The sequence below is a fragment of the Polypterus senegalus genome, chromosome 9 (assembly GCF_016835505.1).
Source record: "Polypterus senegalus isolate Bchr_013 chromosome 9, ASM1683550v1, whole genome shotgun sequence".
Classification (NCBI taxonomy): domain Eukaryota; kingdom Metazoa; phylum Chordata; class Cladistia; order Polypteriformes; family Polypteridae; genus Polypterus; species Polypterus senegalus.
Genome location: NC_053162.1, coordinates 33,159,655 through 33,448,012, shown reverse-complemented (window position 1 = coordinate 33,448,012; position 288,358 = coordinate 33,159,655). Strand labels below are relative to the sequence as shown.

Sequence of the window (288,358 nt, the reverse complement as noted above, 5' to 3'; positions counted from 1 at the left end):
TAAGTTGGGCTGGTTCAAGAATCCTTACCTGATCGGGTGGCTGGCCCACCAAATAGTCAGGGTGGTCCCTGCCGCAGCAAAGGAGATGTACAGCAATGGATATGTTGGCATCCCAGAAGCACTTAATAAAGAATCCTTGTACAATGATGGGATAGGGGGAAGCAACTTACCCGGGTTATTTACTCCCCCAAAACACTAGATGGCAGCGTCCCTGGATTACAGTTCCAGATACCCACAGGGCATGTTGGGAATTGTAGTCTTCTGTGGATGCCACCACTTGGCAGGGGTTAATGTCTTGGTATTGGGAGTACTGCTGTGTCCTGGATAAAGGAAGAAGTCGGGAGAGGAGGGGGACAACACTCGCTAGGGAGAAGAGAAGAGAAGAGATGCATTGTGGTACCATGCTGTATTTTATACAGAGAGAGACCAGTCGAAGGTGGTTTATAAAGTAAATGTTTGTGTTTGAACCCAGGACTTGAGGCCGTGTTTGGAGTCTGCTAGTCACATCGTATGAGTATTCACCCCAGTCAAGTCAGTGTATAGTACAGTAGATGCCTCTTTGGCGGCCATGCACACAGGTCTCTATCAGCTTGGCACACTTGCACACGGCCGTTTCTCCACATTCTTCTTTACAAACCTGCTCAAGCTATGTCAAGTTGGCTGTTGATCTCAAGTGAGCAGCCTTTGTCAAGTCCAGCCACAAATTCCCAATTGGATTATAACTTGGCCACTCCAGGACATTCTCATTCCCGTGTAGCTTTAACCCAATGCTTGTGGTTGATGTCTTGCTGGAAAACAAATCTTCTCCCCAGGCGCAGGTTTCTTGCAGATACCTCCTGGATATTCTCTGGATTTTGCTGAAGTCATTTTCCTAGGGCCTAATCTCTACAGCCTGATGCTTCATGGTGGAGATGGTGTGTTTTGATGATGTGCAGTTTTGTCAGATAGATTAAGGTCGTAGTCACGGTCTCATCAGAGCACAGAACCTTCTTCCAGCTGATTTCAGAGCTGCCCAGGTGCCTTTTGCCAACCTGTCGTGCATTTTTTTCTCTTTGCCACTTTGTGATGACGCGCCCAGCCATTAGCTGTTTTCTGCACGGTCTGTATCATCAGAGACGCTGCAGCTTGTAACTCCTTTAGAGTTCTCAGAGGCCTTCCTCACTCATCTTCTTCTCGCACAATCACTCCATTCTTGGGGACGCCCTGCTCTCGGCAGATTTACAGCTGTACCCCACTCCTTCCATTTCTTCAGGACTGACTCCCAGTAACTTGGATATTTTCTTGTCACCATCCCCTGACTTGCATTTTCCAATCACCTTGTTCATGGAGATCCTTTGTTTGTCTTTATTGTGCAGGTGAGGCTGCCATACTGACTGAAACCCCCAGACGGGTGACCTCCATTGAACTAAATATGAGACTTCAGCAAGTATGTCGTATTAAAGGTGGTGAACACCAAGGAGAGGAAGTCTTTTGGGCTTCAAATTTGTAATTAATTTAGACATACATTCCACGTTAAAGCATCTTTTTCTGTTGATCAACACCAAAAAAGACAAATCAGACCTACTGCGTCTTCTTTGTTGACTTTATCTGGGCCTGTGCCCAGTGGGGGGCCGGGTGGTCTCGTGGCCCCGGAACCCCTGCAGGTTTTTATTTTTTTTTTTCTCCAGCCCTCTGAAGTTTTTTTTTTTGTTCGTTTTTCTGTCCCATCTGGCCATCGGACCTTACTTTATTCTTTGTTAATTAGTATTGCCTAATTTTATTTATATATTTTTCTTTTTTCTTTGTTCATCTTGTAAAGAACTTTGAGCCACATTATTTGTATAAAAACCTGCTCTAGAAATAAATGCTGTTGTTGTTGACTTCACTTAATGGACAACAGTTAAAAGATCCCGACTCAACTAACACCCTCATTGGCGTCCTTACAAGATTCAGAGAGGAGCCAGTAGCATTAATGGCAGACATTAAGTCAATGTTCCACCAAGTTAAAGTCCCACATAAAGACCCCGATCTCTGTGGTGGCCTAAAGGTAATCTAAGTAAAGACTTGAAGGAATTTAAAATGGCAGGTACATCTCTTTGGCGCTACTTCTTCACCCAGTTGTGCTTCTTATGCTTTGCGTAGAACAGCCGGAGATGCCAGAGAAACATTTCCTAAGAAAGTTGTCTCTCGTATTAACTACTGGGGGTAAAGACTGTAACATATTCTAGAGCTATGAGAGAAAATTATATTCTATTATACTTATGCAAACACTAATATAACAAACAAAATATTTTGTTCATATTTTCTTAAAGCTTTAACTTGCTAGGATTGGCTCTTACAATATCAGGTCAGGTCAGGTCAGGTCAGGTTGGGGAGCATGCACTGCTACAGCACGTTGCCACACCCACCACACGACAAAACAGCTCCGGATCCTGGTTGGAAGCCCCCCAGGCAGACTCAGAGTTCAGTCCCACCCTCTGGAAATGACCCTTTATCTGCCACAACCAGGTGTTACGTGGGCGTCCCCTTGGCCTGGTCCAGCCACTCGGATCACCCTCGGGTAATCGTGCCAGATAGTACCGTAACTGACACTCCCTCACAATGCAGGTCATGTGCCTCATTCGGGACCCCATGAGCAACACAAAGTCAAACCAGTGGTACCCAAGGATTTTCCAGAGAGACTCACATGAAGGAGTCCAGTTTTCATCTCAGGTCACTGGATAGCGTCCATGTCTCACAACCATATATCAAGACAGGAAGCACCAGGACTCTAAAGACTTGGACCTTCATCCTTATGCATATTCCAGCGACCTCATGACCCCCACATGCTCTCCCAATCCGTCTATTGACTTCATAGGAAGAGTCACCGGAGACATGAATGTCACTGCCTCTCAAGGTTTACTTAGCTCTCCTTTTTTTACAATATCAAAACGTTAAAACTTCCAAGGGGATGAATACTTTTTATAAGCACTGTAAGTTCACTTTGTGATCTGCGCTAAACTGTAACCTCCTAACGCTGGGGTCAGGCATGAAGAGGTGAATCTGGAGCACTAAACGAGGGTATCCATTAAGTTAGGGACACACCATAGGTTTGGGTGAATCGATTCTCTGTGTTTTGGAGTCTGACCCGATGATGATTTATGTTCATAATTCCATTTTGTTCATATTTTCTAATTTTCTACTGTAATACCACCATTAGAGTGCACATGCACACTTTTCACCTGTGGCTCACACGTACGACGTCTACACATTGGAACACCAAGGCCTTTCAGATCACAAAGGCCACACATTGTTTGGGCGCAGCATCAAAGCAACGACAAATATGAAAACCAAAGTCCAGACTCTAAACTCTAAAAGTGAACATCAATGCAAGTCAGCAATACAGTGGATTCAGAAAATATTCTTCAATTTCTGCTGTGAGGGACAGCCAGCATCTTTACCTGGCTGGGACACCTCCCTGCAGGAAGGACAGGGGGAGATGGCTTTTAGATAGAAGGATACTATCTTCCCAAACTGCTACTTGGAAGCCCCCCTGGGTTGCAACTGCACCTCAGATTCCCACAGGGCTGTAGGGGAATTTCTATTTGTCAGCCACGTCCTGTTGAGTTCTGTGGATGCCACCAGGGGGAGCCGTGGGACCCTGTTTTGGGCTCCCGCCGACACGGGGGAGTAATTCCAGACCTCTGCAATGAGCCACCTTGGAATACTGAGAGACGAGCCAGAGTTGGGAGGAGGATGGATGAAGCCCACCTGTGGAGAAGTGGAGGTGGGCAAGCGGGCGGGCCAGGCAGGCAGACAGAAAGACAGACAGAGAGAAAAATGCCACATTGTTTATTGTGCTTCTGTGCTGTGCTGCTGAGGGGAACAATTTGGGAAACGTTTCCCCATCTAAATAAGCGTGCGTGTTGCTGTGCTTGTGTCTGTGTCTGTCGTGTCGGGTGTCTGGGGAGCTTTGCGCCCCACGGTGGTTCACACTGCACACTTCATTGATTTTAAACAGATTAATCTGCCATCCATCTATGCTCAATACTACATAATGACGCAGTGAATATATGTTTTCAGAAAGGGGTGCAAAAGTAATAAAAGCCCAAAATTGAAATCTCTCATTCAGGTAAGTGTACTTTCAGAATCCGCTGTATGACTGACCAGTGCACTACCGATCTCGAGGCTTCACTTGAAGCTGGGATACGGTCAAACCAGCAAGCCCAGTGACACAGATGGAGCGAGTGGTCACCGGTCATCTCAGTTGTCAGTGAACACAACTGATATGAAAGTGAAGCGACAAAGACCTGCTGAGAAATGTGTCCCATCTAAAGTAGGGGACAAGAAAGTGAGGACATCTAAATTGGGGCTGACAAGCACGAGCGTCCTCCGGAAACATGGTAGGCTCGGTCTCCTTCCTTGGGGCTGTGTGGGTGGTGTTATATTATAGCCAGGCTTATGTTTATTGTCCATTTCTTGTTATTTAAAATTATTATTTTACAAATGTTTTTGTTACTATGTAAATGTTGTTAATATTGATATGTTTATGTATTATTTAATATTTACATTTGGCTTTTTGTTTTGTGGGTGGAACCTCCCAAGAGGCGGGCCCAAAGTGATGTCACTGCTCTGGTACCGCCCACTGTCTTTATCTGCCGGTGGTGTAGTTGGACCCAGCAGAGGTTCATTGATCGTGGCGGAGTGTTGTGGACTGCAGCTTTTGGAAGTTTGATTTGCTGGTTACAGGGGATCTTGTGGCTTTGTCATTGGATTCTGAGGATTGGATATCAGATGGAACTTGTTAGTTTTGAGCTGCCTTTTATAGGCCAACCTTTTTTTGCCTCATTTTTGTCCCTTGTTCCTGGTTTGCTTTATTTTTGTAATTGATTTAAAAATATTACCGTTGGATTTAATAGTTTATTGTTTCTCTTGAAAGACATTTTGTGCATTTGGAACATTTAAGGTATATTTTTAAACGTGATAATCCAGTTCCTCATTTTGGACTTGTGCGGGCTGAAGCCTGTCAATGGAGTTTCGGGTCAGGCTGCCTGGGGCAAAGCCTATCTCTAGGCAGGCTGGTGAGGGCCCTGGTCTGATGTGGGGGTCTTTCTCAAATTTACAACAAGGAGGTACGTGTGAAATCTGGAATCAAGCATAGGGGTGAATGTACTGGTAAAACTGGGAATGGTGAATAAATTAATTTGCTAGAGCACAGGTGAAAGTTGGAATATGGCTTAGGATTGGGTCTCGAAATGTTAGAAAAGGGGGCAGTATTCTGTGACATTCAGCTGGCTGGGAGGGACTACGCTAGGTGGGCAGGGGTGTGCCAGCACCTCATGTTTGTATCAATTAAATGTTTTATTTTTAAAATTCTTTTGTTTAAAAGAATTGATACGAATGAGTCAGAAAACAATAACGGACAGTCTAAAAGAGGATTCCAGACTAAAGGTTCTTCCAAGAACCAAAAAATACTTCCCAGATTTAGCCTGGTCCTCCTGAACTTTCTGTGCCAAACCTGAAGTGCAGATTGATAAAATTCTGGCAGGTCAGACCCAACAACATTGGCAGAATGTAATAAAAAATAATGTTCAGCAAAATTTAAATTCCTTACCCCACGAAATAAGGTAAAGGCCAGCTGTCTCCATGGCAGGTGCTCAGGGCCGTATAAGAGCTGATGTAAAGCCTGTAACCTAAAGGCCTCCATCTTGCTCACCAAGTCAATGAGTCCCTGACCGCCCTCTTCTACAGGCAGATACAGGACACTGCGCTTCACCCAATGTAGGCCATCCCAAAAGAAATCTAAAAGTATTGCCTGGATGTTCTTGATGACCGATATTGGAGGGTCTATACACTGTAACTTATGCCAGAACATGGAGGCTATTAAGTTATTAATAATGAGGACCCTGCCTCGACAGGATATCTCCTTTTGAAGGTATTTCCATTTCTTCAGTCTGGCTTGAACTTTTTCCACCCAGTCTGCCCAGTTTTCTTCAGCTACTCCTCCTTGTCCTAAAAACACCCCCAGGTATCTGAAGACTCTTCTGTTCCACTTAAGGCCACCAGGTAGGCCGGTGGGTCTCCATCCCTCCAGTTGCCAATTAAAAATGCGGTACTTTTGTCCCAGTTAATTTTTGCCGATGACAGTTTTTCAAATTCATCCAGGCAATGTTTCAGCTCCGTGATGTCTCCAGGATGACAGATGAACACGGTTAAATCATCAGCATATCGACCACCTTGAGCTGTAAATTCGGGCACTGAGGGATGTTCAGACCTTGAAGGCGGATGCGAAGTTGTTGTAGTAGCGGCTCGATGAGCGAGAAGAGCATACCGGACAGAGAGCAGCCCTGACGTATCCCTCTGGTGACCTTGAACGGGGCGGTTAGTGTTCCATTGAGTTTCACGACACTAAAAACGTTGTGATATAAAAGTCCAATGTGTTTAATGAATGAAGGTCCAAAGCCAAAGGCCTTCAGCACTGCTAAAAGGTAATTGTGGTCCACCCTGTCAAACGCCTTCTCCTGATCCAGTGATAAAAGACCAGCATCAAACCCAAAGAGCCTGGCAGCATCAATCACATCCCGAACCAGGAAGATGTTGTCCAGAATACACCTGCTGGGGACACAGTATGTCTGCTCGGGTTCACGATACTCGCCATGACTCTTCCTAACCGGTTAGCCAGGGCCTTGGAGAAGATTTTGTAATCCGCACACAGCAGGCTTACTGGGCGCCAGTTCTTTAGCTCCGTGAGGTCTCCTTTCTTTGGGAGTAGTGTGATAACCGCCCTGCGACAGGAAAGGGGCAGTTCACCCACTGCAGACTTTCACAGAAAACCTCTGCCAGATCAGCGCCAAGGTGACACCAAAAAGCTTTAAAAAACTCAACAGGCAACCCATCGATTCCTGGGGACTTCCCAATGTTCAGCCCATTCAACGCTGTGGTCAACTCATCCAGAGAGATCGTAGTTTCCATGAAGTCTTTCTCTCCATCTAGAACCTGAGGTAAGTCCTGGAGAAAAACTGATGACTCTAAATGTACCTCTTCAATGTCCGCAGAAAACAGTCGCTGGTAAAATTGGTGTGCCCAGGAGCAAAGAGCTTCAGGCTCCAGCAGGTTTTGACCTTTGTCATTTTTTAAACAGTTAATGGTCTTACTTTGGCCAATTGTTTTTTCCAGTTTAAAAAAAAATTGTGTGGGAGCGTCCATCTGGGTGAGCGACTGCATTCTCGAGCGGACAAGTGCGCCGTTGACTCTCTTGTCTATAAGGTCCATCAATAATTGTTTCTTAGTTTTGAGGGACTCAAAAGTGCTGCCGTCAAAGTTATTACATAAAACTGAATGAAGTTCCTCAATATCCTTCTCCAGTTCAGAAATGGCGCATTCACATCCCTGGTGGTGTGCTCGGTGTATTGTTGGCACAATACGCGTATCTCAGTTTTTGAGCAATCCCACCATTGCCTCAGTGAAGAGAAGGTCTTCTTTTTGTATCTCCATTGTGTCCAGAAGTATTTGAAACAGTTGATGAAGTGGGGTCTTTCAGTAGATTATTATTAAAGTGCCAGTAGGATTTAACAGAAGGAGCAGAGAGAAAAGAGATTTGAAGGGAAACAAGACAGTGATCAGATAAACCAGTTGGAAGAATGGAGCAGTTAGCTATGAGGTTCCTGTGATGTTTCTGGATGTAAATTCTGTCAAGTCGAGCCATAGACAGCAGCCCAGCTGAGCCCTTCACCCACGTATACTGCCGGACCCCCGGATGAAAATCCCTCCAAATATCAAGGAGATTATTTTGGTGACCACAGACCTCAGTGATTGGACGGACCCGGTGCGGTTCTAGCCCATTCCTGTCCAGCTGCGCATTTTCTGTGCAGTTAAAGTCGCCCCCAACAAACACCAGCTCATCATTGTCACATGTCCCCAGGACATCATTTAAAACTGAGAAGCAGTGAGTTCTCTCAATCCCTACATTTGGGGCGTACACGTTAATGAACACCCACTTCTTCTCTCCCAGCTGTGCTTCTACCTTCAGCAGCCTCCCTGGATTAACTCCGTACAAACTGCACTGTCAGGTACAAAACTTTAAAAATAAGATGGCAACTCCTGCACTGAGATTTGAGCCATGACTAAGATGTGCCAGCCCTGGCCACTCTCTGTGCCAGTCAGACTGATTAGCCTCGTCAGTATGGGTCTCTTGAAGGAAAACCACGTTAATTCTTTTTGCGCTAAGTGCTCAAATAGCGCCGTTCTTTTACTAGATCTCTGCAGCCGTTTATATTGAAAGAGCACAGGAATAGACAGGCATTTTAAAAGAAAATAAGGTGGCGGTCAACAACACTACATTAACCAAAGAAACGGGGAATCGCATTAAAACTGCCATCATGATTGTGCTTCTAGTGAACGTTTCACTTTGCTTATGATATTCTTTAATCGGACTCTCTCTTTGGAGGTCATACCTAATTCAGCAGCCCGCCGCCGCACTTGCTTCGCCGAGCTCAGAAACTGATGGAGATCAGGAAAGTGTTCGACTATACTGACCTCCCGCTTCCCTTCTAAAAACTCTAGAAAACGCAAAATGCGTTCTGTGCTGTAAGCCTCGTGTAAGCTCGAGTGAGATGACAGATCGACTCTGATCGACGGGTCAGATTCATTGCCGTCGTCCCCTCCCTCCTCTCTCGCTTTGATTTCAGTGCCGTCTGTCTGCTGCTGATCACTAGCGGCGGCCTCTGCACTTTCAGTCTTAGTGCTCTTCTTGGCGCGCCCACCACTGGTTATTTGCTCTTTTCTTTTTCTGGTTAAAATAACCGTGTTCATCGTTATTGTCTTCAACGAGCATTTCTCCATCGGCTCCCGTCTCATGCGTTGTTTCTTCAGTCAATGCTTGCACATCCAGCTTATTCTTCTCCTCCCTCCCTTGAGCAGACGCTGCACCCGATCACGTCTCTGGAGCGGCAGCACTCTCGGTGAGTGTTTTTTGGAGAAGCGCTTCAGGGTCTTCATTATAATATTCAACCCCTGGTACCATCTTAGCCACCTCCTCCTCTTCATGGCTGACTTCAGCCTTCTTATTCCCATTACTTTCATTAATTTGCCCGGCATTATCCGCTGCGCCCGTGATCATTTCAGCCCTCAGAGTTTTCCCTATCGCAGGCTCTCCGCTGGACACTTCCGGCTCCCCTGCTTCATGACCCGGGCCAGCTGTGATACTTTGAACTACAGTAATTTCACTCTGATCTTCAGCCGCTTCATCTGAATCGTAACTCAGATCCTCCATTTCTGAATCACTGATCAACGATTCATTTTCTTCGTTGTCCGAAATGCTATTACGGGGCTCCCTGTGCACCCCAGACGGTCCTGGCATATCCGAGCCGTCAGTCATCTCACCTCGCTTACACTGACTCGCTTTGTGCCCTGTCTGACCACACTTAAAGCATTTCATTTGTTCTGTAGTGATAAAAACTATATATTCGTAACCTTCTACTTTGAATTTCAAGGCCACATCAAGCTCCTCACGCGAGTTATTTAGTATCATGTACACCTGTCTCCGGAAAGACACGACATGCTTTAAATCCGGTGAGCGGCAGCCAAGCAGTATCATTATCAAGTCAGATATTATTTCACCATATCTACGAAGTTCGTGTAATAAAGCCTCATTTTTCAAAAAAGGTGGAACATTTGAAATAATAACTTTTAGCAGGAGTCGATAAAGGCAGAACCGGGACTAGCGAGCCGTTTATCACCAGGCCCTCCTGCACTAGAGTATGCACCATAGCTTCGTCGCTTAAAAACACTACAATAGTTTTATTCATGCGTGAGGCTGACTTTACATTCTTACAGCCAACTCTTTTCGCCACCTCCACAACACACGCTTCAACAGAAACCATCGGGTCCACAACTACCTTAATTCCATCTTTCTGGAAAGGTGGTCAAAATTTCGCAGGTTAAGCCCTGGAGGCTTTGCTCGGGACGCGGCCATGGCGGGCAGCCGCAGCCGCGTCCGACTATTACAACAACCACTGACAATAAACTATATACTGTCAAATAAATGGCAAATCAGTAAAAAAAATCTTTATACTTTAAACTGATAGTAAAGAAAGATAGAAAAAGAAAACGAGAAATACTCACAGAACCCAAACGAACGGAGTGGACCTGCGACCAACAACCACGCCCACCCAGACCAGAGTAATCGACAGACAGAAAGGATAGATAGATAGATAGATAGATAGATAGATAGATAGATAGATAGGCGTGAAAGGCACTATATAAGAGATAGATAGATAGATAGATAGATAGATAGATAGATACTATATGAAGGCACTATATATAGATAGATAGATAGATAGATAGATAGATAGATAGATAGATAGATATGAAAGGCACTATATAACAGATAGATAGATAGATAGATAGGCACTATATGATAGATAGATAGATATGAAGGCACTATATGTAGATAGATAGATAGATAGGCATGAAAGGCACTATATAAGAGATAGATAGATAGATCTATAAGGCACTATATGATAGATAGATAGATATGAAAGGCACTATATAACAGATAGATAGATAGATAGATATATAGATAGATAGATAGATAGATAGATAGATAGATAGATAGATAGATAGATAGTGTTGTGCATATAATGAAAATACAAGCTGGTCTTGAAAAGGCCCATGGCACACAAGGACTGTTCAAAGAGATAGTTAAAATGTTGTTATCAGATGAGACTGAACTACCAGTAAAAGACAAAAATCCAAGTCTAAAAGGATGTCATGAAGAGTTCAAAACACAAAATGCAAAAGGTGAATAAAGTGTGATCAGTAAGATTTTATTTAAAAATCCAAAATACTGGAAGCTTTGTGCTTTGTGCTGCCATCTTGTAAAGGCTGACATGGCATACAAGGTCATGTGACTTTGTACATCTTGCGCCTAACAACAGCCTTAGCAACAACATGGCGAAACCCATAAAATATCAAAATAGGGTTGCTGTAATTCCAAATATTAAAAAATTATTAAAAAATAATAAGTAATAAAATAATTCAGGCTATCCCAGGGATTCATGACAGGTAGATCAATTGCACATTTTGGGTAAGCCATTCTCTTTGAGATGCAGTGAGAATGTGCCAACTGTGCATGGGCAGTGTGTGCCAGGATGTGAGCCCAGAGCTTTGAGGCAGCCACTACAATCACAGTTGCACTGTGCCAGTTCTCTCGATCAGTGCTTCTAAAACTGTGGGCCTATGGCCCCCTGGGGGGCTGCATGACCCAATGGGGTTGGGGGGCACAGAATAAGTTGTTTAATTTGAAAATTCCTGGAGCTGAAAGTGATAGTCTTGAGGGATATGAGGACCTGACATTCTAGAAGGCTTGAACAAGTTGCCCTTTAATCCCCTTTCCCAGTAGAGTCCCCTCTTTTCCTGTCTGTGTTTCCCCCGCTTTTTCATGGCAGAAGGTGCCCTTCAGTTTGTCAGTTTGCTAAAGGCAGAGCTTAGCCTCGTTATTCAGATGGTATTAGCTAACATGGAGGTACCAAAGGTTGATTGCCCTTCCAAAGAATTGAATTTAACATTTTGTTTTTCTTTGTTTATTTTATTGTTAGGACAAGGGGTGGTGTGAAGATCTTTGTTCGGGCTTAGGGGGGGCATGGAAGAAAATAGTTGGAGAATCACAGCTCTAGAAACCCGATATGCTGTATAAATACACATTCTAAACCAGACCCCCTACATACGAGCACAAACTCCACTAACATTTGCAGGCCACCATCTTATAACACCCAAACCAACACCTGCACTGTATGAGTCTCATTGAAATTTAGACGGTCCACATCAGTCAATGCCATTCCCCCCATGACCATCCTTAACCCTAACTCCTAGACCTCCTGCCATTTCTGAGACCTCCATGTGAGGGTACTTGCTAATGAATGCCCACTCACACCAGTACAATACAATACAATACAATTTATTTCTTGTGTCTTGTGCCGCAATGGGCTTTAACAGGCTCTGTCTTTTGACAGCCCCCCAGCCTTGACTCTATAAGAAGATAAGGAAAAACTCCCAAAAGAAAGCTTGTAGGGGAAAAAATAGAAGAAACCTTGGGAAAGGCAGTTCAAAGAGAGACCCCCTTTCCAGGTAGTTTTGGTGTGCAGTGGGTGTCAAAAAGAAGGGGGTCAATACAATACAATACACAGAACAGAACACAAGTAATCCTCAATACAATATAATAGTGCGATAGAAATATTACAAGTACAGGACAGAATTCAACAGTAGATGGTATCACATAAGAGGATCTGGTGATTTAACAGCAGTGCCCTCCATCACTCTGAGCTCCGTCAGTCTTTACCCAGCATCCCCTGAGACCTTCACAGCAGCTTTGGGCTTCTTTTAAATACACACCAACATATATAATGCACATGTAGGTACACACTAGATACACTAGCCATGAGCAGTAGATGACAGTGACGCCAGTGAGATGGCACCTAGACACATATCTAACTGACATTACAGTACCCACCATACAGTTGTGCCAGTCAGAATACAAACGTACGCTAGATCAAGCAAACCATCATGAGGTGGAGGGGTTGTTTGAACAGACAGGTACATGAGGATGCCCCGAAGCTCAATTGGCACCTCAAGGCTAATTCATGCCCACTAGTGCCACTTTCCCAGGTCTTGAGCTCTGTGTCCCGTGCTTGGGCACTTTGAGATCGACAGAAGTGGAAGCTGAGGTATCCCTGCTGCCCATCCACCAGGCGCGTGAGTCAGCTGGTATGGCGGCCCTGGCGAGCGGGAGAGGATTACAGTGACAAACGGGCGGTGCTTATTATCAGTATCTTGCAATATAAATATGCAAATGTCCTGTTTGAACTGTCCAATCTTCTGTTGGGCCATTCATCTCTTTACAATATTCATTTGCATCACAAAGTGGCCCATGAATCACGGCATGTCATTCTGAAACCAAATATTAATCAATTGTGCACCCCTCGGCTGCTCTAATATGTTTGATTGCGTGTTGAGGTGTCGACGCTCATCTACATATTCCAAATTCGCATGAAAATTCAGCAGGCAGCGCCGTGCCCTTATCGCTGGGCCGCCCTGGCGGCCTCGCATTTCCCATGTATCTTTTATGCAGATGGGGCGCTCGTCCATTAGAATTCAGCTTTCCCCTTGGCCCCGGGCAGGAGCTGAGCACCGGGCCGCTGTCACTGCCAGTGCCATCTCTCCGCCGGACTCCATTAATTGGGGTTTAAGGTCCAAGCGATTAGATCGGCACAAGGGTCTCCTTGAAAGAACGGGCTCTCCACTGGATGCTGAGCGAGACACAGGGGAAGCAGAGCGGGGCTGGCACTGGAAGTGGTTGCTGGCACCCAGTTTGGGTGAGAACTAAAACACTTTATACTATATAGTGCCTTTCTTTAGCTGGCACGGTATACCAGCTTCTATAGCAATGCAGCTGGAAGATGAAAGGAGCCACTCAGAGCCACACACCAAGCTGGTGATGGGCACTGGCGATGGTGTGGCAGTGTGGCTATGGTTTGCACTTCAAACCCTGAAGTTGTGGGTTCAAATCCCACTACTGACACGGTGTGACCATGAGCAAGTGACTTCTCCTGCCTGAACTCCAGTGGGGAAAAACAAAAGAAATGAAAGCAAAGTGTCCGCCAATAAATACATGTAAATGAGAGTGCCATGCTTGGTGGCAACATACTGATTCCAGCTGACATCGTGCCCCTAGTACTGAAACTCGCACAGTGACCAGGTATGCACTTGGTGGCACACTACATTAGTAAAGCCGAATCTCATGAGGTGGAGGGGTTGTTGGCATCCAGTTTTTAATGACCATAAAAGAAAATGACCCTCATTTCCACACAAGACCCCTGTGTTCTGTACTTCTTCATTAACTCCGCAAGATGTGCCATAACACCTGTTTTCATGGTGAGCAACATGGCATGGACCACTTTTCTGTTTAGTACCCCATTAACAATGGCATTTAGGCAATCCACATTCTCAGATGCTGTGGTTCCCAGGTCCTGTGCTGCCAGTCCATAACGTGACATTGGCAGGTAGCGAGCGTCCAGGCTTCCAGTGTCAGAGACGTGAAGATTTAATTCATTCCTCAGTCCCCAATACACCCAAACTGGTGTCTCCAGTTATAATGGAATAAAGACTTGCTTTGGCTCTTCACCCCTCTCCCAAATGCCATCTGAATTGGCATCCATTTGAAATGACCTGAAGATTTCAATCAGTTGAAATGCCACATAAGCTGGTTTCCAGTTCACATGACCTAAAAAAAATTGATTCAGCTTTTCCCCACTCACAAATGCTATCTGAACTGGTTTCACTGGCCAAAACATTTTATTATTCTTTTTGCCCCCATTCCTAGATGTCTCGTGAATTGGTTACCAGTCACAGTGACCTAAAGATGTTATCCTGCTGGATGCCCCCATACCCAAATGCCTCTGTACCAGTTTATAGCTAATAGAGACATACTGATTTTATTCAGTATTGTACCCCACTGCCCAATGCCATCTGAACTGGTATCTGCTTATTGTGCCCTAAAGTTTTTACTTATCTTAATGCCCCATTGCCCAATGCCATCTGAACCGGTTTCCAGTATCAATGACCTGAAGACTTTACTCCACTCAGCCATTACAATGTATTGATCTCAGAATGGTAGTAAACTCTGTGCCCCAATCCCAAATGCCACCTGAATTGACTCTTGCTTGTTGTGGTCTAAACATTTTATTCATCTTAATGCCACACTGCCTAATGCCATCTGAACTGGTTTCCTGTATCAATGATCTGAAGACTTTACTCAACTCAGCCATTACAATACAGTCATCTCAGAATGGTAGTAAACTCCGTGCCCCTTTCACAATGCCACCTGAATTGACTCTTGCTTGTTGTGGTCTAAACATTTTATTTAGCTTAATATCCATCCATCCATTTTCTAACCCGCTGAATCCGAATAGGGTCACGGGGGTCTGCTGGAGCCAATCCCAGGGCACAAGGCAGGAAACAATCCTGGGCAGGGTGCCAACCCACCGCAGGACACATGCAAACACACCCACACACCAAGCACACACTACGGCCAATGTAGAGTCGCCAATCCACCTAACCTGCATGTCTTTGGATTGTGGGAGGAAACCGGAGCGCCCGGAGGAAACCCACGCAAACACGGGGAGAACATGCAAACTCCACGCAGGGAGGACCCGAGTCTCCTAACTGCGAGGCAGCAGCGCTACCACTGCGCCACCGTGCCACCCGTAGCTTAATATCCCACTTCCAAATGCCATCCAAACTGGTTTCCATTAGCAATCCCCTAAAGACTTTACTTGGCTCATCCATTAAAATTCAGTGATCTCATGATGGTATTAATCTTTATGCCCCACTCCCATATGCCACCTGAATTGGTTTATAGTTAAAGAGACATAAAGATTTTATTCAGCGTGGTGCCCCCACTCCCAAATGACATCTGAAATGGTTTCCAGTTATCAAACCCTAGAGATTAAAGTTTCATTTTAGCTGTGTGCCCCGCTACCCCAATGGCATCCAAACGGGTTTCCAGCATCAACATCCTGAAGGCTTTACTCAGCACAGCCACTCCAGTACAGAGGTCTCAAGATGTTGTTGATCTCCATGTCCCCCACTCCCAAATGTCACCTGAACTGGTTTATAGCTAAAGTGACATAAAGAGTTATTCAGCACACTGCCCCAACTATCAAATGCCACCAGAACTATACTTACCAGTTATGAAAACCCTGAGATTTTAGTCACTTTTGTGCCCCACTCCCAAATGCCACCTGAACTGACTTCATGGCCTAAAGGTTTTTAACAGCTCTGTGACCCCCACCGCGCCACCATCTGAACTGGTTTCCAGTATCAGCAGCCTAAATTCTTTACTCAGTTCAGCCATTTTGCATTGCAATGATCTCAAGGTGTTATAAATCTCTGTACCCCACTCCCAAATGTAACTTGAACTGGTTTCCAGTCATCAAAGCCTATCGATTTTATTCAGCTTATTAATGCCACTCACTCAAATGCGATATTAACTGGTTTAGAGTTAAAGTGACATAAAGATTTCATTTGGCTCTGTATCACTACTCCCAAATGCCACCTGCACTGGTTTCCAGTATCAATGCCCTGAAGACTTTCCTTGACTCATCCATTACAATGCAGTGAACTCCAGATAGTATTAATCTCTATGCCCCACTCCCAAATGCCACCTGAACTGGTTTCCAGTTATTGGGCCTTAAAGATTGTATTCTGTTCAGCGCCTCCTTACCAAATGCTTCAACACCATGCAGCTTGTATGATCTTAAGATTTAATTCATTTCTGTGCCCATGGTGCTTCATCCCAGGCTCTTATTCAGCGTTGCAGGATCCCAGAAGAAGCGTAGCATGTGGCTTTCCAACATTAGCAAGAATCTGAAGTGGCCAAATACTTCATGTCAAGTAAAATCTGATAAAGTGAGCCGGTGGGCATAGAAAAAAATAAGTCTGGACTTTTACTGACCCGCTTTCAGTACCATCTGATCCATCAGGCAGCCAGTCAAGTGGACAGCAGGGCCGTCTCCTCTTCCTATAATCTCCCTGATTGAGATGCCACTTGAGTGTGTAGTCTACCCAGCTAGCCAGTACTGGATGGACCATTTGAGTGGCGCTGATGGGCCATCCTGCTCGGGCTTCCTTGCTCTCCACATCTCAGCAGGCTGCACAGTCTTTATGGCGCTCAGGCTCAGGAGACATGTGTGCCACCGCGCAGCGCCCGCCCTTCTTCGGAAAAGCAAGAGGTTTCAAATTAGATACAGTAGAAAAGTCAAACGGGGAGCACAAGATAATTGTAATAATTCCGCTGGAGGATAAAAGCGAAAACTGGAGCAAAGCAGCCGAGTGACCCGGCTAATCTGAGCTCGCCCTGTCATTTTAGGAGGACAAGTGGCACGCGCGAGTCGGGGAGGAGTCGCCAGAAAACAATGGCCTGTCTCCGTCTGCCCGCGTCGGCGCACATTCCACCTGTTAATTATAGTCATATTGCTCTCAAACATATTCTTATTTATTTGGAGTTCTTTTCTCAGATAATGGAATGTCAGCACCGCGCGATTCGCGCCTTTGTAAAGCGCTGATCAAAGTGACCTTTGCTTTGTTGCGCTCGCAAATCAATAACGCATTCGGCAGCGTTTGACAGATGATGGTGCGGGAAGGCAATAAGTGCCAATCAGAGACCCGCGCTGGCAGCGGCGCCGCGCGCCTCCAACCCTTCATCTCCGCTAATAAACGGTGAGGATCCGTCCAGGACGAGCGAGCTGGGCCGGGTGAGGCAGCGCCGGCGGCCGACATTCTTACATTTTTCTCTTACAGGAGAAGGGATGCGTGCAGCAATTTTCTTCACATCTACAGAATAAAATAATGCTGCTAAAAAAAAGAAGAAAAAAAAGCTCATCATGCCAGCTACCCGTGGTGGTCACCAAGCCAGGAAAAAGCGGCGAGGAACTGCTGAGAGGAACATAAACAGATGGAGACAAATAAGCATTAATATGGCACTCAGTGACCTCCTTCAAAAGGTGGGCACAGGTGGAGTGACCCCTAGGACTACAAACCTGCTATGGCTGCTGTTAGTCATATCCTGGCATCCACATTAGGTCTGCTGTATTTTTTCAGTGCTGGTGATCACAGCAGACCTGGTATAGCAGCTGGTTTTCACAGTAGGTCTGCTGAACAACAATGTTGGGCACAGCAAAGCTGATATGGCACTGGCCTATCTCAACCTGGCATTTGTGTTAGGTCTGGTGTGTCTTATTCTCTTCAGTACTGGTGGGCACAGCAGACTAGCTAGTCATATCGTGGTATCCACATTCGGTCTGATACGACTTTTCAGTACTGGTGGGCACAGCAGACCTGGTATAGCAGCCTTCTGTCATAACTTGGTATCCATAGTAGGTCTGTTGTATAACACTAGTGGGTACAGCAGGCCTGGTATCCCAGATGTCTCTCTTAATTCACATTTAGTCTGGTATGACTGATCCTCCTCAGTACTGGTGGGCACAGCAGACTGCGTATAACTGTTAGTCACATCCTGCTATCCGCAGTAGCATTAGTGCAGAGTACTGGTGGGCACAAGAGACCTGGAATGGTAGCTGTCTGTGTTAAGCTGAGATTTATATTAGGTTTGGTTTATTGAAAGTCTTTTCAGAAGTTGTGGCCCTAACAAATCTGGTTGGGCATTTGCCAGTCTAATCCACCATTCACAGTAGTTCTGGTGTGTCATTTCAGTACTGGCGGGCACAGCAGACCACGCATGGCTGGTGCTAGTCTTATCTTGGCACCAACATTAGGTCTAGTATGTCTTTGCAGTATTGGTGGGCCATGTAGACCTGGTATGGCACCTGTCTGGCATGACCAGTGCATCTTGTATGTCCAATATCTCTTCAGTACTGGCGGGCATAGACAGCGTGGTATGCCATCTAACTGTCTTAAAATGGTATCCACTGTAGTACTGACCACAAACATGTGAGTATAACTAATGTCTTGGTGATGGTGGTGACCACTGCATGTCTTCTTTAGATGCTGTCACACTTGATGTTGGCCATAGCAGACCTGGACGTTGTATGATGCCAGACTGACACTGACCACAGCACATACAGTATCAACATAGCAAAGGCCTGGCTGGGGATGGTGGACATAGCAGGCTTATCAAGGCACCTCTGGTTTGGATACTGTTGACCCTAGCAGACTTGGGTATAAGTAATGGCCAGCTGATGGTGGTGGCCACTGTATGTCTTCTTTACATGCTGTCACACTTGATGTTGGCCATAGCAGACCTGGACATGTTTGATGTCAGGCTGACTCAGGTAGCCACAGCAAGTGTGGGTATGGCTGACGCTTCATTGATGTCAGTGGTCTCAGAGGGTTAGGAAAGGCACATCCAGTGTTGAAAGTTGGGGTCGACACAGATGTGGGATGGCAGCTAGCAGATGTGTTCTGATGGCGACTACAGGGCCAGCTGTGCCTTCTTCATGCAGGGGCATTATTGGTACTTGTGGTCATTATAAACCTGGTGCACCCACACACTTCCTTCCATTCATTTTCAGGAGTCTTCATTCATTACAGCATCACAAGAAGGTAATCCAGTTCTGGATGGGACCCCATAAAGTTACAGATACCCCTACACTTTGGCCACCCCTCCTGATATCATATAATGACTAAGCCACCCCATTAAATGGCTTGGTGCCCACATCGAGACACCATTTAATATATCAAGACTCTTTATTGGTACAAACTGGAGACTGTTCAGATCTGCTAACTAAACATGAACCGCGGTCTGATTAGAGGAAGGTTTACAAGGGTCCAGAAAAAAAGAACACACACGGGGATCACACTGACGGTAAAGGCAAATCGTAAAGAAATAAATCGACAAACATGCAAGAAAACATTCAAAACAAACCCAAAAAAGCACAAACTTAAACCTCCTTGCAAGCCCCTACCCCCATACCTAGGGGCTCAGATTCAGTTCAGGCTTGGCATGTCACCCCCAACTGGGCCACAGGAGAAAGTACATCCAAATTTAGGAGTTATAAATTATTAAAACCAAGCAAGCAGCAACTACAGCCTCACTCCTAAAAAGAAAGAACACATCACTCAAATATAAAAAAAAATTATAAACAGCCGATCACATGCAGTTTAGATTTGCCATTCTAATGCCCACCAAAAAAGAGTATCAGTGCAAGCTGCTGTCTTACCTGCCTGCCTTGGTCAAAGAAAAGCATCATCAGGACAGGACAGGACAGAATAAGACAGAACAGGATAGGACAGGACAGAATAAGACAGGCTAGGACAGGGCAGGGCAGTACAGGACAGATGGGACAGGGCAGGACAGTACAGGACAGAACAGAGAAGGTCAGGGCAGAGAAGATCAGGACAAGACTGGACATGACAACATCAAATGCTGCCCATTTCAAAGGAGTCTCACCTCAGTCTATCAATTGCCGCTTCATCGTCACCTTATCCAAATTACTCAATTAAATAGACTGACAGACATGTGCGAGTAGGGGGCATCTTCTGTAATGGGGAGTGTAATTCACCTTCTGACCATGAGGTAGTGCTGTTGCTTTCTTTCTTCCCTTTTACCCACAGAAGGGAGGACGATTAGACAAAAGAAACGATGACATCATTTCCTCCCGTCTCTTGTGAGCCAAACTGAATATGAGACTAACAGCACCTGGATGTCAGCATTCAGTTAGGAGCCCACAACCGGGAGAAGAGAACTCTTACTCCAGGAGTGATTAACTTTGAGAAGAATGGATCTACGAGGACCGATGGTCATCTTATTTAGTGTTTTCTGTTTTTGTTTCATTTATTAGGTGTGCCTGTTCAGCGAGATTCTCCAGCCTGGTGCCCCAATGCTTTACTAGCTTGGCCTTCCCTAAGCCCTGATGACCCAAGGTGCAGTGGGGCCCGCTTGCTGGTTTAAGCCTTACCACATCTTACTATTTACAGAAGGCAAAGGGCGGCCCTAATCATTTCCAGAGAGGCTCAGAGGGCTTGGCGTCTTTCTTCCAAGAGCACCATCTCTGCCTTATGGACGCCTCTTGGGTGAACCTGCAAAGGCCCTGCGGGTGGTTGTCAGGTTTGTGACCGAATCCAGGACTGAAATCAATGGCAAACTAGTGGCCCTGAAGACACATTGCTGGCATCTTTCACTTATCAGCAGTCCGTGTTGTCCTTACAGTGCTGATGTTTCCTCCGACAGTACATTACTGGTTGATCACATTCACCATGCAGTGGATGGTTTAAGTAAGTCTTTGTTTGGTGTTAACAGACTGGCACCTTACTTGAGGCTGGAAAACAATGTAATTGTCTTTAGTCAGTGTGATGACTTTGTTGTGTATTTGACTTACTGCTTCTTGTAATTCTTCTATTTGCAAAGGGACTGTTTTACCAAGATGGCGTCTAGTGCTGCTCCTCTTGTCATTCTTACACTGCCCCCATTGCCCCCATTGCCCCCATTGCCCCCATTGGCCCTGTTAAAAGCTAATTACTTTATCAATTCTTAATGATCTTCCATATTTTCAGTCTGTTATATAGTGATTACCCTTTGGATGAAAGGGAGGGACTTATGTTATTTATTTTACGACTGTTATAGAGTATAAGCTTAATAGTAAGTTCATGTACAATTGTGTTCAAAAAATTGCAGTGGAAAACATGACACATTTAATTCCAAATCAAAACATTAACACATTTTATCAAGTCTGTGTTATTCTTTTACAGCAAGCAATAAAAAGGAATATTAATTTGTTCAAAAAAATAGCAATGTCGACAACTCAGTCTGGAGTAATATTCAGTTGCAGTCGCATTTCCTCTTCGGCATATGGCAACATAATCAGTTCAAATATGTTGATGTGTTCAAACTGATCTGTGACCCCTGGTATACGATAAATAGACCCAGCACCAGGGTAGGTTGGAGAGCAGGCACTGGTACAGCCGTACCCACCACACAACAAAACAGCTTGGGATCTCGGTTAGTAGGGGCAGACACATGGTCCAGTCCCACCCCCCCGAAAACCATCTATTTGCCGTGGTCGTCCCCTTAGCCTGGTCTAGCCACTATGGTCCTCAATAGCGAGGATCACCCTCGGGTAACCACGCCACATGGCCGTAGTGCTGTAACTGACGCTCCCTCACAATGCAGGTAATGTGCCTCATTCGGGACTCCATGAGCAACATAAAGTCACACCAACAGAACCCAAGGATTCTCCAAAGAGGCACAAGGAGTCCAGTCTCAGGTCACTGGATAGCACCCATGTCTCACAACCATATAGCAAGACAGGAAGCACCAGGACTCTCTAGACGGACCTTTGTCCTTTTGCAGAGATATCAGGAGTGCCACACACCCCTTTCCAGGAACCCCCCCCATGCTCTCCCAATCCGTCTACTGACTTCATAAGAAGAGTCACCAGAGACATGAATGTCATCACAGAGGTAAGTAAACTTCTCGACGAGGTTGGCGCTCTCTCCTCAGACAGACACACTGCTGATGGCCATGCCCAAGGGGTCATTAAAGGTTTGGATCTTGGTTTGTATCAGGACTCTCATAAGCCCAGACCCTCTGACTCTTCGCTCAGTCACTCAAGACCTCCGATCAGAGCCTCCATTGAATCCGTGAAGATCTCAGCATCGTCAGAAGAGTGTGTTATGTATCGTTGTCACCGTAGTATGAAAAACATCCCCATGGTATGATTTTTGACCACCATGCTTCACTGTCTTCACAGGATACTGTGGCTTGAATTCACTACCCGGGGGTCGTATGACGTACTGTCCATCACCTCTAGACCTGAATGGGACAAGTTTCCTCTCATCAGTCCGCATAAAGAGTGTTTTATTACAGGTGGCGCAGTGGTAGTGCTGCTGCTTTGCAGTAAGGAGACTGTGGAAGATTGTGGGTTTGCTTCCTGGTTCCTCCCTGTGTGGACAGCGCTTTGAGTACTGAGAAAAGCACTATATAAATGTGATGAATTATTATTATTACAATACCTCAATACTCTTATCTCTCCTCCAAATCACCTTCTCCTCTTTCTCCAGTCGAGTGTTGCCTTCCCTCCTCCAGCTCTGACTCTCCTGGACAAGGAAGTGTAATCCCTCTTATTGAGGACCCAGGGCTGTTGCTTACTGGAAGTGATCCTGGGTCACAAAGAATCCCAGATAACATGGAGTACATCACCCATGGACAACAGCAGGACTACTACTCCTGGCATTCCCCACTGGCTCTCGAATGGGTGCCAATATCAAGGGCTGCTGCCATCTAGTGACCAGGGTGAATAAATACCCTCCAGAGACACTTCTTCTCTGTCCTTTCCTTTCTTCCTATACAGGTAAGGTCCTAGAAACATGTCTGCCTGGGGCTTCCCGTCCAGGTAAGGAATCTTTTTTCCTGGTCTGGATGTCCACCCATCCTCCTGAGAAGTCCTTTTCAGGTCTGGCACCTTTCTCACCCTTGGCTCAGATGTCTGTCTGTACTGTAGGAGCCTCCCGTCTCCTGCCCATCCATCCCGTGTGGCACTTACTTAGGGCTTTACCACATATTGCAGGTCAGAGCAGACTTTGTGTCATGTCAGCAGCCCTGCGCCCATCTTTGTTCTAATGATTTAATTCTCCCTGCTGGTGACTTGTGCTTTCCACAGATGCTTGGGTGAACATTATAACAAATTCTAAATTCAAATAATATTCTAAAATATCTTACTTCTTCAAATTAACACCAAGTCGAGTGTAAAGGTCCCTAAAGCTCTGATCTCCATCAGACTACTTGGTCATTTATTCAGGGAGTCTTTGGTTCTTTGTGTGAAGAAGAACTGGTATCACTTTAGACGAGGTGTCCATAATTACACTGTGCTTACCATGGAATTACCTGAATAATAACAGAGTAACTAAGTGTAGCAACCGCAAGGTACGGGCACTTGACAACCCAAAGGGAAGTGGACGATAATAGAAGGTTAAAGTAGCATTACCATATTCGGTCCTCGGCCCCTCTTGTCCACTATGCACAGTCTTTTATAAATGGCAAAAAAATCTCACGCAAAAGAAATGGGGACTGAAAAATATGTCGACATTTACTATTTACATTTACTTGCCTGGTGCCTAAGTGCTCATTAGTGAACTTTCCTTTCCCAGACGCCCTCCCCAGCGCCCAAATCCTAATCCCCGGTTTGACGTAGACAATAAACAAAAGAAAAAAAAAAATGTTCTCCGAAAACGCCAAAAAAGAAAAATTTATTTAGTCCACATATAAGAAAACGATAAATCCTGCAGTTCAGTTCCTTCCGTAGGGCAGGAGGAAAACACAACAGTCCTCTGGTGGAACGGCTTCTCCGCGGACAAAAGAAATGCAAATTCAGGAATCTGACTCACCAGACGGGAGCACCCGGAGAACACCCGAACCTGGCTTCTTCTCGGGGATTCGTCACCAGATTATTTCTTTGGGGTGGCCACCCACAAATAGCGGACGTCCCTGGGTGAAGAAAGATCCTGAATGATCCTTCAAGTGTGGATAGTCTCCACCTTGCCTTCAGCCTTTTCCTTCTTTTTTTCTTCTCTCCTGCCTTGATCCGCCATTCCCCTTAAACAGAAAAAGTTTCCCGTGGAAACATCCTTGCCCCTCTTGGTTGTTATGGAAACCTCACGCCGGCAACAGGCAGCTGGAATATTTACCGGGCGGGGTCCTCCCAGCACTGGGACGTCACCAAAGAAGCCTGAAGGGCTATTTACAAACACCCTTCCAGCCAACATAATAAAGTGACAGACAGTCCAGGAGGCCAACCCGACTGTCAAGTTATGTCAAGTTATGTAGCCTTGCTACATTGGTGTTATTACCTTGTACTTACTGTGTAATACAGAGTAACACCATAATTTAGTACTCAGTTGTACCTGTACCTCAGTGTACCTGTCTACGTTACACTCGCCCCCATTTCCCGGATTCAGCCAGGTTTCTGTTATCAGATTAGATAAACTGGGTGGTGAACTTCAGATGCATACAACAGCAGAAACATAAAAAAACAAGGATACAGACTCGTAGGACAGATAATACAGCCAATCCACCAAACAATAAATAAGTAAAAATGAATAAATGGATATAGTACAGATATTTTAAAATCAACTAAACGAGTATATTGAATTGCCTGATGGCAGTGGGCAGAAAAGACCCCCAGAGGTTCTTCTTAGCTCACTGTGGTGGGCTAAAAGCTAAAAGTGCTCTAAGAGAGAGAGAGCTCCTCCTAGAGGGGATGGAGGGGATTTTTCATGATGGCATCCAGGTTTGCCACCATCCTCTTTTCCATAACAGCTTCCATTGTGTCCAGGGTTCACCCTGTGATGGAGCAGGCCTTGCTGGTACATCTCTCTCTTTGAAGTTGAGTTGCTTCCCCAGGAGACCACCACACTGGCTACTATGGACTGGTGGAGTATTTCCAGTAGCTTGCTGCACTCATCAAAAGTCCGGAGTCTCTTCAGCAAGTCCAGTCTGCTCGGACCCTTCTTGTCCAGAGCCAGTCCAGTTTGTTGTTCATGTGAACCCCCAGCTCTACTCTCATGTCCTCTCCTTGGATGGCGACTCTGATACCACAATCATGTGCGGCTGCTTACAAATCCAACTCACTTATCCATCCATCCATTCATTTTCTAACCCGCTGAATCCGAATAGGGTCACGGGGGTCTGCTGGAGCCAATCCCAGCCAACACAGGGCACAAGGCAGGAACCAATCCTGGGCAGGGTGCCAACCCACCGCAGGACACACACAAACACACCCACACACCAAGCACACACTAGGGCCAATTTAGAATCGCCAATCCACCTAACCTGCATGTCTTTGGATTGTGGGAGGAAACCGAGCGCCGGAGGAAACCCACGCAGACACGGGGAGAACATGCACACTCCACGCAGGGAGGACCCGGGAAGCGAACCCGGGTCTCCTAACTGCAAGGCAGCAGCATTACCACTGCGCCACCGTGCCGCCCCAACTCACTTATTTTATTCTTAATTCTCCTAATGTTAGCTCAAACACTTTTTAATGGATTGCCATGGCTTTTTAATAGTGGACTAGAACTTTCCAAGCTGTCTTGTATAATTGTTCTAAACCTGGCCTGTCCTAAACTGCCCCCCAATCCTTTTGAAACACCTCACCAGTACATCGGTGCCCCTTCTCTTCAAACATAACCCGTTATGGTGTAACACGTCCCGTCTGTCCCAGAGGGAGTTCCAGTGCCCTGTGAACCTGTGTTCTTCCATCTACAGATCTGTGCCACGCATTAAACTTTCTGATCTCTGACTTGGACTGGCACTTGGCACAGGCAGAATTTCATATAAGGCCACCTTGTCGGTCCTGGTTGACACTTGACACTAATAAATGGTATTCGATTCTGCAGATCCTCTCGTGTTTATTCCAAAACACTAGTAATGGTGGCCGTGCCACCCGGTCTGTTGTTAAGGCTCCAAAGGCTGTTTTCACACAAGAGTGCTATATAAGAATGCATTGACTTGAGCGGCGGTGACAAGTGCCACTCCTTGTCACCACCCGCCTGTACCATCAGCTCTGTGGTGCACAAGGAGTTACCGGAGAAGGCAGGTTTTCTCATCGACACTTCTAATTGCCACGCAGATGACATTTCTGCCGTATAGACATTCTGAATTATGAGCGGCCGCTTGTCTCTTGATAAATATGTTTATTTGGGTGAGAGAGGCCTCATCCATTAGCAATATTGTTTTTGTAAACATTACATTGATTTAATTTAACTCTAATCAATTTCAAATGGTTCTGACAATTAACAAAAGCTTCAGATATGACCTTAAAGCGCGGGGACTTGCGAGCTATGATGGCATCGAGCTTCTCCTAATGAGGCCATTTTTCTTCTGAGGGGGCATCTGGCCAGGGCCAGCTGAAGTGGTCAGTAAAAATGGAATCAATTCTTATAAATTGTATGGGTTTAAGTTGATTACCTCACGCGTGCTAATTTGTGTAATTAATAACCTTTAACGCAAACAAGGGCTTTATTAATAACTGTCCACATGAGCACCTCCGCCGACTGAGAGGAATTGGCAGCCATGGGTCACCTGTGAGGCGGCCACACTTGCAATCAATGGTGCCAAACATGCATGTTAATTAAAGGCGCTATTAATCGTTGCAGCTCGCTGTCAGCCCCTTTGTTCTTTTGTTGATTGCGATCCGCAGATTTCACATGACAACTCTAATTAGCTATTCCTCTGGCAGCCGGAGAGTCGCAAAGTGGCAGCATCAGCACTGGCATCTGGCGCGCATCGCTCCCCCCGTACAATGGGAGACAAAACCTGCTTTGTTGGCACAACAGGAAGTGACTGTGCGGCAAACTAATAAGGCCAGCCGAGAGCGAGGCACTGGGCACCCGGGCAGCAGAGGCTGGCGCTGCGCTGAGAGTCAGGTATGCTTTGGCTTGGCCATGATGGCCTGACACATTCCTTTGATTCTTCTCCTTATTTCTTTCTTTCTTTCTTTCTTTCTTTCTTTCTTTCTTTCTTTCTTTATCTGGTCATTTTGATGTCCTAACAGGCTGCCAGGAGTCCTGGGATCAATGGCACTGGAGTCTCTGAGGACAATGACACTGAAAGGCCCACCATGCAGCCATCTGGAATAGAAAAGGGAAGCTTCAGCAATGCAGTGTGGAACCTATGGGGGTCTGTCATATACAGGTGGCTTCCTCTGAAAAGTGGACCCACAGTCATCCATAGGGGGGTGACCAGCACATACAGACCCTGGTGCACACACTGACCCACACGGTGCACTGAACTCTATTATTAAAGATGGCCGACACCGATCCACCCTTCTGGTGTACTGACCCCTCTTGTCAAAGATGGCTGACACTGGTCCACCTTTCTGTGCATTGAATTATGTTATTAAAGATGGCTGACACTGGTCCACCTTTCTGTGCATTAACCTCTATTATTAAAGAATCCCAACACTGGTCAGCCTTTCTAATGCACTGGCCCATGTTGCAAAGGAAGGCCAGCACTGGTCCACCTTTCTGTGCATGGACCTCTGTTATTAAAGATGGTCAACACTGGTCCACAGTTCTGGTCTACTGACCTCTGTTGTCAAAGATGGCCTACTCTCCATCACCTTTCTAATGTACTGGCCTCTCCTGTTAAAGATGGCTGACACTGGTCTACCTTTCTGTGCATTGAATAATGTTATTAAAGATGGCCAGCACTGGTCCACCTTTCTGGTGTACTGACGTCTGTTGTCAAAGATGGCTGACACTCCATCACCTTTCTAGTATACTGACATCTCCTGTTAAAGATGGCTGAATGAATGAATGAATGAATGAATGAATGAATGCCTTTTTATTGTCACTATACACATGTACAATGAGATGAACAGCAGCTCCTTCAGTGCAGACACTCGTATATGTAGAACACAACAAGTATATAAATAAACAAATGGTGCAAAAAGATGCAAAGAAGTTTCTAAAAAGTTCTGCGACGCTATATACATATGGAAAGAATAATAAATAATAACTCTTGCACTCTAGGGTTATTGCACATAATTTAAATATTGCACAATAATGATGATCATGTGCAGTGAGTACTGGATGTTGGACCCTGAGAGTAATGATATTGTACAGTATACAGATACTGCACAGTTATTATCAGTACCATTTAGATATTGGATATTGCCCAGTTGATGGATAGAAGGAAGTCCAGGGGTTGGGGGTGAGACTGTGTAGTCAGTGCATGTGTGAGTTTAGAATGGTTATGGCTTTTGGGAAAAAACTGTTCTTGAGTCTGTTTGTCCTTGTTGTGATGCACCTGTAGGGATCCCTGAAGGCAGCAGGTCAAACAGATCAGAGCCAGGGTGGGAGCTGACCTTGATGATGTGTTTTGCTCTGCTGAGGCAGCGGGAGGTGTAAATGTCCATCAGGGTGGGGAGAGGGCAGCTGATGATCTTCTGTGCTGCCCTTACCACTCTCTGAAGACTCTCTCTGTCTGCCATGGTGCAGCTGCCGTACCATACTGTGCTACAGTACGTCAGCAGGCTCTCGATGGACGAGCGGTAGAAGGTCAGTAGCAGGTTGGAGTCCAGATTGTGCTTTCTGAGGCTGACACTGGTCCACCTTTCTGTGCATTGAACTATGATATTAAAGATGGCCAACACTGGTCCACCTTTCTGGTGCACTGCCTTCTGCTGTAAAGGAAAGCCAGTACTGGTCCACCTTTCTTGTGTACTGACATCTGTTGTCAAAGATGGCTGACACTCTGTCACCTTTCTAGTATATTGACATCTCCTGTTAAAGATGGCTGACACTGGTCCATCTTTCTGACACTCTAACCTCTGCTGTAAAGGAAGGCCAGCAATGGACCACCTTTCTGGTGTACTGACCTCTGCCACTAAAGATGGCTGACACCAGTCAACCTTTCTGTGCATGGACCTTTGCTATTAAAGATGTCCAACACCGGTCCATCTTTCTGTTGTACTGACCTCTGTCACTAAATATGACTGACTGCAGTCCATCTTCCTGTGCATTGAACTATGTTATTAAGGATGGCCAACATTGGTCCACTTTTCTGATGTACTGGCCTCTGCTGTAAATGAAAGCCAGTACTGGTCCTTCTGATGTACTGACCTCTGTTGTCAAAGATGGCCGACATTCCGTCACCTTTTTAGTGTACTGAACTCTCCTGTTAAAGATGGCTGACACAGGTCCACCTTTCTGGTGTACGAACCTCTGTCACTAAATATGGCCAACTCCAGTCTACCTTTTTATGCACTGAACTATGTTATTAAAGATGGTGGTAACTGGTCCAAATTTCTGGTGCGCCGGCCTTCTGCTGTAAAGAAAGGCCAACAGCATTTCACCTTCCTGGTGTACTGAACTCTGTCACTAAAGATGGCCAACACCAATTAACCTTTCTATGCAAGGACCTCTGTTATAAAGATGGCTAATGCTGGCCCACCTTTCTGGTGTTAAAGAAGGCCTATAGCATTCCACCTTCCTGGTGTACTGATCTTTGTTATTAAAGATGGCCGGCACTGATCCACTGTTGGATCACAGGGGGTCATACTGGTCTCCTAAATCTCAGTAGCTCAGAAAAGACTGACCTCTCATGTGTGCACAGCCTACTTGATGCAGGTGTCACAAGTCTGTCCATTTGAGTTTGTATTACTTAAAACGTGTGGTTAGGACACCATGCTGTCACAGTGGTCATTGCTACTTCTAGGGATGAGTGAAAAATTGAATTTGAATATCATTCCCAAAAATGTTTGCGGCATTAGTGCTTACATAGTCTTCTCATCTGCAGTCTTTGTCACTGTGTGTGAGTATAGGAGTCCGTATTCTGGTGTAGAGCTTTGGTAAGGGGCACCAATGGAGAGCACTTAACCTGCTAGCACTTCAGATGGGCTTCTCACTGCTAAAAGCCGTTGGTCTGGCTATGTGGCCTCCAGCAAGACTCTAGAAGGATCCAGGCTTGGATCAGCTTATGGAATGAACTCAAATGACCCCAAGAGAGCGGTGGAGCTGGTGATAGACAGTGGGTGAGGTAGACAAGAGGACAAGGAGCTGCAGAGACGGAGCTGTGGAAGATCTGGGGTAGCGTTGGAGGGCAGCTGATGAAGGAAACAGCAGATAAGACTTAGGGAACAATATTGATTACGTTCCTCCTCAAAAAAGCTTTAAAAATCCCTAAAAGCTCTCTTTATTGAGTTTCATGTGTTCTACTTATGGTATCACAAGCAAAAGGATTCTTGAGAAACTGGATGTGAAATGAAACTTTGCTGTTTCACTCATTGCTTGCTATGGCTTCCCTGACGGAGTCTGAATTCTGGTCTGCTCACTGCCTCTGGGGTCTGAATGCCAGGCTCTGATTGGCCATCAGGAGATAGGCGGGGCTTTCCATGCTGGGCCATTGACATTTTTTGTCTACTCTACTCTACATGATATCAAATACAAAACTCCTATGTGAGAAATAGTTAATTAAGTCAAACTGAGACAAGTGAGGAAGTTTTTTAATGAAGCATATATTTGTGCAATGTTTCTGACCCTGCATATGCCTCTTTTCTATACTCGAATTCATAGGACTAACCTATCTACCCCATCAAAATGGCCCATTTTTTAAATTTGAGATGACTCTGCTTCCAACAAGGGATTAAATAATGGCTTAGAAAGAGAGGAACGGTTGTGCTGGAAAACAGCAAGTTAAACGAATGAAAAACGTGCAGGTAGATGCTTCACACTATTCACACATACACAGCCAGTGAGAAGCAAATGGAGAGCGGACAAGAACTTGATCTTACTTATAAAAGTTGCACATCAGTATCAGGTCAGGTCAGGTCAGGTTGGGTAGCAGGCACTGGTACAGCAAGTTGCCACACTCACCACACATCCTGGTTGGCAACCCCCCAGGCAGACAAGAGGTCCAGTCCAACCCTATGGAAATAACCCTCTATCTGCCACAGCCAGATGTTACATGGGCATCCCCTTGGCCCCTCTAGCCACTTGGGTCCTCAACAATGAGGATCCTGAGAGCTAGATCACCCTCGGTTAATCACACCACATGGTTATAGTTCCATGACTGACACTCCCTCACAATGCAGGTAATGTGCCTCATTCGGGACTCCATGAGCAACCGCTCATTCGACAGAGAGTTCATCCAATGGTACCCAAGGATTCTCCAAAGAGACACAGAACCAAAGGAGTCCAGTCTTCGTCTCAAGTCACTGGATAGCGTCCATATCTCACAACAATATAGCAAGACAGGAAGCACCAGGACTCTAAAGACTTGGACCTTTGTCCTTTTGCATAGATATCAGGAGCGCCACACACCCCTTTATAGAGACCTCATAGATAGATAGATAGATAGATAGATAGATAGATAGATAGATAGATAGATAGATAGATAGATAGATAGATAGATAGATAGATAGATAGATAGATAGATAGATACTTTATTTATCCCAAGGGGAAATTCACATAATCCAGCAGTATACTGATACAAAAAACAATATTAAATTAAATAGTAATAAAAATGCATGTAAAAACAGACTAACTTTGAGTAATGTTAACATTTACTCCCCCGGGTGGAATTGAAGAGTCACATAGTGTGGGGGAACGATCTGCTCAGTCTGTCAAAGGTCAAGACAAAAGTCTGTCACTGAAGCTACTCTTTTGCCTGGAGATGATCCTGTTAAGTGGATGCAGTGGATTCTTCATGATTGACAGGAGTTTGCTTAATGCCCGTCGCTCTGCTACAGATGTTAAACTGTCCAACTTTACTCTTACAATAGAGCCAGCCTTCTTAACAAGTTTTTCCAGGCGTGAAACGTCCTTCTTCTTTATGCTGCCTCCCCAGCACACCACCGCGTAGAAGAGGGCATTCGCCACAACCGTCTCGTAGAACATCTGCAGCATCTTACTGCAGATGTTGAAGGATGCCAACCTTCTCAGAAAGTATAGTCGGCTCTGACCTTTCTTACACAGAACATCACTATTGGCAGTCCAGTCCAATTTGTCATCCAGCTGCAGTCCCAGGTATTTATAGGTCTGTACCCTCTGCACACAGTCACCTCTGATGATCACGGGGTCCATGAGGGGCCTGGGCCTCCTAAAATCCACCACCAGTTCCTTGGTCTTGCTGGTGTTCAGGTGTAAGTGGTTTGAGTCGCACCATTTAACAAAGTCTTTGATTAACTTCCTGTACTCCTCCTCTTGCCCACTCCTGATGCAGCCTACGATAGCAGTGTCATCAATGAGCTTTTGCACGTGGCAGGACTACGAGTTGTATTGGAAGTCTGATGTATACAGCCTGAACAGGACCGGAGAAAGCATCGTCCCCTGCGGCGCTCCTGTGTTGCCGACCACAATGTCAGACCTGCAGTTCCCAAGACGCACATATTGAGGTCTGTCTGTAAGATAGTCCACGATCCATGCCACCAGGTGTGAGTCTACTCCCATCTCAGTCAGGTTGTCCCTAAGCAGCAGAGGTTGGATGGTGTTGAAGGCGCTAGAGAAGTCCAGAAACATAATTCTTACAGCACCACTGCCTCTGTCCAAGTGGGAGAGGGATCAGTGTAGCATATACACTCACCTAAAGGATTATTAGGAACACCTGTTCAATTTCTTATTAATGCAATTATCTAATCCACCAATCACATGGCAGTTGCTTCAATGCATTTAGGGGTGTGGTCCTGGTCAAGACAATCTCCTGAACTCCAAACTGAATGTCAGAATGGGAAAGAAAGGTGATTTAAGCAATTTTGAGCGTGGTATGGTTGTTGGTGCCAGACAGGCCGGTCTGAGTATTTCACAATCTGCTCAGTTACTGGGATTTTCAAGCTCAACCATTTCTAGGGTTTACAAAGAATGGTGTGAAAAGGGAAAAACATCCAGTATGCGGCAGTCCTGTGGGCGAAAATGCCTTGTTGATGCTAGAGATTAGAGGAGAATGGGCCGACTGATTCAAGCTGATAGAAGAGCAACTTTGACTGAAATAATCACTCGTCACAACCGAGGTATGCAGCAAAGCATTTGTGAAGCCACAACACGCACAACCTTGAGGCGGATGTGCTACAACAGCAGAACACCCCACCGGGTACCACTCATCTCCACTACAAATAGGAAAAAGAGGCTACAATTTGCACGAGCTCACCAAAATTGGACAGTTGAAGACTGGAAAAATGTTGCCTGGTCTGATGAGTCTCGATTTCTGTTGAGACATTCAAATGGTAGAGTCAGAATTTGGTGTAAACAGAATGAGAACATGGATCCATCATGCCTTGTTACCACTGTGCAGGCTGGTGGTGGTGGTGTAATGGTGTGGGGGATGTTTTCTTGGCACACTTTAGGCTCCTTAGTGCCAATTGGGCATCGTTTAAATGCCACAGGCTACCTGAGCATTGTTTCTGACCATGTCCATCCCTTCATGACCACCATGTACCCATCCTCTGATGGCTACTTTCAGCAGGATAATGCACCATGTCACAAAGCTCGAATCATTTCAAATTGGTTTCTTGAACATGACAATGAGTTCACTGTACTAAAATGGCCCCCACAGTCACCAGATCTCAACCCAACAGAGCATCTTTGGGATGTGGTGGAACGGGAGCTTCGTGCCCTGGATGTGCATCCCACAAATCTCCATCAACTGCAAGATGCTATCCTATCAATATGGGCCAACATTTCTAAAGAATGCTTTCAGCACCTTGTTGAATCAATGCCACGTAGAATTAAGGCAGTTCTGAAGGCGAAAGGGGGTCAAACACCGTATTAGTATGGTGTTCCTAATAATCCTTTAGGTGAGTGTAGATGATGGCATCCTCCGTTCCCACCTTCTCCTGGTATGTGAACTGCAGAGGGTCGAGGGCGTGGCGGACCTGTGGCCTCAGGTGGTGAAGCAGCAGCCGCTCCATGGTCTTCATCACATGTGACGTCAGAGCAACAGGCCGGAAGTCATTCAGCTCACTAGGACGTGATACCTTTGGGACCGGGGTGATACAAGATGTTTTCCAAAGCCGCGGGATTCTCCCCTGTTCCAGGCTCAGGTTGAAGATACGCTGTAGAGGACTCCCCAGCTCCAACGCACAGGCCTTCAGCAGTCGTGGTGATACTCCATCTGGACCCGCTGCTTTGCTGGCATGAAGTCTTCTCAGCTCTCTGCTCACCTGTGCTGCTATATTTGTGGGTGGGGATGTCTCACCTACGCTGGTATCAACAGAAGGATGGTTGGAGGGTGCAGTTCTCCGAGGTGAGAGTGGGTTAGGGTGGCCAAACCTATTAAAGAAGTTGTTCATTTTTTATAAGTTCGATTATAAAATCGATAAACACACAAAGGTTATTCATACACCTGAGATAAAAAAAACAAACAAAACACCACCAGATAGAGAATATAAATACATTTACAGTAAACTTATGCATACAAAGTGCAGAGTGCAACTCAGTGCAAGAAATGCTGAAATAAACACTGAAAAAAACCAAGTATTAACAATATGTGAACATTATTGCAAGAGCATGGGAGGCCTTGGGGGGATGAAACAAAGCATTTGTGAGCTTGATGGCCTGTGGGAAAAAAAACTGTTCTTATATCTGTTTGTTTTGGTGTACATTAATCTATAACGCCTTGCTGATGGAAAAAGATCAAAAAGGTTATGGCCTGGGTGTGAGGGGTCGGTGATGATTGTCTCAAGACTCTGGAATAACACAGCTCCTGTAAGGTGGCACCAATGATATCTTCAGCAGACCTGATTATTCACTGTGGCCTGTTTCTGGTTGTTTAGTCGCTCATCCGAACCACACTGTCATGGATGAGCTGAGAGCAGACTCAATGACTGCTGTGTAAAAGTCAGAAGCTTCTGTGGAAGGTTGAACTTCCTTAACTGTCGTAGTAAGTACATTCGCTGTTGTGCCCTTGGATTCTACATTGGTCTCCCATTTCAAGCCCCGGGAGATTATAGATCCCAGAAATGTCAAAGTTTTCCACAACTTTCACAGTAGTATTAAGTATGGAGTGGGAGGTGGGGGGGTTAATACTGTGGGGCCTCTTCTAAAATCCACTGTCATCTCCACAGTTTTGAGAGTGTTCAGCTCCAGATTGTATACAGACTCGTCACTATTCCTGATGAGCCCACTGATGGTTGTGTCGTCCACATATTTGATAAGTTTGACAGAGGGGTCCTTAGAGGTGCAGTCATTAGTGTAGAGGGAGAAGAGCAGTGGGGAGAGCACAAATCCCTGGGGGGTGCCCATGGTGGTCTCTAGATGTGTAGTGTTGCTACCACTCCATACTCAGAGGTGCGGGATGTGAGAAAGGCTAAGAAGGAGGTAAAGAAGACATGGTGCCAAACAGGCAGAGCATGAGGAAGATAGAGAAATGTATAGGCCAGTGGTCCTCAAACTGTGGGATGGGCCCCCCTAGGGGGGTGCAAAGTAACAAAAAGGGGGGCGCAAAGATGTTAAAAAAAGAAAACAAGAAAATATGAAAAATTCATCAATTGAAACCAAAACAAATTAACTTAAACTACATTCTGATACTAGAAATATAAATATACAGTTAGATAAATGTCGATAAAAGTTAAGTAGGTATAATAAAATATACATCTATGATATATCATTAATTAAAAAAGAACAAATTGGTATTAATACTAATAATAATAATTCATTACATTAATATAGCGCTTTTCTCAGTACTCAAAGCGCTATCCACACAGGGAGGAACCGGAAAGCGAACCAACAAGTGGGCTCCTTTCAAAAAAACATTAGGGGGGCGCAATTAAAACTGTTATGAAAACTCGGGTCACAAATACGTAAAGGTTGAGAAACGCTGGATTAGGCAGACAAACGAGGGGGGCAAAAAGGGCAGTGGCAAGAGCCGAGACACAAGCGTTGGAGGAGGTCAATGAATACCCAGAGACAAACGAGGGAGAGGGAAGGATTTATAGAATAGCGAAAAGATAGGATAGGAACATGGCTGGGAGAAGAAAGATAAGCAAGGTGTGCTGCTAAATGAGCATGATAGGCTCAAGAATGGATAGAAGAGGTGCTCTGAAAAGCTATTGAATGAAGGGAATCCAAAAGTAGTATTTGGGGATGGAGTCCCAAATGAAGGGCTAGTAAAATGAATAAGGAGGGAGGAAGTAAAGGAGACACTGAAAAGAATGAAAAATGGAGAGGCAGTAGGACTGGATAACATACCAGCAAAAGTGTGGATGGGTTTAAGAGAAGGGGGAGTAGATGTGTTGTGGGATCTAATGCAGAAGATCAGGAGAGGATACAAGAGGAGTGAAGGAATAGTGTGATTGTACCCATTTATAAGGAGAAGGGCGATATTCAGGATTGTGGAAACTATAGAGAGATAAAGCTGAAGTCAATGGAAATCTGGGAAAGGGTTACAGAGAGAAGGCTGAAGGAGGAGACCACCATATGGGAGAAGCAATTAGGTTTTATGTCAGGGAGAGGAACAACTGATGCAGTCTTTGCATTGAGACAGCTGATAGGGAAGAAAAACAGAAAGGTTTGCATATAGTTTTATTGGTTTGGAGAAGGCTTATGAGAGACCACCATGTCAAGAGGTCTGGAGGTGCAGGAGAGAGCAAGAAGTACCAGAGAAGTAGGGGAGGATTGTCCAGGATATGTATGAGGGAGTGAAGACTTGGGTTAAAAGCTGTGTTGGGGTAACAGACAAGACCCCAGTTAGAGTAGAGTAGGTCTGCACCAGGGATCTACTGCAAGTCTATGGATGTGTTGAGTTATGGGATAAATGGCCAGTGCCCCTGGTGCAGGCTTCCTGCTGAGGACATTGTGTTGTGTAGCACCAGACAAGAGAAAGTGGAGAGAATGTTGGAAGAATGGAGGAGGACTTTGGAAGATAGAGGGCTGAAGACAAATAGGAAGAAGAAGAAAAAGTGAGGGTTTCAGGATTCAGAAGTTAGCCAGCTATTGAAAAGAGTGAATAAATTTAAATATCTGGGTCAGTCGTAGCCCAAGATGGAGAATTAGATGTAGAGATGACCCACAGAGTGCAGTGTGAATGGAACAACTGGAAGAAGGTATCAGGAGTATTGTGTGATCGGAGAATTAAGGTTAAGTTTAAAGGTCAGGTTTTTAAGGCAGCGGTAAGACCAGCAATGATGTTTGGAGTTGAGACATGGGCAGTAAAAGGAGTGCAGGAGACAAAGTTAGATATGGCAGAAAAGAGAAGGTTACGATGGATGTGTGGAGTTAAAGGACAGAATAAGAAATGAGACCTCAGAGGTACAACAAAAGTGGGAGAGACATCTAAGAAAGGATTTGAAAGTAGGTTGGAGTGGTATGGACATGTGATCAGGAGAAACAAGAAATATGTGGCAAAAGAGTGATGGGAATGGAGGTACAGGGGAAGAGAAAGTGAGGGAGGCCAAAGTGGAGGAGAATGGATAAAGAAAAAGAAAATCTGACAGAAATGGGTCTGAATGGCAAGGAGGATCAGGACCGAGCTGTATGGAGAAGGCTGGGAAGGCAGAGAAGTGGGAAAAGATGATGAGGAAGAAGACTCAAGGTCAACTTATTTCATGGACTATGTATTGGGCTCGCCTACAAGCTCATTGTGACCCTGCCAGTCACTCAAGTGGCATGTGAGAGAAGTCTTTCAACTCTGAAGTTCATAAGTAATAGGCCGAGAAGTATGTGGTCACAGGACCATCTGGAGACCCTTATGTTAATGTCAACTGAAAAGGACATCCATTCAACACTCAGAGCAGGCTGGGCGATCAACCTGCTCATGGACATAAGTGATCTACTGTGGCGATTTGACAGTTGAAAGGTAAGACACATTTTTTTATAATTCTTTGACATGGCTGTCGTGTTATTACAAGTAGTTGTGCGTTTATTGAGGTTTACAGGTTTGCTTTCTGAAATCGTACCTGCAGTGGCAGCCGTGTGTGGCATGAACCTAATGGATTCACTAAGATGGCTGTCTGCTTTAGTTTGTTTTTGTATATTTAATGGTGCGGATGTTCTGTTCATTTCGAAACTACAGACTTTATTGTGGCAGAGCTCGTACTTTACAGTGAAGGCATGAGCTCTCATCATCGGATTTGGTTGATTGACTCTATTATTGAATACATTGGGTGTGTCACGATGCACAAAATCAACTTACTTATCACACAGGGCCATTATGTTTAGTGGGCCGCCAGAATCTAAAAATTCCTGGCCAATTTTGGGGTCCCATTCGGAACCTACGGAATGCCCCCCATCCCTAAATAACCCCTCACATGCTTACTTGGCTTTGCATCCATTCCCTAAATGTGTGTGTGTGTTAGGCTAACTGGCAGGTGTCCCATTACCCGGTGTGAGTGACTCCGTGGGTCTCCTGGAGTGTTTTGCCCCATCTTGGGTTGGTTTTGCATCCGATTCTGCTGTGACGCTGAGGTTGGATTAAGTGAGTTGCACGTCAGCTTCTCCACAATGAGACTGGACGGTGGGATACACGTCACCTTACAGCTGGACATCTGGCTTAGCCATTTCAATTGACACAGGTGTCCAACATCTGGACAGACACGGCGGGTTTCTACACGTGGTCAGCAGGGTCCATGCTGGTTACAGAATTAGCGAAGTTCTTTTATTTGACTCTCTTTAACTTCTACACATCTGTGCTCATTTTGTTATTCTGCAGCTGGATTGCTAGGCTAGCGAATGTCCACAACAAGAGGCAACTGAGCTGACACTGAGCCACGTCTGGGTTTATACTGCCCACCTACCATCTTGCCACCAAACCGCAGGTGGACCCTTCAGTTTATATCGACCCGATATCTGAATTTGGACTTTGGAGTTTTTACTGCCCCCTGATTTGTTCCTTCTAGATTTGACACCAGTGCCAACATTAGGATGGTTTTGTTGACAGAGGGTTTTATTTTTTTTTAGATTGAAATCCGAGTTAATGTCAGTTGTCATCTGGACGGATGGACTTGTCTTTGTCTCCCATCTAGCTGACATGTTTGGCACTGACCCTCATCTACAGAGTACTGCAGGACACGACTGGTCCTTCAAAGATGGCTGGCACAATCGTTCATTCTGACCGTTCAGTTCATTCTGCCACGGAATAGCCCCCCCCGGCCCCCCACCAAGGGCTGAGTGGCTCCATTTCTCTTGGTTCACGTCTGCAGAGCAGGGCTGGCTGAAGGATTTATTTTAACTGTGATCTGCGCTGTATGACAGGAACATTGATCGCCTGATTAACAGATCGCTCAGCCAGGCGGACACCGACTTGGTACTTGAGAGACTCGCGCTAGGAACACAAAAGAACGCAAAGGGACATGTAAAATTCACAGACAGGGGACAGACAAGGGTCAATGGCCAAAATAAAGACGAGTCAAATGGATTTTCAAAGCATAAAAAAAAGTCACAGACAAGAAAAATGTTGCCCTGATGCCATGTTGATTTTCCGAGTGCGCCACCATTTTGTGATGCCATCTTAATGACACGGGTCCTGGTTGGCAGGGGGCATTAGTACAAGGGTCACATCGGGTGTCGATTATGTGAAGGAGTTTTCAGGGGACCTCCGACGACTATTGTGGGGAAAAACCTTTCCTTTGTTATTGTCTAAAAGTATTTTACTTACTGACTTCCCACTGATGAATTTCTTGCTCTGGTTTCCTTCAGTTTCCATTTAAACTCTGACAAAAGGGCATGTGACACATCTCCTGGTCCTTGTCACCTTTCCTTGCTGATTCTCATGAGCCAGTTCAGGCACAACCATAAAATCCTAATGCCGTCTTCTTTTAGTTACCTCAAAATGCCAGTAACAAGGCTGGCAGTTGTGTGTCACCATCTTAAATAGGTGGGACAGGATTACATCATTTGTTACGTGGCTGGAAATGGGTATAGCAACTATAAGAAATATGCCAGCCACCATGAGCAGCCAACAGGAACAAAATTCCTAAGACGCCATCATCGTCAAAGCTACAAAATATTGTAAGGACCTGATGGAAAGAAAGACTGCTGAGAAGACACCGGTACTTATTAAGAGCTTTCTTCATTATATGTTGAACTTCCATTGTACGGCCATGGAAGACGCCACAGACGGTGATCAAATGGGCATCAGGCATCTTCTGGCAGTGTGGCACCAATCGCGCAGTCTCTCCTTCGCAGATGCTCTTCGAGGGAACCCCTAGGTAGCTGTCCTGGTCCCTTTTTAAGTCACTCATTGGTCACAGACTCTGCCCCCTTCCTCAGCTGATGCACGGTCCTCATCTATGTGGCTTCCTCGGAGGTCCAGATTTAAAATATTTTACTGGTTCACAAAACAAGTTGCAGAAACACCAAATCGACACAAAATAATTTGTTCAGGTGAATTATTAATGGAATGCTTTGGACTGTTTTGACAGTTGGGGTTGTTATGAACTAGGAGTCCCAAAGCGTCTAAATGCACATCCCGGAATGCCCACTAGAGGGGGTTATCCCGCCAAACCCCAACCAAAATAAAAGGCAAACAAAGAATTTTATAAAATAAAAAGACTGAACTTCTCCGAGGAGCACAAGAGGTGCCTAAACCAATAATCACTCCAAAGCAAACAACATCCCCATGCAGAATGCAGACATAAAGTCAAAAAAGCAGAACATGAAGTTAAAAATCCAGTAAACGGCACAAGCACAGCAAAACACAAGAACTCACCAACTCCAGTGCGCATTCACAAGGAACCTCTGGGAACTGTGGGAGACCCTCAAGTTGTGTCGAGCAGGGGGGCAGTTACTGGTGGTGATCGAGCGGGGGACCTTCCACAAAACGCATAGAACAGGCTATGAAACAGTTAACAGTTAAATAACATTAACACAAATGAACAGCTTAATGGTGAACAAAAAGGACACAATATGTGGATTTGAACCCCAGCCAGAGGAGTGAAATATAAGAGGGGCTTTTAAATTGGTGTTTATTTACTTCATCATATACATATTTTAAAAGAGGGAGTCATCATCCAGCTTTATAGCTCAGTAGCGTCCCATACAATACTAAAGCTAAGAGAATAAACCATCACACGTGTGACTCAGGGCCATAGCTGTTTAGTAACTTCTTACGACGTCAAGCGAGCCCAAATAGGCGAGAGGCAGCTCGGGCAGCTTTGTAGATGGCAGACTACACTTCATGTGACGTAGAAATGGCATCGAGTCATGTCCTTCTTACTATTAATGGCATTGAAAAAGGTTTTTCTTTGTAGGTATTTGTCCCTCAGCTTAGGACAATGCTTTTGTGGGGTTTTGATAATAATAATAAGAAGAAGAAAAATATAACGCTTATCTTGCAACTCCAAGCACTTAGACAGATTGAATCACTTTAACCACTACCAATGTGTAGTACCCACCTGGATGATGTGATGGCAGCCATTTTTGTGCCAGTACGCTCACCACACATTATCTGTTTGGTGTTGAAGTGGTGAGTGATAGTTAGCCAATTAAAAGCAAGAGATGGTTAGGGGGCCAGAATGACTAGACCATGGAGGGCAATTTACGCAGGATGTCAGGACACCCCCTGCTCTTTACAAAGGATGCCCAGGGATCTTTAATGGCCACAGAGAGTCAGGACGTCAGTTTTATGTCTCATCCGAAGGACGGCACCATTTTTACAGCACAGCATCCCTGTCACTGCACTGTGGTTGACATCCACATTCAGACCACAGGCTAAGCGCCCCCTGCTTGCCTCACCAACACCTCAAATAGCAGCAGCTCAAGCTTTTTTCCTGGTTGGTCTCCCATCCAAGTACTGGCCAGGCCCAAACATGCTTAGCTTCAAGTGGACAACATCTTTAGAAGTGTAGGTGGTATAGCTGCTGGTTTGCTGGAGATTAAATCCCTGGACAGGGTGCCAGTTCATCACAGTGCAAACACACACACAAACAGACACATCAGGGACCAATTTAGCACTGCATGTATTTGGACGGGCGGCACGGTGGTCCAGTGGTAGCGCTGCTCCCTGTGTGGAGTTTGCATGTCCCCCCCGTTTTCTTGTGGGTTTCCTCCCACAGTCCAAAGACATGCAGGTTAGGTGCATTGGTGATTCTAAATTGTCCCTAGTGTGTGCTTGGTGTTTGTGTGTGCGTGTGTGTGTGTGTGTGTGTGTGTGCCCTGCGGTGGGCTGGTGCCCTGCCCAGGGTTTGTTTCCTGCCTTGCTCCCTGGGATTGGCTACAGCAGACCCCCATGTCCCTGTGGTTAGGATATAGCGGGTTGGATAATGGATGGATGTCTTTGGACTATGATAGGAGACTCAAACGGACATGGAGAGAACATTCAGACGGCACCCAGGGAGGATGTGGGATGTGAACCCTGGCCTCCTTGTTGGCACTACCACTGCGCCAGGCAATAATCTATCTACAAAAAATAAAATACTAAGGGCTGCTTGTCCAGTCCCTCAGAGCAATCTGATTGGTCAGTTTGGCTGTGGTGTGATTGGTCCAATGAGTAAAGGCACACGCCAAGTGGGTCATCTTCAAAGACCAAAGGTATAAAACTGGAAAGGAAATGAGAAAGTCCCCACAAAAATAGATAGATAGATAGATAGATAGATAGATAGATAGATAGATAGATAGATAGATAGATAGATAGATAGATAGATACTTTATTAATCCCCAAGGGGAAATTCACATAATCCAGCAGCAGCAAACTGATACAAAAAAACAATATTAAATTATAGAGTAATAAAAATGCAGGTAAAAACAGACAATAACTTTGAATAATGTTAACGTTTACCCTCCTGGATGGAATTGAAGAGTCGCATAGTGCGGGAGAGGAACGATCTCCTCAGTCTGTCAGTGGAGCAGGACGGTGACAGCAGTGTGTCTCTGAAGCTGCTCCTTTGTCTGGAGATGATTCTGTTCAGTGGATGTAGTGGATTCTCCATGATTGACAGGAGCCTGCTCAGTGCCCGTCGCTCTGCCATGGATGTCAAACTGTCCAGCTCTGTGCCTACATTAGAGCCTGCCTTCCTCACCAGTTTGTCCAGGCGTGATGCGTCCCTCTTCTTTATGCTGCCTCCCCAGCACACCACAGCATAGAAGAGGGCACTCGGCACAACCGTCTGGTAGAACATCTGCAGCATCTCATTGCAGATGTTGAAGGATGCCAGCCTTCTAAAGAAGTATAGTTGGCTCTGACCTTTCTTACATAGAGCATCAGTATTGGCAGTCCAGTCCAATTTGTCATCCAGCTGCAGTCCCAGATATTTATAGGTCTGCACCCTCTGCACACAGTCACCTCTGATGATCACAGGGTCAATGAGGGGCCTGGGCCTCCTAAAATCAACCACCAGCTCCTTGGTCTTGCTGGTGTTAAGGTGGAAGTGGTTTGAGTCGCACCATTTAACAAAGTCCATGATTAGCTTCCTATACTCCTCCACCTGCCCACTCCTGATGCAGCCCACGATAGCAGTGTCATCAGAGAGAAGTCTGACAGCGTCTGAGAAGCAGGCTTTACAGGAATGCACTCGATAGAAGAGCCAGTGAAGAGACGTTCAGATGCAGATGAGAACAAAGGAAAGGCACTGAAGGTACACGTAGGGCAAGTGATTGGAAATTATTCTGTTACCTGTCTTTGCAGCGAGTAAGGTTTAAAATAATATTTAAAACATAAGGAAACAACTAAATAAAAAGGAAAACGCAAGTGAGCCTGAGACCTGACAAACAGACAAAAGGATGACAGCAGATGCTTTTGCTATTTACGTTGGAGCACCTAAAAAGTAACTATACAGTAAGTAAAGCTCTAAAAATGCAAAATGAATACGAGGGTCTGAAAGAGAACTGGATGTAAGCTCCGTATAGGCAAGTTAAAGAGCACATCTTTTCCTGAGGCCGTTCAGTATCTGTTCTGAGAAGATGTTTACACAGAACACACACAAGCATAAAAGTGGAAGGATCCATAGCACCCAGGTCTGTAGGTCCTCATTGATCCCCGACGTTCAAACAACGCAGAAGACAAGACTGAGACTTGGCCCTTTGGTCTTGAAGTCCACCTCTGCTGTGTCCCTGAAATGATCTGCCACAGCAGTACAGCATGCAAACATGGAGCCTTCTAGGCACGCCCCTTTAAAGCACCACAATGTCAATCGTCCCAGCAGCCTCCCATCATCACCGGGCGTGTGGTGAAACGATCTCTGAAAGGCAGATCTGCTGCACCTGCATTTAGGGGACTGGAATCACAAAGAGGACCCCCAGAGCTGGCCACTGTTACGGCATGGCTTGAACTCTGATCTTCTTGACTGTCATTATTTGTTGGTATTTTATGCTAAATATATTTTTCTTTTCTTTCCTTTCTTTTTCAGTTTCATTATTCTTCAAGGAGTATTGCTTTGTTTATGAATGATTGTGTACTTCTTAAGAAGTTCAGTTTAGTTCACTTCTGTCTTATGTTCCCTGCGGGGTCACAGCGGGGGGACCACCCTCATATCTGTATAAGAACTGAGAAGCTGCAGCATTTTTGCTGAGTCCGTACTCTGCTGCTCTTTTCGGATTGCCCTGCTTTCTTAAGTGCTCATCTTTTGATTCTTCTGGTGTGGAACCTTTGCTTTCCTCTCAGGTTTTTGCTATTTAGATTACAGACCTGCCTTTGTTCTATTTAGATTTGATTAATAGTGACCCTTGGATACATTTTTGTTCTTGATTTTGCTGGTTTTTTTTTTTGTTTTAATATCTTTTGTATTAATAAACTCTTCCAACTCTTTTTTTTTAGTTATTTTTGGCCAGGGGTTTCCCAATTTCCCTCTCCCTTATTGAGAAATATAAGCTTGACCCTTTTTTGCTTGCGCCCTGCCCCACCATAACCTATCATCTATGGAGGAGGAGCGAAAGCTTTAGATTTGTCAAAAATGTTGATCTCCAGTTTTTGATGGATCTCAACGTTTTAGGGTTCCATGATACCGAAAACATCGATATCTCCATGAAGTGTGTGTCTGTCTGTGTGTGTGTGTGTGTCACAGTTTCTTGAGGACAGTGTAGAGCCAAGATGGCTGGAGGAAAAAATACCAAACTCGACTTAAGCCTGTTATGAGATGACAATGTGCTGATTAGTTTTTGAGCCAAATCGTGCAAGAGAAAGAGGCCCTCGAGAGGAACCCTCAAATACTTCAGTTCTGCAATTAATTAGAAATTCTTCTCATCAATTGCTATCGTAATGACCTGTTTTATGATCAGAAAGATCAGCATCAGAGCGGTAAATAATTACTGAAATGTTAGAAAATAGTTTGGTAACTTGGATCATAGGGCTCAAAGCCTGCTGACGCTCACGTGTGAATTTTTATCTATGCAGGCTGCAACGCTTGCTGCTTGAATTTGAGGACCAGGCCTGCCCTGATCTTGTGAGGCCTACTGGTATTTTCCAGAAAGTTCAGGCCTGTTTTTGAGATGGAGGCCCATTGTCCTGACTGCACAGACATCAGACAGGGCTCTTGACCAATAAATGAGGGGGACAGGCAGATCTTTAATTCAAAATAAAGTATGATAGTGCTGAGTCTTACTGAAGTATGTGTTTAATAATATTATAGCAAAAAATCCATTCGTTTTGCATGTTTTGAGCATACAACTTGCTAAAGTACACGTGAGTTATGTGAATATTTTACATTTTTCCACATTGTTTACTGCTGTACAGCATTAGTCTCTGTAGTTTATATAAGTTTCTCTCTCTGTTCTGCCTGAAAGCATGAGAACAAACATCACTACAAACCACATGGGTTAAATAACATATACAAATATTTTCAGTTTTTCTTTAAATCAAAAGTTAAGAAACACGCAATATGTCACTTGTTGTAAACATTTTTGAAAGTCTTTACACTAAGGCCTTAGTAATGGGTTATCCCAAATCTCGGACAACTGCTTTCAGTATGCCACTGGTTTTACGGCCTGTTCAACTGTGTTTGCTAAACTCTTCGGGATTCATTTGCTTGTGCATCGGCCTTTCTCTCCTGTCCTTGACTTACAATTTTGCTCTTCTTTTTGGCCTTAACTGACAACTTTCTTTGATCTCCCAGGTTTCACCCCCTTATGCTTTCACGTCCTTCTCCTCATTTCTGGCCGGCAGACATATCATATTGAATGTGGTGAAGTGCTTCTCGTTGTACGTTTTCTCACGGGTTTTCGCTCTGTCTTTGCTTTCTGTTTTCTGACTAATGGATTGGATGTTTTAGGCAAACCCTTTCTTCTTTGTATTTTTGCCTTTCTTCCACTGTGCCTTGTCATTTTTTGCTTCTCATTTGTTATTTAACAAATCCTTAAAAATTAAAGAACATTATTTTACCTTTATCCTTTTTTTTGCCAGAGATTTGCAGTTTCCCTCTCCCTTGAAGGAGACTTTTGTGTATTTTTAAGCATTTAGGACTTTCAAACGCCTGATCCCCATTTTGGGCTGGTGCAGGCCTTGAAGTGTACCTTTTGAATTTGGGGCTAGGCTGCCTGAGATGAGGCCTATTTTGCGGGCCAATTTGCCTTTTTTGCCGGTTTTGTGCTACTCTATCACTACAGATGGCCATGTTATTAACTCTTTGAGGGCTGAATATCTTTTCCAAAAAACTTTTATTTGAAAAATACATAATGCACTGGTTTCACATATAAATCAACATAAAATGGCTGTTGCTATGTGCTTTGGCTGCTGTTGGCCCCTGTTCAGCATCTCTAGCAGTGGCTGCCCAGGGCAGCTTAATAGCCAGCAGGAATGCACGGAGGGCCGGCTACCTCTCTGTCTTTGCACAGCAGGTGGGCAACGGTGACAGTCGCAGTGTGATACAATATGGTTTGTACCTCTTGTCATCATAAGTGGTGGTCCTCCTAGGTGAACACTGCTGTAAGCGTATCATCTACAAGAATGTGTTCAGCTACACGATCAGTAGGCTGATGCTGGTACCTCACTTTCGTTTTCGATATCCATCTCCAGATCACTTGCATCAAACTCAGAGTCTGAAAAGTCTGCTTTGCACATTTGCTTTAGTCTCGCCAGTTATGATGCCATTTGAGAGGCTGTTTGCTCTTCACTACTCACACACGCACAGGGAATCGAGGTCAAATCAACAAAGCTACGTAACTTTCATTCAAGCAAAGAGAGTCAAACTAAAAAGTAAGGGCGAGTTTTGTCTCAGTTTACAGCCGATTGCCATCCTCTACCCCTGAATTTCAACAATAGTCAACGTCCGCCCTGAAAGAGTTAAAGACAGGTTTCCACATTAATCAGCAACTTTTCTTTCAAATTTGGCAAGAACGTTTTTGCGCACCCTTCTGGTTACGATATTCTGGTTTCTTAGTCCTTAAATTTAAGGATCACCCTTTAAATCTGATGAACAATCTCCTGATTCTCAGTTATTTGACTTTTTCCACATCAGAATTCCCTTCTGTAACATCCCTAAAAATCAATGCCACTTGATTTAAAATTCAGTCCATCTGGACTTTTACGACAGTTTCTGGTGGTCACAACTGCAACTTCAAGATGCTTTGGACGAATTCCTTCTCCCTGTGGGGCTCGTCTGAGACAAATAGGCTTCAAAACGCCAGTCACTCCCAGGGCAAGGCGATCGGCAGGGTGCCACTGAATGAAGTGGTGCAGGTCTGTGCATCCCATTACAGCTGAACTCAAGAGGTGAGGCCTAATAGTCGCCACGGTAACATTTTATCAGTTAAGCCGCGAAGTCCCAAGGCGCCGCCAATCATCTCGGCATAGCGTAGCATCACTAAAAGACCAGCCCGGAGAGTGATGGATGTGCTTTTAAATATTTTACACACATCTCGCACATACAATTTGCAAACACCTGCCTCAGACCGGGAGAACAGCTGCTTGCAGTTTCTTTAGGTGGCAATTAATTCCTCAGGATGAACTCTGCTTCCATCTTGGGCTTCCACTAAATTTCAAAAAGGGTGACAAACACGACTGATTAATGGGCCAGGCACTTACTTTGCTTTTCATTTGCAGTCTGCTGGCGGGATTCAATGCCCATCATCCATCTCCTGTTCGTCCTACAGGGGAAGTGCAGCCAAATCTGCAGTGCTCTTGGGCCCAAAGGTGCCCGCTCTTGTCCGAGAACTGTATGGATAGTACGTGAGCGTCGTTGAGTGGGTCTGTGCAAAAAAGAGAAGAAAACAAAATAAACTTGAGTGGCCCAGCCTGGCAGCACCAGGCACAAGGCAGGAGGCAGTCCTAGATGGGGGGCCAGGGCCCACTCACACACACACACACACACAAACACAGATAGATAGATAGATAGATAGATAGATAGATAGATAGATAGATAGATAGATAGATAGATAGATATGAAAGGCACTATATGATAGATAGATAGATAGATAGATAGATAGATAGATAGATAGATAGATATGAAAGGCACTATATGATAGATAGATAGATAGATAGATAGATAGATAGATAGATAGATAGATAGATAGATAGATATGAAAGGCACTATATGATAGATAGATAGATAGATAGATAGATAGATAGATAGATAGATAGATAGATAGAAAACCGGCCACTTTATTAGGTACACCTGCTCGTTAACACAAATATTAAATCAGCCAATCACATGGCAGCAACTCAATGCATTTCAGCCTGTAGACATTGTCAAGACCACCTGCTGAAGTCCAAAGCGAGCATCAGAATGGTGACGTAAGTGACTTTGAACGTGGCATGGTTGTTGGTGCCAGATGGGCAGATCTGAGTATTTCAGAAACTGCTGATCTACTGGGATTTTCACACACAACCATCTCTAGGGTTTACAGAGAATGGTCTGAAAAAGGGAAAATATCCAGTGAGTGGCAGTCCTCTGGACGAAAATGCCTTATTGATGCCAGTAGTCAGAGGAGAATGGCCAGACTGGTTTGAGCTGACAGAAAGGCAACAGGAACTCAAATAACCACTCGTTACAAATGAGGTATGCAGAAGAGCATCTCTGAACACACAGCATGTTGAACCTTGAAGCAGGTGGGCTACAGCAGCAGGAGACCACACTGGTGACACTCCTGTCAGCGAAGAACAGCCAACTGAGGCTACAATTCACACAGGCTAACCAAAACTAGACAACAGCAGACTGGTAAAACACTGCCTGGCCTGATGCGTCTCCATTTCTACTGCGACATTCAGATGGTTGGGTCAGAATTTGGTGTCAACAACATGAAGGCATGGAGCCATCCTGCATTGTATTAAACACTAGCAAAATACCTGCGCTTTGCAGCAGAGAAATAGTGTGCTAAATAAGTTATGAAAGAGAAAAGGGAACATTTTAAAAATAACGTAACATGATTGTGAATGTAATTGTTTTGTCACTGTTATGAGTGTTGCTGTCATCAAGGATTTGATTATCATTATTTCTTTTAATCAGGTTCGTATTTGGAGGACATGTTGTGTTCAAGTTACATTCCGTGTTTGTCAACCGTTGTAAAGATAACAGGTTTCATTCATCGAAGTGTTCACTCTTCAAATCGGTACTCGTGACTCTAAGATGTTTAATAGGCATTCCCGGTATTAAGTTGTGGATTTGCCTGCGAGTATTTAGCGACATCGTCACAAAGTTGTTTACGTCTAGCTGCACCAGAAAATGTACCATGACGTCTGACACGCCTCCTTTTTACTGTTTTCTCACACCTTGGATTGCTGCTGTCATAATCGGTTTGAGTTTCATGATTAGTTTCAATTACGACAGTATTTGCAGGACTTGTGTTGAAGAGACATTCGGCATCTGTCAAGCGTTGTAAGCATACAACCGGTTTCATCGATAACTTCGTATCCAGCTTTTGAGAGTTTAAACATTCATAAACATCAAAGTGTCCACTACTGAAATCGTCACCTGTGAGTCTAAGATGTTTAAGAGGCATTGGAGGTCCTCCAAAGTTGTAAAATATTTGGCTATTTCAGTACACTTGAAAGCGACAACTGAACAATTCAGCGGCAGCCATCAACTCACATGCAGATGCATAGGTGAAGGGCTTAAGCATTTCTCTCTTCTAGTGCTCCTGTGTAGTATAATTATCTCCTGTACCGTCATCAGTCCACACCTTGAACCTGTCCCAGTCATTCAGTACATAAGACACAATGTTCCTCCGGATATCAAGAGTGAGCCTGATATGGCCGTGCAATATGTAACAAAGAGAATGGAAAAGGCAGGTGCCATCTCCAGGCATGGAAACCACTCGGTAAGTGACAGTTCTTTGATCGATGGTGATCACCTTGATAGACATCTCACTACCCAAATCGCTACTTGTGAATCTAAGATGTTTAACAGGCATTCCCGGTATTAACTTGTGGAATTGCCTGCGAGTATTTAGCGGCAGCGTCTCTATGAACTTGTGGATTTGCCCGCGAGTATTTAGTGACAGCATGTCTATTAACTTGTGGATTTTTCTGCGAGTATTTAGCGACAGCGTGTACCAACGGCCTTATATAGGCAGGCAGTCAACTATGTGGGATGTGTGGTGATGGGAGACGCCACGCTGCCTCACACAGCAACCAAGCTGAAGGCTATGGACATATATAAATACGTAAGTAGGATTCAGTTATGACCCTTATGTGTAGAATTTCTAAATGAAACCTGCTTAACTTTTGTAAGTAAGCTGTAAGGAATGAGCCTGCCAAATTTCAGCCTTCTACCTACATGGGAAGTTGGAGAATTAGTGACGAGTCAGTGAGTCAGTCAGTCAGTGAAGGCTTTGCCTTTTATTAGTATAGATTCAGCCTGGTGGTGGTGGCTTAAAGGTATGATGGATATTTTCTTGGCACACTCTGGCCTTCTTAGTATCAACTGAGCATCGTTTAAATGCCACAGCTTACCTGAGTATTGTTGCTGTCCATCCTTTCATGACCACAGTGCCCCCATCTTCTACACGCCATGTCACAAAGCTCAAATCATCTCAAATTGGCTTCTTGAACATGACAATGAATTCACTATACTCAAATGGCCTCCACAGTCACCAGATCTCAATCCAATAGAGCACCTTCAGGATGTGGTGGAACGGGACATTCACATCATGGATGTGCAGCTGACAAATCTGCACCAGCTGTGTGATGCTATCATCTCAATATGGACCGCAATACCTGAGGAATGTTTCCAGGACCTTGTTGAATCTGTGCCATGAAGAATTACGGCAGTTCTGAAGGCAAAAGGGGGTCCAATTCTGTACTAGCAAAGTGTACCTAATAAAGTGGCCAGTGAGTGTATAACAAGAATTACCTAGAAGTCAAGACAGTACAGGATGTTAGTCATTGGCACACTCCATAGACCCAACTATGGCTGATTCGTCAGAAACTTTCTGAGTATTGAGCCTGAGGTGGGAGCCGGTCAAGGGTGTCTCTAGCTTCAGCACTTATTAGGGGTTTAGCCCTCCCTCTTTAATACTACTGCCACTTCAGCATATGTGTAAGATGGAAAAGCAAGGGGTGGGAGGGTTCACTGAGGTGGGAGGGTTCACTGAGGTGGGAGGGTTCACTGAGGTGGGAGGGTCCCCAGTGAAATGCAGTCAATAAGCGGGGTGGAGATTTTGCACTCTCTTCGAGTTTATCAGAATGCAGAATGGGAGGAAGAAGGGCTGGGCTCTCAAAAGCCAGGGGTTAAACCTTTGAGATCAGATAGTAAAGCCCTGGACCCCCTCCCATCTCCCATGATGCCACAGGAGCCAGTACAGTTCCATTTTAAACCCCCATGATACTTCTGACCAGCTCCAATACACAGTTCTCAAACTGGTCTACAATCATTTTGAATGCACAACAGATGATATAAAACAATAACCTCACTCTCATGCCCTGTTTCTCAAGATGGGTGTGGGCCCCATTCAGCAGAAAAATTACAGCATTGTCCACTCTTAGGTGGTCCTGACAGACACACTGCAAAGGGTCTGGTGCTGTTCTGACCAGGGCTTTTTTGCCTTTCCAGGGTCTTCCTAATGTTTGAATTCAGAAGACATTGGCACTTGGTTCAATTTACTCTCACCTCACACAACATCCTCATGCCCACTTACACTAATCCAGGGGGGTGAGGGGCAGCTCTCTGGGCCAATGTACCCTGAAATTAGACCCCCCGCCCCCCGATTGTCACCAGTAGCTGAATGGAGGTAATAGATGCTCTAAGGGTTCACCATTAACTTTGCTTAGCTGTCACTTTCTCATGACCCAAAGTGCCAGCAGAGAACTGGCATGTCGCCATGAATATGGTAACAATGCCCCACTTACAGTAGATACAACACCTGAGAATGACTTGAAACTGCAATGAAGGCAGAGCAACATTTAAAAGGAACGAATGCAGCTTGGCCAGCATGCGACACATGAAGGGTTGTAATTCAGGGACCCCACGGCAGCTGTGAAGTGACAGATTGGTGACTGTTTATTCACGGCGCATCAGGAGGGCGGGTGGGGAAGGGGGCACTGCCAGTGTCAGATGTGGCGCAGAGGCCCAACAAAGAGGAGTGCAAATGGGGGGCAGGGGGGAGCCACTCCTCAGAGGACGCTGTGCCGTGACACCTCAAGCCGTCACTACTGAAATGGTGAGGTGTCTCGAGATCGAGCCAGTGCTGGAGGGACTGAAGGAATTTCACATGGAATCGCCCGATTTAATCTACATTTTCACACATTGGTAACACTGGTTAAAGTCAAGGCTTTAAGTCACATGCTTTAAGTCAAGGCCGTTCAAAATGTACCACCTGGTTGGCACCCCTACCCATTCTCCATTAATATGAACCCAATGCTACAAAGCTGGCCATGATCTAGCATCTTGGTTTCTACTGATGACAGTCCCAAAGAATTATTTTTAAATAATCGGCAACCCTAATAGTCTTAAGTACAGCAATTGATGCATAGGAGATGAAGTAGTGCATGATGTCTCTATGCTGGTGTACTCAACCTTATTTCTTGGCTTATTGAAACACTTTGTCATTTTTTAAGCCTTAAATTATTAAGAACTCCCACAAGGTACAATTAAAGGTGCTGTGATAGAACTGGGGGCGTCAGAGAGCCCCAACCCCTAAAATAAATAATGGAAGGTATATACACCAAAGACCTCCAACAGTAGCACAAGCACAGGTTCTCTCTCCTCTCACCACCACACTGCCCTCCTCCAGTCGAGTGTTACTCCATGTCCTCCCAGCTCCGACTCACCATGACGAGGGAGCGAAGTCCTTTTTATTAAGGACCTGGGAGTACTTCTGGTGCCAGGGCCACTGCCTGATGGGATTACTCCCAGGTCATACAGAAGTCCCACTTATTAGGGAGCACATCTTCCTGAAGCATCCCCTTGTGGTACCCAAGGTCCCCAGCAGGACTGTGATGCCAGGCTACATCTCCCAGCATTCCCAAATAGGTGCCAATACGGAGAGCTGCTGACATTTAGCATCCTGGGAGGATAACCAGTCCCCTGCAGTGTCTTTCATTCCCACTGGGCTGCCTGTTCATCCTCTCCGGCCATTACTTCCAGGTTCGGCTTCTTCCTTTCTTCTGGTCAGGATGCCCATCCAAACCATGTGGCATTAACAGCAGTGCCATTTCTTTAATTGCCCTTCCTAATATTGCATTTGGGATAACATGAGAAGACACATGAGCAGCATGTCAGCACAATAAAACACCACGCTGCTGCCCTGAGGATGGTGTGCAAACACAGAAAGCAACTGAAACCAACATCCAGCCCCACACTCACATATCCAGCCCTGCCCCCATTTGGAGGAGGCCCGAGGACAGCGTCGCATTTCCGCATCGACCCTTGAGAATGACAAAGACGGTGGTTGTAGTTAGCCCCGCCCCAAACATCCGTCCCCACCCATTTTTGGTTGAAGCGAGGTGGACTTGAGTGACTTGCATTTCATGCTTCACATACATAAAGTTTCCTGGCATAGCTGTCCCTAAAGCGGAGTAAGCCTGTATGCGAGGAACAAATTGAGCATCGTTCTTGTATTTTCTGGTTTATGTGTCTGATGCGTCTAGCAAAATCTGTCACAGTAAAAGCAGCCATTTTGCATTTGAAAGTGTAGTGAAGGAAAAGTGAAAGCAGGCCAAAGATTATGCACTTAAGTAAAGTGGAAATATTAGCAAACCATACAACTGATACAGGGCCACATCCAGGCCTGGCGCAAGAGTACATGGAGACCACTCTAACAAATTTGCCTCTTTAAAATAATTTTACCAAAAATATTACAGTGGACGAGAATCACTGGCAGTACTCTGTATTGTCGGCATGTTGTTCCTCCTCACGATGCGTAATTACTTTGATATGACATATTAGTCGAGTGGCCCCCTTGAAGTTATTAGCACGTTGAAATTAGTAATAGGTGGATGGCAGGGGGTCCACCTTGAAGGTTGGATAGTATTACATGGAATCTCAGAGACGGCAGGGTGGTCTTGGACCCCCATGGAGACAGGACAGTGTTCAAATTATTATAGGATATGGAAGAACGGGGTGGGGGGGCTTAGATATGCATTGACACCTCTAAGTCATGGCACCCCAGGTTGGTGCACACTTAGCCTAAGCAGAATGTTAAACCCGAGCTGCTTTCAGGTCCTCAGGTCCTGATTGGGTAAAGTTGGCAGAGGGACTGAGCAAGAGGGGCAGACACAGTATGCAATAAATGGCTAAAACAGTCTGAAAAAATGCAAGTAGCAAAATGATGAAAAAATAAATCCAGCGGCTTTCAAAACATACTAAAAATGCGCAATAAATATCTCAAGCAACAAAAAAAAATTATTGTGAAAATCGTGACGCTCCAAATTATTGTTCCATCTGGGTACTTCACTCCTAGCACATTCCGACTTTAACAGGCTCACTGCGCCCCCCGCCCAAACAACCCTGGACGTCCTACCCTTCACCCAGCTTGTCCTTCCTTGCCCCCCTACTTTCCCGACAGGCTTTTATAAGTTCCTCTAGCAATCAGCTGACAAGCAACCCGGACACCCATTCCCCTGTCACGTGTCCCGTGCCCGTTTTAACCATGGAGTTAACCGTACGCTCACCTGTTAACTGGACGGCGCTTGTCGGCACTCCTGACTTCTGCACATGGCATCCTACACCCGATCAAGTGCACCTCCTCAGCCTGCAACGAAAGCAGCAAACAATAAAAAAGATGCAGTTTTTAAACCTTTTACTGCATTTCCATATCGTGCCAAATCCAGACCCGCAGCAGCAAACAAGCGCCTCCGGGTTCAACGGATGAGCGGTGGCAGATTACAACTCTCCGAGGGTGCTACCATGAGAGACGCCAAAAACGCCATCCAAAATCCTCCCAAGACGAGTCACCCGGTGACTACTGACATCGTCCTACATCCCTTCATGTGAGCCTGAAAGAATACATCTCTCCAAATTTTATTTATATTACCGAGGACGGACTGGGCTCAGTTACAGTAATTGTAATCATCAGGACACCTCGGTCAGGAACCTGCAAGAAGTTGCCGAGGGCAAATCGTCCCCTACATTGTTGTGGAGGGAGTTGCCGCTTCACATCTGCATTTGGACTTCTGGGTAAATGAGGCCGAGAATCCGTTTAGAGTTCTGAGTGAGGAATAAAGATGACATCTAAACTGCAGGGCGCCCAGGAGGAGTCGGGAGGAGAGCAGCAGAGCACACGTGAGAGCTACAGGGCAGGACAACTTTAGACTGACCCTTCTGTTCTTATCTGTGTGGAGTCTGCATGTTCTCCCAGTGTGTGTGTCATAATTCCTCCAAGTTTTCTGATTTTCCACCCACATACCTAAAGACAAGCAGGTCAAGGTAAGTGGCCTTTGTGAGTGTGGGTGTCAGCAGGATGGATGGGTGCCCCATCCAAGGCTGTTTTACCTCAGAGCTAACCAATACTGCTCAGGTGGACACCCACAATCCTGAAACATTCATCCATTCATCCATCCATCATCCATTCATTCATTCATTCATTTTTCATCTCTAATCTGAAGCCACATTGTGGGGGCAACAGTCTTAGCAGCGAGGTCCACATGTCCCCTTCTCCATCCACACTTGCTACTGTGGAATCCCAAGGAGTTCCAAAAACACCTGGGAGATATAATCCTCCCAGTAAGCACTGCATCTTCACCGGGGTCTCCTCCCAGCTGGTCGTTCCTCTAAAACCTCCACAGGGTGGCACCCAAGTGGCATCCATATCAGACGCCCAAACCACCTCAGTTAGCTCTTCTCGATGCAAAGGGTCAGCAGCTCCGCTCCAAGCCTCCACCCCCCTTCGGAGAAAACTCATTTGCAAAGTGAGTGAGTGAATTTGAGAGTGTGTGTGTGGCACATCTGAGTTCTGGGTGCTAGTGATCGAGGATCAGCATCCATGTGGGTTTGTAGCAGTTGGGGAGCTTGAGTTAGCACATTCTGCAGTCCGGGTGAAGATCCAGCATTTAGAACATCTGGAATTTGACTGGGAGACATGTATGGTACAGCACACATCTGCACTTTCAGGTGTGGAGATCGGTGAGACACAAAACATCTGGATTTTCATACAAAGAAGATTAGGATTTGTGGGTGAGATGTGTGACATCTGAGGCAGGTCTGACTTAGAGAGCTGGGGGACAAGTGACCACAAGGTCCAAACAAGGCCAGCATTCACTTTAAGGGTGGGTAAGAAAGGTGGTCAGTGGTTTGACGAAAGGGACAGAAAACGAGTCTTGGGTTTTAAGAGCAGGTCATTTGGCAGTAGACAGTGCTGTCATCCTCATCCTCTGTTGGTGCCAAAGCTGTTGGTTTACATGCGTTGTGCCAGCCAATACTCCACCTCACAGGGCACTGTGGACCCCAAGTCATACATAGAAGTGCATGTGAGTCAGCCTGCCTCCCTTTAGAGTCGTGGGGCTTCAGGGGGCACCAGCTGGTGAGGCAGTCTGATAGCAGGTGGCCAGCTGGTGTGCCACTCGTCTCCATTGTGACCCAGCAGGGTGGACGTGTGGAGACCTTGACACAACTTGGTAAGGGGCAAATGATGAGAAATTTCTGTTATACTGCATAAGTGTTGGTTGGCACAGTGGGTGACGCTGCTTCCCCATGGATCCAGTGTCCAGGGTTCAATTCTCGTGATGTTTGGTCATTGTCTGTCTGATGTTTAACATTCCCCTTTGTGTCTCTGTGGGGTTTCCTTGTGCAGGTTGGGTTGATTGGCAGTTCTTGTCTGGCTCTTGTATGAGTGTGTGTGTGTGTAGGTCTTGGCATGGCTTGGCACCCTGTGCTGCACCAATAGACTCCATCAAACCACAACCCTAAACTCTGCAGGCCCGAGGATGTTGTGTTCTGTTACCAAGTGAATAACACCTGGCACCAGCGCCATATTCAATAGCAGTAAAGAATGCCCACCAGCTTAGTGGGCCATGGGGCAAAGAAGGAGGTCAAGGAGATTTGAAGCAGAAATAGAGAGCTGAACAAGTAGGAGAAAGAACTTGAAGCCAGCGTCTTAAATGAGCCAGCCAAGCAGCACCCTTTCAGACAAAAAGGGTAAATAGGTGGGCTGAAAATGGCCCTCCTTAAGTGGTAGCTCAATGGCATTCCTGTCAAAGCTCATCCAGAGCTTGGCGCCATTGAGTGGTATGCTGGTGGGCATATGTATTTATTCCAGCTACAGTATATGTTTACTCTGTGGGCCATACCCCTTGAAGTCTTTCAGCTGTGGCTTATTGCAGTTTTCTAAAGGTGGTGGTCTCTGTTTTATTAAAGCAAAGTGCCCACTGTGAAGGGTATGGTTTGATGACTGTTTCAGCTTTATCCAAGTTGGGGGGTACAGAAAATGGCTGACCGATACTGGGGGGATGCAGCACAGCTGTCATAAGCCTTGTCATCCTTGTGGTCCTAAAATCGGATTAAGGGGGCTTAAAATGAATGGCTGGGAATGGGTTTATTAAACAGATAAATAGATGCATGGTGTGGCCTGTAGGGGGGTACACCAGCCGCCCAACCCCGACACAGGCAGACGCCAAGCACAACACACCTTTATTTAGTGGGAAACGCTTCCCTAACCGTCGCCACACCCAGCACAGTACAATGAAGCACTTTATAGCACACAGTACCTTCTTCTTCCTTTCACTCTCTCTTTCTATTTCTCTCTTCTCCTCCTTCGGTAAGTGTCGTCCTCTTCCTCCCGACTCAAGCTCCTTCAGTAGTGGCCAATGACTCCTTTTAAGTCGCATTCCAGGTTGGCCATTAGCATGTTCCGGAAGTACGCCCAGAGGTGGTAGGAACCCAATGTAATAGGGCTCTGCAGCCCCCATAGCTCCCCCTGATGGCACTTATGGAACCCAACAGGTCTGCAGCAGCAAACTTCAATACCCAGTGTGCCCTGCGGGAATCCATGGTGCCACAGCCGACCAGGGGAGGCTGTACTCTAGTATCCTAGAGGAGATAATGCCCTGAGCACGCTATCTTTCCCCATCTAGCTGGCATCCTGGCCGGGCAGGGTCCCTGGCCATCCACGACAATGGATTGTGCATGACCTCCTACTTATGCAGCACAGCCTCAGGGTCCTGACTTTGAATCCTGACCCGCCCATGAGATGTTTTGCATGTTCTTCCCATATCAAAGTGAGTTTTTCAGCAGGCACTCTGGTTTTCTTCCTGCATCCAAAAGATGCTCATGATGGTGAACTCTGAACTGACCCAATATAAGTGAGTGTGACCAAGAGCATGGAGTAGTCTGTCAGTGGCTGGCACCGTGTCCAGGCTGCTATGGGCAGAAGCTCCAGATCTATTGTTTCTAAAATGAAATAGGTAAGCTCAATAATGGATGGAGGATTATTAGTGCTGGTGCCATGTCCATGTGCCCATGGCTGGTGATCTAAGAGTCCAAGTATTGTTTCATGGAGTTTTACATTTGCCAAATGACGTCTTGTAGCTCATGCACCTAAGTTTTGTGACCATTCTCCTCCATATAGTTTGCGATGGACAGGATGCCAGTCTCTCAGAGACTTTTCCTGGCCAGGGATGGGTGTTGGCACATGTAGGATTTTGTGAGAGATGGCTGCCTTTTCTTGTCTGCCCCTCACCTATTGGATAATGGCCAAATGAAGAGATTCCCTCACCCATCCATGTGTCAGTATGCCATCAACCTGCAGCTGACTCAAGGCTCGCCACACAAAGATAACCCGGTGCTGCGTCGGAACGGTGCCCAAACTGCACCTTTATCATCTCCATGGGCAAACTCAGTTCTCATCTGCCTCAAGAGAGGAATGGGGGTCAATTTGAAGGTCCAGTCAGCTGTTGGCCCATACAGTCAAGCCACAACTAGTATTGTCAAAGAGAGAAGACACAATGGCAAATATCATGGTGGGTACTGTGAGTGGAGTCTCAGCTCTGTGAGTCGATGGCCAATCAAGGGAGGGTACCACATTGGCATCAGTAGTAAGAGTCTTTCGTGTCCACCCACCAGCCTCCCAGAGTCTATCTCTCTGTATTGATCACTTTTGGCTTTGTCCTTGTGCCACTCTGTGCCATTCACCTGGCCTCGGTGGGCCACACAAATGCCCACTTAGTTGCACATTCAACTGACGAACTCTTAATGTGTTGTGGCGGCTCAACGAGCATCCCAAGGTGAAGGACATGCCAACCTGCCCAATACATAACTGTCCATGTTGATTTCCCACGCTGGTCCTCAGGTAAAGCTGACGATGCTTCTTGGTACGCTGATTTGCTACTCACAGGCTGTTAACAGCGCCTTGCTCAGAAATGCCTTACAGAACTGATGCAAGGCAACTAACATTTGTGTATAAACTGCTGAGCCAAACAGGGAGAAGCAGCTAATGTTTTCCCTGAGGAGACACTGTGTGGCCCCGGGGCCTGGCATGGAGCAGGCCTGTGCCACCAAGACCACGAGCCACTTTAAGGAAACGTGACAGCAAGACGCTTGCAAAGGAAAGCCTTTAATTAAACTCCAGCAGTTCTGCTTCTGACAGCGACTTCTTGTCAAAGTTTGAACCAGCTTACCAAGCCGAGTGAGCGGGTGGCTGCCAGATCACTATTTGTCAACACAACAGCTGGTACACAATGAGTTCTTGTACCTTTATGCCACAACATATGCCTGCCACTCGGCGCATGTGATAATTTAACTGGGGCTGAGAACACAATAGCAGATGGGCTGAAGTATTGTTATTCTCACCAGCGCTCGGGGCCCTTGAGGGAATTGCTAAATAAAATCGCAGCAGATGGACCTTTCTGGGCTCATTTGTGTTTGTGATAAACATCTCCACCTCTGGCTTACAGCTCTTCCTGCTAGCACCTCGGCCCATGCAGACCCCGCTCCTGTGCGCACCTCGACTGCTCTGGCATTCTGTGTCGAGGCACGCAACCTCAGCACCACTCCCGGTCAAGGGCAGCTGTCATGTCGTCCTGGGGAGGAGACCAATCTGCAGCACAAAGAATAAGCCAATTATCAGGCAAAAACGGGCAGTGAGTGAAATGGGGGGCCAGAGGGACCTGAAGGACAACATCCAGTTCTCCGCTTAACTACAAGTAGTCCCCTTTTGAGGTCCTGGCTCAGTGGTGACACTTCAGGTTTAGGATGACAACCAAATTCAGGAGTCACCATAGTCAAGTTGAAGATGAAGTCCAGGCCCGGCTCATTTGAAGAGTCCTCCATTTTAGGTGTAGGACTTGGTTTGGGCCAGGCTTACTGAACTGACCCCTGCTTTGGTTTAGGATGAGGTCAATCCTGGTTCATTAAAATGTCCTCCCACGAAGGTTTAGGGCAAGGCAAGGCCCAGTAAATATATGCGTTAAGACAAAGTCTGAGCCAGGCTCAGTGAAATGCCCTCCTCTTTAAGATTAGAACGAGGTCAGCCGTGAGTCAATGAAGTGTGCCCCCATTTAGGTGTAGGATGAGGTCAGTGTCCTCCTCTTGAGGTGTAAGACAAGGCCAGGCAATGTTGAATGACATGCCTTCCCCTTTGGGTCTGGGCCAGGCTTAGTGATTCAACTCCTTCTGAATTTTAGGATGAGGCCAGGCCTGGCTCAATGAAATGTCCTCCTATTAGGTTTAGAACGAAGTTAGGCCGGGTTCATTCAAATATCTTCCTATTTGGGTTGGGCCTAGCAAACGTGAAGTATCCACCTCTTTAGTTGTTAAGGTCTTTGCCTGGCTTACTGACTTGACCCCTGCTTTAGGTTTTGGATATTGACCAGGCCTGTTTTATTGAAGTGTCTTGTCCTTTAGGTGTAGGGTTACGTCTAGACCAGGTTGAATGAGTGGTCCTCCTCTTTGGGTTTAATATAATTACAACACTAGCTCAGTGAAATATCTTCCCCCTTTAAATTTTGGACTAGGCCAGACATTGCTCAATGAAGTGACCTCCACTTTGGGTTTAGATCGAGGTTAGACGTCATCTGGATCAGGTTTAGTGAATTGACTCGACTCCCTTTTTTTAGGTTTAGGATAAGGCCAGGCCTGATTCAATGAAGTGCTCTCACCTTTAGGCATAACACATGGATTAGACCAGGCTCAGTGAACTGACTGCCCTTTTACATTTAGGATAAGGCCAGGCCTGGTTCAATGAAATGTGTGCCACTTTAGATGTGTGACAAAGTCAGATCCAGCAGACTTGAAGTACCCCCTCTTTGGGCTTAGGAAAGGGTCAGGCCTGAATCAATTAAGTGACCTCCCCTTCAGGTGTAGGACAAGGCCAGGCATTGCTCAATGAAGTGACCTCCACTTTGGGTTTAGGATGAGGCTAGACATCGTCTGGATCAGGCTTAGTGAATTGACTCCCTTTTTTAGGTTTAGGACACGGTCAGGCCTGGTTCATTGAAGTGCCCTCACCTCTAGACATAAATCTTGGTTCAGACCAGGCACAGTGAACTGACACCCCTTTTACGTTTTAGGACAAGGCCAGGCCTGCTTCAATAAAATGTCTTCCCCTCAAGTTTTAGGACAAGGCCAGGCCTAGGTCACTGAAATGCCCTCCCCTTTAGGTGTAGCACATGGTCAATGCCAGGATGTGTGAATTCCCACCTCTTAAGGTTTAGGACAAGGCTTAGTTAGGCCTGGCTTACTGAAGAATCCTGCCCAGCCTCAGCATTTCATGTTTAGGATGAAGTTCTTGTCCAGTCGAACGAAGTGAAGTCCACTTTTGGTCCAGATCTAGGTCAGTGAAGATTCATTCTCTTTCCATTTAGAGTGAGGTGCAGGCCCAGGGGATGCCTTTCCACCTCAGTCTTAGGAGAAAGCCAAGATATCCACCAGTGAAGTGTCAGTGAGCACCATTCAAATTTAAGTTTAGGTTTAGGAAAGCTGCATCCCAATGAACCCATAAACTCACCCAGTGCTAAAAAGCAGACATCTGACTTTGGTTTCAGGGGTCTGCACACGGCCACCTTGTCACTTTTTTAGGTATTACCTTGTGCCCGCTGGTCTAGTTTGTAAGTGGCTGGTCCATCAGCAATGGGAACCTCTTAGTTGTACTTGTCCGCCTATCATGTCCCCCTAGTCCAAGGCTCAGCCCAATCCCTTATGTGAGGATGCACGTGGTGCCACTCAGCTAAGCTAGAATGTCTGAATTGTTGTTTTGATAGCCTGGATGGTGTATGGCGTGCTGGTACCTTTGCACTGTTAACCAGAGTGTCCATTTAAGAAACAGGAGAATTACATTTCAGATGGCGCCATCTCTTTATGTCCACGATGACGTATTCTGTGCTTTAAGTCACAGCATGACTCCCAGAGGACTGCCAGGCCCAGCTCGGTAAACTGTCCCTCTTGTGCTAAAGGTGAAGTTCAGGATCAACTCAATAAAGAGTGTGGCCCTTCACAAACCTCAGGTGAGTCCTACTCTTCAGTTTTAGGATGAAGCCCAAGTTCATCGAACTGAGACGATTTTAGTTTTAGATTTAAGGTGACATCAAGATATCCTCTTATTATGTTGTTCCCCTTTTTGGGTCAGCATGAAGTCTGTGTTATTTGGGAGTCCCCATCTCTACATTTAGGATGCAGGAAGAAGCCTGCGCTTTAAGTTTAGGATGACGTCCAACTCAGTCTTTAGTAATGAGGCCTGTGCTTGAAGTTCAGGATGAGCCTCACGTGTAGACAAGAACTCCTCTGAACTCCCAGCCCGGCAGTCCAGAGCTTCGGGTTCAGGCTCAGGGTGTCAGGGACATCCGGCAGCTCAACCCAAAGGAGGGAAGGATGGGGGAAGACAGATATTTTGGGACACTGCCTCCCCCAAAACGCTAGATGGCAGCTGCCCTGGAGTGTAGCAGTGCACTTCTGGGCAGGGCATCCTGGGACTTGGAGTTTGGCTTCTCAGCCCTGTTGGGTGCCGCCAGGGGGAGCCGCCAAAGGACCTGGGGACTCATCCTTTCCCTATAGCCCGGAAAGAAGAAAAAAGTCAGCTCTTCATTCAACCCAGTCACGTGGTCGGAAGGACAGAAGCACTTCGGGGTCAAATGAAGAGCTATATAAAGGACGGATGGGAACCCAGCAAGCGAGCTGGAGTTGGGAGGCAGAAGACAGACAGACAGACAGACAGACAGACAGAGCTTGCTGGGAGGTGTGGAGGAGAGAATAGTGTTCATTTATTGTTTATTTGTATTCTTATTATTATTGTATTCCCTGTTTTGTGGTGGCTGTGGTGCTTAAGGCACAATTCCGAGAAGAACATTATTAAAAGTCTTGTGGGTGCTTTTACTTTGTGTTCTGAACGTCTTAAAGGGGCAACAGAAACCCCTGGCATTCACAAGGGTAAAGTTCCACGAGGAGCCATGAACTTCCCATTTTGGATTCCGTGGAGGCCCAACTCGAGGCAGACGACTACCAGGTGGGTTAGCTTAAGTTTGGAGGCCCAGCCTGGTAAAGGGGTCCTTCACTAGGGGTTCTGCGCTGTGATTCAAGACCAGCTCATTATATAAAAACTCCACTTTTAGATACTCTACTGCCTTCCATGACTCTTCTGTTGTCTTCCTGATGTGTTTTTTTATGCCTGTCATTTGAGGGGACTTTGTGTAGGATGAGGTCCCAGTCCGGCCCTGCCCTGTTCCGAGTCCCATTCAGCCCTGAATCGTTCCCTTTCTGTTTAGACTGAAGTGCCCGGTCCGCCCCTACGGATCAGGCACAAGCTCCAGTCCCGGCTCAGTCCTACCTGGAGGCCGTCGGTATGTTCACTCACTCGACTGACTGACCGACCGACCGACCGATGATCGTGAGACAGAGCGCTCGCCGACGCGGCAGGCGCACACATCTTCCAATTGTCCAGCCAGCACAGCCGCTGGCATGTGTCAGACGTGACGGAGCCGAGACAAAGAGTTCATTAAAGTTTGCATTATTACATGCAGTGTTATAGGATGTGATTGCCTGTGATAGTCTCAAGTTTTTTAGATGCATGTGTACCAGCTGTTGGGTAGCAAACAAGCAGGAGTGTCACCTGATTTCCTCAAGGGAAGCAATCTGCTTCTGTCTGGGCAAATTAGCTCTGAATTTATCAATGGTGATCGCAGATCTTCACAGACGGCATTATGGAAATAGCGGAGACGCCGTGGTGTAAACTGCACAAAGACGTGGACATGGGACGGCTGGCCTGGGCCGGTGCCCTCTCCGTAGTGGGGTGTGGGCAGAGGGGGCTACTCTGCTCTTCTTGGTGTGTGCGCTAAAGTTGCCATGTTATCCGCCTTTTCTTTTTGACAGTACAGGCCATTGGAGGGGACAGACTCTGGGTGGGAGGTCAGTTCCCTGCAGGGTACGGTGACTTGGCACTAATCAATATACTGTAGCTTCGTATTTTTGATGTGCTACACGGCCAAGAATAAAACAAAGGGTGGGGGGGGGGCAGGCATGGTCTTCAAGAAACAGGGTGGCACGTGGAGCACTTAAAGGAAAGGGTCATCATGGCACGCATGGGTACTGTCATCCAAAGCGTCTTACAAAGCACAAGTACAGCTGATTGCGGTCCTGGACTACTCAGGATTGCACACCAGGTCAGTGGTGGGCATTAAGTCTGAGAGGACTCGCTGGCCGGCCATCATTATACTCATTTACTGAGTCCACTTTGTCACATTTAGGATGTGTGTGCCAGGCCATCACTTGGCACTCTTAAGCACAAACCCACAGTTTGCTAATTTTAAGTCAAATTGCATGTGAGAGGAAACAAAGGAGTATCAGGAGATGGACACGGAGAGAGCATACATTCCCTGCCCTGGCAGGACCACATCTGTGAATTGGCATCTTCAATCACTGGGCCAAAGCTGCAAATCTAACAAATTGCATTTTTTATACCCCAGCCCAAAGCACTTCAAAGGCTGCCAACTGTCACCAAACTCCACCACATAAAGTGACCTCTCGGTCACTCAGTGGCAGAGCCCGCTCTTGAAAAATGCCATTTTCCAGGTGGGTTGCTCACCCACTAAGCCACATTGCCAGGCAGCATTACCTTTCAACAGAACCCAAGTGAGGGTCATTTCATCAGGGAGTTAGCGGGACAAACAAGAAAGCGGTGGGCTATGAGAGACCAGAGAGCTGACCCCTAATAAGAAAGTCCACTGACTGCTGGGCAGACTGGGTGGAGCTGCATATACAAATCTATGGGCCAGCTGGTCAGGCCACATTTGAGTGGCCATCTCTGCAAGTCGGCAAGTCAAATGCCCCGATGGGCTGGCAGTGGTCACAACTCAAAGCCCAGGCAGCATCCATGATGGTGGTGTCACAGCAAATCGTGTCACTGAACAGCTTCAAGTGTCACCCCCTTTTCTTGAATCTGACTTCTTTTTAAGTTTACAGTACCACATAAATATTGTTTACTATTTGTCAATTATTATGTCTGTCTGAACACTTCATTTAAAGTATGGGTTTATGCTAAGACTTGCCCTGTGTGTTATAAGCACCCTGGCATTGTCGCTGAGGGGTTGCTCACTGGCTTTTACAGGTTAATGGGGTCCTTATTGTCACACGTACAGAGGACAGTAAAAGGTATAATAGAAATGAGAAATAGATATGAAAGGCACTATATAAACACAGACAGACAGTAGGAACACATAAGCTAAGCGACATAAAACACATCACCATAGTCAGTGAATAGAGCAACCTTAGACAGACATCGAGATAGGAAAGGCAATATATAACACATAGAGATAAGAAAGTTTGATAGAAAACGGCACTAGATAGATAGATAGATAGATAGATAGATAGATAGATAGATAGATAGATAGATAGATAGATAGATAGATAGATAGATATCTGAGGTACGCGACTTGCCTTGGGAAATGCGAGCCCTGCAATACAACAATAATCCACTAGATGTCAGTTTAGGACCAAAACACAGAATTCTACAAGACGCCGTTACACTGTTGGCCGCGCGCACACACACACATCACCGACAAACATCAAGATCGATACATGAAGGCGCCACCTGAACGCAAAACAGCACAACAGAAGCCATGAAACCCGAGCCCGTCCTGAAATTGAAGTGAACAGGTCACTATGACTCTTGATCATCGCTGTGGGCTGCGGCGAGTTTTAATGATGTCCTCTCTGCATTTCCTTCCCCCGTCGCGTGCCATTAGTTGGACTGATGTTTGCAAACTGGCCCGATAGGAGTCAATGCACAGACTGCGACTCGAGCTCAGATCTCTGGAGTTGTGAGGCAGCAGCGTTGGCACTATGCCACTGTAAAAAACAAGGATGAAAGAAGGGAGGGAAAGGCGGTGCAGCAGTGAGCGCTGGTGTCTTGCCGCTCCAGAGCCCCGGATGTGAATACTGGTGCGGTTTTAACTCCAAAAAGCAAAAACGTGCAGATTAGGCTGGCCAGGTGTGTATATTTGGCACATGAAGTTGGGTTGGTCGACGGGGGCGTTTCTATAGGTCGTGCCACGAAAAACGGTTGTCTGTAAACCGAAAGAAAGATCAGTAGCCTCCACACACCCCCCACCCCACCCCACTTTCTTAAACTCCATCCTGTGGTTGATATCCCAGTCATGCTGCTGATTGGCTGTTTTATAAACTGGATAAATGGAATCAAAAAAAGATAAAACAGGTGGAGAACATTCATCCATCCATCTTCCAGAGCCACCTATCCTGAGGAGGGTCGAGGGGAAGCTGGGGCCCAACAGAGCGTGCATCGGGAACAAGGCTGAAACAGTCTCTGGACAGGCGTGTCAGTCCATCCTATTGTGAACACACACAGAGACATGCAAGGTGTGTTAGGTGTTGCCTTTCCAAAGAGAACTTGGCTTACAGAATTAAACAGACCTGTACAGGATACCACACCATTGTGGGGCCCACTCACACACGATCGATAGATAGATAGATAGATAGATAGATAGATAGATAGATAGATAGATAGATAGATAGATAGATAGATAGATAGATAGATAGATAGATGTGAAAGGAACTATATAAGATAGATGTGAAAGGTGCTATATAAAAGATAGATAGATAGATAGATAGATAGATAGATAGATAGATAGATAGATAGATAGATAGACTCCCTTAACCTTGAGGCATCCGTCTTCACTCTGTAGTGCCATGGAATATTGAGTAGAAATACCATTGGCAGACAAAACACATTGAAGACAGAAGTCTCCAGTTATGGTCAAGTTATGGGAGTTGTTCTCATCTCTCTCCAGTGTCATGGAATGGTGAGCAGAACAAACAGGTAAGTAAAACTCCATAAATAGATAAAGATAGATGAGAACTCCATTACCTTGAGGCATCTGTCTTCACTCACTAGTGCCATGGATTTGAGTAGAACAACCATAGGCAGACACGTTGAAGATGTACGTCTGGAGGTAAGGGAGTTCTACTCGTCTCTCTCCAGTGTCATCAAATAGTAGATAGATTCTGTACACATATAAATAAATAGATGGACGAGAACCTCCGTTAACAATGAGCCATCTATCCTCACTCTTCAGTGCCACGAGTGGAACAGCCATGGACTACTCGTGTTGGAGCAATGCTAACATTTTGACTTTGGGACTCATACCAGCTTTTGGACCTTAGCACTAGTACTAAAACAGTTGCAATTCAAATACCCGGTAAGTCCTATAGCCCCCACTGCCAGTCTTATTCCAGATATCAAGAAGCATCACACAATTGTTCGTTGCTCTGCACTGAGCACCGCTTCCCTCCTGCCAGATGTGAAGTCCCCTCAGGTTGAAGTAAGTAGTGTCATTTCAAAAATTACAAAATGAAATGTTTTTTTTCCCCACAAGTGTCAAGGGGAGCTGGAGTTGGAGGGGTTTGAGATAAAGCGTCCAGGACTGAAATCCCAAAATGCTGGTAAACGTACCATTTTAAAATGTGTGGTTTTAGGCAGGCCCGTCTTAACAGCATCATAGGCCCTTGGGCAAAGTAGTGCACTGCAGCCCCTGTTTTGATAACGAAACATAAACATACATAGACGACAGAAACACCATGGACCCCTATGCTCTTGGTGCCCCTGGCCAGTGCCCATTGTGCCCGTATGTTAAGACAGCTCTGGGTTTCAGTACTTTTTTACTACCGGTATGCCACACAACCCCACCATAGACAGATGAACGACCTTAAATGGACAGACAGATGTGTAGGTAGATGTGTAGATGTGTCCCCTTACCTTGGGACTTCTGTCTTCCTTACCTGAAAAATCTCATCAAATGACATTTAGTGCATACAAAATAGAAAAACACGTTGAGACTGAGCTAATAGTCTTCAAGAATAAAACACTACTGGTGGCAAAAAGAGTAGAAAATGTTACTGTTTCTCCTTGTGGCTCATCCGGATAGAATTAAAAAGAGAGGACAAGTGGAAGGGGTGGAATTCGACAAAATCCTTTCTACTCATCTTATAGGATGGAAAGCCACCAGAAATTTGTTGGAACCATTACTGGATGGGATGCCAATGCAGGGCTGGGCATTTTTGCACACACCGGGCCAATTTAGATTCAGCATTTAACTCAAAGGACACATAACTGGAATTTTTAAATAAATAAAAATGCAAGCAACCCCTCAAAATTATTTGATCTTGCTTAGCCAACACAGTGCCAACTTGACACAACATTCTCGTGTTCTGTTCTGTGTATTGTATTTTTTTTTTTTTTTTTGACACCCACTGCATGCCCAACCTACCTGGAAAGGGGTCTCTCCTTGAACTGCCTTTCCCAAGGGTTTTTCCATTTTTTCCCTACAAGCGTTCTTTTGGCAGTTTTTCCTTGTCGTCTTAGAGAGTCGAGGCTGGGGGGCTGTCAAAAAAACAGGGCCCGTTAAAGCCCAGTGCTGCACTTCTTGTGTTATTTTGGGCTACACAAAAAATAAATTGTATTGTATTGTAAAACTGGTTAATTCTGTTAAGGAGTCAGGAATCTATCCAGACAACATCAGGCACTAGGCAGGAACCAACCCTGGAGGTGATGCCAGCCCATCATATGGCCCACTCGCACACAGAGCCAATGTTCAGTTACCCATGTAGGAGGCGGGCCGCCGCTGCGCTCCTGCACCGGGCACACGCCTCATGCTACTGTGCCGGGTTCTTACAGAAATTTGTACACAGGAATCCTGCCGGCTATGCCACTGTAAGAAAGGCGATATATTGCGCCTGACCCGGCGCAGACTGGACACGGGAGGCACGTATAAAAGACATTTTATTTTTCTTCAGCTGGAGGGCACGTCTTCCCCATAATCCCTCCAGCCACAACCCAGTCCCAAGCACAAACTACACCACAGAACACTCTTCTCTCTTTAACCAACACTCCTCCTCAACAGCTTTGTCCTCCTTCCACCCGACTCTGGCCGCTGTGTGGTGGTCGCTGCCTCCCTTTTATTGGGTACCCTTAAGTGCTCCAGGTGCTTGACTGGCGACATCCGCCTGCACTTCCAGGTGTGGTGAACCCAGTGCCCAAAAGGGGCTAGCAGCTCCTGCTGAAACAGCTGCACAGAACTCCAACTCCCATGAAGCCCTGGGGGAGTCTGAGGCACCGCTGCAACCCAAGAAGGCTGCCATCTAGCGTCCAGGGGTGAGATACTGGGCTTCCCACCCTTGTCCCCCTGGCAGATGTGGTGACGCGATGTCCCGGCCAGGCTTGGGCACCGGCCATCCGTCACACCCATTAATGTAACACACAAGTCTTTAGATGTGAAAGTAAAAACCACACGGGCACAACGAGAACACACAAACTCCACAAAGACAGTGTGGCCAGGCTGGGATCTGAACTAGAATTTTGGATTTGTGAACTAGCAGCAGTAACCACTGCATCATACATTGGCACCTTACATACAGTAACATCCTTGAGCTCACTTAATTCAATTCAGGGTCATAGATCCTGGAGCCGATCCTAACAGGGGCTAAGCCTGTGTAGATTTCCAGTCCACCGCAGCATCCATTTATACATAGTGCCAGCTAACCTAACACACCTGAAATTCATGATATGGGAGGAAAACCCACCCACACACATGGAAAAGTCGCACACTCCAAAAGGGAGATTATGTTATGTTTCTGCCTGGCTTCTCCCAACACTGACTGGGGTTCAAACGCCTTTATGTCTTTCTTGTTCTTTTAATATTGTTGATCATTTACTTTCTATGTGTGTCTCTGCATCTTCTGTTATGCTCTGTGTGTCTTGTGGGTGGTTCCTCAAGAGGCGGGGCCACCTGCCCATCACTCTCAAGGGGCTGCCCTCACCCCTATGCAGCAGTCCCTTGTGGTTCATTGAACGTGTTTAGTGGTTTGGTGAGTTCCTGTATGTATTATTATTGATTTTTTTTTTTGGCATGTTTACTGGATTGTCTATTGGGACTTTTGCTTTGAGATTGTCTGATTCAGACAACACCTGTTGTGCCTTTTGTGCTCTTTGGAGCTTCACTTGTAAAGATCATTTTTGTGCAATAAATACTTTTATATATAATAAAAGAATCTTCTTCTGCTTTTAATGTTGACAAGTCAAAGGCTGATGGATCCGCAGGTTGGGCACACTATGCTGAACTACTCAAAGTCATGATGAACAACAGACACAGAACTACAATTACTGGATGCTTTTGCAGCGGCACTGTAATCCCCGACATGTAAGAGTTCCAAACTAGGCTACTTGTATGTACATCATAATCAGAAAAGCTGATACATATGCAGAAGTGGCAGGTCAAAGAGAAAGTGAAACGAAAAAAAGACCCAGACACCTCCACCTGAAGCTCACTGCGCAGTTCATTTTTTTTTTTATTTCCGGGGGAGTAACAGGAATCTATGACCTGCCATTCCCGGCTATACTTTTTAACAGCTTTTCCAATTCTTTTTGTGCTTGTCTTAATATTCTTTCAGCATTACCTTTGAATGACGTGCTATACTGCTGTTGATTAGTATTACATTTTAAAGAGGTGGCGCAGTGGGTAGCCTTGCTGCCTCGCAGTTAGGAGACCCGGGTTCGCTTCCCCGGTCCTCCCTGGAGTTTGCATGTTCTCCCCGTGTCTACGTGGGTTTCCTCCAACAGTCCAAAGACATGCAAGTTAGGTGCATTGGTGATCCTAAATTGTCCCTAGAGTGTGCACTTGGTGTGTGGGTGCATGTGCCCTGCCCGGGGTTTGTTTCCTGCCTTGCGCCCTGTGTTGGCTGGGATTGGCTCCAGCAGACCCCCGTGACCCTGTAGTTAGGATATAGCAGGTTGGATGAAGGATGGAAGTTTTAAGGAAGAGCACAAGTAACACTGACACGTCACATGTAGGGACAGATGCTGCTCAACGTGGTTGTCGTTTATAAAAGATCTCGATTTTCGGAGTCACTAGGTAAAGAAGGGAGTTGATAAGGCCGGCAAGGTGCCAAAGGGCTGCCACTAGAATCCTTTTTAATTTTTTATTTCTTTTGTCCGTATGGAGTGTACATGTTCTCCTGTGCCCGAGTAGGATCTCCTCCTCTTCCCAAAGCCGTTACTGGCAAGGCTAAACTGGCCCAGTGATAGACTGGGGCATACTCTGCACTCGATACTGTTGGGACTGGCTCAGGCCTTGGCCATCAGCAGCCCTGAAGCCGGTGGCATGTGCTCTGATAAAGGGTTGGGGTTCACATTCTGGCAGCATCGGATACAAGACAGGAATCACTCGGGCCTGAACAATTTCAATTTACCCAACCTGTTTGAGTTTGTGATATGGGAGAACAGCTGGAATTATCTGGGGGGGGGAAAAAAAAAACGTGGAGAAAGCAGTCAGCCGGAAATCAAACAAACAATGCACTAGCATGCCATCTACTGTCATAGCTTCAGTCTGACCAAACTTAACAGAACAAGTAATGGTAGTGGACTGCGCAAAGAGCTGCATTGAGACGTTACTTTTTGTTTTCTTCACTATCGATGTACACTCAAAAGCAGCTGCATAGAGCTACTACAGGTGCACCTCAGCAAATGAGAAGATCATTAAAAAGTTCAATTCAAAAAGTGAAACTCCTATATTATACAGATTCATTACACACAGAGTGATATATTTCAAGCGTTTATTTGTTTTAATTTTGCTGACTGTATGGCTTACAGGTAATGAAAACTCAAAATACAGTATCTCAGAAAAATAGAATATTACATCCTGATTGATCCCGATTTTTAATGCAGAAATGTTGGCCTACTGAAAAGTATGCCCATGTATGCACTCAATACTTGGTCGGGGCTCCTTTTGCATGAATTACTGCCATCAATGCGGCGTGGAATGGAGGCGATTATCCTGCGGAGGTGTTATGGAAGCCCAGTATGCTTTGATAGCGGCCTTCAGCTTGTCTGCATTGTTGGCTCTGATGTCTCTCATCTTCCTTTTGACAATACTCCATATGGGTTTAGGTCAAGCGAGTTTGCTGGCCAATCAAGCACAGTGACACCATGGTCATTAAACCAGGTGTTGGTACTTTTGGCAGTGTGGGCAGGTGCCAAGTCCTGCTGGAAAATGAAATCTCCATAAAGCTTGTCAAGAGAGGAAAGCATGAAGTGCTCTAAAATTTCCTGGTAGACGGCTGCGCTGACAGTGGACCAACACCAGCAGATGAGGTGGCTCCCCAAATCATCACTGACTGTGGAAATTTCACACTGGACCTCAAGCAACTTGGACTCTTTGCCTCTCCACTATTCCTTCAGACTCTGGGACCTTGATTTCCAAATGAAATGTAAAATTTTCGTTTCAAATAAAAAGAGGACTTTGTACCACCGAGCTACAGTCCAGTCCATTTTCTCCTTAGCCCCAGGTAAGACACTTCTGACGTCATCTCTGGTTCAGGAGTGGCTTGACACAAGGAATGGTAGACCCCGTCCCGGATCCACATGTCTGTGTGTGGTGGCTCTTGAAGCACTGACTCCAGCTGCAGTCCACTCCTTATGATTCTCCCCCAAATTCTTGAATCGCCCGATGCATCACAATCTTCTCAAGGTTGCGCATATCCCTGTTGCTTGTGCACCTTTTCCTGCTGCCACATTTTTTCCTTCCACTAAACTTTCCATTAATATGCTTGGACACAGCACTCTGTGAACAGCCGGCTTCTTTAGAAATGACCTTTTGTGGCTTACTTGTTGTGTGGCCTACTGAGACCATTTAAAGTCTCAGGCCACCTGTGGAGGTGTTTTGGGTTAATTAGCCGAGTGGAGTGAGGCACCAGGAGTCTACAATATTGAACTTGTTCACAATATTCAAATTTTCTGGGATACTGAAATTTGGGTTTTCATTAGGTATAAAGTTGTGCTTGAAAGTTTGTGAACCCTTTAGAATTTTCTATATTTTTGCACAAATATCATCAGATTTTCACTCAAGTCCTAAAAGTAGATAAAGATAAACCACTAAGGAAAATGATTGAATATTACATATTTGTGAGTGGCAAGAGTATGTGAACCGTTGCTTTCAGTATCTGCTGTGACCCCCCTTTGCAGCAATAACTGCAACTAAACGTTTCCGGTAGCTTTTGCTCATTCCTGCACACCGGCTTGGAGGAATTTTAGCCCATTCCTCCATACAGAACAGCTTCAACTCTGGGATGTTGGTGGGTTTCCTCACATTAACTGCTCGCTTCAGGTCCTTCCACAACATTTCGATTGGATTAAGGTCAGGACTTTGACTTGGCCATTCCAAAACATTAACTTTATTCTTCTTTAACCATTCTTTGGTAGAACAACTTGTGTGCTTAGGGTTGTTGTCTTGCTGCATGACCCACCTTCTCGAGATTCAGTTCATGGACAGATGTCCTGACAGTTTCCTGATGTAATTCAGAATTCGTTGTTCCATCACTGAAGGCAAGCCGTCCTGGCCCAGATGCAGCAAAACAGGCCCAAACCATGATACTACCGCCACCATGTTTCACAGATGGGATCAGGTTCTTATGCTGGAATGCAGTGTTTTCCTTTCTCCAAACATAACGCTTTTCATTTAAACCAAAAGGTTCTATTTTGGTCTCATCCGTCCACAAAACATTCTTCCAATAGCCTTCTGGTTTGTCCATGTGATCTTTAGCAAACTGCAGATGAGCAGCAATGTTTTTTTTTGGAGAGCAGTGGCTTTCTCCTTGCAACCCTGCCATGCACACCACTGTTGTTCAGTGTTCTCCTGATGGTGGACTCATGAACATGAACATTAGCCAATGTGAGAGAGGCCTTGAGTTGCTTAGAAGTTACCCTGGGGTCCTTTGTGACCTCGCAAACTATTACACGCCTTGTTCTTGGGGTGATCTTTGTTGCTCAACCACTCCTGGGGAGGGTAACAATGGTCTTGAATTTCCTCCATTTGTACACAATCTGTCTGACTGTGGATTGGTGGTGTCCAAACTCTTTAGAGATGGTTTTGTAACCTTTTCCAGCCTGATGAGCATCAACAACTCTTTTTCTGAGGTCCTCAGAAATCTCCTTTGTTTGTGCCATGATACACTTCCACAAACGTGTTGTGAAGAGCAGACTTTGATAGATCCTGTTCTTTAAATGACACAGGGTGCCCACTCACACCTGATTGTCATCCCATTGACTCTAATTTCACCTTCAAACAAACTGATCATCCTAGAGGTTCACATACTCTTGCCACTCACAAATATGTAATATTCAATCATTTTCCTTAATAAATAAATGACCAAGTATAATATTTTTGTCTCATTTGTTTAACTGGTTTCTCTTTATCTACTTTTAGGACTTAAGTGAAAATCTGATGATGTTTTAGGTCATATTTATGCAGAAATATAGAAAATTCTAAAGGGTTCACAAACTTTCAAGCACAACTGTAAGTCATAATCAGCAAAATGAAATAAACATTTGAAATATATCACTTTGTGTGCATGAATCTATATATGAGTTTCACTTTTTGAATTGAATTACTGAAAAAAATTCACTTTTTGATGATATTCTAATTCATTGAGATGCACCAGTATATAGACGGTGTGAAATGAATCACTGTGTTTTAATTGCCAGTGAGAACGTCCACCACACACATGGATCACCCCTCACTGTTCAATTATTATGTAAGGCGCTACATGAACTACTTTCTGCGCACGTGAATGTCAATGGTTAGTTCTTTTAGTGGAATTTCTCAAGCCCTTTGCCAGGCCCAAGTGTAAATGTCAACTTAAACCATTCTTCCTTAAAGGGTTTTAAAGGTGAACTCCTTTATTTGGTTTTAAATTCAAATCAAAAGCTGCTGAAGGTGTGCTACTATCACATTACACATCCAGCTCCACTCAGCTCAATCATCCAGCACCTCGGGGGTCACACGTCATTATAATATCCAGCATCCTCTTTGCTTAGCTACCCCCCAAATAAAGATTTCCAGGAAGAGCTTGGTGTGAACACTTCTATGAACGTGTGCAAAAAACACTCGGCACACTGTTTATTTCAGCCTTAGCAGAGAAGCACACTCTTCAAAACAGAGTGCTTGGAGCAAAACCAAAGTAACAGCTGAATAAACCAAAAAAAAAAAAAAAAAAAAAAAAAAGAGAGAGAGAGAGTCCAGGAGTGGATTGTTGGCACGGGCACGCCAATGAGTAATGTACCCAACAGAGATGTTGCTAGAATCATCTCCACTTGAAAAAGAAAAAGAAAAAAAAAATGCACTCTTGGAGAGACAAACATCCAAGACAACAATGAGGTAACGTGGGACCACTGATGGCATCAACCCAAACAAGCACACAGTGCAAACAGTCAGATAATGAAGGAGCAACTTTGGGAAAAATAAATAGGACAGCAAGATGTCATGTGGGAAGGAGCCCACATAAGTCCATAACAGAAATACCTGTCAGTACTACCCCAGTCACGAAAGAGCACAAAGACGAGTGCCCATCACTTGTACAGGCTCATGGACGGACTCTGGTACATGCACATGTACGCATCACACAGTAGCCTTCGTGCAAATCCCTGGATGCTTTTCGGATCGAGCGCATGGAGCTCCTCAGGAGTCATCTTTAAATACGCCCCTACTTCCGGGCACGGAGTGACCTGTGGGATGTTGAAACCATTCTGCCCACCTGGATGATAAAACAATAAAAATAAACAAATAAAATTGAGTGGTTCACATGAATAATCATGGACCTCAAACCCTCCACCTCAGAAAGAGAGTAGGGCTCAAACTGAGACGCAATGTCATGAGCTGTTCAAAACAACAACAAAAAGAGTTCCAAGTCGTACCATCCCGATCAGCCATGCTGTCAAAGAAGAGCCAGGCAGAATCTCCTGAGCCATATTTTACAAATGCTACATAGTGACTGGTTTCTATACAGAGCACGGCAAAGAGTTCCATTTTCTGCTGGGGGAAGCGACTCTGGCGCCAGCTACTGTCTACCAGCTCCCTGGGGATGGAAAGCTTGCCAAACTTATGGCCTTTTCTCTGTGGATGAAGATGCACCTGCAATTTAAAAAAAAAAAATTGGTTATCACAGCAAATAATAATATATTGGCTGCTGGAGAACAATGAATAACTTTATCACAAATACTGTATGCGACAACTTATTTTCTTACTCCAGAAATCCTGCCCCAAAATCCTGGATTTGCCTCTGCCAAAATAAACTTGAATTATTCCAGCACAGCGTGCTGAGGCGACAGGAGCACTGCATCAACGTTTACAAAAATCAGTACACAGAGCCACACTGACCTGTCTGAGACACTTGCCCGAATCAAATTCTATTACAGCCGTGCTGCACTCCCACTACAGTAGATACTGTGCAGAAACTGAAGAAGACAACATGGTGGAGAGCTACAGATGGTGGTCCAGAGGTCTTCACTTTAGCCGGGTACTGCCTGACCCACCCAACACCAAGAAATGGAGAGCAGGGTAACACGGACAGACTTGTGCCAATGGAGATTACCTGCGTCATGCTGGGGAGGTTGAGACAGTGGCACACTTTACATTGACCTGTGTTAGGTACACACAGATCAGAGACGTCATCTGCAAAATCCACAATTTTACATCAATTCAACCCAGAGGCCCAACTCAGAGTGCTGTGCAGGGGACACAGCAGTCAACATGCTGGGCACACAAGACACACAGACAAAACCAAATACCACTGCAACAGAACCATCAATGGCAGGGCTCCATAAATAATACACTAACCCATAAATAACAACTTACAAAATAAATTGTTTTAAGCATAGTTTTACTTTAATGTAAATATGTTTTTACAATTCTAACTATTTTCTAATAAAAACTTAAAATGCCAATAAGGCTTAATTGAACTAAACTGACACAAATCCAAGCACTGAATTGACTGACTGTAGGAGAAAACAGAATGGCAATGAGAGAAGGCAGCCTGCAAAATTATGCTACTCAAGCCAACAGCCCCATCTAGTGATCAAAAGGAGGAATGGAACTGTTTCAAGTTGCACAGCCGGAGACCCAGTAGCACAATTTTCCCCGTCTTAATTTAACCAAAGACTCTGAGTTTAACTCACCTGCATGTTGCACTTTTCACAAAATTGCTTGATCTTCCCCGGCATGATAGTGACATCGTCATAACATTCTCTACACTCGTAAAGAGCCAAGCCAGCACAGATCCGACATTCCCTAGGAGCTGAAAGCATTATATCTGTTTAGCTGATGCCTTTATCAGTAATAGAGTAATTCTCAAATTCACTAAGTACAATTCAGGGGTGCAATTGGTCAGAGCCTATACCTATAGTGACTTATAAATACCAGTGACTTATGAAGTTTTAATGGCAGGCTGAAATGACTTTCTCAGTATAAAACAGTCAGCAGTAACACTTGAACAAGTAGGCTTGTGCTTTAGAAACAGAATTCCCTTTATTGACTTGGGGTCTTCTTCATAAACTTCGCATGGATTCAAGCACATACTTGGACTGGTGACCAACCAAGGAAAAAGTTGGGTTGCTGCTAGAAGAGATGTTGGCGAGGCCAGCTGGGGGGGGGGCACATCCCATAGTCAGAATGTGGAACCCAGTGTCCCAGTGCAGTGACAGGGACACTTATGTAAAGATGATGCCATCCTTTGGATGAGACATAAAATCAAGGTCCTTTGTAAAGTGTTGGGTGTATTCCAATGTCCTGGCTAAATTGCACATCATGGCCTAGTCAGTCTAGCCCCTTAATCATCCCCTGCTTCTAATATTGGCAAACTACCTCTCACCATTTAGCAACTAATGTGTGGTGAGGATACGGGCACAAAATGGCTGCCATCACATCATCCAAGTGGATGCTGCACATTAGTGGTGGTTAAAGTGCCTCTCCACTCACTGTATAAAGCACTTTGAGCAGCGAGGAAAGCGCTATATAAATGTAAAGAATTATTATTATTATGATGATGATGAATGCACATGTGACAATACTACTACAACTGCTGCTACTATTACAACAGTGGTAACAATGCCTGGCGCCAGGCTAGCTGCTCCAAATACAATGTAAACACACCAAACAATGGCAACAGTCTTTCAAAGGATGTCATAATTACAATGGTCTGAAAATGCTTAAAACAAAAAGACTTACTGTCTTCAAGTAAATCAGTAATGTCCAGCTCCAAAGAAGGAAAGATTTTGTTGAACATCTTGAAGTCTTTTCCAAAGCGAGGCATTTGCAGAATGAGACAGGATGGAGCCTAAGATTAAGGCAGCAAAGATAATTAGTACAACATTAACCTGAATCATCCAGAGAGACACTAGACATCGAGCCAAGATCAGCTGGCATCCACATGACAGACATACAGTGTCCTCCATATATGTTTGGGACAAAGACACAATTTGACTTGATTTAGAATTCTACTCCACAGTTTAAAATTACAAATCAAACGCTTCTGAAGTGATTAACATGCACATTGCAGACTTTCACGTAATGGTATTTGCATAAACTTTAGTCACACCATGTGAAAATGATAAGAACTTTTTATACAGTACACGGTCCCACCCTGTTTCAGGGTATCAATGTTTGGGATAATAGTCATCACAGGTGTTCGTGATTCTTCAAACCCTTGTGGAGTCTGTAGTTGCCATTGTTCAACATCAGGGGCCTCATGTATAAATGGTGCGTACACACAAAAATGTTACGTGTGAACGTTTCCACACTCAAATTGCGATGTATAAAACCTAAACGTGAAGTAAAGCCACGCACATTTCCACAGTAGCTCAAACCCTGGCGTACACAAGTTCTCCGCTCGGTTTTGCAAACTGGCAGCACCCAGCGTCAAAGCAGTGCTACTGTACAGTGTGGTTTCCCTTTCTTTTTTAGATCCACATCCCTGACGCGGCTTTATAAATACACTGTAATTAACCGCATATTGCTTATTAGTTTAATGCATCTGATTGTAATTAACCTGTAACAATATAATGGTCCACAGAATGGTCAAACTATTCTAAATACCATAGCTGCTTTAGCACTGTTACTCTCACTGCACCTTCTTCTTCTTCTTTCAGCTGCTCCAAGTTAGGAGTTGTCACATCTTTTTCCATATTACTCTCATTGCACCACTTTTGAGTATTTATATCACTGTATCTGAGTGTGGAATCACAGCTCTACAGCAGTTGATCAGAAAGAGAATTATCAGTATGCAGCATCAAGCACACGTTGCCTCAGCCATTTGCTATTTGAACTGCTCTCATACGACAAACGCTTAAGAGCCTTTCCTGTTCAGACCTCAGGGTTCACAAACAGTTTCATCCCAAGAACTAAACGCGCACTCAATCAGTCCATCAAGTGCTCCTTGCAGAACTGCTTGTACCCTCACTGTAAACTTGTGATAGTTATAATATTGCACAACTTGAGCCACTTTATAAAGTGCGTATTTACATATGATGACGACATCATTTTTAAGATGAAATGCAGCAAAATATGTTTAGTATATTATACAGATAAAACTTTAACTTCATTTAAATAATCTACATTGTTAATAATTAAACATGCGAGGACATGGTGCCGCAGCGCTAGCGAGGAGCTGGCGCTCCATTCACGGATTGTTCTTTCCTCACACTGTATTTTTCTAAACATGTACTACGAAGATATTTCAATGTTCCTTAAAAGTTTTGAAGAATCGGTGTTCTAAACTTACAGATGGCTTAACATCTATTACAGAGCTGATTGTGTGGCGATTGGGTATTTGGAGAAAGAAACGGAAGGACAGGAATTGGAGGTTAATATGTTTGAAAGAGACAGTACTGCTGCAATAAAGTAGTTCATCAAAGGTCGCGCATGGCACAGCAAGCACCGTGTTCCCATGTTTAATAACATGCTTTAACTCCGATCGTCATGAAAATGATATCACGTATACATCTCAGCATTTTAATTGCTCAGAGAGCTGTAATATCACGAATGTAATGGATTCTGTGTCCTGTCGGAGGAAGAGAAAGCCCAGAAGCACGTAGCGATTCACACAAATAGAAGATTAAATACAAAATAAAGCACTTAACGTGCTACTTTAGTTACAATGGGATTTGAGAAACTAGTGAATTAAACGATCTTAAGATGGAAGTTTATGATGTTCTACTTTAATGACAAAATAAACTACATGATTAAAGTGGAAATTTCGAGATTAAAGTTGACATTTTGTGCTTTTTTCCCCCCACTGTGTGCCTTTTTTTCTTTCTCTGTGCCCTAATAAGCTTTCATATGACAATCAGACGGTGGGCTACAACTCGCCTTTTCATGGCGACTTTGATATTTGACAACTTCTTTTTTATTTTGGGCACTGTGTGACTTTGTGAACTTGAGCTTTCAAGTTTCTCCGATACTCTATGTCACTCGATCAACTTCCTTTTGTTGTTTATACCACTTTTTAAACCAACAAATAGTACGTTTTTCTTTGCCTCCACTTGGTATTCGCTGAAATTCTTGTACTTTCCCTCGTGCTGTTGCTATTGCCCTATCACAGAAGGCGGAGCTTAAGGGCTATTTATATTGATTTGCATATTCAAAGAGGCGTAATTCTGGGAGGAGTTGGGGCGGGACAGCAGGCATGTGCACGTGCATTACTTTCACGCTGACTGGGATTTATGGAGCGGAAGAACATGGAAGCTGGCAAACACACAGATTTATGCATCTGGACTTTTTTTTGCGTACGAACATTTCCGCTTTTGTGCTTACGCCATGTTATAGTGTGAATTCTACGAATGGCGTTATGCATGAGGCCCCAGGACAAGAGCTGTGCCAGTGAAATTCAAAGAAGCTATTATGAAGCTGAAGATAGAAATAAAACCATTAGGGGGATCAGTAGAACCTTAGGATTACCTAAATCAAATGTCTGGGGTATCATTAAGGAGGGAAGAGTACACTGGTGAGCTCAGTAATCAGAAAGGGACTGGCAGGCTAAGGAAGACCTCCACTGCTGATGACAGAAGCCCCAAATGCCTGTCCAACACACCAGAAACAGTCTTCAGGAGACGTGTGTGTGTGTGTGTGAGGCAACTATCCACAGAAGATTTCATGATCAGAAATACATAGACCACACTGGTTACACATGTAAACCACTGGTTAGCCAAAAAAAAAAAAACAGGCTGGGCAGATTACAATTTGCGAAAAAATACTTAAGAGTCTGCAGAATTCTGGAAAAAGGTCTTGTGGACAGACGAGATAAAGATGAACCTGCATCAGAGTGATATCAAGAGCAAAGTATGGAGAAGAAAGGAACTTGCCAAGATCCAACGCAGACCACCTCATCTCTTAAACGTGTTGGTGGGGTCTTATGGCTTGGCCATGTACGGCTGCTACAGGTCCTGGCACACATCTCTTCGTTAATGGCAGTGGCCCAGTGAATTCTGAGGTGTACAGAAATATCTTATCTGCTCAAGTTCTAGTAAATGCTTCCAAACTCATTGGGCAGCGCTTCATCCTACAACAAGATAATGATCCAAATATACTGCTGAGGCAACACACGAGTTTATCAAAGCTAAAAAACTGAAAATTCGTGAATGGCCAAGTCTGTCACTTGATTTCAATCCAATTGAGCAGGCCTTCCGTGTGTTGAAAAGAAAACATAAGGGGACAAGACCCCCGAAATAAGCAGGAGCTGATGATGGCTGCATTAGAGGCCTGGCAGAGCATCACCAAAGAAGACCCTCAGCACCTGGCGATGTCTATGAATCGCAGACTTCAAACAGTCATTGCATGCAAAGGAAATGCAACAAAGTACCAAATGTGACTGCTTTAATATACTGGCCATTGCTGTGCCCCAAACATTATGGTGCCCTGAAACACACTGTGTTACCATTTCTACATGGTGAGACCAAAATGTATGTAAAGACACTCAAATGAAAGTGTGCAATGTGCACTTTAATTACATCTAACAGGTTTGATTTGTTAATTTAAACTGTAGATGGGGGCGGGAAGAATGTGTCTTTGTCCCAATCGTTATGGAGGGCACTGTAGCTACCTCACATATCAGTACCAATGGTCCAACTGGCACTTACCCCAAAATCAAGGTAATTTCTAAAAACCTCCTAAAGGAGAGGAATACGCCACTTGCCCTCAATCCATCCCTCTCATCAGCACTAAGCCATTCCCATCCCCTGTGTTGTTCAAAGTGTGAATGTGTAAACCGCAAGGCTTTCAAGAATGGCCCTCACCCCCCACGCAGCTCTGTACCTCTGCAAACTTCAAGTCACTGTTGATGAATGACCACTCAAGTAACTGCTGACTAGTAGGAACACCAATCTTCTCATTCTTATCCATGAAGATCTGATAAAAGTAACAGTCTTGAACCTTCTGACCCGCTGACCTACAAAATAGCAGAGTGTTACAAGCAGTAATTCCTGCTTCATCACAGAGCACACAAGTAGAAAGAAAAAAAAAAGACTGCTTTTTATAGATGGACACTTTGGTGGAGCTTCAGTTGTTTAAGCATAACCCCAGGGTATAGGAGTAAAAAAACATACCAGATCAACCTGACAGATAAGTGACCGGCAAGTGCACATCTTTGAGTTTTAAGTTACGTGGGATATCTATTTCCTTCTCTCTAATGCATTACACATACACAGTAATACATACAGGTAGTGGTCAAAAAGGCAGATATAGGTTAAATTTAGGCACAAAAACCATACTGGAAGTAGAAAGAGGCATTGTTAGCAAGTCAATGAAGCAATTAACTTCCAACAATGTTCAAGATTACAAATAAAAGTGCTGGGCAAGCGGTCTTTGTTTACTATAATTAGAAGATGTCACCAAGGTCTTGTGTTGTAATGATGTAGATCTGATTGCTGGGGCTCATTTAACTAGAGATTTAGAGCCAAGGGACTGCTCTAGCTGCTCAAGTCTTAAAACTAGAGCATCCGAGGGGCAGTCAGCATTGAAACTCAGAGTGAGGGCCATCAGTAGTGAAGGAAAGCTGTTTTCAGAAGTATAAACTCTGGGATTATACTGCATGCACTGCTAATGAGAAGAGCAAACGTAAACCAGTTAAAAGCAAAACAGAAGCAGCGCGTGACCATCTTCAATGGAAGCTGTTGTCAAGAACACTACGGTGCAGAACACCCAAGTCAGGGCGCAGTGCACAAATCATTCATTACATGCCAATGTGTTGTTTTCAAGGAGTGCAATAATGGAAGAAGCAAAGGCAATGGATTGGCAAACGGTAAGGGAATGTGAAAATGTCCAAATGAATCTTCTTTCATCACGTTCTCCACAAATGCCAGTGTATATGTGAGACACGCAAACACAGAAGAAATTAATAAAACAGACAGTCCCAAGGGCTTTGTTCCAAAAGCACAGAGTTCTGCTGATTAATAAGGATGTGGGGCACTTAATCTAGATATGGTACAAGTGCTCTCCTCGTCTCAGAAGACAAATGTCAATACTAATCCACCGTAATAAAAGGACAAGTGCCTGTGTATCTGTCTGTGTGTCCATCCAGTTGCTATAACTCTGTAATTCCAAAAGATGGCACATTACAAACATCGACACTGCTTTTACAGAATCCCATACCAAATTGCACATAACACAGACATATACTTTGAAATTGTCGTTCCAACAAACGGCACATCAAACATTTGTAGCAATGCATTTCATTACTACTTAATAGATGTGCTACGCATCTGAGATGGGTTGAAATCCAAGTAATCAGTGTAGACCTCAGCGTTAACATTTGCAGTGTACCATGCAAAGCACATGTCTCAGTTATATGCCTTTGGTATGGATAAGTAAAAACAGTAATAATGTTTGTGATGCATCATCTATTAGAATGACAAATGCAATGCATTTTATGGCTAAAACAATTTGTGATGGCCCATCTTTTGGAATGACAGAGACATGGCAAATGACTGGACACACGGACACTCAGAAACTTAGCATTTTATTGCTACAAATGTTTGTGATGCAACAACTTTTGGAATGACAAGAGACATAGCAACCAGATGGATATACAGACAGAAGCACAGATACTTATCCTTTTATTACTACAAATGTTTATGATGCACCATCTGTAAAAACGACAAATTCAATGCATTCTATCACTACAGTACATGCATTACAAAATACATACCAAAAGATACTGCACACTGCAAACATTACTACTGAGGTCTACGTTGATTACTTAGATTTCAAATGGTCTTAGATGGGTAGCACAGCTAGTCATCGCATAATCATTCTGACTGACCACTTTCGCCTACAATTTTTGCCAGATGTGGCGTCATCCAGAATAACCTGCATCGTATGTCCACACATAAAAATATTTATTGTGTTCTTTTCAGGTTTCGTTATTTTCTTGGCCTCCTCTGTTCATTAAAAATGCTTCATACCGTGAATATTTAGATATTACAAAGGTCTAAGGTATGGGTAGCTGTCGCCACACACCTCTCCCTTTGTAACTGCCATAAAAGACATTGGGCACTCATTATGGCATGCTCACCTGCACTGCAAAATAAGGCGACTTATTAGTTTATGAATATATAAATTTCATTTAATATAAATTGTTCTTTTAGAATATTATTTTTAAGCATACTGTCCAGGAGACAGTAGCAAACATAAGGCAGGCTAAGTTAGCACTCGGCACATTTGTCACCTTGGCTTTGAAGGTTCGGTCAGGAGGCCGAGGTGCTTGTTGCACTATTCTACAGCTGGGCCAAAAGGTGCATCTGAAGAACTGAATTCATCTTAGCAGGCAAAACACAAACCGGTCACCCTCCCAATATTTACCCATTAGGCCTCATTCATGATCATTCAGGTAGGCAGCTCACTTGGGTATTATTCAGCACTACCCAATACTGAACTACAGCATGTTCTGTAAGTCTACTGTAATCTGCCACCCACTGATATGAGACACATATAAAAGCTTCACCCGTATGCTACTGTATTCCAGAACAGAACCTTAAATATTTACAGGTTATTGTGTAATTTGGAAAGAAGTCCGATGCAGTTTTTCCCCATCTCCATCAAAAAGTCATGAGTTACATGAATTTCTCATGAAAGAATGGTATGAAATACTCATTGAGAAATCCAGGGGCTAGTTGTCTGTGTCACAACAAACATAAGCTATTATCGTAGACCATGGTGACCTGGTATGTATTAAGTACTGAGCATTTTTTTGGCCACTATCAGTATATATTGTACACAGATTCATATCATATCCGCACACCCACAGACGTCAATCATTTCATGAAAACCAGCCCCCTTTTTCTGCATACCTTTCATGCTCACCATAGCCTCCTGAAGTTTCTATGTATGTATTTCTCCCCTTGTAACTTAGAATGTGCTTGCTTCTCATCTACAAGAGACTAAACTGCCCAAATGCATCTTCACTGCACTTTATTAACCATGTGAAATGTAAGTCCAATTATTTTCCCACATACAGTATCTCATATCTTAAAGATCTAATTTCACTAAGCTAGTTCACAACTTTGTAATCAGGAACTGGAGTGATGAAGAATGCAAAAACAAATTTGCTCACCTAACTTTTAACAAAGGATCTACTCGCAAAATATGATGGAAAAGTATATTGAGAAATTCTTCTGGGTCTGGAAAGAAAAGGAATGGACATGTGTAAGGCACTTGCATGGAAAAGAGAGCTGACAGGTGACAATATGCACCAATTCGAGTTGAGACATGACATTAGCCTACAGTGTGTCAACTGCTATCTAGACTTGGGACTTCAAGGACACTGCTCACCCTTCTCTTCAGAAGTAAATCCAGAAGCAGCTTCCACTTTCTCTAGTATTCTCCGGAGTTTCATGATCTTGGTGGCACACACATATCCATGTCTGTCAAAAGGGAGGAGAACATGTTATCCAAGAGTATGGAAGGGCACATGCACAACATTCATCATGCAGAAGCTCGAAAACAGTAAGACGCAAGTGAAAAATATCCCAAAGTTCCAGCTATGTTAGAAAAAGATGGCAACTAGACTGTGAAAACTGGAACCAAACTTTTCAAGCTGCGATCCCACCAACTGAAGCGTTTATTTTCCTGGACCCCCTGGCTGTCTGACCATACAGTAGTTTTTGTTATTAAGCTAAACTTTTTGATTCTCTACTGTTTTATATAACTTTTTGTAAATGGCTGTACTTAGTTTTTCATTTTCTTTTTTCACTCTGTATAGTCATTATTTAATTTAAACCACTTTGAGCTTCTTTCATGTATAAAAATGTGCTATATAAACAAATATTTAAATATATATATTTATATATACTACTAGTGGTAGCGCTGCTGCCTCGCAGTTAGGAGACCTGGGTTTGCTTTTCGTCTCTGCGTGGGCTTCATCCGGGTGCTCTGGTTTCCTTCCACAGTCCAAAGATATGAGGGTTAGGTGCATTGGCGATACGAAATTGTCCCTAGTGTGTTCTTGGTGTGTGTGTGTGTGTGTGTGTGTGTGTGTGTGTGTGTGTGTGTGCCCTGCGGTGGGCTGGCGCCCTGCCCCGGGGTGGTTTCCTGCCTTGCGCCCTGTGTTGGCTGGGATTGGCTCCAGCAGACCCCCGTGACCCTGTAGTTAGGATATAGCATGTTGGATAATGGATGGATGGATATACTGCTCAAAAAAATTAAAGGCACACTTTTTAAATCGTAGTATAGCATCAAGTCAATGAAACTTCTGGGCTATTGATCTGGTCAGTGAAATAGCAGAGGGGCTTGTTCATCAGTTTCAGCTGCTTTGGTGTTAATGAAATGAACAACAGGTACACTAGAGGGGCAACAATGAGACAAACCCCAAAACAGGAATGGTTTAACAGATGGAGACCACTAACATTTTTCCCTCCTCATCTGTTTTGCCACTCATTTTGCTTTTGGCTATGGTCAGTGTCACTACTGGTAGCATGAGGTGATACCTAGACCCTACAGAGCTGGCACAAGGTAGTCTAACTTCTCCAGGATGGCGCATCAATACATGCCATTGCCAGAAGGTTTGCTGTGTCTCACAGCACAGTCTCAAAGGCATGGAGGAGATTTCAGGAGACAGGCTGTTACTCTAGGAGAGCTGGACAGGGCTGCAGAAGGTCTTTAACCCATCAGCAGGACCAGTATCTGCTCCTTTGAGCAAGAATGAACAGGATGAGCACTGCCAGAGCCCTGCAAAATGACCTCCAGCTGGCCACTGGTGTGAATGTCTCTGACCAAACAATGAAAAAAAGACTTCATGAGGGTGGTCTGAGGGCCCAATGTCCTCTAGTGGGCCCTGTGCTCACTGCCCAGCACCGTGGAGCTTGATTGGCATTTGCCATAGAAAATCAGAATTGGAAGGTCCACCACTGGCGGGTGCCCTGTGCTTTTCAGAAATCAGAGCAGGTTCACCCTGAGCACATGTGACAGACATAAAAGGGTTTGGAGAAGCCATGGAAAACGTTATGCTGCCTGTAACATTGTTCAGCATGAGCGGTTTGATGGTGGGTCAGTGATGGTCTGAGGAGGCATATCCATGGAGGGACACACAAACCTCTACAAGCTAGACAACGACACCTTGACTGCCATTAGATATCGGGATGAAATTCTTGGACCCATTGTCAGATCCTGTGTTGGTGCAGTGGGTCCTGGGATCCTCCTGGTACACGACAATGCCCGGCCGCATGTGGCGAGAGTATGCAGGCAGTTCCTGGAGGATGAAAGAATTGATATCATTGACTGGCCACCATGCTCACTCGCCTGACCTCAATCCAATAGAACACCTCTGGGACATTATGCTTCAGTCCACCTGACGCCACCAGGTTGCACCTCAGACTGGTCCAAGAGCTCAGTGATGCCCTGGTCCAGATCTGGGAGGAGATTCCCCAAGAACATCATCCGTCATCTCATTAGGAGCATGCCAACCCTCCAACGTTGTCAGGCATGCATACAAGCACCTGGGGGCCATACAAACTACTGAGTACGATTTGGAGTTGCTGCAATGAAAATTTTATCCAAATGGACAAGCCTGCCTGCAGCATCATTTTTTCACTTTGGTTTTCAGGGTGTCTTTGAATTCAGCCCTCTGTTGGTTGATAATTTGCATCAAACGTTGTGGCACCCTTTTGGTCCTAACACATTACCCAGTGCATATCAGTAGAGATATCCAGCAGAATATTTTTTTCCCCATTGAGATCGTATGTGTTTTCAAAGTGTTCCTTTAATTTTTTTGAGCAGTATATATAATCCAGTGCCTGGGTTCAATGGAGTTTGCACCTTCAGCCAGGGTTTTCCACTCACCTCTTCATAGATATGTAGGTTTAGGTTACTTCATATTTCCAAACATTCCACTTTTACGAGTGTGCATGTGAGCCCTGCAAAGGACTGACACTGTCCAAGGTAAAATATATATATATATAAACAGCTACAGCAGGTCTGAGAATAGGATGAGATATTTAATCCTATAAATCAATAAAATTATTTTAAACTCCTATGTTAATCAAAAATATGTACTCTTTTAATTTCCTACTTTTAACATTGTTTTTTTATTAATGAATGTATTGATGCAGTCCCTCAGTAAAATCGAACATTAGCTCTTCCTGTCAAAATTCTGTTTGCTTCATCTTCAAAGGGATGTGGAAATAGAAATGGGGCATAAATGGCAGCAAGTGCAAATCCATTGCCTTTCAAAGCACACTGCTAATTAGTCATGAGAAACTAGAAAGGCCACAGCAGATTTTTTTTTAGTTTAAAAAAATAACCCTTGAAGTGGATGCCATCTGTCGATTTACAGATAAGTTGCTAACACATGTCTGATCTATCATAAGCTAAACACAATCCGACGAGCATCATCTCTGCAGCAGCACATGGTGACAGCAGCCTCTCAAACTGTTAGAGATACTTTGCAGTAGCAATGGATGACAAAAACCTGGCACTGTGAAGAAATTTTAGCATGTCATAATCTAAAAAATATAGCAAAAAATAAAATAAATACATAAGGTAAAATTTCCTTAACTATACCAGTAAACCCTTAAAGCTTAAGGCAGTAATAAAATTAAGATCTTCTTTCTACTGATGATTCCCAACAAACCTAAAACAGCTAAAGCTCTACTACCAAGAACACTGGATAAAATCTCACTATCATGATTCAGCAAAGTCGGCAGATAATTAAAACTAGGGGGCTTCGCCCCATGCTCGCTTCGCTTGCCAACCCCCGCGTTTGGTTTTGTGGATACACAATTTTAAGTTTTTTTTTCTTTGAATTGTTGCTATTTCATTAGTTTCACTTTTATTTCAGAACTTCTGTAAAATCAATATTTGGAATCTTTCGAGTCCCAATGTGCAGAACTTTTTAAATGAGCTCCGTGAGACGTGTTTAATGATTTTGTACCATAATTCAGGGTAGGTGTCTCTGTTTGGAATTTTGGCACAGACAAAACAATCAACATCATCAGCATTTAATATTTTTTTTTGCAAAGTAACCAATAAATGCATGTGAGGTAAACTCCGTTTTTGAAATTCTCTTGACTTAAACTTCAAAGCCTTACAATATTTACATACTTCTGACATATCACCTATGTCCATATATTCAATCTCTATTCGCCTTTTCGTTATTTCTCCGAGTAATAATTTCTCTTTCTTTGCGCTAATGCGATGTTTACTTTCTTTGTTTTGACATCGTCTTTTTTTGCTGCTTTCATATTCTGTATCTTGCTCTGCATGTGTTTCGCACCTACATTTTTTTTTTTTTTTTTGAGTCTTTTGAATTCCAGTTTTCATTATCTCTAACCTGCTCTGCATGTGTTTGGGCCCCCTTGTTTTTTTAACCGGTTTATGAGGTTTTACTTTGTTTTCTACTCTGTCTTTTATTTCTGACCTTGCTTTATCCTGCTTTTGTTTCAATGACACCTGGTCCGTGGTGATTACTTTCCCTTTATCGAGTAATAATTTACGTTTGTTTGCGTTACTGTGATCTTTACTTTTTTTTTTAATCTTTCTAATTTTCCTACTTTCATATTCTTTAACTTTCTCCACATGTGTATTGCACCAACGTTTTTTTTTTTTAGTCTTTCAAATTCCACTGCTTTCATAATCTCTAACCTGCTCTGCATGTGTATAGCACCAACATCTGGATTGGATGTGATTTTTTTTCAGTTCCACTTGTCCTGGGCTGATAATTACTTTCCTTATTTTCTGAATTTGCACCTAGATTATTCTTTTTCTTTTTTGTCTCTCCAATGCTTTTGAGTCTCTTTTCTCTGCGCTGCTTTCTTCTTCGCTTAGTTGTCTACGTTTCATTTATAACATATTGTCCTTATACGCTTTCTATGCACTGAGAGCCCTGGATCTGTGTGTGTTCAAAGCCAAAACACGACTGAGTGTGTTCAAGTTGCTGGCTGCCCATGCTTTTATTTGGTTGTAAGTAGGGTGTGTCTTGCAAGAATCTCATGTTCTACGTCATCGCGAGAAGGTCCTGGGTCAATCTCTTGGCACAAAGTCTCATGTTTAAGGTCCCCGCGAGACGCTTCGTGGCCAATCTCTTTAGTCTCGCGGGTCTTTTAAGTGTCTTCCGTGATCTTAACGTGAAGATCACGTCTCGTCGCCCTACTGTATCTCTCCAGGATTTTTTTTTTTTATAATAGAGAGATGACTCAAAAAATGATTAATGCAAAAGTATGACTTTTTATTATTTTTTTTTAAATATTTCAGGAATTGTATGACATGCATGTTAGTGAAATGAAGTTCTTCTGTAATGCTTGCTACATGTGACAAATGCAGAAGGCTGAAAAGCATTTCACTAAGCACCTGCTGGCTCTCTCCCTCACCACCACTAGATCACACTTCCCTTAGTAATGGTTTGACACAAAATGACAGGCACAGCAGCTTCAAAGACCCAGGCAGTACTCACATCCGCAAGGGGTTTACAATCTCCGTTCGCAGCAGCTCTTGCGTCTCCCGGTAGCTTTCCACATCACTTTTAGATCGCGGTCTCAACAACACGGTATCAAGGACTGAACTGAAGGCAAAAAGGCTACAAGAAGAATTATAAGAATTATTTGTGTGGTGCACTGGCTCAGTCTTGACATTGCAAAAAAACCTTGGACATTTCAGTAAACGATTTAAACATTAGGCAAAACTTAAAAAAAAATTTGGGAACACGTATAAACGATCCAAACAAAGACCAGTTTTAGATTTACTAAGAAGGTAATCAAAAATAAGGATGGTGAATAACCAAGAGTGCCACTGTTCTAGCTGTCGTCAATGAGCAGTCCAATACAGAACCCAAAAGAAAAATAAATGAGAGGGTGGCAGAGCAGCATAAAAATCAGCTAAACACAACTAAGCAGTGTTCAGTCAACCAGGGCATCTAGCTGCCCCAGAGATCACCATATGCTGACGTGTCACAGTTTCATTTTAAGTATTTATCTGGAACTCAAAGTGAGAGAACGGATGCAAGAACAGTGGGAGAAAAAATCCCTCAATGAAAAGAAATCATTCAAACTGTAAAGAATTTGGCGCCCTGGTTATTCCTAAGGAGCAACTGATGGTGTCAACAAGCAGGGATCAGAGTTGCAAGGCCAGTTCATGGTTCAAAGTACTAGCCTGCAACTGGAAAACTAGCTTATGTAATGAAAGCCATTAAAGCTATTGGGTCCTTACCAGCATTGCCATTTATTTAAACAAAAACACAGTACACACCCTGAAAATTTAGCACCGTAAAGCATTGCGTCTTTGGACAATATGGAGAACTGAACATGAGACATTGTCATTTTAAAACTTAAGAGCGTGTGCCTGCTACAAAATATAGTGTTTTACATTATTGCATTATTATTATTTTAGAGGTGGAGGTATTTGTAAGCATGTTAGGTCAGATTATGGGTCCACTTATAGAAAGGACATGACTCATAGACATACAAGTTGGAGAGACTGTATTACTCCAGATTTTAACAGTGTGGTGTAGAGGTAAGAGTGCTAGATTTTAAACCAGCAGAATACTGATTAAACCAGGCAATCGATTCAATGTGTGATTGCATCATTAAGATTTTAGCTAAAGTTTTACAGCCAGCTGTCCCTCCTGACACTGAACCTCTCTATTTATCTGACATGAGAAAAGATGAAAAGGAAGAAGCAGAAAAATCAACTTAATGTGTGAACCTCCCGGCAAGTAATTTATATGCTGAGATGGTCATGTGTGGGCATTCTGGTTGGGATGAGTTTGGACTCCTTACCCGGCAGGGGGGCCACCTTAAAGGAAGGACAGGGGTTATTTACATTAAATGCTTCTCTGAGCAACTACGTGGCAGCAAACTGGGATTCTGCAAATCTGGGTAACACCCGTGGACACCCACAGGGTATGCTGGGAGTTGTAGGGCCGTAGAGCAACCCTGTTGGGGTTCCTGGCTTCCACCAGTGGGTGCTGCGAGGAGCTGTGCACCAGGGGTTTTGGGACTTCCAATGGAGCCAGATTATTTCCATCGGGCTACGACCTGGCATCGGAAGCATTCCCGGGTTCAAGTCAAAAGGAACCCCCCCTGCTACATCTGGCAAGTCAGAGTCGAGAGGAAGGAAGACAAAGCCCATCTGAAGGTGTGGGGAGAGGAAAAAAGAAGAGAAAAGAGTTATTGTGCTTATTAGAATCCCACTGTGAAGGAATTAGTTGTTAAATAAATCATTTATTTGAACCCGGGACTGTGTGTTTGTGGTTGTATCTGTAGTCAGGGAGGCTGTAGTGCCCCATACTGGTACAGCCTATACTCCAAGTGAAAACTACAATCATGGCCGAAATTATTGGCACCCCTGGAATTTTCCCAGAAAATGCACCATTTCTCCCAGAAAACTGATGCAATTATAAATGTTTTGGTATATACGTTTATTTCCTTTATGTGCATTGGAACAACACAAAAAACAGAGGAAAAAAAGCTAAATCTGACATCATGTAACACAGAACTCCAAAAATGGCCCAGACAAAATTGAGAACTGAGAATTTTGAGAACAAAAATTGTGGAAAAATATCAACAATCTCAAGGCTACAAGACCATCTCCAGAGATCTTCATGTTTTTTTTGTCCACTGTGCGCAACATAATCAAGAAGTTTACAACACATGGCACTGTAGCTAATCTCCCTGGACGTGGATGGAAGAGAAAAAATGATAAAAGACTGCAATGAAGGATAGTCCGAATGGTGGTTAAACATCCCCAATCAACTTCGAAACATATTCAAGCTGTTCTGCAGACTCAGGGTGCAACAGTGTAAGCTCGAAATATTCGTCAACATCTGAACGAAATGAAACGCTATGGCAGGAGAGCCAGCAGGACCCCACTGCTGACACAGAAACATAAAAAAAGCCAGACTGGAGTTAGCCAAAATGTACTTGAGGAATCCAAAATCCTTCTGGGCGAACATTTTGTGGACAGATGAGACCAAGGTAGAGCTTTTTGGTAAAGCTCATTATTCTACTGTTTACAGAAAATGGAATGAGGCCTACCAAGAAAAGAACAACACAGTACCTACAGTCAAACATGGTGGAGGTTCCAAGATGTTTTTCTGCCTCTGGCACTGGATGCCTTGACTGTGTGCAAGGCATCAAGAAATGTGAAGAATACCAAAAGATATTGGGGCACAATGTAGGGCCCAGTGTCAGAAAGCTGGGTCTGCGTCAGAGGTCATGGGTGTTCCAGCAGGACAATGACCCCAAACATACCTCTAAAAGCACCCAGAAATGGTTGCAGACAAAGCGCTGGAGAGTTCTGAAGTAGCCAGCAATGAGTCCGGATCTAAATCCGATTGAACACTTATGGAGAGATCTCAAAATTGCTGTTGGGAGAAGGCGCCCTTCAAATCTGAGAGACCTTCAGCAGTTTGATAAAGAAGAGTGGTCGGAAATTCCAGTTGAGAGATGCAACAAGCTTGTCGATGGTTACAGGAAGCGCTTGATTTCAGTTGTTTTTTCCAAAGGGTGTGCAACCAAATATTAAGTTGAGGGTGCCAATAATTTTGTCCAGCCCGGTTTTTGAGTTCTGTGTGATATGATGTCAGATTTGGCTTTTTTTCTCTGTTTTTTTTGTGTTGTTCCAATGCACATAAAGGAAATAAACATGTATACCAAAACATTTGTAATAGCAACAATTTTCTGGAAGAAAATTGGATTTTCTGGGAAAATTCCAGGGGTGCCGATAATGTCGGCCATGACTGTATGTCAACCAAAATAAGTTAGAGTAAGAGTGTCTGCCAAACAAATGACCATTGAATGATGCATAATTGGGTTAGAAAAACAACGAATACATGGATAATATTAAGTAAATGTATTAACCAAAGTACTGGAATAATTAATGGGGGTTTTACTACAAAAGTTTTAAAGAAACAATTCAATGTTAAAGCTTTTTGTATGCTTTGGCTGTGTATTTACTTACATCAATTGGTTTACACTTGTGTGCACTAATCAAATACTGTAATTATTGATCTCATTGTAGTTTCTGAATGAACATCAGTAGCAGCAATGAGATTATGGATTTTCATAAACTAGTCCATTATTCACTATACAATGGAAGTACTGAAAGTGGCTTCTAATTGCCATAATATATTTAAAAGAAGGTCTTCTAGGAATATTATTAGTAAAGTTGACTGGTTAGTACACGAGTCAAAACAGTTTTGTGTTGATTTTTGATGTGTAAACATGTTACAGATTTCACAATTCAGCCACACAAAAATACTGAGATTAGCAAATTGCTGAATCCCAAGTTAGCACTGACGCTTTAAAAGCTGCCAAAGTATGAAAGCCGAGATGTTTCAGTTTGACATTCGCCTGTGGAATCACCAACCCGCAACATTTGGGTTATAAAGATGCGCTTGGATGTGGCCACTTAACACTTCTGTCAGCTGCTGCACAGAAAAACAGCCTCTAAGCTGCTGCCAGCTGCCATGTGCTTCCTGGAGACACCAGCAGCTCAGCTCCCAGTCAGCCACCACCCGGTGTACAGCACCCCCAGATGGCTACAAGGGTTTCAGGAATTTTATCAGAACCAAAGACTTGCTGATAAAAAAAATGTAGAAATGTAACGTGTACGGTGGTAGCACGTACTGCGTGCCCAAAAAAATTCTTAACTTCCATTTTAAAATAGCACAAAGAAGTTATTTATGTCCAGGTTTTATCTTGGACATCTGCAGGAAGCTCACACTTGAGGAAAAAAAGCAGTGATGCAGACTAGGAATGCACACCTCACCGCTGTGAAGCCTTCTCATTTAGACCTCCTGAGGAATATACAGGTCCACGATTGTTTTTAGAATGGTGTTACTTATGCTGAAAATGGTTTCAGATATTATCGTGCACAAAGGGATTCTATGGATAATGATTTCTATGGCAACATTACTTTATAACACCTCTGCCTGCCGTATGTGCAATGCTGCTAAGTTTAGAACACTGCATATGGCCTACAGAACAAGAGGAATTTCAAGACAATTAAGGGCTATAGGGGCAATTCCCGTTTATAAAAAAAAAAGACAATAAGATAAACCACACTAACTGGACATCTGATTCTGTTTCTCCTAGTCCTATGTGCCTGACAGAATCCTACACGTACAGAATGGCTGTTATAACTCTAGCAAATACCCTCTCTATGATCTTCAGTCAGATATTTGCAGAAATTTAAACCCACAGATGTCCACCTCATTTTAAATGACCATATTCAAAAGGCAGTGAACTGGTAGGACACTACAGCTGACTGTTGGAAAAAGGCTTTTGATGCTATGGAACACAGCACATTAACTCAGAAATTGCAGGTTTGAGCCTGTGGACTATTAAATAAGTTTGACCATATTGTTAGGAGGCAACCAAATAACCTAAATCAAGATAAACCAATTAGGCACTTCCTTATTTAGTTTTGTTTATTCTGAACATCCGTGATATTAGAGTAGTCGTTCCTGTTACATAAACAAATACTAAACCCAAAACTGGAGGTTTTTTTTTGTTTTGTTTTTTTATACATTACTTACCCCAAGTAGTGTATAGTAATGGGTGGCAAACATTTTTAGCTCATGTTTTCATGAAAAAAAAGTTAATGATATAATAGAAGTCAAATGTGACCAACGAAGTACCAACGGAAAGCAATGTGATACACTGTCCTCTGCATCTTGTTCTGTCACACCCACCACTGACAAACCTCCTCCAAGGCCTTCCTCTTGTCCTCTTGCCTGGCAGCTCCATCCCTAGCATCCTTCTCCCAATATACCCAGCATCTCTCCTCTGTAAACGTCCAAACACAACGCAATCTCGCCTCTCTGACTTTGTCTCCAGATCAACTAACTTGAACTGACCCGCCAATGTCCTCATTTCTAATCCTATCCATCCTTATCACACCCAATGCAAATGTTAACATCTTTACCTCTGCCACATCCAGCTGTGTCTCCTGTCACTTTGACAGTGCCACCGTCTCTAAACCATATAACATAGCTGGTCTCGCTACATGTACTCTGTTTGGTCCTACGGACATTCATTCCTATCCTCTCTAGAGCACATCTCTACCTCTATGGGTCTCCTCAATCTGCTCCCTACTCTCTTTACAGATCACAATGTCATCAGCAAATATCATAGTCCACGGGGACTCCTGTCTAATCTCTATCCATCACCACTGCAAATAGGAAAGGGCTCAGAGCTGATCCCAGATATAATCCTACCTCGACCTGAAACACATCTGTCACTCCTACTAAAGACCTCATTTGGCCTTCTTTCAACTTCTCCATCAACATCCTCAGAGCAAACATCACATTTGTAGTGCTCTTTCCCCAACATACATGAAACCCTACTGCTGCTCACTAATCATCACCTCCCCTGTTAAGCTATCTCCCACTACTCTTTCCCATAACTTCATGCTGTAGCTCATCAATTTTATCCCCCTGTAGTTACAACAGTTCTGCACATCCCCCTTATTCTTAAAAATCGGTACCAGTACACTTCTTCTCCACTCTTTAGATATCTTCACACTTTTCATGTTTGCAATAAACAATCTGATTAAAAACTCCACAGCCATCTCTCCTAAACAAACTCCATGCTTCCACAGATATGTCATCTGGACAAACAGCCTTCACATTCTTCATCTTCTTCACAGCTGCCCTTACTTCCTCCTTGCTACTCCACTGTACTTCCTGGATCACTACCTCCCCATCATCCAACCAATTCTCTCTCTCTCATTCTCTTCACTCATCAGCCTCTCAAAGTACTCTTTCCATCTGCTCAACACACTCTCCTCGCTTGTTAGTACATTTCCATCTGTATCCTTTATTACCCTAACCTGCTGCACATCTTTCCCAGCTCAGTCCCTCTGTCTAGCCAATCGGTACAGGTTCTTTTACTCCCTCCTTAGTGTCCAACCTCTCATACAACTCATCATACGCCTTTTCTTAAGCTTTCGACATCTCTCTCTTCACCTTACGCTACTACTTTCGTCATCTCTCCGATTATCCCACTTCTTCGCCAACCTCTTCCTCTGTATACTATCCTATAGTTCTTCATTCCACCACCAGGTTTCCTTGCCCTCCTTTCTCTGTCCAGATGTGACACTAAGCACCCTTCTAGCCGTCCCCCTTGCCACTTCTGCTACGGTTGCTCAGCTGTCTAGTAATTCTTCACTGCCACCTAGTGACTGTCTTACCTTCTCTCGGAACTCCACCTTACAGTCTTCCTTATTCAACTTCCACCATTTGATCCTTGGCTCTGCCCTCACTCTCTTCCTCATCTTGATCTCCAACATCATCCTACAGACCATCCTCCAAAGCTGCCTAACTACATTTTCCCCTGCCACCACTTTGAAATCTCCAATCTCATTCAGACTGATCCTCCTGCATAGGATATAATCCTCCTGTATGCATCTTCCTCCACTCTTATATGGCACTGTGCAGAATACAATACTCCTAAAATCCTAAGTATTTTTTTTATATATCAGTTCAAAACTTACCAGAATAAAGTGGAGTCCAAGTAGCAGGAGTTGTAGTGACCCTGAATACCTTTCTTCTTTCCCACCATCACCTCCAAGCCCTCCATCTCCATCTTGGGAGGAGTGTTCTGTTCTACCACTTCACTCAAATACCCACCAAAGGCTGAGAAGACAAGATCAGCAAAGAAATACAGAGGTAATAACTCACTACACTGGCAAAGCTCCAGCCACTGGAGAGGGTAATGAGAGCACTAAAAGCTCCAGTCAGCAAGGGCCCCAACCAAGGGAGCAAATCCAAAACACCTGCAGAGGAGGAACCCAGCTAACAGTAGCCATTGGATAAGGCACACAATTGGAGAGAAGCCAGTAATTTGAGAGGCTCGTCTGTATCAACAAAGCACTCACTAGAAAGTAGGCTAGAGTCAGGAGGTAAGTGACACTACAAGCAAACATGGCACAGAGTAAAAAATAAAACAGTGCACATGTCTTACCGATTGAGTTGCAGCGCTCAATTTGATTAGAAGAATGATGGGATGGGGGGAATCTGGAATCTGGCCTGCAGCTTCTCAATTTAACAAAGAGGGCTTTTTTGGGAGCACAGGTGAAATATCGAGAACCCTTAAACGTTCCATCAGTGCAGCCTGCACTTTCATCATCCTGGAAGGCAGAAAATAAAAAAATTGCACCGTGATCCACAACAGAGCGACTTTCATTTATTACAATTCAAAAGTGTAGTGAAGGCCATAGTATCATAAAACAGACAATTTTCTGTTTACCAAAGCATACATCACACACCGTTATGATCTGAAGTACCTCTCAAAACAAGTACACTTTACTCAGTACTTACTAACATAGCATTTTAATTAAAAATAAATAAATAAAAATAAGACTTTCTTTTACCTGTTGTATTGTTTACACATTATAAACATTATTCATCTTCACAAAAATGGATACAAAGAAATTCTAACTTTTGATTTCCAGAAAATTCTTAGCAGTCATTTAATCCTTTTCCTTTACCATTTGACACCAGAGAGTCTGCTGACAGCATGCAAAATAAATCTTACAGGAATGACAGTCACTTTACATAGGCAGTCACTAAAGGACAATAACTTTTCCATATGGGACCAATAGCATGATTTGTTTGTTTACGGGACTCTATGGCATAACTAATTTTATACCAAGGGGCACTGAGGAACTCTGATTTTATAAAGCCTTCGTAGCCCAATTTTTTTTATGCATATGATGACGATGTGAGGCAGAAGAGGGATAAAGGCAAACCTAAGTTAACTTTCCATGAAACTACAAATGAAGCTCTGCCTTATGTCAGACATATCCCCCCCATTCACTTTGCATCCATCCACTCCCTTAAGTTTATCCTAAACCAAACCACACCTGTTAGAGATGAGAAACCATCCCAAATGAACAACAGGCCATGTGCACACTTTGGCTGTCAGAGCAAACACTGCTATCTGAAAATAATTCAAATTACATGAAGAAAAAAAAAATCTTAATTGAAAACAAATGCAAATTGTAAAAATAATGATTCTTTATTTTACAATGCATGAACTTCGCTTTTGTGTTACTCGCTCCAGACAAGCTATTTTTTAATACTTCTGTTTTTGGATGTGTTTAGCACATCACTTTCGCAATCAAAATTTTTATAATTTCTAAATGTTGGCTTGTATCATCACTTATAAAATGGACAGATTTTTCTACTGGACTGTTCTGCTTTTTCATTAAAGGGTGTACTAACAACAGATGTTGTATCATTCTGCTCCCGATCCAGTTATAGATCACTCTTGAACCCAAGATTCCTTATTTGCCATTTTATTCATCATAACAAACAAAACCTGGTTTCCTTTCTCATTACACCTAATGGAAAAAAACTGCCATACTTCTGATTTTCCTTTAATTTTAATATAATGACTTTAAAATAATCCTTGAGTCCTTAATAGACTGCACTCCATTCTTGACAGTTCATCCTCACACTGTGATCAGGACAGGCTCCAGAACATTATAAATGCTTCTGAAAAGTGATGAACGGATGCAATGTATCAGTACACCCAAATGGGACTTGGCTGAAGATGATCATTTAACAATATATTTAGAAAGCTTCCAATGTGATGAATGAGAAAGAGTGATGTAACCAAGTGTAACAATAAAAAATAAAAAAAAGCTTAAAATAACTCGGTTGTGAAGATTATGTCTTGATTAACACCATCAGTCAAAAGTAATTGTAATAGTAATAATACATTTTATTTATATAGCACATTTCCCATGCTCAAGGTGCTTATTTAAATAGCAGGGTATATATAAGATTGGGTACAAATATTTCTGCACAGAAAGCTAAACCGATAAATACAAGAGATACAAAGTGTTAGAATAAAAGACAATAGCCAGAGTAAAATACTAGATTTAAGACTAAAAGAAAAGCCTGAACAAATAGGATAATTTTTGAAATAACACAAAACACCCATTATACTGAGGATATGGACAGAGGGGTAAACTAAAAGAAGGGGCAAAATGATAGGTTAAGTTAAAAGCCATTCTGAATAGATGGGTTTTAAGTTGTTTTGTTAAAAGAATGAATGCAGTCAGCTAATTTCATTAAATTTTGGGAGGTCACTCCAAAGTCTGGGCGCTATACAGCTGAAGGTCCTGTCACCCATCGAGAGTGCAGGTTAGTGTGGGGCACAGCAAGAATGCCACAATCGGAGGACCTTAGTGAGCAAACAGGAGCATAGTGATGGAGATGATGTACTACACGGATGTAGTCTGGTGTGAGGCTATTTAAAGCTTTGTAGGTTATTAATAGAACTTTATATTCAGTTTTGTAAGACACAGGGAGCCAATGAAGGTGAGGCAGGATGGGTGTGATGTGCTCGCTGCTACTGGTTCATGTTAGGACTGTTGCAGCAGAGTTTTGAATCAACTGGAGATGTGATATAAGATTAGAAGGGTAGGGAGTTATAATAATCAATGCAGGATGTGATAAAATCACAGACAAGTTTCTCAGCATTAGAAAAAAAAAAAAGAAAAGAGCGGTGTTTGGGGTTCTTCCAGATGGGTTTAAGGTGGAGAAAGACAAACAAATTGTGATTGCATTCACTACACTTTTGGCATGCAGACTTATTCTGCTAAGAATCCAAACTCTCCTGTTTTAAGTCAGTGGGAAACTGATGTGTTATACTATTTGAAACTGGAAAAAATCAAATACTCAGAGGATCCGTACAGACTTTTTTCAAAACATGGCAGGATCTAATCAGTAATATTTTAAAAATAAGCTCATAAAGCACAGAGAATTTATTAATTTAGGTATGTTTACAGGTCTTAAATTTCACGACGTTTGGCTTGCTCTCTCTCTCAGGGGTGGGGATCGATTTGTTCTTAACTCAATTTTTCTTTTTGTAAAAACTTGATTGATTTGTATGGATTGCAATAAAATTAATAAGAAGGAAAAAAAAAAAAAAGAAGAAGAAGAAGAAGGGGCACCTGCCAGTAGGAACTTACAATAATCGATGTGGGGTGTGATAAAGGAACGGACAAGTTTCTCAGCATTAGAAATGGAGAGGAATGAGTGAACACGGGATATGTTATGAAAATTAAAGTAGGAAAGTTAATTAATGTGGTTTATGTGGGTGGACTAAGAAAGGGAGGAATCAAAGATGACACCAAGATTCCTTGCTTTAGAAGATGGTCTCATGAGATCACTGTCAACAGTGACTGAAAAGGAGCTAATTTTCCTAAGCCAATTTGCAGTTCAGCTTTATTACAGTTTAATTGTAAAGAGTTCTGCTCCATCCAGATTTTAATGTCACTGAGGCAAGTTGTGAGCTGAGAAATCTCTGATAAACATCAGAGTCTGTAGTTTGAGAAATAAACGCCTTGCAGGTCCTCTGTTAGCTTCTTCCTTAAATTAATGTCATCAGCACCAGAGGAAAAAAAAATGACTCTGGGATGCTGACCTAAGAGGCAGAGTTTCAAAGAAAAAGCCATATCTGAAAGGGGCAAATAAAAAGAAGAGGTAAGTGGGCAAAATAACACAGACAGTGGATGGAAGATGACTGGAAAGATGTATTATGGTAAGGATACCAGAGTCATCTTTTTTCCTCATTTGGCATGATTTTAAACAAAGAAGCCAAATGAGGATCTGTAAGGTTTTTGCTTCTCACACAACAGACTCTGATGTCCTTATCCTCTTGTGCAGATGTGTTTCCTTTTCTATTCCGGACAGATTCACTTTGCCTTGACAGACACATTTGTATGAAACCCTCAGTTACTTGGTACCCTGTCACAAGGAATAACCTTCATTAAGCAAAAAAAAACACCATAGGCTGACATGTTTTTGAGAAACCAGTTTCACTTTGGCCATTTTAGATTCTACAACTGAAGTTTAGGAATGCAAATATCTTGCAAGACAAGTGAACAGAATAACAGGTTTCAGCAGTGCTAATGCAATTACAAAAAAGTTTTTGTTTTTTTTTAATAAACCACTGACATGTGAACATGACAAATTAAGAGTAAGCTAAAGGAGTTGACCATTCGGACACTGAAGGAATTGTACTGAAAATGGAGCTTTACAGTAATACACAAATAATAAACTAAAAATCACACATTTTTAGCAGTGACAGCCTTAAGCAGCACTAGTAATGTCTTGGCTGCATTTTAATCAATTTAATGATAAACAGGTATCGATTTATATGAAGAACATGAAAGTTTCTCTTTGTATTCAAACTTTTGACTGGTGGTGTATGCAGAAAAAAGAAAAAAGGTGATCAAATGGGCATGGAAAGCATTTAGATTTTACTGGTTCAAATGTAGGCCATAACACTTGCCCATTTATAAAAAAGCAAGGATATTTATATAAAAAAGGTATGATAATGGGGTTGCAGCATGATAACCCCTAAACAGCACTAAACTAAAATGCTAAAGGAGAGCCTCAAATTTTTCAGATATTCTTGTTTGTGATGTTTATTAGTTGTTCCTCGTTTGTTTTAGTGTCCATCTTTAAGACAGTTCATCTGTCAACATTACCAAATGAAAAGTCATTCTGGAGACATGGCCCTCAAATGATCTTTCTCAGCAGTAATTTTAATTTCAAGTATTAGGCAAAATGTGTGATAGAAACTGCCGAAAGGGGAATCTTAACATCAGGGCCCATCAAAGTATTTAGCCTTAAGGTTAGGCAACATTAGGGTAGAGAGACTTTAAGGTTAGGGTTTGGGGATAGGGTAGGACATATATAAATATTAAAAAACATTTTATTAAGCTAGCCGATCCAGAACATCCATCCAACAGTGCATTAGCAGACTCACAAATAAGATATTCTTTCTGATCCGATTGTCTATCAATCTGAAAATTTGGATTACAAATTGCATTAGGTAGATTTGCCACAAAACTATTAAATATTACTATATTTGGGGTCATTTTTTATTTCTGCTACTCTGATAAAAGGAGGAGTCAAAGGTTTCCTCATTCAATCTTGTATACCATTTTTAAATGGAAATTCTCTCAGCCATTGTCCAACAATCTGCCATATTCATCATGTAAATAAGTAACATGAGAGTGTACTAAATTATCAAAGAGAGCACAACCTCTAGTCCAGTATATTAGTAATTCTACGGCCATATAAAATTTCAAACAAAGAGGAGTCTCTTGGTGGTTTACTGACCAGTTCTAGTCCTGCAAGAGGCTCCTGGAGACCTGGGGGCTGTCCAATCCAGCGAATCACTCCATAAAGAGGGGGGTTTTCCTTTACTTCCACTAGAGATCCCACCTCAAGACCAAACTGGTTTCGCACTGGAACGGTGATCACAGCAGTTTCAGGTCCGGCAGCAACATGGCCATCCCCCATGACAGACTGGACAGATAAGGATAACTGTGTGTGCCCAATGCTGCCATTTGAACCCATTTTCTTAGTCAGGCTGAAAGGCAGGGAGTGAAACTTGTTCTCACTGGAAAGGCTGGGCGTAGGCGGAGCCTTGGATGGAGGGGATGATGGGCTGAAGCCAGGAGAGGTGTCCACTAGGGATTTGGCTGGATCTTCACCAACTATAAACACAATTGGACAGACTTATTGGAAAACATTTTACTTGGAGAAAAAAAAAAAAAAAAAAAAAAACTGGCATAAATGTCACAGTCTAAGATTCCCATTACTATCAAATTCAACGTATGTGAAGATGCATAAAATGCTGCGCAGCATGCAGTGTTTTAGATGATTTAAGAAGCATCAGATTTGCAAGATACACTGCTTGGCATTGCAAGAAAAATCCAGCAGCAAATGTCAAAAGCTAAGAAGTGCAGCAGCTCGAGATGCACTTCAAGATGCATCATACAAGGAAGCAAGCAAGCACCTGAATTGTATCAATGGATTTTTTTTTTGTCTTTTAAATCTATAAAGAACCTTGATTACAAATGAAGCACAACATATCCATTTACCCAATCAAGTCAGTTTTCTGGCCTTGCCATGAACAAACAGAGGGCCCTCTGGCACGGTGCATTTGAGAAAATAATGGCACATTTAAAGAACAAAAGCTTTTCAGGAAGAAAAAGTGGCCCATCTAACAAAAGAAGATTAAAATTATATTTACTTAGATTCCCTGTAAACACAAGATATCTAATAATTTCTTTTTATTACCATGTATGTCTTGAGCTTAAAGTTTGTCTATTTATACTGGCGGGTAGTGTTTTGTATGGCAAAATCAAAGGATAAGTTCAGTATTGTTCAAATCAAACATACTTCTTCACAACTTGTGGTATATTTTAATTTGCTACATGCTCTAAAGTGAAGCACTTTTTCCTTCTTTTTTTTTTTTTTTTTTTTTTTAATTAAAAAAATATGTCTACTTTGAAGTAGCAAAGGTTTTGATTTAAGAAAACGTGCCTTCCATGTTTCTGAGGCATGCTTATGAAAACAAAAGTAAACTGGAAGTACTAAGCTTTATTACAGATTCTTGGTACTAATTTTCTTGAGGTAAAGAAACGTTTTCTGTTCGCGGTGACTGTCGGGAGAGGTGTTTTGACATTTTCACGCCCCACATTTCCGTAGCTTCATATTATTCTACTCGTTTCTGCAGTTTTATTTCTTCAACGGTTACATTCTGACATGGTAACAAATGATGCTCTTCACAAAAGCGTGCTAAGTGTCTGGTAGGGTGGCAGACCTGTGAGTGTGCCCTGAAATCTTTTGACTTGAGTACACATCTGCCATTATTGAAAACAAGCACCAGAGCTGGCGACAAATGCATACTCAAATCATATTCATTTCTTATAATATTTTTGACTTTTTTTTTTTTAGCCAATGCTGGCACACATATTGAATCATAGTGGTTTATGGACACATACACACTCAAGTCATAGGAGGCCTGTTTTCCTAGATGGCACCTAACTTTCACTTGTTACATTTTCTGTTGTTGTTTTACATGCCAAATGGCTGCGTGGTGCATGTTGATGAAGGGTGCACATAAGTGTTTCATTTATACTTTGTACACAACAATATATCTGAACTGATCAAAATGCACTGTATTTTTTATGAAAGCCCTGCATTTTTGAAAGATCTAAGCCCACCTGCATGTCGATCCTAAGTACAGTGGAACCTCGGGTCACGAACGTCTCTGAACACGTACAAATCGGGTTACGACCAAAAAGTTCACCAAACTTTTGCATCTGTTCATGACCACACACTTGGGTGACAAACAAGCCAGTTTCCCTTCCGGTTCGTACGTGCTGATGATTTCCACACGTGTTCAGTCTCTCCCTGTGCATTCACTGTGAACTCTTTGTGCTCCATTTCGTTTCCCTTCCGGTTCGTACGCGCCGGTGATTTACGCACGTGTTCAGTCTCTCCCTGTACAGTACATTGTTCTCAGTCAGACGTGCATCGTGCAGAGGAACTTTACCACAAAACAGTAATCTCCTCTCCACCCCACTCCCTGCTCACTTCCTTCATGCCAGAACTCGACTCATGCAAGGTTCGTTTTCTTGGTTGTTTATGATTAGTTTTTGTATAAATTAAGGATTTTTCAAATGTTCATTTTTTTCCCTGTGCTTAAAACTCATTTAAAAAAAAAGTGTTTACAGCGAGCGGTTCGTAAGGCTGCAGCGTAAACTCTTGTAATGCTAGTTTTCTCTGTTCAAGGTTTTCTCAGTGTTATTCAATGTTTTTACATTTAGTTTATTATTACACTGTGCATTCCACTGTATAATTAACTATTTTTGTGCTTAAAAAAAATATATATTTACATATAGTTCGTATGGTCTGGAATGAATTAATTGTATTTACATACAATCTTATGGGGCAAATTACTTCGGGTCATGACAAAAGCGGGTTACGACCAGAGTTTTGGAATGAATTACGGTCGTGACCCGAGGTTCCACTGTATAAGTTTGTGTGGCATGTCATGCGTACAAACAATAAAAAAAAAAAAAATTAAAAAGGTCAACTATGTGATAGTGTCAAAGAAAACGATTAAAGCACCACAAACCAAGTATTGAATTGTAAAGTACATGCTGATTGATCGTATCATATTTTTTGTTTGTCTAGTGGTCTACAAAACAGGGCCAGCAGTTCATATCTGTGCAACAACATTCAATAATTGTAAGAATTTTAACAGTGTTTGGGGATGATTTTTCAATATGGAACCACACTGTTGATGCTGAAAGGTTGCCACAGAGGAAGACGAACAGAAAGATGAAGCACACAGCTGGCCTCCATTTAAAAAGGCTGAACCTCACATAAACATTTTGTTTGTTGCTTTTATTCATCTCTAAAATGACACTGGTACATTGTTTTGCAGTAGGTGTGCAATCTCAAGACTCAGATTAAATACTCAATAATAGTCTTGTCTTGAAAATATGGACATATTTGGTAAATTCTAAGGCTTTTGTTTGCACATCTGGACCCTGACCCCATTAGCACCATTTTAAAACATAAAAATAGGCTAGGTATTTTTTTAAATTAAAAAAAAATGCTTTACTTTAAAACAAAATTTCATGATGGTGAAGAAATAACTTGAAAAACACTGAACTAATCCTTTAAGGCAAGGGTGTTTTTTCAGGACACGTGTTGATTTATTGCCAGCAAATTTCTATTTAGAAGCTGCAAGCAGGTAGACTCGTGCATGCGGTCGTACACACTGGCAGCAGCCTCCATTGGCCTGGACATGGGAAAAATCCTCCAAAAAAAACACAACTCTGTACGTAAATGGTTAATTTAACCATGTTATGTGTGCAGCAGTCATAGTTCTGCAGAGAAAAGGACAACAGGAACTCCTGAAGCTAATGCTCCCTACAAATGCTATAAATGTGATGTACACAACAGCCATGTTGAAGGCATCAATAAAACTGGCAGCACCAAAGTAGTCTGCTCTGGAGGGTCCTTGGTTTACCTTCATCAATATACCACGTGCTTTTTGATTTGGACTGTGGAGGGTGATCAACCGAAGTGCCATTTAAAGTGTAATAAAATTCAGATCTGCTCCTATTTCCAGACTGGGGAGTGAATCCTGCAGATGAGAAAGTGAATTATTAAAAGCAAGCCAGAACTGACACCGAAATGTAGTGCCTTACAAAAGTGGCTCAACTAAAAATCAAAACTTGTGCAGATGGGAAGCATATCCAAAACTCAGAGAAAACCATGTGCAATTACAGAGCCATAAAAGCCAGAATCCAACAGATTATACATTAAAAAAAAAAAAAAAAACAGACAGACAGGAAGTTGTAGATTTTCCTGTCACAGAGCCATAGCTTCAAGCAAGCAGCAGATGAAGGAGAAGGTACATTGTTATAGAATGCAAGTCCTTTAGTGCACCCAGAATTTTTCTTGCTAAGGTCAACATACAAAATTGATAACACAGGTTTTGAATGAATTGATTACTCCTCTCAAAATGGAAAACAATATGGAGTTTGAGATCACTCTTACTATTATTGGACTTGTAACCTCAAATCCAAGAAATGGAAAACAAGCTCTCCCATAGGCTGAAAGGATTTAATCCTCACTATATTGTCTGTTATACAATACTCCCTAGACATTCCCTTGTCCACGGTTGTGGGATCCTTTGCCGTTTAATCATGATCGTGGAATTGTTACAACACAGCGACTGATCTATCAGGATACAAAACGCATTTGTTTTCAGGACTAGGTAGGAAACCTTGGTTGATTCATTTCAGGCACAATGAGAGTATCCTGCTTGCACACCAGAGTATGATAGTTGTAGAGCCAGGATAAGAATTCTTAGAGATATCGCACAAATTTGTCTTGCAGTTTTAGACGCAAGCAGGTTACAGAACTCATAACAAGGTAAAATAAGATTTCTGGTAATCTCCTTAGGCTACAGTTCTCAACAAAATACTAGTCAGAGAAGCCACCACCAAATCTACATTTTCCACACATCAAAGAATTTTTAAAAACCAGTGTATATCCTCAGAACCTTTTTTTTTTTTTTTTAAAAAGGTAAACCAGTAATCCCAGCGTGTTGTACCATGTTAGCAATAATGAATGTAGTGAGAAGTCAAGTAAAATGACACCTTTTATTGGCCAACTAAAAAAGATTATCAATATGCCAGCTTTAAAGGAAACTCAGGCCATTCGAAGAAGGGGCCCGAGTTGCCGGAAAAGCTGGCATATTGTAATCTTTTTTAGTTGGCCAATAAAAGGTGTCATTTTACTTGACTTCTCACTGCATAAGGTAAACCAGTAATTAACAGTGGACAGCTGCTATGCTTCCAAGGACCAGAGGGTGGCACCATTGCACAATTTATCACCTAGAACATGTCGGGGTATCAAGTTCTTAATGGGCTCACCAGAAACCTTCAGTGGTCACCAATTACTGATGTACCTTTCAGATAGAAAGCACTTTTTTTAACCACAACACTACACATATCTCCCTTTTAGTTCAGTGAGAATAATGAAATGCAATCCCAGCATCCTAAAAATGTCTTTGCTAGTTCTAAAATGTACATGACACAAGCTCTTCAATATTCCCACGCCAACGGGTACCTTTATTTTTTGGTTTGTTCTGACTAGACATATTTTTTTCTCCACTTCCCCTGGGTGCAAAGCCATGCTTCTGTAAGTGCTGGTCCTGCATTGAAAACTCTGTAACTAATTAAAGGAAAAAAAGAAACAAAAAAATAGAAAAAAATAAATGAGTAAAATGTGTAAAAATGAAAGTCAGTGTTGAACAAGACAAGACAAGACAAGAAAACCATTATCATTACCACTGGTCTGTTAAGATTCTTCATGACAGAAGATAAAGGAAAAGAGCGCATCAACTACACAAGTCACTCCATTGTCACTCTGCCTCACGGCTTTTCACAAGCACAAAAAGAAACGCAACAAAACTCTGTCACCACCAACAAAAAAAAGTAAACACATACAAAAAAATAACTACATAATAATCCAAGAGTGAGGTACACAATAGACTACAAAGCAGTCATTAAAGCTAAGAAAATACCAATAATTAGACAGAAACACAAGAACTGGTTTCACCACAAAGAAAATGCAACCTGCTGAGGAGAGAGAAATTGAATAAGGACCACTGACCTGGAATCACATCACAGAAGGGTACAAGACGAGTGTATTCCATGCTGGCAAAATTACACACCAACTTGCCGTTGATAAAGCCATTCCAATCACCAATGGGATGGTCCTGAAAACAAAAGAAAACCCCTCATATGATTACAGCTACAAAGTACAGCTACTTTCTAAGTTAAGAGTTGCTTTTAGATTTGGCTATTAATGTTGCCTCAGTCTGGTTAAAGGACCAAACAAACAGGAGGATTAACCAGACAGATTTAGGTAAATCCAGCTGCTTGAACTTGTACACCGGCGTCAGTACCGGCGGGCCTAAACCACTAGCTGCCAACACAGGACCATAATCACCAGAAGTGTCACCTCCCTTGGAGGGAATAAGCATGATCTCAGGAGATATAATTAGCTAGAGATGAAGTGTGGATCAGACTGATCTCAGTTCCTGGGAGGGGTTTTACCAACCCTGGCATAACCAAAGAACACAGGTCAGAAATAGCTTATGTGCAATATCTGGATAACGTAGTAAGCAGAACAAATCAAGCGGCCATGCTTCATCTTTAATTACAAGCATTTTAAACAGATATCCAGGATATCTCACTCACATATTACTTACTGGCACCATCTCCCCTGGTGTCAGTAAAACTCAAGGAGCTACAGTGCCTATAAAAAGTATCCACCCCCTTGGAAGTTTTCACATTTTATTATTATACAACATTGAATCACAGTGGATTTGACTTTTATGACACCAATCAACAGATCCGTTAATGTCAAAGTGAAAACAGATCTCTGCAAAGTGGTCTAAATGAATTACAAATATAAAACCCTTTAATATGACACACCTAAATAAATCATCACTGATGTTATTTTCAGATGTTGTTCAATGGAAAGCACCTGCCTGAGGTTCTACTGATTGTAGCATAAATGGACCCGTGTTTGGAAAGGCCATCTTGTGGCGAGTCTGTATGGTGGCCTAACCTACACAATGATGACAAAAGAACACTCAAAGCAACTCTGTGAAAAGGGGATTGAAAAGAACAAGTCAGGGGATGAAGACAAGATACACCTTGGAGTCCAGTTAAATCAATCACCAAGAAATGGAAAGAGTAGGGCAGAGCTGGAAATCTGTCTGGAGCAGGCCAACCGCAAAAAACTGAGCGACTGTGCAAGAAGACAACAAGCCAAAGAGGCCAACAAGAGACCTATGATAACTCCTGAACAGTCACAGCTTTATGGGAGAGGGGAAAAGAGAAAGTCACTGCAAAAAACAAAGGGCACAAGGATGATTCTAAACGCTTTTTAACACTTATAGTCTGCTTGCTTTGTTCCAATTCAAATGATGTTTTGTTAGTTAATTAGTTAAGTTTGTTACCTCGCTTCGATTTCAAGTTAGTTTGGTTAAAAATAGAAAATACAGAAAATTGTGATTTTTAAAATCAGTTATTTCTACGTATTAGAAAAGTATTATAAGCACATGAGAAAAGTAGACACTATATTTTACTAAGCATGAAGATATAAGAGTTAGGATTAAAAAAGACTTATGCCTACATATTTTTTACTTTTCTGTAAGCTGTGTAAGCCCATGCTGTAAAACGCCTGGGGTCCTAGAAACTATTGAAATTGTCAGAAAAAAAACTGAAATGTAGAGGTGCCAGGTAATTTAAAGGAACTACTCTGGGCATCTCTCTGTCTCCTAGGAGGATTCGTTTTGCCGACATGCTTGCCTCGCTTGTGCATTGGCAGCAGGAGAAAAAGTAAAAGGGATTCCGCTTTGCCAATGTTAGGGCTAAGTGACTTTGTCTTTCTTCTGAGGTTTCGTTTCTACCGACGTGCTGGGCCCTCTTGCGTTATTAGCAGCTATGCGAGTTTTCTGTTTCCTCGGAGGCGGAGCCCTTACCCCGACTCCACCTCTCACTTCCGGGCCAGACAGAAGGCACACTCTTCCACACATAGACGTTTATATATAAGATGAGCTAGAGACCACCAATTGTTTATTAAGTCAAAGGTTAGACGTGCAGGATAACTGGAGAAAGATGCCCTTGCAGAGAGAGAGAGAGAGAGAGAGTGCGCGTGTGAACTCTTTGGCTGTAAATTACAGTAGCAAGCAAGAATTGTCCTGTCCTTATCAAACAGATAAGATAAACCGAGCAGGGTATGACACCCCCTTTAACTAAGAATTATTGGTGGAATCAATTAGAGGCAGGACTAGAGCAATGGAATGCTAGAAGTGAGATGAGGAAGAATAACGGCTTAAATGATAAGAATTGTAATAAAAAAGGAGCCCACTGCTGGGAGCTCATTGTTCCATCTTAAGCGAGTCTGTATGCGCGCCATACAATAAAGCTTAATTCTGCTGTCTGTTCTGAGGTCTCCGAGTAACTTCATTGGGGCTGAGGGCGCCCCTGCCGTGTCAGCCTGCTTCAACAAGAACTACACATATCAATAAATAACCAGTGGGCGTGCCGTGGAATACTTTCACTGGGCACAAATATATTTTCCCCCAGGAAAATATGTCATGGCAGGTATTTGCACAATGCTGCATTTTCCATAATTAAGCAGAAGCTTATTTTAAAATTATGTGCTACTAAGATTATGTGTTGAAGGACACGTTTCAAACAGCCAAAATGTACAACAGAAGACAATCGCTGCTGATGGCCTACACTGACGTGCTTCAGTTTTAGGAGAGCACACTTATCACGTTACTTTTATTCAGCTGCATATTAATGCGTATATACTTTACAGTAGCCAGAATGTGAACATAACTTCAATTTAGTTTATCTCAAATAATAAGTCTATTATCTTAAAACTTATAAAATAAACATTAATAACAAATATGTACAATAATTGATTAACACTGAATAACATGTTAATGTTAGTATGCACATTGAGAGGAAGCCCCTGCCTGCTCACACGATGTGTTCATCGTGTAAGATTAGGATGTCTGATTTGTGGTCTCACAGGGCTCTGTTCTTGCCACTTCTATACGTGTTTTGATCGAGTCAATCACAAGTAAATTTACACCAACTGCTCTCCAATTACGTTGGTGGAAATCTCCGTGACTGAATCAGGTGCCGCTCTGGTTGAATGTTTCATATGAATTGTGTTATATTTGTACCTGTGTGTGTAATTTTTTTTTTTTTTAAACCGTTTTATTGTTTTTAATGTTCCATGTTAATATTCCACTCATTATGCTATAAAACAGATTCCCCAATTACGGAACAGTAGAAGTGCACAGCAACTACCACAGCACACAAAATGTCATGCAGAATGCCCAGTATTTCATGTAGTTAAATCGGTCCAGGGCCGGATCACATTCAGGCCTCTTGTGAACTTGGTACTACGCCGAGACCTCCCTTTCCAAATGGTCTTGGTACAGTTGTTTTATTCCGCACCCAAGAGCAATTGGTTTGTTCGTATCTACCTAAACCCGGGTTCTCAAACGCTGGTCCTGGAGGGCTGCAGGTTTTCATTCTAACCCTTTCTTAATTAGTGACCGGTTTTTACTGCTAATAAACTTCTTCTGAATTCATTTTAATTGACTTGTTTTTTTAAGATTTGTTCCCCTGAATTTCTTCATCAATCCTCTGAATTGCTTCATTTCTTTCCTTAACGGCACCAAAACAGAAATGAAATGTGAAGTGAGTGAACCAACAGAAGAGCAAATAAGCGAGGGCCTCAAACTCCAGCCAATTTAACTCCAACCAGCTACTTAATTAGGCACAGATTCTTGTTATTAATTAAATCCATTCTTTAATTCCATGGCTTGTTGCTGCTCTCACTGTGCAATAGCAGACATTTCAGAAACGGTTGATTTTCTCTTTTCTAAGAGCTCTGTTAAAATGTTTTGTGGACCTGACCTCAACATTCCTGAAACCTTCATCTTTCTTTACGTTCAGATATGTAAACATCTAAACAAATTCCAATTCATATCATGTGATATGATCTACTGTTAAATTCTGCTCCGTACTTGTAAAATTTTTATTTTTATACTGTATTGAGGATTTGTTCTGTTCTTTTTGACACCCACTGCACGCCCAACCTACCTGGAAAGTGGTCTCTTTTTGAACTGCCTTTCCCAAGGTTTCTTCCATTTTTTCCCTTACAAGCGTTCTTTTGGGAGTTTTTCCTTGTCTTCTTAGAGAGTCAAGGCTGGGGGGCTGTCAAGCGGCAGGGCCTGTTAAAGCCCATTGTGGCACTTCTTGTGTAATTTTGGGCTACACAAAAAATAAATTGTTTTGTATTGTATTGTATATTGTATGATGGGCACAGTTTGCTGGTCAGGTTTTGGCTCATTTGGTCTGAGTATTCAAGAGCAAATCATTTACAATTAATTCAATAGTTAATTAGCAGCAAAAAACAGGTTACTAATTAAGAAAAGGGTTAGAATGAAAACCTGTAGCCACTGCAGCCCTCCAGGACCAGAGTTGGGGACCCCTGACTAAAACTAACTAGACTAGAGTTCAAAAGGAAAACTGGCCCAAACAAACTAGGTATGAAAACACCTTAAAGTCAGCTGAAAGAAGGTTCTGTCATCTGATAAGACTAAAAATGAGCGTTTTGTTAATTAAAGTAAACACCATGTTTATCCAAAGCACACCATCTCCATCGTAGAGCAGCATCTTTTTGAAGGGATAATTCACTGCAGGAGGCCCATGAAGGCTGGTATGGGTGGAGGGTAAATGAATGCAACAAAATATGGGGAAATCCTGGAAAAAAACTTCAAGCAGTTTGAAAGAAGCTTATGAATTAGGAGAAGATTTGTTTTCCAATAAGGCAACAACCCTAAGCATGAAACCAAAACTACACAGGGATGCTTGAAAACAACAAGGTTAATGTCCTGGAGTTAAAGTCCAGATCTCAGTCCAACTTATGACTGGACTTGAAAAAGAAAGAATGTTCACACACAATCCTTATGCAACCTGACAGAGTCTGAGCAGCTTTACAAAGGAGAATGAGTAAAAACTGCAGTGCCCTGATGTTCAGAGCTGACAGACCGAGACCTGAGCATATTGACTCACGGCTGTTATGGCTGCCAAAAGGTGCATCTACTGAATATTGATTATTGAAAGAAGTAAATAAATACTTATGTGGTCAGTTATGTTGTGTTTTATACCTGTAATATTCTTAGAGGTCAAAAAAGCAACTTAAATGCACTATGATTCAACTTTGTGTGAAAATAAAACAAAAAAAGTATTCACCCCTTTGCAATTTTTTATAAGATATTGTTAGTGGTTGGTTGTGGGGATCTACAGTAAGACATTGTTGGATGCAATTCTTACATCACTTGAGTTAGAATCTGCTATCTATGAAACCTATAGAGCCACCACTAGCCTTTTGGGGCTCAGGTTATTAACTACATGATATTGTACTTCTATAAATACATTGTTAATTTTTAATATGACTCATTATCACAAAAAAAATGTGATATCTCTGTATTTCATGAGATAACAAAACACAAATGAAAAATGCTCCAACTTTCAAGGTAATGTCTAACATGAAAGGTCATCCAGCAAGCTTACTTACCATGTCTACACCCACAAAGTACTCATAGCCATCATTCAGGCTCAGCATGTCACAGTAGATAACTGTGCCATACTCTTTAGACCCGTCCTGAAGTTTCACCAACACTCTAGAATTTATCTCCAGAGTAAAATATTCTGGGTCTCTGGGGTCTACTAGAGGAGCATGATCAGATTCCACATCCTGGTCTTCCTCTTCTTCCTCCTCTTCCTCATCCTCATCTTCCTCATAGTCCTCCCAGAGTTCAAGTTTGTCCAAAGCGACAAAAACGCCACACTCGTCCTCACAGCGAAAGATCTGCTTGCCTTGATAGGATCCATCTGTGAAGCCGTGGCCTCTTCCTTCTTCCTGTGGGTCAAGATCATGAATAGTCAGTCAAGAAGAACAAAGATGTTCCCTCAGAATGATGCACCACAATAGGCAGTTAGGCTCACAGGCTTCTTTCACACCAGTTTCACCAACCTTCAATACAAATATACAGAACAGTGGGAAGACAGAATCAAACCGAATACTTTTCGTTTTAAAAACGTGAGCCCGTAATCAAACATCATAATATCTCAGAAATTAGGATAAACATTTGGTTTAGTAGAAGATAAATACAATTAAATAAATAAATAAAAATCAGTAAAAAGATCTCCTCTCCTCTAATGTGAAACAATTAATAAACTGAGATGGATTTTTCACCTAAGAGTGGGAATGCACAGAAGTCCGGTTTTGACAAATTACTCTGAGTGGTGGCAGGCAGTTAACTTATCTGTGGCTTAGACATCTGTCAAGTCACAACTACAAAAAGTTGACACATTCTTGCAGTGGGCAGATGAAAACTGTTGACATAAATGTTCTTGTTTAGTCACTTTAGAGAGGGGTTCAATAAAATGTTACGACTTACTAAAATTGCAGGCTTGATTTACTCATTCTTGATTACGAAGTGCCTTTAAACAGGGGTCCTCAATCACGGTCCTGGAGGGCCGCAGTGGCTGCAGGTTTTTACTCCAACTAGTTTCCTAATTAGAAAGCAGTCCATGCAGATAATGAAACTTAGCATTGAACTGTTTGGCTTGTTAATGCTTGCATTCATCCGAGAGCAATTTGAATTGCACTGTGGAGTTTCCTTCTGTGAGAACTTTATCCAAGTGCTTTGTGGATCAGAATAGGTTTAAACTTAATGGCCCATCCAATTCTCCTCTCATTCATTTCTAAACATTTTTATCACAAATACTTCATGGTAAGCATGTGAGCTGGAGAACTGCTGGTTTATTGGTTATCTGCATCTCATTATTAACTAATGTCTGATTAACAATTGAAACTTCTAATTTGAAATCTAAAATAAACAAAAAGGGTTCTGAATGGTAGGCAAGAGAACTAAAATTCATCTATCCATCCATCCATCCATCCATCCTCTTCCGCTTATCCGAGGTCGGGTCGCGGGGGCAGCAGCTTAAGCAGAGAGGCCCAGACTTCCCTCTCCCCGGCCACTTCTTCCAGCTCTTCCGGGAGAATCCCAAGGCGTTCCCAGGCCAGCCGGGAGACATAGTCCCTCCAGCGTGTCCTGGGTCTTCCCCGGGGCCTCCTCCCGGTTGGACGTGCCCGGAACACCTCACCAGGGAGGCGTTCAGGAGGCATCCTGATCAGATGCCCAAGCCACCTCATCTGACTCCTCTCGATGCGGAGGAGCTGCGGCTCTACTCTGAGCCCCTCCCGGATGACTGAGCTTCTCACCCTATCTTTAAGGGAAAGCCCAGATACCCTGCGGAGGAAACTCATTTCAGCCGCTTGTATTCGCGATCTCGTTCTTTCGGTCACTACCCATAGCTCATGACCATAGGTGAGGGTAGGAGCGTAGATCGACTGGTAAATTGAGAGCTTTGAGAGCTAAATTGAGAACTAAAATTAAGCCCAAAAAACAAATTGCTTTAGTAGTAAATAAAAAATTGGTTAAAGTGAAAACCTGCAGCAACTGCAAACCTCCAGGACTGTAATTGAGGACCTCGGATCTACAAAATAACTAAAATTTGTATATGATGAATGAAAGCACTAACAAGGCACGGAGTTAAACACCAACTATCATTATCAGCAAGGAACGAGTTCTAATTAGGACACTGGCTGGAATGAAAACCCGTAGGACCGGGATTGAGGACCAGTGGCTTAAATGGATTTTTTCAAAAATAACAAAGAGTCCACACTTGAAGAAAATTTTATCTACACTATTATAATGCTATCCGCTGGCAGAACAACACATTAACTCTTTCAGGGCTGATATCGACTTTTGTCTAAAATTCTGGGGTAGAGGACAGTAACCAGCTGTAAACTGCAACAAAACTCGCCCTTACGTTTTAGTTTGACTCTCTTTGCTAGAGAAGAGTTACATAGCTTTGTTGATTTATCCTCGATTCCCTACATGTGCATGAGTAGCGAAGAGCAAAAAACCTCCAAAATGGCATCAACATCTGGCAAAACTGCAAAGCGAATGTGCAAAGCAAAATACTCCATGGACATTTTATGTAATTTCATTAAATAGGACTGTGACTTGTGGGCACGGTGGCGCAGTGCCGCCTCGCAGTTAAGAGACGCGGGTTCGCTTCCTGGGTCCACCCTGCGTGGGGTTTGCATGTTCTCCCTGTGTCTGCATGGGTTTCCTCCGGGTACTCCGGTTTCCTCCCACATTCCAAAGACATGCAGGTTAGGTGCATTGACGATTCTAAATTGTCTCTGGTGTGTGTGTGTGTGTGCGCACCCTGCAGTGGGCTGGCGCCCTGAGTTTGTTTCCTGCCTTGTGTTGGCTGGGATTGGCTCCAGCAGACCCCTGTGACCCTGTAGTTAGGATATAGCGGGTTGGATAATGGATGGATGGAGGACTCTGACTTGTCAGACTCCAAGTTTGATGGAAATGATCTGGAGATATCGAAAACGAAAGGTATCAGCATCAGCTGATCGTGGTGCTGAACACGTTTATGCAGCTGATGCGCCGACACCAGAGTTCACCTGGGGGGACCACCACTTATGATAACAAAAAGGTACAAACTATATTGCGTCACACTGCGACCACCACCCACTTGCTGTGTGAAGACAGCCAGGCAGCCAGCCCACCGTGCATTCCTACCCCCATTGCTGCCAGACATGCCGAACATGTGCCATCAGCAGCCACTGCACATAGCAACAGACGTTTTATATTGAATTGTGTGAAACCATTGCTTTGTGTGCTTTTCCGAAAACTGAGTTTTTTGGAAAAAATATTCAGCCCTCAAAGAGTTAAAGTTGCCAGATCCTACCGAAGCACCACACGTCATTACATCTTGCTGTTTCAGATGCTTTTGCATCAGGTGCCCCCTAGAATTCCCATGGCAGACCCTAATTTGAGAACCTCTAAGTCAGACTACAAGCTCCATATGTTTTTAAGGACTCTTTATTTTTGTGTCATTGCCAAGTTTCTTCCCCATCTCTTAGGCACACAGGTTTAAATAAAGTAAGCCCGTATATTAATTTGGCCCTTGTTATTTATTGTGACAGCCTTAAAGCTAACAGAGCTTCAAGAATAAACATGTTCAGAAGTTTCACAATACATGTTAAAAATTAAGACTACACAAATGACAACATTCACTTGGGAGCAAAGCAATTTTCATGCCATCAAAAGACTACAGTTTGTACGACAGGTCCACTTCATTGTGATCAGTTGTTTAGTATCTGCTCATGTGTAAGTCCTTTTTAGTTTCTGTTAGTCAGGTCTTATTTAATGTTGGCCTATATTCTCTCATTGATGTGTGAATTCCTTTCCAGTGGCAGAGTGTACTGTAGGGCTATCTGATCGAATGTTGCTATTTCAATATAAAAAAAGGTTTGCTTTGAAGGCTAAGGCTGACAATCAATTGTGAAAGCAAGGTTCTTCGATTTACCTGCGCTAATTTTGACATCCCGTTGCTCCAGACATGCTTTGCAAAGTTGCAGAATTTTCCTGATGTTTTTGTGATTCACTTCCACATTCAGTCTTTTCATAATTTTAAATGGTTAGCTTGTTATCTTAGTCAGACCCCCTTTTTTCCTTTCCCTGCCCCACTGCTGTGCACTCTGATCTACAACTGTGCTCTGAGCATTTTATCTAAATCTCCTAAACCTAAAAGTATAGTTTTGCATCTAACTCTGTCCATTTACTCTTAAACCTGAGATCCCTGACTGTTTAATGGCAAGACCATCTCATTAAAGCAAATGGAAAATAACTGTCATAATTCTGATTTTCCTTTTATTAAAGTGCATTAAAACACCAACTTTCAACTTGTCAGCAAACATACCATGTCCCACAATTACTCTATGATTGTACGTGGCTGCTGGCTTGGAAAAAAATGCCTAAAACAATGAGAGTACAATTAAAAACAAACATTCAGGCCACCTTTAGTAAAATACAATATTGCTGGATCTCTAACAGAGGGAACAAATGTAGAACGTGATCTGATGCTGTGAGACAGGCCACTGGTGCCATCTGGATGTAATTCTGAATGCAGTAAGATACCCTTCCGCTGTGCATTGTACACTTCCTAAGTATTAAAACAAGTCTGACTTCAACCTGCCTGCCTGCTCTTTTACTTTGCTTGCCATTCTCACACGACCGCTGTCTTACTAACTGACCTGAATTTCTCCTGATATTAAATCGCTCTGCCCGAGTCCATTTGGCACGGAGACATGTCACAATACGTTTGCACCACAGGACTCCAGCCGAGTGTACAAGCAGGGATTCATGATTTGCAGAGTAAAACAAATTATTATAATTATAATAATAATGTCTCTATTATAAAAAAAAAATCTTGGGGAGGCACACTAGGGAGACGAGACATGATCTTCTCAGAAGACAATTTGAAGTGCCGCGAGAGACACTTTAACTTGCTCCCAGCTCTTAAAACAATGACAAGCAAAACACACAGCTTGCAGCAGATAATCCGACCAGTTCTCCTTCCGTGCGTTCAGCCACCCTAAACCCCCTTTACAATGCGAACAGCAGAGATACGAGGGGGCAAAAAGGACAGCAGCTATACAAGCTTTAAATAGACTGAAGGGCAGCGCCCCTCTTCACAACGCCAGCAGCGTTATACATCTTGTGTAAGAGATTTAACCACACCCAGGGCCGGAAATAAAGAACAAGTATTGTTTTTACAACGTCGCGCAAGACTAGGCAGTGAGCCATCATTTAAAACAAGTCCACGGACATCTAACCTAGCAGTTGTTGGATTGCTGCTGGCAGACACACTTCATGTGCTCCCAGCTCGTAAATGCGACAAGCAGAACAGGCAGCTCGCCAGCAGCAGAAAGACAGATGATCCGATGGCATCACCTTAGCGTGCATTCAGCCACCTTCCTTCACAACGCGAGCAGCGTTATACGTCCTGCGAGAAAGAGATGTAACCATGCCCGGGGTCGGAAATAATGGACAAGTATTGTTTTTACAAAAGTTTTTTAAAGTAAAAGTGAAAATAATTCATATGTAACAATTCCCATGAAAATAATTTCTTTATATTGTATATCTGGTAAACCAAACACAGGGGTGAGCAAGCAAAGTGAGCAAGGGCAGAGCCCCCTAGTAAATAATAATAATCTATACTAATAAAAGGCAAAGCCCTCACTGACTGACTGACTGGCCCCATCTTCACGAAATTTGGTAGGCGGCTTCCCAGCGCTAACCGAAACTGATGTACTTACTTATTTTGATGGTATGACGCCACTGTCGGCAGCCACATTGAACTTTCCAACGTCACCAATTTTCTGACTTCCCGTGTAGGTAGAAGGCTGACCCCCATCTTCACGAAATTTGGTAGGTGGCTTCCCTGCGCTAACCAAAACCGATGTACGTACTTATTTCGGTGGTATGACGCCACTGTCAGCTGCCATATTGAACTTTCCAACATCACTAATTCTCCAACTTCCCGTGTAGGTAGAAGGCTGAAATTTGGCAGGCTCATTCCTTACAGCTTACTTACTAAAGTTAAGCAGGTTTCATTTCGAAATCCTACACGTAATGGTCGTCCACCATGTTGAACTTTCTTATTTATGGCCCCATCTTCTTGAAATTTGGCAGGCGGCTTCCCTGCAATAACCGAAACCAATGTACATTCTTATTTCGGTGGTATGATGCCACTGTCAGCCACCATATTGAACTTTTCAACAGTCTTTGTTACTTATGGGCCCATCTTCAAGAAATTTGGTACACGGGTTCCCAACGCTAACTGAATCCTACTTACGTACATATATACGTCCATAGCCTGCAGCTCAGTCACCGTGTGAGGTGGCGTTGGGTCCCCCATCCCAACACCTCCCACGTTGTTGGCTGCCTGCCTATATAAGGCCGTCCGTCGCTCCGGTCTCTACATTCCCTTCCTTGCTTCGCCACAAGTAAGCTCAGTGCACAGCTTGGTCATATTACAACCAGAGAGCCGAACTGACAATGTGGTATACAAAGAGATCCTTAACAAATAATTATTGGCATATTTTTCCTCAGTTTAAAAAGGTTTAATTTTCTTCTTAATAAAAATGTTAATGTATTTCTTTGCCACTGCGAAGCGCGGGTATTTTGCTATAATATATATATAGGATAACCTTCCCACAGCCCTAATGTTAACCAGAGTGTAACGGGGCATGCAATGGGCATTTCATAACTGATGCTGAGGCCATTTTGTGATGTTGGAACCGAGGTCTGCAATTATACTCTGTTGACCTTTCTTTGGCTGCTTTTATGGCTCGCTGTCCCAAAAATGACTTGCGCACCCAACCATCAATACTAGACTGAAACAAACACAACGGGATTTTGATGGCTCATTTATTTTTAAATAACAGTTGTTCGAGTGCCACTAGGATTCTTTTTTTTGTTTCTGCTGTTTCTCCTTGCTATTCTGGCCATAATAACAATAATAATAATAATAATAATAAAGCATAGAATAATGGTATGTACAGCACAAACATACATGTAACATCTAGAATCTTTAATGCAAGTTTGAATATATTTACTTATTTTTAAATTACCGTATATACTTGTGTTTAAGTTGTCAATGCTGATAAGTTGGGCTTGATTTTACCGTATAATTTCCTTATCTACGATGGAGCGTTCGATCAGAAGAAAATATGAAGCTGGTTTTAAATTAAAAGTTGAAGTAGCGAAAGAAATTGCTAACTGAGAAATGTCCCATTTCACAGACTAGTCATAATTAAGTACTTCTCTGATGTAAGAATAAATAAAGCCCAGTGCATAGTTGTGTTACTACTAGTGTGAAGTTCAAATGAGTTACAATACAACCTGACATTCACATATTGGAATCTGGATTATGGTACATTACAAAAAGTGTTTTCATTTTATTTCAGATATAATGTGTTTAACACGTTTATTTGAGTGCGCTATGGTCTGATGCATGTTCAGGGGTTCTTGTCTTTTGTTTAAACTGGCCAATACGGTAGAGAGTCAGCTTCCTAGCCAGTAGTTCTATGGTTAAATGACGTGTATGTTGCCTTCCTTCATTCAACATGGAAAACACATTAGTATATTAAATACTGAGGAGCCAGAGTCAGAAGCATCAGAAACTAAGGAGTTGGAGTCAAAGGATTTATCTACCGACTCCACAGCCCTGCTCAGGGGTACACTCATTCTCTGACATATCAAAATCTCAGAACACAGCTTTCTTGTCACATCGTCATTTTTTTCCCCAAAGAAAAGGCAGGCAATGAAAACTTAAAACTTCAAATTAGCCGTCATGGACAATCTGAGAAACAGATACATTTGGCACAAGCATAGCTTCAGAAACATTAAACAACCATTGTGCTGGCCCATGGGAGTTCCCTCTTTGTACTCCATGACATTTTTCAAAAGATCTCTTACAGCACTGAGTTGTATTTGCCCATATCCTCTTACAACCCAAGGGCTTTAAAACAAGTTTAAAATGGGAGTGACGGTTGTTATGTTCATGACACCACATGAGGAGAACTTGGTCAGATTAATTTTATGCCTATTTCTTTTTTCAGCTGTATGCAGGAGATTCCTAACAAAATGCAACCAAACAAATATTGGTGCATTATATAAAAAGGGGGATCAGGCAGCCCCAGTAACTATATACTTAGCTTGGCATTCTTCGCCCAAATAAATAGGCAGAATTATAACAGAAAAGAATAGATCCAATTCTCTTTTTTCATAAATGCAAAGAATTCAGTAAATGAATATTAACTGAGAGCCAACAAGAGGAAAATGGAGTTCTACTAACCTAATATAGTTTAATGTGGCAGCATTCAATAAACTGATTTTTTGATTACAATGGGCCAAACGATACCAGTAACACCTTGGCTTTCAAAAGGACTTAGATGTAGCAGCTCACTGGAGACAGAAGATTTTTGTTCTGCCTGAAGTCAGGTGGATCACTCCGAGTCCAAAAAGCACACATTCAGTGTGCCGAATGCCAAAACAGTTAAAGCACAGAAAATGCAGTGTTACAGTGCAAGGCTTTTGTTTTTAATTAGTTGGCGTCAACAGTGGGGGCCCAGCAGGAAGTCAATAATCCATTTATATAAATGTTTTCATTAATTTGGTTTCTTAGCCTGCTTATTTCATTTCAGGGTTTTGAACCTAAAGCGAAATTAAGTTAACCAATAAGCATACGGCAGGCTAACATTGTGGAACATCGTAAAATAAAAAATTAAAAAAACTACTTAAAGCCCATTTTTTAAATTTGGCTTTTTATAAAATCTTTTAGTTGAGCTCTTAATAGAATAAGTAGGCATAATATTGTCTTATTATTCAAGGATTTGCAATCTTTACTAATCTCTACTTTTCTCCGCTTCCTAATGTCGCCACCACCTGACTGTGATGCTAAAATGAAGTTGAGTGCCCCGGCTGTCCACGAGACCCACCGCATTGAATCCCCTGTGAAGAAGCCTGGAAACGGTGAGAAATGATTTATGTACATTTTTGTTAAGTAGAATGCTCAGTGGGGGACTGGGTGGCGTTTTGGCCTTAGGGCGCCTGCAGAATTTGTTTTTTCTCCAACTTAACTGGAGTTTACTTTTTATTGATTCTGTCCTCCTAGCCTTCTGGCCTTATCACCAGACTACTCTTTAGAAACTTTCATTATGATATTATACAGTGCATCCAGAAAGTATTCACAGCGCATCACTTTTTCCACATTTTGTTATGTTACAGCCTTATTCCAAAATGGATTAAATTCATTTTTTTCTACACACAACACCCCATAATGACAACGTGAAAAAAGTTTACTTGAGATTTTTGCAAATTTATTTGAATTAAAAAAAATTGAGAAAGCACATGTACATAAGTAGGGCGGCACGGTGGCGCAGTGGTAGCGCTGCTGCCTCGCAGTTAGGAGACCCGGGTTCGCTTCCCAGGTCCTCCCTGCGTGGAGTTTGCATGTTCTCCCCGTGTCTGCGTGGGTTTCCTCCGGCGCTCGGTTTCCTCCCACAATCCAAAGACATGCAGGTTAGGTGGATTGGCGATTCTAAATTGGCCCTAGTGTGTGCTTGGTGTGTGGGTGTGTTTGTGTGTGTCCTGCAGTGGGTTGGCACCCTGCCCAGGATTGGTTCCTGCCTTGTGCCCTGTGTTGGCTGGGATTGGCTCCAGCAGACCCCCGTGACCCTGTATTCGGATTCAGCGGGTTAGAAAATGGATGGATGGATGTACATAAGTATTCACAGCCTTTGCCATGAAGCGTGTGATTTCTCAGTTTTTTTAATTTTTAATTTTTTAATTTAATTTAATATATACACACACACACACACACACACAGTATCTCACAAATGTGAGTACACCCCTCACATTTTTGTGAATATTTTATTATATCTTTTCATGGGACAACACTAAAGATATGACACTTTGATACAATGTAAAGTAGTCTGTGTACAGCTTGTATAACAGTGTAAATTTGCTGTCCCCTCAAAATAACTCAACACACAGCCATTAATGTCTATCCCGCTGGCAACAAAAGTGAGTACACCCCTAAGTGAAAAATGTCCAAATTGCATCAAAGTGTCATATCTTCAGTGTTTGTCTCACTCTAATGTTTCTGATCATCAAACAAATTTAAATATTAGACAAAGATAACCCAAGTAAACACAAAATGCAGTTTTTAAATGATGATTTTTTTTTGTTCTTTATTTCACCTTATACAATTTGTTGTATCAGGAATTTGTTCATTTTCGCATACCCCTTGGGGTCAGAGTGCAGGGTCAGCCATTGTACAGCGCCCCTGGAGCAATTGCAGGTTAAGGGTCTTGCTCAAGGGCCCAGCAGAATAGGATCTCTTTTGGCAGTGACGGGAATTGAACCAGCAACCTTCAGGATACCAGCACAGATCCTTAGCCTCAGAGCCACCACTCCGCCCCTAATTTTTTTACCCATTAGAGAAAAAAAATATCCAAACCTGCATGGCCCTATGTGAAAAAGGAATTGCCCCCCTTGTTAAATCATGAAGTAACTGTGGATAAATCACATTTTTTGGAAAGCCGAGTTCAATTTCACTAGCCAAACACAGGCCTGATTACTGCCAGACCTGTTGAATCAAGAGGCCAAAAGATCCCAAAAATGAAGTAATCATGCTGTGATCTAAAGAAATTCAGGAAAAGATGAGAAACAAAGTAATTGACATCTATCAGTCTGGAAAAGGTTACAAAGCCATATTTCTAAAACTCTGGGACTCCAGCAAACTATGGTGAGAGCCATTATCCACAAATGGAGAAAACATGAAACAGTGGTAAACCTTTCCAGGAGTGGCCGGCCTACAAAAATTACCCCAACAGCATAGCGACGGCTCATCCAAGAGGTTACAAAAGAACCCAGAACAACATCTAAAGAACTGTAGGCCTCAGCTAAAGGTCAGTGTTCATGGCTCAACCATAAGAAAGAGACTGGGTAAAAAATGCTATGCATGGCAGAGTTCCAAGACAAAAACCACTGCTGATCAAAAAGAACATAAAGGCTCATCTCACTTTTGCCAAAAAAACATCTTGATGATCCCCAAGACTTTTGGGAAAATATTCTATGGACTGACAAAACAAAAGTTGAACTTTTTGGAAGGTGTGCGTCCTGTTATATCTGGCGTAAAAGTAACACAGCATTTCAGAAAAAGAACATCATACCAACAGTCAAACATGGTGGTGGTAGTGTGATGGTCTGGGGTTGCTTCAGGACCTGGACAACTTGCTGTGATTAATGGAAACCATGAAATCTGCTCTAGCAAAAAAATCCTGAAGGAGAATGTCCGGCCATCAGTTCATGACCTTAAGCTAAAGCGCACTTGGGTTCTGCAGCAGGACAATGATCTAAAATTCACCAGCAATTCCACCTCTGAATGGCTTAAAAAAACAAAAATGATGGGTTTAGGAGTGACCTTCTCGAAGTCCAGACTTGAATCCAATTGAGATGCTGTGGCATGACCTCAAAAAAGCAGTTCATGCTCGGAAGCCCTCCAATGTGGCTTAATTAAAACAATTCTGCAAAGAAGAGTGGGCCAAAATTCCTCCACAGTGATGTGAAAGACTCACTGCCAGTTATCACAAGCGCTTGATTGCAGATGTTGCTGCTAAGGCTGACACAACCAGTTATTAGGTTTAGGGGCAATTACTTTTTCACATAGGGTTTGGATAGTTTTTTTCCTTAATAAATAAAATCATCACTTAAAAACTGCATTTTATGTTTACTTGGCTTATCTTTGTCTAATATTTAAATTTGTTTGATGATCTGAAACATGCAAGTGTGACAAACATGCAAAAAAAATAAGAAATCAGAAAAGGGGCAAATATTTTTTCACAGCATTATGTATATATCTCATTCATTAGGTAAAAGCATTAGAACACATTTAAAAATGAAACTATTTATTGAAACCACTTTAAATGCAAAGCAGAAGGCAAACATGGATGGAGCCCAAGGTCACAGCAGGGCGCACTCACTCACACACTGACATCTGATAAAATTAGAGATGGTAATTAAACTCAACCACAGTTCTTTGGGATCTGGGAAAAAATGAGGCATCAGGTTAAAAAAACAATGCAAAAACGGACAGAATTTGTTAACACCATAGACAGTCACCAGGATGAGTCTCATACCAAGCCCCAAGTAGACTTGTCAGGGAGCATCGCAGATCACGATTCACTGTGCTGAACACATTATTTTTAATAAGGCTAAAATATTTCACAAGACCACAGAAATCTATTCCGAGAGCTACACATGCTAACCATGTACTAATGAACATATCCAGTGTTGCCCTGGAGAGAAAGTTAAATGGTAAAAAGTAATTACCCTTAAACTTGATGCAATCAGTATATCATTATAGTTAGTATGGCTTCTAATATTAGCTTCTTTAGATCTATACTACAGTACTTCTGTCTTTTCCAAATTGCCATAAATAAGTGCGGAGACAATACATCCCCACTTGAGGCAGCCAGAGGTCATGACAAAAATAATGAGCCAAAATGCTTAACTAAAGAAAATGTTGTTGCAATCGAGCTCCAGACTCACTGGGCCGCATGTTTTGGATGTGCACCAAATTAACATCATTTTAGACAAAAATCTTTAAAATGCCTATCAGATAGCCTTGGTGTGGTCACCATCACTCTTAACCCATTAACAGCTGTGTTTGATGGACTGTCAAATGGGCTTAAAGTCGAGAAAGACAAATCAACTGTAATTGCCTGTACCTCACTACTGGCACGTATACGTATCTTACTCAACTGGAAGAATCGCAACCCACCACTTTTAATTGGAAAATATAAAATTCTCACATAGAGGATCTGTTCAAAACTTTACAATATGGCAGGATCTAATCAATAACATTTTAGAATGAGCTTCTATATCAAGGAAAAGGATACTCTTCCTTCCTTGCTGCTTTTAAAGATTTGCTTTGTTGGTTGGCTCTCCTCTCTTTCTTTTGGGTGGGGGCTGAATTTTGGCTTGTTAAGACAGACTTGATTGTATGGAATGTTATTTGCTTTTAAGGTTGAAAGGTTAATGTGCTAATTAGCAAACACCGCCATCTCTACCTGTATGGTGCCATTGCTTTGTTAATAGACCGCACTGTACTATTTCATATCACTCACTACTTTGAAACTGTACCTCTTCTTGTCTTTGCCCTTGTTAATATTTATAAACTTCACGTAAAATGGAATTGTGCTTAAACTAAATATCAATTGATTAGGAGACCCGAGTGAGCAGTGTGAGTTATATCCACTCATTTCGGTCACGAGCCGCCAAGCCAAACATTATGGGGCAGCTGCAGTGTGCTATGAGCTCAGGGTGACCCTGTGCTGATCTGGTTTTTAATGGTGTCCCGTTTTCTTAACCTGCCACCAGTTAATACTTAAATCCAAATAAAGAAGCCAACTGCTCTCCACCAAACCTGGTCCCATTTACAATGGCAAGTGTACGTCATGAAGTGTCTGTGTTAATAAAATGTTTAGAAATAAATGAGAGAAAGAGAGAGAAGAGGAAGACCATGAAGTGCAAATCTGTTCTCCCTTATTGTGAATTTTCTGTACAGCCCACAATTTGTTCATAGTATTCAAGAACTTACTAGGCCTTTCAATAATGCAGGGGTTCCCAAACTTTTCAGCTCACGACCCCCAAAATAACCGTGCCAGTGACTCGTGACCCCCACTATCCTCGGAAGTGGTTAAAATATACAAATGTTGCGCGCAACGGTGCACATGCGCCAATAGGCCTATCCAAACATGAGCATGACAACACAAAATAACACAATAGTCTAACAACCATACAATTTTTTTTAATAGTAATTTACTCATTTGTTTATGGATCTTTATGCACACTCCGGTGTCTTTCCGTACCTGAGGACGATGGGCTTTCTGACGGTGGTGCTTCTCCACTTTCCTCCGCTGGCCTATCTGCGTTGTCATTGGTCAATATTAACCAACGTTTCATTTCAACAAAAATAATATCCTAAGCATAAAGCGATGAAAATTACCTACACGTTACGTGCACATGTCGGAATGTTTAACATGGTGCTGTAAATTGATCTGCTGCAACTGATGCCATTGATGTGTCGTTAAACTGTCGTAATCACCTCAGGGGTTGCGATCGAACGGAAAGAAATTTGAAAGGCTGATGGCTTTTTAATTTGTATGTTTTTTTTAAATGTAACTATTAACTACTAGTTTTTATCTTTTGTTATTTACGGATAAAATGTTATTTCTAAAAAATGTTATTAATTTCTAAAAAGTTTAAAAAAAGTATTTGATTTCTTGGAAATCATCTCGCGACCCGAAATGTCTCACGACCCCTACTTTGGGAACCACTGCAATAATGGATACAGAACAGAGGCCACCTTCCACTCGCTGTGGTCCTCTTCAGACTTGCCTCAGTATTTCTCACACTACGTGGGTCACTTGCAGTGTGCTACGAGCTTGGGGTGACCCTGTGTTGATCTGGTTTTAGTACATATTTATAATAACAAGACTAACTTTCAGATTTAGCACAGTGTCATGTCTCTGGTGACTCTTCCTATGAAATCAGCAGACGGATTGGGAGAGCATGGGGGAGGTCATGAAGTCGCTGGAAAGGGGTGTGTGGCGCTCCCGATATCTATGCAAAAGGACGAAGGTCCAAGTCTTTAGAGTCCTGGTGCTTCCTATCTTGCTATATGGTTGGGAGACATGGACGCTATCCAGTGACCTGAGACGAAGACTGGACTCCTTTGGTACTGTGTCTCACCGGAAAATCCTTGGGTACCATTGGTTTGACTTTGTGTCGAATGAGCAGTTGCTCATGGAGTCCCGAATGAGGCACATTACATGCATTGTGAGGGAGCGTTAGTTACGGCACTACAGCCATGTGGCGCGTTTCCCAGAGGGTGATCTGGCTCATAGGATCCTCATTGTTGGGGACCCAATTGGCTGGACCAGGCCAAGGGGTCACCCACTGAACACCTGGCTGCGACAGATGGAGGGTCATTTCCGGAGGGTAGGACTGGACAGCGTGTCTACCTTTGCCAACCGGGATCCTGAGTTGTTTCGCTGTGTAGTGGGAGCAGCAACGCACTGTACCAGTGCATACTCACCAACTTGACATGACTTGACTTGTCAGTGTGCCCGACAGCTGCAGGCTAACAGCAGATCAAAACTAAGATGAAGTGCAGTTGCAATGTGTGCGAGATGGGGAACAGCATTCTAACTTAGACTCCCTCACGAACAGGTCTAACAGATTTAGTATATTGAGTAATGCTACAAAATCAATTCTGCACATATTAGAGAGACGGTTACAGACATGAAAAAGCATATATATGCCGCTGAAAATTTTTGAAACCTTGCTTTAGGATTTATAGACGGACTGAAGCATAACAGAATACTGAATCAAATACAGTATATTTACAGTAACTCAAAGTCACAGAAAGACAAGCAATGCATGGAAATATTTATAGTGTGTAATATAAGAAACAGAAAAATAGAGATCAACACACATTTACCCTTTAATCTTTCCTAAAAGGATGCAGAATCAGTTTCTATAATTAAGAAATCGCTCAGCCATCGTTTTAGAAAGTGCAAACTGAAAGATGCTGCCAGTTTCTTCTAATGCTGTGTTCCTTCAGGGTTTGGGTGGGGGGGGTGTTTCTTTGTGAGTGTCTTCCAGATCTGATTGGAGACATCTCATAACGTCTTACTCAGCATCTGTGCTCTACTGTGAGGTTTGTGCTGCGATGAGCCATGCGTTAAGAATTACTGTCCTGCCTCTCACTAGGGTTATCATTAATTGAACTATTAGGAAAAGCTGGGTGCATAATGAATGACAAGTACCATCTCTTCTGTATTACCTACGTAATTAGAAAATGAGTTACAGCAAAACCATACTAAGAGCCCTACAGGCCCCAGGGTGTCGCATGCATAAATCTACAATGCATGAATAACACATGTAAAAAGAAAACAGGCCAGGGAGTGGTCTGCCTCAGAGACTTACGCCAGTGGTCACTCATACATATGAATGAGGAGCAGCAATGTAATTTACAAGTAACTACATCTGTGTGTTGTGTGGAAGAGCATGAGGTACCGCTGATAAAGAAAAATGCCAGCATTCATTTTTTCTTACATATGCCAAAGCCCCAGAGCATGCACCCAGCTCACCCTGATGGCAGCTCTGCCCATGAGTTACAGAGAGACAATTGTGCTCTAGATATGATCCTGCTATTATTTACCTTTAATCAGCATTACTTTCTGCATAGGGATTACATTTTAGGGACTTTTCATTCACTCCAAGTGAATAACATTTACAATAATGACAGCGACACTCATTTCTTTCTAATGTAGTTTAACGATTGCAATAAGTAGTTTAAAAAACAACAGATAACAAGTGCCAGGCAGGGTATGAAGTTGGTGGTGTAACAGACAAAACTTATGCTTGCAACCCAAAACTGTGGAGATAATACGGCCCCACCAGGGCAACTTTGGGTCATGACAAAAATAGTTAGGTGAATGCTTGATAAAAGAAAAAGATAAATGTATTGGATCTGGATCAAACCCAGATTTTCTTGGTTGCTATCCTATACAACAAGAATGGCACAGTGTGTCTATCAATGGATCACGCTATAGCATTTCTTGTGACTTGCTCAAGCCCCCAGCCTGCCCCAAGTCAAAAACCCGACCTATATTGTGCCAAAATTCAAGACTGTGGACTGAAAACATAAAGACTAAACAAACAAATAGGAAGTGAGCTTTTTCCACAGAGACAAATACAGAAGCCAAATTTATGAATCTCCTTAGCATTAGACCCGAGCATCAGTCAGGCTGATAGAAAGGCACCAAGACTTTTAGTCCCTAGGGTCACTCGGGCATAGGTATAGACACTTCTCACTTAAGATGCAAGGATTACTCAGGCTACAAAAGTGCTAACAGTGTTAGTGCCGAGCATTACTCAGGCAACGGTACAGGCATGTCTTGTGTAAGCATCATGCCCAATCGTGCAATGGTGTAAGATGCTTCTTCTCCTAGCCTCATAATGGCGTCTCGTAAGACACACCTCTTGTCAGCAGTGATGCCGAAGTGAATCGGTCTTCAGGCAGTAAAACTGAAACGGCCAGTGAAGCCAAAAGTGATTCTGGTGAATCCGAAAGTGACACTTGCGTGTGCAGTGTGTTTTTCGTATTATTATTATTTGTACAATTACTAGCCATCCCCGTGGCTCCTCCCATGTAGTAGTGAAATAGGACAGTGAGGAGGGCCCCGCCCGGCTCCCTACTCCTGACATCACGCTTCCTCCTCCCCTCAGCCCACAGCCTCTGTCTTAGAGTAGCGGGAATATATCACTCATGCAAGCGAACTATGATTCTTAGCACGATGAGAGAAAAGTCATGAAATCAACCAGAATGTTTAAGCAAATTCTAGAAAAAACCCGCTCTAAATCCGTTAAGTAGTTCTCTTGCTAGGCGGAGGTAAAGTGCATGCCCCGAGGGTGGTGAGTATGTGAGGAGGGCTCCGCACCCCTGCAGGTCTCTCGGATTTGCGCAACTAAATCGGTACTGCAAATGAACTATGATTCTTAGCGCAATGAGAGAAGTCGCAAAATCAACCAGAATGTTCAAGCAAATTCTAGAAAAAACCCAATTTAAATCCGTTAAGTAGTTCTCTCATTCGCTCGCTAAGCAGAGGTAAGGTGCACACCCTGAGGCTGGTGAGTAAATGAGGAGGGCTCCGCCCCCCTGCAAGTCTCTCGGATTCGTGTGAATAATTCGGTACTGCAAGCGAACTATGATTCTTAGCACGATAAGAGAAGTCGCAAAATCAACTGGAACATTCAAGCAAATTCTAGAAAAAAAATTACAATCTAAATCTGTTGAGTAGTTCTCTCGTGAAAAGCGGACAGTTATATATATACACACACACATACAGAGAGAGAGATGATACTTTCTACTCTTCTGACTATGTACTTTAAGTGTTCTGCACATTTTACAGTAGAAAGATTTGATTTAATAAAAATGTCATTTTTTTTTTGAGAAAACGTTAATGGTGAGGAAGTTAAATGACCAGAAACAGGCATACTTACCAATAACTCAACTCCAAACCAAATCCCCAACAGGGCACGCTCTGGCATCAAGGGTCCTTTATACCGAACGACCCCCGGGAGCTTGTCATCCCCTGATCGCAGCAGGACTCGCACCTTGGACCCGCAGTCTATTTCCCGGGCTCGTTCCAGCCGTGGCTTGTTCTTAAAGAGGCAGTAACGCTCCTCACAGTTTGTGATGGCAAAGAGCAGTTCTGACAGCTTCTCATCAATTTCAGTGACGTCCTTTTCATCAATGCTTAGGGTTACATTGGTCTGGTCCAAGATCTTCAAGCTCTTCTTTCCTTTGTTGGTCGGAATGGGCCTTCCAAGAGAGGAATGCTCCTGACACGCCTGACCAATGCTACCACGGGGGATTTTTACATACTTCTGTGGCTGCTTCTCTAGTAAGCATTCCTGCAGTACAATATAAAACTTGGGGTCCTCCCAGAAGCTGGTGTTGGGCTTCTCTTGGTTCCATAAGCCCGACGACATTGTATCACCAGTATGAACTGGAGGTTTCTACATAGTAGAGGGGACTGCGTCAGCAGTACGCCTGAAACAGAAGAATGAGGACATAAATCACGACTCCATTGAGGTGAACAGTTCGAGTTTATTCAGCCATGAATGCCTTCTTGCTGACCCCAGATGACTCTGTAAAGAGACAACATGTAGTATGTCAGCTCAAATTAAAATCACACAGGGAGGGCACACAAGGCACTTTTTCATCTGGCTATGTCACACCTACACATTTCACATTAGTCATTGTTTTGATGCTGAACTTCCTTTGCAGAACCCAAGTGATGCTCAATAATATTTTCCTGTGTAGTGCAGGAAATGACACACCTTTTGACATTACACAATCACCCTTGAACCACAGCACACAGAACAGGACACTTGACAAAGCAGTCTGCAGTGTGAGCGGGAATGCACCACATACCGTCTGAGGTGTCCTAATGACACAGGTTTGGCTTATTTAGATCGCACAGTACACCTTACTTTATTTTCACTTTAAAAAGACACACCACACAAATATAACACTTTTAATATTGAAAACAGTAATATTAACTGGTGTGCAATTACTCACAGGCCTTGGCTGACTTAAAAAAAACAAATTGTCAAACTTGGGTCCATTCCATCCTTCCTATCAAACCGTAAAGAAGCATTGACGTAGCATGGTACAGCAACACAAAAAACAAGGTTAAAATGCTTAATTTGCCGCTCATTTTTTTCAGACAGTTTTCTAAATCAAGCAAACAATGAAACAATCTGAAGATGTGACAAACTTAAAACAAGGGCTGCATATGACCTGGTGCAGGCTCAAGGTGGCAACTGGGTGACACTGACCCTCGAGGGCTCACTGTGCTATGATCATCAGCTACATTTAACTGATGGGTTTGAAGGCAGTGGATTCCAAATAACAGAACTGCTGGATGAATCACAACAACAGAATACTGGGCAATCTGCCACCCAACCTGCTGGCGCACCAGGGTCTCACCCAACATTCACACTTTTATAGTATGGCTTCCATAACATAACTACTTTGGCCACATAACTAAAAATATATCCATGAATTTGCAGGTACTGACTTACACCTACAGTACATTCATCTACAATTCCAGACAGCACTTATGACAGAATAGCAATAAAGGTAAGTGTGATTGTACCCTTGAGCAGCTAATGTGTGTAACATCTGGCTGAAATGTTGCATAAACCCTTAGATGGTTGTTTCCAAATAGATCAGAACGGCCGAATTCGAGTAACAACCACCACTGCCACTTACCCTTATTATTTAGTCCGCCACTGCAAAATGAATGGATACTAATTAGTAACAAACATTACACCATTTTTAATGTGTATATGTGCTAGATTCCAACACAAATATACATAGAATATTTATGCAAGCACCAACAAGAGTCAGCCTGCCCAGAAGAGATTTGTGGACAGAGTATATAAATATTTCACCAAGTATAATTTTGGAGCTCACGTCGAAGTCACACCTATTAGACGTAAACAAGCAAGCCAACAGACATCTGACCCTGAGGGAAAATTAGCAAGGCTGCCCCAGCCAGACTATGACATTTCACACGACTGGAAGAGCACAGCGACATCAGAAAGAAACTGGAAACTCCCGAGTTGTTGGCGATGTGACTAAAAGAAAAAACGGCACGCATGACGTCTCGGAGAAACAGAATCCGTATACACCATGTAACTTTGGGTCTGGTGGCCACTTCAAAAGCAATGTACTAGACAGAGACATTGCTAATAACAGACAGGCCCGGCGATCACCATCAATTATATGTCAAAGCATACCAAGCCGACCCCTCTAATCATCCCTTCAATTGCCACTCGAGTTGTTCAATCCATCGCCTAAGCTTGATGCATCATCAATTTTCATTCCCTTCTCGTTCGACGCATTAGCAATGTGTATTAAGTGTCCTTGTCAGGTTTCACACACCAGCTCTGTTCCCTAAGCTAACCCACTCAGTGTCACACTCCCACATCACAAACCCAATACTGTACTTCGCACAGCCGCACCTTGCCAACCTGTAACCCAAACGAATCACACGCTCGCACTGTCTTTCCGCATCTCTCTCATTCCAGCCCCCGTAGCTTCGCTCACCTGAAGCTCTATCGCAACAAGAGCCCTATGTCGCAGAGAACGCGACTACACACCGTCAGCTGATGCCATATTGTGGTGCTTAGTTCAGCCATGTCCAGAACTGCACCGTGGAACCGAGATGAGACTTCCAGAATCACCTTTCTCAGTGTGCAGTTTATTTACAAGACCCTCCGAAATGATAGAAGTGCATTCGGACATCACTTGCATCTGATTGGTTTATCACAGAGTCCTGGATAATCTCTATTGGTTGCTGAATCGTTCAGTTCCTTTTATTAATCCTCCCACAGGGGATTTCCGACGTTCGGTTGACTAGAATAGGCGGTGACTAAATCAGGAGCGGAAGTGACGTTTTTCTGCTACGTTCGGCAACTTGTAGAAAGGGACGTAAGACTCGTTGCTGTGGGTGAACTCAAATATAACGTAAAAACGCATTTTTAAATTACTTTACTAACTTCTGATTAGGAACGTTAAATGTGTACAAAAAATAATGCAAAGCAGTCGCTCAGTATGGTTAAACGGCTAATATTCTAACAGTAAAGCGTGTGGCGGTCATGTTAGCTAGGGGCAGTCCCTAATGCAGCGGCTTTAATTTTCATATTTCCACTTGTATTGCACGCAGAGTTGGAGTTGTGCACATCCGGCAACGAGAAGAACAGAAAATCGAAGGCTCCCATATAAGATAGACAGAAGATTACAAATGTCTTTTCGTGACATGAAGCTTGAAGCAAATTGGTGGTATAACAAAGTAACGCAACAAGTAGGTTATAATCATGTTAGGTTGCTATATAGTTTGGAGGAGGAGGAAAGAGAGAAAGGGATCAGACAACTGTCAGCCTCATATTAATAAACTTATTTATTTACAAATATCACATGCTGAATGCTTTTCCAGTCCATTTCACATCTAGTAACTTGTTACAATGTCCAAACCGTCGACTGACATTGTGAAGGGCTTCAGAGGGTTAGTCTTTCCTCCAGATGACCAATCTCCACAACCTCTTCTGGTGTCAGTTTGTTTCCTCTCAACCTTAGAAAGAGAAGAGAGAGTCTGTCAGGCAAAAATACACCTTCATTCTTCTGCCATTACTGCACAAGTCCAAATGATACAGCCCAGCTGGCAGGCAGTTAACTGCTTACTACAAATAGATAGAAGGCGTGTCTGTACCAAGACCTAGGGGACTGTCAGACTGTGCTGCTTTAAAAATGTCCTTTATTCAAGTAATACCATAATCTCAAAACTGGCGATTGTACACTAGTTCAAAGCTTCACCCAAAAAATGATTATTTTCTTCATATGCTACTTAACCCATGTAGTTTGTAATGGTGGAGGGAGGAGGAGGTTGGGAGAATGAACTGATAAAGCACATTGCTGCAACCATCACACCAAATGGTTGTTTTTTACAGTGGCTGGAGTGTCAATCCTGCCACCAACCAGACCCGCGACCCCGAGTTCTCCCTGCAAGGTTGGAGAGAAATAAATATATTTTGAAGGAATATAGACCAATGGTGGCCAGTGCTTTACAATTGCAAAAAAATGTGCAGAAACATCTGTGGGAAAAAAAGACAGGAAACTCTTGACAGGCCCGGTCTTAGGTATTATGGGGCCCTAGGCAAAAGGGGGGTCCAGGAGCCCCCCTGGAAGCTCTGCGAAATGCGTGAAAATTAGACCAAGGAGACGTTTTCTTGTAATGTTACGAGGTCATCACCCTGCGTCCCTTTTTCACCTGGAGTAGTTAGCTGCTACAATTCAGCCAGTTTGAACGGTTTCCATTGGGCACCACGTGGCGGTATGTAGCTAAGCCCAGCTTAGTTTTTCTACCAATGACGCACTCTCTCTGTGGGGGCCTCAGCCTGGGCCTTCATTGCTCTCCATACTGCGACTACCGCTGTTACCAGCACCAACTCTCACAAAATTGAGCAAAGCTCCTCTCTGAGACGCAATGAAAGCATCAGTATCGGCTTTTTTCTTTCACATAGTTGCTCCAGATTCATATTGACGCTTTGAGGACATACTGACAGAGAGGGGTTTCGTTCGTTCTCGCAACTCAGATTGCGGTTCTGCCTTCCCGCTCCCGTGCCACCTGCTGCCACTGATGAGGTGGAAGGATTTATGAGATCTTGACTTCTTCGTTCTTCTTTGACGAATGATGATGAGGGCTGATTCACTGATGTGAACATTCGACCCATAGAGATCTTGACTCAAACCGCTCCGCTTTTATAGACAGCCGCCCACGTGGACATGCCCCCGCTGGCCCACATGATTTAAACATGCGAGGGGAGGGGTGGGCCGGTAGCCTGGCCGCCGTCGATCCGGGGCCCTAGGCGGTCGCCTACTTCGCTTATGCCTAAGGCCGGGCCTGCTCTTGACCAACAAATGAAGGGAATATATGGATCTTCATTTCAAATAGTCATAACCGTGAGGCTTAGTGAAGTGTGCTGATTATACCTAAAGTATATATTTAACTTGATTATAGCAAAAAAAATATGCCTTTTGCACTTTTTGAGCATACAACTTATTAATGGGTATGTGTGGCATGTAACACAAGTAACATACGATTTTCTTGTTTTTCCCATGGATGTTCACATCGTTTGCCATTGTTCAGGATTCTGTTATGTCATAAGAAGTTTTCTCTCTATTCTATATGAATACATGACATTACAAAACTTTCTTAGCCCTCACTGCAAACAACATGGAGTAAGTAACACATAAAGAAAATATTCTTGGATGAAGTATTCCTTTAATGTAGCCAGCAGTTTGGCAGTGATGCTGTAATTTAGTTAAGACAGTTTCAAACCAATAGGGAAAGAAAATGAAAAAGTAATTAAGCAACAAATAACTAAATGTAATTCTTTTGTAGGAACAATGAGTTAACATTTTAGAAATGTAAAGTATAATGTAGACTATTAAGAATTAGAATTTTGGATATCCACAATTAAATCTTTGACCATCCAAGAGATAGATACTGTACATTTGAGATGTCTGTAATATACTTTGTCATAAACTAAAGGACTTTTCACTTTATCAGGTACACCTTGCAAGTACCAGGTTGGACCCCCTTTTGCCTTCAGAACTGCCGTAATTCTTCATGGTGTAGATTCAACAAGGTGCTGGAAACATTCCTAAGGGATTTTGTCCATATTGACATGAAATGGTTAGGAAAATCTATGATGCAAATCTCTTATTCCACCACATCCCAAAGGTGCTCTATTGGATTGAGGTCTGGTGACTGTGGAGTCTATTTGAGTACAATGAACTCATTGTCGTGTTCAAGAATCCAGTTTGAGATGATTTGAGCTTTACGACATAGCACGTTATCTTGCTGGAAGAAGCTTTCAGAAGGTTCACTGCGGTCATAAAGGGATGGGCATGATCAGCAACAATACTCAGGCAAGCTGTGGCATTGAAATGATGCTCAATTTGTACAAAGAGGCCCAAAGTTTGCCAACAAAATATCCCCCATACCATTATACCACCACCACCATCCTGAACCGTTCATACAATGCAGGATGGATTTGTGCTTTCATGTTGCTGACAACAAATTCTGACCCTACTATCCGAATGTCACAGCAGAAATTGAGACTCATCAGACCAATAAGTGGCCGGCGATGAATACTATCAGATTTTTCCATTTATATTTTGAATACCTAACATTGCATTTTAGATGTCAAAGTTGTATCATATATGTGTTTAATTCAAACTCATTTAAGACAGCAGTAATTTTAACCTCATAAATGTGATTACTCATTTCCTCTTATTGAAAGCTCTATCAAAATAAATGGGATAAGCATTTTACACTGGAATTACACATATTTGCAATGCAAATTCTGAGTAGCCAAAATCTAATTACATGATTTAGAAATAATAACATTTTGACTATCCATGATATAATTGCAAATATCAAAAATAGGAATTAGGTCCCATTTTATAGGAATTGTTCCAGTATGCTGTTGTAGTGAGTAGTGTTGCCAACTCACAGATCCTTTGTCCCAAGTTTAAATTCTGCACCCTTTCATTGTCCTTGTGGATTTTGCTCATTCTCCCAGTTTCTCTGTGGGTTTTGCTTCCCACGCCCCCTTAGACATGTTCTTTAGGATGGTTCACCATTCCAAACTGTCCCCGTGTGAGTGGGCCCTGGAATGGACTGTCTGTTTCCTGCTTTGTGTGCAGTGCTGCTGCGATAGGCTCTGCCAGCCTGAATTGGATTAAGCGGATTTAGAATGTTAGGTTAAAATAGGAATTGGAATGAGACATTGACGGTTAAAATGGCTCGCCATATCAGTGTCCATGTAGCTTCAAATTTAAAGACACTGGTCCATGTTGATTTCAATTATGCTGAAATACTTTAATCCTAAACTCTGCAACAATACATGAGATGATAGAAGAAAATAAATGTTTAGTTCACCTTGACATTTTTCTGTGTTTATTAAAAAGGACTAGTACAAACTTCGTAGAGCTCATACATTTTTATGCTACTCTTCTCTTGGAATGGACTACCGGACTTGTTTTGTTAAATTCTAGGTCTGCTTTTACTACCAAAAGACCGGATTCAACTAAACTACAAGGTTTGACTGTATACAGAACATTTACTTGTAAAATACTGTATTTTCCTATTTCAGTGACAAAAGAAGTACATATGCTGAGTATGCATGTGAAGTACTCAAACTGATTTAAAATTATAACACCTTATAATTCCATTTTACATTGAAATGATTAGCATGGCTTTTTAAGGGTTTTTGAAATGTGATCTGTGTGTCTGTGAGATGTTTGGGAGCCGTAACCTAAAGGTTTTTCCAGACATCAAAGAGTGTCTAGATATGTGTATAGTTTAAAATGAAACCAAACAATTTTTTGACTACAGCTGTACCACAACACTACGTACAAATGTTTAGGCCTTAGAGACGCTTATGTTACCTACCTGGTTAGTAGGTGTGTAGCTCATGGTGGTGTGTTGGCAGTTATTGGGTGAGGACTACATGTATGTCAAAGCTCCTCAATGTACTCCACAAAGGAAACCGTAAATAAAGAGCTCCATTATAAAACTGGGCTATCCAGTGGCTGAATTTGTGTCACTCATAAGCAATACAGGCAGTCCATTAAGGTATAGAGACAGTAGATAAATGGAAAGTGAGAAGGAAACTCCACTGAGCAACTGAGTCACAAAAGCAAAACCAGAAGATCCAATGGCTACCTGTTACTGGCTGTTTGAAACAGAAGCAAGTTGGCTCACGTTGTATTCATTTACTAAAACGAGCTAGTAGTAAAGCACTCACCATACGGACTTGATTTTCTTGTTCTTTTCCAGTGCTGACAGGATGGCCTGTACACCTTCTCTTGTGATTTTGTTATTTGTCAGCCTACAAAGAAATAAAGGATTAGCTAGCGTGTGTCGATTACAGTAGAATGCCAATCTTTATTCATCAGGCTTCATGATATTCATTCATTTTTCTAACACACTTATTCCAATGTGCAGCTATAAGAGCAGCAATTACCTCTCTAGCTAAGAAGACAAAGGTGGACTATCTGAATGACTACAAACCGGCGGCACACACTCCCATTGTGATGAGGTGCTTTGTGAGATTGTTACCAAGACACATTAAACCGAAATATTGCAGATAGTCTGGACCACCTCCAGTTTGCACATTGTCATAACTGGTCCATAGAAGATGCCATGTCCCTTGTTCTTCATACCATCCTGGCACATCTTGATAATTACAACTGTTATGCCAGAACTTAACAGTTCAGCATTTACTACTGTTGTACCATCATTGCCAGCTAGATTGGGTTATGGACTTCCTAACCAACAAACCTCAGCATGTGTGGATTGGCAGCATCAAAACCTCCACACTGATCCTAAATACAAACACTCAACAGGGTAGTGGGATGAGCCCTCTTCTCTACTCCTTGTTCACCTTGGAATGTGAGGCCACACAGCTCAGACTCCATCATTAAATTTGCTGATGTCACCACCATCAAAGCTTGATGAGACAGCTTACCATTTCAAGGCTTGCCTACTGACAAAATAGTTCCAGGACTCAGCCTTAATTCTAAAAAAAAACAAGAAGCTGGATGGGAAGCAGACCACGCCAGCAGAGGGGGTGCTGTTGAGAGGGTGAGCAGCTTTAAAATTCATTAAGTGGCCATCACTCATGAACTAAAATGGGCAAAACACGTTTTGTCTCTTGTCATGAAGGCTCACCTGCACCTCTGTTTCCTGAGACAGCTGAAGAAAGCTCCATTTTCTCCAGCTTTCCTCCCTAACCTCTACAGCTGCACAGTGGAGTCCATCTTTATGATCCTTGGCTCAAGATCATAAAGCACTGTAGAGGCTGGTGAAGGCGGCACAGAATATTACTGGCACCCAGCTGCCTTTTATTTTGGACATACGCCATAATCGCCGCCTTAGAAAGGCAAAGCGTATTATTAAAGACCTCTGCCATCTTGCACAATTGCTTTCTCATCCTCCCCATCTGGGGGATATTGGCATTTCCAGCAGTGAATTCTGGGACAGTTTCTAATCAAAAGGTCCAAAAGATATTGAGCTGCAATGACAAGGACAAAATATTATATGGTGTTTTTTTGTGTGTCTTTTGTTGGTATTGTATTACTGTCACTATTCTGAGGGGACATGCAAGAAAGAATTTCATTGTAAGGAGCATACATTGAACAATTCAAAAGTAGCGGGAACTTATCCCAGCTGCATCAGACCTAAGGCAGGAACAATCACTGGAAAGGACGCAAGTCCATCACAGGATACTCAGATTTACTCAAAGAGAGCTAATGTAGAGTCACACGTCAACACATCTTGCATGTCTTTGGGACATGGAAGAAAAAACCCATACAGACAGAACAATGGCAGAGCTTTGAAGGAGCAGCATTATGTCACATTAAAATTAACAGAAAATCAAAAACTCGGGGGAGTAACAAAACAGGCGGCATCAACTGTTTTTGCCAGAGTAACAGAGGCTGGAGCAGACTCTTGACACCTCCTGCTGTTTCATCTGCTTGGCATCAGCCCATAGCTTGATGTGTGGCTGAAAACTGCAAGCACATCACTGTGGCATGGCCATCTGTATGCTAAGTTGTGATCGGGCAAGGCAGCCAAGCAGCTCAAAGGTCAATGTGATAGGAACTGGGACACTACATTTGAATTTCCCAAATAACATTTGTGACAATGAAGAGTCTATGAGGGTGTCACGTCAGGATTTCCTGGAAGTCTTTCAATCAGACGGTGTAGCCCAGAGACTAACACATTGAATACTAAATTTTAAATAGTAACTCCACAAGTTTAATACTCACCAGTTTGAGACCGTGAGCAAGTCACTTAACCTGCCAGGTTCACTCATATGCACACAAAAGTTCTTGTGTTAATTAAATATGTTAAACAAAAAATCAGTATAAAGCCAGTGACACCCTACAGACCCCAATATGGTGTCCGATCTGTATTCTAACAGGTTAAATCTGAGTGGCTGCTCATAGGTTTATTATTGTCACATGTACAGACTTCAGTAAAATTCTTAATTGCATATACTAAATCAATCTGCAACACATTGCTACTCTCCAACACCATGATTAAAGAGTATTACTGCCTTACCTTGAAACTCTTGTCTTCCTTAACTTTTGGGCCAAGGTTTCAGTGTGGTGACAAGAGCAGTTACACAGTATACAGGATGCCAGTGAAATACATCTTGGAAAAGTTAGCCTGTATGTGTACTGTATATGTCAAAGACATTCTGATAATTCTACTGTATTCTTTCAAGACCACTGACAGTAAGAACTTGAGAGTGTGAGGGTGTTTCACTGCAGTGAACTGGTGCCCCAGCCAGGGTTGGTTCCTGTCTTGCACCCAATGCTGCTAGGCAGCTGCTTCCTATAATTCTGGACCGGATAAATTGAATGGAAAAATTATGGACAGTAAAACCCATAAAATCTTGAAATTGATGCCCCAGGTAAAACTAAGGATAGCAGCAACCTTTAAAACTCAGGTTTAATGTCTTTTGTGATCTTCTTCTGCCTCTAATAATGCTAATATTCAGAAATTTTACAGTTCTTGTCACAAATAGACAGTAAAGTGAAATTCTTAAATGCATGTGCTAATCAACATGCAACACAAAATTCCTGTATGACTATAAGTGGCCAGGACAAGTACACAAAATGACCAGTACTGTTTAGCACCTAAACTCCTAACTTTTCTGCCCTTACTGTCTGCTTGCAGTTTGCTATTGGACTAAATATAAATTCCAAAAGGGGTCCATAGGTTTTGGTGTTATACAACAGGACACGGTTATCAAATTAGAGCAAAAGAGTGACTGAAGTGTTGCAGCAAAATACAAGAGTCCAGTGTCAGGGTTTTTGTCTGGGCTCCGCCCATGCCCCACCTCCTTTGACCTTTTATGGTTTTGAGCCCACCTACTTTAAAACGGACCCTGTCCATTATGGTTATTTAGTTATCATAGCAGTTACGCACAACCCTTTGATGGGGCTCTGACCTTAGCAAATCTAATAATGATGGAAGAATTATTTAGTCTGAACATGCAAGTTTTTTGCACAAGTTCTTTTGAGTCCCTGTCACACTACACAACTTTTGCAGCGATTTTCACTTGCAGACTTCATTTACACAATCTTACAGTGTCCAGGGCAGTCGTGGTGTACTCCCGTGACCACAAGTTGTGTACTTTGACATCCCCAGTGACTTAGTCAGGGCAGTCTGCAACACATCACCACAAAATTAATTGACTGACTTTGTCTTAAGCCATAAGGGCAGGCTTGTGTTTAAGCAAGAGCTGACAACCAAAAAACACTCACCCAGAAGTACAATGCATACAACACAGTCCTGTTTAAAAAAGAAATGTGGATGATTTGGGCCATGCAAACAGAAGAGGAGTTTGCCTCGTGTTTGTCTTACCACAACAAAACTCAAAAAGTAAAATGAAAGGGGCAAGACTTGATTGACATGCCAGCAGATCCTCTGTACAGGCAGCGCGTTATTTATCGTCGAGAAAATGGGCGACCTCACACTATTTGGAACTGGGAAACTCTGCTAAGAAGTCTGCATGGAGTTGTATAGTTTGTCATACCCTGTGATGTCAAGTTGTATAATCTGACACCCTCAAGGCGACGAGTTAAGTGTGACATCTTCAAGCAGAATTCATGTAATGTGCAACTGATTTACTTTTCTATTGTAGCTTTAGTTTTATAGTTTCCTCACTTTGTTATTTAAGATGTGCCACCAAAGTCCTTGAAATGTTTCATTGATTCTACAAATCTCCTATTGTGAATTTTCTTGTTTAGTTCAAATTGTCCTAAGATATACTGCTTAATTTAGAATTGTATGCTTGGTTTATGGGTGGCATGGTGGAGCAGTTGTTAGTGCTGTAACAACTGTTAATGGCAAACTTTGCACAAATGTTACAATTTTTTTGACACAAAAAAATCATAAAATCAAAATGGCGTAAGTTACCACTGAGTATGGTAGAGAGTAGGACTTTAGGAATATTTAATTAGGTGACCAGAATTGACAAGCTGCAGTGCCTTCAGGCCCCCTCCCTTTACTTTTTCACATTTTGTTATGTTGCAGCCTTGTGCTAAAACTGTTGAAACTCATTTTTCCCCCTCATCAAACAATGCTCAAAACTCCAGAATGACAAACGCAAAAATAGGATTTTAGGAATTTCTGTAAATTCATGAAAAATAAAAGACTGAGCTATCACTTTGACACAAGTATTCAAATCCCTAATATGACCACTTAAATTTTATCTAAGGTGCATCCCATTGTGTCGATGTATCATTGAGATGTTTCTACACCTTGTTTTGGGTCCACCTGTGAACAATTCAATTCACAGGACATGACTAGTAAAAGCTCACATCTATCTATAGAAGGTCTCACAGGAGACAATGTGTATCAGAGCAAAAACACAGCCATGAGATCAAAGGATCAGCCTGCAGAGCTTAGAGGCAGGACTGTGTCGAGGTGCAGGTCTGGGGAAAGCTACAAAAAAATTTCCACAGCATTGAAGGTTCCCAAGAGCACAGTGGCCTTTGTAATTCTTAATTGGAGGAAGTTTGGAAAACCACAACTCTTCCTAGAGCTGGTTGCACAGGCAAACCAAGCAGTCGAAGGAGAAAGACCATTGTAAGAGAGGTGACTGAGAACCCAATGGACACTCTGGATGAGACTGTGTGTAGATAGGAGAAACTCCCAGAAGGACAACCACCATTGCAACACTCCACTAGGCTGTCCATTATTAACAATTGACTTTGCACTCTAGAACCATCACCACATACCAGATTTCCTCCAGAGACTTGTTCTTTTCAATCATAGCTGCCAGGGCCTGTGCTCCCATGCTGCCAATGTCGTTGTCCACAAGGCTTTCCAAAGCATGCAAAGAAGAATAGGAAAGCAAATTAAAAACCGTTGTTTGGGGCTGCTCTCTAAACTACAGTAGTCAGATAGAGTACAAGCAGCAGGAGAGGAGAGGCAGCTAAAATTTGGAAGGACTGGTGAGAACCAATAAATGTATCACAGAAAGTAATTGTATAGTTGCTTGATTGTTAAATGGGACCACAGCTGTAACTCCTTGCTGAAGAGATAACTTTTAAGCTTCACTACTCTGAGTAGCTGCAGTATCCTGTGACTGTGAAGTCAACCCCTGTTAACCATAGATGTCACAGTTTATAATTAATGGGTTATCAGTGGTTTTTGAAAAATACCTCATCTCTAAAAAAACATTCTAAACAGCTTGGAACAGAAGACAGAAGCCACTGACTCCAGGTGCATGCTGGAAAAGGAAGATGATGAATAATTTGGAGTGGCTCAGTTAATGGCATGAAGAGGCACCAGACGAATGGAATGACCCACCTGCTGCTGTAGTGGACTCATCTACTAATTCACTACTCAGATAACACATTGCTAGACCACAAATCGTCGAGAGAACAGTTCCAGCAAATATCTGGAGACAAAGATCAAAATATGTTGACAAATGTTCTCCCCTCAAGTCACAAAAACCTGCAGCTGCTGCAGTGGACTCTTCTACTAATTCACTACTCAGATAACAACTTTGCTAGGCCACCACATGAGCTGCCAATGGTAGAGAGAACAGTACCAGCAAATGTCTGCACTCAGAAATGGAATTATATTGATAAATATTCTCCCACCAGGTCATTGGATTAGGGTTAAGTTGACTGTGTCTGTCTCTGACTCTGTGTTTGACTTTCACTGTCCTATCTGACCATGGACTCTCCAGAGGTTCATTTTCTCCAGGGGTGCTACTAATTGGAGTTTTTGTTTTCCTCTTCTACAATGTCCCCAGCTTATAGCTCAATGATTATTTTAATGGCTAGATATTATTAGGGTGCATTTATGCTAATCAGTTTGGAACTGGTTTGTATTACTGTGTGGTTAAACAAAACTGTACTTTTAAGTGTCTTGATTATGTGGTTAGGAATTTGTAAAGTTTGTAATTGCATTCTACCTGTGAACGTCTTACAACACTCTGAGCCAGCATTTATTAAATAGCGCTATGCAAAAATTAACTGAACTGAACTGGATAATAGAATGCCATGGATGAACAACCTAAGCTTGCCTTGTAGGTAAAGATTTCAGGTTATGTTGATAACATGTTCTTTCTCAGAATTAAACTGTTACACTTATGCTGAGTGAACAGGAGGAAAACTCTGCTACAGTACCAGTGGTGGGATATGGGATATCATCAGTTTACACTGGGGTTGAAGGATAAAACTATTTTGGCAAAATGTTATGCCATTGCTGAAGGGCAAGGACTGATCTTCTCTGATTAACTACAAAGCCTCTCATCAGAATGCTGGTAAATACATATGGTAAATAATAAAAGAAATGATAATAATAATTATGGTGTAGGCTATAGCAAGAGGACGTCCTCATCACTTGACCAATTTCAACATTGAGTATATAGGCTAATAGACTAAAGTGGAGAACATACAAACTCAATAGGTATTTGCTCTGTATGGGGCCAGTAGCATACAATGGACAGAACACACAGTCTGTGGGCACTTGCTTTACATAGGCGGATAGTTTAAAATGGAAACCATACATAGTCTGTTGACACTTTGGTGTATGTGGGTCAGTAGTGTACAATGGACCACATACATATTTTATGGGCATTTGCTGGGTATTTGCTGATAAACCTAAAAGGACAGCATGTACATTCTGTAGGCAATAGCTGTAAATGGGCCAACAGCATGCAATGGACAGTACATACAGTCTATGGGCACTTACACTGTGTACGCCAATACAATGGACAGCAACACAGTCTATGGACACTAGCTGTATATGGGCTGATAAACTAAAATGGACAGGACAGTGTACATGGTCTGTGGGCAGTTACTGTAAATGGGCCAACAGCATAAAATGGACAGCATATACAGTGTGTGGGCAGGTAGACTAGAATGGGCAGCATACACAGTCTGTGGGCACTTGCTGTATATTTGCCTATAGCATATAATGGACTACATACACAGCCTATAGGCACTTACTGCCTTTGAGCTAATAGATCTGAACAGACCACATTTATACATCTGTGGGCATTTTCTGTAAGTGGGCCAGTAGCGTAGACAGTCTGTGGGCACTTGATATGTATTGGCTGATAGAAGAGAATAGAGTACATATACGTTCTGGGGGCATGTGCTGGAGTGATATTTTTTATATAAGTTGATAAATATTTTGAATGTCTTTACTTGTAAGTCAGACAAAGCAAATGTAATATGAGTGTTTCAAAAGGCATGTTGTATTTCTTCGATGAGAACAGCAATGCTTTGGTGTCTAACTAATCAACTCCGGAGTCTTTAGAACTGACTCAGGATGTCAAATTTATTGCTTGCCTCAGACTGGTTTGGCAAGGGATTCCGTGCAGGATATTCATATAAACCCCCACAAGAAGGCCATAAAGCTATACAGCTGGCAAGCTTCAGTTAAACAAATAGTATCCACTACTTGAGGGCAGGTGTGGAATGGCAGTGTGTGCACCCATTGGTCTGAACTGTGGCTCTTTGGGATTTGGTTGTGAATCAGAGGCCATTCTGTACCACGACACCCTATTGGCCTAAGGATTTGGACAGAGAATGTATAAAGCTGGTCAGTTTACCCCTAACCCCCCACCCCTCCTCTCTCTCACATCATGGTCATGAAGAGTACAGAATGAGGAGCACAACTTGCCAGCCATATTGAGACAGACATGCAACCTACGCTAAAGAAAACTGACTAGAAATGACAACTAAACCAGAGACATTTGAGTAACTACAAGTCTGTATGCCTCCTGAAACTACACATCTAGCATTAATCAGGTGGTATGGTTGCCAATATTTACATGTACTTTGCTTATTGTTATTATTTTATAAATTTTATCAGTAATACATAATTTAAGTTGTAACTTAATCCCTGCTTGTTCTTCTACTATGTGTAATTGCCTGAGGTTATAGATGTAGAAGGGAAAATGAGGAGAAGTTCTAAAGTTCAATACCTTATAAAGAGTGGTACGTCTATGAGATTTGAGGCATTCTGATAAAGTCTACACAATAAAGAATACAAAAGGGGAAAGTCGAGTCAAATAGGACTCCAACAAAACAAAACAGGGCACATGCTGTAAATGGGCCAATAGCACACAATGTATATGGCCACTTAGTGTGTGTATTTAGCTCCTAGAATAAAATAGGCACCATATGCAGTCTGTGAGTACTTGCTATATATGGGCCAATATCGCAAAATGGACCCCAAGAACATTCTATGGATACTTGCTGTGTGTGAGCAGATTGACTTGAATGGCCAACATGCACAGTCTTGTGGGCTTGCTGCAATATACAATACCTATGCCTAAGTAGTGTATCAAGAGGCTTTCCTGGGCAAACACTATAAATCCATCACCTGTGCCCACTTGTATATCCTGTGGATTACAACACCCTAAGCAACTCTCCTGTCCTGTCTCTCTCTCAGATTGTGTACAGAGTTGTACCTCAGCCACACCAGGCTGCTACTATCCTGCAGAGCCCATGCCAATTCTTCAGCACCTTGGTCCCCAACTTTGTTACCCCACAGCCTATAGGAAGCACAAAAAAATAAAATTAAATCTTTTAATGCACATATTGCTTTCATGAGAGAAATCAAACCTGTTACATGTACAAAGAAATGCTCTACTCACCCCAAGTACTGCAAAGAGGTGCTGTGCTGGAGACCCTCAGCCAGGCGTGTAGCACCTTTATCTGTGATGTAGTTGTTACCAAGCCTGAAAAGTGATAGAACAGAAGAACTAAAATGTATATTAAGGTGGACATTGGAAAGATGAAATAATGAGTCAAATTGTCATGCAGACAGTCATACTCAAGAGATTGTGAAGGCATCTTTACCTCAAGGATAAAAAGTTCTGCTTCTTCTTGAGCAACTCTGCAAAGTGCACGGTGCATTCGTCTGTTAAGTTGTTATTAAAGAGCCTGAGGAGAGCCAACACAGTGAGTCAGAAAGAAAGAGAGCAACAGCTGTTTTGTTGTTTTCTAACTGAAAAGACATCACCAACTCAAACAGACTGGAAGGCAGAAAATGAAAATGGCAAGCTCTGCTTATATGTTGCAGTTTAGAGCTGGGAGTGATGTGGCCGTCACGCAGGAAAAGTGTGGGGTGAAGACAGACAGTGCGTGCCAAGGTGGAATGAGTTGCCCATATACTGGGAATGCAGCATGCTATTTGGGAGCATCTTCACTCTGCGCGGTGCAGTGTGCCAGTGGAACAGTTTCCAAAAAAGAGAGCACAGCAATAGTTGTAATGACAAGAAGGGTGTGCACAGTAAGACACAGTATGAGAAATAAGAGGCAGCAGACATACATGTAGGCATAGCATGATTGGAAAATTAACTTTCAGAGGATGACAGTCACTGGCATCAGTGGGCAAACAGATAATGGCAGCTACAGTGCCTATAAAAATATTCATCATTGAAGTTCTCACATTTTATTGTAATTCAACACTGAGTCACAGAGGACTAAATTTGTCTTTTTTTGCCACTGGTCAACATAAGAAGACTCTTTAATGTCAAAGAGAAAACAGATCTCTGAAAATAAGTCTAAATGAACTCCAAATATAAAACCCAAAATAAGTGACCTCATGAAGTCCATGTTTAGTTGTTGTACCTTTGTCAGCCATGACAGCCTTGAGTCATGGGTTTCCATCAGCTTTCCACATCTGGACACTGCCATTTTTCCCTCATTTTTCTTTGCAAAGCTGCTCAAGCTCTGTCTGGTGTCATGGAGATTATGAGTGAAAAGCCTTCGCCAAATCCAGCCACAAATTGTCTATCGCACAGAGATCTGGACTCTGACTCGGCCACTCCAGGACATTAACATTGTTTTTTATAAGCTCTTCCTGCGTTGTTTTATGCTTGTGGTCATTGACTTGCTGGAAAACAAACCTTTCAAGTCACAGCTTTTCTTATGTTTGACTTTCTGACATCTAAGAAAATTACATGCATAAAACACAAAATATCTGACCTCTTAAGCATACACTCCCTTCAAGTCAATATTTAGTAGATGCACCTTTGGCAGCCATGACAGCCATGCATCTGTGTGCACAGGTCACGGTCTATCAGCTTTCCGTTCTTACTCATTCTTTGTTGTAAAGCTGCTCAGACTCTGTCAGGTGTCATAGGGATTGTGAGTGAACAGCCTTTTTGAAGTCCAGTCCCATGTTCTTAGATGGACTGAGATCTGGACTTTGACTCCAGGACTGTTGTTTTTGCGCCATTCCCGTGTAGCTTTAGCTTTCTGCTTAGGGTTGTTGTTTTGCTGGAAAACAAATCTTCTCCCAAGATGCAGATTTCTTGCAAAATTCATCAGGTTTTCCTCCAGGATTTTCCATGTATTTTATTGCATTCATTTTACCCTCTACCTGGACAAGCCTTCCAGGGCCTACTGCAGAAAGGCATTCCCACAGCCTGATGCTACCAACACCACGCTCCACAGTGGGGACAGTGCATTTTTGACAATATGCAGTGTTCAAGCATAATGTTTAGTGTGAAGGCCAAAAGGCTCAATCGAACTATAGAACCATCTTCCAGCTGACTTCAGGGTCTCTCATGTGCCTTCTGCCAAGATATCATGTGAACTTTTTTAACAGTGACTTTCTCTTTTCCACTTTACTGTAACGCTGCAACTTGTGAAGCACCCAAGCAACAGCTGTTGTTTGCACAGTCTCTCCAATCTCAGCTGATTTAGCTTGTAGCTTCTTCACAGTTCTCATAGGTCTCCCTTGGTGGCCTCCCCCCTTTAGTTTTTCTTTTTTCTGGGATGGCAGGTTTACATACTATTTCCATTTCTTAATGACTGACTTAACTGGAGATATTCTGTGACTTGGATATTTTCATATCTCCTTCCCCTAACTTGTGTTTTTTAATTACCTTTTCACAGAGTTGCTTCTTTTGTCTTCATTGTGTACGTTTGGCCACCATACTCACTCACCGCAAGTCATCCACTCGACATACAGTCCCTGACAAAAGTCTTGTCGCTTCTCTATTTTGTAGAAACTCCTGCTATTAACCTGACTTTTTAATTAATCAACTGGTGTCAGAAATAGCTCATATGAAAAGCTAAAGCCCTCCCAAATGATGTTTATTGCACTGAAATAAATTAGTTTCACTGAAAAAAGATTTATCGTTTAATCAAGACAGAAAGGTCAAATTTGGGCAAGACAAAAGATTTGTCGCCTATACAGAGAAGAACAACTTTACTGCAAATCCAAAAATATGTCAGCAAATTAAGTAGTGGTGCTGCGAGATTCAAATTTAATATCTTATATGACTTCCATGAGCTTGAAGGACAGCATCCATGCGGTTTGGCAAGGAATCATACAATTTATTGATGAAGTCATCAGGAATAGCAAAGAAAACAGTCTTGCATGCCTCCCAGAGTTCATCAATATTCTTTGGTTTCGTCTTCCATGCTTCCTCTTTCATCCTACCCTACATATGCTCAATGATGTTCATGTCTGGTGACTGGGCTGGCCAATCCTGGAGCATCTTGATCTTCTTCGCTTTAAGGAACTTTGATGTGGAGATGGAAGTATGCGATGGAGCACCATCCTGCTGCAGAATTTGGCCTTTTTTATGGTTGGGAATATAAGAGGTAGCTAAGATTTCTTGGTATTTTAGACTATTGATGTTGCCTTCCACCCTGCAGATCCCTCGCATACTCCCATACTGGATGTAACCTCAGACCATGATTTTGCCTCCACCAAACTTCACTGTTTTCTGGGTAAATCTCGGCTCTATGCGGGTTCCAGTAGGTCTCCTGCAATATTTGAGGTGACTGTGGTGTAATTCAACAGAAGATTCATCTGAAAAATCCACCTTCTGCCACTTTTCCAGCGTCCATCCTTTTAGCAGGCTGTGGGCCTTGGCAAATGCCACACAGTTTCTCAATTGTCTTTTGTTTAGTGCTGGCTTATGGGCACTGATTCGACCATGGAGGCCATTTCGAGACAGAATCCGACAAACTGTTCTGGTTGACACAGGGACTTCAGGTGACCAGGTCTCGTGGAGCTCTGCTGCAGTGGAAAATGGGCTGGCCTTGGATTTTCGAGCCAACAAACGGTCCTCTCGAGCAGTTGTCTTGCGGGGTCTTCCTGACCTGGGCTTGTCAAAAACGTCTCCAGTCTCTTCAAATCTTTTTTTTATCCTCTGAACTTGACGCTGAGACACATTGAAGGTGTTTGCCACAACAGCAGTGGATTTGGTCTTCAGCCTCTTGATAATCAACACTTTAGTCTCAGCGTGAATCTTAGGCATGTTTGCAGAGGTCTAGTTGCAGTTGATGTGAAGGTCTAGTGTACTGGGGTTCTTTTATACACACCTGAGACCTAATTGATCCATTATTAGTCACAGGTGAAGCTCATATGACAAGGCGACAACACTTATGTCTTGCCAAAAATTGACTCAATGGGCTTTACCAAGCTGTGAATATTAGAATACTTTTTGTCAGTTTTGTTTTGCACTGAAACATTATTACAAAAGCTGATGGGATTAAAATGACCCATTTCTTGTAACAAAATCTTGATTAGAATTATATTTTAGCGGCACTTCAGGTCAATTTGTACACAAGCGACAAGACTTTTGTCAGGGTAGAGGTGCATTTAGACTGCAATCAATGGAAACTGCAGGCAGGTGACCTCCAGTGAACTAATTCTGGGGCTTCTAAACCCAATGGGCTGTACCAGGCGAGTCACATTAAAGCAGGGGAATACTTATGTGATTAATTAGTTTGTGTTTTACACTTGTAGTTTATTTCGACCACTTTGCAGAGATCTCTTTTTACTTTGACAACAAAGAGCCTTACTTTATTGATCAGAGTTCAGATTCAATCCACTGTGATTCAATGTTGTATAACAATAAAATGTGAAAATGTCCGGGGGGGTGAATATATATTACAGTCACTGTAGTGGGAATACAGAAGGGCACAGTGCAGCAGAGGAAAATGGTGCACACAGTAATACTGGCAGATGGCATGAGTTGTACCCTGAGGCAGCCCAGCATGGCAGTAATAAACAGAACACATACAAGTGGGGATTGTGGAAGAGAGGTGAAAAAGAGAGTGCAGGCAGGGTGGAATGGGTGGAGAAGAGTGTCAGGAGTAATTTGTTACAGACGGGTATCAGCAAGAGTGAAAGGGAAGGTCTACAGGACCGTAGTGAGACCAGCTATGTTATATGGTTTGGAGACGGTGGCACTGACCAGAAAGCAGGAGACAGAGCTGGAGGTGGCAGAGTTAAAGATGCTAAGATTTGCACTGGGTATGACGAGGATGGACAGGATTAGAAATGAGTACATTGGAGGGTCAGTTCAAGATGGACGGTTGGGAGACAAAGTCCTGCGGTGGGTTGGCACCCTGCCCAGGATTGGTTCCTGCCTTGTGCCCTGTGTTGGCTGGGATTGGCTCCAGCAGACCCCCGTGACCCTGTATTCGGATTCAGCGGGTTAGAAAATGGATGGATGGATGGAGACAAAGTCAGAGAGGCGAGATTGCATTGGTTTGGACATGTGCAGAGGAGAGATGCTGGGTATACTGGGAGAAGGATGCTAAGGATAGAGCTGCCAGGGAAGAGGAAAAGAGGAAGGCCTAAGCAAATATTTATGGATGAGGCGAGAAAGGACATGCAGGTGATGGGTGTAACAAAACAAGATGCAGAGGACAGGAAGATACGGAAGAAGATGATCCACTGTGGCAACCCCTAACGGGAGAAGAACAAGATACAAATGGGCACACCGTGGCAATGACAGGTAGCACTTGTATGACAAGGAACAAGAGTTATCTGAGTGCGACAAGGCAGGGAGGAGGCAATTGCATGCTGTGCGAAGTTGACCTCTGTCCTGGGCAATACTCACGCGATCTTCTGCAGGCTCTGGCACTGTAGTCCTTTGTCGATAAGAATGCAGACACCTTTGTCAGAAATGCCATTGTTGCGAAGGCTGAAAAAGACAGAGGCTTGACAGCATCACACCTTTGACCTGAATACAGATTCTGTCAATACCAACCCTCCTTGAGATCTGACCTACTATTTAAACAGCCAGAGAAAATCAATCAAGGAATGAGGACAGAATGGCATGTCATTAGCCTACCCTGCTATTTCTAACTTATGAGGATTTCTTCTCACGGTTTGTGGCTTTTAGATTCTCGTGGGTGTGTTATACTCATGAAATCCTTATGCCCTGCTGTGGTTCAGTCCCTTCCTCGTTGACCTCAGTGTGCCTCTTAACCTCAACACAGAATCAAGAATGGAGCCACGAAAAACTTCCTTGGCTCATTCTGATACAAACATGGTGGCTCTGCTACCCTCAAGATGGAAGCGAAACTCCTCCTGTCCCACATCTCAAACAGAAGGTCACTTACTAGATGGCTTTGCAGATGTCTAGACAGGGCAGGAGTTGTTCAACTCCCACGTCTCCCACAGAGTTGAAATCCAGCTGAAGGCCAATTGGGTTCTTCAAATGCTTTAACACAAAGGCCAGAGCCGTGCACTCAGCTGGTCCAATGCCACAATAGATCAGCTTGAAGTGCTCTACCTCCACGCTGCACACCGCATCCCTTGCCAAGTCTTTGTCTTGCATTTCATAGATGCACTTGACCAGCCAGACAAACTCTGGCATGGCATGCATGCTTTTTTTCTCCCGGCACCGGAGGTGGGATGGATCTGAAATGCTTCTGCATACCTTTCAACAGGAGCTTCTTCACCTGTCCACATTTCCGACCTAGCTGGGCCATCTTGCCCATCTCCTGCAGTGTGGCACTGTGCCGCTCAGACAACAGTCCAGCCACAAAGCTGGCAGTGATCTGCAGGCTGGTACTCTCCTCCTCCTGTTGTTCTGTGTGAGTGGACGACTGGAAGAAGAGATCCAGACACGACCCACAGCTACCTGAATGTTTTTTTTTTCTGCTACTTGTTCGAAAAAATGTCACAAACATAGATTGAGCAACACCTTCATCATCTGCCACGAGGCAGAGTGCGGCAAAGAAGCACTGGAGGGTAATGTGAAGGAACTCAAACCTGCATGCAGTGGGCGAGTACGGGACCTTACTCTGCACGAGAAATCCCATGGACATGTCATCTTCAGTCACCCCGCTCTGCTGCAGGTCCAACCAAGAGAAAGCATAACAAGAAGCGAGGACGCCATCCAATGCAATCTTTCCCAGGCGGAGAACTGACCCCAGGCACCCTTGCAGCCAGCTGTCGATCTCCGTGTCCTTTTGGGCTACATGCCTGAGGAAGTGTTGCAAGATCATCAAGTAAACGTCTGTGACGGTGCTTGGGGTGCCATGTCCATGGCCCAGCAGCTCTTTGTGACACTTGGATACTATCCAGCAAAACACGGGGACATGGCAGAGGCCGTAAAGGGGTGGGTTACTCTTTAGTGACTCGATTACGTCAGCTGCCACCCTATCATCACAATGCTGTTTTCTGATGAACACCTCCACACCCTGTGGGGAGAAGCCTCGGAGACAGACCTCCTTGCGGACATACCTCCTCAGGCTGGGGCTGACAGCCTGCGGGCGACTGCTTACTATCTTTTGCGCACTCTTCATTAGATTGCCCTGCAGCAAATTGAAGACAATAGTCTGGATCTTAGCAGGTTCCAGGGGGGAGCAATGGCGTTCATCATCAGCAAAGTGGAACTTGAACTCATCAAATCCATCAAAGGTCAGGATGGTCCTCTCAGGGTGGCTGACAATGAACTGGAAAACTTCCTCCTGGTTTCCATCTGGCCAGCAACACTGCTCAAAGATAAGAGAGCGCAGGGAAAGCTTTCTCTCCAGCAGGTTAAGCTGCCTGCAGCTGAAGGGCAGCATCAGCGCCCAGTCCTGAAAGGCACTGCTCGTGGCCCAAAGAAAGTGCACTCGCTGCAAAAGGGTGCTCTTCCCGCTGCCTGCCTCCCCCACCAGCAGCACCAGGTCAGCATCCGCGTTCACCGTTCCCTTCTTACTCAGGAGGTCCAACAGTCCAAGGGGAGAATTCTGAAGTTCGTTACGTACTTCCAGTATGCCATCTGTGTATATGTTCTCTAGGCAGACGTTATCACTCCGGTCGTAGGTGCTAAAGAAGCGGCACTGGGCAGCAAGGGTTGAGCGCAGCTTTCTCTGGAAGTTGAGACAAGCGGCATCTGTGAGCAAAAGAAAAAGAAACTCAACAAAAAGATCAAGACAACCAGACGGCACAGGTTCCTCCCTCAGCCTGTGGAGTTTTGTATGTGGAGCTATGGTGTCCAGGGACCTGCCTGGAAGTTCAATTCTGTTACCCGCCCGTAACCCCAAGATGTCTGTCATGACAAATGGCTCCACTCCTTGAGACACAAGATACCTTGCCCGATATTTCCTCAGCCTACAGTCCTCACCTTTTTTAGACGCAAAATATTCTCCATTAAGCCAGGGCGATATACCAGATATTTACCAATGCTGACAATAAGAAGCTCTCACCAACTCATGTAGCTAATGTCAGTATATCCTGTAAAAGCCACCATCAACACTGAGACTGCATAAGTTAGGGTTGTTAACAATCTTCTCATGGCTGCAGATTCAGGAGTATGAAGTCTTCCAACTTTGCTGGATCTGATAACAGTACATATATTGTGGTATTTCACTCGATTGTTTTGAACAAAATTGGAGTCTCTGGGAACACACTGAAGAAGTTCTATAGTTGTGTGACAATTCGGAAGGAGAATATTACTAGTTGGAATCATCAATCAAAATCTACATGCGTTTCTTCTGAATTTTCCACAGGGCTCCATATTTGGCCCCATTTCATTTTTGATTTATTTGCTACCTTTGGGTAAAATCTTACGTTAGCATGACATGTCTTTCCACTCTCATGCTGATGATACTCAGAATTATCTCCAGACCTTTCCTGATGCCCATGTTCTACAAATTCAAATCACTCATTGTCTTCATGATATTCAGAATTGGATTAATAAAAATTACCTGCAGATAACAGCAATAAGTCAGAAGTTATACTTATGGGCAACTCCTTGTCAGGTAATAAAAAATCCAGTGTAAAACATATTAGTATTAATGGTCAATTAAGTCCTGTTTTTTCATTTGTTGCAAATCTTGGGGTTAAATTTGTTTCTACACTTTCATTTCAAAGTTAGTTCATGCTTTCATCACATCTCGTCATGACTACCATAATTCTCTGTTGCTCTCCATGGAAAGACCATTCAGAAGTTACAGCATGTCCAAAACAGTGCTGCACATGTTTTAACAAGAAGTAGTAAATTCATTCACATACAGTAACCCCAGTTTTATCACCCTTGCACTGGTTACCTATTAAAGAGAGGATCCATTTTAAGATCCTTCTTCTAGTTTACAAATGTATTGCCCCTGTCTTATCTCCGAGACGTATTTACACTTATACATCTGCTAGTTTTTTGTGCTCAGGGTCCTCTAACCTCCTGGCTGTTTCACAGATGAGGCTGTGCACAATGGGCGGCTGAGCCTTTTCTCCTAATTGGTCTCGCCAATGAAACAAGCTGCTGCAGTCTGTCTAAAGCTCTCAGACGGTGACTACTTTTAAGAAGAATTTAAAGACTTATTTGTTTCCATGTGCTTTTAATAATCTACAATAAGTAATATATACTTCCATTTTATTTTGTTAAAATTTAAATTTTTCTTTTTTATATCAAGTTTTAAATAGTATAATTGTTCAAATTGTTTCATTTATCTTTATTTGTAAAGCTCCTTGGGATGACTGTTACTTTAGTGTGCTATATAAATAAAATCTAATCAGATATTATTATATAATCCACACCTACACTGAGTACAGAGCTGCTACTTTAATAATCTGTGACATCAGCAGCATGGATTCTTCTGATAAAATTTAGAAGCATTAGCACCCATTCCCCTTCCAGGAAGACAGTCTGGGGGAACACAGGTAGCCGAGATGAAAAGCCAGGGTTGGAATGGAGGCTGAAGGAACATGAAGGGACTCCCACTTGTCAAAGACAACAGAACTGGACTTAAATTAGGGGGGAATAGAGAGGAAAAATGTCTCTCTCCTGTTCCATTCATGAAGAAGGCTGTACTCCTGCCTCTGCAGATCTGTTCAAATGGCCATGCTGTCTGTATCTACCATTTCATCCAAGTGCTATACCAGACCACGTCAGACCAAAGACCAATCTGTTGTATGTTGTGGATTTTAGTTTGTTTTTTTCTTTGCGTTATTCATCATGTGTCTTCGAGAGGGCTATTATATGATCACTGGTTTCAGCAGTGCTTTGGCACTCCGTGTCTTCTATTTGTCAGGTTCCTAAGCTTCATGGGTCAATTGGGGGTCAGCCCAGTTACTTGTGGGTTAAATATGGCCACACCGCTGAGATACAGCATCTCTCGGTGGATAATTTCAGGTAAAAGGTTTTCTAAAGTCTCTTTGTGTTATAGTGAGTGGCGACAATTGGGCAATTAAGGTTATTTTTGTGTTCTTGCATTAACACCCCCTTTTTTAGGTGCTCACAATATTCTTTGACACCTTGTCCTTATCACAATCAACATACTAAGACAGAGAGTCACCTGGTAGACTAAGCAAGATGAACTGAATATTATCCAGGTTGTATTGATATTAATGTCACTCTCATTTTACTTGGCTTCTATTTAGAACACAAATGGAAATATTAAATTAATCTATGTATGAATAAAAACTGTAACCTTCTCTCCTGTGTCTAATCTAATCAAACTACCTGAGATTTTAGATGTAACCAGAAAGGGGAAAGCATTAATCTAGTACAATAGCCGTCAATCCTGACAGTGACCAGGCTGGTTAGAGTAAACATACAAGGGCTAGTGGTGCGATTTGGGGCATCCTGTTCACGTCTACATAATAAAGAGTCTAAACCAGAGAATAGGGTCACCCTAGGACCCTACCAAGACAAAAACAATACGACAATAAACAAAGATTTATTTTGCATTTCATGACTAGCCAACTATAATTCCTTAGAAGGCCGGCGTCTTTCAAGATCTGCAATAAGATGCTGCAGATGTTCCATCAGACGGTTGTGGCGAGCGCTCTCTTCTATGCGGTGGTCTGCTGGGGAGGCAGCATAAAGAAGAAGGACACCTCACGCCTGGACAAACTGGTGAGGAAGGCAGGCTCTATTGTAGGCACGGAGCTGGACAGTTTGACATCCGTGGCAAAGCGATGGGTGCTTAGCAGGCTCCTGTCAATCATGGAGAATCCACTGCATCCACTGAACAGTATCATCATCAGACAGAGGAGCAGCTTCAGCGACAGACTGCTGTCACCATCCTGCTCCACTGACAGATTGAGGAGATCGTTCCTCCCACATGCTATGTGACTTTTCAGTTCTACCTGGGGAGGTAAACGTTAACATTACACAAAGTTATTGTCTGTTTATGCTGCTGCTGAGATAGATAGATAGATAGATAGATAGATAGATAGATAGATAGATAGATAGATAGATAGACAGATAGATAGATAGATAGATAGATAGATAGATAGATAGATAGATAGATAGATAGATAGATAGATAGATAGATAGATAGATAGATAGATAAGATACTTTATTAATCCCAAGGGGAAATTCACATAATCCAGTAGCAGTATACTGATACAAAAAACAATATTAAATTAAATAGTAATAAAAATGCATGTAAAAGCAGACAATAACTTTGAGTAATGTTAGCATTTACTCCCCCGGGTGGAATTGAAGAGTCGCATAGTGTGGGGGAGGAACGATCTCCTCAGTCTGTCAGTGGAGCAAGACAGTGACAGCAGTCTGTCGTGAAGCTTCTCCTCTGCCTGGAGATGACACTGTTCAGTGGATGCAGTGGATTCTTCATGATTGACAGGAGTTTGCTTAATGCCCGTCGCTCTGCCACAGATGTTAAACTGTCCAACTTTACTACTGCAATAGAGCCTGCCTTCTTAACAAGTTTGTCGAGGCATGGGGCGTCTTTCATCTTTATGCTGCCTCCCCAGCACAACACCGCATAGAAGAGGGCACTCGCCACAACCATCTGATAGAACATCTGCAGCATCTTATTGCAGATGTTGAAGGACGCCAACCTTCTAAGAAAGTATAGTTGGCTCTGACCTTTCTTACACAGAGCATCAGTATTGGCAGTCCAGTCCAATTTGTCCAATTTGTATGTGAATTTCCCCTTGGGATTAATAAAGTATCTATCTATCTATCTATCTATCTATTGTGGAGGATGGCCAGCTGTTTATCCCGGCCAATACCCCCAAGCCGCCAGGTGGAGCCCTCCTTGCAGCATGGAGGTCCCCAGAAGACCAGTAGGGCATCATGGACAATGTGGTTTTTATTCACAGCCCTGCTGGATGCCATGGGGGACACAAGAGGGAGCTGCAGGGACGACTGAGGACTTCTTCGTGCCCTATGACCCGGAAGTTCATCATAGGAAGAGCGACGGGCTTCCGGGTTGAAGAGCTGAGCTGGGTGGAAGGGTGGCAACGCATCTGGGAGCTAGAGGATTGGTTATTTGTAATTGGTATTGTGATTTATATGAGAATAGTGGAGGAGAGAGTGTTTTCTGCACTGTGGCAATTTAATAAAGTCAATCTGAGGACTTTTACCTGGTGTCTGGAGTCGTGGACAGGGGTTCAAGGGAGCGAGAGCGCCCCCTATCTACCACAGTGGCGTAGTCGGCAGGATACTCTAGCGTCGTTTCCAGAGGACCTGAATAAAATATTTCTGTGGGTAACGAACCCTGAACAGACAACGGCGTCAGGAATCACCACAGCATAGCCAGAGCCCAAAGGAATGGACTCTGACATTCCGAAGGGGAAGGCGAGCGAGGCACCGCTCACCCCACGAAAAGGTAAGGAGGGTCGGGAAATGGCTGATCGGGAGGTCACAAAAATAATAAAAAAGAAAGACCGCAGCCTGCTAAAAGAAGCGGCCCGATCCTCAACCTGTGAAGAAAAGAACTCCAAGTCCAAGAAGCCTCCGCGAGACCCGTCAGAGCACGTGCCAGAGGCGGGCGTGCTCATTGGCTCCCGGCCGGCAGGGAAGACAGATGAGGAAGTAAGTCTTCTGCCGGTCGAAATAAATAATATTGACTTGCGCGAACACGAGCGCATGATCAAGCCCGTAAATAGTTTTCTACAGGTCCTGACGAGTATTGAAAAGATCGTCGGGGAGTTGGAAGCTGCAGCCAAAGCACCGTTGGAGAAGCTGAGGGACTACGTGCAGCGATTTGGTGGGGAGCCTCTCGTATATCATGATGTGGCGGTACAGGTATGTGAAACCCGTACCGTATATAAAACAAGAGGGACGCAGTGTAAACCGGGCCAGCTTTTAATAAATAGCGGGTGCCAGTACATTACGTGCACTACAAACAAGGTTGGTACTTTAACCGAGTGGTCGGCAGAAGGGCTAATCGATTCAGGGCAGCTAGACAGTGCTGACTCCCGGGGCGAGGCAGCCCTAAAGATGCCGCCACCGGTAATTTGTAAAAGTAAAGAGGTGCAAACAGTAAAGGGTCTCTCTTTACTTAATAGAGAGACTCAGACTGTGGACAAGCCCCAGATTAAGCAGGAGATCCCGAAAATAAAATGGGGGTCTCCTGACAAGAAAGAAAGAGAGAAAGCACCGTTAGAGGCGGAAGGGGTTTCTCTCCCAGCAAGAGAAGGGGCGGACCTAAAATTTCCTTATTGTTTTCAGTCCCGTAGGGGGAGAATACCAGGAGGACAGAGGCAGTGTTACGGGTGCCGAAGGTTGGGCCATATTTGGCGGAACTGTCCTTGGAGAGAGGGGGACAAGATGTCGGTTTGGACTAATATTCCCCCTAGGTTCTCCAGGGACCAAGATGTTCGAATTAATCAAGGCTCAACCAGAACGTCCTCTTGGAGGAAGACTTCCCTCTCGGGGCAGGCCGCTCCAAATCATTATAATTCGTTGCTGGGAGGGGAATACTGTGGAGGATGGCCAGCTGTTTATCCCGGCCAATACCCCCAAGCCGCCAGGTGGAGCCCTCCTTGCAGCATGGAGGTCCCCAGAAGACCAGTAGGGCATCATGGACAATGTGGTTTTTATTCACAGCCCTGCTGGATGCCATGGGGGACACAAGAGGGAGCTGCAGGGAGGACCGAGGACTTCTTCGTGCCCTATGACCCGGAAGTTCGTCATGGGAGCTAGAGGATTGGTTATTTGTGATTGGTATTGTGATTTATATGAGAATAGTGGAGGAGAGGGTGTTTTCTGCACTGTGGCAATTTAATAAAGTCAATCTGAGGACTTTTACCTGGTGTCTGGAGTCGTGGACAGGGGTTCAAGGGAGCGAGAGCGCCCCCTATCTACCACACTATCTAAATATGCTGTCTGTTAAATATTCCAAATTTGAAATGTGCATTGTGCAGCATGTTAAATTTTTCCATAAAAGTTAAATAAACCCTCTAGATTTTCAGTTCCATCTCCCCCAGTAATGTTGAGACCTGCTCCTTAGGATATTAGATTTGCAGGTTCATCTCCACGTCTACCCACCTGTAAAACACTAGATTTGCTTTGGAGGCCATGAGCCGCCAATAGTCACCCCCTTTACCCCATTGCCACTCACATTTTTCCACGTTCTCATGTGCCTCTTCAGCAGAAGGACTTGCTTGTATCTCTTGGATTTTCTTCAGCAGCAGCTGGGCAGCCTCTTCTCCTTTCCCTTTAACAAGGTTCAGCAATCTTCTTGCCTGAATATTTATTAAAATATTTTTTTTTAAAACAAAAGCAGTCCATCTTGGTTCCAAATGCTGTTGATTTTTTACGTGTAGTATTATCCAGTGCATTTACAGCCTCTTTATACATACTACTGTAATGGTGTACTGTTTAAAGCAATTTCAGTGACAAATTGTTAGTTAGAGTATGTCTACCTAAACATAAACTCACTAGACTAAAAGTTCATGAGACTAAGAGAAATCTTCAATAGCATCACCAATACTGTGACTCTGGTATAGTTCTTTCAACTATTAACCTGACAGTTACCATTTAAAATGTAGTATAACATAAAAGTATTCAGACCTGCTTAACCCAGTTGAACTTTGCAGGGGACCAGAGCCTACAAGGTCTGACAATTACGTTTGTGAACTCATCCAAGAACAAGTGCTACATACCTCATTGTTGAATATCACTACAGTCAGCTTCAAAGTACTCCCCTTGGGAAGCTCTGCACCAATGCCAGCACCTAGACCACCCTTTAAAGAAATTTTGGAATTCTTTATTTCTGGAATGGCCATCAGAGCTGTTGTCATATTACGCTTGATGTCTTCAATGTCATCAAAATGTCTTCCTTTCAATAATTCCTTTATCTTCGAGTAAAGAAAAAGTCATTGGGGGCCAGATCAGGTGAGGGTGTTCCAATACAGTGTAGAGCCGACCCGGACACAGACAGGCGGACATGTTCTTAATCACCACTACACGTATTTATTTACAATATTTACAAATCAGTCAAAAAGTGCACAAACAAACCCCAATATACACAGTCCTGGCCACTCAATGCCTTCTTCTCGGGCCGCCTCCATTCTCCTCTCTTGCCTCGTCCTGCTTCGACCTAACTCCAGCGCTGAATGAATGAAGACGGCCCCTTTTATACAGTCCCCGGATGAGCACCAGGTGTTCCCGGCATTCCTCCCTTGGCCACGCCCCAGCGTGGCGGAAGTGCCGGCTGTCCTCCCGGCAGCTCTCCGGGTGCCGTCCTAAATCTTCCCCCCAGCACTTCCTGGTGTGGCGGAAGTGCTGGGGTAAAAGGTCCCCAAGGCATTAGGGCGCCTCCTGGCGGTGACCACAGGCCCCTACAGGGTGGAGCTTCCATGCCCTGTACCCGTGGCCCCAAGAGCAACCAGGAAGGCGGCCCCCACGTGATCCAGGGTGGGCTTTGACCCTCTTCCGGTCCGTCACGGCGTCCCGGCCAGGTCGTTGCCCCTGGCATCCCTGACAACAGTTATTGGTTTACTAGCTAAAAACTCACTTACAGACTGTGCCATGTGAGCATGTGTTTGCTCGTTGCCCTATTGCAAGCTCCGACATTCTCACGATGGCACATAAGAACATGCAATAACAATAATGAAGACACCACCACACATCGACACGAACACAGCTGTGAGACACTGATATACCAAGGTTATGAAACCTCACCAAGCTGTTTGTACAGTGCTGCCAATGTAAGAACATGATGGCAAGTTTGCAAACTTAATTGTCAGACCACGTATTTCAGTAAGGACCGATCCTGGATGAGAAGCCAGTTCATCACAGGGCCCACTCACATGTTGCCAGTTTGGAATCATCAAATAACCTATGGAGATGTAAGAGGAAAATCCAGACAAACTTAGGGACAACATAGAAAGTCCACACAAACTGTGCCCAATCTAGGATTCAGCTCTGAAGGAGTGTCTACCAGCACTTACCACTGTAAAACCTTAGCTTACTATAGACCAGAGTTGTTCAACTCCAACCCTGGAGGGCCACAGTGGCGGCAGGAAAATTTCCTTCCTGCCACTTTCTTAATCAGTAACCAATTTCTGCTATTAATTGACTTCTTTTCTCTTCACTTTTATTGCCTTTGTTATTTAACAATTCTCTGAGTTGCTTCTTTTTTCCTTAAATGACAGCCAAATAAAAACGAGCTGTGAAGTGAGCCAACAGATGACCTGCTAAGTTGTGGGCCTCAAAGCATTTTCATAATTAGAAGGTGATCCTTGTTGTTAATTTAACTCATTATATAATTCCTTGGCTTGTTGGTGCTCTCATTCTACCACAGCAGAAAGTGCCATCATAATGCTTTGTGAATCTGAGCAGTTCAGCATTACTGAGATCTTCAACTTTATCATGTGATGGACACTTGATAGCCAGTCATGGACACCCCTGCTATAGACAAAAATGAAAAAAGACAACACCATGGACAGCACCGAAGCTGCTATCCAAATCCCAATTCTGGACCTGTGGGTCAGCAGTGCTAACCACTGCACCGCTAAACCACTACCACCCCCCCAATTAAATTCATGTTGTACTTTTGATAAAATTCTTATGTCTGACTGTAGACAGGATGTCAAGCCTGGACTTCCATGAACTCTTTGAATCAGGCAGTGTGGAGGGCTGCAAGATGTTGCAATGTTGGACCTACACATAATAATTTCATGGTCATTTGAACATCAGACATTGCTGCTACTACTACTGTAATCAGACCTGGTTAATCCACAGGTAGCTTGAGATGATCCCAGGGCACAAGAGGCAAATATAAAAAGCACATTAAAGTGCCCCTCTAACTGCAGAGTGTAAGCAGAAAAAGACAGAAGATGACGTTCAGTTACCAGCAGTAATCAATGACTACTGATGAACCCAGAACTTTGCAGGTGTAGGACAGCAGCATTTTGCGCTGCATCACCAATGTTGCTCCACTTCATAATGTTAAATAGTGCATCTTTACTGTAGTTTAATCCTTAATGACTTTCACTCTTATCCTTCATTAATGGAGCAGCTCTCTAGCTGTTCTTCTTTGAACTTTCTAATTTGTCCTTTTTGCAATATGTAGAACTACTTGACTTGAGGGTATTTGATAAACTCTGATGGACAAGTATAATACACCTCCAAGCTTTGCTCGCATTTATCAATGATTACATTTTTTTTTTTTAGCTTGCATTTTTTGTTTTAATTTCTACTGCACTGATCAGTTTGTGGGTGACACGGTGACACAATTGTCATCACTGCCACCTCCCAGCCCTCAGACAGCAAGGTTCAAGTCTCTATCCAATCACTGGGGGATATGTTAAGTCTACACACTTACCCCATTTCTTCATGAGTCTTCTTCTGGTATTCAGCTGTCCTTCAAAGTTCTAGAGATGTGCATGTTAGTCTGAATCCATCTGTCTTGATGTTCAAATGGAGGACCTACCTGATCTCTCCAGCCTTCATTTTCAAGTTTCATCTGTCCAGAAAGTCACTCTCACACTGTGGACTACATGAAACTGGCCTGCTGGCTTTGACAGCTCTACCATCCATCCATCCATTATCCAATCCACTATATCCTAACTACATGGTCACGGGGGTCTGCTGGAGCCAATCCCAGTCAACACAGGGCACACACACACACCAAGCACACATTAGGGACAATTTAGAATCGCCACTGCACCTAACCTGCATGTCTTTGGACTGTGGGAGGAAACCCACGCAGACACGGGGAGAACATGCAAACTCCACGCAGGGAGGACCTGAGAAGCGAACCTAGGTCTCCTAACTGCAAGGCAGCAACGCTACCCACTGCGCCACCATGCCGCCCGCTCTACCAAAAAATGTCAATTAATTTGCTGTTGTCATGAACAAAAACATTTACAGATGAATATGCTAAGTGTGTTTGATTTGAAAAGCTCAAGGGTTTGCATAAAATGTGAAAGCTTCCACTGTTGTTATCATGTCTGTCTGCCAGTGGACTGATTTTGTTGTCATCAGCGGTGTTTCTGCATTGAGGGCCCATAGAACAGAGCGCTCCAGTTATTGTGCAAAACAAGAAATAAACATCCCTCTGCAATTTAACTAGTTATTAAAATGTTTATAACAACTCCTAGCCTTGTCTTCTTAAGCAATTATTTTCCAATTTTTTATTATACTCTTAATGTAATTACTTACCTAGAAAAATATTGCTTCTTGTAGTATGTGGAACTGTCTTTGTGTCGAGTACTGCCAGCCTTTCTCTGACTAAATGACTGGACCAATTGGCCCTGCAGTGTTCTCTTTTACCCTTGAGTGTGTGTGAGTGTGCATGTGCAGCCTGAGCTTTCCAGTTTAGAGATGAGGCTTAACGGGCATCACCCGTATTAAAACAGGGGCCTTCTGTTTTGTTTTGTTTTTTATGTTGGCACATTTACACTTCCATTTCAAGTGTTTCCCAGTCAAGGCTATTCAGCATATACCAGTGAAGACCTATGAAAAGTCCAGTTCCATTTACTCATTTAAAGGCAGCATTGTGCATGTGTGCCTGGGGAATCACCTTCCCGGCTCTGTTGAGGTAAACCAGTTCCAGTCTGGGACTAGAGGGGGCCCTGTCGCCATTTCATGTGCTTCAGCTGCAGTTCTTAGATGACGCTCAAAGCAGTTGCTTAGCCCCACCCCTGCATCCACATTAGGTCCCGCCCCTTCAAACTCAGATACCATAAAAACAGTTAGTCCCCAGAACCAGGCAGCTCAACCTGGACGGAGTTTTTGTTCCCAGAATCCTGGGAAATGTTGTTTTGGGCTGATACAGCCATCCGTTTATTTGTACTATCATGCACCATTTTTGTCTGCACTTGCTTATTAAATGAGGACACCCAGTTTGTGCCCCAACATTCAAAGCTGTCTCAGCTACTCTGTCATATCCGGTCACAGTAGCTACAGTAACTTGAAAAAGAAATTCAAGAAATGATTTTCACTCACTACTGATATGCATGCTCAATTTGAAAAAAGTCACTAAGGAAGCCCAGAAGTGCTCCTTCCATTTCACAGAAATGAAGCCTGCAATATGATGACCCATTACAAAGAAATGAAGAATTCCAGTCCAGAAAGACAGAGCAGGTGTATGTATGAAGAATGTTTTGTGTTTTCATTTGTTTGCTGGCCTCATGATTAGTGCTGCTACCATGCCTTCAGCTTGAGATGTGTAATTTTGTGTAGTGTGTGTGTTCAGCCTGTCTTATTATGATTTGTCACTTTTTATGTCAGTTTTCAATTTCACTTTAGTTCTTGCTTAATGTATATTTCTGTATTTTGTCAGATGATGAAGATATCAGAGGGTATCACAATGATCTGATGTCAATCAAGTCTGATTGATGTTTTGTAATGTGAAGGGAGCTCGAATTTGCATGTTTCACTAGTCATTGGCAAAAGAGGGACACTCCTTATTACCAAGAAAGGAGCATTCTAGAATGGCTCAATCAAATTCTCACGCCACAAACATCAGTGCTTGTTACTTCAGTAAATCGTTTGAACATCTTGAATGGAATGTGCTGTAGAAATTTTTGAAATTTCAAAAACTCCCATTTCAAAGTCTTTGGGAAGTTTCGAAATAGCCTCTCTTAAAATAGAGAAGCATTCTGTGTGACATTAATTGCTCCTTAATTTACATTTTGCCAGGGGTTAGATAAACATCTGTATGTTCCTCTTTCACCTTCCAGTTGTGTCCCAGACGGTGAAGCAGTACAAGTTAGTGAAATGGCAGTGACCGGTGGACTTCAATGCCAATTTCAGCTCTCCATCAGGTACATCTTTCAATTTTTTTATGTTTTAGAACTACAAACTACAGTTAGTCACAGACCTTTGACAAACCAAGCAACAATCAACAGCAGCACATCAATCAAATCATTTGAATTAGAATCTGCTGCCTACAAAACCTCCTGAACTCGGTTTCAAACTACAAAATGAGCTCCTTTTCCGTCACTCTTCATGGTGATCTCATTAGACCTTCTTCTAATACAAGGAATCTTGATGTCATTTTTGATTCCACCCTTTTCTATTCCACCCACATAAACCACATTAAGAAAATGTCTTACTTCCACCTCCGTAACAAATCCTACGTTTGCTCTTTCCTCTCTTTTTCTAATGCTGAGAAACTTGTCTGTGGTTTTATCACATCCTGCATCGATTATTATAACTCCCTACCCTTCTAATCTTATATCACATCTCCAGCTGATTCAGAACTCTGCTGCAAGAGTCCTAACATGAACATGCAACAGCAAGCACATCACACACATCCTTCTCTGGCTCCCCATGTGTCTTACAGAATTGAGTATAATATTCTATTAATAACCTACAAAGCTTTAAATGGCCTCATACCACACCACATCAATGACCTTCTCCATGGCTATGCTCCTGTTCACCCACTAAGGTCCTCTGATTCTGGCAATCTTGTTGTGCCCCACACTAACCTGCACTCTATGGGTGACAGGGCCTTCAGCTCCATAGCATCCACACTTTGGAATGACCTCCCAAAAGGGGTGGGACCAGGAGACAGTAACCTGGAAGTGATGTCACTGTGATTCGATCAGCTGACTCTATTCATTTGTTTACAAAACAGCCTAAAACTAATTTGTTCAGGAAGTCTTTTAACTTAACTGGACACTCTGCCCCTTCTTTTAGTTTACCTCTCTGTCCAGATGCTCAGGATGATGTGTGTTTGTGTGTGTTATATCACAAATTATTCAGGCTTTTCTTTTAGTATTGAGTATAATCTGGTTTACTCTTTCTTTCATTCTGTTCTAATGCTTTTGTATATCCTGTGTTTATTTGTTTATTTTTCTTTGCAAAAACTATTTGTATGATTTTGTTTAAAGCACCTTGAGCATGGGAAAGGTTCTATATAAATAAAATGTATTCTTATTATTATTACAAGATGTTGTTAAATAATACTAAAAATTAAAATTTAATGTGTTTTATTAATACATACGCCAATTGGCCACAACATTAAACCCACCTGCCTAATACTGTGTAAGTCCCCCAATGCCCCCAAAACAGCTCTGACCCGTCGAGGCATGGACTAAACAAGACCTCTGAAAGTGGCTTCTGGCACCAAGACATTAGCAGCAAGTGCTCCAAGCCCTGCAAGGTGCAAGGTGGGGTCTCCATAGATCATCCTTGATTTCCAGCATGTCTCACAGATACTTGATCAGATTGAGACGTGGTGAATTCAAAGGCCAAGTCAACACCTTGACCTCTTTTGTTATGTTCCTCAAACCATTCCTGGACAATTTGTGCAGTGTGGCTGGGCACATTATCCTTCCGAGAGAGGCCACTGCCATCAGGGAATGCTGCTTTCCAAAAAGGGGTGTATGTGGACTGCTATAATCTTTAGGCAGGTGGTCAAAGTAACATTCACATGAAATCCCAGGTGCCCAAGGCGTCCCAGCAGAACATTTCACAGAGCATCAAACTGCCTCCATCGGCTTGCCTTCTTCCCATTGTACACCCTGCTGCCATCTTTTCCCCAGGTATACAACACACATGCACCCAGCCATTCACATGATCTAAAAGAAAATGTGAATCATCAGACCAGGCTACCTACTTCCACTGCTCCATAGTCCAATTCTGACACTCTTTTGTCCATTGTAGGCACTTACGGTGATGGACAGGGGTCAACATGGGCACTCTGACCAGTGTGGCTACGCAGCGCCATATGCAGCATGTGTGTTCTGACACCACTCTCTCATTGTCAGCATTAAGTTTTTCAGTAATTTGTACAAGAAGAGCTCGACTGAAGGATCAGGCTAGGCTTCACTCTTGACAATCATCAGTGAGCCTTGGGCACCCAGGGAAACTGTTGCCAGTGCACTAGTTGTCCTTCCTTTGACCACTTTTAGTAGGCACTAACCATTACATACCAGGAACACCCCAGAAGACCTGCCATTTTGAAGACGCTCTGACCCAGCTGTCTAGCCATCACAGTTTGGCCCTTGTCAAAGTCGCTCAGATCCTTATGCTTGTCCATTTTTCTTGCTTCCAACATATCACCTTCAAGAACTGACTGTTCACTTACTGTCTAATATATCCTACCCCTGAACAGGTGCTACTGGTAACAAGATAATTGATGCCATTCACTTCACCTGGCAGTGGTTTTAATGTGGTGGCTGATCAATGTATAATTACATTGTATTATCATTGTTATTTACCCTACTTTCTCTGCTGTTCTTTTACTGGTTTTCTGTGGTGGTGATCTGTACCATCACCACCTGATCAAGGCGCCATGCAGTACCTACATTAATGAATTGAAGGCCAGAGGTCCACAAAACCTTCATCATCAAGTTCTTCCATGTGAAGCCTGAAAACCACGAGGACTGATTTACATCATTTATGTTAAGTAGAATGCCCAGTGGGGGGCCGGGTGGTCTCGTGGCCTTGGAACCCCTGCAGAATTTTTCTTTTTTTTTCTCCAGCCCTCTTTAGTTTTTTTGTTTTTTTCCTGTCCTCCTGGCTATCAGACCTTACTTTATTCTTTGTTACTTAGTATTGCCTAATCTTATTTTTATATATTTTTTCCTTACTTCATCTTGTAAAGCACCTTTAGCTGCATCACTTGTATGAAAATGTGATGTATAGATAAATGTTGTTGTATCTATAAATATAAATGATTGTTACAAAAGTATTTCAAAAGCGAAATGTGATATGTCATATATTTAATAAATTAAATTAACAAAATTTTAAATGCTCCATCTTGCAAAAAAGTGACCCCCTAAAGGCACCTCAAGGTCATGCCAGGCCTACATGTTTTAACTTCTTGATGCTTGCTGTTGAAATGTATCAAGTATACTTCCAAGATCTTTCTGCTATATTCCAGCCCCACACTGTAACTAGTTTAGGATCCCAGGGGGTCTTTTCATACTCTGGTGGTACTGTAAAGCAGAAATGAACTCTAGTAGCAAGTAGAAGGCAGTGGCAAATAGACAAACAAAGTGTCCTTCTCAGTGGCTGCCACCTCAGTCCTGTGAACATACAGAAAAAAGGGTCTTCAGTGCGGGGTCTGGACAGCCACCGTGGCTTCACACTTTCATCCCTGTCAGTTTCTGCTTCAACTTTAAATGAATTTCAGGTAATTCTCACTGGTCATGTTGGCCAGGTATTTACATACCCATTTAACCCAAGAGGCGGGTTGCAGGGGCCTGAGCCTATCCTGACAGCACTGGGCACAAGGTAGGATACAGTCCTGGGTACAGCACCAATACATCTGAAGGTCCACTCACACACACTGTCATACTGAGGCCATTTTGGAGTCATCAATAAACCTAACCTACATTGCTTTGAGTATGTGGAAGGCAAGCCTATTTAGACACAGGAAGGATAAGCAAACTCCACATGGACAACATCTGGGCATGGGATTCAAACCCTGGACCCTAGATATGTGAAGCAGCGGTGTAAACCACTGCTCTACCATAAAATTCAGTTCTCCACTTAGACCATGATCTCTGCCTCCAGTTTATGCACAAGTCTCTTTATTCATCATGTCAAAAGAGCCGCCACTGCATTGATCTGTGGAACTTACATTCAGGGGGTCTTAAGTGTAATTGTGGCTGATTGCGTAGTTAAGAGTACGTTACAAGGTTTTGTCTGTTTGGGTATGTTAACTTGTCTTATTTGCATTATGTGTACACTGTGAGCCCTGAGCATTGTCATTCTGTCTCTCTATTTACTTGTATGTGGTTGAGATGACAATACGATTTCATTTAACTTTGTAATCCAAAGTTTTATATTAAACCCAAACTTCACATCAGCATTTATGCCTCTATGTATAGCTTGACTTTGCCCTCCCATGATCAGGTGGGTAAAAGGAGCTGTTCATTTATTGTATTAAAGGGCATCCCCAAGCCATGTGGGCAGATGTAGCTGAAAATGTATTGTCTCACGAAGCATGTCTCTCACATTGGGTGCGGTGGGGGAGATGAAGCAAAAATTTTTTTGTGTTATAGAGCATATCTCTTATTTTAGGGCTAGGAGAACCAGCATACAATATCTATGTGTCTTAAGAGGCATTTCTCCCACTGGATTTAGGGGTGGGAGGTAGATGAAGGTGAGAATCTAGTGTGTTAAACAGCATGTCCCATATTTTTTTCTATCAATCTGTAGTGACTAGCTATGTGGTATCGTCCTAGGGAAACACCATAAGTGCAGGTGATGCCAACAGCCTAAAAATCTGATTAAAAAGAGCTGGTTCAATCTTGAGAGTCAGGCTGGACTCGCTGGAGGGAGTAGTAAAACAGAGGTCACTCAGAAAGCTGCTTACAATCCTGGACTGTGGCTCTCACTTCCAGGATGAGTTCTTAGCTAAACAGAGAAGCATCCTCAGTAAGAGACTGAGACAACTGTGGTGCTCCAAGGTTTACTGTGTCAGGTTATTTATACCCTCATCCATCAGGCTCGATGATGAGTCACCCCTCGGCTAAGGTGGTCTTATTGCTTGTGTGCTGAATCGTACTGAGCTGGTCTAGCAGACATCATAACAGACAATGACACTATGCACTATACTGCGCCATTCTACTGTGCCAATGACTGGCATCCTGTAAAGCAAAATTGTAACTGGTATCTGCAATTCTAACTACTTTTCACTTTCCCCAGGCCAAAGATGACTGAGTGGCAGTTACTGAGGCGCATGCGTCACAGCTGCAGCCCCGTTCGTAAGTCGTAGGTCGGATGTCCGACTACCTGTACTTAATATTATGATAATTCTTCTTATATGTATATTTGTGCCTTTTTATGTTTTCTGCTTTAATTTAGAAATTTATTTCAGAATTAATAAAGTTTCTGTCTGTCTATCTATATTTTAGATCTAGGTGAACCAGCATACGGTATCCAGCACTTTAGGGGCATGTCTCTCAGGCATGGAGACATAAGGGTAAGTGGGAAGCTATTGTCTTGCTATGCAAGGAGAACAGTAGGACAGGCAATGTTAACAGATTAATAAACAAAAGATTAAAAAAAATTAACAAAAAAACAACATCACGGTGGCGCAGTGGTAGCGCTGCTGCGTCACAGTAAGGAGACCTGGGTTCACTTCCCAGGTCCTACCTGCGTGGAGTTTGCATGTTCTCCCCATGTCTGCATGGGTTTCCTCTGGGTGCTCTGGTTTCCTCCCACAGTCCAAAGACATGCAGGTTAGGTGCACTGCTGATCCTAAATTGTGTGTTTGTGTGTGTGTGCCCTGTGGTGGGCTGGCGCCCTGCCCGGGGTTTGTTCCTGCCTTGCGCCCTGTGTTGGCTGGGATTGGCTCCAGCATACCCCCATGAACCTGTGTAAGGATATGGCGGGTTGGACAATGACTGACTGACTGTAGGTTTATCTATCAAATAGTTCCTTACATATCTAGATCACCCACCTTCGTACATAGGACAGTAGTAGTACTTCTTCTACTACCACTGTCTTATCTATTATAGCAGTTTCATATCAATTTACCATTAAGTGCCATCCATATCTATTTACAGCATCTAGTATATTTCTCTGTCATATAGTGACTTACATATCTAGCTGACTCAGCTCAGTAAATGGGATAGTACTACTTTTTCTACTACTGAAATCTATCTATAATGATACCTTTTATATAATTCCATCATCTATATAGTGCTTTTCATATCTATCTATCTATCTATCTATCTATCTATCTATCTATCTATCTATCTATCTATCTATCTATCTATCTATCATGTATCTGTTGTCACACATATGCAATTTAGAAGACAACTTGAGGGCTCATCTAGCTATAATTCCCCACTGAGTCAAGGGTTGGCTCTATTGCCAAATGCTTCTTCACTTTTTTCTCCTACAGATCGGACGACCGTCAGTCACAGTGATGTCACTTCCAGGTTACTGTCTCCTGGTCCCTCCCCTTCCAGTCTGGCTTTCTCTTAAAAGGCAACACTGGCATCTTGCTCCAGCCGTTATTCTGAGTCATGTATTAAAATACTTAAAAGTCCTTTGCCTCTTTTGCTTTTTTTTTACCCAGTTATATGGGGTATGCCTACAAGGTGCCTCAACTTTTCATATTTGTCTTTGTATTTTCTTACAGTGGCATAGTCAGCAGGATCTTTACTGGTGATGTCAGAACCAGTAGACTTGACAATGTTGGTGGCTGCACTGACAATGAATTTCCGGGCATTACAGATTCAGGTGGGAAACCAGGAGATTCAACTGGCTGAGTCTGAAAACCATCTAATTGCCCGGATGGCACTCTGTAAGGAAAGACTGTTGGGCCCCTCCCAGGTGTTGCTGACACTTCATTCTAAGGATGATTTTGAGACATACCTCCTCACCTTTGAAAGAACAGCAGTAAGACATTGGCAACACAAGGACTGATTGCAAATACTGGCTCCTTTCCCGACAGGTGAGACTCAGAAGGGTTCCTATGACTTTCATGAATGGGTAGCCAGGGATCATGATTGGTTGAAGTCAGAGTTTCTCACACACTATGGCGTGGCTGCGGACCTGCATTTTAAACAGTGGTCCTGCTCCCTACTTCAAATTTTAAATTATTAGCCCATTGGCAAGGACCCCAAGAGATAAAAGAAAGAAAAGGGTTGGTGGAGTATTTGGTGAAACAACCAAATTGTCAAATTCGACCCATACTCTGAATAGCTATGCTCTCTTTTAATCCATAGGGAATATTTACTTAATAGTCTACGTGACCATCATCATCAAGTCCTTCCGTGAGAACCCTAAATCCAAAGAGGACTGTTTCATTTATGTTAGGTAGAATGCCCAGAGGGGACTGGGCAGTCTAATGGTCTGGAATCCCTACAGATTTTATTTTTTTCTCCAGCCGTCTGGAGTTTTTTTTTTGTTTTTTCTGTCCCACCTGGCCATTGGACCTTACTCTTATTCTATGTTAATTAATGTTGACTTATTTTGTTTTCTTATTGTGTCTTTTATTTTTCTATTCTTTATTATTTAAATCACTTTGAGCTACTGTTTGTATGAAAATGTGCTATATAAATAAATGTTGTTGTTAAATTTTGCTTCTAATTTGACATCCCAACAAAGACTGGAGCTCGAAGCAGCAATCAAATCTGTCCCAATGGCAGTGGATGATCTGGGAGTGGTTGTCAGAGAATGTTCCTATTGGCTCCCAGAAGCAAAAAGAGCAGAAGTTGAACTTGAGATCAGATGAATGTTAGACCTTGGTGTGAATGAGGAAAGCTGTAGTCCTTGGCCGATCCCTATTGTTGTGGTCCCAAAACTAGACGTCAATTGGCGCTTTTGCAATGACTTCCATTGGAGTAATCAACTTTCCCAATTTGATGCGTATCCAATGCCCTTAGTGGATTAACTCCTCAAGTGACTTGGAAAAGCGCAATTCTTGACAACACTTGACATGACAAAAGTGTACTGAGAAATCCTGCAACAGAGTCTGCCATGGTTAAAAACGCATTTATATCTCTAGTAGACACTGGAAATATTGTGTCATCCCTTTTGGCTTGCACAGGGCAACTACCACGTTCTAATGGTGGATAGAGGGCTACGTCACCCTAACACCTATACTGCTGCCTACCTTAATTACGTCATCATCTATTCCAACACATGGGAAAATCATGTGATGCATGTTTGAGCCGTCATTCTAGCACTTTGTGAAGCCGGTCTCCAGATTAATCTATACTAATAAAAGGCAAAGCCCTCACTGACTGACTGACTGACTCACTCACTCACTCACTCACTCATTACCAATTCTCCAACTTCCCATGTAGGTAGAAGGCTGAAATTTGGCAGACTCATTCCTTACAGCTTACTTACAAAAGTTAAGCAGGTTTCATTTGGAAATTCTACGCGTAACGGTCATAACGGTCGACAACGTCCGCCATGTTGAACTTTCTTATTTATGCCCCATCTTCACGAAATTTGGTAGGCGGCTTCCCTGCACTAACCGAAACCGATGTACGTACTTATTTTGGTGGTATGACGCCACTGTCGGCCGCCATATTGAACTTTCCAACGGTCTTTGTTACTTATGGGCCCATCTTCAAGAAATTTGGTACGCGGGTTCCCAATGCTAACTGAATCCTATTTATGTACATATATACGTCCATAGCCTGCAGCTCAGTCGCCGTGTGAGGCGGCATTGGGTCCCCCATCCCAACACCTCCCACGTTGTTGGCTACCTGCCTATATAAGGCCGTTCGTCACTCCGATCTCTTCATTCCCTTCCTTACTTTGCCACGGGATTCACGTCAACCTGCTGATAACTGCCGCCTTTTTATTTAATCCACGGCTTCTCCGTTGTTTTATTGTTCGTTTATTACAATTATAGTTATTGTGTAGGTATTTTAAACTTACTTTACATTGTTCAGGTACCCATTTCCTTTATCGTTCCAACCGTACACCCATTAATATTTCTATCGAGGTGATCACCAACAATCAAAGAACTGTCACTTACCGAGTGGTTTCCATGCCCGGAGATGGCACCTGCCTTTTCCATTCTCTGTGTTACATATTGCACGGCCATATCAGGCTCACTATTTATATCCGGAGGAACATTGTGTCTTATGTATTGAATGACTGGGACAGGTTCAAGGTGTGGACTGATGACGGTACAAGAGATAATTATACTACACAGGAGCACTATAGAGAGTGAAATGCTTATGCCCTTCATCTATGGTTCTGCATGTGAGTTGATGGCTGCCGCTGAATTGTTCGGTTGTCGCTTTAAAGTGTACCGAAATGGCCAAATATTTTACACTTTTGGAGAACCGCCAATGCCTCTTAAACATCTTAGATTGACAGGTGACGATTTCAGTAGTGGACACTTTGATGTTTATGAATGTTTAAACTCTCAAAAGCTGGATGTGAAGTTATTGATGAAATCGGTTGTACCCTTACAACACTTGACAGATGCCAAATGTCACTTCAACACAACAAGTCCTGCAAATACTGTCGTAATTGAAACAAACAATGAAACTCAAACCGATTATGACAGCAGCAATCCAAGCTGTGAGATTTGAAACAAGATTACTTTTTACATGGCCAACTGTACATTGCATGCTCAAGAGTAAGCTCAGTGCACAGCTTCGTCATGTTACAACCGGAGGGCCGAAGTGACAACGTGGTATACAAAGAGATCCTTAATAAATTATTATTGGTATATTTTCCTTCAGTTTAAAAAGGTTTACTTTTCTTCTTAATTAAAATTTTAAGGCAGTACTGCGCTGCTGCGAAGCGTGGAAATTTTGCTAGTAATAAGATAAATCTCATGAAAAAGCGTGCCCCTAATAAAGAGGTATGGGATGAGAAAAATGAAACCTCATTTCGTGACATTAAGCAGGCCCTCACTTCAGCACCTATTATTGTTGACTCCTGTCTTTTCTCTCCAGGCAGATGCTTCAGACACGGGTCAAGGTGCCATGCCAAGCCAAAGTGTCAATAGCGTTGAATACCTGATAATGTACCTGAGCCAGAAACTGTTGGACCTGGAAACCAGATATGCCACGGTGGAACAAAAAGCTCTGACAATTAAATGGGCCGTCCAGCAGCTAAGGTACTGCCTTTACTGCCATAAGTTCACTCTGGTGACAGATCATGCACCATTAAAGTGGATGGTCCTACACAAGGAGTCGAATCCGTATGTCAAAAGATGATTCGATTCTTGGAACTTTAGCTCTATAAATTTCAGTTCAACATCGCTGGGGATCCCTCCACGTCAACGGCAATGCTATCCCCCGCGTACATGATCTCTCAGTTCAGTACACCCGATCTGATGGGTCTGGGCTTTAGTTATGTCACACATGTAATTCCTCTCCGAGTCAAGGGTTGGCGCTGTTAACTAATACTTCTCCTGATTTTTTTTCCTACATATTGGGTTGCTGTCTCCTGGACCCACCCCTTCCAGTCTGGCTTCCTCTTAAGGGGCTGTCATGATTTTGACTGCTGTCTGAAAAGACCTAAAAACTTTGTCATTCTTGCATTTTTTTTTATCCAATTATACAGGGTTTGCCTAAAAGGTGGCCAAGTCAAGTTGGGGAGCATGCACCGGTACAGTGCATTGCCGCATCCACTACACAACGAAATAACTCGGGATCTCATTTAGCAAACCCCCAGGAAGACACGTGGTCCAGTCCCAACCTCCAGAAATGACCCTTTATCTGCCGCAGCCAGGTGTTACGTGGGTGACCCCTTGGCCTGGTCCAGCCACTCTGGTCCCCAGCAATGAGGATATTACGAACTGGATCACCCTCTGGGAAACGCGCCACATGGCCGTAATGTTGTAACTGACGCTCCCTCACAATGCAGGTAATGTGCCTCATTCGCGACTCCTTGAGCAACCGCTCATTTGACACAAAGTCAAACCAACGGTACCCAAGGATTTTCCGGAGAGACACTAACTCTTCATATTCGTCTTTCCAATTTCATAAACTATGCATCGATCTACTACATAGTGCCTTACATATCTTTCTATCTAAGGTAGCTATTCTTATTATATATGTAGTGGACAGTAATAAGTCCAGAAGCATCAATCCATCATTCATTCTTTTATGCTCCTGCTTGTTCCTTGTCAGGGTAGCAAGAAACTTGAAATTATTCCCGAAACACTGAGCACAAGGCAGTGACTAAAACTGGGCACTGAGATAGCACCTTCACACACACAGCAGGACAGTTTCTGTTCAGCAGTTTTTTCAAATGGCATTTATCTGGGCAATATAACAAGAAACCCTAATCTTACACAAAAGTCAAGAAGGCCAAAAATGGAGGAATATTCAGTGTACATCCATGCCACAAAATAAAGTTCTATGCACATCTGACCAAAGAATGGGCATCTTACCAGACCGTTACACGTCATCAGATTAGGGTAGCCTGCATACTTTGTCCTAGCTTTCTTCTATCTGCTTAAAAACCCTAAGTAAAGGGCTGTGGACTGCCAAAATTGTCACCAAATCTCAATTAGCACAACATAAATATTGTAAAGGTCTCACGTACCTGTTGTGAGGAGGTGTATATGGGCAGCTGAATTTCTTCAGTCTCAAAGCAGGTAAATGTACCACCCTCTAACAGCGCTTGCAGGATAGCTGCAATGTGCCCATGCAGCATGCGTACCATCTGTGGCCGTTGCCTCTGCAGAGTCTCTGTTGCTGAGGTGGGCACATACTCCTCGTGCAGAAGGTCTCTGAAGTTCTCCAACGGCAGTTCCCTTCTCTGGGTGCATGGAAGGACTTGTCCTAGAGCTGTCAGTAGTGAACGGCAGGCCAGCTCTCCCTTCGATTCAACAAGATCAAGTAGATCCCGGGTAGAAGCACTCAGACTACGAGTAGTTGTGCTCAGGCTTTCATATTCCTCACCACAAACAATCTGCCAGGCCAGCAGGTGGTCCAGCACACTCTCGAAGCTGTCCACTGAACCCTCAGATAGGGCCTTTATTAGCTGCACACGTTGGGACCGGATGAGGTGCTGGGCACACATGCCATAACAACCTCACCTTCCTGAAAGAAATCAAAAGAGCAGACCTCAGTTAGAGGGATGCATGCCAGGAGACTCAGCAGCAAATGCCAACACTCTGACAGTCCATACAATCAAACCGCAATTATGTACCTGCAGTTAAGGGCATCACATTCTAACTTGTGTCAGTACACTTCCCAAAACAGTAAAGGCCGCCTACTACTTCCTGTGTTTTGAAACATTGACGTTGCTTACTGGCAAATAAGAAGAATATGTCTTGGTTTCAAAGAGTGATAGAAATATACAGGAAGCATCCTGCTGTTCAAGGACTAGCACTTCTAGGAGTAGAGACCCCTTTGTCTAGCCTTGTATAAAACAGACCAATGGCACGGCTCTGTATTCAATAAATCCAGAAGATTAGTGTGTTCTCAAAGTATGCAAAAGTTAAAATCCAAAAGCCTAAAAGCCTAAACACAAACCAAAAACTGAAATCTTAAAAGTCAGAAAGATAGGTTGAGAAATCTAAAATATCTTAACTAGAATTGCAATCAAAATTCACATAGAATTTATTGAATCTCGGATAAATACAGAAATGGACACGCTAACTTTTCTACGGTTGCTCCATTGATGTCACACGCAGCGCATACCCGGGTACTTCCAGAAAAGGTCAAAATAACAACAACCAACGCAAAAAGTACACAAAATGGAGGCACCCACAACAAAACAAAATGGTGGTAAATAAAATATCAAGTTTTGCTGAGATCTTTTAGAACAAAATAAATGTTAGCATCAAATACTTTGGGTAAATAAACTCCTAATCCCATGTATACCTTTAATAATATGGCTTCAGAATAATTACTAAAAACAGAAGAAATTCTCAGTTAATGGAACAGTCCTACCCTTCTGCTGTAACGTTGATGCCTTAGCCAATTAAGCACAGATAAAAAGGTACTAGAGATTGTTTGTTCACAAAAGGAAAGGTATCAAAGGCTCAAAGGCTCACTATTGTCACATGAACAAAGTTTGCTGAAATTCTTCCTTGCATGTGCTAATCGACATGTAACATCTCTACCACCACGGTTACTGAATACAACTACCGTATAAACTCGCGGATAAGTCGGGACTTGCTTTACAGTATAATTTCTGGTATTTTATAATGTTGGTCGTAAATGGAATGCGGAAAACTCACGCTATTGGCACAAGGGATTACAATATGCTAACACCCACCTGAGAGAGTAACCACGGAGCACACGGCCATTTTTTTCTATGTGGGTGCGGCAATGTGCTGTATCAGCGTGTGCTCCTAACCTCTCTCTCTCTATTGTGCCTACGTGACCACACGGTAATACCCGAACTATTCCAGACCAAAAAGTTTACCTTTATTGCAAGAGCATCCCTTATCTACGATGGAGCGTTCGATCAGAGGAAAATATGAAGCTGGTTTAAATTAAACATCGTTGAAGTAGCAAAAGAAATTGGTAACTGCACTGCTGAAACAAAATTTGATGCGTCCGAGAAACTGATATAAGATTGGAGGAGGCAAAAAGATGCAAAAAAACACAAATGTAAGTGTTGCATTTTTGAACGGGCGTATAAGTCGGGGTCTGATTTTATGATCGATTTTTCAGGTTTCAAGACAAATTAGGGTTAGTGAGTATATACAGTACCTTACGTCAAAACTTCTGTTTTCCTCACCTCAAGACTTCTGTCTTTTTGTTTTCCATTAATGTATGTAGGAGTAAAGGACTTAAGCAGCTGTAGGAAGAGAACAGGCATCCTGGCCAGGAAGATGGATGGTTTCGCACAGGAGGCCAGAGTCGAACAACGGATGGAGTTGCCAGCGGGACGTAGGAACAACTTTGTGTCCAGCCGGTATTGATATAAAGGATTGACCAGCAGAAGCCGAGACTCAGGAGCCGTACCATCCCCCACACACCAGATGGCAGTGGTCCTCATATGGCAACCCAGGCGAGACACTCACTGAGGTGTTTGGGAATTGAGTCCAGAAATGCAGCCCTGGGTGTTGATGGAGAGCGCTGTAGGGGGAGAACTTCCCTACTTTCTTTATGGCCTGGAACTGCTTCCTGGAAGACATGGGATGGCACAGGAAGCATTCCTGGGTCTGGCTTAAAAGGAAGCCCACAGCCTCACATCAAGGAGTCAGAGTCGGGAGGCAGTGGGATACACTCTTAAGAGGAAGAAGGTGGACTCATGATTGGTTTATTTGTGTATTTTAACATGTCTTTGGAAGGGTGATTATTAGAGAGGTGCTGTGTTTGAATAAATATCTTTTATTTGAACCGGGAATTGTGTGAGGTATTACTGTGTCTGTGATTTGGGGCTCTCTGGTGCCCCCTTGTGGTTACACAGCTTAGTATTCATACAGTGACTTAAAGAAACATCATGAAGATATAGAAACTTGGAACAATAACATCTGTCATGCATGCGCATCTGAGGATAACCTTCTGGGCTTATCAAAGGTACATAGTACCATTCTGCGACAAGAGAGGGTGCTGTCACTGTCTCCTTCTGCCTCAGCCCAAGGAAGATACTCAGTGAGGGCAACTGACTCCACCCCTTCCAGGCCAAGCCCTATAAAGCCAGACACCCCCAATAGGAGGCGTGTTACTTTGGTATGAGCCGGGCCAGAAGACAGAGCTCCTCAAAATCAGACCCGCTCAACCAAGCAGCAATTACATGTTAAATGAAGGCTGCAGCCTGTGTTTTGTTATTTGACACAATCATGCAGTATTTTTCTTTTTGGTATTTTCCTTTGAATTAAACAGCATGACTCAGTTTGTATCCCAAACTTTTTTTGGACCCTATCTTTATTCCCACACGACTAAACATCATATATTAGATACAATAGATGAAAAAAACTTTTGTGTGTTTTATGGGTGTTTCAGTCATGTTCCTCTTCATTTTGTGTGACCTGTTTACTTTGAATTTCACTAAAGTTTGAAAAAGGACACCTGCACTATGGCATTTCCTGTATGCGCAAAAAAGGGTGAAAGGGTGACACAAACATGGTGTAAAGGGTGAAAGACTCCAAAAAGACCTACAGTACAAACTAGGCTGAGACCTTCACTGACCTTCTTAAAGAAAGGCTTCACCCCAGGCAGCCTGAACCCAACCTCAACAGGCAGACAGGCAAAATGGAGACATGGCCAACTCAAAGCGATCAAGTCCAAATTGAAATCCTATCCTCATAAACCATATCAAAAAATATAACTCTAGTCTAAAACTGGAACTTTTTTTTGCATATGCAAAAATTAGACAAAAAAACATTAAATGGGAGTTGGTTTGCTTGTATTTAGCATAAATAATCTGCCAAAGGGGTAAGCAAAATGTACTTGACAGGATTTGTAAAAGTACGCCAAATGATCATAGATACAAATTTTTGGATAAGTCAATAATTCTTACAATAAACAACATTTAAATGCTTTTCACTTGAAAAATAATGCACGTACCTTCTCACAATCAGTCAATGAACCTCAGCTAGGACTAATTTCACCTGAACATAAAGGCAGAGGGTGGGCCCAGCAGCAGTGATGTCATGATGGCCCCACCTCTTGAGGAGTTCCATCCATAAAATGCAAGGATCATACATGCAATACATGAATTCAAAACAATAAAAGAGTGTGAATTGGTGTTAGCTGCCCTTATTCAAGTGTCCATAAAAAATGTAATGATTTACTTCAATGAGGTACAATTACATAATAAACAAGAAGAGTTACGTCAGACTTTTGAAACATTAAAATGCGCTTCAATTTAAATGTTTAAAGTATAAATATTCTGTTAAGTCTGAGAGGGGTCCATAGTGGGCTAGATCTTCAATAAAGGATCCAAAGTCAAAAATTACGTCATATTCATAATCACTTTGTAATGAGCTTGAAATAGTCTAAATACTCCACATGCTTATATTTGAACATTTGTCATTTTAAACCTTCTGGGAGTTGTCCTTAGTGGGCTAGGACCACCAGTAAGGAATCAAATATCAAAAATATGATCATACCCGTATTTAGCAAACTCCAAACAGCATAAAACAACACTCATCATGCCTCTATTACCAGTCCCCTTTTTTCAAAATTTTGTGAAAAGGAGTAACTTTGTTCCTTAGTATCACATTAAGGAGATGAACCCCTGGGGTCAGTTAATGTGACATGAAGAACTTCAAGTCATTCTCATCATTTCTGCTAAAGATGCCCATTGGTTTACTCTTGATTGTTACTCTTTATTATAAGGGAGTATTTTCCTGCACAAAATATGGCCTAAAAATAAGTGGTTTATCGCAGGCATGTCAAACTCACTACCATTGGTGGGCCGCTTCAACTGCCATACGTGCATCAGCGAGCCACACTGTAACAAATACTATTATACTATTATACAAAGCTACTATAGATTTCTTTCCAATACTAAAAACTTTAAAAAATGTAACACTTCAAGTTTAAAGAAAAGCAATTTATTTCCATACAAACGCCGTACAACAGCACACAATTAGAGTCTTAGCCTCTTAGCTAGGTCCTTATATAAGAGTCTTACAGTGTGAGATTTATTTTGTTTTGTACCGACACTTGGCATCTCTTGTTAGTAACCAGTTTGTCAATATCAGGCTTGAAATCTTGTGCAGCTGCAACTTTTATGAGGGATAAAAGGTGCTTGACAGTAAGTCTTGAGCGAAGTGGGGTTTTGGTAGCTTTCATTAATGAAAACAATTGCTCACAAAGGTAAGTGCTTCAAAACATAGACAGTACTCTCAATGCCAACTTATGGATCTGCACATATGAGGGTGGCAGGTAAGCATACAGACCTGGTACACCAACTTTGTTGTATTTTGCCTTCAGAATAGAATCTGACTGCAGTTCAATCAATTCCATTTGGATATTCTCAGGCGCATTCTCAACGTTGTAAGAGTATGGTGATGTAAAGAGCGCAAAGTTTATATTGTAAAATAAGCCGATATGCAAAAAGCCACCTGACCTACACTTATTTTACAAACTCAAAATCACGAAAATTTGTTAATAACTCACCAACTTCTCGCGTCCACTTCAGATCTTCGGCTGTAGTCTGCACTAACTGTTCGTTACAATATTAGCACAAAATTACATAAAACTAAAGCAAAAAAACGTGAAAATATGCGAGCTATTACTACTCGTGCTGGTCAGTTCTGCCCAGCGGCCAGTCTCAGCAGCCCAGCCAGTAGTGTAGCCTGCCAGGCTGTTGCAGCCTAGAACTTCAGTTGCGACGTTGCGGCTCATTAACTTTGGTCAAGGCTCGTGATGGGGGGGCAGTGTCATGCCTAGGGTATCAAGGAGCTGACGCCGCAGCTGCAACTATACTAGCAGATGACGTTTCCGATACCGTAATGCCATGGGAAAACGTACTTTTGTCAGAAGGCGGAAGTAAAAAAAGTCAATAAGTAACGCAGAAGATGCACAATGATTCAATCACAAACAATAGTAATCATTTTGTACAAGTGTGGTGCTAACTAGGATCTGTCATGCGGGCCTCACAGATTTCTGTTGTGGGCCGCATGTTTGACATGCCTGGTTTGACCAGGGTCAAAAGGGTCAAAAATGGGGGGGACCCCAAAAAGCTCGTCTTGCATATATAGACATCAAGATGGGTCGAACAGTATAGCATATGTGAGGGATTTCTTATACTGGTGAGTCAGGAGGTGCCAGACAATAAAAAAACTGAAGTGGTTTTGAAGCAATTATCGGTATAAGTCGCCTTGGATAAAGGTGTCAGTCAAATAATAAGTAATAATAATTTTAGCAGGTCCCTGGTAATTCTTACAAACACATTAAAGGAAATGCAAATTAAAAAAGGGACTGGGAACCTTCAAGCTACTTAATGATAACGAAGCACACAAACATGGCTTGGGCACTACTGACTTCAGCAGCAACAAGCTGCTTCTATTAATAAACTTGAAGACTGCAGTCACTGCGGCCCTCGAGGACCAAACATGAGGACCCCAGCACATGATATAATTACAATACGTTTACACCACCACACGACATTAAAGAGGCAAATGAAAGAGGACGAGAGACGAGACGAGCTCCCATCGAAACACCATTCAGGATGCCAGCACCACTTTCCAGCCCAAAATCCAGGCAGACCTTGTTTAACTCTTTTTCTGCAATAACAAATAACTTTTTTCTAAAATGGTGTTGGTGGTCTTTGGCCTGTTTTTACAATGTGGAATTACCCTTTATTAATATCAGATTAGGTTGCTGGTCTAAAAGAATAGAATAGAATAGAATATTATGATTCCCTATTTCTCAATTGAATAAAATTAACATGAAGTATTAGCCGTTTTTATGTAAATTTGAATTCACTTCATAATGCAACTGAACAGAAAACCAGGAAGAAAAAAAAGATGTAAAGTCCCTTTTCTGTGCATGGTGCTGGCTTTGGACTTGTGCTGTGGTTTGCAGTCTGGCACTCCTCCACCTTTCCGGGATTTGAGCCCACATCAGACACAAAACAGGAAGCAGCCCTGGATAAGCCACTCAAATTCATATTTAATTTAAATTCCCCAATTAACCTGCAGTTGCAGCCAGACATTCTCATCTCTGGTATGTGCAAGGAAAATCCATAAAGACCTGGGAAAAAGGGGGGGGGCGGGGCAGACTACACTGGAAATCAGCCTGGCACTCTGAGAGAGAGAGAGAGAGAGACTTTACATGGAGCCTGGAACCTTCTCTCAAACAGGGTGACACACTTGAGAGGGAGATCCTGACGCCCTGGCTGAGTAGCAATTTCTCATGCAGGACAGAGTTTTCCATTCACTCGTCCATCTGTCCTGCTCCAGCTAACTTGAGGGTTGTGTTTATCACTCCACCCCAATGCATCCCATGGCACCCTCGCACTCATACGTACACTAGGGCCCAAATCAGAGTGGGCACTGGGGCAGGTATGGAACCCAGAGGACCACTGCACAACTGGGCCACATGTTATCTTATGCAAATTATTGATTATTGTATCCATAAGAATTACTTTTGAAAGTACATCAATTTTTTTTTTTTTGTCTGACGCCTACTTGTACCACTAATCGGGAAACTTTCCTTGCCCTGAGATGGCACGATTATAAAATGCACTGCCAATCCCTAGAGTGGCGACAAAAGAGAAAAAGTAACTCAATAATCCAGAGTGCGAGTGACCAACACTACTTTAATAGTAACCCCACAATAAGTACAGAGAACACCAACAGATGCAAGGTGATAACTGTAATAAAATTATGATTGTAAATAAGTTGTTTCTTACATAACCCCATGCTGCAGTGACACTCCACTGAAAAACAGAAATGCACAAACAACAATTATAATAAAAGATTAACTGGAAACGAAAGTCCCTTGCACGTCCATCCATAGAAATACAGTTCCTTTTTTGTCTTAATGTTCGATATTGCGAGGGTCACACCGAGCCCTACCTCGATACAAGGAAACTTCCTTGCCTTCTCCCTTGTAAACACAAAGAGGAAAAATGGATCCTTTAGATTGATTTGTTGTCCATGCATGAGATCCAGTTCACCTGATTCCTCCTATAAGAAACGTAGTTTCCCCTGCAATTTCACAATCTTCCCCTGGGGCTGTTCCTGGACCCCTTTTTTTGGTATTGTGAGCCCCTCCCCTTGTAGATTCTATTGGCCCTCCAAGTCAGGCGCTCCTTGTGAGGTAATACCCAAATTCCTAATACCTGTTCAGTATGTACAACCCACCAATGACAATTATTACATTCTGACTCACAGGCATGAGGAAAACCCCCACATATGATATACCATTTGACTTGTCTTGATATCTAGTTATGCAAGACATTGAGCTTTTTGGGATTCCCCCATATTTTTGACCCTCTAGACCTGAAAAACCCTCATTTCTAGTCCATTTTTGGACCATATTTTGTACAGGAAATTACAACCATATGATAAGAGTACACCAATAGGCGACTTCACAAAAAAATGATCAAAAGGACTTGAAGCTATGCAGGTCACATCAGCTGACCCCCGGGGTCCACCCCATAATGAAAAACAAGGGTCAAAATCACTCCTTCTGACAAATATAAAAGCATGTGGAGTGTTTGATGTTATTTCATGGCTGCTAACCATGAATAAACTTTAGGAAAGGAAAGGTGTCTACGAGTCTGTGTTTCAGCATCTCCATCCGGTTGCTATGTCTCCGTCAGTTCAACAGATGACCCATCACAAACATTTGTGGTAATACAATGCATGATGAAAAACCTCTGGATCTCAAATTAGGACCCAACCGCAGTCGTGCAACGTATGACACCTCCGCACCACATTAGTTTGAATGCAGTGGAACAGTGAGAGGTTTTTTTTTCAGTGGCTGGAGTGGCAATCCTGCCACCAACCCGAGTTTTCCCTGTAAGTTGGAGGACCTGCTTGAAGGGCTGGATGCAGGTTAACGTCATCCCCAGGAAGAAGCAGTTGCAGGTTAAGAGTCATTTCTGGCATTAACAGGATTCGAACCAGCAACCTTCCAATTCCCGCCTGTTGTGATGTGAGATTTTGCATATAAGTTGATAAATATTTTGTATGTCTTTATTTGTAATTTAGGCAAAGCTAAGTCAGGAAAGTGAATTTTACGACAGAGTTGGGGGAAGTGCTTGAAACAAATGTTTCTCTGCTAGAGTCTCTCTCTCATCCCCCACACAAAGCCAGGTTGCCTAACTGCCAAGCTTTACCTCAACAAACGGTTTTGAGGGTAGGTGTGAAGGTGTCCTATTCCTCCATTGGTCTGAAGTATGGCTGTTTGGAACTGGCTTGATAGATAGATAGATAGATAGATAGATAGATAGATAGATAGATAGATAGATAGATAGATAGATAGATAGATAGATAGATGATGAACTGAAAGGACAACACAATGGAGAGCACAGCTCGGCAGCCATATTGAAACAGGCATGCGGTCTGTTCTGAAGAAAGCTGACCACAAATGATGCCTTAACTAGAGACATTAAGTAACAAACAAGTCTGTGTGCCACCTGAAACTACACATCACCAATTAATCAGGTTGTATGGTTGCCAATATACAAATGTACTTTGTATATTGTTATTATTTATGAATATTACCAATAATACACTGTTTAAATTGTAAATTAACTCCTGCTTGTCTTTAACTACACCTAATTGCCTGAGATTATACATGTAGAAGGGAAGCTGGGGAGAAGTTCTATTGTACAGTACCTTATAAACAGTGGTAAGTCTGGGAGATTTGAGGCATTCTGAAAAAATGCTACACAATAATACAACTTGGTAAAGTAGAGTAATATATTACTCTACCAAGACAAAACACTGCCACAAATCCCTAGCCTTAGAGCCATCACTCTGCATCTTAACAGATGGCACATCACAAAATGTACAGTAATGCATTTTATTACTGCAAATGTTTGTGATGCTCCAACTATTGGAATGTCAAATGCAATGCATTTTATTACTATGTGCACTACAAAATAAATTCCAATAGATGGTGCCCTGCAAACGTTATCTCTGAGGTCCACGTTACTTAGACTTCAAACCATCTTAAACAGGCTGCACAGCCAATGTGAATATATTTTTGATATTTGATTCATTACTAATGGTCTTAGTCTTTTAAGATCAACCCCTAGAGAGTTGAAGATGACAAATTTCAAACATACACATGTAGGGTTTTCTTTTAACTTATTTAAGAGTTCAGTGATTAGAAACATGAAGTTATTTTTGATTTTGGATCCTTTATTCATGCTCCGGCCGCTATGGAAAAATGACACATTTCTATTAAAATCGAGAATATTTAGACTCTATCATTAAATTGAAGCACACATTTTAATATTTCAAATATTAAAATGAAGTATTAAATATATTAAATATATTTGACCCAATTATTCTTGTTGATTATGTACTTCTACCTCATGAGGTAAATCACTACATTTCTTATGAACACACCCAATTAGGGCGGCTTATGCAAATCCAGACTTTTTAGGAATTAAATTGTGTGGAATGGCAGCACACCGGTAGCTCTGCTGCCACACAAAAAGAAGACCAGGGTTCATGTCCCACTCACTCCCCGTGTGAAAATGGATGTTCTCCCTGGGTCTGCGTGGGTTTCCTCCAGATGCTCTGGTGCTCTCTCACAGTCCAAAGACATGCAGCTTAGGTGAACTGGTGCTCTGAGATGGACTGGCGTCCTATGCAGGGGTTGTTCCTGCCTTGTACCCAAGGCTTGGCTCCTGCCAGCCTGCTCAGGCAAAGCAGGTTTGAAAATGGAAGTAAATCACAGTTATTATACACATTGAGTATTTTCACCTTGGAGAACAGCAATAAGGCAGTTCAGAAAAAAATATTTTCAAAAATATCTTAGCGGGTTGGAAAATGGATGGACGGATATCCCTTTCTTCCTGAAAAAAGGCATAACATTTGCTCACTTTTGCTAAAGACCAAACTCCTGAGTGTGTTGCATTCTGAGGGTTTTCAACTGGCCTCTGGCAGTTTGGAAAGCAACATCTTTGGTTGTCCTGCCTGCTAGTCTGGAGCCTCATTCATAAAGGCCATGTGCAGAATGGTCCCTTAAATCTGAAAGTACAATTACTGCCAAAAAGTTGTTACGAATGACATATAAAATGTACACGCATTCTTAATAATACATTTATATAGCTCCTTTCTCATGCTCAAGGCTCCTAAATGCGTCCCACTCACAGTCTGTTTATAAAGCACATACGTATCACTTTCACATGAACATACTCTTTAAAATAAAGGTGCCGAGTGCCACATAGGTTCCCATAAGAACCTCAAAGAATCTTTATTTAATTAGATCTGTAAATGGTGAAATGCCAGTGGGTTCCTGAATTGCTAGTATCCTACTAGGTAGCCTACCGTACATTCAAGCTGTCTGTTTTGTCCATATATTAGGAACCTTTTCAAAGCCCTCAAGTGAAATTTCATATTTCAGAATGGACAGATTATTTTTCAAGTAATGGTTCAAGAAGGAAGCACACAACCCACTAAAGTGCCATTAAAGGTCCACGATTTTGAATAATATAACATGAACGAGTGTGCCACCCAGCAAATGCAAATAAATAGCCTCATGTGGTTGAATATAATGCCATTCATGTGGCAAGAAATTGCCTGTGGTCTTAAAATGGCAAGTGAACACCAAGTTTAAAGAAAAAAAGAATATTGTGTCCAAACATGACAGAGGGAGACGCCAGAGCACATCTGTTTTTGGGTACCCTGAGCACCAGTGGTGTTGCTGGAATGTCAAATATGCTGATAGAAAAAAAGGAACACAGCACTCAATGCAGGACTGCAACGAGAAAACAATACACAACGGTGGACATGAACAACAGTCGCCTGGCACTCCTTGTGTGATCGAGCACCTGCAGCCGCCAATGCCCGACATGTCTGGCACACAAAGCCAATATTCCTCAATATTATTCGGTTTCTGTAGAAAGGCCTGACAGAATTAGTGATCTTAAGCAGATAGAGGGTCAACTCTCCGGATGTTATGTCTCAGGATATGTCAAAGGTGCCCTAATGGGGTTAAGTTTAGGAGAGAAATTCAACCAAGACAGCACCCACATACCAGCATTCATTCCTCAGGATGCAGCCACTGTGATGGGCATGGCTGTGTGCTCAGACATCTAAGAGGTGCAAGAATAGGACTCCCTAAGGAGAGCGCAATGGAGCTTGTCCCTCACTGTCCTGTCACTAATGTACGTATTGTGTCTGCTGGCACTTTCAGCAGCACTATGAGTGGCAGATATGAGGTGATCTCTCAGGTTGCTGGGTCAGTCCTGCTCATGTGTGGCTGTGTCATTGCTGGCACACAACATGCCTACCTGGATCATCCTAATGGCTCTGTCCCTTGCTTTTGGTGATGTTGGAGGCATGATTGAATACACAGAAAACCAACTCAGTGCTGTGTGCTGCAAAGGCCTAAACCCAGATGACACATTGTACCACCATGACATCACCAGGTCAAAGTGCACCTGATGCGCCTGCTGTTCAGCTACAATACCTCACTGCACAAGCTAGATTGCTGGTCACGGGGCTAAATCAAAGCAAGAACATGTTTTATGAAAGTACACAGGCTGAAAGTGGACTTTTCTCATTCCAGAAAACATTGTGCTTTTTTGTTTTTTTTTTTAACCAGAATTGCTCATCAGGCGGTGCCAATAAACCAGGCAACCAAATTCAGGTAGGTGTCGACTGAGAGTAGGGTGAGGATCTGTATGACAGGCTCCTGATTCAGGAGCCCAAACACGGAGAAATGTTGGACCGCAACCGATTGCGCAAGGACGCAGCTGCCAGCAGAGTTCCATAAGGATGGTCCTTATAGAGGGATATTTCAAACAAACTTAAATGAATGGTGAAATGTGACTGTAAATAAATAAAAACACAATGATATGACTCTACCAATGATTCACCAATCAGAACGCATTCTGCATGTTGTGTCACTAAAATAAATAGATGAATACATAAAGAAATAAGCAACAAAAAGAATTGTCATGAAACATTGAATTATTAATGCTCATACATCAGTAAAGAAATAATGTCAAATTTAATAATATGTTTATTTATTTAATATTGTCCAAAATATCCTTCTATAGATAACATCTCATGACCCACTCATCATAATGAGAGAAAAACTGCACTCGCTGCATAATACGCCGTTAGCACAGTGCAGGCCTGCCTCAGACTTCTGTCCATCCTAACGATAAGCACACTGCCATAATGAAGGGAATGTCACAAGAATGTCTTAATGAGTGGAATGAGCTTTGGTATTGCACAAATACACTATTTCATTTAAACTTTCCTTGTATTGCTTGATCTCAGTATTCTTTTTATAATACACTTCTATTCACCCAGATTGTTGTGTTAACGCAGACTCATTTTGGATGTCCATTCTAGGTGAGTTCACATATAATGCACAAAGCACCTGCTGCGATAGCCTCTGTCTGTCTGTCCGCATGAAACAACTCGGCCCCTGATTTGTTGAAATGCGGAACTCTTATTCTTTAAAGAAATTTGAGATGGTTTAATTTTTGTTGGCATATCTTGAACAAATCGTGCTGCGCAAAGTTTTCAAATTTCAAAATCTTCCATTGAAAACCATTGGCAAATATGCAAACTCGTCCATCTTAACTTCAACTTCGAATGAGTTTACTGTTTCAATTTTACCTTGAGAGAGGTTACTTGAATGTGTATGTTTTGTCACGCGGCGGGCAGACCGAGCACGCACAAACAGCTCACACTGCAGCGCCCTTCTCCTGGCTGCTTTACATAAGTTAACTAATGGAGTATTAAAAAAATACTTCTTTGGAAATAAAGGGAAAGCGATCACGTAAGCATATAAAAGTCTGAACTGACTGAACAATATTATCTGCAGATTATTACTGTAATAACCTATGGTATCAACTTGCAGCTAAACGGTGTTCAAACTAATTGTTAACACAGGAAGGGTGCATCTGCCCTCAATATATGGAGGAATATTCCGGACAAAATAAATAAATAAACGCGCAAATAAATAAAAGTACTGTGAAATGTGAGCAAAATAAATAAATGTGACACGAAATGTTTTTGTTGCTTATTAATTTTTTTTTTCCGTAACATTTCTCCAAACGCTTGAAATCAAACCGTCACTTTCATTCGTCAAAGTTTAGAGGGTGGGGTCTGGCGCATACTGTGTTTTGATTGGTGAATCATCTTTCATTCATTTCATTCAATACTAGAGATGGAGGTAAATGAAACAGCACAAGAATTTAAAAAATGCTTACTACTGCTGATGAAATTGATTCTACCAAAGTTATCACATATTTCAGAGAGACCATTGAAAACTTATTAGAAGAAATTACTGTGTTGGCAGCCCTTTTCGACTACGATGTCGATGAAACTATTACAGCTGGTGCAGCGGACTAGGCTACACGCCAGTTCAGGTGACAAAGCCTTTGAAAAACCCAATACTCCCCCGCCATCCCCCCGACCCATGTCCATTGCCCCCATACGTTAAGATGGCCCTGCATTACAGGTAATGGCTGATCTTATTGGATCGTATTGGTCATTTTGAATTGTGTTATTCTTCAAAAACTAACTACTGGATACTGTACTTATCTATTGGGGATACTTTCAAAAAAGTTGTTTTAAAAATTGAATAACAATTAGTCACAGACCCTCCACCACTAACACACATAAGCCGATGCCATTTTCACATCGCGTGAATTCAAGACTTCAAAAGCCACTGAGCCGCCACAAGCCTCTTTGTACTCCGTTTTGTCAAGTGCTGCTCAAAAGCACGTATTTAATGCAGAACTAACACATGTAATTCCATTCATTATCGCTATTATTTCTGAATAATGTACAACTCCTAGTTCAAAAATATTTAATAAACAAAAATGTGAAAGCTGACTCTTGGGTGAAGTAAATAAAAAAATGCGAAATCTCCAACTTTCACATCAGTTAACTTTGCACCTGAATGTCACGCGTACATCGTCTAACTTGTGGCACACTTTTAACGCTTTCACATTTGACGTTATCTTAACCCAAATTAGATACTGTATGTGTTTGTTACTACTTTATTATAAACATCTTACCGCCACGGGGCTCACAAACAAAAATAAAAAGGCAGAGATCGAATTCGTATGAATGCTTTCAGTTTTCATGTCACTTTCATGCTTTATAAGATTCACTTTACCTCAAGTTCCATGTAATGGATGGTTAAATCTGTTCGCAGTCACTGCAAATCACAAATACAGTACACTTAATTTCTGGCAGGGGAGTGGTCGTTCCTCCTGTGAAAACTCTTAACTTGTGGAGGATGGGGGAGTCTTTCAGAAATCCTTAATGAAATTATTCACCGAAAAATTCCCCGACAGTTAAACCGACAGTAGTTTCCGGGCTATTACAGATTACTTGCGGGATTCGGGAAGGATACTTGAGGTGTTTGTGTTCGTGTAATCGTTTTATAAGTGAGTCCCCGGGTTTGAACGGCGCGTTTCAAAGAACCACCTATGCTACTTAGCCTACTACAAACAAAAAAAAAACATGACATGACAGCCCGTGTTGAGTGCGGAAGTGAGAAACGTTGGCGACAATGGCATCCGCGCGATACACGCCGAAATCGAGGACCCCCACCGACATGTCATTGGTCTGCCTCAAGCCACTTTTTATCACGAGCTCTCACCTGTCCGCCTTGTCCTTTTCGCAGCTTCTCCGTTCCTAGTAAAGCGCGCCCGAAAAACCACACCCTGGGGGGTGGAGTCAACAAGAGGGCGGAAACCAATCTGTGCCGGTAGAGCAAGAAGCGAAGTGGCAAACAAAAGCTGGATTCTTACATCAGGGCCGCAACACTTTGTTTTGATTTTTTGTTTCTTTATGATCCCCCGTAGTGATGTACCTCAGTCAGTGAGTGAAAACAAAGCGATGTATTTTAGTCCGCTCTATCGATGAGGAGGTAGGGGGTTAGTGTCTCCCTTGTAGGCAGAGCGCTGTAATTCCTTTTGCCGCTACTCGGGGTAGAGCGAGACTAAGCGTTAGCCTCTATGCGTTTCCTCCTCTCTTATTTCGACCCCTGCTTAACATAATTCAGCATTACCAAGATCGATCTTACTAGCGGAGTGGGACCCAGCAATATCCAGGCAAAATGACAGGAATCAACCTGGATGGGGCGTCATTCCGTCCCGTGACCCACACAGGCACGTGCCCACCCACAAACGCGCTGACTCGAATTCTGAGTACCAGAACAGCAACCATCAGGAGCACTGAAGAACGTGCAAATTCCACACAGAAGGTGCGCCTCTCATGTTTACTCGTGTAAGTTTTCGTTTATGTGTCCTATAAGACATCTATGGAGGACTATTCAGGTTGCTTGGGAGCATGCAGTGATAGGTTGTTGCCACACGCTGAACAACCTGAATTGGGAACCGAGGGCAGCGAGTGACACTTCAGCACTGCACTAGAACAGTGTGAGTTTTTTTACTGGAGTGCCACTTGTACCAACAGCCCCCAATTTTGCGATGTACATTGGATGACCACCTTGCATGGCTGGATGCTGAGTAACGTCATACCCAGGACACAGTAATTGCAGGTTTAGGGCCTTGTTGAAGGGCCCAACGGAGTAGAGTCACTTATTGAGTTTACGGGATTCGAAATGGCAACTTCCCGATTGCGCCACAGATTCTTAGGCTCAGAGCCACCACTATTTAGAACTACTGTAAATAAATAAATATTATGTGGTGTGACAATACATAAATAAAAAAATAAGTGTAAATAATTAAATGTGCTACGAAATGCAATTTGTTACAATTTTTTTACATTTTTTTTATTTATGTTAACCACACCATATGTGACATGAAATAAGCCTTGGAATTTAAATTGTCACTTCTACTCAAATCAAAGTTGAGGTGGTGGGCTTTAGCAAGTAATGGTTTTTGATTGGTTCATTGTGTTCTGGGAATAGAGTGAGTAATCTGTAAGTGGATGTAGATCTTCAGCCATCAAGTATTACATTTATTACCAAAGCTTAAGGCACACATGAGTATGATGAATTCAGAGCTTCTTCCGTTCAGTTTTGTGTGGCTTTTTCTAGCACGGCATGCACATTTGCAGTATTCTAAATAATATTTTACATGGTGGTGTAGTTCTTTGCAGAAACATTGCTTGACAAAGAACCATATAGATCTGGGCAGAGTTCTTCACTTATGAGAATAAGTTATTTGGGCTTTGGAAAGGTTCCTAATGTTGTGGACAAAATAAAAATCTTTAATGTATAGTAGGCCACCTATAGCACAATATTAAAAGGTCAAGAAAACTTGTGTGGTTGTATTATGAGAGCCCTTCTAAAACCATTAATCTATTGCTATTTCACAAATGAGTTATCTATTTATATTCTTACCTGTTATGAATCTAAGTAAATGCAGGTGCCTTCTGGGACATTCTTGTGGGAACCTAAAATGGTTCTCCTATGGCATTGCTCTGAAAAACTGTGTGTGTTGAAGAGGAGAATGAGGCAGTGGCGTAGCGTAGTAGGGGCGGCCCATCCCGGGTGGCACTTTTAGGGGGCGGCAAAGAATTACTGTATATTTTAGTCTTTTAAATTGAAATACCTAAATAAGGGGGCGGCAAAATTTTCCTCTGCCCCGGGCGGCTGACACCCACGCTACGCCACTGGAATGAGGGTACAAACGTTGGGGCACCTCCTCCATAACCCCATTTAACTAGAAAGAAAAAAAGTTAAGAAACATCAATAAATGACCTTTGCTGTAGTTCTGTGGTTTGCAAAAATGAACTCCACTTCCAGCGAATTGTCAGAATTTATAGCAGTCCTCACAGACACATGGGGCTACCAGAGTGATGCAGAAATGAGGTCATGGACCAGCACTGATGGGAATGAGATGTATTCGGATTCAGCGGGTTAGAAAATGGATGCTCTCCTGAGAAGTGTTATTTATGTCAGGAAATGCATGGCAACAGTTATGATCTCCAACTTTTTCGTGTAAATAACTGCATTTCCTAACAATTTTATGGTTTTTAGAGTCAAGGGATTCAAAATTAGTGTCTGATTTTGTGTAGAACCCATTCTTAAAACATTCAATATTTAATCAGGTTTTATCGTAACACCATTTTGTTTTCTGTTTGGGTGCAGTCATGTTAGGTAACTGCTTCTGTCATTTCCATGGAGATCCTCCTCAGAATTTCCCAGGGTGCACTTTTCACTGCTGCATCAATATAAAGGTTACCCGGGCATTTCTGAGGTATCTGAACCTGATGGATAAACCTTGTTTCATTGCGTTAACAGTTCCTTATTTTAGTCCTTCCTGGTTTCTCCAATCCATACAATTGTTTTTTTGACTCAGAATTTTTGACCATGTATTGGCTTTGATGGAAGATCTCCTTATCTCCTGGTTTTGGCCTTTGGCCTGTTCCTTGACTTTCAAATTTCCTGGCCATTTTCATTTTCTTTGTACTGTTTGTTGTGAGTCAGAACAGTAACTTACTAAGTCCGAAACTTTGCTTTCTTTCCATTGGCTTGCTGCCTCAGAACTACTGTATAGTCAGTCCATTTTTATTATCATTGCAGAGACTTGATGATGGTCACATACATAGCTGAGTAAAATAGCATTACCACCTGAAGGCGTGGGGTTACAGAAGCATATTAGGGCCATGGAGAAGAAAAAAATATGGACACAGTGAAGAAAAAAAAGTGTATGTCGAGAATAAAGTCAACATGCCAACTTTATTCTCGACATTTCCATTTTAATCTCGCTGCTTATGTCGAGATTACAGTTGACATGTTGACTTTATTCTCGTAGTTTATTTTGTCATTAAAGTGGAATGTTGTAAACTTCATTGTAAAATCAATGTTTAATTTTCTGGAGTTTCTCAAACCATAACTAATGTAGCACGTTAAATGCTTCATACTGAAGTGTTCTCCGAACCCAGTTGTTAATCACTTCATGCTTCTTAAACTGACTTCCTCTTCCGCTGAGAGGAGCCACAGGCAGCGATTACCACACAGAATCGATTCACTTCATGATATTACTGCTCTCTGGTGGACTTCATGCTCTAACAGCTTTGGCAGTAGCTGCCATTTAAATGGACCATTGATTCCTTTGAGGTTGAACTCGGTGGCCCCTTCTGCAAATCCACCCCTATCTTCAGTGACTCTACACGTGCCCGGCTGCCTCACTCTGTGCCTGCACATATACATCGCTAGTTCTGCCCTACACGGTTCACCTGAGGTTAGCAGCAACACCTTCTGCCGCACTTTCTCCAACTCCCTCAGCTGCTCCAAAGCCAGGATCCTACCTGAGACTCAGTGATGGCTATTCACTGAGGTCGATGGATTCTGCTGCCTCCTAAGAGCTTACAGTAAGGATCACATCTACACTTCCCTCCATGCTCTCAGGAATCACCACTATGGCTGGCTTCTTCGTGTACCCCCACACCTTCTGAGACATCCGGACCAAGGATGTTACAATAGTGTTGCTCTCCAAGCAAGCACTCAAATGCAGGTCATGTTCAATTTGTTATTTCTATGGGATTTGGTACCACTGTAGGACAAAGTTGGCACTGCCCATTCTGCTAGGCTTTTAGTGGCACACAAGGCCTGCTAAGACAGCAGATTTAACTGGGATATAGAAATCCAGTGTGTGGTACCAGGAAGGAAAGACAGGCATCCCAGCCTCAAGACCGTAATGGCAGAACCTGGTGAACAAGCTTAGCAGGAGCAGGTCATTCCCCCACATGCCAGGGGGCAGTATACCTTGGGGCTAAACCCAATTAGGATTTCCGCAGGGTGGCATGGGAGTTGGAACTCTGGAAAACCAGTCCTGTCAGGGTCTTTGTGGACCACCAAGGGGCGCTGTTGGGAGATGACTGTCCTGGTTTCTGCACAACCCAGATGTGCTCTGGAAGACTTGGACAGAAGACTGGGAGTATTCCTAATTCGACTTTAAAAGAGAGCCTGCTGCCTCATACTTAAATCAGTCAAAGTCAGGAGGCAGTGGGCAACACTCTCTTGGCGGTGGAAGGAGAATTGTTTATGGTGCATTTTGATGGTATTCATATGAAGGAGATATACCTGGAATTGTGATGGGTGTCTGTGGTTTGGGGCTCTGTGGTGCCCCCTTCATCTTCATCTTCCCCAGCCTACATTACAGAAAATGGCTGAACTGCAGTTCGTACCAGCATCAGCCTCTACTTCATCAGAAAACAAAGGTGTAAATCAGAGTTGAACGGTCATCTTTGCAAAGGCCCTCTTGGACCATTAGGTGCCAAATGGAGACCCAAGTCTGAACAAAGAGCTATAGTTCAACAGCAATGATGACAACATAACTCACCTATGAGCGGGCAATGGTTCTGGAACGGAAAGTGACTTTAATCCAATTAATGACAGGTTACACCTTCCTTCAAAAAGTAGGTGCACTCATCTCTCTTGAAGGAAAAACTATGGGCTGGCACTCTCTGAAATGACCTCTTACACCCTCTGAAACCATCTCTTCTCTGAGACCTAAAAGCTGAAGAGATGTGCTCTCTTTGGAGAGCCCAAAGCTGACAATCTTTTCTCTTCATGGACCTGAAAGCTGAGATGCACTCCACCAAGCCAAGCTCTGTGACAGTAACTGAGCCCAGTCTGAAAAAACTGAGAATCAGCCATTATTTCAAGAACGATTTCTCCCCTGAGTGGGGTTCAAGTCCTTCATGACTCATTTGTACTTTTCTTAGTTATTTGCAGTGTTTGCATGTTTTTGGTTTTGCTGTTTTACTGATGCCTTTGTTATGTGCCTTGTGTTTTGTGGGTGGTCCCCTAAGAAGCAGAGCCACTTGCCAATCACTGCCCTCCACCATATACAGTATGTCCAGAGGGTCTCCTATAGTTCCTGGCAGTTCATTCAGAATGTGCTTAGGAGTGGTGAGTTCTTGTTCTTTTGGAAATTCTACACGCCTTGTGATTGTTCTGGATTTTTTCCACCTTCCACTCTGTGTTTTGACCTTGCTACTGGAATCTGCATTGGGACTTGTTTGATTTGGAATGCCTTCTTGTTACAGCCAATTGTGTCCCACCGAGCTTAATTGTGATTAGAGTACATTTTGGGAAGAATAAATATTTTATTTCATAAAGATTCAGAGGGTGCAGCGGTATTTGGTGCTGCCGCACAATAAGAAGACCAGAGTTTGTGTTCCAGGTCCTCCATGTGTAAAGTTTGCATGTTCTCCCCTCTATGCCCTCCTCCCTTTTCCAAAGACATGCAAGTTAGATAAATTGGCCCGGGTGTGTTTGGTGTGTGGGTGTTTGCCCTGCAATGGGCTGGTGCCCTGCTCAGGGTGCTTCTGCCTTGTGTCCTTTGCTAGCTGGGATGGGCTCCAGCCCCCAAACAATCCCCTCTCACCCCACGCAGCCCTGGATTAAGTAGGTTATTAAATGACATCACAAGATTCGGTGCTCGTCCTTATTCCTAGCCGAGGTTTGACGGTGATATCCCCCTCTAGTGGGCATTATTGGAAATCAGTGCTTGGGACTCCGACAAAGGGACCTTCAGCCTGCAAACTGTTCGGCCAGAAAGAACATGCTTTATCCCAGTGGTTCTCAAACTGTGGGGCGGACACCCCTAGGGGGGCGCGAAGATGTGAAAAAAAGAAAACAAGAATCGAAAATATCAAAAATACATCTATTAAAACCAAAACAAATTATCTTAAACTACATTCTGATACTAGAAAAATAAATATAGAGTTAGATGAATGTTAAGTAGGTATAATAAAATATGCATCTATGATATATCATTAATTAAAAAAGAACAAATTGGTAGCAGTGGGCTCCTTTCCAAAAAACCTTAGGGGGGCGCGATTAAAACTTATGAAAACTCGGGTCGCCAATACTTAAAGGCTGAGAAACGCTGCTTTACCATATGAAGTAACAGAGGACACAGCAAAAATTCTAAATGAAAAATGCACAACACACCACGAACAAAGGGCTACGTCGCAAAGACAAAGAGTGCACAGGCAACATTGGTGCGCCATTCTTTAAGGCTTGGTAAAGTAAAACTGTGCCATGATAAATTAAAACTCTAAATAGCCGGAAAGCAGACAGCCTCTTCGGTCTCATTGCATAATATTATATATAATCATATTTCTATCATTCTTGTGTTAATCAATAAGTTGCGTTATTCTATTTCTTAAAACGAGTGTGCTTTGGCTACCTTGATATTAAGTCCAAGGCCAAAGTCGACTTCTAAAGAAATCGAAGCCTTATCAACTTTTGTAATTAACCACCAGCATTTGCCATCTGTGGGCAGGTTAAATCTCTTCTTTTTCTTTTTCCTACACCACATACTTAATAATAATAATAATAATAATAATAATAATAATAATAATTTCTTTTTAATTCTATTCACAGTACTCCAAAAATGCAAAGTGTGTCACAAATACGTGGATACGAACTGAGCTGTCGTGTGAACGGTTCCCAAATCACTTCGTCGTCCTCGGAGATTCCGGACTGTGTGGGCGCTTTCTCTTTCAGCCAGTTAGCGACCCACCCACTTCTGTCAAGCATTTCCTTCCACAATCTCAGAAACGCTTCTGCAGCATTTTAAAAGGCGTTCGATCGTCTGGTCTTCGGAGCCCTAGTGAGCGATTTTTGAACAGCAGTGTATCGAGGTGAGTCCCACCGTGGCCCGGCTTCGCTTCTCTGGCCAGCAGAATTGGCCTCTGTCTGCTTTCCTTTTTCGTGATGACTGTGAGCGCCTTCTCTGAATGGAGCTGACAAAACCACAGTGGGAGTTTCCGGGCAGCCGTCGCCGTGCTAAAAATAAAGCAGTGATTGTGCGACGAGACGGCCGCGAGCTAAACCGCTTGGGCCTGTGAATGGGACGCGAGAGGCGGTTGGCCCAGCCCGACATTCAGGGGCATCGGTTTACTATTTCTTTGAAGTTTAGTTTGTCAGATTGTAGTTCAGTCGGAAGCCCCCCGCCAGACATTATTCGGTTACCGTTAAAGGAAGTGAGTACGCAGGTGGCTTATTCCAGGTGCAGCCTGGAGAGCGCCGCCGATGATGGGAATCGTTCAGCCGTCAAGATGGCACACCCGGTTGGCCCGGTCTGTGTCCAGGATGTTGCTAATGAGGTCTTAAAAACGTGTGAGAATTAAAGGTGCAGGTGTACGCCAGACGTCCCGCCGCAGACTGAGAAGGAGACGCCACACCGCGGACACCAGGCGGCTTGTCTTAACTGACCTGTCACCAGAAAACACGTGGGCGGGCCAAAAATAGAATGTGTCCAAAAATAACGCCGGGAGATGTTCGTTAACCTGCAATCAAGGGCCAGACAACGGGATGTTTGGGGGTGTTTCAGGTGGTCTGTTCTCAAATGTTTCGACTTCTGATGTAACAGAACTAAAAAAAGGCAGTGTGGTGTAGTGGGTAGAGATTTGGTGTGACCATGAGCAAGTCACTTCACCTGCCCGTGCTGCAATTGGAAAAAGAAAAGAAATGCATCCCAGGTGCTGTAAGTAGCCTTGGATTAAGGCGTCAGCCAAATAATAAATAATAATCAAAACCAACCTTCTAATTTGCAGGGGCAAACGGACCAAAAAGCATCAGGTGCACAGAACAAAGAGAAAAGTGGCACCATGTCACAGAGGACAGAGCTCACCAGGTCAGTTATATAGGACTGGGTGACTGGGTAAGATATAATGTCAGTTATACGGTCCCCATTTGTTACTGAGCACTAAAAGTATTCATTCATCGGACACAAAGCCTACCAGTGTCATGGATGATGATGATGATCTCATTGTGTTTCATTTGTAGGTGAGCTCTACTGCCGCCATAACTGGAAACCACCTGTTGCCTCCAGGGACTGTTAGACATGGCAGTGGCGCTGGGGGACACACCCCATGTACAGCCCACCGAGATGAAGGAAAGCACAGAAGCCAAAAATTTTCATCCAGGGCCGCCATCCAGCTGTCCTCTCCCTTCATACTTGGATGAAGGTTTGTGTTCATTATAAGGGTATCAGCTTGCTAGCAAGTCCAGATTTGTTGTGAGGCTCCTTTGAAGCACATCATTATCATCAGGGCAAACCGCAGGACTTGGCAGAGTTCAGCGTAGAAGAGCTTTGTATGTGAAAAGTATCTAAAGTAGTCCAGTGTGAGCAGAAGTGTGAGCTGGAGTGTCCCCTTAAGTGCAGTGTGCACTGCAGTGTCCGTCTGAATCCAGAATTAGTGGACTACAGTGTTTAATAACATGCACTGTGAGCCAATCTGTCAAATTCTGTCAAAAGTTCTTGAGGGTGTTGTAGCTTCCCAACTCACCAACTAGTTAACTTCCAATAATTTGATGGAACCCTTTCAGCCTGATTTCAGGGGAAGCACAGCTGTGAAACTGCTCTGCTACGGGTAACCTTTGATTTGCCTATGGCAGCAGACTCTGGACAAACCAGCATATTAATTCTGTTAGACCTCAGTGCAGCATTTGACACTCAGGTCAGACATGACATTCTACTGTCCGGAATGGAGAATATGCTGGGTATCTCTGGCACTGCCCTCCAGTGGTTCAAGTCCTATCTGACTGATAGGCAAGAGTTTGTTAGTCTTGGCAACAGCAGATCCAGCTCAGCGCCAGTCACACAAGGAGTTCCTCAGGGCTCTGTCCTCGGCCCTCGTCTCTTCTGTATTTATATGCTTCCCCTTGGCCATATTATTCGTAGCTATGGACTGGGTTATCATTTTTATGCAGATGATACTCAACTCTATTTCAGTGTTAAAAGTGGAACTTCATCAGAGCTTTCTCAGCACACAACCTGCCATATCTATCTATCTATCTATCTATCTATCTATCTATCATATAGTGCCTTACCACTCTATCTATCTATCTATCTATCTATCTATCTATCTATCTATCTATCTATCTATCTATCTATCTATCTATCTATCTATCTATCTATCTATCTATCATATAGTGCCTTACCACTCTATCAGTGAATTTAAAACCTGGATGGAACAGAACTGTTTACATTTAAATTGCAACAAAACTGAACTCCTGTAAATTGGGGCTAAAGTGCAGCTTAATAAAATGAGCTCCTTCCCAGTCTATCTTGGTGGTGATCTCGTCAGACCTGCCTCTACTGCAAAGAATCTTGGTGTCATTTTTGATTCCTCCCTTTCTTACTCCACCCACATTAAGCACATTAGGAAACTTTCTTACTTTCACCTCCATAACATATCCCGTGTTTTCTCCTTCCTCTCCTTCTCTAATGCTGAGAAACTTGTCCACGCTTTTATCACATCCTGCATCGATTATTGTAATTCCCTACTGGCAGGTGCCCCTTCTAATCTTATATCACAGCTCCAGCTTATTCAAAACTCGGCTGCAAAAGTCCTAACACGGAGCAGCAGCAGAGAGCACATCACACCCATCCTGCTCCGTCTTCACTGGCTCCCTGTGTCTTACAGAATTGAATATAAAATTCTACTAATAACCTACAAAGCCTTAAATAACCTTGCGCCAAACTACATCAGTGACCTTCTTCATCACTATGTGCCTGTCCGCCCACTAAGGTCCTCAGATGCTGGCAATCTTGTTGTGCCCCACACTAATCTACACTCCATGGGTGACAGCAGGGCCTTCAGCTGTATAGCGAGTGTCCAGACTCTGGAATGACCTACCGAAATTAATCAGGTCAGCTGACTCCATGAATTGTTTTAAAAAGCAACTCAAAACTCATCTGTTCAGGAAGGCTTTTAGCTCTGTCTGACTTTACTAACTTTCTTTCAGTTACCTCTCTGTCAAGGTGCTCATGTAACCTGTATGTGTGTGATAGACCATCAATTGCGTTGTCTGTTAGGCTTTTTTCTCTGAATTTACCAACTTACTCTTTATTCATTTATCTGGTTTAGTACAATGCTATATACTGTATACCCTGACGTTCCTTCTTAAACTCTGAAGTGCCTTGAGCATGGGAAAGGCGCTATATCAATAAAATGTGTTATTATTAATCTGTGTGCTGCTGTGCCCCCAACAGACTATGAATAGAGTAGTGCATTGTGGGGTTGAACCCAGATAGTGTGGGTGGACCAGTGTGACCAGTATGTGTATTGCAGGGATTAATAATGCCCAGTGAGTGGTTCTGCATATCACAGCACTCAATAGTTTGCTTCTATTAGGCCTGAATGCACGGTCAGTTTGTCTGTCTGCTTCAGTGGCCATTAAGGACCTGTTGTGAGCCACCCTTTGTGATGCAGTGGCCACTAAAGAGTAGTATAATTAGAAAGGCCATGTAAAGGTCCAGTGTGAGCAGAAGCGCTTACTGAAATCCAGTGCAAGAATACCCGTGTGGCACAGAGTCCACGGAGGTTTAGTGTGATTAGAAATCTGTGTGATGAGGGCCATTTTCTGATGTAGTGGTCACTGAAATCCATCTGCAAAGATACCTGTGTGTTTCAAGAGTCACTAAAGTCCACCATGAGCAGCCATGTGTGTTGATTTGCTTCATGGAGATCTGTCTGCTTAAGAGGGCACTAAGGCCAAGTTGCCAACTGAATGATGTGTAGCAGTGACCACCAAATCCTGGTACTAGTGGTCCTATATAATACACAGGTTTCCAAATTCCCATCTGGGAATATAGTGTGTTGCAGTGGCCATGCTGAGATGGCAAGTAAAGTGGAGTTTGAACTTACCTGTGTGTTGAAGCAGCCCTCGAAATCCAATGTGAGTGGTTTCTGAAAAGATTGAGGAAGCCTGTGTGTGGCAATGGCCACCAAAGCCTGTTCATATTTTAATGTTGTGACCACTAAGTCTGTGATTACCCCGTGACCTCTAAAGGTCAGTACAAGTTATGAAATACCAGTTAAAGCCAAAAGTACCAGTTTCTTCTAGTAGCTGTCCACATCCAGCCTTAAGTGGCCATTAAAATCCGGCATATACAGGCGTTTGGGACGAAATACCAATTTAAGATCATCATGAGCAGACCTGTGTGTTTAAAGTGGTCACTACTGTCCAGCTGGAACACACCTTTGTTATGTGGTGGCCATTATTCCCGTATGTTCTGATTTATGTCCATTAACCAGCAGATTGAACCCTGTCCCACCCTCATCTTCCTCTCACCCAAGTGTCTTTCTCTTTGTGTTCTTAGATGAGGATCTAAACATGTCCTCCAACTCTGCAATGACAACAAAAGAGCTGCAGGAGTTCTGGAGGAATGTGAAGAACCCAAGAAAACCAGTCAAGCTGCTCTTTGAGATCCCTTCAGCCAGAATTGAAGAGCAACAGTTGTCAAAATATGTGGTAAGAATATAATATAGGAGAGGTGCAGGCATGTGACAAGAACCCAGGGAAGAACCTTAGGAATGGGCCAGAACCTCAAGCCCAACTTTTAAACTGGTTTCAAGTTTGAGGGTGTAGTGGCAGCAACATATGGTGGTCAAACTCCAGTACAACTCCCACCACTCATCCCCGGACAGCAGAAGTGGCCATAAATGATGCCCCCGCTGCCCGGGACAGGCACGTATAGAGTCAGTAGGGAAGGAGAAGCAAAGCGAGTCACATTGCAAGAATACTGAAGAAGAGCTTATGGGAGGATGAAGAGGAGCACAATAAGGGGCTTGAACAGTACCTTTTCATATCTAGATGTAACTTGTACTCACTTTACTCGTATTCCTCTTCTTTGTGTATTTCAATTAAATATCTTTATTTTTGTGTTACGTGGTCTGGCAACATTTTTCTACAGGTCTGCTTGGCTTGCAGAATTGCTTCCTTCACAGTATGGAAGTCAGAATCTTTATCCCTGTAGTTCAGTCTGGCCCACCAGTCAGCTGGACTCCAACCAGTGCAAGTACACATAGCACTCACTACTGATTTGTAAATACAATTGCAGTACGGAATACTAAGAGACATAAAAGCATAAGTTGTCCCTCTGGCTCCCCAAGACTGTTGTCTCCTAGTTAAGATGCTTAACAGTCACCCGACTGTTCTAGATGGTGGTCTCCCTGACTCTTCCAGACAGTGATCTCCTTGTCCAGATGTTGCCCTGTCCCTGTGACTCTCCCAGGTGGTGGTCTTCTGGTCCAGATACTGCCCTGTCCCCCTGACACTTTAACCATCCTGCAGCTCCTATGTCCCACAGCATCTCACCAACTGTGCTGGCTGAACCTTGACCCAAAATTTAACAATGTGCGAGGGCCTGCTATATGGCTTCAGTCTAAAACTTAAGTTCAGTGCTTTCTAGCCCATGTTCTCTCCACATGTGTTTGAAACATGATATCCTTGTAAAATAAAACCTAAAACTATTAGATCATTGGATCCATTAAAAAAGAGGAAATTTAAAATGTCCTCTTGTTTACCATGGGATATTAATGCTCTCAACTCACCCTTGCCTAATAAATCACTTAAGTATTCTGAACACGTAACGTGTTTCTTGCACATTGCTAACCCATTTATTCAAATGACTTAAAATATTTTACACTTCATATTCAGCCCCAGCCCCCCCTTTCCGTTTTTCTAAACTTTTCTCCGTCTCTCCTCTGTTCTGTGTTTTGCACTTCCCTCTTCTTTGCTTCCGCTAAGCAGTGAGGTCAGGCAGCTGGGCTGAGAGCGAGTCGGATCATGTGACTGGACAGGTGCTCATGGGATGCAGGGCAGGTCTTTCACTCTCCCCAAGCTTTTGTGCTGTCAGGGCACACACCATGTGAGCGCCTGTAGCTGCAGCAGCTCGCCATTATAGCACACCTGTATGTCTGTGAATATGAGCAGCGCATCACTGTAAAGCCACATGTGCACCTCTGTTACTATAGGAACCATGTGCATTAAAGGGGGTGTGTTCCCCCGCCATTACAGAACTTTTGGAAGGAACTGGAGACGGTGGCTGGCTTGGTTTGTCCAACAGGGCACTTACCAGGAAGACTAGACAGAAAAGGGGTGAGCGATCAGTCTGTCATTGAAGGAATGTCTGAGCATGAAAGGCACGTTATACATGTTTCCAAAAAAAAATCTTTCATGGAAACTACAGGTTTGATTTTTTTTTCTTTGTCTTATTTATTTTTTTGTTTTGTGCCACCCCCCCTAACTTATCATTGGGGGAAAAGGGAAAGCTTAGATTAATCAAAAATTTCGATATTCCAGTTTTCAATGTATCTTGATGCTTTTAGGGTCCCCTCATACCAAAAGCATCAATATCTTGATGATGGGGGTGTGTCACAGTTTTTTTGAAGACAATTTACAGCTAAAACGGCTGGACGGAAAACTTAAGCCTGCTAAGATGGTGACGATGTACTGATTAGTTGTTGAGCCAAATCGTGCAAGAGAAAGAAATGCTATAGAGCAGTGTGACCCGACATTTGCGCGATAGACATATGCGCGCCGACAAAATAGTGCCGATTAAAACGCGCCGACAAAACCTCCCCGACAAAATCGCGAAAGTTTCATTAAATATGAATTACTAGTTTAAAGCATATATAATAATGTTTATTTTTGAAGTCAATATTATGAGACACGGCATGCCATCAGTACGGCACGCAGATAGTCCTTCAGATCACGCCCTGCATATGTAGGAAGAATTGCAGCAAGGGCGTCCCACTCTCTTGGCCTCTCTCGCGATTTTGTCGGCGCGCATTTGTCAAAAACCAGTTAGCGGGTTTGTCGGGGTGCATATGTCTATCACGCTTTTGTCGGTGAACCATAGAGCAGGGGTTCTCAATGTCAGTCCTGGGGACCCCCTGTGGCTGCAGATTTTTGTCCCAAACAGCTTGCATTTTTAATTGGACTCCTGGGCTAATTAAGTGAACTGTTATTGCCCAGATTCTGTGTTTTGGGAACAATATAGAAATTAGAAAACTAAGTGTGGTAAATATATATATATATTGCACTTCTTTGCACATATTGCACATATATATATATATATGTGTGTGTATGTATATATATATGTGTATATATATATATATGTGTGTGTATATATATATATATATATATATATATATATATATATATATATATATATATATATATATATATAATGTGTGTGTGTGTGTCCCGATTCAGTGTTGTTTGCCTATGTGTCTGCTCTGCTCGTTTTTAATTGTCATTACTAACATAAAATGAAGGGAGCAAACTACACAGAGAAAGGTTAAATACAATGAAAGCAACAAAAGTGAGTTAAGCATTTAAATCTATAGCAAAAGCAGAAATATTTCTAAATGTCTTATAAATGTAAAAATCATGCCTCAGTGCTTTCTTAATGTAGAATAAGAGAAGAGAAAACAAATACCAGCTAATTAACTGAGATCTGTGTTATCAGTTGTTGTCACTGATTATGAATCTGGTTGAAGCAAAAACCTGAAGCCACAGTGGGCCCCTAGGACCGACTTTGAGAACCCCTGCTGTAGAGGAACCCTCAGATACCGTAATTCTGCAATTAATTAGGAATTCCTCTCGTAATGACCTATTTTATGATCATAAGGATCAGCATTAGAGTGGTAATTACTGACATGTTATAGAATAGTTCTGATAACTTGGTTCATAGGGTTCAAAGCCTACTGATGTTCACGTCCAAATTATTATTTTTTTTTTTTTGATAAAGGTAATTTCAGCATTCTCTTCTTTGTGAGCTGAGATGACCGAAACCCAAAATATCGAGACCTTGCCGTAGTAGGGTCAGTCATAGTGTTGTCACATGTACAGACTGCATGTGTTAATTCACAAACAAGTCAATTTCTATTTTTATAGTGCCTTTCTGTAATGAACACTATCCAAGTCACTTTACAGAGTCACACACCGAGTTAGAAATGTGAATTGACCTGACAGGCCCGTACCTTGGCCACTGCTTCACCCTCCACATGAATGTCCTGAAGTCGGCATACATCTGTCTTGCCCTGTCCCTAAGGAGTGTGTATTTTTGTAATGAAGGTACAGTAGGTAAGGTAGGCTGCACACCCCAGTTACGTGAGGTTGCAACTGTACTCCTGCATATCAGGACCCGTACACGTCGACATTTTAGCTCCACTGTGCTCTGCTTCTCACCTGCCGTGGTTAGCTCGGTGATTCTAACAGAAGTCTCTCCTCCTGTGCCATAGATGTACAAGATTGTGGTGATCAAGTCTGGCAGTTACGATGACAAGAAGGTGTCCATTGAGCGGCGCTACAGTGACTTTGAGAGGCTCCACCAGAACCTTCTGAAGGACTTCAGTGAGGAGATGGAGGGTATCTTCTTGCCACGGAAGAGGCTCACAAGTAACTTCAATCCAGAGGCCATCAGAGAGCGCAAGGCGGCCTTCAAAGAGTATCTGGGCTCGCTATACTCCTTTAAGTGCATCCGTTGGTCGTTCACCTTCATGGCTTTCTTCACTCACCCTGAGCTGAAAGAGGCCCACAGCTGCCTGAGGGGAGGGCACTATGCCAAAGCTGCACAGCTCCTGCTGCCAGTCATTGATTTACAAGAGAAGGTGACCCAACACAACCCTAAGCTGCTTGTGCCCACCTTGTGTGCCCTGTTAATCTGCTACAAAGACATGGAAGACAGTCCCAAAGCCTTTGAGATGGGCGAGAGAGCGCTTTCACTTCTGTGCAGAAACAGGAAGCATCGGTATAAGTGTCCTCTCCTGGTGGCACAGATAGACCTGGGCTATGAACTGGGCTTTGACATCACCGATCTGCAGGCGGAGCTTTCGGAGATACAGGCCACCCAGTTGAATGAAGTATCCTTGCTGTCTCTCAAGGAGCTGGTCATCCAGGAGTTTACAGACTAGCCAGCCACTAGATGGCACTGTGCCCTCTTCATTCAACGGCTCCACAGTCCCTTCCTCTGCTTGAGCTTGTAGTGTTCAGCCGCTGAGGCTCCTCAGCACATTTGTTTTGCTTGAAAGCATGAAGTCGGAGTTCTGCTTTCTTTGGTCTGACTCCAGACAGAGGTCAGGGGTTTTTGTAATAGCTGTGGCCATATGCAAAGCGGTAGGAGGGGTCACCAAATCTAGAAAACACATCACGGATTAACAGACATGGTGGCCTGAAGGGTGCTGGGCAAGACACACGTAAAGCCATGACCTCACATGACGGGAGTGTGTCTTTTGTTAATTCATACAGATGTATCACAACCATAACAACAATCATATTACTAATGTAGGTTCAGTGAATTGATGGTGTGAAACTGGTCCGTGAGGGGTGTGTGTGTGTGTGTGTGTGTGTGTTCACCCTGTGATGTCCTTGCGCCCTGTCCACGTGTGGTTCCTGCTTTGCACCCGATGATTGCTGGGATAGGCTCGAACTGGCCCACTCCCCTGACCCGGATAAGTGGTTTAAGATGGATGGATAATAATAACAACAATAATGTGCGGGTGCTGAATAATCTTATGATGCCCCTGAGGCCTTTTGAACTAAACAACCAAAATGTCAAACCCTCAGTGCCAACGCAATAGATTTTTAGCTTGGATGTCTTTGCTCTTCCGATGTGTGCACTGAGCCATGTGCCATGTGAGGGCAATGAGTCCTATCTTGTGTCAGATGCTGCCAAGGTAGACTCTGGCCTCCACAACCCTGTTTTGGATGGATGGACAGACAAATAAGAACACGTGGCATGGGCCCACACATTGTAGCGGCCCTTCAGGTACAACCTAACATGAATGCCACAGGTCACACCCCTCACCCACCTGGGCCACCTAGTGGCAGTGTAAGGTTTTCATCCGGGATAAGAAGCTCATTATCAGGCCCCCCTCAAGATCCACCCCAAGCATTTTAATGTAAGCCCAGCAGGGGCACTACCAGGGAGGAGCAGTGGGTCCAACTGCACTAGGGCCCTGATCTAAGAGAGCCCACTAGTAGTAAAGTAAGTGGAGGGGGACCGTCCATAGAATAAATAACCTTAACATTATACAGTATGTGAAGTTGTGTTTTATCCCATAGCCATATTAGTCTTAAAGTAAACCACAGTGTGCCAATGATTTTCACAATTGGGCATTTAGACCCCGTTCTTCTAAACTGGGTAACTGCTGTTTGTTAAGACATCAGTGCGTGACCTGCGACTTTGTAAGACTGAGTAACAGACCGCCTTACTTTGTAGTTACAGTATGCCTGTTAGTGTGAGGCACTTGATGAAGACAATACCAAAGTGTAAGTCACGTCCTGAAAAAGGCAAAGAACTGAAAAGACAATTAAAAAAAACACAAAAGAGTGTGTGCCTTTCACGTGTATTCATGATAGAAATGGGGGGTTTTGCTCAGGGCTTTTCTAAAAGTGTGATTATTTAAGTTGTAAGCTAAGCCCGTGTTTTTCATTTTTAAAAAACGAGTAGCCCGGTAAGCGTGGAAGTCTGTCTGTCTGTCTGTCTGTCTGTCTGTCCAGCCCGGAAGTGCGAGGCTACAGCATGAAGCTCAAAGAGCCAGCAAGGCGGCCCCAAGTTAACGAGTCGGAAGAAGAAAGAAGTACGAGGCTACAGCGCGAAATTGAAAGAAAGCGACTCCGTCGCCAAAGTGAAACCGCCAACAAAAGACAAACTCGCTTAGCTGCTGATAGACAAAGGGGGCGAGCACATCCGCCAAACGAGACCGCCGACTCTGCATTTCAATTTTTTTTTTTCTGCCGATTTCAATAGTTTTTGGGAGCCCGGGCTTTTTACAACGCAGGCTTAAACAGCTAGTTCAGTAAATTGTCACGTGTAAATTTTTCTATTACTTCTTTTGTGCACTGGTATGAAAGCTCATTCCTGCCACTGAAATAAAAAAAAACAAAAAACACTTATGTTATTTTGCAAAATTATTGCATTATTTTACAATAATTATTGGATGGGAATGTAAAAAGTGGGATAGATGATATTTAGTTCACAGTACATGAAGAACTCTATATGTTTTTTATTAATCCATAAGTATTACTGACGCATTTCCAGCACAATTATTGATGCCAGTCAGATGTACAGGAGGAACATGGAAATGCCCTGCAGAACCCGACGCTGTGAGGCAGCAATGACAGCTCTGTGCCGCCAACTCTGTCTGTGCAAAACTTCAACCTGATTAAAATGAAATGTATGCAAGTGTTTGAAGTGGGCCGGTACCCACCATTATGTGGTATTGGACACTTCTTGCAGTTTCCACATCAAGTACTGCCATCTTTTCATAGTGAACTGCTGAGTACCAGCACATGTCACGTAGATAGATAGATAGATAGATACTTTATTAATCCCAAGGGGAAATGCATGTACATACCACCACAGTGCTTAAAGCTTTATGGGGGAGACCACTGACCCTCTGTCTTTAATTGAATTATAATGATGATGATATACTTTATTAATCCCTAATGGGAGGCTGTCTTTTCACGTGACCATAAGCAGAGTACCTCCAGTTTCCACTGAGACCGTCCAGAACGTCTGTTCAGTTAATTGTCACTTAATTGCACACTACACACAAACTTAATCTCTTTGTCACCAGACCCCTGAAGGACATGCATACATAATGTTACTGGTAGTAGTGGGTAACATCTCTGCAAAATAAAGAAACACTTTTAAGAAATAACTCGACAGACTTTTTTGTTGGGTGATGGAAATAAGCTTCCTACCCAGACACATTGGAGGTCGGAGTTATTAGAGGACTTTTGTGTTTATTGTCACCCGGGCAGTTGTATGGGTTACGCAGCGCACTACCCACGCTAATGCCGAGGATTCAGCATATGAACTATAAGAGCTGCTATGACATCAGGGCCGAGCGTCTGATTTTAAAACAGGAGCGGATCGGTGGAGTTGCTTTCATGGGTATTAAGTCTAAACAATGGCGCCAATTCAGCATCGTCAACACTGATTAATTGCAGTGGGCCACTAGCAGTGGAGTAGTAACCACATGGAGTGAGTTGGACATCCCGCAGACCCCTGAGATTGGGCAGACCCTTTTTTTTTCATAAAATTCACGCCGTTTAATGTTTACCAAATCATGTGTCATCAGTATTGCGACGGAGATTTGAAAGTGCACAGTTTCAAACTATTTGAACAATGACAGCTCCTGTTACAAGTACTAACCGCTGCTGTCATTGGTCATACGGTTTGAAATTGTGTGCTTTCAAATCGCCGATCGTAATCCTGCATTTAAAACGACAGAAGCCACTGGGCAGTAAGCCGAGCAGCAACACACTGTGATGTGGGTAGTAAGCTTGTATGGAGGTATTGCTTCTAGTAACTGGAATGGTATATGCTGGGACAATAAATTCTGCCAGCCAGCTCTTTGCTAACTGTGTTGTGTTTCTTTTGTTTTAACTGAAGTGATTTTGTAATTATATAAGACTGTCAGCAGTGCAGTAAACATAATATGTACACTGTATACACTACATAATACAAAGTAGGCTTAGCCCACTGAGAAATGTTCGCAGTCAGCCAATCACTGCTAATGACTGCCCAAAAGGAGACATGGCTGGATTGTGTGTCTTTTGTAAAAATCTAACACATACAGCATTTTATGCATCAACAGAATGTGATTAAGAGTATGATTAACAAGGATTTTCTAATTTTTGTGTGATATTACACTAACATTTTTATAAATTGTAAATCATACAATTTGACATGTAGAAAAATAATAAATTGACCTGATATAATACAATTTCAGAGTATGAATTCTTTAATTACTTATACCATACACAGTAATGAAAAGAGCATAATCCAATTGGACATATATACTGAGCAAAAAAAGAAACGTCCTCTGACTTTCAACTGTTTTTACTTTCAGTAAACTTAATGTGTAAATATTTGTATGAACACTAAAAGAGTCAACACCATAAAACATAAACTAAAAATGTTTCACAATGTGTCCCTGAATGAAGGGAGACTCAAAATCAAAAGTACCAGTCAGTATCTGGTGTGGCCACCAGCTGCTTGAAGTACTGCAGTGCATCTCCTCCTCATGGACTGGACCAGATTTGTCAGTTCTTGCTGTGAGATGTTATCCCACTCTTCCACCAAGGCACCTGCAAGTTCCTGGACATTTCTGGGGGGAATGGCCCTAGCCCTCACCCTGCGATCCAACAGGTCCCAGACGTGCTCGATGGGATTGAGATCCGGGCTCTTCCACTGCGAGGATGATCAGCTGTCCTTCCTGTCTCCCTGTAGTGCTGTCTTAGGCGTCTCACAGTGCGGACATGGCAATTTATTGCCCTAGCCACATCAGCAGTCCTCATGCCTCCCTGCAGCATGCCTAATGCACGTTCACGCAGATGAGCAGGGACCCTGGACATCTTTCTTTGGGTGTTTTTCACAGTCGGTAGACAAGTCTCTTTAGTGTCCTGCGTTTTTAGAACTGTGACCTTAAATGCCTACTTTCTGTAAGCTGTTAAGGTCTTAACGACCATTCCACAGGTGCATGTTAATTAATTGATTATGGTTAATTGATCATGCATGGAAAACATTGTTTAAACCCTTTACAATGAAGATCTGGAAAGTTATTTGGATTTTTAAAACATTATTGTTGAAATACACAGTCCTGAAAAATGGACGTTTCTTTTTTTGCTGAGTATATAAACGAAGGACCTTTGTGTGTGTGTGTGTGTGTGTGTGTGTGTGTGTGTGTGTGTGTGTGTGTGTGGAGCTGTCCGCTCTGCTCACGCTCAACCACAGCCACGGCAGTTGGTATGAAATTCTATGGAATGAAGTGATGAGCGAGCACCAAAGTGTTCGGGTGTTCGGTCCGAACACATTGCGATGTTCGTTTGCTCTACCGAGTATAATGTAAGTCGATGAGAGACAACCAGGCACCCCCTGCTCTGAAGAGGGGAGGGTGCCTGGCCCATTGGAAAAGGTCAGAAAGTGACAGAAACACCACCCAAATGGACCGGGAACAGCATGGGGACGATGTCTGGATGCATCTTGGACTCCCAAGTCGCTGCTGGGAACCAGTTTGTCCGAGTTGTACGCCACCTTTACAGACTGACAAAAACACGCCCAAAACCCCCCAAAAAATCAATTTTACAGGAAAAATGACGCTCTAAAACATTATATGCCAGTGCCTGCAGGTGAGCCGACGCTCTAAAACATTATATGACAGTGCCTGCATATATAGCACCCGATGACGTATTCCGGCCAGCCAATCACTGTAATGCCAGCACCTGACATGGCTACTGGCATTACAGTGAGGGCAGTACTTACCTGCCCCTTGATTGGCTGTCACCAACCCGTGAAACGTGCGGGGTGGAGACTCGAGCACATGTGGTGCTCGTTCGAGTAGCGCCATGCTCCGAGCCGAACACGTTTGGCCGAGCATGCTCGCTCATCTCTAATGGAATGTAGAAGCTTATTATACAAGTGTGACTTGAACTTTGTGAATGGTTCATGCATGCACTTGAAATTCTTTTTCAGCACTTGCATGCACCTCACTTCTCATTCAACCCAAGCAGACAAGCTCAGCTTTGTGGTCCATGCACGTTGTACGTTCACACAGCGAGCTAGCATACGTTTGCCTGAAACAGCTGCACTCCACTACACATTTGTTTCGTATAAAGTACAACTCGTCCCGGCCCACTTAGCTGACGTCTCTGCAAGTTCACCAATATAGTGAGACTGCTAGAGAGTCTTCAGGTTATTTTTTGTGCCAGAGATCACACGCAGGTAGTCTATAATAAAACATTAAGGTCTGAGTGTGTCCTGCCCCTTAGAGCACTGTGATTGGACAGTTTGACTTTAGTAATGCAATCGAATGAGGAAGTGCAAACGTGAGACACACGAGAGGGTCGCTTTAAAAGATGGAAAGAATAAAATCAGACAGGAGGTGAGGAAGACACCTTGAAAATAATGACAGTCGGAGAAGCAGGCTTTATGGGAATGTGCTGGAGAGAGGGAGCGCCAATGAAGACACACACAGATACCGAGGACTGGTGCTGAAGGTACACACAAGGCAACACGGAGCAAGTAAATTATTCTATTGTCTGTCTTTGACAGGTAGTGTGGCTAGTACGACAATAAAGCATCCACATCTACTGAGGTGCCCAGTCAATAAAATGTATAGTTTGTCAAAACAAAGCAGAAATGATAAAATCGTAGTCGTTGTCAGAAAAAATACTTAGGTCTTTTAAATACATAAAATTCAAAGTGGTGTGTCATCATTGAAGCCGCACGCTGGCTTGTTCTGTTTTTTGAAGTCGTGCTGAAGGCTCTCCCAACTGTCTGTGCTGATACTTTGCAACTTTTCTACTATCAAAAAGATAAAAACGTCTTGTAAATAGTAATACATCTTTCGTTATTATTATTATTTCATGGAATATCCTGTGTATGGCGTCAGACTCCTTTAAGGTTTGTTTTTTTTTACCTCCACGTAGCTAATTAGTATGCATGCATAGGGCATGCGCCACCTTCTCTTATACTGACGTGGAACTTGAAGATCGACCTGCATATTTGGCGACAAGCAGAGATAACCCGTTATTTATTTGAGAACCTGCGTTATCAACTTATCAGTTCTACCACCGACTAATTCCCTCAGAGTCTGTAATGCAAATGATCAGCGTTACATATTCCGGTTGGGCGGTCCCATCCAATGTTGAGGTTACAACCATAGACATGGAATTACTAGACACTGTATGACCAGCAGCATCGTACATCAACGTCGCCACCATATTGCGAGTAGCACTGCTGTGGAGTGAATCAAAAAGCAATAATTAGCAAACAAACAAAGATAACTGGCAGTAACAGTGCAAAATTCACAATTGGTATGCCAGTTTGAAAAGATAAGTTTTGAGGGTAGTTTTAAAATGTGTTATTGAATTGAACTGATGTATATGAGAGAGAAGAGAATTCCCGGGTTGAGGAGCACTATGAGAGACGGTCAAGCTCCCATAGCACAGAGTTTGATGTGTGGTACAGAAAGTACAGCTGCAGATGAGAATCTGAGTGAGCAAGAGTGTCAGTCTGTAGGAGATCAGTGAGGTTGTGGAGAGCTTTAAATGTTAAGAGCGGTATTTAGTATTGTATTCTGTAGTTAACAGGGAGCCAGTGAAGTTGAGAGAGAATAGGTGTAGTATGTTCAGTGGATTTACAACAGCAGGTTATTATCCTGGCAGCAGAATTTTGAATAAATTGTAAGCGATGGATACGTTTTTGTGGGATGCCAGATAGAATAGCATTACAGTAATCTATACGTGAGGTGACTCGGGCATTAAACAATACTGTACTTCTCAGTAGCCTACTGTGTTGCGTAAGAACAGGACGAAGTCTAGAAATGTTTCGGAAACGGAAGAAGACAGTCCGAGAAATGTTACTTATATGGGAGTAATTACTTAATAGTAATAATAATGGTTATTATTTAATAATTGCCATTATTATTGTATACATGGATATAAATAATTGCATGTAAACGATTCGCCAAAATCTGTTGTATGTAAACGATACTGTTTTAAACGATATTGTTTTTTCATCAGAAAACCCGGTTTCCACGTCTACCTGTAATAGTTTAAATGGCACTTTTGTCACTCGTGTGAATGTGGCGTCTACTTATATTTGTCTATGGATTTACAACTCCTGGGAATATCTCGCTAGCCTCGCAAAGCATTGTGGGGCGCTGTGGGAAAAGTCCTCCTAAAAGAGCCGAATTATCAGTAAAAAAAAAAAAAAAGAATTAGGGCAAACGTAGCCAATTCACAGCGAGTAACGCTTTGTCAAAATTCGCTGATCAATACTATTAGTGAATTTCCCCAAAATGAGCCCTCTTTATGTAACTATAAGGCCAGTAAAAAGACTGTGTTGCTCTGTCCATTGTTTTGGCCAATCCATAATGACCAGCAGCTGGGTGTCCATGAACATAATAGAGTACTTGGGGAATCAGTGAGGTAGGAATAATAATTTGTTTAACTGTTCTGTGAGAAGGTTGGCACAAGCGTCGATACAACAGTCCATTATCTAGTATAAGACGACCAAACTGTGACCATAGTTTCCTTAGATAAGGGGACGCATCATGAAGTCTCCAAAGAGGGGGCCGGTGTCCCCTCTCCAGCCAAGAGAGAACAGTTGTAAGATCAGGATCCTTCTGTTGCTGTTCAGCAATGTTCCAATCCCCTTGTATGTTCACAAGACTAGTGGTTGAAACTGGCTGTGATGTATAGCTTTGAGAAGCAGTGAGCTGAAGCTGAGTGAGTGTTGAAGCAACATCAGTCTGGGTTGAAGCTGTTGCAGTTTGAGTACTTGATGCGACAGGTAATGATGACAGAGCAACCTGGGAAGGGTCAGGTGGGCGCCGAGACAGGGCATCAGCATTAAGATGTTTAGCTCCATCACGATGTATAACATGCCAGTCATAAAGGTCTAACTCGATAGACCACCGTGCCCTTCTTCCTGTGGGGTCTTGATCTAAAGGAAGCTTTTTAAGACCAACCAAGGGTTTATGGTCTGTGATGATGGTGAAGGGATGGAAAGTTAAGTAATGGCGGAAGTGACGGACTGACCAAACAATAGCAAAGAGCTCACGGTCAAATGTTGACCACTTTCTCTCTGAAGCTGAGAGCAAGTGGCTAGAATATGCTATTACATGCTCTTTACCATCAATGTGTTGTGCTAAAACAGAACCAATAGCATGAAGAGAGGCATCTGTGTATAGAAAAAAAGGAATTGACAGATTGGGAAATGCCATGATTGGTGGGGATATTAAAGCCTGTTTTAGTGTGTGAAAGGCTTCATCTGCTTCAGCTGTCCAGATGAATGGCACACCTTTGTGCGTAAGGTGATGCAAAGGCTCAGCGGTATGGGCAAACTGTTTAATGAATCGTCTGTAATAGGAACAAAGGCCAAGAAAGGCTCTGACCTGAGTAGGTGATTGTGGGACAGGCCATGATGCGACTTTGTCTGTGTTTGTAGAATCTGGCTGAATGCCTTCACTCGAAATGTGGTGGCCTAAAAATGTGACAGAGGAGCGTGCCAGATGGCACTTTGTGGGTTTGAGCTTGAGCCCAGATTCACGGAAACGTAGGAAAACCTCGCGTAAATGCTGAAGGTGTTGGGAGAAATCCTCACTGTAGACAATAATGTCGTCAAGATATATTAAACATATGCTCCAGTGTAAGCCACGGAGCACCAACTCCATCAAGCGCTGAAAACTTGGAGGGGCATTAGAAATACCCATTGGCATCATTCTGAACTGATAAAGTCCAACACCTGTAGAGAAAGCAGTTTTCTCTTTGTCTCTTGAATCAAGTGGAATTTGCCAGTATCCTGCAGTAAGGTCAATAGTACTAAATATTCGGGAACCAGATAGCCTATCCAGTGTGTCATCAACCCTGGGAAGTGGGTGAGAGTCTTTAACAGTAACTGCATTAAGGCGGTAATCAACGCAAAATCTGTGGGTACCATCCTTTTTCCTAACTAATACAACTGGAGCCGACCATGGGCTATGAGATTCCTCAATAATATTAGGCTCCAGGAGCTTCTTCACTTCCTGTTGCAACAGAACCTGGGTTGCTGGAGAAACTCTATATGGACGTAATTTGATTGGCTTAGCATCCCCCGTAAGGATACTGTGAGTGACCAGGTTTGTTCTGCCATAATCATAAGGGTGTGAGCTAAAAATATCTGAATAGTCCCGTAGTAATGTTTCAAGTTGTATTACTTCTGCTGAAGACAAATTTGTTTCAGACATGTCTACCTGTGGCAGTGCTTCATTAGACGCATAACTAGCAGTAACTGCTGACACTAAGGTGTATTCCTCGTGTCCATGGCCTGCGATAGAAAACAGCTGGCCTAAAGGGCATCCTTCACTGAGGGAAACAGGGTCTGTGGATGGATTAACAACTCTGACAAAGCCTCTGCCATTGTTTACTGATGTCAGTGTTCTAGCGACAGCTAATGACAGCGTAGAGGAGTGGTGTGGCTCTATAATGCCAACAAAATTATTGACATGGGATGAAGCTATGCAGCTTCCCATAACAGAGACTGCAATTGCCATTTCTGACAAAGCTGGGACAGTCACTGATGAGACAAGAGTGGCGGCACACTGTATAGGGACAAGATGTTGAGGGGAGGAGAGAGCCACTGTGGTGTCGTACAATGACAAATGTGCATGTGGCAGGTTCAAGGTCACATGATGCTGGGTTAGGAAGTCCCATCCTAAAATCACAGGGTGGCTGGAAGAACGCACCACATGAAAAACATGACAAAAGGTAATGTCTCCAATATGTACAGGGGCAGTAATATATCCCAACATATCCAAGAAGTGCCCAGTTACAGAGGTAGCAAGGACAAATGTCTTACTGATGGGCTGAGAAGACAATGTTGGAATAGATCTGCGGCAGTCATCTGTGATCAGCGAGAGACCGGAGCCAGTGTCCACTAAAGCATGGAGTTCAGCTCCAGCTATTGTGAGTTGTATAAATGGAGTAGGGCTGATGTGTGCATTTGAATCAACATTATGCGGGTGGACCGATATGTGATCAGAAACTGACATTTGGTCCTCAATACCAGCTTCTAATAGTTTCCCTGACTATGTTTAGAGGAAGACAGAGTGTTGTCTGGTGTGGAAAAATGCACCCGTCTTGTGGGAGGTGTGTGATAGCTATCTGAAGTATGTCTCCGATGGTGTGACATAGTGGGTGGGGAGGGTCTATCTTGTCTGTAGAGGGGACCTGTGGATGGGGAAGGAGCTCTATGGGGTCTGTCACTATAATCAGAGTTAGAAGAATGTATTGCAGCATGGGCTCTGCGCTCACCTGAAGGAGAGCGGACAGGTGAATTATCATAAAAGTACTTGGAGGGAGAAAAATTATCATGGTTATCTGTTCGGGAACGGTAGACCCTTGGATGCTGAGAGGTTGGGGAGCAGCTTCGATGTTGCCGAGAGCCGGGATCACCATTTTGAGGAAAGCAGTCATCATCAGAATAGGTGTAACGACGAGGTGATGAAGCTCGGAAAGATGGTGTAGAGACGTCATCATAGAGAGAGTGATTTCTTCCTGCGTAGGAATTTTTGGTAGAATTGCATCAGTCCTGACAGTGGCACCGATGGTAGTTCTGTTGTTTTGAGTGATGACCAGTGCAACAGGTAGGATCTGACATTCCACAGGCATGAGATGTGCTCCTTATTTTTTTCACTTCATGTTTAAGGTCAGAAAACTGCTGTGTGAGTTTGGCCAATCTCTCATCGGTATAGCATTTATTAGACTGTTGTAAGTCATGTAAGTCAGATCGGAGATCAGCAATAGCAGTGACTAAGTCAGTCATAGGATCAGCAGCACGGCTGTCTGTATTGTGTTGTGTGACAGTCACTGGCATGACATTTGACGGGGCAGCTATGCTGAGAGCTAACTGAGCACGTTCACACTGACTTGCTACTTTCAATGCAGCATCCAGTGTCACTGCGCCATGCTCATGGATTTTTAGTTGAAGAGACGGATCTAATCCCGACACAAACCGTCTAAAAATTTCACAACTTTGAGCGTCAGCAGCGTATTGTGGAAAAGCTTCAGCGACTAGGTTAGTCAAGTCTGCTGCATAAACCTCTAGTGGTTCTTTGGGTTTGCGAGGGCGAGCGTTCAAGTACGTTTGAACGCTGGCCAAAAACAGCTGTCTTCCAAAAACGTTGCTCAGACTAGCCTTAGCCAGCGCGTAGTCAGCCTTTACATCGGGGGAGAGGCTCTGCCAGTATGAGAACGCCGCGCCACTGAGTTTTGTTGGGAGAAGCTTAGCCTTTTCTAACGGAGCTACTGAAACATCCAGAGCAACTTCTAATCGTTGTATCCACAAAGTAAATGGCTCAACTCCGTCGCCGGTGAAGGGTGGAGGCAATTCGACTCTAAACGGCAGTTGCGCGTTCACAGTATCGGCGATATCCCTATGCTGCGGAATAACAGCGGGTTGTTACTCGTCATCCGCCATGTTTCAGAAAGAAAAAAAAAAACGCGCAGTAGCGTGCAGAACGTAGCTCAGCTTGTAAAACTGACACCAATAGTTACTAAAGTGTCCTCAAGCAATAGCTGTAATATCCACGCCGTCTATAGAAATGCAAATTAATGTCCACAAACTTAACCAACCGCCGCTGCCACCAGTGTAAGAGCGGGTGCTAAGAATCCGCTACTCTCCTTACCAGAATTCGGCGTCGGTTCTTCTTGTCTTGCGGGCGACCTCGGTAGCGTAGCCGACTGAGTCTTCGATGTGTGGAAAGGCACAAAGAGATGGTCAACTCAGTTTTGTGGACTATTTGCCAGTTATATTTATTTCTTTAAGAACACAACTGTGGACATACCGCACTGAGCTACACAAAAACCACTTCTATGTTTTTTTCTATCTTTATCTCTCTACTCCACCCACCAAATTTCTCCTCCCTTAAACAATCTATCAATTAACTTTATTGAAATTTCCTGATATGAACTCCTGCTTACATAACTAACACGTAACTAACGCCACCACTGTTCGACACCTGTCTGTATCGCCTGTTTATTTGGATTTTTCCTTTACAGTACATGGACATAGATGGCCAACTTCCTCAAAATCAGAGTAAAACTGTAAGAGCAGAAAAGAGGGAAGAGAATCCTTGACCCCAACATAAATGCTCAATCTAAAATGTTATTGATTATATCCTGCCAGGTTTTAAAAACGTTTTGAACAGATCTTCTTAAGTGAGAATTTTATTTTTTTCCAGTTTCAAACAGTATCTATAATATCAGTTACCCACTGACTTAAAAGAGGGGAGTTAGGATTCTCCTAGTCGAGCAAGCCTACATACGAACTTCCCCAAACTCAGCCCTGTCTGTACTGAGTTCATTTCTACCGTTCCAGCACTTGTTGCCGTGGGGCGTTAATTATTGTTGCGCCCCAGAAACGCGCTTTTCTGCTTCTTCTTAAAAGAAGGCGCTAGACGCAGTGTCAATACAATACAGTTTATTTTTGTATAGCCCAAAATCACACAGGAAGTGCCGCAATGGGCTTTAACAGGCCCTGCCTCTTGACTATGGAGGAATATTTCGGACAAAATGAAATAAATAAATAAATGCGTAAATAAATAAAAGTACTGTGAAATGTGAGCATAAATAAATAAATGTGTCATGAAATGAGAGCCTTAATAAATAAATATGTCATGAAATGAGAGCATAAATAAATAAATGTGTCACGAAATATGTTTTTCGTTGCTTATTTATTTATTTCATTTTGTCCGTAACATTCCTGCAAACAGTCATGAAATACGGCTTGAAATAAAACTGTCACTTTCACTCGTCAAAGTTGAGAGGGTGGGCTCTAACACGCCCTCTAGTTACTGATTGGTGAATCGATAGCACAAGAATTAATTAGAAAAATGCTTACTACTGCCGATGAAATGGATTCTGCCGAAGATATTACGTATTTCAGAGAGAGAATAGAAGATTTATCGGAAGAAATTACAATGGAAGAAACCTCGGGAAAGGCAGTGCAAAGAGAGACCCCTTTCCAGGTAGGTTGGGCGTACAAAAAGAAGGGGGTCAATACAATACAACAACAACAACAACATTTATTTATATAGCACATTTTCATACAAAAAAATGTAGCTCAAAGTGCTTTACTTAATGAAGAATAGAAAAATAAGAGACACAATAAAAAATAAACATAAGTCAACATTAATTACTCTTATTCTATGTTAAGGTCCAATGGCCAGGGGGGGACAGAAAAAACAAAAAAAATACACAGAACAAATCCTTAATACTGTACAGCATAAGAATAAAAAAAAAAATTAGAAGTACAGAGCAGAATTTCACATTAGATGATATCACATAATAAGATTTGGACATTTTTAGAGTCCTGGAGACCTCATCCATCAAGCTGCCTCCCCCATTTAGCCATTCCACAGCTGGGCCAGCCAATCCGATGAAAGGACCCCCCCTTGAATGCTGCGGGTGGGTTTCAAACTCTGTAACTATATGACATTTTTTATTTAATTGGGATATTTTCTTTTTTTATTTTACATAAAGTACATTGTTAGGCTTTCAAGTCTGTGGAGTTATTTTATGATATAAATTTTTATTTGGAAAGTCCGCGCTCAGCATGTATAACTTGTTGTGACCCGATAGACGTGACCCATTGTTATGGCAGAGCCTCAGCTTTCTCTGTGGTTTCCAGTTTTAATGTATGTTTTTTCAATATGAAATATTTAATTTGAGTTTTTATTTCGGTAGGAGTCATTTTTTCACTGTGCCGCCCGTTTCTTTTTGTTTCATATGGCAGGTCTATATGGTATTACTATAAATACATTTATAATAATGTGAGTCCGTTAATTTATTATTTCATGGCTGGTGATGCACTTTAGAAATATGGGAACCCAAAAGTGTAGCTTATTCACTGTTCAGTTGGCAGCCTGCACATTGACTACTGGTTATGTTTCATATGTCATATGGCGTGTAAACACGACGACTCAAAAACGCAATACGATAGATGGATGAAGTTTGGCTTGTGGTCATTACAGCAAAATTGTATCAACCGTTGGGCCAAATCCATCAGCCGGAAGTGGTACATTACCTGAACATATACACTTTTTTTTAATTCATGCAGCTGCAGAGTTCCGATTTATTCAACTTTAGTTTGATAGTAATTGTTCAATATATTTTTAATTTGATTTGATTTGTTGCTATTGGTTCTTTAATGTATGTTATATAAAAATATAATCATTGTTTTGCGGTTTACTCCTCAAGTATCCATCCCCATATCTGAGTATACAAGAAAGTCTAGGGAGAGCACTCCCGGTTTTTGAAAATAAAACGGCACTGATTGAGAGACTGACTAGGTCATCATACAGGATCAGCGTATTGTTACTGACCAGTCACCTTTGCTTTAAAAAAAGTAATATATCAATGAAGCGATACAAACAAAGGTAGGTAGGCAAAGAGAGTCTGCCAAGTGATGAACAACTAAACATACTAATGGGTTTTTGTATTTATTCTATATTTATTAATTTATCTTGTTTAGTTCATATTCACAACTCAAAATACCTGATATTGTGAAAATAATCCATTAGCAGAATTCTATTTTAAAATATCTGTCCGCCTTTTTTCAATGTTTTTCTCTCTCTCAAACTATATAGTTGAAATATCATATTCCTTTTGTTCTTGACATCAGCCTTATCATACATATTGCATCCCAGGGATATTTCCTGCCTTACATCCAACCCTGCTTGGCTAGGCTTCAGGTTTCCTCTGATCTTACTCTGGATAAACAGGTTTAGATAATGTCGTATTTATTGTTCTTAATCTCAGATGCTGTCTCTGTCGTTCTGTGCTCATCCATACTCCTATGGAGTTACCTGCCCTAACTCTGCTCATAAACGTTTGCTCTGCTTATACTTTGTCTCTTCAAGTCTCAGCACTCCTAACTTTCACACTACATGCTTGTTTTTCTTTGTTTCCCTCAATACAGCTAGGTGGGCTCCGCACACTCATTCAATTCTAAGAGCCCTTTTCTTCCTAAGTCTCCATGATTTTCATGATCACACCTGTCAGAACTCAGTAGAATGTATTTTCTGATTTTTTATATCTTTTCAGGCCTGCAGGTGGCAAAATTCTGTCTATAATTTGCTTGTATTTGAGATGTAATCAGAGATCAGTATGGCTGTTAGAAAATAACAAAGCCCAGTATGGGAGATTTTTGAATGAAATAGCGAAGGCATTCATTATAAGCATATTGTCATTTGAGCAGGATATGTTGTGTGCTGTAGACATTTTGAGTAAAAAACCTTCAAACCTTAAAATTCACCTAAATTTCACTACAAATTGGCCCATTTTGGGCAATAAAAGAAAAACATAAAAAGTGCCAGCAGTCAGCACAGATTTGTTCAGCACAAATGACATAGAAAATATTAAAAAAATTATAACATTGTGTAAAATTGTTCATATTTAGTATGTGGTTTTGATTATGCTTGTTTTAATCAGACAAAAACAAAACCAGATAGTAAACCAAGTAGTGCAGTCAGCTTCCACTAACATTAAACTCGTATCCAAATCCATTAAGTGTACAGTTCAGTCTGATTGTGACTAAAACTAAACTCCATAGGAGCTCAATACCATAATTACTAAAACTGAAACTAATATATATATACTCAGCAAAAAAAAAAACGTCCTCTGACTTTCAACTGTTTTTACTTTCAGTAAACTTAATGTGTAAATATTTGTATGAACACTAAAAGAATCAACACCATAAAACATAAACTAAAAATGTTTCACAATGTGTCCCTGAATGAAGGGAGGCTCAAAATCAAAAGTACCAGTCAGTATCTGGTGTGGCCACCAGCTGCTTGAAGTACTGCAGTGCATCTCCTCCTCATGGACTGGACCAGATTTGTCAGTTCTTGCTGTGAGATGTTACCCCACTCTTCCACCAAGGCACCTGCAAGTTCCTGGACATTTCTGGGGGGAATGGCCCTAGCCCTCACCCTGCGATCCAACAGGTCCCAGACGTGCTCAATTCCTTCGACAAACACGAATCCGTCCATCACCCCTGGTGAGACAAAACCGTGACTCATCAGTGAAGAGCACTTTTTGCCACTCCTGTCTGGTCCAGCGAAGGTGGGTTTGTGCCCATAGGCGGCGTTGTTGCTGGTGATGTCTGGTAAGGACCTGCCTTACAACAGGCCTACAAGCCCTCAGTCCAGCCTCTCTCAGCCTATTGCGGACAGTCTGAGCACTGATGGAGGGATTGTGTGTTCCTGGTGTGACTCGGGCAGTTGTTGTGGCCATCCTGTACCTGTCATGCAGGTGTGATATTCGGATGTACCGATCCTGTGCAGGTGTTGTTACACGTGGTCTTCCACTGCGACGATGATCAGCTGTCCTTCCTGTCTCCCTGTAGTGCTGTCTTAGGCGTCTCACAGTGCGGACATGGCAATTTATTGCCCTAGCCACATCAGCAGTCCTCATGCCTCCCTGCAGCATGCCTAATGCACGTTCACGCAGATGAGCAGGGACCCTGGACATCTTTCTTTGGGTGTTTTTCACAGTCGGTAGACAAGTCTCTTTAGTGTCCTGCGTTTTTAGAACTGTGACCTTAAATGTCTACTTTCTGTAAGCTGTTAAGGTCTTAACGACCATTCCACAGGTGCATGTTAATTAATTGATTATGGTTAATTGATCATGCATGGAAAACATTGTTTAAACCCTTTACAATGAAGATCTGGAAAGTTATTTGGATTATTAAAACATTATTGTTGAAATACACAGTCCTGAAAAATGGACGTTTCTTTTTTTGCTGAGTATATATATATATATATATATATATACCAAAAATACACGATAAAGGAAAACTAAAACTAAACTGAATTTCCAAGTAAGGTCAGAAAAAATATAGAAATAAAAACTAATATAAAAAGGCAAAACTATAATAACTTTGTTGGGTTGAGCAGAGCGAACTTCAACCAGTAGGCTTTCATGCTGCCAGCTTCAAAAGCACAAGAAATGCCCCTGAATGGATGCATTTTAAAGATGGCTTGGAGATCATACAGTATGCCAACAAATAACTGGGCTGTGGAGAGGTAACAATATGGTGATGCCCTTAACTGCTCTCCCTGCAGACCCGTGCCAACCAGGACTGCTCTTAAGAATTTACCAGTTTATCCTCCCTGCTGTACCCAACAGCTTGTCACGTCAGATCAAGGGTAAGAGAAGAGCCTCACAGAGCCACTTGTTCCAGGTTCTTAGCCATCAAGGAGGTCAGTCAGTGAAGCCTACAGTGTCTCACTGCTGGCCTTAAAAGTCTAAAAACTCTTTACTTTCACTGGCACAATAATCCAGACTGGGCTTCCTGGCAACCTGTATCTACTGGACCTGCTTTAAAGGCTAAGAACTTGGTACAATCAGCAACCTCTCCCAGTTTGGGTAGACCTCTCTAAAAAAAACTGCCCTGTTCAAAGTGACCTCTCCTTTACAGTGCCAAGTCTGGCGAGCCAGACTGACACCCATTAAGAAACTGGGAAAGATGGCTCGACATACCATCCTGCTGGGCACCACCACCATGTTGGACATTCCTTATCAAACCCTCTGCTGTGCTTTCATCTGGCAGTCCTGGTGTGGCTCGACATGAGCTACATGGGCACCGTGCGGCTCAACACCTCAGACAGCAGGCGGCCACTTCAAAGACGGGCAGCCGCCTTTGATGTCAGGGAAGAAAGAGACGATGATTTACTTTCCAGCTGCTCTTCTTCCACCCGCTTTGAACAAACAAAACGCTTCTTCCTGTTCTCCGTGCGCCTACACAGATGAGGTGCCCCCTCTGGTGCCCAGCCATTGTTTTTAGAGGAACAGTAAGGAAGTGGCATTGTTTTCAGCATCCTCGTAAGGCGGGCGGGAGAGCCCAGTGAGATCGGTGTCATTCAGGTCACTTCAATCACCCAAGGGGGAGTCTCATGGAACAAGGAGGCTGTGGACACCCTGATGGACACTAAGGGGTTGGTCAGAATGGCTCTTTGCTATTTGCAAAATGTCTTCTCAGCCAGTTTTACACACAAGCGATGACACACAGAGATGGCAAACTCAGACTGGGTCTGCAGCCACCAAGACATTCTTAACTGGGACAGTGTGGGCCCCAAAAAGCAGCTATGGAGCACAATGAACTTGACTTGAATTGTGGAGGACTTCTCCACAGAAAAAAGAGCCAAACGATTTCTCCGAAATTCTCCCTTTCTGTCTGAACCTCACGTTTTCAGTCATTTGCATCGAAACGGCTTTGAAGTTCTAAGATAGTCGGTGGGGAGGGGGGGATCCACTTATCTGCACATATAAATGTTCAAAGCCACTAAAGACCCTGGAACAGATGTACGCTATCACTGCCTCTCCTGGTGCCCCCCACCAGCCCCCCGCTGAGCCCATCGGCACTTCAAAGCTGCTTGCTATCTGGCTGAAACAAAGCGCAGACTCGCAGCATCCAATCCCCTTTTCTTTCCCTCCATTTAAATTGTTGCTGCTGCTTCGAACCTGGGCCCCTTCACACAGCAGCAGAGAGCCAATGCCCTACATACGGGTCAGGCGGGCATACAGCCCAAAGATGAGATGGACACAGGGCATAAGACCAAGAACAGCTCACCCTGACATCAAGAAAGACACCAAAGGGGAGTCACAGTAGGCAAGGCACACACAAGCCACAGGCAGCATCGCATTTCACTTTTGTAAGCCATCCACACTCTTCCATTTGCAGTGAAATGCTAGATGGACTTTATAAAAAAAAATCATCATTCGAGGAGAGCCACAGCTTGTACCACTAATGCAGAGAGCAGATCTGGATGGGACACCACAGAGCACACGCACCCACACATTTAATATTGTTAGGTGGAAGGTGGAGGGCGGAGGTCTTACAGGAAGTCTACGTACGTGAACACAAGGAAGACATGCAAACGGTCTAGCCTCCTGAGCCTGAACCCCACCTTCAGTCATTGTCAGTGTGGGGTTTTCTCCAGATGTTCCATTCCAGGATTCCCTTCCACATCCTCAGGACCAGCCCTGTCTGTGTGTGAATGGGCACCCAGTGCTGCTAGGATAGGCTGTGTCTCCTCAGAACTTTCAGTCGTATTAAAGGGGTTTGGAAATTTGCCCTTGAATCCAGTGGGCAGCATGGTGGCTCAGCAGTTAGTGCTACTGAAAGAAAACCTGGGTTCAATACCGAGTCTACTCACGGTATACGTAAAGAGTACACGTTCTGCCATTTCTGTGGGGGTTTTCTTTCCACATCCCCAGTAACATACATGTTAGAAATTGTCTCTGTGTGTGGGCCCTGCATTAGACTGACTCACCACCCAGTATCATTAGGACTGGATGGATCTCCCCACAACCTTCAGTTGTATTAAAGGGGTTTTAAAGATGTTTATAGGAATAAAATGTAAGACGGTGGCTTTGTGGCCAAGAAGGCTGGACTGCATACACCAAAGATGCAGGTTCAACTTTCCACTGCTGGTTCAACTTTCCACTGCTGGTTCGTTTTCGCGTCACCTGGCAGGGCTGCAGTCTGTGGAACGTAGAAATAACCACACTGTACTTGCCTGACTAAAACAATCGGTTAAATAAATATGTGCAAAAGCAGCTGGCACAGTGACATTGTCACAGCTGCCAAGTCTTGTGCTAGATTCCCTTCTCTGTGAAGTATGCATGTTCTCCACTGGTGTCAGTGGGTTTTCACATTGGCCCCATGTGTAAATGTACTGGCACCCCATGGCTGGCTTCAACCTTGTGCCCAGTGCTGCTGGGCTAACCCCAGTTGCTCGTGACCCTGAAGTAGATGAGTAGGTTAGAATATCGACTGTTGGATGTACAAATGTTTCTGTAAATATCAGAGGACTCAAAGAACAGCCATGAGGCAGGGTTGGGTACAGTTATCTCCCCAGAACAGCAAGGGACTCACACCTAACTGAGCAGTTGGGCGCAAAACATAAATGATGCCTCCAAAGGATGGTGAGGGTGGTCAAGGTACTGAACTCATGTTGGGAGAAAAGGCAGCTGGAGCAATAGCAGTCCTAGAGTCTTATACCCAATAAGCTGGCCTCTCTTCTGCCACATTGAAAACTTGCCATGAATTCACTTGAGCAGTTCCAATAACACAAAAGCCACAGCCGATTAAGTTGAGAGCTGATCCATTTCTGTTCTATTATCCAAATTAGGAATATGTTCTACACTCATGCTTTCCAATTAAAATGATCCTCAACCAGTTTTGCCATGATGGAGTGCAGGCTTTACTTAATTCAGCCAATTCCTCTTTTTTCAATATTGCTTGATTTTCTATTTGAGGTCATGTCTGGTGGTCCGAAATGGGTAGTGTGCCCAGTCCAGTGCGAGAACCTGAGTTACAGAGAACTCAAATTCAGACTGGCACTGCTTACTTGGGTAGCAAGAAACCAGCATTTTTCTGTTAGTGCCATTATTGAAAAAAAAAATTGCTTTACCGTATTTGGTGTAAAATATGTTGCTGCTCAGGTATGGCCAACTTGTTCTGAGTTTTTTTTTACAGTTAAGGAAGACGTACATTTAAAGGTAAAGCAGTTGTGCTCACCAGTCATGGCATCGGAGAGTGGTGAGGTGGTCTATGTTGATATGCACTTAAAAGTAAGAATTTCACTGAAATCTGTACACATGACAATAGTACTACTATTATTATTACCATCTATCTATTATATACAGTACTTTCTTTCACATCTACTTATCATTTATATAGTACATTTTAATTCTATCTGTCTAACATTGTTCACCTCACTATTCACCGTGCCATAGAATGGCAATGACTGACATGTTGATTAACATTTGCAAGTAAGTCTGCACATTTCATAATATGACTGCTACTACGTCTACTACAACTCTCTATTATATAGTGCCTTTCATCTATCTATTATATAGTGCTTTTCCTATCTATCTAAGTTGGTTCTACTCGCCAATCATTGGACTGAAGAGTGGCAACATGTTGCATGCTGACTACCAAATGGAAGGAAGAATTTCACTGTACTCTGTACAAGACAGTACTACTGCTACTACTAACTGTTATATAGTGCTTTTCGTATCAATCTGTCATTTATATTGTGCCTTTCATATCTGTCTATGTATTAATCTGTCTTCTGTATAATGCTCTCTCTTCACATCTGTCTGTCTATTTATCCATCTGTGGTAGCTCTTCTTATTAATTATGGTGCCAGAAAGTGTTGACATGTTACATGTTGATTAGCACAAGCAAGTGAAAATTTCACTGCACTCTGTAGCCAGGAGAGTGCTACAATGTCTTTTTACTATTGCCATCTATCTATTAATTAGTGCCTTTTATATCTCTACATATATTATATAGTACCTTTCCTATCTATATATCTACTGTAAGGTAGTTCTCCAGCTCCACAAATGGGTCCCCCAACTTGCAGGGAAAACTTGAGGGGTTGGTGGCAGGACTGGCACTTCAGGCACTGTAATAAAAAAAAAAAAACTTCCCACTGTTCCACTCCATCTGAACTGGTGTGGTGCTGAGGTGTCACCCGTTGCACAGCCACGCTCAGGTCCTAATCTAGGATCCTGAGGTAGTTTGTCATGTGGTGGGTTCAGCAATGCGCTGTATCAGTGTGTGCAGCTAACCCCTCTCTCTGTTCACTAACCACGGTGCCAGAGAATGGTGACGTGTTGTATGTGCATCAGCACATGCCAATAAGAATTTCACTGTTCTCTGTACTACTACTATTATATAGTGCCTTTCATATCTATCTATCTATCTATCTATCTATCATATAGTGCCTTACCACTCTATCTATCTATCTATCTATCTATTATATAGTGCCTTTCACATCTATCTATCCATCCATCTTCCAATACCTGCTATATCCCTACACAGGGTCACAGGGGTTGCTGGAGCCAATCCCAGCCAACACAGAGCGCAAGCCAGGAAACAAACCCCAGGCAGGGTGCCAGCCCACTGCAGGGCACACACACACCAAGCACACACTAGGGACAATTTAGGACCGCCAATGCACCTAACCTGCATGTCTTTGGACTGTGGGAGGAAACTGTAGCACCCGGAGGAAACCCACGCAGACACGGGGAGAACACGCAGGGAGGACCCGGGAAGGGAACCCAGGTCTCCTTACTGCAAGGCAGCAGCGCTACCACTGTGCCACCGTGCTGCCATCTATCTATCTATCTATCTATCTGTTGTATAGTGCCTTTCACATCTATCTACCTATATATTTAAGGTACTGTAGTTCTATTCACTAATCATAGCATTGAAGAGTGCTGATGTGTTGTATGTTGATCAGCGTAAGTAAGTAAGAATTTCATTGTATTCTGTACACTGGGCAATAAGGACCCTGTAAACACTGTCAGTGCATTGACCCTGTTAACCTACAGTACAGTAGCATGGACGGCACAGTAGTAATTGCCATTTCCTCACAGCTCAAATTCCAGGTCCTTTGTACCATCTGCGTTAAGTCCACAGGTTATCACTGCAGCTTTATAAGTTTCACTTTCACATTTTACAGCCTCCCAGGTTACGTTAACTGGCAACTCTAAACTTGCCCTGCATAAATCAGAGTGGGTGGGCTTGTGTGTGTGCCCTGCGAAGCACTGACTGCCAGGGTTAGGGTTAGCAAATTAAGATAATCGACAGATGAGTTTCATATAACAATAATGAAATGTTCTCCAAATGGGCAGTGATGCTGTGCGCCCATTGTACCCCTTCTTCCTCAAGTCTTGCCAGGCAGTTTGACTACTAAATGTGCTGCGGCAGCGCCCTCTCCTGGGTGGGTTCCTGCCCTGCACTTGATCCCCACATCCCCTATATTTCAATTAGTACATTTTAGCAAATGAATACATAGTTATATATTTACTAGCTGAAATACCCAGCATTGCCCGGGAGGAAAATAAAGTTTGTTTTTTTTTATTGTTTGAGAAAATCATAATTAAAAAAACATAACTTTATAAAGAAAAATAAATTAACAAACAATAAAGATTCACTAATGTCCTTGTCTTGTCTGTATGTTATCATCCAATTGACGCTCAGAACTGGCCAACTCTATTTAATTTGAAAAGCAACAGGGGCGCAGCGCTGCTTAAACATAAAGAATGCTGGCAGTTGCCTGCTATATACTAACTGTGTAAGCCCCTGCTGTTAAGAACTACTGTGGGCATCTCTCTGCTAGAAGGATTCATGTTGCCGAAGTGCTCGCATCGTTTGTGTATTAGCAGCTAAGCGACTGTCTTTCTTAGGAGGTTTCCTTTTGCCAGCGTACTGGCCTCGCTTGTGTATCCTCAGAGTTAGAGCCCTCACCCCGACTCTGCGTCTCACTTCCGGGCCGGACAGACACACACACTTCCACGCGTAGAACTCTATTTAATTTGAAAAGCAACAGGGGTGTGGTGGCACTCAAACATAAAGAATGCTGGCAGTCACCTCAAGTTCGCCCTGTCAACTGGATGATAACATGCATACAAGACCGCAAGATCACCCCCCACCCTACCCAGACGGGGGTGGGTTACAGCTGATTTCACCCTACAGTATTTTTAGTTGGCCAATGAGGAACATGTGTACCAAGTTTCATGAAAATCGCTCCAGACGTTTGGATGTGATGCTGGAACATACATACACACATTGACTTTTATATATATAATAAAGATAGAGCACCTTAGAAAGGTGTTCACTATACAAAAGGTGATATATGAAATAACGAATGCTGCTAAATTATTTTAATATTTATCAATGACGTTAGCAAGGTTCAGAACTAAAACCTTTCAAGTGAATATTTTCAGTGCTAAGAATTACAAGGATTTCTCTTGACACGGAACTCCCATTAAATAAATAGCACATTTAATCAAATCCATAAACTATACAGATTATCAATAAGAAGAATAGGACAACTGTTTAAAAGACGAACAAGATGGTGTGTCACCTTTCTGGTTCCACTGAACCTCACAATACAAACAGATCAAAGCAGAGAACATCTGACCACATCAGCAGAAGCAGCATTTCCCCAAGTCTTCTGGCCAAACTTATGTGGCCACTGGTCCAACTTTCCTCACTAGTCCAGGGGTTGTTAAAAAAAGTAAGAATCATAAGCTGCAGTGACAGGGAAAATGCTAAACGTGGCACAACTTTAAGCAAAGAAGAGGCAAACAACCACCATCAAATGGGAAGTAGGCCTCCACCAGCATTGTCCTTTCCTTTTCATTGTCCGTCAGCATACAGGTGGCCACACCACAGCTTCCTGTCACTTACCAAGCTAGAGGCCGATGTGGCACAGCGAATGTGGCACCAGACTTTGGACCTGCCTCTGCTATTCTGGTCTACGGCAATTAGTTGTGCCTCTTGTCGCTGTATTAGTGGGGAATGTTCCTCCTCACTGCTTTAGAGTCCTGGCTTCAGATCTTACGTCCTTATGGAGTTTACATGTTCTCCCTGTGTCCGTGTGGGTTGTAACATGCAGACAAGTCATGCAAGTGTGACAGCGTCAGTGCCATTGTGAATGAATGGATGGATGGATGTCACTCCTCCAAATGAGAAAGGTTTCACAGGTAACAGCACATGGTCTAAGCTGGTGTGGACACTTGGCTGTCTAAAGCTGTGCAGTCCGCCCCTCTGCCTGCGTCCAGAGTGCTACAATAGAAACACAATTTGACTTTCTGACATTTAACATTTCAGCAATGAGGCTGGCCTCCATCATGGTGGACAGCAAAAGAAGTCAAACCGCGACCACCTATTTTAAGCAGAAGGGCCGTGCAAAACACACAGCTCATCAGCACTAGAGGGCAGACCAGTGCAGCCATTTGGGACAAGCAATGCTGTGACAATCCGTGGTCAATAGATAATTACAGGCCAGAGTGATGATCAGTCAATGAGGGTGAGCCAGTGTCATGAGTGGTCAGTAGATAAAGCCAGTTTGGACAAGGGGATGGGCACTTAGAGAGATGAGTAATATGACCAAAGTAAAAATGTCCAAGTCACACAACACACCGTAGTAGTGGCCAGCGGATAATAACAGGTCAGACTGATGAGTGCTGCGACAGAAGAAGCCAAACAGAGCAGTCAAGGGGAGGCCAGAATGGTGAGTGGGCAGTAAAAGATTGTGAAAAACGTAGTGGTCAGTTATTGAGAATGGGCCGTTTCGTATGTCATCTTGAGTGTACCGTATATACTCGCGTTTAAGTTATCCCCTGGAGCTTGATTTTACTGTATAATTTCTGGTATTATATAATGTCGAATGTGGAACATTTACGCTATTGGTCCAAGAGATTATGATATGCTAACGCCCACCTGACAGAGTAACCATGGAGCACACGACCTTTTTTTCTATGTATTGTATCTACATGACCACACAGTAATACCCGCTCTATTCTGAAGTGACGTTTGCACTGTTTTGTGTTTTTGTACACCTTTATCATAAGAGCATCCCTTATCTACGATGGAGCATTCAATCAGAAGAGAATATGAAGTTGGTTTTAAATTAAAAGTCGTTCAGGTGGCGAAAGAAGTTGGTAACTGCGCTGCTGCAACAGAATTTGATGAGCAGTTAGCAGATAAGTCCGGGTAACTTTATGCCAATGTGTGGTCAGTTAAAGAGGATGGACCACAGTAAAGACAGATCGGTAGAAAAGTCCAAGTCATGAAGGAGAGCTGTCAGCATCGTCACAGTAATGGTCGACAGATAAGACTGATGAGTGCTCAAAGAGAAGAATCCAGGCAGAGCAGTAGAGGAACATTAGTGGATGATGAATGTAAGCAATGGGTGGTCAGTAGAAGGGGAAAGCATTAATCAAGACATTAGTGGTCAGTTAATGAGGATAACCAATGTAGTAAACAGCAGACAAGTCCAGGTCAGGGTGCAGAAGACAACTTAGCAAGAAAAGCAGTACTGCAACAATGGGTGGTCAGTAGGCGAGAATGGCTTGGTAGTGACTGATCAGTAGAAAAGTCCATGATAGAACAGAGAGTGGTCAACAGGATAAGTAATAGCACAGCAGTAATAGAACAAGCAAATCAGTGGTCAAGAGAGTAATTAATTAGTGGTCAACAGAACAGCCCAAGTCAAAGGGCAGAGAGAAGAAGGTAATCAGCCAAGGACAAGCTTAAATAACGAGTGGTCAGTAAAGAGGCTTAGTTAGCAGCAGAACTAACATGGCTGTCAGGCCAGGATGAGTGATCAGTGCCACATTCCAGGTCAGTGTAATAGGAAGCCAGCAATAAAAACCAAAGCATAGCCATCTATCAGGATCACAGTAGACAAACCAATACCAGAACAATCTGTGGCAAATGAGTGGTCAGAGGAAGAGTCCAGACCAGAACACAGGACAGTGAAGTCTGACCACAAATGAGAGGTCAGTGAAGGTGAGCAGGCCAGTGCAATGGAGAATTCGAGCCACAGTTACTAACCTGCAGGCCTGGCTAAACCCACACAATCTGGAATTTTCTGATGTTTGTATTCAGTTGTGGCTGGCCAAACATAGATTGAGTTCCTGCTACACTTAAGTGGGCGAATGCCCCCATGAAACCTAGCACTCTTGCCTCAGCTACATTGCAATATGTCTGTCATCAGTTAAAGAACCAGGCCCAAAGTAGCACATAAACCAGAGACAGACAGTTCAACAAAGAACCCACAGCAAAGTAATTAGTGGTCAGCAAAAGAGCACTGATCAGAGAATTCAAATTAATGGCCACTGGTAGAATCAAGACCCAACAGGAGAACCAGTAGCACAAAAAATCAATGTTCAGGAGAAGAAAAAGACCAAGTCCAGAGTAGAAAGCGACCAATGTCTGTGGATGACTCTGGCCAGAGCAGTCAGCAGGCCACAGAGGAGTCCAGTTCAAATGTGAGCTCAGATATGAACAATAAGCGGGGCAGCGCGTTTTGTGTAAACAGCACCAGGTCAATTCATTTTGGGTTCCATCCTGCTACACTTTATAGCTAAGTGCATTTAGCTGTGGGTCCACAAGATAACTGATGTTCCTGATGGACAGACTCATCATGGAATACCTGATTTGACTGAATACCGTCCAGCAGCGATAGACGAAAAAAACACCTGAGGAAACATTGATACTGTCCAGTCTGTGAGACACAGGCATCCAAGGCAGGCTGGGGCTCATCAAGACCTGTGCCCACTCACCAAGACATCTGGAACAGCTGGGGATGGCAGATATACAGCTGACTCACTTTACAGCCAATCACTATGGTCCGTTAAAGGCCTCCATGCTTAAAGTCTTCTTGTTATCTGTAGCATAACTCCATAAAAAGGAAAACCACCAGAAGGTCTGGGCATGTCCAGCTGCCATGTCTACATTAAAAGCAATCATCTCAGTAGAAGTATATCCTACATACCCCTCCCTAACTGGCCCATGTCATTGGTGTTACATGTTGTAGATCAAGCTTTTGGCTTGGGTGACCCCAATTTATCCACCTCAGGTCTACCAGTTCGGACCTCCCAGAGTTCTTCAAGTTGAGTATTGGAGCCATGCAAATTGTCCTTGTCCAAGCCATGCAAATATCAGGCCTGCTGGAAGTGGTGATAATGGTGGTGATGCTCATGATGGTGGTAGTGCTCATGCCTCTGGATCATCTGGCCAACACTGCCATCACACAGCAGTATGGGGTGCAACATGTGGGGCAACACAGGGGGCAAATAGCGCCCTTGATCCTTCTCCAAAGCCGACACCGGGTAGGCGTTGTTTTTAGTGTCTTTGCCCCTCTGTCTGTGTCTTCTGTAAGGGTCTGGAGAGGCTTGCACGTGGGCAGAAGAAAGAATGTGGTTGGGAAAACCCAACTGGGGAGCACCTGTCCCCAAAGAGGAGACCTTGTTCCTTACGGCCCGCCCCGCACTCTTTCCTTGACCCTTGGGGGACCTCGTTGGGTGCCTGCTGTTGTCCTGAACCTGCATAAATGAGGTGTCTAGCACAGCTTCAGCCTTCTGGGGTCTCCTGTGCATGTTTTCAGACTCGTGTGTCCGGGACTTGGCCTGGCTGACAGCCTGCAGCAGACTGTCTGGTTTCAAGTTCTCCAACTTGGCACCTGAAATGAGAAGCAAATGGTACCTTCAAACCGTGAGGACTTCACAACCAACAGTAGTAGTCGTAATGTCAACGTGTCTGACCAACATCCAACACGTTGACTCTCTCCAGTGCCGTGTTGATCTTGACATGATGACACCACACACGCCAATAGTAAAGAGAACACCATATCTGAGGTTTAAATGAGACAGTCAAGTCGACCGGCATACTCCCTTAGGAACTTCTATTCGTTGGCACCTATTTGTGGAATACTTGATTCTATCTTGATACAACGAATGTTCAAAAAGTTTCCGCACTTTTAGATTTTCGTTGGAAATGGTGAAGGCGGGAGGAGTAGTAATGGGTCGTGTCTGAGAGTGTCATGTGACTAATTCTGTCTGGCAAGCCGGCTGCCCTTGCAGTTTAGTATAAGAGTTGTCACCCTGTGGTGAAGATGGCTGCCAAACTTATAAATTGCACCAAAGAGGAAGAGCGTTCTGTCATATGCTTTTTGTGGGCAGAAGGTGTGCCGGGAGCAGAAATTCATCTCTGCATGTGTGCTCAGTATGGGGATGAAGTTTTCTCTCGTTGAGTCGTCTATGAGTGGATTGAAATGGCCGTACTAGTGTGATGGATGCAGAGCGCTCTGGACATCCAGCTACAGCCACGACCAGGAGGAGTAATGTGAAAGCAGCGGCGCATCAGTGGCTACGTGCTCAACCAAAAACATTTTTTTGCTAATGGCATTAAAAAGTTGGTACAATGCTGGGAAAATTGCATCGCAAAGGAAGGTGACTATGTAGAAAAGTGATGTCATTTGTTTTTGAAATTCTTAATTAATGGAGTTAAAAAAAAAGTGCAGAAACTTTTTGAATGGCCCTCGTAGCTTTAGTGATAAACGTTGAGGTAGACTTACCAAATCTGCATTATTGTTACTTTAGATTATAAGAATCAATACAGCATGTCAATGTTACGTGTCGTTTGTTCAAGTATATCACCTTTATTACCTGACACTGTTTGCACGAAGATCTGCGGTTTGCCTGTTCAGATATGTAGTGAAAGTCAACAGTTTCCATGGGGTCTGCTTACTTTTTCACATGACTCTATTTAGCTAAACCTGACCTTTATGAATGTTTGCAATCTGGTTTTCTGGCATTACACAGCAGTGAAGTAGTTAATGATGTCTTGTTAAGTGCCGGTGTCTCTCCTGCTCCTTCATCTTAGGATTGGCCTTTGACACTGAATATCGTAAACTTCTTCTAGCTCACCTTTCTTCAATTATCATTTCAGGCACAATTGTGTCCTGCTTTAAATCTTAACTGTCTGTTACAGCTGGTGGACATAAATCCTCTCCTGCCCGTTAAGCAAAGTGTAGGTCAAGGATCTGCTCTTTTTCTAATAAACTGTATATGGTCCCTTTGGACAAATGATTCATCAACATGGTGTCAGCTTTCCTTGTTATGCAGATGACAATCAAATTTATCTCAATACCAGGTCTGCCACAACTGCCAGAAATGCTGGAATGTATTTCCGACGTTAACATTTGGCTGGTTGCTAACTTTCTTAACGTGAAGGCTGTTATTCGTTGTCTGCCTCTACGACTTCAGACTTTACATTGATGGTGTGCTGGTTCAGCCTTCACAAGTTGAGCACAATTTAGGTGTCCTTTTCAGTTCCTCACTTACCTCACATTAGCTTGCTTATCAAGAGTGCTTATTATCACTTTCACAAGAGAGACGGCAACACGCTTGTGTGTTCTTTCATTACCTCTCGTCTCAACGTCTGTAGCTCGCTGTTTGCTGACCTCCCTGTTAAAACACTCGCTGGACTGCCATATATCCACAAAACAGCTGCTTGTGTTCTCACACACACACACACCAAGCGTGCTGAACACCTCGGTCCTGTCCTTTATCATCTGCACTTGCTGTCTGTTTCCTTACATGTCAAGGATGAACTCACGCTCAGTACTTTTCAAGTGTTCTAGCTCCATCATATCTTGTTCAGCTACCTCATCACTATAATTCTCCATGTGCCGTTAGGTACTCTGGTGTTGGTCTCATCACAGTCTTGTGTCACCAAAGGATAAAAATCTGATTTTGCTCGCCAACCCCCCTGGCCTGCACTATGCACCAGCCACTTCGCGTCTCTGTCACTTGCGTATGTGGATTTCACTTTCACCAAACAACAAATCTTTTAATTCTCGCAGATACGCCTCTTCACTGAGAAGAAACACTACTTTTCCCTGATGGCAACACAAATTAGACGATCTACAAGTCTCCGACTTAAAGTTTAAAGCCAAACAATATATTCGATCTCTTTTCGCTGTTCCGTTATTTCACCGAGTAATAATTTCCGTTTGTTTGCACTAATGCAAACTTTACTATCATTTTTTGAGACTTTTGAATTTTAGTACTTTCATTATCTCTAACCTGCTCTGCATGCGTACCACACCAACATTTTTGAATTCTTTATGACGTTCTACTTTGTCATCTACTCTTTGTCTTTAATTTCCGGCCCCGGGCCTGGTTAAATCTCTTGGCACAAAGTCTCGTCTTGCAGGACTTGAAAGTATCTCTCTGAAGAAGTCATGTCTCATCCCAGGCTAAAAAGTTTTGTCTTGTCCCAGGATTTTTTTATTATAATAGAGATATCATTCAGGGTCATGGGCCTCTGCATTTGGAACTCCTTACCTCAACATTTGAGTGAGCACTCTTTACTTTTATCTTTGAGAACGTTTCAGTTCAATCGATATCTTTCTTCAGTCTTAGATTTTCAACCCTTATAGAATGTGGTCATATTGTATGTTCTGTTTGTTCATTCTGTTGTGTAACTGCTTTTAAATATTGCAAATAGTATCCTTGGGTTTCAGAAATTCACAATATAAATTAACTCTATTATTATTATTATTATTATTATTATTCTTATTGTTAAACAACTCCAGAAATGCTATCATAGGTGACAGCACTCTTCCACTGTCGGAGGCTTGCGGGATGCCAAAGGCAAGGGGCACAACAAAGCTCTTCTACATTCAAGATTGTATTTTAAGGTTCTTTGCATTGTGAGGAAGTTAACAGCATTATATATAATAAAGACTGATTGACTGAATGACACCAGAACACTCAAAGGCCCCAAGTTTTGATTGAAAGGACACTCAGATTGCAGTTTGAAAGCTGAGGCCAGCTGCTTCTGATTCTGAGAATTCTAACTAGAGTGGCATGGACATCCATTTGACGAAGACAAAAAAAGTGACCCCAAGTTACAAACACCCAAAAGTGTTGAAGGGGAGTAGCTTGGCATTCATATACCGTATAAACACACATCTAAGTTCTCCCAGATATAAGTCGGGCATTGATTTTACCGTATAATTTATAATGTCGGTCGTATAAGTCGAATGCGGAAAACTCACGCTATTGGTCCAAGAGATTATGATATGCTAACATCCACCTGAGAGAGTAACCACGGAGCACACGGCCTTTTGTTTTTGTGTATTGTGCCTACGTGACCACACAGTAATACCCAAACTATTCCGCAGCGACATTTGCACTGATTTGTGTATCTCACACCCTTATACACCTTTATCGTAAGAGCATCCCTTATCTACGATTGAGCGTTCGACCAGAAGAAAATGTGAAGCTGGTTTTAAATTAAAAGTCGTTGAAGAAGTGAAAGAAATTGGTAACTGAGCTGCTGCAACAAAATTGGATGTGTTTGAGAAACTGATGTGACATTGGAGGAGGCAGGAAGATGTAAAAAAAAAAAAATAAATTAAGTGTCGTATTTTGGAACGGGTATATAAGTCAGGGTCTGATTTTATGATTGATTTTTCGGGTTTCAACACACAACTTATACGTGAGTATATACGATAACTAGAATTTGGGGGGGCTTAGGTTGTGGGGGGCTGCTCTACCCAGTGTGACTCTGCACTAACCCCACCATAAAGTGCTGCAGGAGGCCCAAAGCTCCAATTCTCATGTCCAGCTTACCCAGTCCAGCCTGTGACATGTAGTTTTCAATGCCAGCCAGGTCCAGGTAGTGATTCCTTCTCTCCAGATTCTCGTCAATGGCGTGCTGGCAGCAGCCCTCCTGTGCGTGGTAGTCGCCGAGACGGCATCTGTAAGGAAACAAGGACACTATAAGATGACGGGCTAAGCTGTGCCCCCTGCAAATAAAGCACACTTCCTTTGTGGTAAAGTAAGGTTGACATGGGGGGGCATCACTGATAATCCTGGCACCACAGTTCTAACATACTCACCGCAGAGGAGCACGGAGCTTCTTGCCTGAACTCCTAGACTCTGTTTTGCAGTCCATTTTACGCCTCGAAATGGGGGCATCTGAGTGAAAGAAGAAAACATGGAGCTCAGCATTGTATACTGTGGCCTCTGTATTCAGTGCCAGCCATTAAACAGGATCCACACCAAGGAGGGAATGTCCCCAGCTTTGAATGTGTGACCCCATAAAGACAGCACACCATGACAGCTCACTACCCAAAGTGTTCTCTTTTAAGAAGTTTTCCTTATCCTTCTATGTTTGAACCAACCTAATCTAAATGGGTTCATGGGGAACTCATGCCTACCCAGGAAACAACAAGCACAGGGAAGGATGTATTATTATTATTATTATTTACTATTTGACTGATGCCTTTATCTAAGGCAACTTACAACATGTGAGATATAATTGGTTGTGTTTCTTTTGTTCCTCTAATTAGAGCAACGGCAGGTGAAGAGACTTACTCATAGTCACATGGTGTCAGTAGTGGGATTCGAACCCACAACCTCAGGATATGAAGTCCAAACAGTAACCCCAAATCTGCCTGCCATTTTAGATTTAGCCTTACGTAGGGCAGTTGTGCTGTGCAGGGGACACATAACCCTTTCACACTCACAGTGGTCACAACGGCCATCAAGCTCACCCAATACCCTGATATATCTCTGCAATATGAGTGAAAAAAGTGTGAACCACTGCAAGACAAAATACACCAAATGTGAGTCTATGCATAAATTGGATTCAGCTATATTACATCCAGGTTGGAACCTTCCATTTAGTCAAACAAGGCGGTCACCTAGTGTGGACAAGACCTCATCTTGTGGCATTTTGTCAACTATACTAGACGTAGTTAGTGGCATCAGGAGGGAGTGGCTCTGGGTGATCTTTGGGGCCTAGCCCCTGATCATCCCAGTTGCGTCCCTCTCTTGATAGGTCAGGTCAGGTCGGGGAGCATGCACTGGTACAGCACGTTGCCACACCCACCTCATGACGAAACTGCTCAAGATCCTGGTTGGCAACCCCCCAGGCAGACATAGAGTCTAGTCCCACCCTCCGAAAATGACGCTCCATCTGCCGCAGCCAGGTGTTACGTGGCCATCCCCTTGACCTGGTCCAACCACTCACCAACTAACTGAAGCTCCCTCACAATGTAGGTCATGTGCCTCATTCGGGACTCCATGATGTCTTGTACCCAAGGATTCTCTGAAGAGACACACATGAAGGAGTCCAGTCTTTGTCTCAGGTCACTGGATAGAGCCATGTCTCAAAACAATATAGCAAGACAGGAAGCACCAGGACTCTCTAGACTTTGACCACCATCCTTTTGCAGAGATATCAGGAGTGCTAAACACCCCTTTATAGAGACCTCATGACCCCCCATGCTCTCCCAGTCCATCTACTGACTTCATTGGAAGAGTCACCAGAGACATGAATGTCACTGCTGAGGTAAGTAAACTTCTCGGCGAGGTCAATACTCTCTTTGCAGACAGACACACTGCTGACGGTCGTGCCCAAGAGGTCATTAAAGGCCTGGATGTTGGCTTTTATCCAGGACACTTGCCAGCCCAGTCACTTAGACTCTTCGCTCAGTCTCTCAAGACCTCCGATCAGAGCCTCCATTGACTCAGCGAAGATCACAGCATCATCTGCAAAGTCGAGATCAGTCAATCTTTCTTCTCCAACCTCTGGACCCCACGACCTTGCCCAACACCCAGTCCATACAAGCATTGAACAGAATAGGAGTAAGAACACACCCCTGACGAACCCCGAAATCAACTGGGAAAACCGCAGAGGTTGTGTCTCCATTCTGCACAGCACTCACAGTACCAGTGTGCAGGCCTCTCTCCATACCATTCCAAACCCCCATTCTTCAATCTGACATTCAGAGGTGGCTATCACAATCCAAACACTGGTGCTCAATATCACACCAAGGGGGACACTTTGTTATAATATCTGGGTAACAACGTGCTCAAAACACCCCAGAATCTTCCACAGGCTATATTTATAACCATTGTCTTCAAGGCTCCATGGTCTGGGCTTGACATTTTCACTTTTGCCTAGGGTTGTAAAACAGCTAGAGCCAGCGCTGTTTACATGTGTGAGTGAGTGGGACCACCAGTGGATGGGTACCCCATCCAGAACTGGTTTCTACCATGTTTCCGATGCTGCCTAGATATGGTCTAGTGCCATACAACCATAAGTTCATGAAGCAGGTTTGAGAAGGTTGTGTTGTGTTGTATGGAAGTAACCCAATGTAGGTAAGTGTATGAGTGGGCCCTTGCGATAGACTGGCACCCCATCCAGAACTGATAAATGACCAAGTCATTCGATTCTGAATTGGAATAAGAGTGTTTGAGAATGTTATGTCACATTGAATGTGCCTGTATATGCGTGATCAGGCACCTGTCCAGTCTCTGGATGTTAGTTTCAACTTTACACCAAGTGCTGGCAGATTAATGTCCACCACTCATCCTGAGATAGGATAGAGGGGTTTTGAAACTGTTATGATATGTTGAGTGTGACTGCATGTGTGAGCCTTCTGATGAGTGGTCACCCCATTCAGGACTGATTAATGGCCGAGTCTATCACCCTGCAAACCTGAATTAGATTAAGTGTGCTCAGGAATATGATATGATGAGTGTGATTATATGTGCTGTGGCGGATGGTCAGCAGCTCATCCTGGCCGGGACTCCCCTGAGATGGAAGGATAGAGGAAGGCAGCTTTTCCAGGTAATTGCCTCCCCCAAAACGCTAGATGGCAGCTCCCCTAGGGCGTAACAATGTCCTGGATTCCCGCAGGACATCCTGGGACTTGGAATGCGGTTTCTCAGCTCTGTTGGGTACCGTGGGTGCCACCAGGAGGAGCTGTGAAAGGACCGGAGGAGGCATGCCTCATCCACAGCCGGAAGTACTCCTAAGTCACAAGGACGGGAGCCCTGAAGCCAGTTCTCCATCTGGGTCAAGGAGCTGGAGTCGGGTGGAAAAGGACGGAGCTTGCGAGAGAGGAGTGGAGGCGGCAGAAGGAAAGTAAAGGAAAAGGAAATAGAAGGACTGCGAGCGATATTGTTGTTGGTTTGGGCACTGTGTGTTGTGCAGAGAGAAACTAAAAGTTTCTTTGGACTTCTGGTGGTCTCAGTGTCTGTCTGTGTCCAGGCTGATCTTTCACAGAGCGTGAGCGGGCCCTGTGATGAGCTGGCAGTTTTGTTGGTTTGTACTTTGCGCCCAGTGCTGATGCAATACGGTCTATCCCACACCCTTGACCCTGAAATTTGATTAAGTGGCCTTAGAAGCTTAGATCTCCCTAAACTTAAGCACCCCACCGCCATCATTAACATGTTCACACTGTCAGAGATAGAACAGCTTCGACAAGAACGGTCCCCATTCAGCCCAATAATCTTGTCAGTCCCAATCACCTGTAACCTCTCCAATGGGACATCAAGCCAACTTTCCCTTTTCAAGTTTTAACTCTATTCTATGGGGAGTGTGCAGCTATGCCATGTACCAGTCAAATTTTGCGAAGTGCTTTTCCTCTTCTGGGTGGCATCTGGAGACACTGTTAGCTTGACCTGGAGCGTCTTACTGGTGTGTGGAGAGTGGTTCACAGAAGCACCAACAACCTCATAGATAGTGTGCAGCAAACTGGTGATGTCCTGGAAGAAAGCAGAAGTCCCACAGAATAACACTTACAAATCAGTGCCAATGGAGATTGTACCACACTGCCAACTCTGACATGCGTCTGTCCTTTTTTCGCTCTCTTATACAAATTCCAGCCACACCCTTACCAGTCTCTCCACCCTTAGTACTCAAGCACTACATTTCACGAGGTCTAAACCAGGTCCTGAATCTCCAAAAGCAGAATCAGACACAGAAGAGACCAGAAAGTAACTGGCAGAGGCCCAGAAGGAGATACTTACCTCCCGAGTGACTTTTCCATTGTTGTCAAAGTCGTAGAGCGTGAAGGTCCATTCTGGCCGATTGTTCTCTTCCAGGGACATGTCACATTCAAGACCCTAGGAAAATGTCATGGTTAAAATGTAGTCCTCCCCAGTAACACCGAGAAAGATGAAGATGAAGATGAAGATGAGAGGGAGCATAACTCCTGCATAGAATAGCTGCAGGACAAGGCCGTGGCTCATGTTTAAATAAAGGGCGTCAAACTCAGTGAGTGGGGGGCGACAGTGGCTGTAGGTGTTGGTCTCAGACACCTTCTGCATTAGTAATAAATTATTATGCTGCTAATGGGACAAACTGAGTTTCCATCATTTCAACTGACTGGCATTTTAATTATTTAATCATTTTCTTTAACCAGCAGCCAGACAAGCCTAGAGATGTCCCGGCAAGCTTAGATTTCACCTGTGTCTTTCATGTAATGTCTGTCTCAGTGAAATATCAGCAAAGAGTGAATGTCTGAGAAATATTGATTTGGTGTGGTACATATAGAATTGGGATGGAGATTTCTGAAAAAGAAAGTCAGTTTTGGAAATGTCTGGTGTGGTAGAATGAAGATAGTAATAAGGTATAGGATTAAATAATGGGCATATTTAAATGGTGGCCCTCCCGAACAGTTGGAGACCTCTGAGTTACTGTAGCTGGTCATCTGTTGACTTGCTTTGCATCCCTTTATTGTTTGGCTAAACAGTTAAGCAGGTCAATTATAATAAACAGCAGTTAGTGCTTACTAATTAGGAAAGTGGTTAGAATAAAAAAACTGGAGCCACTACGGCCCCTCTGTCAGTGAGTCTGACACCACGGCTGTAAAGCAAATAAAATGGAAACCCACAACTTGGCATTCTGTACTTTCGTACAGGATGGTATGGAGAAGACATACAAAATGCCAGAACCTTATCACTAAGGGGCAACAGTGAACACCTTCAAGTCACTGACAGCAATAAATGTGAATACCAGTGATCTCTTGGTGTATTGTCTCTAGACAACTTTAACATTACATTGTAAGAAACTAGCAACACCTCTAGCTCTGGGGTGAAGCCAAGCCGCAAGCCACACTTACTCACAACCACCACCACCTCAGCCACCTTTACATTCAAAGAGACATTCAGGGAAGTGCCCTTTGTAATTTAAAACAAAGCAACAAAGACACTCGGTGGACACATTATTAGGTACACCTGCTCCTTAATCTAAATAGCCAACATGGTGGCTCCAGCTCATATATAAAGCATGCAAACCTGGTTTAGTGTGTGGCATAGCTAGGATTTTTGGGGCCAGCATTAATGGCCCAAGGGCTCAGTACAATTCGTGTGTAAGCAGCAGGGTTCGGAAAAATATCACTCATGAATTAAAAAAGTCAAATTCTCTGATTTTTATCCCCAAATGCTTCAAAAATCATTTTCAGACTGTCCTTCTGTGACGGCATCGGACACAGCAGTTGAAATTTATGAGGCAATAACAAAAATAACCAAAAACATTACACCGATCATAATTTCTAGGAAGATAAACAACTAATTTACAATTTAGAATTTTGTTTCGTTATCAATCTGAATGCGCTCTTGTTCTGTGCAGAAAACATCCCCACCTATCACGTGTGCACTACACTAGTTCTGATTATCACAGCGTAATTATATTAAACTAATAATCAGAACACGGCTTATCAGTGCGTCTATATTATTCTTGTCTAGTTGATGCTTATAAATAATTATATGTGAAAAATTATTGCTGTTTCTCTTTATATGAATAAATCTATGCAAAAGTTATCTTTTCACTATACGTCATTTTAATATTCTATTTAAATAGGTTAACATATTCAGATATGTTGAAGGGTGGCAAATTGAAGCACCGTCCCACCCCGAGTGGCACGAAATCGAGCTACATTACTGGGCATGATGCGTGATGTAAGTCACTTTTGCTTGTTGTTGGTGCCACATGTTGTGGTTCCACCATCTCAAAACCAGCTGCATTTCTGAGGCATTCCGCAACATTCTCAGCAGAATTTATAGGGAATGGTGGAATAAACAAAAAAAAAACATCCAGTGAGCAGCAGTTTTGAAGGCAGAAACTCCCTGTTAATGAGAAAGAATAGAGGAGAATGGGCAGACTTATTTAAGCTATTGTCCTCACAGGTGGCGCAGTGGTAGTGCTGCTGCTTTGCAGTAAAGAGACTGTGGAAGATTGCGGGTTCGCTTCCCGGTTCCTCCCTGTGTGGATAGCGCTTTGAGTACTGAGAAAAGTGCTATATGAATGTAACGTATTATTATTATTGGACAAATACTCAGATAATAGATTTCTTTACAACGTGGTGTGCAGAAGGGCATCTGTGAATATAAAATACTTTGCAGACAATGGCTGGGTCACTTCGGTCAACTGAGAACAGGAAGATGAGGCTACAGTGGCCATGGGACGACCAAAAGTGGATGATTAAAAATTGGAAAAAAAGCCATCTGGAATAGTGAGTCTCAAATTCTGCTGCCACCTGCATATGGTAAGGCCAGAATTAGTTAATGGCAGCAAGAATTCATCGTGTCAACAGTATAAGCTGGTGGTGCTAGTTTAAAGGTGTGGGGATTGTTTTCTCGGCACACATTAGGCCTCTGAGCTGAGAGTGATCGGGATGGCACAGCACACCTAAGAATCTCTGCTGACCATTTGCCTCCATTTATGGCCACAGCCACCCCCTTTCTCACATGGATACCTCCAGCAGGATGTTGTACTATATGACAATGCACACATCATCAGGCTGTGTCCACAGACATGGCAGTGACTTCAGTTTACTCCATTGACCACATAGTCCCCAGATCACAATCACACGTGTGGCTGACAAATTCTGCAAGAGTTGCGACTGGAATGAAATCTCTAAGGAATAAACCCACCTCTCAAAGATCCAGGCCATACTCGAGTTAAAATGGATTTAGACAGGTGTGTAACGTGAGGGGGTGAGTGTGGCAAGGCTGAAATATGAAAAGAAGGTGCCAAGTTGGTCACGAGAGGGAGACCAATTCTCCTTCTGCAGAACTGAGCACAATCACCCGAGTCTGAACGGAATTCCTTACTGGTGTCAACATCCAACCAGGGAAACACGGAGTACTGGAGATTGAAAACTGGGAATAATTATTTGTAGACTGTCTTTATAGAATAAGTTTGATTCACACTTTTTTATTTTAATTTTAAAAAGAATAATGTTAAATCTGGAAGTAAATAAGCTGGATAAGCCACTTCCACAGATGGATAAACTGAACCAGTAAAAGCTCATTTCTGCCCAAAGTTGTTAGCCCCTGTCATGATGATCTGGACTTTGTATTTTATTTTTATTCATTTATATATATTACAGCCTTTTCCATGGCCTTTAATAAATAATAGAAGTAGTGTTTTTGGGGTTTTAGAGGTCAAGGAATATAATGTCTGGTCTGTTTTTTTGGTTTAGAATATTTTGAAGACGCTAATTTTGAAACACCTCTTCGCAAGGTGCCATTTTATTTTAAGTATCAGTGCCGCCTTTATTTGCTGTAATGCGGGGTTGCCAGACTCTTGCTAGATGAGACGTTCAGGCATCTGTGAAGCTTTGATAGGATTCCTTATTTTTGATATAAAGCAGGTGTACAAAGTGTTTTTGAGTTACTGTGCTTATACACAGACAGACATAATTTCAAAAATGGTATTTTCAGATTCAGGAAGGTCTAAAACGTCAAGATTCATCAAAATGTTCAGGTCAATTTTTTCATGATTCCTATACGTTCTCTATACTACGTATACCAGAACATAAAAAAAGAACAGTCAGTCATTATCCAACCCGCTATATCCTAACACAGGGTCACGGGGGTCTGCTGGAGCCAATCCCAGCCAGCACAGAGCACAAGGCAGGAAACAATCCCTGGGCAGGGCGCCAGCCCACCGCAGGACACCCACACACCAAGCACAATTTAGGATCGCCAATCCATCAAACCTGCATGTCTTTGGACTGTGGGAGGAAACTCGGGGAGAACATGCAAACTCCACGCAGGGAGGACCTACTGGATCTACTTACTGTGAGGCAGTAGCGCTACCCACTGCGCCACCGTGCCGCCCCAGAGAACATTCACCAATGCCAGAAATGCTAACCAGACTTTAAACTGAAAGAAAAAAAAAGCTTTAAAAATCATTACAAAAAAACTCTAGTGAGAGTCACACGCAACAGGGTAAGCTAATCCAAACATGGATGCCTAAACGTTGCGTGAATACAATCATTTATAGAGTCAACCTGCCGATGTCAGGTGATGCTCATTCCTGCAGAATTCTGGGTAGTTACCTCTGCAATGGCTGATGCAAGTATCTTAAAATGGCCCAACGTTCAAAAAAGCATTGAGGGAAGAGAGCAAAAGATCATAACTTCCAAAGAAAATGAGATAGAACATAATAAATGTTGTGGCAGACAGCCAGGGACCCTACCCAGCTGGGATGCCTGGACAGTCCACGAGAGGGACAATACCTTCCCTGGGTCCCTGGTCTGCTTGGTTGCCACCGGAACAGAGCTGGGAAGCTTATCCCTATGGGAGGACGTGGCCACCGCCAGGGGGCACCCGGATGGTCATGGAACCCTGAGTGGCAGCACTTCCACCACACCAGGAAGTGCTGCCGGAAGAAATTCCAAGGACACACACAAGGAGTGCTTCCAGGTGCTCATCTGACACTTCCACCACACCAGGAAGTGTCGTCGGACAGAGCACCTGGAGCCCATCTGGGTTATTATAAAAGGGGTTACCTCCCCATAGAGGTGTGTCAAGGACTACAGGACTGCCATAAATTAAGGCTGATACAGAAGTTGTGCCATCTCTGCTATTTCATCCATACAGAGGCCATGCTGGAGAAGAGACCATACTGGACCAGAAACCAATCAACAACATACTAAGACAGAGAGACACCTGGTAGTCTAAACATAGTCAACGTTGAAGACTTCTATCAAGATGAATCACTTATTATCTAGATTTTTTGAGTATTATTATTTTGTCATGTTCATTTTACTCTGCTTATATTTTAGGGACAGTTAGTAACCTTAACGTAAACTCTAAGAAGAAGTAAAACAATAAACCTTCTCTCACATCTGTTTTGGTATTCTGCCTTGTTGCCTGAGGTTATAGATATGAAAACAAGCATAATCATATGAGGACCATTCTGTCCAGGTCAACGTAATAAAGAGTCACCCTAGGACCTTACCATGATAACACCAGGGAACTCAAACGTACCTCAAATCGCAGCTGCTTTCTGTAAACGAGTGGAGCTTCTTTTTCATGTTTCTTCTCTTCCTTGAGGCCACTCTCCGGTTTCTCGGGTGGCAAAGCCACTTGAAATTAGGAAGAAAAAAATAAATAAAATCAGGATGACCTGCAGAACCCAGTTGAAGATTCAGATGAAATATGATATCCTGGGGTGCTTGACAAGAACTGTATCCCTTTACATAGACAGATCCACATAAACAAACCCACTTAGAATGGATTTAAAAATAAGAAAAAAACTCAAAGAAGGCAGACCACCCTAAAAGCCAGCACTTCAGGAGTATAGGAATCCCAAAATTCTGTATGGTACTCATGAAGTCATCCAAACTATTTAAGGCTGCCTGTGCTGTCCACAAGCCCAGAATTAACAATCAAAGCACAAAAACAAAACCCTGCTGCCTCTCTGTGCGTACCTCTACAGTTCTGTTTGTGGGGTCGCCGGCACACATCTAGGAATAAGCCCTCCTCGCTGTCTTTCTCCACTTTCTACCATCACTTCCACCAGGTAGTCAAACACTTCTTCTGCTCAACTTCTGTTCACACTGAGCTGATTGGTCTTTTCAGCCTCAACCAGAGACTTCTTCTAGGTTGTTTGCCTAATCATTTGCAGGATTAGGAATACCCCTTAGAACTTCTCGGTCCATTTCACTAGAGTGCCTCCCATAAATCTCCCTGTCCAGCTCACCCATAAAGTGCTATGCAGCCTGCCCATTACAAGTAGGGCAGCAGGTTTAGTGCTCCAGACTGTCTTTTGGGAGCATGCTAACCTCTCTCAATGCCCTGGATTATCAACTTCCAGGGCATCCTCTCCAAACATATGGCCTACAGTCCCCTGTATGGCGTTCCACCTATGCTCCTAAAAGCCTGTAAATGCCACCCTACTGAACATACATTATTATTATTCTAACAGCCTGTTCTTGCCAAGTTATACTACTCCTTGTTGCCTACGATGCCAGTCTGGCACCTGTCTACAATGGGCATTGAGACCTTAAGTGTACACAGGTGGCAACAGGTATGACACTGGAACCAATGGTGTTATTCTGGATACTGGCATGTGTTTGTCACCAATGGGGATACGAAATGTGACGACTGTCACTGCTGATCCTGTCACCTGATGACGTGAGACTTTCTTCTCTTTCTGATGTTGCACTTTTCTTATTCTATGATTTACAGGATGTCAGGTTACATGATTAGATTTTTGACGACTGCGTGATGACTGCTCAGTACATTTTCACATCTCCAAAGCTGCGCGAGCTCAGCCATTTTTCTGACAGCCAGCGTGATGGAGTTGGTGCCTATGTGAAAGCTTTACTGTATTTACAGCAAGTTCAGCCATAAAGTCAGACTTTATTTAAACTCTTTTCCATTCTGTTATGCTATGTAAAGCACGCAGCATAACAGGTGAGTTACTCTTCTGTTTGAAAGGTCCACCATGAGATGGAAAAAACAACAAGGTCTCCATACAGTGCATTTACATGCACACACGTAACGGGCTAAGGAGAGTAACCCTGTTAAAACAGAAACCTGGTATCTTAAAAATCCACACTTAAAAATGTGTGATTAATCATTGTGAGTTTTGTTACATTATTCGAATGAAGTTTAGCTGCACAAAAAAGAGTTAAATGTCACCATCGGGGACTATGAATCAGAAAACAAGGATGACACCTGTGATACTTTTCTTGTGATTTATAAATATGTCCAGTCAAACTGACGCTGTATTAATATATTTCTGTTGCTGCAGCACGCAACACACTCTCTTATGCTTGGCTGTGTGTTTGAGCCGTGTACAAGAGCGGCGTACCAGTGTGAGTCTTGCTGCATTAATAACAATAATGCAGAAAACCCGTAAATTGATTTTACTCCTGAATTTATTGAGTATCCTCTCTAAGTACTTTGTGAGTAGAACACAACTGCTTTGATATTTCTGTAGACTGAGTACTGGCATGTAAAGTGGCTCCCTCTGGGTCGGCCTATGAGTCAATTGGTGGCATTTATAACCAGTGACCTTGGATGTTGCAGTCAACTGTAATGGACGCTAAACCAGACTGGCTAGTCATGCCTGATTCTGCTAGGTGAACACTGACCCAAGTTAATTGCAGGTGCAAGTCCAAAGTTTCCACATTCTTGTAATGTGAGCTCTTGCAGGGGGAGCTCACACACGACTGAACCAGTGACCTAGAACATTAGAGCAACTGTGACAAGAACAGGCCATTCAGCCCGTCCATCCTACTCACCAGAATCGTCCAAAATGATATCAAGTTCAAATGTGAAAGTTGTTAAAGTTCTCTCTGGCACACTACTTTGATTTTATTCCATATCATTATGGTTCTCTGTGTGAACAAAAACTTTCTAACATATGTGGAAAATCAAACTGTGTCCCAGTGTTCATGTTGATCTCATTTTAAAGTAACTGGCTGGATCTACAGGACTAACGCTACGTTCACATTACAGACCTCATTGCCCAATTCCAGTTTATTGCTCAGGTCGGTTTTGCCTTTCTTGATGGTTCACATTCATAAGTACTAGTGACTTGTATCGATCTAGGATCTCATTTGGAAGTGACTCACAGCTTTGGAAACATCAGATTTGGGTCACATTAAGGCAAAAAATCGAATATGAGTCTCGTAAATGCAGTCTAATTCCCTTCATAATTATACAATACAATACAATACAGTTTATTTTTGTATAGCCCAAAATCACACAGGAAGTGCCGCAATGGGCTTTAACAGGCCCTGCCTTTTGACAGCCCCCCAGCCTTGACTCTCTGAGAAGACAAGGAAAAACTCCCAATAAAAACCTTGTAGGGAAAAATGGAAGAAACCTCGGGAATGATAAACTCTTCATAATGATTGCTCTCCTTCTGTCTCTCCTCACAGCTAATACCCCTCAATTCCTAAATCAGCCTGATCGCTCTTCTCTGGACCTTTTCTAGTGCTGCTATGTCCTTTTTGTAGCCTGGAGACCAAAACTGCACCCAGTACTCCAGATGAGGCCTCACCAGTGTGTTATAAAGCTTGAGCAGAACCTCCTTGGCCTTGTACTCCACACATCATCCTATAAAATCTGGCAGTCAGGCATCTTGGTCTCTTCTGTACACCATCTTGTTGCTTACAGTTCAATGCTCTAACCACCAGGGGGCCACACTATCTAAACAGACCAACCCAGAACTCCAAACTCATCATCCTGTTCACAAATGACATGAGGCCCCCAGTCAGGACCAATGGATGACCGAGCTCCCCCCCTGCCAACACCGCAACCATGAGAATTCAAACCACATGAATGAGCGAGTTACCCCGACAACGTTAAGCCAAGGAGCCAGCCTGCCTAGAAGTTCCATTGAGCTTCCCTACGAAGAAAAGGCTGCGTCTTAAAGCAGCAGATCCGCTGGATGAGCTACAGAGCGAGTGAGGACCGCTGGCAGTGACTGCCAGGTTAAATGGGTGCCATTACCAGCTCCCGTCGCACTTTGATGTTCTGTTCTCAAGTTCCGCAGTGCTGTTTGGATGCAGATCAGAGAGCTTTAAACAGAATTACTAATTAATTAATTAAGTAAAATTTAAACAGTGCAGCGTTTGCCAACTGTCGTCTTTTACTAACATCAAAGGCAGCGTGCACCTCCCTCGGCTGAGCTGTGGCGATGTCAGGCAGGACGCGTACCAGTAATTTGGTGTTAAGTAATGCGACTCTGATGTCACCAGCCCAGAAAGGAAGTGCTACCCGTCCAGAATAATGACAGCCTTTAGCCATTTAGAATGAGACTGGCTGCTAAATGCATTCAGAAATGGGGGTGGGTCCAGAAATGCCAGGCAGACCCACGCCACGAGGACATGACACTGGAGACACTGACATACGTTACTGACAGAGGAAGACAAAAGGATAAGTAAGACCTGGAGACCTTCAACAGCAGGCAAGTATGTCAGGGGTGCACAATGTGCCGACATATGCCTGCATTTCTACCCAGCAATCCACCCTCTGTCCCCACCAGCTGAAAATGTACCAACCTTCTAAGCGGTAGAGCTCCTCGCCGACCACTGCCGCCTGGTTCTCTCCGGGTGGACCCTGTAAATGTACAAATTCATCCGTCAGTGACTGACATGGCACAAGGGAATGACACTACCTCTGCTCTTCTTCATCTGTGGCACACCAACTCCCACCCGCTGGAACAAGCCTCAAGGCTGCCACCCCACTCCATTCAGTGTAAAGGAAGCTTGCAAGCTGCAGGGGGTCAGCAAGTTTGTGGTGGGATTCCTCAAGTTTATCCTTTACAGGGCACACTCTGGAGGAAGGCAGCATTTTGAATAATGAGAGGAGCATCAGGACAAAAACAGAAAGATGTAACAGTGCTCAGCAAAAAATAGATGTTCAGGAAGGGCTCAGTACCCTCTGGCACAAGGCACTGTGTTACAGCCGAGTGCGCACAAGTCACCATCAGTGGAGGGCTCGGGCTCTAATCCTTCCTAACCAGGGCCCCACTGTCACTGTATTTCTGGAGCCAAATAAACTGTCCTGCTCAGCCCCCCGGAGGAGGAATGCTTTCAGCAAAACTGGGAAAGTCACGTCACCATCAGAGGAACGTCGGGCGGCACTAAAATAACCAAACAAAAGCTCCTATGAGAGGCGGCAGCACACAGAGCTGCCGGTGCTTCCTGCACAGACGCTTTTCACTTACGCTGGCAGGCGCTTCAAAGGCCTCGGCAGGGCGGTCAGCAGGTCTGTCTCCTCCATGGAAAGTGACCTCTTTGTAGAGGCCCATTGTCATGTGAGGGAGGGGCGAGAATGATTACCACAGAGGACGGCCATGGGGAATCGTGCTGTGACATCCATGGGCTAGGAGTAGACCACCTTTTAACTCTGTTGACCTCCGTTATTATGAAACAGCACAAGTATAACCTGGTCGGCAATATTACAAAGGGAGAGGCTGTAAAAACAGGGTGGGACCCTTTCACTGTAGAAGGAGAAGGAGAAGGTAGAAATCTGCAACATTTTGTATAGCAAGGACAGTAAAACCCAGCAGCCTTCAGGGCCTTTCACACACAGGGACGTAAGGAGGGCCAGTGTTCTGCATTATCTCATGGATGCATCCACCCACCACCTGAACTCTCCATTTTCTTCCTATGCCTATAGATGTAGATGGAAGGAAATGGCCACCCTCCACAAGACAACAGTCCATTGTAGAGCCACCAATGGACCTGAATCAAAGTACCCAAAGAAACATGGAGTGAAAGTTTGAGCTCCAAAAGGACCAAGAACTGCAGAGCCGTGAGAAGCCACCAAATAATGGAGCACATGCTACTCTCTACATTTATACTGAGATAGACCATATTACATACATTATATACATATACAGGAAAAATGTAGGTTCTCCTTTCAATCTAATCAGGACGTGGAAGGAAACTGGAGACCCCAGACAAGACCTACTCAGATATCTGGAGAATTACCAACATAGCTAGGCTGTGAACTGAACGAGAGGCCAGAGCACCACATGGTCACCACCTGCCCATATTCACACATGCACACCATATCAGACAAATACAAATGAAAGACCTGTGTGTGCGTGTGTGTGTGTGTATGGAGCAGTCTGCTCTGCTCACGCTCAACCACAGCCACTAGTTGGCGCATGCATGCACTTTTACATTTTTTCTGTGCCTGCATGCACCTCACTTCTCACTACAGAAGACCAGTGTGCAGCAAACACCGCAGCACAACAACGATATCGGGCTAATGACACAACGTCGAAAGGAAACAAACGCCGCGGCTCAGCAACGTGCAAGAGAAATCCCTCAGCAATGGAGGGCAAGGCTTGAAGTTTTCACTAACAACATTGTCTCTCTGGAGGAATTTCCTCGAGATAAAGATTAATAGGACTCATGTGCCAGCGATACGGCTAAGATAAGGTATCACCAGTGTCTTCTTATGAAAGCCAGTGGGACAGCAAACATGTGGGTCACGTCCTCTGAACTGGGTAATTCTTAAGAGTCAGCTGACGCCTCTTCAAGTTCACAAATATTGTAAAACTGCTAGGGAGTCTTCAGGTGGTTGTTTGACCTGAAGACCACACACAGCTAGTCTATTATATGACATTTAATGTCTGTCCATCCGTCTGTATGTTCCTTATACAATCCTACACCCGTTGACTGATCTGGACCAAATTTTGCATAGTTGCTGTCTAGGACCATACGGACTAGAAAGACTACTTTGGAACCCAAACTTTTGACCCTAGGGGTCCCAGTGGATTTTTTTCTTCCCTGGACATTACACATTACACACCAGTGCCATCTGCTGGCTCAGAGCAAGTGAAACAGACTAGCAGACAAAATAACTAGAGCTTAACATTATTTACATGGAAAACGCCATTGTGCTACTTCTACCTACTGCAATATAAAAAGGAGTACCTGCGCCACCACCACCTACTCAAAGCTTCATGATGCTCCAACAATGATGGATGGATTAAAAGCCAGAAGTCTACGTGACCATCATCATCAAGTCCTTCCGTGAGAATCCTAAATCCAAAGAGGACTGTTTCATTTATGTTAGGTAGAATGCCCAGAGGGGACTGGGTGGTCTCACGGTCTGGAACCCCTGCAGATTTTATTTTTTTCTCCAGCCGTCTGGAGTTTTTTTTTTTGTTTTTTCTGTCCACCCTGGCCATTGGACCTTACTCTTATTCCATGTTAATTAATGTTGACTTATTTTAATTTCTTATTTTGTCTTTTATTTTTCTATTCTTCATTATGTAAAGCACTTTGAGCTACTGTGTGTATGAAAATGTGCTATATAAATAAATGTTGTTGTTGTTGTTGTTGCAAAGGGGTGTTGGGCCTGGGGGGTTCCAGGAGATTTTTTTGTTTATTGTGCCCTCACTTTGAAGACCAGTGCCACCTGCTGGCTCAGAGCAAATGAAACTTCTGAACAGACTGAAGCCAGACTAGCAGACAAGATAACCAGAGCTTAACATTATTTACCATACCACGCAGTGTGCCACTTCTGTCTACTGTAATACATAAAGGAGTACAAAGTGTGATCAAAAAAATACGATGAATGCTGCCGCCAAGCACCACCCAGCAGAAAGGTAACATCAAACCTGGGTAGCAGTGTGTGACAGTCAGTCAGTTGTGAACTACGGTTGAGAGAAGGTGTGTTTTAAAGTGGGCCATAAATCATGGATCGCAAACAATGCTTTAACATGAAATGTTATTTCAACCTGCAAAAAAGTGCTACAGAAATACAGGAAATGTTCAAATTAGTTTACGGAGATGCTGCAGTGACCATGAAGACGGTTTATAAGTGGTTTGAGTGATTTCATAATGGTTGTGAATTGAAAACAAGGAAATATTGGGACATCCTCCAACATTAAGAGAAAGCAAAATTATGCGTTGAAACAGGCAATTAATTAAGGAAATTTCTGAGGATCTGAATATCTCTTATGGTTCCATTCAAAACATTTTAATAACAGATCTGAACATGAGGCAAGTGAGTGCAAAATTTGTTCCACGCGTTTTGACAGTCAAACAAAAGCCAAAACATTTGTCAATTTCACTGGAGTTATGTGATCGTGACGCTTCAGATTCCAGCTTTTTAAGAAATGTCATCACGGGAGATGAAACTTAGCTATTATCCTGAGATCAAACTTCAGAGTTCTCAATGGAAATCAATCTCTTCTCCTCGTGCGAGAAAAGCACGTCAATCAAGATCCAAGATGGAAGTGATGATGATTGTGTTTTTTTATGGAATTGTGCGAGATGAGTTTGTACCCAGGAACACTACGGTGAGCTCAGAATATTATAAGGGCTTATTAGAGCATTTAAGAAACAACGCGTGTAGAAAACGACCTAAGAAATGGGCAGATGGTTTCATCCTCCATCATGACAACGCTTCTGGTACGGCAATTTCTGCCAAATAAAAACATTACGGCGTGTCTTCATCCACTTTATTCACCGGATCTGGCACCATGCGACTTCTGGCTCTTCCTCAAAGTCAAGATGACCGTGAAAGGTAAACGTTTTGAATCGATTCAGGACCTCGAGGCAGCCACGACAGCGCAAATTAAGACACTTATGAAAGGGGACTTCCAGAACTGCTTCAGAAAGACAGGATAAGTATGTGCGAAGCAAGGGGGACTATTTTGAGGGGGAATTAATGGCAATGTGTCTTTTCCTGTAATAACATGATAGTTATAATTTGTTACTAACCTTCACCTATTCTGTTTGTCTTCTTAGTACTCAAAAGTGGCACTTGGTGCCACGGCCCACCTGCCAGTTGTTCTGACTGCCTAAGGTAAAGTCATCCCTGATGGAGGATCGCAGGAATCGTGGGGTAGAGGGGTCCTTTCATCGGATTGGCTGGCTCAGCACTGACTCAGCTGTGGAATGACCAATAGCGGGAGGCAGCTTGATGGCTGAACTCTCCAGGACTCTAAACAAATCCAAATCATATTATGTGATATCATCTTCTGTTAAATTCTGCTCCGTATATGTAAAATTTGTATTTTTATACCGTATTGAGGATTTGTTCTGTTCTGTGTATTGTATTGTATTGACCCCCTTCTTTTTGACACCCAGTGCATGCCCAACCTACCTGGAAAGGGGTCTCTCTTTGAATTGCCTTTCCCGAGGTCTCTTCAATTTTTTTCTCTACAAGGGTTTTTCTGGGAGTTTTTCCTTCTCTTTTTAGAGGAATGAAGATTGATGAAGATTGTAGGAATGAAACTGGACAGTTTGACATCTGTGGCTGAGCGACGGGCGCTAAGCAAACTCCTTTCAATCATGGAGAATTCACTGCATCCACTGAACAGGATCATCTCCAGACAGAGGAGCAGCTTCAGCGACAGAGACAGACTGCTGTCACCGTCCTGCTCCACTGACAGACTGAGGAGATCGTTCCTCCCCCGCACTATGTGACTCTTCAGTTCCACCGGGTGGGGGGGTAAACGTTAACATTATACAAAGTTATTGTCTGTTTTGCCTACATTTTTATCACTCTTTAATTTAATATTGTTTTTTATCAGTATGCTGCTGCTAGAGTATGTGAATTTCCCCTTGGAACTATTAAAGTATCTATCTATCTATCTATCTATTATATAGTGCCTTTCATATCTATCTATCTATCTATCTATTTATCTATCTAGAGAGTCAAGGCTGGGGGGCTGTCAAGAGGCAGGGCCTGTTAAAGCCCATTGCAGCACTTCTTGTGTGATTTTGGGCTATACAAAAAATAAATTGTATTGTATTGTATTGTAATTTGGGTAGTGCTGCTGCCTCGCAGTTAGGAGACCTGGGTTTGCTTCCTGGGTCCTCCCTGCATGGAGTTTGCATGTTCTCCCCGTGTCTGCGTGGGTTTCCTCCAGTTGCTCTGGTTTCCTCCCACAGTCCAAAGATATGCAGGTTAGGTGCATTGGTGATTTTAATTTGTCCCTAATGTGTGCTTGGTGTGTGGGTGTGTCTGTGCGTGTGCCCTGCGGTGGGCTGACGCCCTGGCTGGGATTTGTTCCTGCCTTGCGCCCTGTGTTGGCTGGGATTGGCTCCAGCAGACCCACGTGACCCTGTAGTTATAGCGGGTTGATAATGAATAGATGGATGTATTGTAATTTCTTTTTATTTAAACATTTGCCGTATTTTTTGATCACACCTCATAACATGCTCTTTCACAGGGGTTGTTGAGTGAGATTTGATCAAGAGTGGAAGTGTAGCATAACAGAAAGGACAATCAAAGGGTTGTTGTTTTACTCCTGCTTTAAAAATCTATTCTAACGGGAAACTGTTAACATTTTAATACGAATGGCATATCAAGATCTCCTTTGGTGTCTAATGTTATCCCCTGAAGATGTACTTCATTACCTTTCTTGTCGCCTGTTAAAATTTTACAGATCAGAATTGTTCGACCAATTTTGAATAACTAATCTTGTCCTATTGCATAGCCCATCACTCAGACATAAATTACGCAATAACATTACAATACGTCCTTCTTTCTACAGTAATTCGGTGTTAACGGTATTCTACGGGATATTGGAAGTTGATGTTTTCATCTTCTGCATGATCACCACCCACTGTTTCAGCATAGTCTATTGATGCGCATTTAACCAATTTGCCTTGTAACCGATCAACAATTTTTGCTTTTGACTTCATTTCTCGGTGCTAGGATTGCCTGCGTACTCATTTCTTCTTTTGATAACCCATCGTTATGAAATTCTTCAATTAGATTTGGACACAATAAGTCTTCTTTTATTGGGTATTTAAAGTAACGAAAACGTAAGTGCAGGAAGTGTGTCGGACAAAAGCATTCACATGAAAGTTGATGTTTTCATCTTCCGCACGATCACCACCAACTGTTTCAGCATAGTCTATTGATACGCATTTAAACAATTTGCTGTGTAACTGGTTGACAATTTTTGCGTTAATTCATTTGACTTCATCGTTTCTTGGTGCTAGGATTGCCTGTGTATTCATTTCTTCTTTTGATAACCCTTCGTGATGAAATTTTTCAATAAGATTTGGACATAGTAAGTCATCTTTTATTGAGAACTTAAAGTGAGGAAAACATAAAAATTGATATGAGCTGAGAGCGCAGGAAGTGTGTCTGACAAAAGCATTCACGCGAACGAGACGTGAGAGGACTGTGGTTGAATATGGTTGAGAGGAGGGCGGGACTTGAAAAAATCTCTTGGCAATAGTCTCGTCTCGTCACAAGATTTTCTTTTATAATAGAGAGATATTTCTATGGTATACTGCAGTATAATTACAAGCACTTCATAAGTTTCAAAGGCTTTTGTTGACAATTACATTAAGTTTATCAGAGAAAAATGACTTGACCTCAGCAGTCCTCAGCTCTCCAACCCCTGTACCTTTTGCAGATAATCAGTCTGTCCCTGATGTTTGTCTTGGAGAGAAGTGGCAAACTCCAAGCATTGATGATGCAAGAATAGGCAGCTGCCATCAGTTAGGATTTGGCCCAGAAGTTGACTGACAGCCTGCCAGGGTGAATTGCAGAGGTCTTGAAAAAGAAAGAAGGGCCAGCACTGCAAATATTGACTCTTTGCATAAACTTTGTGTCATTGTCACTAAAAGCCTTTGAAACTTATGAAGTGCTTGTAATTCTACTTCAGTCTACCAGAGAAAGATCTGACAAAATGATCTAAGAACACTGAAGCAGCAAACTGTGTGAAAACCAACACTCGTGTCATTCTCCAAGCTTTTGGCCACGACTTTAGATTGTTTTCCTTTCCAAGAGTATCATCTAAATGATTTGAAGCCTAAAGCAGATCATTTTCAGTCTGTTGCGTGATGCATCCACACAGGTGTAAATGGAAACAAGTTAGACAGAGAACTGCTTTGTCATTTATGTCTTATTGCTAATAAGGAGCCATTAAAAACAGTGGATGCTGCGGTTTATGGCTGAAATAAGCGATTAAGGGTGGGTAACTTAACAAGTGAGACCACAAAAATGAAGCATCAAAATGTCACTTGAGCAATAAGTGCCTCATCAGCAATAACTGACTTCTCATATGGAAACTGGGATGGAACAAAAACCTGCAGCCACTGTGTCCCTCCAGGACTGACACTACCCACAAGTGAACTAGGAGGACAAGTCAGACATGACAGCGTTCACAGTTAGCCTACAACCCAACCAGAAATGACCACAATTCTAGAATCCAATTGGACCCAAAAAAGAACAAATTCTCGACTCAGAAGAGCAGGAAAATTGACAGGTGTGAATGGCAGCTGGGTCAACCTTTTCCTTCCCTAACTCGTTCTACACATATACCCGGGCAACGCCGGGCACTTCAGCCAGTATCTCTTTAAATAAATCTATCGTGGCAAACAGCTGGGGACCCTGCCCCTCCAGGACACCTAGAAGGACTGGGAGAGGGACAATACCTCTCCTGGACCACGAGAGGGCAGCTGCCCTATTCTGCATGGGGGCCAGATGCTTAGAAGCTCAACCCTGTTGGGGCCTGTAGCCACTGCCAGGGGGCACCCAGAGGATTATGGAGACCTGGACTGCAGCACTTCTGGCTGCCGCAAGAAATTCCAAGTACGCCCAGAGTGCTTTTGGGTGATCATGCGGCACTTCCGCCATACCAGGAAGCGTTACCTGGAGCACATCCGGAGCATTATTAAAGAGCCAGAGTTGGGTGGAAGGTGGATGAAACTTGGGAGGAGAGGAGTAGAGGCGGCAGAGGAAAAGAAGGAAAGTAAAATAAAGTGAAAAGGAACTGAGTTATTGTGGCTGTTTGGTGCACTGTGTTGTGTGTAGAAGAGAAGGAGAAATAAAAGTGTGGACATTTTAGACATTCGGTGTCTGTCTGTCTGTGTAAGGGGGCTGTACCTCCACACTATATATGATATTAGGGCCGTCCCAGTTAAAGTGTTAGTGTGTGTGATTCATTTTAAAAGTATCACGCGTTATTTTTCCTAAATTGCATTCCCTTGCTGCACACCTCCTGCTATCTAAATTATTCTATTAAAAATGTCCAAGGAAGAAGAAGTTTATGATGGTGCCTTTCAATTTAAAATGTAAGTCCTCTTCATTTTTAAACTCTCCTAGTCAGTTCAAAGGACAAAAATGTTGATATTTGCAAACTTGGTGCTTGCAAATTTAAATATCAAAGAAGTCAAAAGTCTTTGGTGTACTGTATCTATTAAGAGCACAACATGCCGCTGTTAAAAACTAACATTTAATCATTAAAATCCGGGCCAGACTTCAGTCCAGGAATATCTATACTGTATATGAAACAAAACCTAAAGCCTGAACTCCTGAGGCTGAGAGACGTCACTCAGAAGGCGAGTTACCTTCACGTGGGACAACTGTGTCCACTATCGCTGATTTATAGGAAAGTCTTCTCAGGTTGAGCTGCTAAGAAGTTCTAAGGCAGTGACATTACCAGGAAACGACTGAATATCACCGAGTAATCAAAGCCACCTCCGCTAAACATGACAATAACTGAGACTAACTGAATGAAACTCCACAAGTAATCACAATTAAAAAGTGTCATCACATCAGGTACAGTGGATTCAGAAAGGTTTCAAGCCCCTTCCTTCACTGTTCTCACATTTTGTGCTTGCAGCCTTGTGCTCAGATCCTTTAAAAGTATTTTTTTGCACTTCCAGCAATACTCAATACCTCCGAATGATGAAGCAAAGGCAGATTTTAGAGATTTTTGAAAACTTATTCAAAATAAAAAAGTGTAATATGACATTGACACAAGTATTCAGATCCTTTGCCATGACACTCAACATTTGCCTCAGGTGCATCTCATCCTATTGCTTGTCATTGAGATGTTTCTACACCTTGTCTGAAGTCCACCTGTGGTCAGCTCAATTGTCTGGCTATGACGAGTGAAGGCACAGGCCTGTCTCTAGAGGGTCCACAGTTGACAATGTGGATCAGAGCAAAGACCACGCCATGAGGTTGAAGGAGTCACCTACAGAGCTTAGTGACATCAAGGATCAAATCTGGGGAAGGCTTCAAAAAAAATGTCTGCAGCATTGAAGGTTCTCAACAACACAGTGGCCTCCATAACTCTCAAATGGAAGAAGTTTGGAACAGCCATGACTCTTCTTACAGCTGACGACCAAACTGAGCAATCAGGTGAAAAGGGATTTGGTAAGAACCCAATGGTCACTCTGGCTGAGCTTCAGAGAACTTCTAGAGAACCTGTGGGACAACCATCACTGCAACACTCCACCGATCTGGGTTTTATTGCAAAGTGGGCAGACAGTAAAAGAATGAAAAGGCGTCTAAATGACTGTCAGGCTGTGAGAAATAAGTATCTCTGGTCTGTTGAAAGCAAAACTGGTGTCCTGTCCACTCATTATCTATGCAACACCAATCCAATAGGGAAGGATGGTGGTGGCAGCCTCATGCTGTGCGGTTGGGGACTGGGAGACTAGCCAGGGTCGAGGGAAAGCTAAACGGAGCAAAGTACTGAGACATCCTTAATGAAAACCTACTGCAGAGTGCTGAGGTCCACAGACTGGGCCGACGGTTCACCCTCCAATAGAACAAAGCAAAAAAAACACAGGAAAATGTGGCAACTCTGGGAATGTCTTTGAGTTGGCCAGCTAGAGCCCAAACTTGAACCCAACGGAACATCTCTGAAGAGACCTGGAAACAGCCATCCACTGATGGTCTACATCCAACCTTGAGAAGATCTGCAGAGAAGAATGGCAAAAAAAAAATCCCCAAGTCCAGGTGTGTGAAGCGTGTCACGTCAGACCAAACTCTGGGCTGGAATCCCCGCTAAAGGGACATCAACGGAATACGAAGCAAAGGGTCAAACTGGTGCCAATTTGAGATTTCAGTTTGTAATTTTTAATACATTTACAGAAGTTTCTGAGATCTTATTTTCACTTTGTAATTCTGACTTTGGTGTTGAGTGCTGCTTGATTGTGGGGAAAAATAATTTAAATGATTTTCGCACAAAGCTGCAACAGATGAAAAATGTGGGAAAAAGTAAGGGGGTCTGAATAATTTCTAAAGGCACTGTGTATGTTACGGGCGGCTTGGTGGTGCAGTGGCAGCGCTGCCAGCCTCGCAGTTAGGAGACATTCTCCCTGTGTCTGAGTGGGTCTCCTTGGAGTGCTCCGGTCTCCTCAGACAGTCCAAAGACATGCAGATTAGGTGGACTGTTGATGCTAAACTGACTCTGATGTGTGTGTTTACCTTGAGAATGGCTGCTGCTCCACTGAGCGGCTGTTTCTGCCCTGTGTCTGCTGTAATAGGCTCCAGCTTCCCTTTGTGACCCTGTTCTGGATAGGCCTTATGGTCACAAGTAAAGTGAAATTCTGACTTGCATGTTTTAATCAGCATGAAACTCATCACCACTCATATTTGGTTACGATATCTAAGTCTTAATATTTAGTTCAATCTAAATTTTCATATTATCAGTCTATAACGCAGGGGTCTCCAACTTCAGTCCTAGAGAGCTACTGTGGCTGCAAGTTGTCATTCTAACCGTTTTCTTAATTAGTGGCCAGTTTTGGCTGCTAATGAACTATTTCCCTTTATTTTAATTGACTTTTCTTGAGACTCTGGCCGCTGAATTGATTCTTTTTTTCCTTAAACGGCACCTAAACATAAATTTGATGTGAAGTGAGCCAACAGATGACCAAACTAAGTTGGGGCCTCAAACTCCAACCAACTTCACTTCATTCAGTTTCTTAATTTGAAGCCAATTCTCATTGCTAATTAAGCCCGTTATTTAATTCCATGGCGCTCATTCTACAATGGCAGACATTTCCAAAACTGTTGATTTTCTTTTTTAAGAGTGCTGTCAAAATGTTTTGTGGACCTGAGCAGATCAACATTACTGAGGCCTTCACCTTTCTTTATTTCCAGTTATTGTGTGATGGACGCAGGTTGTTATTTATGTGTTGGTACATTTTGTGTCTTAATATTGTTTGGTTGCTAATTAAGTAAAAAAGAAATTATTAAGGGGCCTGAGTCTTAAATTGAGGCAAAGAGTTAATTAGCAGCAAAATCTGGTCACTAATTAAGAAAAGGGTTAGAATGAAAACCTGCAGCCACAGTAGCTCTCCAGGACTGGAGTTGGAGACCCCTGCTATAACGGCTTGAACAGAATGAATCCTTAAAGGGTTAAGTCTGAAAGTTTATGCTAGAGTTAAACCTTCAAGCATTGGCAATGCTAAATTGGCCATAGTGTGTGGTTGGTGTGTGTGTGCATTCGCCCTGCGATGGGCTAGTGCCCTGTCCAGGGTTTGTTCGTGCCTTTTGCCCAATGGTATCTGGATTAGGCTGAAGCACCCCATGCGACCCTACTCAGGACAATATATATATATATATATATATATATATATATATATATATATATATATATATATATATATATAGTAAGTGTGGCCGGTAAAGGAGACTGCAAGTAACCCTTCAAATAATTCAAACTAAAATGACAACCGTCAAAACAACTTAAAGCAAAACAGGCAGTGCGCTCTGTCCTCCCTCTCACTTTCTATGAAGACAACTATGCACTAGAAGATCTGTCCTTGGCGAGCACCAGTCAAACATTTGACGCCACCTTCTGGGAGTGGGCCGGCTTTATAGGACTGGGACAGGAAGGGGCGGGCCATCTCTGGGCATCAAGGCGGAGTTAGTTACTCTCGTTGGGCATTCTATCCCAGCTACAGAGGAGGAAGGAGAAGACAATGTTAGCATTAGCGCCCTCTCTCGTCAAGGGGTGGAAGTGCTTATCTCACCAGAGCCAGGAAGGTGTTGCCCAGGCGTGCATGCATGATTTATATATGTATGTATTTTGCTGTGTTCAAAGCCACCACCATTCTGAAGTGTTAGTTTTACAAGTTTGAAGAGTGTGACGCAAGACGTCAATTAAAAAGGTTAGCACTGGCATCTCTTCCCCATCCAAGACTGTGGGCAAACCTTGAAGATACTCCTGTTTTAAAAAGCTGTAATTGGGTTTTTCTTGACTATGCTGTCTGGTTACCATTTTGCATTTTTGACTAATCTGCCCTTGCTTTCATTTTATGACAGTGTCTTATTTTCAGGTCACTGCTTCTCTTTTTCATGAGGGCTTCTTTACTTAACACAACTACTGTGCAACGAAAATAGAAACAATTAAGGGATCTGATTCTTAAAAATCAAACGCCTTTAAAATTAAGAAGTAGGCTTCATTAGCAGCAGTAATTTCTTTCTGCAGTCAGACACCCCAGCCCTAGAGCATGATCACTTGGTGTCGAGCCATGCTGGAAGCACATTCATATTAAGAAGTAACCAGAAGAAAAAGAGATCACCAAAGCACAGAAAAGTGTTGAATACTGGGAGAAGCACAGCAAGACAGATAGGAATCCCAACCACGAGGAAAGAAGGGGCCAGACTCGGAAGTGATGGACGGAGGAGATGGACAGACAGCCAGTAGTGGAAGATATTGCTGGAGACGTTTTATTCCCCCAGAAGAGGAGATGGCAGCAGCCCTCCTTATCGGCATCCATTGGGGAACCAGTATGGAATACTGGGGGATGTAGCTTAGAAATACAGCCCTGCTGGGGACCATGGGTGCCACACAGGGGCACTGTCGGGACATATGAACCCTAAAATGGGACTTCTGTATGACCCCGAAGTACTTTGGAAGTACTCCCAGGTCCTCAATTAAAGGGACAGCACTCCCTTGTGCAGGCGAGTCGGAGCTGGGAGGAAGGAAGGCAACACTCAACTGGAGGAGGGCAGTGCGGTGGTGAGCGGAGTAGGAAGGAGAAGAGATTACTGTGGGGAAAGAGAGAGAAACTTGCGCTTGTTACATTTGAGTTGATATTCTTGAGGAGGTTGCGTAATAAACGCACTGTTATTTGAACCCGGGACTCTTAGGGTGTTAATGTTGGGGGTTGGGGCACACAGATGTCCTGCTTTCCCTCACAACATATAGTACATTAAAAAATTATATTAAAATTGGATTCCCTGGGTCAAGAAACACTAAATTTAAAGGCACTTATGTGGAAAAAGAACTTCAGAAGACAACAAAACAAAATGAAAAAGATCACAAAATGCAACTCTCAGTGGGCTATACAGCCAGCATGGTACCTTAGGGCACCAACTTACACATGTTTTTCACAGACAGGCCTGCTCAGTACTAAAGCACTCCGGGGGAAACCCAAGAGCCACGTGTCTTCCCAGGTAGAATTTGCCAGATATTTCTTAGATCAGACAGTCAACAAAAATAAACTCTAAATCTGGCCAATTATAAAAAGAGAGACGTTAGAGCAGCTGCTGATGCTAAGCTCCAGTCCCAAATCTGCGGCATCGGCTCCATTTTTTTTATTTAAATAACATTTGACATGGCAGTTCAGAAGCTTCTAGGACTTTTTTTCGGAGCACAGCCAGCCGTGTGGGCCGGGCTACATTTAGAAAGCGTGCAACTGGATTCCAGCGGCCACCTCTTCAGAAGGCATTCCTTCATTTGAGTGACGCACCAGTTCCCTTCGCCATGAAGTCACTTGAGAATCCTGGTCACATTTCTAACCTCCTGCCTGGCGTCACTCTCAAGTGTAAGAAATGGTATAAAGTGACAAGATGAGGGTGCCGGACCAGCGTGGATAGGAGAGTCTCACTGGTTTGAGTTTTCTTGTTGTCATCCGACTCCTCAGTCGTTCCCAGTTAGACTCCTACACTGCCCATCCCATCCTCCCACGCTGGCCCAAATGCCCCTCTTCAGTGACCCAAGAAGGACGTCTCTGCTTGGATAATAAGCTAAGGTTCAGAAACTGAAGATTATACAACTGGAGTTGTGACCAGTGTCCATACATGGAACATGAGCTGTAAATGGCAATACGGTGAAGACGACCACCAGCAGCCCATCATCAAACTCTCTCTGCTGCTACAAGGTAAGTCAATGGGATATCCTCTTTAACATCACACTGGCCCACCTCTGCCCAAAGTGACAATGCACTGTTCTCCCACATCAGCACAAGGACCTGCAGGGGATTTAACTAAAGGGCGAGAACAGGAGGAGGTGAGTGAAGTCATGCCTATAAAAGAGCTCCCCTGGCGCACGCCTCTATTTTGAGGGCACCACTTCAAAGCAGAGTCTTTCTTTTCACTCGGGTCAATGCATTTTCAGTCCTGTGGTCAGCGTCACTCTTCTGGCTGGTCTGAAAAAAAGCAAACCTGAGGATCCGGGGGGTTGCCTCCTTATGGGACAGTCTAGCCTGAAATGGACATACCAAGCTTCCTGCAGTAAAAAAGTCATTTGGAAGTGCAGAGGTGTGGAAAAAGCAACAAAACCACCAGGAGCCAAACATTTGATCCCCACACCGGAGCGAGTGGAGTTTCTTATGACAAAGCAGAAAAGGCAGCATCAGCAGCTCAGCATGATGGCTCAGGGCTAATAATAAGAATAGTTTGTTTGTACCTTTAAGGCAACCAAAAAACCCATGCACTATTATACCTAGTAAAGCAGAAAGAAATAAAGACAATTTGGAAAGTGGTTAACAAAGCAATATGATAGGAAACTGAAACCAGGCTCAGCATCACAGGGAGACCAGCTGGAACCAACCCTGCAGGGTGCATCGGTCTGCCATATAACACATTTACAGACTTCAAAGGGCAAATTTGAAGGGTCCAGTTAGCATCTGTGGGATGGGGTAGCACCACATTGACATGGGAACGAAGATTTGAACCCAGTGTCGGGGACAGTGCTGTGTGTTACTTGATAGTCAGGCTCTTAGACAGACAGACAATAGATATGAAAGGTACTATATAACAGATAGATAGATAGATAGATAGATAGATAGATAGATAGATAGATAGATAGATAGATAGATAGATAGATAGATAGATAGATAGATAGATAGATAGATAGACAGATATGAAAGGCACTATATGAATAATAGATAGATAGATAGATAGATAATAAAAACACTATCAGATCAATAGATAACTGCTAATTATAAGCAGAAAGGAAGTGACTAATGATATGTGAAATGGGAGTGGCTAATTATTTTTGGGGAGGGTGTGGCTAGCAGCAGATACAGTAAATGAGACAGAAGGTGTTAATGAGATACAAATAAAAAATCAGGAGTGGTCTCCCCTCGACTTTCTCATATATTCAGATATGGGGATGAATATTTAAGGAGTAAACCGCAAGACAATGATTATATTTTTATATTATGTACATTAATTGGCACATTTACAGGACAAAAGACGCTGTGGGAGAAGTGTGAACAGATTTAAGGTGGGCCGGATTTTTGAGTTTTCTCGTAGGCTCTGGTAATTCTAGTATTAAAGAACCATCAACAACAAATCAAATCATATTAATAATACATTGAACAATTATTATAAAAGTAAAGTTGAACAAATCAGATTCTGCAGCTGCATGAATAAAAGGTAAAGTACCACTTCCGTTTATTCAGAAATAGCCCAAAAGTTGATAGAAACCTACATTTTGTATGCAAAATTTGGTTGACCTAAGTGTAAGTATATTCAAGTAATCGTGTTTACAAACACACACAGACAGACACAAAGACATAATTCCAAAAATTTTTTTGGACTCTAAAATATCAAGATTCATCAAACACTCAAAATTTATTTTTTGAACAATTACAAAACTTTCCCTATACTTCATATACAAGAAAGTAAAAAGGAAGAATAAAATAGATAGATTATAGCTCCCACATCATAGTGGTGCAGGCCTAGCGCTGCTACCTCACACTAAGAAGATCAAGTTTTGCATCCCAGGTGTTCCCTGCTTGTATTTTGCATGTTCTCCTCATTTCCCCCTTTGTTTCCTGCTGGTGTCCCAGTTTCCTCCCACAGTTCAAAGACATGCAAGTTAGGTGGATTGGTGTTGCTAAATGGCCTTTGTGTGCGTGAGTGTGTTCACCCTGCAATGGACTGGCTCCCTGTCCAGGCGTTGTTCCTACCCTGCGCCCAATCATTGATGAGATAGGCACCAGCTATCCGGTCACCCCGTCCTGGTTAAGCAAGTTAGGAAGAAGGATCAGTTTTGGAATACGACTGCTGGATCAAAGAATGGATTTGTTTGCCTGTAGGACTACCATTTGCCTTATCATTTGTTCCCTTCTTGTTTTTGAATTTTTGCTTAATAAATCTTTACATATTAAAGTTTTCTTTTATTTGAGCCAGGGCTTTTGCATGGCTCCCCTCTCCCTGTGTGAAGTTCAGTGATTTATTTTAGCATGCTCATCAAGTTTGGAGTCATCCAGGGCTCACTGCAGCCTTCAGACCTAGGGTTTGGATTAAAGCCCAACTTTGAATTTTATCAGCAAGGCAGATTCTTTGCATTTATATAGCGCTTTTCTCACTACTCAAAGCGCTCAGCAATTGCAGGTTAAGGGCCTTGGGCCCAACAGAGCAGAGTCCCTATTGGCATTTACGGGATTTGAACCTTTCCGATTGCCAGTGCAGATCCCTAGCCTCAGAGCCACCACTCCGCCTAACACCTTGAAAGATACATGAGTTCTAATGTTAGTGAAGCCTTGTGGGTTTTGAGTACAGATTTATCAGGATTGGCCCACTCCAGTAAAACCAGGTAAAATTCATAAAGAATGGGAATTCCAAAGTTGAGAGACAACACAACAAAATGAAAGCAAGTAGGTGTGAAAGACAAGTAGTGCAAAAGTATGGATATATTTGTAGACAAGGAAAGCAGCTTAACTGAAACAAAGATGAAGTCAGTCAGTCATTCCAAAGGTTTTTGGGGTGTTAGTTACAGATGCAGAATTCTGCACATACAGCCTCTTCGGTGCTTGAGAGAGGACAGCATTACAGTAGATGTGTGAAGGAAAGAGCAGGTGATGAAGAGGACACTCCAAACACACCAACCATTCATGGAGATTACATGAGGCATCTGCGAGTTAGAAGAACAAGCAAAGCAAGAGCACAGATTGTACAGGAAAAATCCATTGTGTGCTCTGAACTGCACATGCTCGCTACACACTCTGAGCTCACACATGTTTTCCATGAATGTGGTGCTGTATGGAGTCAATTATCTATCAAGCGTAATATCAGAATTGCATGTGAGATGTCTCAGTATATGCACTACTGGAGTCTTCACACGCAACGGATCAAGACACACCATCAGTCTTGTGCTTATTACACATTGAAAAGAACACAAAGAGGAAACTGACCCACAATACACATTGGACTTGAGCAGACCACTCACCCAGTGTTGGGCACAAGATAGAAACAAACACTGGAGAAAAGAAGCAAGCCCCTCTGGAGAGAGGCCCAACAGCACAGTTACTCCTGCCAAGCTAACGTAGAGGCGCCGACATAGACGTCTTGTGGGAGAAACCCCAGATGAACACTGAGAGAACATGCACACTCCACAGGCACAGAATACAGTGCAGGGTCATCGTGGTAAGATACCTCACAGCATAGCAGTATCAGACCTGCTTAATCCAGTTTAGGGTCGCCAGGTGGGCAGAGCTTATCCAGAAACACTGAGCACAAGGGGGCACCAGACCATAACAGTGCCCACACACTGGAGTTGCCAGTTAAACCAATCTGTTAGTCTGGAAGGATGTGGCAGGAAAACTGGAGTGCCAGTAGGAAAACCCACACAGATGTGGAGAACGGGCAAAATCCTCACTAGACGTGGCATTCAAACCCAGGACCCTGACCTGTGAAACAGCAGCCCAAGGCAAGAGGTCTGTTGTACTGTGCTGTGTCCTTTCCTTGCATTTAAATTGAATTTTGTATTCAAATGCACTTCTTTAAATTGTATTGCCCTTTAACTGTATTTCATTCATCCATCCATTCATCTAACCCACTTATCCAGTTCAGGTTTGTGGGAAACCAGTGCCTACCTTGGCAGCACTTTGAACCAAGTGAGAACCTGCTCCAGACAGGGTGCCAATCCAATACTGGGCACACACATACACATACTATGCAACATACCAATTGTCATCATAAATTGACTGAGACTTTAAACTGGTCTGATATGAGTGAGGGTTGGCATGGTGCCTGCAATAGTGTGGCATCCTATTTGATAATGACAGGAGACGGCTTGGCTCCATGTAAGAGGATCTGAAAAAAAAAGGACACATTGGAAAAAAAACATAAGACTGATGGTGAAGGGCTGACATGTATCAGTAGCATCCTGGTGGGAGCACAGAACAGGCAGAGATGTTAAGGTTTCATTTTATAGTGGGGCCTTATTGTCACGTGGTCACGCGTACAGAGTACGAGGAAATCCTGACCTGCACGTGCGAATCAATCTGCAACACTTCACCAGTCTCCAGCACTGTGACTACTGAGAAGAACTACCTTACATAGATAGATATCATATCATATCATATCTATCTATCATATAGTGCCTTATCTATCTATCATATAGTGCCTTTCATATCATATCTATCTAGCTATCTATCTCTCTGTTACATTGTGCCTTTCATATCTATCTATCTATTTATCATATAGTGCCTTTCATATCTATCTATCTATCTATCATATAGTGCCTTTCATATCTATCTATTGTCACACACGTGTGCATGGGAAGCAGCTGAAGGGCTTAGACAATACTGTTTATACATCTGCCCAGGGGGGGGCGGGGTACGCTGACGCTCTTTCTGAGTTCTCTGCAGGTCTTACCCGGGAAATCCCACCAGGAGCCGCCATTTCCAGGAAGGACACACCACCTCCGGTTCCGGCCCCAAGAATGAGGTCACTTCCGGTTCCGGCCCCAAGGGTGATGTCACTTCAGTTCCGCCCAGAGGACGACATCATTTCGCCCTCTGAGCTATAAAGCTCACTGCCTTTGCTTAGGCAGGCAGTTCTGTCTTGGACTCTGTTGTGTAAACAACTGTTTTGAAAATGCCTCAATTTCTATTGCAGCCGGGAAACCGCATTAAACGGGTGGCTGCCCCAAACCTTTCCACGCCTCTGGTCTCCAGTTATTACACTATCTATCTATTTAGTATGTAATGCCTTTCATATCTATCTATCTATCTATCATGTAGTGCCTTTCATATCTATCTATCTATTTAGTATGTAATGCCTTTCATATCTATCTATCTATCTATCTATCTATTTAATATGTAGTGCCTTTCATATCTATCTATCTATCTATCTGCTATATAGTCTCTTTCATATCTATCTATCTATATATCTAGATAGTAGACAGTAGTAATAATGTGAACTCTGAGTATACAGTATATTACTATTATTATTATTATATTATTATTATTATTATTATTAGATGTTTTCAATTATCCTTTGTTGACATTGTTCACTCAAGTGTTTCTTTATGTCCTTTTCTTCAGTTGTATGCTCAAGCCTCTTCTTTTTTTCAGTACAACACAAAAGCGTGTTTTACTTTAACTTATTGCATGTAATGTGATGTTCACAGGCTGCACATTTACGTGGCCCATGCAATGAATAGAACTTTTTTTTAAACCATTGTACAGAAAAGAACAGGTGAAAAAAAATTGTGAACTGCATACAACGTGGACCACAGAAAGCGTCTACAGTGGGGAAGAGGTGGGGATGTACGGTGGGGTCCGGGGATGGTGGTATTGGTGTGAAAAAGATTGCAGCACAAATTCATATTAAAAGACATCACCAATAGCGGCATTCATTAACGTTATAAAGGTGATTTAAAATCGATTCATTCAAAGCTAAAACCTGCTAATAATCTCAACTTTCCATTAGCATCACATACTAAAACAGGTATTGTCTCAGTTTACAGTGGGTTTTGAATAAATGTTTACCAACAAAAAAACTAAACTTACTAATTTTGTTTACCCACTCATAAAGCACCGTCCTGTTCTCTTCTTATCACATTCTAAAAAACTGCGTCTCCATCAGATATATAGAAAAAAAAAAGGCACTTCATTCTGTTGAGTCGTGGTTTGGCTCCATCAGTTCATTTGCTGTGTGTGTGTGATTTATGCTGACTGTTGACTGGTATTGTGAAACTTAATGATACTATGCAGGTGACAACAGTGGTATCTTTTTCAAAAATGCATTGCTATGCATTATTAATCAGTTTGTCTCCGATTTATTGCCACGTGTTGTGTACACAGTAAAATGAAGTTCACACTTGGCCAAATGCATCACACCGCCACCGTCCAGCTCTCCAAATCTCGTCACAAAGCTGCTGCACCATAAAAACAGAATTGGGAGGCTTCTAACGCTCAGCGTGAAGGACAGTGACACTCGCTGGTAACAAATTTGAATGTGGTGGACCGTGTTTCTTTAACAGTCTGCCCACTTTACTCATGTGCTGCCAGCAACACTGACCTGTGGTGACTCAAACAGGCAAGTCATATGCCAACATGGACAGTACAGGAGAATGCAAAACGTGAGCCTGGAGAAGAGGAAGATGTGATCAAATCATATATCATAATAGTGAGATCTTAATCTGGAACATTGTGTGCAATTCTGATTGAAGTGCTATAAGAAAGACATAATGGCTTTTGAAGTACTTCAAAGAAAATCATTAAGGAGCATCCTGTTAAAGAGGAAAGCTTTCATAATTCTGAAGGAAGTTGACAAAATAAACTCTGTTGTGAATAGGAGTCAAAAATATGATGAAAAGGACGTGTGTGTGTTTATGTGTGTGTGGCCTCCAAAAAGAGCCACAAAGCAGGACAGGACCTCCAAAAGCCTGCCCTTGATGTAGCCTCACCCCAAGTCAGCCAGATCCCAACTACAAATTGCCAACTGAAGCCTGAAGCCGACATGGACCCTAAAATGACAATCTGGAGTACAAAGCACCAGATAGTCCCAAGAAGAGAAAAACCTGAGCACGGATGCCCCCAAGTGCTGGCTGCAACCCTAAGGGCCGGTTTATTCATCTCGCTCAGGACATTTGCGCCCCCACACCATGGCTGCCACACGTTCCCAGCATTCTTTTTACGCGCCCTCTGAAAACATCCTCAGAAATAACGTGACGTGTGTATGAGTTGCACTACCAGCAAAAGTATCAGTGGCTCCTGAGTGCAGGTTTTGGTACGTGACGTCACCACTGGTGTTTACTGTCAGCATGTGACAGCAGGCTGGCAACTCCAACAGGATCAATCTGCGTACTTCGATGTTTGATGAATGGTTTGAGGCGGTGAAGTGAATTGTCAAACTTAAATGCAGATGTGTGAATGTCTGTGGTGTTTTTCTTCATCCATTTCTTACATAGGCAGTACAAGCACTGCATATTCCCCATCGTAATGACGCAATATATTTGAAGGCCTCACATACTGTCTCGACATTCTGTGTCGATGTTGCCATCTTTTACACAGCATCAGAATGCAAACAATTTTTATTTTTAACATCTTCTTTCCCTCAACTCACAACACAGCGAAACAGGATGTTGTCTTCTCCCCATGATGATTTCTCACAGTGACACCTTGTGGAATCCTCCAGATTTACTTAAAGTACACGCACAAATATAGACAGTACACAGCAGCGTCATCAAGTGCACAGGTCGCGTAGCGTTACGCATATCCCCGGCCTAATCCTTAGCTTTTCTACTTACTAATGGGGTAGCGCTGTGACATTCCTTGGCTTGCTGGTCCTCATGGGCTCTTTTATTCTTCTTGTTGTTGTTTCAATTTGAATGTGGAAGGGGGGGAGGTAGATTAAGTTATGGGGTTATGGGGGGGGGGATGTTGCCACCAAGTATCAGGTTTTAGTGTATTTTAGTTCTTGTCAAAATAGCTTTTGTTTTCCTATATTTCAATTAAAATTTGCTCACAAAAAAGAGAAGGGAAACCATAAACCTCTGGCTAAAAGAGACAACTCTCACAAAGAATCTTTAAAAATGAACATAAAGTATTAATTGAAATAAATCAAAAACAAACAAAAACAGCAAAAGGGCAAACAAAAAAAAGTTTGCCTAAAAGGGTACTCTACGGCAAACTAGTCTCAATGCACATTCTCATAGTAAAATCCAAAGATAGAAGCAAAATAAATCCAACAAACCAAAAAAATCAAGACCAACAATACCAGCAGTAAACTCTGACACAAACTCAAGGATCCACTGCTGAGACCCCCATTTCCGCCTCAATCTGCAGCCAGAGGGAGGTCCCAGTAGAGGTGATGTGAGGGTGCCCCACCTCTGGGGCACACAGAATGGACTCACACTGTATGTAAATATTAAATTATGAATAAACAAAACATAACAGGAATTACATTAAAATGAGCAAAATCGCAAAATAAAGCAGAAAATAAAAACAAGCCAGGAAAAAAAACCCTGCTGTCATGCAACAAATTCAACTCAGGACCCTCACCACAACAAAACAGGGATTTTTCTAAAGGGCAGAGTAAAACCAAACTACGACTGGCACAGACCCATAGGAAGTGCCTCTAAAACAGCAGCGGAGATGCAAGTTCTTTGCACAGAGGGTTGTTGAAGGATGAAACAGACAAGTCCACCATGCTGCTGAAGTTGACACCTGAACCACCCACAAGGTGATGTTTATGAGCTTTAACCGCCGGTCCAAAAGTCATGTAATTAACGGTCAAAGCCAAAATGAAACATCGAAGTTGAGATGTGAAATAAGAAGGGAAACTAGGCGAGGATCAGCTGAAGGAAGATAAGCCGAAGTACATCATGGTGGGCAATGGGACATTAAAATCTTATTGGTCCTGGTGAATATGAAATGTGTAAGCACTGCAAAAGCTGAGTGACACTTACTGAGCAATTTATGAACCTGTGAATGAGGAAAAGTTACATCGGGTGTAGGTGCTGAACTTGAACGTGAGTAAAACAAAAGAGCTAAGAGTGGACTTCCAGAGACCCATAACGCACTGAGTTTAAATAGGACTGAAGTGGAAACAGGGACCAACTTTTGGAAAAATCACTTTCCTAATAACCCGACCTGAATGTGAATGCAGACATTAACTTAAAGAAGGTTCAATGGGGCTTCTGCTTCCTGAGGAATCCTCAGGGATGCCAGGAACCACGTATGTGAACTTGCAGCATCAACAGGGACTTTGTCCATAGGATCGCTGTTTGGTACAACAACATCTTCTCACGAGAGAAAAGGGAACTCTAGAGAACGGTGAACATCATCGTGGCATGGTCTCACAGAGGTTACACAGCTTTGGTGAAATTTAATACATCATGGAAGACTGTCACAACAACGGTCATGAGGTCTTCATCCCACTGATATCAGGCAGGCACACGGACACTCACTACATCCAAAAGGATTGTGATTGACAAACACTCTTTGCTTGCACCTCGGTCCACAGCTGCATCATCCACTTTATTACAGTTCATTCGCTATGGTAGAAACTGGAACATCATGGAGGACTGTCACCATCTTAGGTATGGCATCTTCAACCCACTGCCTTCAGGCAAGACACAGACACTCACCCCCATCCAAAAGGACTGTGATTGACAAAAGCTCTTGGCTTGCACCACATTTCACACTTTATTATCACTAGGGGGCTTTGCCCCCTGTTCACTTTGCTTGCTAACCCCCGGGCCTGCGCTACATGCTAGCCTCTTTGCGATTCTGCCGCTCGCATTTGGGGAAGCAGATGTACAATTTAAACAGATTTTTATTTTCATGGGAATTGTTACATATGCATAATAGAGCTAACTACAGGGTGGTCCAGTTCTAATTATGCAGATCCAGATCGTCTGGATGACTTTGATTTATGCAGGGACGATTCATCAGTTCACACACTTCTCGATGGTCTGGGATTTTTCGGGTGATTTTCTATGTAATAAACTTAACAAGTTATAGCGTAATGAAAATTGCATAATTAGATCTGGACCATCCTATATTTTACATTATGGCGAGTAATTAACCATATTAAAAAAGAGTAAAACATAATAATTTGAAAGTAAATTATGCTTCTTGTTGCGTTAGAATTATTCTTTGTGTAATACGATTTTGTTCTGTTTGGTTTTGAAGTTACACGAATTTGAACACGCAAAAACTTTTTAAACTTAAACTTGAGTAAAAACTATTTTTTTAATGAAACTTTCATCAATATCACATTGAAGTTTGATTCTGTGTTTGGACTTGCATTGTGACAATGCAACGTATAACTGCCGGTGACTGAATTTCGTTTCTTTCTCTCTATTAAATAAAACAACTTTTTCGAATGTTTGGCTCTGAGATTTGTAAATTGTCTTTGCAAAGGCTATTCTAACAGGAAACTGTTAACGTTTTAATACGAATGGCATATCAAGATCTCCTTTGTTGTCTAATGTTATCCCCTGAAGATGGACTACATTACCTTTCTTGAATACATCCTTCTTTCTACAGTAATTCGTGAGGTGGAAGACTGGACGGTGTTAACGGCTGTAAATATTCTTCAGGATATTTGAAGTTGATGTTTTCATCTTCCACATGATCACCACCCACTGTTTCAGCATAGTCTATTGATACGCATTTAACCAATTTGCCATGTAACCGATCGACAATTTTTGTGTTAATTCATTTGACTTCATCATTTCTTGGTGCTAGGATTGCCCATGTACTCATTTTTTCTGTTGATAACCCTTCGTGATGAAATTCTTCAATAAGATTTGGACATAACACGTCTTCCTTAATTGGGAACTTAAAGTGAGGAAAATGTAAAAAGCTATAAGAGCTGAGAGAGCAGGAAGTGTGTCTGACAAAAGTATTCACACGAATGAGAGGTGAGAGGACCGTGGGCGTGGTTGAGAGGAGGGCGTGACCTGAAAAAATCTCGTCTGGCGGGACTTGAAAAAATCACAAAAAAGTCTTGTTTCGTTGCAGGATTTTTTTATATAATAGAGAGACTTGCTCACTGTAGTAGAATGTAGGATATAATGGAGGACTGACACCACACCCTAGTTATGAGATTTTCACCCCACAACTGTCAGGCAAGCACACAAACACCCCCATCCAGAAGGACTGTGACTGATGAATGCTCATTGCTGTCACCTCGGTTTACACCAACATCATCCACAGTTATAGGTTATTTATTATTTAGGACATGTCTCCAGTCACTGTCCACATGTTTGTATTGGTACATTCGAACTGTTTGATTGTATATTGTACTGTACACACGCTTTGCATATCGCCTATTGTACACTCTACATTGACTTAATGCTCTGTTTGCATGTTCTATTTTACACCATTGTTTTCTCAAGAGACTTTCTGTACTTAAGAGGTTTGTTGTACAAGTACATGTTACTGATTACATATCACAATAAAAATCAAGTTAGAAGAGGGGGGGAAGTAAACGTTGGTTTTGTGGCACTCATCACACTCTGCCTGTAAAATAAGAATACACAGTGGCTGGACATCAATATGCACAGCTAGCCAGTGTAATAGAAACCAATATCAGAAAGTTCCACGGGATCTCCAAATATAAATTACCACAATAGAAAAATCATAAAATCGACCTGTTCAGTGGCAAGAATGGAAGAACGTATCACCAGTTGTTACGGATAGAAAAGACAGAGAGACACAAACATCAATGGCCAGAAACCCTACTGTAAGAGAATGGGCATGATATCGCCAGTCATGGTATAGCGGACACACGCCAACCCAGCAAGCATAGAAATGGAGCTTTCTGTTCATTCAGTTGGGCTCTTACGTAGTCACAGAACACCAGAAGCCAACGTACAGTACACATACATCTCTGTAGTTATAACAAATGGAGACACGAAAGGCTCTTAGAAACCTAATACTGCATCTTGCATTTCAGGCTGTGAATGACTGACAGGCTCCACCAAACTCCCAGATTCAGAAGGACAGAAACATTTTAGTGGTCATGAGACATTCCAGGTGTCATGAGACACTCCACCATAAGTGGTGTCATTCAAGAAATTGAAGCCAATGTCAAACAGAATCGATGGGCAGAGTCCACCAGAAACGAGACATTCCAGCTTGTAAAAAAAAAGAGGGCACAAAACGGAAAGTGAATGCGTAACAAGGGGCTTTTGACGTGACGTGTTAGAGGTACGGGCAGACGAAGCCCTGGCATTTAAAATGAGCCTTTGAAATCGGACACAATTTTGGGGGGATCGGAGGGTGACTCAGATTTCCTGTAGACAAGGATGTAAAGAGAATTTACTGGAAATCATTGTTTGGGAATTGTAATGCTGCCAGGGCCAATTTGGGAAACTACATGGGCACCTAAAGAGACCATCAACTTTATAAAGAGGATGACCTAATGAGAAGGATCTAATTAATTGTGACATAGCCACTAGCAAATCTAAAGTAACTTATTCAAGTTCTCTATTTATAAACTTTATTTATAAAGAGGTTGATAAAAAGAGAAGGATCTAATTAACTGTGACATAGCTACTAGCAAATCTAAAGTAACTTAATGAAGCCCATGGGTCACACTTCACGTTCTCTAGGTATACATCACATCTTCAGCCCTATCTGTTCTCATGGCTAGCCGTCCCAGCACTGTGCAGACACTCTGAATCAGCCGTGACCTTCACAAAACAAATAAGCGACACGACCCCATGCCACCCAAACAGGTGGTTTCTCCTACCTTGCTGGGCAGTGATCCAATTTCCTTGTGTTGTGTTGCAGTAGAACAGCCATCTTTTTGCCTGGACAGCCAGTCTTCAATCCCTTTCCGAGCCAAACAGGCGCTTACAACCAAACTGTCTCCTATAGAGAAGAAAAACAAAAAAGAAAATGAAAAAAGTGAGCACAGATGCCACACAGGCAGCCCACCACACAACAAGAGGGTTGTGAGCAGGTACTGTGCCAAACAAAAGCCTGTGAGCACAATCTACCCAAGGAGGCCCACCTCCTACCAACAGCCATGACCCGAGAAACTGCCAATTTCAAACTTGCACTGGAGGCCGTAGTCACACAGATCAGCATTATGGTTCAGGCTCAACTATACGGATGAGACTGGAGAAGACATTACAAAATGTTTGGTTCCACACTATGACCCAAGGCTCCTTCCACGCCTCACTCAGAAATGGGATTTGCAAGCAGAGAGGCTCACACGGCAGTGACAAGCAAATAAATACTTGAAATGTGGTTACATTCTGAACAGAGCAGAGAGACCTGCCAGTGCGTCCCATTTCACAATGTGTGTATGATTAAGTGCTGTATTAACTTTTCCAGATGCACTGAACTGAATGCCGGAATGGTATGTCTGTGAAATAACAGAACTGTGAGCAGGGGTCTAATACTTGAGGGGATCTCTTGGAAAATATCCCTATGAGAAACGGGTGCAAGATGGAGCCATGACAGGGGCTGGACCGTGGCAAAGTCTTTAGAAGCTTTTGGAAATAAACATTGTGTGGGAACAGAAAAGCAGGATGTAGACATCTTCCATGCCAAGCCCCATTGCCAGGGATGGCTCCGCCATATAGGCGATTTTGGCAGACACCTGGCAGGGGGACAAAGTTTTTTGTGAAGAGGCAATAAACTTTGCTATACAAATACTGGCAACCATTACCACACCAAAGGGGAGCCCACTCTTCATTTGTGTAACATCAAGCCTGAAGCAGCCCCCAACTCTTACACACTATATGCATATCAAATGTCTTCAAGACTCTGTGATTTGGGTGCATCATTTTCATCTTTGTCTAGGGTAGCAAAAAAAAGCAAAGGCCGGCACTGCCCACTCCTGGTCTACTATAAAACTTACTCGATATTACAATACAGCATTGCAAACCTCATTCCAGGTCCAGGGGGGCTACAAAGAAAACCTCTTTCTATGACTTGTGGACTACATGGCATTACTTGCCTAACACCTTTATCCAAGGAAAATGACAACATTTGCGATACAATTGGTTACATTTCTTTTGTTTCTCCAATTGGAGCACAGATGGTTCAAGTGACTTTCTCAGGGTCACACAGTCTCAGTAGCATCATTTGAACCCACAATCTCTAGGTTTAAAGTCCAAAGACTTAACCATTACACCACACTGCTTGCCGGCCACATATTCCAAAAGTGGTGGGTTTTGTTGCAAGACATAAGATATAAGAAACAAGCCTCATTCAAAACCTAGAAGAGCATAAAGCAAGTCATGTTAAAAGATTAGTCACCTGCAAGGTGAGTTCTTTCCAACACTAGTTTTGTTGAGCAAGACGGATTTTGAACAGCAAGACTTGCTCCAGAACTAGTGGACAACTTGGCAACTTTTTTGAAGAAGTGGTGGGCTTACAGGGCAAGTTTCATATTAAGCTACATGGCAAGTGTGGTTCCAAGACTGGAGGACAAGCGCATTAGACCAGAACACCGCACATCCCGTTACATGACTAGTAAACTACAGGGTGCGTCCTGTCTTTTCTTCTCGAGTTTTGTTGTGTGAGCCCTGCTCAGACTAATCGGATGCACAGCTAGTTCCGTTACCACATGAGAGGAATGCATTGCAAATCCTGTTTCACATTAGGAGTTTACATTCCAAGATCCGCTCCGAGACCAGGAGATTGCACTTTGAGTCCTGTTGTGCCAGCCCTGCTCGCAGACTAAAGGAATGCCCTGCTGCCAAGTCTATCAGATTAGAGAGATGAATTTCAAATCTTGTCTGAAATTATGCGTCCACATTCCGAGACCGGGGATTGCATCTTGAGTCCTGCCCCATATTAAGAATTCGGGTAGTTGTTAGACTAGTTACCTGCACAGCCAGTCCCGTTACAATGCTAGCGGGTGTAATGCAAATCCCGTCCCGTTTGAGTCTGCCGTTTGACTGACGTTTTGGGACACCTTTTTTGCATCACATCTCGCGTTCCCCAATGGAATTATCAAAGTTAACTTCTCGTGTCTCTTACCTTCTGGACTTTCCCGGGCTTTGGAGACTGCAGCTTTTCGGTTAAAGAAGGCAATAGAAAAGAAAAACAAAAAGCTTTATTAGTGGTCGGTTCACCTGGCACCCTATGTCCCCAGCACCGAGTCACCTACTTACCAGGTTTCGAGTAAAGTTTTCCCATCTCTGCAACTCGCAATCCGGCTACGCAACATTGGATAACCTAATAATCCACAAACTGGCTCTGCTCATAGTAGCTAAACAGAGTAAACTGTGGTATCGCAGCGCACAGCGCAAAGACAGACAACGCCGCTCCTCCCATGGGGCGGTACTGCGCTGTGACGTCACTAGGTCTCATTAGACTGCAAGAGGGCTGGCAGGAGAGAGACACGCCTTAAAGCCGCGGAACGCTTTGAAGCAGAGCGCAGTTCAGGGCTGAGAAAGCCGATCAGAACTGAAGAGAACTGGAAGATGGCACCATCAATAAATA

General features: G+C 43.0%; 4 protein-coding genes across 9 annotated transcripts; 1 reads left to right on the top strand and 3 right to left on the bottom strand.

Annotated features, from left to right (window-relative positions):
- Positions 1–75,789: 75,789 nt before the first annotated feature.
- cylda (cylindromatosis (turban tumor syndrome), a) lies at positions 75,790–136,309 on the bottom strand. Of its 5 annotated transcripts, none has more exons than XM_039762881.1 (17): positions 136,082–136,306; positions 133,462–134,112; positions 115,458–115,802; positions 109,950–110,055; positions 109,404–109,508; positions 107,794–107,910; positions 104,079–104,458; positions 98,899–99,064; positions 98,429–98,570; positions 91,389–91,511; positions 86,276–86,367; positions 86,058–86,124; positions 82,763–82,895; positions 78,683–78,791; positions 77,635–77,753; positions 76,375–76,591; positions 75,790–76,214 (listed from the first exon to the last, which is right to left on the bottom strand). In XM_039762881.1, exons 2-17 carry the CDS (start codon positions 133,951–133,953, stop codon positions 76,030–76,032), a joined length of 2,898 nt encoding a protein of 965 aa, XP_039618815.1. In that variant the 5' UTR covers positions 133,954–134,112; positions 136,082–136,306; the 3' UTR covers positions 75,790–76,029. The 5 variants fall into 5 exon arrangements, with proteins under 5 accessions (XP_039618815.1, XP_039618816.1, XP_039618817.1 ...); XM_039762882.1 differs by having other exon boundaries at positions 133,462–134,014; XM_039762883.1 differs by having other exon boundaries at positions 136,135–136,306.
- A 607-nt stretch (positions 136,310–136,916) lies between these two features.
- nod2 (nucleotide-binding oligomerization domain containing 2) lies at positions 136,917–196,863 on the bottom strand. The gene is given in 12 exon segments (XM_039762880.1): positions 136,917–137,105; positions 141,349–141,432; positions 146,360–146,443; positions 150,058–150,141; positions 150,244–150,327; positions 150,449–150,532; positions 155,464–155,547; positions 155,969–156,250; positions 156,252–157,734; positions 164,156–164,279; positions 180,988–181,487; positions 196,620–196,863. Coding segments are annotated over 11 exon segments (2,946 nt in total). The 5' UTR covers positions 181,468–181,487; positions 196,620–196,863; the 3' UTR covers positions 136,917–137,032.
- A 6,615-nt stretch (positions 196,864–203,478) lies between these two features.
- snx20 (sorting nexin 20) lies at positions 203,479–214,070 on the top strand. Of its 2 annotated transcripts, none has more exons than XM_039762878.1 (5): positions 203,479–203,590; positions 204,506–204,585; positions 204,738–204,919; positions 208,060–208,211; positions 211,991–214,070. In XM_039762878.1, the coding sequence occupies exons 3-5, from the start codon at positions 204,796–204,798 to the stop codon at positions 212,660–212,662; spliced, it is 948 nt and encodes a 315-aa protein (XP_039618812.1). In that variant the 5' UTR covers positions 203,479–203,590; positions 204,506–204,585; positions 204,738–204,795; the 3' UTR covers positions 212,663–214,070. The 2 variants fall into 2 exon arrangements, with proteins under 2 accessions (XP_039618812.1, XP_039618813.1); XM_039762879.1 differs by lacking the exon at positions 203,479–203,590 and adding an exon at positions 203,781–203,932.
- A 24,648-nt stretch (positions 214,071–238,718) lies between these two features.
- nkd1 (NKD inhibitor of WNT signaling pathway 1) lies at positions 238,719–288,138 on the bottom strand. Its single transcript, XM_039762877.1, has 10 exons — positions 288,028–288,138; positions 287,894–287,926; positions 285,648–285,769; positions 258,737–258,794; positions 254,706–254,803; positions 249,453–249,548; positions 249,041–249,188; positions 245,528–245,606; positions 245,259–245,386; positions 238,719–241,297 (listed from the first exon to the last, which is right to left on the bottom strand). The coding sequence occupies exons 1-10, from the start codon at positions 288,050–288,052 to the stop codon at positions 240,777–240,779; spliced, it is 1,308 nt and encodes a 435-aa protein (XP_039618811.1). The 5' UTR covers positions 288,053–288,138; the 3' UTR covers positions 238,719–240,776.
- Between the last annotated feature and the right edge of the window lie 220 nt (positions 288,139–288,358).

Coding starts and splice junctions, on each gene's coding strand:
- cylda (XM_039762881.1), bottom strand. CDS start 133,953: ATGTCGTCGGGCTTATGGAACCAAGAGAAGCCCAACACCAGCTTCTGG. Junction 99,065..104,078: donor CTCTTGCAGGACTAGAACTG/GTCAGTAAACCA, acceptor TCTGCCTTCCAG/GATGATGAAAGTGCAGGCTG. Junction 98,571..98,898: donor TGAGCGCTGCAACTCAATCG/GTAAGACATGTG, acceptor TTGTCTTCTCAG/CCTTTGGTGGGTATTTGAGT.
- snx20 (XM_039762878.1), top strand. CDS start 204,796: ATGGCAGTGGCGCTGGGGGACACACCCCATGTACAGCCCACCGAGATG. Junction 204,920..208,059: donor CCCTTCATACTTGGATGAAG/GTTTGTGTTCAT, acceptor TTGTGTTCTTAG/ATGAGGATCTAAACATGTCC. Junction 208,212..211,990: donor AACAGTTGTCAAAATATGTG/GTAAGAATATAA, acceptor CCTGTGCCATAG/ATGTACAAGATTGTGGTGAT.
- nkd1 (XM_039762877.1), bottom strand. CDS start 288,052: ATGGGAAAACTTTACTCGAAACCTG. Junction 245,607..249,040: donor CACTTCGCAAAATTTGACTG/GTACATGGCATA, acceptor TCTTTCACTCAG/ATGCCCCCATTTCGAGGCGT. Junction 245,387..245,527: donor AAGCTCCGTGCTCCTCTGCG/GTGAGTATGTTA, acceptor GTTTCCTTACAG/ATGCCGTCTCGGCGACTACC.